Raw genomic sequence first — 212,291 nt, 5'->3', positions numbered from 1 at the left:
CTTCGAAGCATTCAGTTTATTCAGGAAACTTCTTTGCTTTTGGTTTAGTCCAATTGTGCTGACCTCCCCTGTATTGTGTGCTGTCTTTCCCTTCACCTAAAGTAGTTCTTATATACTGTCTAATTAGTGAATGCCGCCTCCCACCCTCCCTCCCACCCTCCCTCTCTCCCCTTCTCATAACCACAAAAGAATGTTTTCTTCTCAGTTTGAACTATTTCTCAAGTTCTTATAATAGTGGTCTTATACAATATTTGTCCTTTTGCAACTGACTAATTTCACTCAGCATAATGCCTTCCAGGTTCCTCCATGTTATGAAATGTTTCACAGATTCCTTGCTGTTCTTTATCGATGCGTAGTATTCCATTGTGTGAATATACCATAATTTATTTATCTATTCATCCATTGATGGGCACCTTGGTTGCTCTGAGCTCTTTTTAAATAGTAAAGATTTATTGCCACCCGCTTCAGAAAAGTACATTGTATTCTGAAGAAATTCTGAACATATTGGGTTTACAAAAATATTGGGAAAACTGATTGTTAGGCTTTGGGAATTGAGTTACAAATGGAAAAAGCTAGTACTTTGATTACAGTAGGGGATATGGCAGTGTGGGCCTAAGGGAAGTTGCGGAGCACTTACAGGGGAAGACTTAAAGAGTTATAAAGAGGATGCGGGCAACTTTCTTCATTCTCTCTGTAACTATATTTTAAAAGGTAAAAATGGCTAAGCATATAGGGCAGTGGTTTTCAAGATGAATGGGGGGAGAGGCAGAGAAGGCCAGGATGTAGGACCCTCTGCCCAGCTTCAGTCATAGCTGCTCTGCTTTCATTTATTTTATGTATTTGGATTCTGCTGCATAAACATTTGAAGAACTGCTATAGGTCACAAAATTGCTGTTAGGCCATTTCCTGTCAGAAGGTTTCATCTGTCTTCTAGTTCCTTAGATTTTCTATCAATTGTTACAGAACCCCAGATGTGTTTTCTTAAAAACCATGATGAACTTTAGTGATTTTAAAAGTAAATGTTCACATTGCACCATCCCTTTGCAATTTTTGATCCTGATCTGTGTTGATTTTTGTGGTCAAAAGTAATGTCATTAATGGTCCATTTTCAAATGAGTTGTTTGGAGCAAAGTCTATTAGAGCAGTGCTCCATCTTCCCTGCTGCCTTACCCCACATCTCCATCTTGCAGCAGAAAATGCAGTGATTTCAGTCGGAATTGTTGCAGTACAAGAACGGAGGGCTAGTTATTCCAGGAATTTCTGGCAGTTTGATTTTAAGATATAATGAATGTGCCAAACAGGCTTGCTTAACAACAGACTTAATCAGATGTCAGCTTTACATTAAAAGCAGCTGCCATCTAGTCTATTCCGATTAATGGCAATCCCATGTGTGTCAGAGTAGAACTGGGTTTCATAGAGTTTTCAGCGGCTGATTTTTTGGGATTAGATCCTCAGGCCTTTCTTCCAAGGCACCTGTGGGTGTACTCGAACCTCCAACATTAGTTTAGGTTAGCTGAGTGCACCACCCAGGAACTCAGGTTTTAGTTAGTTTACTCATTCATAGATTAGATGGGATTAGAAGGGTTTTCCTGGAACTGTTTGTAGCACAGGAATTCTAATTCAGTAGGTGGGGATGAGGTGTGGCATTCATTTGTATGCCTCAGAACCTCATCGGACATTCTGATAGGCATTGGGGGGGGGGTTTCTAAGTACAACGTTCTTACGTTTATCTCATTCCAACCTTCACAACTCAGAGTAGGTGCTGTTAGTCTGACTTTACACGTGAGGAAACTGAGGCACAAGGGCTTACATGACTTAAATGTCTTACATTAGGAAAGGGCAGACCCAGAACCTAGGCCTTTTGATTCTCAGTCCAGTGCTGTGTTGCCACACAGAGCTGCCGTCTGCTAGACTACCGGGGAGGGGAGGATATAAGGTAAATCAAATACAAATTCAAAGCTTAGGCTGAAAGGACCATAAAAGTGAAGTCCAAACCTCTCGTTTAATACAGAAAAAAATTTTCAGATTGTTAAAAAGTTATTACTTTCCAAATAATTCTGACATAAAATGGTTGTCACACTGATGAATATAACTATGCTGAACACTGTGCCAAGCACCTTACATCTATTACTTCATTCAATCCTCACCAATGGAGTCTAGGTACTGTTTTATCCTTATTTTACAAATGAGGAAATTAATGCTCAGAAAGGGTAAGGGGTAAGATTTACACCCAGGTTTCTCCCGTGAGAGCCTGACCTGGCAACCACCATAGTCTACCACCTCCTGGTCTATAATTATACGATTTTCGAGGGAGGGAGGCCAGTGGAGTAGATTGATCTGAAAGGGTATGGGAGAGAGAGTTTGGGAAGCTTTTTGAAAGTTTGGCCCAGCTTTCAGAACATGCCAGTAGGGGAGATTCTAACCCAGACAAGTGCTGTGCTCCATGTTGTCGTAGTAGGCACATAAATGCAGGATCCCTGCCTTCTAGAAGAGAACTTAGCTCTGGCTTTTCATGAAGCTCAGGGAGAGTGGTTAACCAAGACTGCTGAGAACACAAACTTCTAACTATCTGCCTGGAGGAGGTCCTGCAGAGAGGAGTGTAGTTCATGTTTTATGGAAATACTGAGACTGGCAAAGAGATCCGCGTGGAGGAAATATGCATGACATGAGAAGGGGTTACCCCTCAATTGCCTCCTCTGGTTTGGGCAAGAGGTTTCTATTATGATCTTCTAAATAGTCATTCTTGAGTCCTCCAAATGTGTCTGCATTTGTTGCAGGGATAGATTTACCCAGACAGGTGGAAGAGTCATGACTTAAGGGTTATAAACAGCTGCAGAGGGCAGGGCTGTCTTCTAGCAAGTTCCCCGCCGCCCGGCATTCATCAGTCTTAGAACAGGCCCCCAATTCGGAACGACTGTAATTTTGGTCCAGTGCACGCACCACCCATTGCAGCTAAATGGTAACGTTAAAATGTAAAGAATTTCCAGTCGCTTTGAAAGGGATCAGGATCATCTTGGCGTGCCTTCTGTTGCTGACTCACAGTGCTGCTGCTTTGGGACTGTCAGGTTTCCAAATGGGACACACCGTAGGTAGTCAACAAATGTCAACTTGTAGCAGTGATTTGCATCCCTCAAGGAGGATGCCCTTACTATTCCACTGTGAGTAAGGCAAAGGAGTGAATAGTAACAGCGACAAAAACTGCCCTTGACTCGCCAGTGCCAACTCGCCCACAGCGAGCTTCTGCCTCTGTGAGGTAACTTTTTTTCAGTGACAGAGAGCACAGCTTGCACTGAGCGCAGGGCAGGTTCATCCTCGGTCCAATCATCGCTGAGATTTGGAGGTGGGGGAGGGGGAGAGCGTCCCCAGACCTTCCCTGCCCAGGAAGGGGGCGGGCTTAGGCTGAGCAGTGGCCGCTGTAGCCTCTCCTGACGCTGCACCATGCTTGACACTTCACGGAGCCAATAGGAGCCAAGAGAGCTATTTGAATCGGCCAGTGCTGGCGGGACGGGGGCGGGGCCTGAGGGTTGTATTAAACCTGCCGCCGGCGGTGGGCGGTGGCGAAGGTTCCTACCGAGGTCGCCGCCTGTGGGCTGTGGAGGAGCTCTGCGCCCCTCGGCTCTGACTCTCAGCGTCTCTTCGTGCTGGCCCACCTCGCTCGTCGGCGCCATGACCACCACCACAACCTTCAAGGGCGTCGACCCCAACAGCAGGAACAGCTCCCGGTGAGTCCATCGGGCCACGCCCGAGCCGCTCCCGGCTGAGGGGACAAGAGGGTCGCTTCCCGCAGGGGCCGCGCGGGTTCCGGGCGGCCGGTCGTTGGCGGTAACGTGCCCGGCGCGCCGCCCTCTTGCCCGGTGCGCGGAGGGGACTCGGCCGTCAGCGCCGCCTTTGTGTCGCCCGGAGAGCCGGGCGCGCCGGCCCCGCCCCGGCCCCCGCTTCTCTTCCATTCATTCCTGCCCTGGAGTGAGCGCTGGGCAGGGGCCCCTGGCTGCAGGGTGGGTGTTCGTGATCCGAGCGTGCGGAGCGAGCGGTTCGCCTTCTCCCCTCTGGAGAGGCTGACTCGAGCCCGGGGCGGTGGTCGTGCCCCCTCCCCCCTCGGTGCCCGGGAGCCTCGGAGGCGCCTCGGCCAGGCCCCATTGTCCCACCCCCGGGCCACGCGCTCCTGCCTCTGGCCGGGGGGCATGCGGCTGACAACGCGCTCGGGCGCTGGGGCGCTGCGATCGGATCCTGACCGGATCGATAGGGGCCGGCGGGCTCGTACCCCCGCCGCTCTCCCTACCCACTTCGGCCTGCCCGGCAGGTGGCATTTGGGGTCGGGCGGGGTTGGTCACCGCGACCCCCGCCGGTTCTGGACCCAACCGTCCGGCCCCCTTCGAAGTTCCTCCCCTCTCCTAACAAAGGAAAGACCCCCTTCTCTTTGCCCTCGCGCGCCCACCCCCGAACGGGAGAGGGAGTGAACCAGGGCCAGGGGGTTTTCTGCGCTCAAGCCTTCGGACCTCGGGCTCTGCATCGCACCTTTTTGCTTCCCCCGTTGACGTTTGCTAATCTCTGGCCCCAGTTCCTTTGCTGGAGGAGGTTTCCTGGTCTGGGGCGGGGCCGGAGACATCCATTGTCTCTTCCGTAGCGTCTCCACCTGGGAAGCTAGGGCCCTTCTTGCCATTCGTCCCACTGTGTTTTGGGGAGAGGGCACTGGGCACGGTGTTTGGACTGAGACCCTTACCCAAGCCCTTGTCTGAGTTGTGGGGAGGCTCTGGTTTCTGTGGAAGGGGTCCACATTGTCTCGGCTAATGGCATATCGTTCTTGAAAGCGGGTTACTGGCATCTCTGGGACCCTGCTCAAGGCTTCAAGGAAGCTTAGATTCCGCTTTTTCTGGACACCTATTTGCCACACTGATCACGACCTGCAGGCTTGTGTGACCAGCCTTGGGGTCCTGGGCAAGTGGCACAAAGGGAGCCATTTTGTGGGGCTAAGAAAGACTGAAACAGCAGTGTCTCACAGGGGTTAGAGAACTTGGGAACAAAAGGAAACCTCAACAGATGAGCCTTAGGAGAAGGCAGGAGAGATGGTGTTCCTTTTCAATTCATTTCTTTCAGTTTTACAGTGTAGAACCGGGTGGATACAATTAAGAAAAATCTAAAGTACGCAGTGGTTTGTGGGAGGATGGGGAAGTTGAGTAGTAGAAACCTAGCAGAATACCAGTCACTGCCTCTTCTGTTGTCTTCCTTCCGAGGAGAGAATTTTCTGCAGAGGACACCGGAACAAACTGAGCCTTGGTTATTCATTTCGCGCTGTGAGATCAGCTTTCTGCCGGTCACACTTCAGTTGTTGGCATGACGACATGTAATCTGGATTTTATCCTTTGGGGTTGAGTTCAGTTGAGGGCTTCCATCAACAATTGCAGCAACCAGGTCAAATGCATCCTCGAGCCAGTTTTCTTGATGACGGACATTTGACATGTGAGACAAATGATCTTGGCTTCTGCAAAACGAGTGTTTTCATTTGCCGTTTGTCATCAGTTTGGTCTCCAATAGTGTGATCTCGGGGTTGTAGCATTGTCCTTTTATTTACTTCCCACCTTTTCTTCTATAATCTCACCGGATTCTCCTAAACATCTCTTCTCCAGTGCCGTTCTCCTGGCTCTGTAAGCACGTTTTAAATTTGGGCTGAGAGGGAATGAGTTGCAAAAATGATATGGGAACTCTGGATTTAAAGAGAGAAGGACAATCGAGAAATCTTTTTTAAAAATTGCTATCCATAGTACAGGGACATTTTTGTTGAGCCTTAAATATGTAATTTAGATTTAGTTATTATGTGTGCAGTCCAGAAAGTATAGTAGGATCTTAAAGAATAAGATTGAAATAATTTCTGTCTTATGATCCAAATCCTTTGTTTGGGGATGTCTCGCTGTTACAAATGGTCTCTACAGCACTGACGTCATCGTATAGGTATTACCTACTGTTGCAGGAGGAACGCAGACCTTTAAAAAGTTGCCCTCGTCAGAGGTTTGACTTTCTTTTAAGCTGGTGTTTGGGTATTAGTGTCTTCGCTCTTTTTTTTTTTTTTTTCTTTTAAGGCCAAAAATATTTTGCAGCTGGTTAGGGCTCTGAAGATTTTCAGCTGGCCAAGATAAATCACAGAGTTTTCACTATGAACAATGAAGAAAATAATTCTAATCTTCAGGGAGTGAAGCAAGTTAAATTTGATTATTTCAAATATCTTTGCTGATTTGAGGGTACAAATGATTAAAAAAAAAAAAAACTAGTTGCTTCCAGCTTTATCAGGAGAGAAAACCTCATAAGAATTTAGTAGCCTCCAGTTGTGATTCAAGCAAACCTAGAAAATGCATGCCAGAGCACATTTATCTTAATTAAGGTAATGAATTTAGTCTAAGTGGGTATTTACTATCTGAGACCTTAATAAAACTGTGGGTTGGGTTTTAAGTGTTTTACATGTTACAAAGGAATGCAATAAGGTCTTCCCTCCTTGGGGAAATATGAATTGTTATTTACTGTGAATTGAAAATTGAATTTTACTATGGGCAGACACTAATATTAGATTCAGGGGAGGAGCCTAGAGGGGCTATACAAGAAATATAAGACACGCTTCCTGTACCAGGGCTTTGATATTCAAATATACTAAATCGGAACCTACCTTTTAACAAGATCCCTACGTGATTCTTATGTATAACTTCCTGGTAACTTGTTAGAAATGGGGATTCTCACCAGGGGTTGGAACCTGAATGAACCCAGTTTGAAGCCCTGTCCTGTACTCAAGGAACTTACAGTCTAAGGGTAGAAAACAAGAAAACTATAATAAAAACCCAACTATATAGGATTGTAGTTCAAAGAGAAAAATGACATTGTATGGTTCCTCCATTTAACATTCCTAATTTTTTTTTTTTTTTTTTTTTGGTGTTTTGAAATGTATATACCATTTGGAACGATTGGGCTGCCTCGACTTTTTTTTTTTTTAATGATTTTTATTGTGCTTTAAGTGAAAGTTTACAGATCAAGTCAGTCTCTCACACAAAAACCCCTATACACCTTGCTACACACTCCCAATTACTCTCCCCCTAATGAGACAGCCTGCTTTCTCCCTCCACTCTCTCTTTTTGTGTCCTTTTCACCAGCTTCTAACCCCCTCCACCCTCTCATCTCCCCTCCAGGCAGGAGATGCCAACATAGTCTCAAGTGTCCATCTGATCCAAGAAGCTCACTCCTCACCAGCGTCCCTCTCCAACCCATTGTCCAGTCCAATCCATGCCTGAAGAGTTGGCTTCAGGAATGGTTCCTGTCCTGGGGCAACAGAAGGTCTGGGGGCCATGACCACTGGGGTCCTTCCAGTCTCAGTCAGACCATTGAGTCTGGTCTTATGAGAATTTGGGGTCTGCTCTCCTGCTCCCTCAGGGGTTCTCTGTTGTGTTCCCTGTCAGGGCAGTCATCGGTTATAGCTGGACACCATCTAGTTCTTCTGAAACATTCCTAATTTGAGCACTTGTACTGAGGATTTGGGGTTTGATCCCATCTCTGTCAGTTTAATGTTGGGCGTTGTGCTTGGAGCTTCTCAGGGCCTGACTTCTCTCCTAAAGATAAGGCTGTGAAGCTAGACAGCAGGGCTCCGCAAACCTACTGCCCATGGGCCAAACCTAGTCTGTGCTGATTTTTGTAGGGCCCATGAGCTACAAATGATTTTTACATTTATAAATGGTTGAAAAAAAAATCAAAAGAATATTTCATGACACGTGAAAATTATATGAATTCAAATTTCAGTGTCCATAAATAAGGTTTTATTGGAACACAGCCACAGTCACTTTTTTTTCATATTGTGTATGGCTGCCTTTGCGCTACGACAGAGGTAAATAGGTGTGACAGAAACCATATGACCCGCAAAACGTTAAATATTTACTATCTGGCCCTTACAGAAAATGTTTGTGACTCCTGATGAGAGGATTGCTAACATCCCTTTCTGCTCTGGTAGTTTGTTAGATCATTCAGGGTTCCTTTTTATGGAGAAGGTTGAGCTTGAGCAAGAAGTTTAAGGGATGGGCTGGATTTTGAAGAGTCACTGAAAGAAGAGTAAGGAGTGCTCTAAAAACAAAAACAAACCCGCTGCTGTTGAATCAATTCCTGTAGGTCAGAGTAGAACTACCCCATAGGGTTTCCAAGGAGCAGCTGGTGGATTTGAACTGCCAACCTTTTGGTTAGTAGTTATAACTCTTAACCACTTTGCCACTACAGCTCCAAGGAGGCCTCTAGGGAGGAGGATGTACTTGAGTAAAGACCCAGAGGTGAGGATAAACAAGACCTGTTCATGCAACAGTGAAGAAAGTGGCCTGACCAGATGGGCGGAGAAGATGGAAAGGATTAGATAAGTCTGAGGGGCAGCCATATTGCTAGTCGGCAAAGTTAGATTTCCTTGGGTTCCTGTTTAGGTTTAACCTTGCCTTGCATTTGCTGGTAGAGAGACAAGACCAGGAAAGTACAGGTCCGGGCAGAGGTCCCACATAGTGCAGAAAAGGGGCAGTGTGGGAGTTCTGGGTCCCTAGGGTACCTAGAGTATGAGGCCGGGCTATCAGCCTCCACCACCCAGGGAGCTGGGATTTCTGCCTGGAGACCCAAAGTGGACCCAGGTGTCCACAGACAGAGGGTCATATATAATAGACAGTAAGAAAAGTAGATATTGTCAAAAGAAAAAGGGAAGCCTGAATCCAGAAGCAGTCTTTAGAATACTTTCAGATTAATTGCTATAAAATATGTGAAGTATAAAAAAGACATTAAAATTCCCTGAAATCCCATCTGTGAGAGGGTGCCACTGGTAACATCGTGGTGAACATATTTCAGACATCTGTGTCTAGTTACAATCGTCATGATAGTCTTGTTCCAGGTATTGTTCTTCTCAGCACAATATTTATGATTTAATCTTTATAATAAAAGTTTTATGAGGCAACTACTGTCATCCCCGTTTTATAGAAGAGGCTTAGGGAGGTTAAGCAACTTAATCAGGATCACACAGCTAGGTAAGTGTATGTCTATGCACATAATTTTATATAACATAGGTCATTGGACTCATGTTTGCTGTCCAGCCTTTTGGTTTTGATTCACTATGTTTTGGGCAACTTTTCACAGCCATTAATGAAGATAAATCTCACCCCACTGAATGTAGCTTTCTATTCTATGAACATATTTTGGTAAGCAATCCCTAACTAATGGATACTTAGGGTATTTCCAGTTTTTTACAGATTAACATCTTTATAGGAGTATCCTCGTGTATACCTGATAATGTATGTAGAATAAATTTCTGGAGATAGAAATGCTGGTTCTGATAAAATGCAAACCTAAATATTTGGTATATATTATATCAAATGCCCTCTAGAAAGTTGGTGCAAATTTATACTCTCACACTTTCACTAATCCTGGAAATTGCTGGCAGTTTTTTCATTTTGGCCAATCTAGTAAACTAAAAATATATCCCTTTGTTTTAAATTGCATTTACTTTCCAGTAAGGTTGAGTTTTTAATGTTCAGAGACCATCTGTATTTTTTAAATTGCCTGTTAGTACCTTTTGTTCATTTTTCCCTTGCGATTCTTTTGTTTTTAAGAGCTTTCTATGTACTGGTGAGTGGCATTATCCTTTGTCAAATGTTACAGGTGTTTCTGCCCAGTTGAATCTGTCTTTTCATGGTTTCTGGCATTCCTTCTTGGGCTTAGAAAGTCCTGTTCTTCAAGATTAGGGCAGTGTCCATACTTATTTTCTTCTAGTGCTTTTGCTTTAGTTTTTATTTAAAATATTTGGCCTAACTGGAACTTATTTTGGTAAACAATGCGAGGTAGGGATATATATATTGGCTTGTTTAATCACAATGGTAGCCAGTTGGCCCAACAATGTCCCCTAGTGATCAGTCCTTTTGAGGGAGAACTCTCTATCTTGACAGAATGATAAGGAGAAACTGAGAAGCCTACCATTATAGTGCAAGTGGTTAACAGATTTCTCTCAGTAAGTGATAAAGCATAGTAAAAAGTCAGAAGATTTAAACAACTCGGTTAACACCCATGATCTAGTGGACCCATATAACACTGGGGAATTCACGTTCTTTTCAACCACACCTAGAACATTTACAAAATTGACCACATTTTGGGTCACAAAGCAATTCTCATCAAATTTCAAGGGATCCATGCCACACAGACTTTGTTGTCTGTACACGTTGTAATTAAAAATTAGAAATCAGTGACCAGCAAGACCGTCTGTTTGGAAATGTAAAAGTACTCTTCTAAGTAATATATGGGCCAAAGAAGAAAATAATGGAAATGAGAAAATACTTAGAATGGAACAATAATGAAAATGCTGATATCAAAACTCAAGGAATGCTTCTCGAGGGGTACTTTGAAGGAAATTTATACCTCAGATGTTGAGTTTTCAGCCTTTCTTTTCTAATATAATGAGATGAGTTTACAAACGAACAAGTTCATTTGGAAACGTGGATGAAATGGATACATTTCTAGAAAAGTGTTTCTTAAACTGATTTAAGAAGAAATAGAAAACCAGACTACTCCTATAACCAATAAAGGAATTGAATCAGTAGTTTGACAGCTTTCCCACAAGACAGTCTCAATTTTCTATGTTTTCAGTGGTGGCAATGAAGAGTTCCCAGGGAAGGGACAAATTGGTCAACTTGTGTTGGATAAACAGCTGTAGATGGTGTCAGAGGACCATGGGTATAGGACCTGCTACAGAATCTTACACTTAATTTCTCATGTTGACTTTCTCCCTGTGGCTAGTCACTGACGTGTATTAGTGAGGAGAGTGAGGTGCAAGTGTTTAAACAGGCCTTAGCGGTGATGTTGAGAGAAAAGAGATTCTTTTTTTTATTATCAGCTCTCCTTGGGCTTCTGAATTAGTCAAGTTAACTTTTATATGTGTGTCCCCCTTTTTTGATTTAGTTGAAAATAAAAATGGGGATGCATTTTAAATACATAATGAGACATGCTTCTGAACTTCTGTTCAAATATATTCAGCTGTGTCCAGTCGAGTGGAGAGGGTCTATTAGGTCCTTGGCCATTTCCGTCAAAGGAGACACAAACAGGCTGTGCCATGTAACAGCTTTCCACCTTTTGGTACCGCCTGGTGTGACGACCGCACCACCAAGGTTGTATAGCAACATTTGGCGTGTTAACATCCAGCACTGAGTCTATACTATGAAGGGATTCATGCCTTTTCCCCATTAGGAAATGTTTATGTGATGCGTATGTGGTGGATGTGTGATGGTGGATAGACGAGGGAAATAAAATGAAAAGCGTTTGAAAATATTGATGTTGAGAAATGTGTTGGTACGGTCTGCAGTGCATGTTTTGCCATTATTTCTAGGGTTTTGCGGCCTCCAGGCGGTGGATCCAATTTTTCATTAGGCTTCGATGAACCAGCAGAACAACCTGTGAGGAAGAACAAAATGGCCTCTAATATCTTTGGGACATCTGAAGAAAATCCCCCTTCTTGGGCCAAGTCTGCAGGTATTGCTTACGTCTGTAATCACTGTTCAAAGAGATGGACCCAGTTTAAGCCACCTCATCTGGTTTTGTACTACCTTAATCATAATAAAATGAACAACAGTTTTAAGTTTATCGTAAGAGGAAAGACTGGTGCTAAGAAATGGAAAACATTGAAGAGCCTGTGTGATGGATCCAAGTAAGGGTTCAAGTCAAATTTATTTAGTCCCTTTATAGGATTTTTAATAGATCCCTGGGTGGCACTGCTTGTGGTCCACTACTAACCTAAAAGTTGGCGGCTCGAACGCACCCAACAGTGCTGTAGAAGGAAGGCCTGGCGATCTGCTTCTACAAAGATTAAACCAAAACCCAGTGCCGTTGAGTCGATTCCGACTCATAGCGACCCTATAGAACAGAGTAGAACTGCCCCGTAGAGTTTCTAAGGAGCGCCTGGCGGATTCAAACTGCCAGCCCTTTGGTTAGCAGCTGTAGCACTTAACCACTACGCCACCGGGGTTTCCTCTACAAAGATTAATGCAACAAAAAACGAATCTGTTGCTGTTGAGTAGATTCCGACTGATAGCGAACCTATAGGAAGAGTAGGCCTGCCCCATAGGGTTTCCAAGGAGCAGCTGGTATATTCAAACTGCCAGCCTTTTGGTTTAGCAGCTGAGCTTTTAACCACTGCGCCACCAGGGCTCCCTGCAAAGATCACAGCCAAGAAAACCCGATGGAACAGTTTTACTCTGTAACACGTGGGATCACCATGAGTTGGAATCGACTCGATGACAGTGGGTTTGGTTTTTATGTATATATAATTTTTGAGCCAGCAGTTTACCCTCCCTAACCTTTTCATTTTGTAATGACATCAACACATAATGCCAGTTACTAAAGTGTTTTGCTCTCGGTCTATTCTATTTCTCATAAAGTGTATTTTGGTTTTTAGGTGCCAAGTCTAGCGGTGGTAGGGAAGATTCTGAGTCATCTTGGCCCCAGAGAAGGAACTCTTCTGAGGCAAACTCCGGAGACTTTCTAGATTTGAAGGTCAGTGTGACATAACAGGGGGAAAAAGAAAGGCTATGCAATGAAGATGTTTTAGAAAGTAAATTTCCCCTGTTTTACTCAGTCTTAATTCTGCCACTGGAATTTTATGTAGAAGTGTTTCGGAAAGAGACCATATTGGTGGTGGGAGATTGACAGATAAAGAAAAGAAAGTCTGAAGAGTGAATGAACATGACCTTGACCTGTTCAAATGTCCCTTTTCCTCATAAGGGTTAGTCTTATCTGGTTCACACGCCCTTCCTGTGTATCCCACAGATGGTAGCATTTCTGGGTTCAAGGACTGTCACTGTTGCAAGTGCTGCCCAGGGCTTTGAGATGAGCACTAGGAGACCACAGCACTGGCGTTAGCATCCGGGGTGTCTGTGTGAGTGCTGTTGAGAAGCCCCGGGGGTGTGTCTGGGGTAGCGAGTCCTCCTGACTAGGGGCCTCAGAGCCCCCACGGCAGCAACAGTCTGAGTGGGGGACAGAGGTGTAAGGGGGCCTTCTGCAACAGCTCCATGAGAAGGAAGCAGAGAAATGGAAGGCTAGATCTACCGGTTTCCCATTCTGAGAAAAGACCCTCTAAACTGCTAATCGGTATCAGGTGTTTTGGTGTTCGGGTGTGTTACTGACACTGGGGCCAATAGTCACACAGACATTTTGTGTAGCAGGTCCCAAGTTGAATAAAGGTTACTTTTATAGAGGTGATCTGACCCTGTACTTGACTGTAGCAAAATGAAATCCCATCCCCCAAAACTGTTGCCCTAAGGAGTTCTTTAAACCTTAATCCAAAAAATATGCCCTGAAATATTCTTAAAACAAACAATAGTTTACCTTAACTAGAAAAGAATGTCTGCCTTGAGCATTGTGCTCTTTTAGGATCTATCTATAATGGGATCAAACTGACAACAGGTGGGAACAGGGAGTAGCTAAGCTTAGATAGGGCAGCGAGCTTATGTTAGTGAGGAGCAGCTCAGAAAGGAGGGTGAGAATGGTTGTACTACTCAAAAATGTCACCAAAGTCACTGAATTGTACATGTAGAAACTTGATGAATATTTTTGCTGTGTCTGTTCTCAACAACAAAAAATCAGTAAATTATATATTTAAAAAAATGGCATTCCACATCTGGCTTCAAATAGATGTTAACTGCAGTGAAGTGTGACTGCTTGTGGACTGCAGAGTTAAAATTTGAAGTAAACTTTTAAATGTTTTTCTCTTCCAGGGAGAAGGTGATGTTCATGGTGAGTACTTGAGAAGACTGAATTTCTGGCTCTGCCAGAGGATTTAGAACAGCTCAGAATTTTGACTGGAATCGAGTTTTGGGGAGAGAGGCAGGGAAGTGAAACCTGCCTTTGCTGCCCTGAGTGCTAGCGTCGTCTGGGTGGTGAGGAAAGAAAAATGAAACTAGAAAGTGGGTAAACATGGCCACGCTCTGTATCCTCCAGCCCAGAGACCAGTGCTAGAAACTACTGGGAGAGAGATGGTAATGAATTTCAATTCCCCTCGTGGGCAGTTAAGGAAAAAGATGGGAGGATCTTTTAAAAATATATGGAAGTTCATCAAGTTGGTTTTTGTTGGATTTGATGAGAACTTTTTCCTTAAGCAGCTCTGGCCTTTCAGGCTCAACTCACAGCGTTTAATTTTGTTTGTTTTTATACTGAGGTGCTTATTCAGCAAGACATCGGTTACCTGGTGATCTTGGAAATGACGACTTAGGGGGCAGATGCTAATTGTCAGGTAGCATCCATGTTACCACTTATATGGTGGGAATGAGCTGTAATCATTTACTTCATTATTTTAAATCTTTGAAGTGTTTCTTGGCACTTCTTTAACAAGTGCCAGAGAATTACTGAGGAGTGTAATGATGGGTTTACAGGGATTGCAGCAGCAGATGACCCTCTGCTCCCTCCAGACGGCTGCTCCCTCCTGGCCTGCCCCGCCCCAGCTCCCTCCTGGCCTGCCCCGCCCCAGCTCCCTCCTGGCCTGCCCCGCCCCAGCTCCCTCCTGGCCTGCCCCGCCCCAGCTCCCTCCTGGCCTGCCCCGCCCCAGCTCCCTCCTGGCCTGCCCCTAGCTGTTGAGTCTAGTGATGCAGGCTTTTATTATTATTATTTGTATTATTTTTTCATAAGGCCAATATAAGCTCCAAGTATGAGCAAGAGCTATATTTTCTAGTATATTTATAAAGAGCTGATTATGGAAAGAGAACTTTGATATATTTAATTTGTTTGAAATCAGGCAGAACTGCAAGTTTAGTGGTGAGTTATTCACAGATTCTTTTTAGATAATTCAGAATCACTTCTTGAGCATAAAGTTTCTACGACATGAATCAGAGAAACCCTGGTGTCGTAATGGTTAGGTGCTGCAGCTGCTAACCAAAAGGTCATCAGTTCAGATAGTTCTAGTCTGTCTTATAGGATTGCTGTGAGTAGGAATCAACTCGACAGCAACTTGTGTATCTGTGGATAAAGAGCCAGTGCTGTGAGTGGTGTAAAAAGCCAAAACCCAGTGCTTTTGAGTCGGTTCCGACTCATAGCGACCCTGTAGGACAGAGTAGAACGGCCCCATAGAGTTTCCAGGGAGCGCCTGGTGGATTCAAACTGCCAACCCTTTGGTTAACCACTACGGCACCAGGGTTTCCGATGAGTGGTGTAGCTTATTCATTTATTTAAAATTTTTAGCTGAGGAAATGAAAGGCACAATAAATAAGATTGTAGGTTTGCTTATTTATGGAAACAAGCGTTTACCTGGATACTTGTCTGTCATCAGTGACCCAGTGCCATGCAGTCAGAGTGTGGCACTCACCAGGCACCCAGGATCTTCTTAAGTTCGGTTTGTTTGGAGATTTTGTATTGGGTAGGAGAGCTCTCTGAAAGTTGCTTTACAATAAATATCATCAAGAGCAATTTTTTCACGTTGTACAGTTAGGTTTCTTTTATTTTATGGCTTTATTGAGGTGGGAGTGACGTGTAGCTTTTTCCGTCATTAACTTACACGTTATTTCGTGGAAGACCCATGCAGGTTCCTGTTCATCCTTTTTTTTTTTAATTGTGTAAATATTTATGTAACAAATCATTTCCCTTTTCAGCATTCTTCACGCGTACATTTTAGAGCTTATCCTAAAAGCTTTATGAGACTGCATTAGTTAATTTCTCAGAATGTGAATATTTTATTGTTTAAAAAAAAGAATAGCTACTGTCATCCAGATTTTTCTGAGTCCTATGACGGTAGAATTGCCCCGTAGGGTTTCCAAGGCTATAAATCCTTACAGAAGCAGACTGTCACATCTTTCTTCCCCGTAGCCGCCAGTGTGTTCGAACCACTGACCTTACGGTTAGCAGCTGAGCACTTGATCACTGTGCCACTGGGGCTCCTCATTTTATTGTTAAAAAGTATGAAATAACTATTGCACTTGGCCCCAAATGAGTCACTCATGGGCACCCTTATAAAGTTATAAAAAAGTGTCATTAGTCTCTCTGAGTAACTAAAAATCTTCCTCCCAACCTCGCTGTAGATTCTCCACCCTGAATTGTACAGTGTGGTGCAGCTTTTTTTTTTTTTTTTTTTCCCATTTTCTTTTTAATGCTCACGGTTTTTGGCACCGAAGTTTTCTCTGTTCCTTACTGTTGCTACATTAGCTCATTTGTCATTACAGAAAATGTCAAGGGCCAAGTCATTCAAGGTGGAGCTGATAGCATAAAGGTCAACCCAGCTCTGCTACTCAGATGAGGTTTAAGTAAAACAAATTTTGTTTGGATGTAAGAAAATTGCCGGGACCATTAGGGTAGATAGGCACAGGAATGGCTACAGGGAGGACTTTGGAGTTGCCACCTTGGGAAATCTTCAGGAAAGAGGGAGACAGCAGGCAGAAGTCATTTTTCTGCCTTCAGGCAGGTTAGATGGTGCTGTCTTAGTTCTCTAGTGCTGCTATAACAGAAATGCCACAAGCAGGTGGTAGCTTTAAAGAACAGAAATTTATTTTCTCATGGCTCAGGAGGCTAGAAGTCCGAATTCAGGGTGCACGCTCTAGGGGTCGCCATGAGTCAGAATCACTCCATGGCTGTAGGTTTTTTCATGCCCCCCCCCCGCCCCCCGCCATCTGCCCTGGGGGAAGGAGCCTTATCTCAGCTTCTAGCATTCTTCTAGCCATCCCTTGGGAATCTCCACGTGGCATCTTTCCCCCTTTTGTCATGGCTTCCCTGTGCCTAATCTGCTCTTTTTATATCTTAAAAGTGAGTAGTCTGATAACAGGGGGGTTGGGTTTTTTTTGTTGACACTGATAACAGCTACATTAACATAACAAAGAATCCTATTGCGAGATGAGATGGAATTACATCCACAGGATTCCAACACAAATTTTGGGGAGACACAATTCAGCCCTAACAGCCTTCCCTTTCTGATTCTTTGATCCTTTTACTGGACCATTTTTTCTATTCAGATATAGCTATTTTTTGTTCATTTACCTTATTGATGTGCCAAAGAAGAAAAAGGCCTAGAGTACAGGCAGCCCCTCGGGTTGCAAACATTTGACTCACTTAGACAACTCTTATTTGCACTTTAATATTACATAAACTTGCCCTCACTTTGAAACGACTGAACCAACACTTACTCCCAACAAATTCCTCATTGCAGTCACCTTCCCTTGCTCCACGTGCAGCTTTTAAATCCCTGAGAGGCTCGGAGCCTTGCTTGCACTGCAGTTAGGGCCGGATAAGAAGCGCTGTGTGCACTGGTCCACTTTACCGCCACATGCGGCGTGAAGACACAGGAGCCGATCTGCCCGTATGTAAAATGTGTATCAGAGTAGAAGTATTTTTGTTTAAAGCTCGATATTTTGTTACATAGATTAGATAGAAATGCTTTCTCTGTCCAATTGCTGTAAAATTTCTAAATGCCTATTCTCCATTCCAGTTCTTATCTCATTACAGGCCAGTAACAACCATCTTCCCTCGCAGGAACCGTCCTGACTAGACAATCAGGAATTCAAGTGAAGGCCTGCTTGCTGTTAGGCAGATGCAGTGGTTAAGTGCTTGACTGCCAGCAAATGGAACGCAACAGCCACTTGGTGGCCGAAAGATGTGGCAGTCAGCTTCTGTAAAGATTACGGCCTGGGAAACCCTGTGGGAAACCCTGTGGGGCAGTTCTGCCCTGCCCTATGGGGTTGCTAGGAGTCGGAATCGGTACAATGACAATGGGTTTGGGGTTTTTTTTTTGGTTTGTTTTGCTGTTTTTTAAGTCTCCATCCCAGTTGCCCTAGAGTCAGTTGTGACTCATGACCCCATGAGTGTCAGACTAGAGCTATGCTTCATAGGGTCTTCAGCGGCTGATTTTTCTGAAGTAGATTGCCAGGCCTGTCTTCTGAGGTGCTTCTATGCAGACTCAAACCTCCAACCTTTTGGTTGTTGATCGAGCACCTTAACCATTTGTACGGCCTAAGGACTCTTTAGTCTGCATATTGGGGAAGGGGAGGTGTTAATCTATTTTCAAAAAAAGGTAAGATTAGAGGGAATAAGCTTGATTTACCTAAACAGCATGTTCTGGAAATAAAACTACTGTTGTAGAGCTGTAGGATAATCTTGTGTCCCTCGGAAGCCTTCCCCGATAACTGCTGGATCCACACAGACAATGGAGGATTCAGTTAGATCTTGTGTGGGGTGAGCCCTGGTCACAGCCCAGCAGAAAGGAAAGGAATTGATAAGTTGGCTCACACTGAATTCATGGTCTGTATTCTTTTTATCTTCGTTTTTTTTTTTAATGCAAAGTTTTGTTTTTGGTTTTTGTGGATTTTTTGTACTTGCAATAAATCGAACATATTTTCCAAGGTGATGAGGGGACGCTTACAAGACATTAGTAGCCCTGGTGGTGCAGTGGGTAAGAGCTTGGCTGCTAACCAAAAGGTTGGCAGTTTGAATCCACCAGCCTTTCTTTGGAAATCCTATGGGGCAGTTCTACTCTGTACTGTAGGGTTGCTATGAGTCAGAATCGACTCAACAGCAATGGGTATAGGACTTTAGAAGGAGCCCTGGTGGCTGGTGGTTCAGTGCTTAAGTGCTCTGCTGCTAACTGAAAGGTCAGTGGTTCGAACCCACCAGGCGCTCCGCAGGAGACAGATGTGGCAGTCTGCTTTCATAAAGGTAATACCTTGGGAGCCCTGTGGGACAGTTCTACCCCGGCTTATAGGGTTGCTGTGAGTTGGAATCAAGTCGACAGTAATGGGTCTGTAGGACTTCAGTACTTAATCTTAAGGTTTGACTCAGGATTAGGAAACTCATGGGTGACCCCTGAGATTTTGTTGTTGTTTCTGATCTGAGAGTTGTTTTTTTTTTTTTCTTCAATATTTAGACCTCTTTTCTCTCGGACTTTTCAAAGTTCGACTAAATCAAAACTTGGGACAGGTGGCTTAAGGAGCATGGACTTTTAACATTTAGTTTTGAGGGACTTGAAGAAACTAAATTTTTTCAAAATTAGAATTTCTCATTGGCGTCTGGCATGAGCTCACGTGATATAAATGTCTATGAAACAGAAATGGACGGGAAAGCTGGGCGCAGCTCGCTGCAGTGGTTATCTCCAGGGACAGGAAGAGGAGGACCCACTAGGATGGACCTGGAGTCAGAGCTGTGGCTTATCTGTAATGTTCTAATTTAAATGTTTACATCTTCATACATGTGTGTAATACAGAAAAACAAGTCCGGGGAACAAACAGGCCAGAATATTCACTGGCTCCTGCCGAGCCAACTCACGGCGCCCCCGCGTGTCAGAGTGGAACTGTGCTCCACAGGGTTTCCCACGGCTGATGTTTCAGAGATCGCCAGGGCTTTCGTCCGAGGTGCCTCTGAGTAGGCTTTCAATTGACAACCAAATTTGTTGCACCCTCCTCCCCAGGGATTCCATTAATTCCAGGTAGTATGTACATGCTTGGCTACAGTTTTCTTTATTCCTTTAGGTATATTTCAAACCATCCTCAAAAAAAGAAATCTTAGACTCCTAACCTTAACTGGAAGTAGTTACGCATTTTACTTTTGTTTTCTGTTATCCTAGAAGCCGTGGACACAGACCTGCCAGCCAGCCTGGGACAGAGCGAGGAGAAGCCTATGCCTACTGCCCCTGTGCCCAGCCCGGTGGCGCCGGCGCCCGTGCCGTCCAGAAGAAACCCACCTGGCGGCAAGTCCAGCCTAGTCCTGGGTTAACTCCACTGTCTGAACTCCGTCCTCCTGTTTGTTTGTTCTCTCCATGCTTGTGAACTGCACAACTTGAGCCTGACTGTACATCTTTTTGGATTTGTTTCATTAAAAAAGAAGCACTTTATGTACTGCTGTCTTTTTTATTTATTTTATTTTATTTTTCCTTTTTAAAGAAGAGGTTCGTCGCTCTGTTCTGACGTCCTGGGTCTGTTGGCCATGGCATGACGGTTTTCTAGAAGTAGATCTGAGGGAAAGCTTTGTGACACTTAGTACTGTGTTTCTAAGCACAGATAATTTAGTTCCAAATGTGTTAGAGGATCTTTTGTACTGAGGTTTTTTAAACCCTTTTCTTGTCAGCTTTACTTGGGTTTCCCAAGCCTTGACTGGGCAGACCAGGGAACAGTCCACAGGCACCGTTCCTCCCCGGCCCCTGACACACCAAGCGCTCTTGACACAGAACCTTCCCCTTGGTGTTGCCCTAACTTAGCAGTGTCTTTTGCTAGAAAGCATATCCTATTCTACTGTGCCATACCGAACCTTCGAGGCCTGAGCCTCAGGCCTTGCTACTTGCAAAGCAAAGAAACTGCCTTTTATTTTTTAATTTTAAGAAACAAGCCAGCTCTTAGCACGACTGGCTGGCGAGCAAAGCCTGCTGCTGCCATACAGAGGAAGGCTTAGGACGCACAGATTGACGGGACCCAAGCAGGGTAAAGCAAGCAGGGGAGTGAGTCACATGAAGCGGGTCTTCTTGAGGGACGGGTGCCAAGGGGAAGCATTTGTTCTTATAACTTGATGCTGTGTGCATGATGCGGTGCTTGACCGTGACCTGAAAGTCTCATCTTGAAAATGTGTGTTGTACTTCACAATCCTGGACTGTCGCTTCAAGTAAACAATATACACATTTTGAAACATTGTGTCCTGTGTCTTCATTTCCAGATTGCCTCAAGTCTTTTCTCCTGCCTGTTGAGTTGCCTTTTTCTTTGTTACTATAAACCATGCTGCCCCTGATTTGAGGAGTCATTGAAAGTTAAAACCGATTGTTGAAGGCCCAGGGAGAAATGGGTTTCTCCCTAGAGAAAATTCTGTAATGAAAGTGTGTTTAAACTCCTGAGTTCAAAGTACCAACGTTACAATTCACTGTTGAGATCTGTAGTAATAAAACACAGGAATAATATAGATAATTGATAGCTGAAGATAATCATTAGCCAGTATGTTTTAGACTCCTCTACCGTTTACCCTCTGTGCTGGGTCGTAGTATTTACAATTTCCAGGCCTCTCCACGGCTCTGAGGTGCTTTGCTGTGGTGGGTGGTCAAATTGGAGAGCGAAGGAAGGAGGACCAAAAGGTCAGAAGTTCGAATCCACCAGCTGCTCCATGGAAGCTCTATGTGGCAATTCTACCCTGTACTAGAGGGTTGCTATGAGTTGGGATCAACTCGAAGGCAATGGGTTTGTTTTTTTAAGAGGAGTTAGAAAATTAACAAAAAGCTCCTTGGGTTATAGACAGACGCAGATCAGCATGCTATATTAGATGTCCAAATCAGGCGTTGAGACCTGCTTTTTAGATCTAGCTGCGCTGCTCAGCAGCTGTGTTCCTTTGGCTTTTTGGTTTGCTCCTCAATTTCCTAACAAAGCTCTGAACTAGGTCATCACCACGGTACCTCCCAGGATTGAGATGACTTCACATACAGTGTGTAATCAGTGACTTCACTGGAGCTGGTAGGCATATCTTTGAGAAGGAAAAGGGGAGTTCCAGGTTGTGAGGGTTTTGAGTTCTTCCCTTACTTACTGTGTGAAGCGTTTGTAGAGAATCAATAGTCTTGCAGGAGGCTCCCAATATTACTTAAACAAAGACTAGCCCTGTAAGTACTAACAAACACTGGTTTCACCGGCCTCAGTCTCTACTGTGAATCTTCAGAGCTAGGCAACCTGTACCCTCCTCAGCCCGTTAGTAGTGGTGAGGCTTCTAGTCGTGGTTTGTGCCACGACTTAAAATGTTTGATTTGATTTTTATAGTCTATGGAGACAAACGCCTAATAAAAGCCAAAGGTGTTTTGAAGGATGGACAGTTCAGCAGTCATCTTGGTTCTTTCAGATTTTAGGGATTCCATGTAACATGTTTAAGTTACCCTGGTGCTGCAGCGATTAGCACTTGGCTGCTAACTGAAAGGAGGACACTTCAAGCCCACCAGCCGCTCCGCGGGAGAAAGATGTGGCAGTCAGCTTCCATAAAAATTATAGTCCTGGAAACCCTGTGGGCAGTTCTGCTCTGTCCTGTAGGGTCACCATGAGTCGGAATCAACTGGACTACAACTGGCTTATGTAACATGTTTGCTGAGGGATATTCAACTTTCTGGTTAGAAAGCTTAAAAAAAGTGAGACAATGATCTTAAAATGGTGCTGATGGTGACTGTTTTCTAAGACGCCACAAGCGCAGCAGACACAGCATTTCCTTGCCAGTTTGGGCTTTTTGCTTGGTTTGTGTGACTGATGCCTTAGTGAAGGAGGAAAAAGAGCCAGTCAGAGACTCAGTATTTATTGCTCCTGCCGATTCTACCTCTTAAGCATTTTGAAATTAGATGGCCTTACGATGAGATGCCAGGGTCCCCCTATGATGAGTTTCATGGGTATTAGGAAGTTTTGCGGTGATGTGATGCAGAACACAGCAAGATCTGAGTTTATAATTTGCAGGGAAATAGATTTAGGTATAGTCAGGAAATTGAGTGAAATCTACAAAGAGGGAGGTCAACAAAATTCAGTAACATCCAGTATTTCCCGGGGGGATATAATGGCTGATTACTGGTCAGAGGTTTTAGTTCCATGAAAGGAGGGCGGTCCCCATTACCTGGGCTTGATGGAAAGTTTGTCTTCCAGGTAGAAGTGGGTGTTTAAAATAGATGCTTCCAAGTTGCAGGCCAGCTCTGGGTTAGGAACTGGTCTCTTCGGAGCCTGACTGATTTGGCTCATACCCTGAACAGATTCATTCACTTCAAACATTTAGCAGGAACACTTGGAAGGGCAGTGTAGCAGGGCTGGGGGTTTGGGGACCATGGTTTCAGGGGACATCAAGGTCAACGGGCATAATAAAAACTATTAAGAAAACATTCAGCATCCCATTTTGGAGAGTGGCACCTGGGGTCTTAAACGCTAGCAAGCAGCCATCTTAGATGCAACAATTGGTCTCGACCTACATGGAGCAAAGGAGAATGAAGAGCACCAAAGACCCAAGGTAATTATGAGCCCAAGAGACAGAAAGAGCCACATAAACCAGAGACTACATCAGCCTGAGACCAAAAGAACTAGATGGTGCCCAGCTACAACCGATGACTGCCCTGACAGGGAACACAACAGAGAATCCCTGAAGGAGCAGGAGAGGAGTGGGATGCAGACCCCAGATTCTGATAAAAAGACCAGACTTGGTCTGACTGAGACTAGAGGGACCCCAGAGGTCTTGGTCCCCAGACCTTCTGTTAGCCCAGGACAGGAACCATTCCCGAAGCCAACTCTTCAGACACGGATTGGACTGGACTATAAGACAGAAAATGATACTGGTGAGGAGTGGGCTTCTTGGATCAAGTAGACACATGAGACTGTGTTGGCATCTCCTGTCTGGAGGGGAGATGTGCAGGCTGAGGGGGACAGAAGCTGGCTGGAGACTATGTGTGCAGCTCCTGTTTGGAGGGGAGATGCGAAGGCCGAGGGGGACAGAAGCTGGCTGAAGAGACACAGAAACACAGGGTGGAGAGAAGAAATGTACTGTCTCATTAGGGGGAGAGCAACTAGGGGTATATAACGCGTATATAAGGTTTTGTATGAGAGACTGACTTAATTTGTAAACTTTCACTTGAAGCACAATAAAATTTTTTTTTTTTTAAAGTCACAAATGCTTTTTTAAGCTAAAAAAAAAAAAAAAAATTAGCGGGTCCCCCGATAAGGAGCAGTTTGTTGCTGCTGATGGCTTCAAGCCCTGGTCTGGGGTCTCGCCCTGAAAAAGCAGGGAAGGGAGAACCACAGGCCCCCAGGACTCGAGGGTATGCAGTCCAGGGCAGACTGGGGCCCCACAGGCTTCAGTAGCCCTGACTGGTTATTGAACTCCCTAGGTGGCACAAAATGTTTGTGCTCTACTACTAACCTCAAGATTGGGGATTGGAAACCACCCAGGCACCGCAAAAGAAAGGCCTGGAGATCTGTTTCCGTTAAGATTTAAAAAAAAAAAAAACATTGCTGTGGAGTCGACGCCACTCATAGTGACCCGGAATAGGACAGAATAAAACTGCCCCATCGGGCTTCCTGGGCTATAAATTTTACTGAAGCAGACCAGCTGGTGGGTTCCCACCGCTGCCCTTTCTTTAGCAGCTGAGCGCTTAACCACTGCATCACGAGGGCTTCTGTTAAAATTACCCAAACCCAGTGCCCTCGAGTTGATTTCGACTCATAGCGACCCTATAGGACAGAGTAGAACTGCCCCATAGAGTTTCCGAGGAGCCCCTGGCGGATTCAAACTCCCGACCCTTTGCTTAGCAGTCGTAGCCCCGAACCACTACGCCACCGAGGGTATAGCTCTGCGGTAGAGCGCATGCTTAGCGTGCACGAGGTCCGGGCTTCGATGCTCAGTACTTCTGCTAAAATTACAGCTCAGAAAACCCTAAGGAACAATTCTACTCTTTAACACTTGGGGTCGCCATGAATCTGAATCTACTTGACCGTAACAGGTTTTGTTTGTTTTTTTCACTTCAACCGCTTGCCTCCTGGTGTTTTGAATCACCCCTGTGTCGGGCGCTGGAAGGCCCACCCCCGTAACATTTCGGGGAGCGGGGTGCATTTGCAGTGAGGTGGGGGGAGGCGGACGTGACCAGTCTGGGAAGCTGAGAATCGGAAACCCGATCCTCTAGGGCCCCCGCCCTCGGGTTCAGACTCGGCGGCCGGGTTCCGGCGCGCGTATGCAAATGAGCCTGGCCCTATGCAAATGAGCCGGCTGGCCCCTCCCGCGGCGGCTGCGGAAGCGGCGGCCGCGCCCCCGCCGGTCTCGGCGCAGCCGCCCTTCCCGCCGGCCGTGCCCGCCCAGCTCCCCGGCTCCGGCCGCGCCCGTGGTCGCGCGGCAGCTCTTCGGGCGGCGATGGCGGCGCGGCGCGCGCGGGCCGTGCGGGTGCTGGTGGACATGGACGGCGTGCTGGCCGACTTCGAGGGCGGCCTCCTGCGGGGCTTCCGCCGCCGCTTCCCGGCCGAGCCGCACGTGCCGCTGGAGGAGCGCCGCGGCTTCCTGGCCCGCGAGCAGTACCGCGCCCTGCGGCCCGACCTGGCGGTAGGAATGAATGAGTGGGGCGCTGCGCGGGCGGGGAGCTCCGATCCCACAGCCCCGCGGCGCCCCCGGGAGCCCGGACCCCGGGACCCCGCGGCCACCCTGGGAGGGGAGCTCGGACCCCATGGCCCCAACAAGAACCCCCGGAACCCACGACCCCACAGCGCCCCTGGGAGGGCAGTCTGGATCCCACTACCCCACGTCGCCCCCGAAGAGGGGAGTCCAGGTCCCAGGCCAGTAAACCGCCCCCCTTGGAGCCGTCTCTGCTCCATGTACGGAGACACCCCCTTTCTGTTTGAGATGAAGGGTACTCTAACCTCACCGTTCACAGCCCCCCTCTCCGCAACACACACACAGTTTGGGAGAGCGCCCCCCACCACTAAGCAGAATCCTCTGGTACTCTGATTTGGGCCTGAGGGCCCTCCAGAATCCTTGTGAGACTCCAGCTGAGCCGGATCAGCTGGAGGCAGACGGAGGGTTGTCTTCCAGGACAAAGTGGCCAGTGTGTATGAAGCCCCAGGCTTTTTCCTGGACTTGGAGCCAATCCCTGGGGCCCTGGAAGCCATGCGGGAGATGAACGACATGGAGGAGTAAGAGAGGGTGGGGAGGCAAGGGAGTGACATGGGGCGACGCGGGGGCCCCCTCCATCTAACAGCACCCTCTCCTGCAGCACCGAAGTCTTCATCTGTACCAGCCCCCTGATTAAGTACGAGCACTGTGTGAGGGAGAAGGTGCGGCGCTGTGTCCCTCGGCACTTCATGGGCAAACAGCCAGGGGGGAGGGGACCAGCCTCTCAGGCTGCAGCTCCCACTCGCTAGCCACGTTCTGCCTGCTCACTGGCCCTGGATCCAGGGCCCACCAGGCCCCACTGACAGTCTGTGCTTCCTGTAGTACCGGTGGGTGGAGAAGCACCTGGGGCCCCAGTTTGTGGAGCGCATTATCCTGACGAGGGACAAGACGGTGGTCATGGGGAACCTGCTCATTGATGACAAGGACACCATTCAAGGTAGGACCCATTTCCCTGGCAACCTCCTTGCAGGCATCTGGATTAGGGAGAGGGAGTAACGATAAGTAGGTTCCATGCTCACCACTTTTCTCCTGTGTTCTGCCCCAGGCCAGGAGGAGACCCCAAGCTGGGAGCACATCTTGTTTACCTGCTGCCACAACCAGCACCTGGCCCTGCCCCCCACGAGACGACGGCTGCTCTCCTGGAGTGACAACTGGCGGGAGATCATAGACAGCAAGCGGGGTGCCTCACTGTAAGACTGTGAGGGCCTGGGGCTCCTCCAGGAATAAGCCGAGGGACCTCGGCAGTGGACAGTGGCTGAGGGAAGGGAAGGCAGGCCAGGGGGGATCCGAGCAAGGTCAAGTGACTGGGCACGGAGGGGCCGGGAGATATGGGGACCACTGCTCTCATCAGCCAGGCACTTGGACTTGGCACCTCCTGAGATGGTGCACTGGGGCAGGGTCGACATGGGAGCACCCTGGTGAAGGTGGTCAGGAACCTTTTAATAAAAAACTTTGGCTCTCTGGTTTCTAAGCGCCCTTTACTTGGGACAGTAAAAGTACAGCGGGTAGGAGGGGCACTGGAGTAGGGCTGATGAGGCCTTCCAGCCCTCTCCTTGCTCTCCTGAGTCCAGTGACCCTGAATCTGCCCACCTCCACAGCCATTAGGATATTGTCTTAGTTTCTTAGTGCTGCTATAACAAATACCACAAGTTGGTGGCTTTAAGAAAGATAAATTTATTTTCTCCATTTAGGAGGCTAGAAGGAGCCTTCTAGGGAAAGGCGCTGTCTGTTGGCTCTGGGGGGAAGGTCCTTGTCTCTTCAACTTCTGTTCCTCAGTTCCTTGGAGGTCTCATGTGGTGGGCATCTCTCTTCCCCCTTCTCTGCCTGCTTGCTTAATCTGCTGTTAAAGCCTGCACTGATACTGCCTCATTAACTAACCAAAAAAAACGTATTCCCAAATTGGATTATAATCATAGGTTTAGTAGGATTTACAACACATTTTGGGGGGACACAATCCATAACAGATACTGTTCCTCCTCCCGTTCTAAGGTACTCGGCCTTTCCTTGGCCATCTCAGGGGCCAACTTTAAGGCAGTGGAGAAGAGGAGTCAGGACCCCCCCCATTGTTCCCAAGCCTCATCTTTCCATTGGGTCCCACACTCTGTGTTGACTGGCAGGGACTCGCTCTGGCTAACCCTGATGGCAGAGAGGACCTGGGGGTGGTGAGAAGACACAGCTTCACGGGTTCATGGTTTTATTCTGATGTGTTGTCTCCTCTGTGGCCTTGGCCTTAATGCCTGATGGCTACGTTAACAGTTACTGGGAGACACACCCTTCCAGTTTCCCAGGGCCCCGAGACTTCTCATTCCTATCCCTCAAAATCACTCCAGACCCTCTGTTCAGGGGCAATGCCCTGTTCACTTAAGTGCAGACAGTGCTCCTGAGCCTCTGGTCCCTGCAGCTCTGCCTGAGAAGCCCCTTCTGTGAAGCCTCTGGATCCAGGAACACGCGGGTTCTACACTAGGTGGAGCTTGCAGTGGGGTGGGCCCCGGAGGCAGGACTGTGGCCTCCAGTTTGGGGTGAGCCAGCCCATGAAATGGCACCACCCTCATTCTCTTCTCTATATGTCATAAAGTCTGGTTCCTCAGGTCTTCTAATGCCTTTTCGTCACGGTTGGAGACACCTGTCCTGCTGAAAAAGCTGGCCTTCAAAGTGGCTAAGAAGGCCCCACCCTGGGAGACTGCTTGGGGGGTGCGGTGCGGCCCCCACCGGGTTTTGGTCTCATCTTCTGCATGAGGCCCCCCCAGAAGCAGGGGTGCTGTGGGCCTCAGTCCTTGGGCAATGGGATGCCCAGGGCAGAGTGCGCCCCCCAGCTGCGGGCTTCGGCCACCTGGCTCGGGGAGCAGATGTCTTCCAGGAAGATCTGGGCCAGGTTGCGGAGCCGTGTGTTGGCCGAGAGAGAGAAGCGCAGCATACACTGGACCACAGGCAGGGCGGTCAGCTCAGGGTGGGAGCCAGGGCCAGACGGGCTCAGGTACATGAGTGTGGTGACAGCAGACAGCACCGTCTCCTCGCTGGGACTGGACAGGCAGTTGATGATGAGCGGGATGCCACCTGCACGCAGAATGTACTCTTTGTTGGCCTTGTCAGCACACAGGTTGCAGAGACCACCTGGGGAGAGAGGGTGAGTTGGGCCTCTTCCCCAGGCCCCTTCTTGCCTCCTGCCCGACTGAGTCCTGGAGGGGAGGGCCCAGGCCTGTCCACGGTCCATTCTGGTCCCCAGGCCTCCTCTTCAGGATTCCAGAGAGACCTGGCTGCCTGCTGCCCCTGCCACTAGGCCGGCACCTCCGAGAAGCATGAACCCCTTTCCCACTTGGTGCAGCCAGTTCAATGGCTGATCCGCTTCCCTTTTTTTTTTTTTTTTTTCAGTGAGAAACAAAAACAAGAGCCACAAGAGATCATTATTTTTGAAGAGTTTAAATACCACGGCGAGGTGTCGGTTTCATGGGTGTATACAGAAGTTAAAACCTACCTAGTTGTACACCTTACATATGTACAACTTATCACCTGCCAGTTATACTTGAATAAAGCTCTTAAAATGTTTAGAGAAAGAAGCAAAACCACAAATCTTACCATCCAGTTAACATCCCTTTCTGTCATCCCATAACTTTCTATGTGCAGATACACATATTTCGTAGAAACAGGATATTTTCCTTAACTGTTTGGTAAGCCAGCTTTTTCACTTAACAATGTATTGTGACCAATAGTTTAGCTTCACCAGTAAAGAATGTCCGCCTTGAGCTTCATGCTCTTTTAAGAACTATCTATATGGGATAAAACTGACAATAGCAACTTGAAAGATTCGATAGGAACCTTAGGGGGCAGTGAGTTTACATAAACGGGGGAGGAACAACTCAGCAAAGGAGGGTGAGGATGGTCACGTGACTTGAAGAATGTCATCAAGGTCACTGAACTGCACAGTAGGAATTGTTGAACTGGTGTATGTTTTGCTGTGTATACTCTCAACAACAACAAAAATAAAACACAATGTACTGTGACCATCTGTCTCTGCCAATAATCTACATTCAGGCTCCCTTTAGCAGCTTTGCGGTGCACCGTCTGATCAACGCAGGACAACTGATGGAGAAGTTAGACCATTTTAGCCTCTAGGTTGCTGTTATGAGGATTCTGGGGGACGGACAACAGAAGAGGCCTGGAACATAGCCCCGTGTGCTCGGGTAGTGAGGCCGGGCCCCCCTTTTTCTCACACCTCACCTCTGGGCACGCCCCACTCAACTTAGTGTCCTCTCGGCCCCAGGGGCAGATTCCACCTTGCCTGGTGGTCACTGGCCAGCACTGCTACTGTAATGCCCAAAGGTGACTTCCTGTGTATCCTGACTCAGCCTCCTGCCACCAGAGTCCCTCTACCTTTAGGTTCCCTGTGCATGAAAGCCGCAGGGCTTCTCAGCTCATTTGTATAATGTGCCCAACAAGTCCAATCAGGAGTGAGGGGCACAGCCCCACTCACTGGCCCAGCCTGAAACCTGAGCAGGACATCATCCCAAGCAAGGTGGGCAGGTACCCATGCTGCCCCTGTGGGACACAGCCATCCCCCTCCAGGGGCGGGGCAGCCCAGCCTTGGCCCTGCGCACCCCCTCCCTCACTGCACCTGGCTCAGCGTGAGGCCTGCTACAGGGAAGCCCAGAATTTGGAATAAAGTCCCTACTCCTTCCTGTGGTCTGCCAGCCCTGCACCATCTGCCACAGGGAAGCCCAGAATTTGGAATAAAGTCCCTACTCCTTCCTGTGGTCTGCCAGCCCTGCACCATCTGCCTCCCCGTCTCCACTGGGTCCAATCTTGGGACCTTTTGGTACAAGCACTTCCCAGCGAGGGCTTCCCTGAGAGCCCTCGTGTGACTGTCCCCTCCACTCCTGGGGCACTGCCCTGGTCACCACTTCACTTTCTCCATACACTTAAAAACTCCGAGAAACCTGCTTCTTCGTCTGTATGTTTCCTTGCTCCCTGCCTTCTGAGCCTCTCTAGAAGGTAAGCGCCCTGAGGTCAAGACCTTGGCCGGCTCATTCCTGCCATGTCCACAGTGACCTGCACAGAGGCGCTCCACAATATGAGTTGCGAGTCTAAGTGTTTTTAAAATGTGACTCGAGGGAAAGAGGCTGGGTGACGTGCAGGGGCCGTGGTGGTCCTGACACCTGCGCAGCTCGGACAGGTAGCTTCTGAAGGAGGGGAGGGGCTGGGAGTTAGGAGGAAGAGCAGCTGGAGAGACAAGAGGCACTAGGAGGCCCCTCTCGTGCAAAACCAGGGAAGGAAACACCCACTTGTCAGCCAGTGCTGGGTGCCAGCTACTGGACTTCACACAGGTTGTCCCTGAGTACCAATCACCCTGAGGACACACAGCCCCCTTCTTGCATGGCCACCAGGCCCTCCAGGGTCTGTCCCGCCACATCAGGCCACCGTCTGGCTAACTGTGGTGCCCCAGCACTCAGGGCCGCCAAAACACCAAGCTTTCTTGTTTGGACCCTTTGCACTTGCTGAACTGTCCTCAGGAGCCAGCTGAACTGTCCCCTCTCAGCAATCCCTCCCAGACCACCCACGCTCAGAGGCCTTCTCTGCAATCTCGACCTCAGCACCCGGTTCTGTCGTGCAGCCCTTAGCACGCCTGGGCTCGTCCTGCTGCTTGCTTCACTAGTCGGTGCTCTCCGTGAGGCAGGGCCTCCCTTGCTGACCTCTGGATCGCAGGAGCCCAGAACAGGGGACACACACTGAACACACGCTGAACACATGGATGAACCCTACACCAAGCTGGAGCTATTGTCTCTACCATCTTAGCGGGAGAAGCTGAGGGTGTGAGGGATTCAGCAACTTGCCCAAGCCCCAGAAGGGAGCCCTTTGCCACTCCCAGGGGAAACTGAGTCCCTGTGGAGCCACGAGGACAACTGATGCTCCCAAGGCCAGATGCCAGGCTCAGCCTGGAGCAGGGACCAGCAGGTGGGTTAGTCTGAGTGGGGAGTGGGCCACTTCCTGCTGCTGTAAGGTGTGATAAGATGAAGCCATGAGTCACTGACCTGCCGATGAGTCAGCATCACCACCAGGTGTGTCTGGGTGGGGCTGGATCACCAGGTGGCATCTGCTGGGGGCTGGGAACCTGAGGAGGCCTCAGGACAGGCCCCTGGCCACAACCTCCTCACTCTCCCCAGCCCTGGAAACCTCCCCGATGGACCAGGTGTCCTGCCAGGGCTCACCAGCTGCCCGGGCCTCGGCCACAGGTACATCCTCTAAGCCCCTCTTAAGCCTCTCAGATTAAAAGGGGAGCAAGAGCCTGGGAAGGGAACTGCAGGGAGCTTCAGGGGCTCAGTGAGAAGGCTGGACTGGAGCAGCCAAGACGGTGCCAGACCTGCAGGAAGCCTCTGCTACTTTCAGCTTTCCCCAAGTGCCCCTCAGAGAGCTGGCCTGAAGTAAGAAGTGCTGGGAAAACCATCTACGCAAAACTGGAAGCATCCTAAACTGCCCAACCGCAGAAAACTGTTAAAAAAGAAGAACAAGTCCTGACGGGCTGACGAACAAGTTCTGAACAAACCAAACAAGACAAGAGAAACAGAATGAGGCAACGACAGGGCCGCTAGATGCCAGGAGCCACGGAAACCCCCAGGAGAGGCAGAACAGGAAACCCCAAATGTGGCCTGGGATGAGAAAGCTGGAGGATCAGAGAGGGCAGGAGGGTGACCCTGGGTCACAGAGCAAGTAGGACATCTGGGCTGGGAGGGACACCCTGGCCGACAAGGGCAGGGTCTGAGGATTGTCCAGAGGGCTAAATGAGGCCATGCTGACAAGCGCCTAGCCAGTACCCAGCGGCCAAGCGAACCCTAAAAAAGGCAGCCCAGACATACCACTCACCACAGCCCAGCCCAGGATCAAAATCTTCATTTGACACTATCTGCTTAGCATCTTGAGAAAGGTTCCTTCTGAAATTTCAAGTCTGAGGGACAAAACAGACCACAGAGAAAGTCGCTGGTTAGACTCCTGGGGATCTTTTTCAGCAGAAGGCTGTATGAGCCTGGTGCCTGGCCGTGCAGTAAGGGTGGGAGGGACAGGGGAGCACAGGCAATGGCGGACAGAGCGAGGCTCTGGGATGGGTAGGTCTCCTTGGAATCCCAGTTCTGCCACTGAGGGCCTAGGTAACTCAGAGCTAGCCACTCAGCTTCTCTAAGCCTCAGCTTCTTCACCAGTTAAATGGGCAGAGAGAACTAAAAAAAAACCGAACCCTTGTCTTTGAGTCGATTCTGACTCATAGAGACCCTACAGAACAGTGCAGAACTGCCTCGTAGGGTTTCCAAGGCTGTAATCTTTACGAAAGCAGACCGCCACATCTTCCTTTGGTGACACAGCTGGTGGGTTTGAACCACTGACCTTTTGGTCAGCAGCTGACCACTTAACCACTGCACCACCAGGGTTCCTAAAAAACCCGTTGCTGTTGAGTCAATTCCGACTCATAGCGACGCTGTGAGACAGAATAGAACTGCCCCATAGAGTTACCGAGGAGCGCCTGGTGGATCTGAACTGCCAACCTTTTAGTTAGCAGCCATAGCTCTTAACCACTGTGCCACCAGGGCTTCCTGGAGAGAATTAAACAAGGTAACTGAGACACCTCCCTGGCACACGGTAGACACTTGAGGAGTATTAATTGTCTTGTACCATTCATGTGACACCTGGTACACACTCCTTTTTGGACACCAGTGAATTTTGTCTCCCCAACCAGACTATGGACTCCTTGAAGGCAGGGGTCAAGCGTGTACCTCTTGATAGCCCCAGAGGCCGGCACAGGGCCACACACGCACAAAGCGGCAGACGCATACATACAGCTCCAGTTTAACTAGGATCAAGCAAATGCTTGTGTAACCGCCGCCGAGGTCAAGAACGAACACAGTCGGCAATCCAGAATGCTTATCTCCCTGATTCCTAATAATTTAATAATTTTTAAATTATTTGCCAGGGCGGCCTCTACCATCACTCCCTGACTTGGAGGGACTAATTTAATTTCCCCTTGCCTTAATTCCAGACATAAGCAGAAACTTTTTAAAATTTAATTAAATATTTTTTTTTACTACATACACACATATACCTAAATATTATACAGTTCAGTTCTTCCTTTTTTTGGATTTTACAGAAATGAAGTCATAATGTTTGCTTAACACCAGCTGTAAGATTACTGCATGTAGCTACAGATTGTTCGTTTTCATTACTAAATATTGTATGAGTGACCCGGTGTTGGTACCCATTGTTGCCAGCTTGGGAGTGTTACAGACAATGCTGTCAGTGACATTTCTGAACATGTGTCTGCATGCACAATGAACACTGCCGCTGGGTCATGGGGTGTGTTAAAAAAAAAAAGTTTCAGTCAGGCGATTCCAACTTATAGTGACCCTATAGGGTAGAGCAGAACTGCCCCGTAGGGTTTCCAAGGAGCAGCTGGTAGATTCCAACTGCCGACCTTTTGGTTAGCCGCTGTAGCGGCTAACCATTGCACCACCAGGACTCCATTGCAGCATGTGCCTGTGTTCGATTTCACTAGTTTCCAGACAGGCAATGAGGATTTACCAGCCTCTCTCTTGAGCACCACCACCATCTAGTGGAAGCTACATGTATTGCAGGAAATAGAACAAAGGAAAGCGATTTATCCTGAATTCTGGGAGGCCAGCTACTTGAACCTTGTTTAAGTAACAAAAGGGTCCAGAAGGAAAGGTATATATAGAAGGAGACTGGAAAGCCCCTGTATGTTCTCCACAATTGCTGCCACCAGATCCTTCTTCAGGGCTGCAGCTATACTGGGCAGGGAGGGGGATTATGAGGCAACACAGAATAGCTGCTGCCACACTGACAGAACTAACTGCAGCCTGAACTGAAGGCCCACGGAGTTGGGGCTCTTGGCCTCAGACAGGAAGTCAAGCACTGATGAGAAAGCAGCTACTATCTCAGAACATCATGGAAGGACCACCTACCACTGTGGTGGGCGGCAAGGACGGACAAAAGGAAGCCTGCGTTCTGATGCCGGTTGAAGGGCAGCTGATTGTGCCTCAATTTCCTTGTCAGTAAAACGACGGGTTTGGACTAAGTTCTTCTCCAGCTTTAATAGTGCACAGGCCTAGGAATCAGAAAACTTTCTAAGGGCAGAAAAGTGGTCAAGTGAATAGCTTTGAGAATCTGTCTGCTTTAAGTTTACGACAGAGGTCTGGCACTTTTTAACCCTTAGAACCTATTTAACTTGCTAAACCCCAGATTCTTCATTGGAAGCAAGTGTTAGGAGCATCCTGCCCATCGGTGCTGTCTCAGGCTCAAAGGAGATGACACTCACATGGCACAGCGCATGGCACACAATGGGTACTCGTGGATGCCGTTATCATCATGAAGCTCCACAGCCTGGCTTTGCAGCTAGAAGGCTGAGCCCCGGCCAGCACACATTATGGCGAGGCTCATTCAGCTAACTCTGCCTGGGCCCCCACCCCACTGGGACGCCGAGATTGACATTCCTATTTTTTCCTATCATTCAGTAACGTTTTTCCAGAAGGAAAGAATCTCTGGAGCAGGTGGGTGGTTCTCTTGATAGGACATTATCCCATCCCAGCCCAGAAGAGGGAGCTGTTTACCCCAAAGGGGCTCTGGACACCAGGTCCCTGTGGGGAGACCAAGTGGATCCTACAGCTGCAGACCCTGGTCATACAACAGCATCGTTATCTCATCAAATTCTCTCAGCAACACTGGGAGACGGGCACTGATACTGCCCCCATCTGGGAGATGACTGGAGAAGGGAAATCACGCCCAGATGGTGAGCCACGGAGGGAGGACTGGAACCCAGGCCTGTCTGACCCCAAAGCCCAGCTCTTACCAAACTCCCCCTGCTGCGTGCCAACCACAGGCACTGTGGTTTGGGTTCTGCAAGCTGCAGCAGAGCCATCTGACCCAGCGCTCCTTGCTGCTGGCTTCTCCAGGACCAACCCTGTTCCGGGCCCAGCACCAGGTCACAGCCGGTATGTGGGACCTGCCTGCCCTTCCCGCCCCTTCCAGCCTCCTCCCCAGACCACAAGACCTGAGCATTCAAGACACGTAGAGATAACTGAAGCTCCGTCCTAGAGGTCACACTCTCAGGTCTACCACCAAAGATAAAAGGCTCCAAGCCACAAAGCGCAGCCCAGAGCTGTTTAGCAGCAGACTGAGGACCTGAGAGTGTGCCCCAGTTAGTGCCTAAGCCATTAAGTAGAATGACAGCAGTAACCAATACACAGCTAAGTGCCACAGGGACTTTCTCTTAAGTCACGCACAATAAGTGCAAGCGGTATTTAATCTGCACAGGTTCCCATGGAGGGATTCAAATGCTGAGAAAGCTGCTGCTCATGGGACAGGGGCCTTGCTCTGGTGGGAGGAATGAGAGGGAGAAGAGGAGGAAAAAGTGGCTGGGATGGGACATAAAGAGAAATGAAGTCCTGACACAGGCTGCAACATGGACGAACCTCGAAAACATTACACAGAAGTGAAGTCAGTCATAAAAGAACAAATACTGTAGGACCCTTTTTTGTGAACTAGCTAGAATAGGCAAATGTATAGAGACCAAAGTCTATTAGTAGCTGGGAGGGGTGGGAGGGAGGGGAAGGGGGAGCCACTGCTCAGGAAGCAGTCAGTCCTGTTCACAGGGATGGCAAGTTCAGGAATGGATACTGGTGATGATCATACAACGTGATGAATGTAATCAGTGCAGCAAATTGTACATGTAAAAACTGTTGAATTGGTAAATGTGTTATATATATATATTTTTACCACAACAAAAAAAAAGAAAAACAGAACCACACACACTATTAAGTGGCTGGGAAAAGCATACCCAGGGATAAGGTTACTATCAGTCCTAGACAAAGTATCTTCACAGAGAAGCAGACAGACACACAGACATACACTTCTGATCCCCACAACCATCCTGTGAGGTAGGCAAGGCACAGGTGAGGAGACAAGGCTTGGAGGAGAGATAGGATCACCCAAGAGAATCCAGCTAAGACATGGAGAAGTCGGCTGTGGACACCAAGCCCAGGAGAGCAATAGCCCAGGCCCAGACCCAAGCCGGCCGCCCAGCTTCCAGGGAGAAGTCTCGCTGGGCCAGGATGGCGGGGTGCCCCTGCCTGGCAAAGCTGCCCCCTGAACCTGAAGAGACCCAGCAGAGCAGACTCCTGGTTAGTAAGCCTTTCTTAGGACAACTTCTCTTTGATGTTAGGCACGTTTTCTCCAGGGTCAAAAGTTTGATTTGGGATCTATCCTCTAGCTCTCCCAGAAAATGCTGAGTTGGTGGATGTTTTGTTGTGTACCTTCTCAACAAAAGCAGTAACTTTAAAAAAAAAAAAAAGACCACTGTTGCTGTTGACAGCAGAAGCTGTGCAGCAGTTACAAAACAGTGGGGGTGGTGGGTGTAGGATTTACTTCAAGGAAAGGAGGAAATCCTAGAGACCCTTTAAGCAGTTAAGCACTCAGCTGCTAACCAAAAGGCTGGCAGTTCAAACTCACCCAGCGGCCCCACGGAAGAAAGACCTGGTGATCTGCTCTAGTAAAGATTACAGCCTAGAAAACCCTATGGGGCAGTTCTGCTCTGTCACACGGGGCCGCTGTGAGTCAAAATCAACTTGACGGCACCTAACAACTACAACAGATGTGAAGTGGCATCTGACTGTGATGACAGGTTCTGTTTTATCTTAAAACTAAACTTAAAGGAAAGGAGGTCTATTTACAAACTTTTTTTTCCTCTTTTAGAAAAACTGTGGCAGAATATATATATATAATAAAATTTTTCACTTTAACTATTTAAAAAATATATATATATATATATATTACAGCCTAGGAAACCCTATGGGGCAGTTCTACTCTGTCACATGAGATTACTGAGTCCAAATTACACTTGACAGCACCTAACAACAACATTTACCATAATAATCTCCCAGAAGGGCAGAGATACGCTAACACCACTCCAAGACCTGGGCAACTGGGGCTCCTGTCCCAGGCCCAGTGTTAGAGGGCCCTGTTTGGCAGAGCCCACCGAAAGCCCACTCCGCACCCCCGCACCTGGAGCTCCAGGCCCTAAACCAACTTCCACAGCTGCCTGGGTCTCCTTCCTGGCTCCTGACTCCCAGGAGTGGGCCTCACTGCTGGTGTGTGCACTCTTAGCTCAAGGAATGGCCAAGAGGCAGCTGGGGCAGCTGTTGGTGGGGTGTGAACACGGAGCCTGGTATCCACCCACATGCATGTAAGGCCCCTCGATGAGAAGGGAAGGGGGGTCAACCCCCATTTGTATTCTAGCCTTGAGTACCTCAAACATTGGGGTAGAACTGAATGTTCTCTCAAAAATCTAATTCACACTCACATATGACGTCTTCGAGAAAAACATTTGCTACTTGATTCTGCCAGGACATTAAATCTTGGGATATCCCAGTTAAATGGCCTAATAACATGCTCCTGTCCAGCTCCTAGGTTGTAACATAGTGCCTGCGGTCTTAAAAGCTTGCAAGCAGCCATCCAAGGCACAACAATTGGTCTCTATTCACCTGGAGCAACAGAGGAAGGAGAGTCAGGAATAGGAGAGGGAAATGGAAGTGTGGTAATTGTCTCCACGAACAACTGCCTCCTTTGCCATGAGACCAGAAGAACTGGATGGTGCCTGGCTACCATTACTGAACAGTTTGATCAAAGATTCTACAGAAGAATCCTGATCAAAAGGGGAGAAATACAGAACAGATTTTCAAATTCTCATGGACTTCAGGCTTTCTGGAGCATGGAGGCTGGATAAACCCCTGAAACTACTGCCCTGGGATAATCTTTAAAACTTAAACCAAAAACAACTCCTGAAGTCTTCTTAAACCCAAACAATAGTTTAGCTCAATTAGTAAAGTATGTCTGCCTTGAGCATTATATTCTTTTAAGATCTATCTATATGGGATCAAATTGACAACAGCAACTTGAAAGATTAGATATGAACCTTGGCGGGGAGTGAGTTTATATTAATGGGGAAGGAATAACTCAGAAAAGGAAGGTGAGAATGGCTGCACAACTTGAAGAATGTAATCAAGGTCACTGAATTGTACATGTAAAAAATGTTGAGTTGGTGGATGTTTTGTTGTGTACCTTCTCAACGATAACAATAACTGGAAAAAAAAAAAAAAGGACTTTAAATCTAATTTCTAGGCTACAGGAAATAAGGTGGCAAAGAAACAAGCTAAATGACACCATGAAGAGGCAACCAGACAAACTGGAAGGTAAGACATTCTGCAGAACTTGTCTGGACCCTTCAACAGTGTTATTAAAAAAGGGTCTGTTCCGTGGTTTCAGGGGACATCTAGGTCAATTGGGATAATAAAATCTATTAAGAAAACATCCTGCATCCCACTTTGGAGAGTGGTGTCTAGGATCTTAAATGCTAGCAAGTGGCCATCTAAGATGCATCAATTGGTCTCAACCCACCTGGAACAAGGAAGAATGAAGAACACCAAAAACACAAAAAAATTATGAGCCTAAGAGACAGAAGGGACCACATAAACCTGAGACTACATCAGCCTGAGACCAGAAGAGCTAGATGGTACCCAGCCACAACCAATGACTGCACTGACAGAGAACTCAACAGGAAAACTCTGAGGGAGCAGGAGAGCAAGGAGATGCAGACCCCAAATTCTTGCAAACAGACCAGACTTAATGGTCAGACTGGGACTGGAGGGGCCCCGGAGGCCATGGACCCCAGACCTCCTGTTAGCCCAGGGTAGGAACCATTCCCAAAGCCAACTCTTCAGACAGGAATTGGACTGGAATAGGGAATGGAAAATGATACTGGTGAAGAACGAGCTTCTTGGATCAAGTGGTCACAGGAAACTATGTTGGCATCTCCTGTCTGGAGGGGAGATGAGAGGGCAGAGGGGGCCAGAAGCTGCCAGAATGGACACGAGGAGAGTGGAGGGAATTACTGTGCTATCTCATCAGCGGGAGAGCAATTAGGAGTGTATAGCAAGGTGTATGTAAATTTTTGTATGAGAGGCTGACCTGATTTGTAAACTTTCACTTAAAGCACAATAAAAATTAATTTAAAAAAAAGGTCTGCTCAGGACATCGCGGTTCACAGCTGATTCCTTTCCTAGAAGCTCACTGATTCACCGCAGCCCACCAGGCAGTGCAAAAGAGGGTGGGCCCCCGCAGGTTGGTCCCCGTCCTTACCAATGGCAAACTCCACCAGGGTCTCATTTTCTTCCGACAGCGAATCGAGGAATAAATCCAGAACCTGCAGCTGCCGCAGATACTGGTAGTTGCTAGGGTCGTAGGCGAAGTTGGCGAGGTTGGCCAGGACTTGCTCTTTGGCGTCTGCAAGGGGAAAGCGGCACTGGAACCAGGTTAGGGCGGCGGTCGCGGCGGCCTCCGGCCCCCTGGACTCCATCCCGCCAGCCATTCTCACCTTGGCTCTCCGTCTCCTGGAATTCTGAGACCAGAGCCTGCAGGTATCCCAGCCGCCCGACGTAGGGGTCCACCTTCGGCTTCTGGGCCATGGTCGGGGTGGTGGAGGTCCCAGGGATCGGCGGAGAGAGCGTGGGAAGCAAGGGGTGCGGGAACTGAGAAACGGATTCCTTCCTGGGTTCAGGCTCTGCAGCGCTTTACAGCTGGGATTGGGTGTAGGGGACCGAGTGAGGCCTCAGGACCATGTAAAGGCGGAGCTTGGAAATAGAAATCCGCGCGCGGGAAACACATCCGCCAGCGAATTGGGGCTGGAGGAGTGAGGCGCAACGTTCCCGCCCCCGACGGAAGCCGGAAGGGGAGGAGCGAGGGGCGGGACCACCGCAGAGCTCGGCGCGCGTGCGCGGTTTGCTTCCCGCCACATCGCTCGAGCCCGCGGCCCCTCCAGACCTGGAAGCACCTGCACGCTCTCCCGCGTCTGGCGGGGTACGCACCTTTGGAGTGTGGGCGTCGGCTCCCTGCGCTCCCCACATCGGTCCTCTGACACTACAGCTGGGTCGGCTTTTCAAAAAGCCGGCGATGACCCCATGTGTGCAGAGTAGAATTGCTCCTAAAGGCTACTATACAAAAAAAAAAAAAAACACAAACCTGCTGCCGTCGAGTCGTTTCCGACTCATAGCGACTCAGTAGGGCATAGTAGAACTGCCCCATAGAGTTTCCAAGGAGCGCCTGGCGGATTCGAACTGCCGACCCTTTGGTTAGCAGCCATAGCACTTAACCACTGGCCACCAGGGTACTATAAAAAAAAAAAAAATAGTATAGGTTTTTTCCAATATCAAACTGCAAAAGTTAATCTTTCATAAGTAGGGCACTGCATATTAATCATTTGAATATTTAAAAAAAAATACGGGTGAATTCGACACCCACTCCTTGCCAGCTGGAGCTAGGTCCGCCACCTCTGGCCAGAAATCTCTGGCGGGAGGGGGTGTACTCCCGGACAGCACCGAGAGGCCCTAGAAGGAGCCTCGGTTCTCCCAAGTAAGCCACTTCAATGGCTTTCTGGGTTTTAGAGTCATGGAAGCTGAAGCTCTTCTGCCCGGTTTCTTAGTGCTTCCCAGGAAGGTGACGTACCTTCCAGACCTCGTGGGCACCGTGATGGAGCACTTGGGAGGGAGGAGACCCCGCCCATTCCCATCGTGCTTGAAAACCGTGTGTAGGGAGTGTAGACTGTGAGCATCCTGAGGACAAGGACCTTGTGCCTTACAGGCTGGGCTTGGAATGAGGGCCACACTGGTGGGTACTCCTTAGGCAGGAGTTTAGAAAGTAGTCTGTTTATGAGTGCCCTAGCTACTATGGGGCCCTGATGGGGCCAGAGGGAGTGCATCTCAGTTGGGATATGGGCTGGGAGCCCTGGGGCTTCCTCTGCTTAGGCTGGACAAAGCAGCAAGGGCCTGGGGTCCAGAAGTTCAGGGCTCGGGTAGGGGGGCAGAATGGAGTGAGCCCCATCAGCTCCTCACGACTTTCCCCAGAGGGGATTCCCAGGATATCAGCTAAGTGTGGATTGTGGAACTTTTGGGCCACGTATCTTCCTCCTTTTGTTTGGTCTTACCCCTCCTGAGGCCTCATGGGGCTTCCTCCTTGGGGAAGAATTCTGCCCTTGGCTTTGTACTGAGGGCAAGGCCTTCCTCTTCTGTCCTGCCGCTGCTGTACGGTAGATGCTGTTATTTGCTGAAGGAATTCTGCCCAGAGATCACTGCCACCATTTCCTGGCCAGGGTCAAAGTTTCCTATGCTGAATGTTTACTGATTTTTTTTCCCTTAAATGTGTTTTCAGGGAACGGCCTGAGGATGTACAACACATCAAATCCTGGAGGCTACCAGCACCAAAAGCTCTCACCAACCCACCGGCCTCCAGCTCCCTCCTTTTCTACTCAAGATGAAGGAGATGGACTGTAAAACATAGCCAAGCATTTCCCCCATTAGAGCACAGGGTATGGATGGTGGCCAAGCATGTACTGGGGAGAGGGGCCAGAGCACCCAAATAATTGTCATTAGCTGCTGTCAAGTCAGCTCCCAACTCAAGGCGCCCAGTACACAATGGATCTAAATGGTGCCTGGTCCTGCACCGTCCCCATGATTGGTTGCAGATCAGACCATTGTGACCTGTAGGCTGATTTTTGGGAGTAGAGGGCCAGGCCTTTCTTCCTAGTCCTTCTTAGTCTGGAAGCTCCACTGAAAACCTGTTTAGCACCGTAGCAACAAGCAAGCCTCCCCTGGTGGTGACTGCACGTAAGGTGCGTTAGCCAGGAATCGAATCCAAGTCTCCTACTTGGAAGGTGAGAGTTCTCCCACTCAACCACCACTGCCCCCATTCTCACATAATTAGATGTTTCAAATGGAAGAGACCTCAGCTCATCCAAGACAGCCTCCTTCTTTTTCAAGGCCCAGAGTTGGGGAACAGTTTGCCCCAACTCACACAGCAAATTGTGATATTCTCAAACATACACTAGGGTCTCTGTCCCCTCCCAGTGCCCTTGCCTTGCTTCTACACTATCTCTTTGGCCATAAAGGGGCACTGTTGGCAGGGTGCTGGAAGAGAGAGGATATCCCAGAGGATACTTATTCACGCCAGCTGGACATGTGGCCAAGAAAGGTCTGGAGTCAGGTCATGAAAATAAAATCCATTCTCCCTGGCCTGATTGGATTTTCTTGTGGTGCCTGGTTGAGCCTGAATCAACAAGCAAGGTCCTGCACCTGAGCAGCCCATCAGGCTGGGAGAAGGGAAGGGGGAAGGGAAGCTTACTCCAGGCATGTTTTCAGCTTCATTAGTTCACTGGGTTTATAACCTGCTGCAGGAAGTATCCTTGTGTGCCATTCAAACAGACTGTTTTCTCCTTCCCCTCGGTTGACACCCTGCTGGGACAGGCCTGAGCTGATGCGGGCCAGTTCTCAGGGTGATGACCTCAGGGAAGGTCACCAGCAAAATGTATGTGAGAAGCTCTAACCTCCAGGCCACAGGCAGAGGACAAGAGGGAGCAGGGGTGGATGGGCTGGCAGCTGCTAAGCTAGCAACTTACCCTAGGGGGTCCGGACACAACAGGAAAGACAGGAGAGGGGAGTGGAAGGCTTCTGACACAGACTAGTTGCCTTTGAGTTGATTCTGACTCACGGAGACCCCATGTGTGTCAGAGTAGAACTGTCTCCTTAGGGTTTTCAATGGCTGATTTTTTGGAAGTAGACTGCCAGATCTTTCTTCTGAAGCATCTCTGGGTAGACACAAACCTCCAACCTTTTGGCTAGCATTTGAATGTGTTAACTGCATCACCCAGAGACTCCTTCCGTCACAGAAGTAGCCCTATTTTCACAGAGGGCCTCAGGTCCTTACTAGCTGTCCTCTCTGAACAGTCAAATGCCTGCCTTCCCCCCACCCTAGCCTTAACCTTCCTGGCCAGGCCTATAGGGTGGGGACAGGAGGGAGGCTTTAGAGTAGACCCTGCCAAGTGTGCAGGGGGGACCCCTGTGGCTTCATCAATTCTAGGATCCCAGCCAGGGGCTTCCCTCCAGTTTGAGGCATAGATGCCAGGAAGGGCATTCTACCCAGTGTTTAATCTGTCTAAATTCCACCTCCAGGACCGCTCTTCAGCCTGGCCCTCCACTGCCACAGGCCATAGCTTCTTCTCTGCCCGGGCCCTTCTTCCCAGGGCTCTAGCCGGTGTGGGGCCCAGCAGCCTGTGTTGGGGCAGCCCCAGTGAGCACCAGCCTTAGCTACCCTAAGGATAAGGCTGGGCCACTCAGGAAGAGAAAGGACAGGATGGCCTCTGGGGAGGCATGTCTGCTTTGGAATTATCTGGAGGCTGGAGGACAAAGAGGGATCCCATCAGAGGCATCCAGACTGAACTTTTTTAAAGTCCAGTGTGTTGAGCTGTAGCAGCAGTGGGGAGCCAGCTGAGTCCAGCCAGCCGTGACAGACTCAAGCAGGGCTCAGACCCACTTTCCTGGGCCCCAGGGTGGTGGTTCCCAAGGAAAAAGTCAGGAGGACCTGCTCCTGGATTCAGCTGGCTGGAAGGAATCCTGAGTCTTCAGAGGCCAGCCTCCAAGGTCCCAGCTCCTGGTAGAGTCCTGCTTACAGAGCCTGGATAGCCTTTGGTCCTGGCTTCCTGGGTAGCCCTTCACCCAGCCCCTGCGGAAGCAGCTGGAGGCACCACTCCTGACCTGAGACAGTGGTCACCCACATGATCGCAGGACTTAGATGCTGGTCACACACGTGATCTTGGGGCTCAGACGCTAGTCACATACATGATCTCACGGCACAGCCGCTTCTCAGAACTATCTGTGCCCTCCAGGGTGAGGCACTGCTCTCCAGCAGCCTCTGTGAAGGCTCCTTCTGCCTCGGCTGGCCTGCCTTGCTTCTCCTTCTTCTGTAGGGCACAGAAGCTGCCACCCATGAAGAGGGCAGCTGAGATGAGGAAGAAGCTGGACATGTAGAAAACGTAGTTGAAGTTGCCAGTGGCATCCACAAGGAACCCTGGGGAGCAGAGGGCAAGTCAGGCTGCTGCCTGGGGCCACCAGGTCTCCCCACTCCCTGCCCCACTAAACTGTGTGCTTTCCAATTCATGATTTTTTGTTTCTGCTATATCCCCAGTGCCAGGAATTGTGGCTGGCACCTAGTAGGTGCTCAATAGGTATGTGTTGAACGAAAAGGAGGGGAGGAAAATAAACCCACTGTGGCCCAGGCAGGGAGACTTCTTAAAAAGATTGTGCATAATCTCAGGGGACATCTAGGTCAACTGACATATCATAATCCATATAGACAATGTTCTCCATCCTACCTTGGTGAGTAGTGACTGGGGTCTTAAAAGCTTTCAAACCACATCTACCACGGCCTCCACCAGACTGAGTCCAGTACAACTAGATGGTACCCAGGTACCACCACTGAGTGCTCTGACAGGGATCACAATAGAGGCTCCAGGACAGAGCTGGAGAAAAACATAGAACAAATTCTAACTCAGAAAGAAAGGCCAGACTTGCTGGCCTGACAGAGACTGGAGAAACCCTGTATGGCCTCCAGACATCCTATCAGCTCAGTGATGAAGTCACTCCTGAGGTTCACCCTTAAGCCAAAGATTGGACAGGCCCATAGAACAAAACGAAACTAAAGGGGCACACCAGCCCTGGGGCAAGGACTAGAAGGCAGGAGGGGACAAAAAGGCTAATAATACGGAACCCAAGGTTGAGAAGGGAGAGTGTTGACATGTCATGGGGTTGTTAACCAATGTCATAAAACAATACGTGTACTAACTGTTTAATGGTTTAATGAGAAACGAGTTTGTTCTGTAAACCTTCATCTAAAGTACAATAAAATAAAATATATATATATATTTAAAAATATAAAAAGCTTTCGAGTGGCCATCTAAGATACAACAATTGGTCTCTTCTTGCCCGGAGCAAAGAAGAGTGAAGAAAACCAAAAACTCAAGATAAAACAGTCCACAGGACTAATGGGCTACATGAACCATAGTCTGAGACCAGAAGAACTAGATGGCACCCAGCTACCACTACCTACAGCCCTGATCGGAATCACAGTAGTAGGTCATGGACAGAGTGGGAGAAAAATATGGAAGAAAATTCAAACTCATAAATAAAACCAGACTTCCTGGTTTGAGACAGACTGGTGGAACCCCAGAGACTGTGGCACTTAGATACCCTATAAAATGAACGATAACACCAGTAAGGAATGTGCACCTCAGAATAATCAACTATATGAGATCAAAGGGCAGCACTTGCCTAAAAGCAAATTTCAGAAGGTCAGTAGAGGCAGGAAAGCTGGGCGTATGGACAGGGGGAACCTAGGGAGGAAAGAGGGAAAGCGCTGACACATTCAGGGGTCAACAATATCAACCAATATCATGAAACAAACTGTGTATAAATCATTGAATGGAAAATTAATTTGCTCTGTAAACTTTCACCTAAACATCAAAACATTAAATAAAAAAAAAAAAAGATTCTGGCCAGAAGGCAACTTAAGAGCATGACTCCTTTACCCTGGGTGGCAGGCAGCCAAGCAGCCAGGTGAGTGGAGTCTGAGATATTTGCTCAGCCACCTCCCAAAAACCAAACCCAGTGCTGTCGAGTCGATTCCGACTCACAGTGACCCTGTAGGACAGGGTAGAACTGCCCCATAGAGTTTCCAAGGAGCGCCTGGCGGATTCAAACTGCCGACCCTTTGGTTAGCAGCCGTAGCACTTAGCCACTACGCCACCAAGGGTTTCCTGCTCCGAGGACCCACTCATACCTCCTAGGCAGCTCTCTCCACTTAGTTGCCTGGAAAACTCCTTGGAAACTAAAGCTTCCAGGGCTGCACTCGGGGGAAGATTCCCCATTGGGGGTGTCTATGTCAGGGTCCGATGAAAATCAGAACAAGTCCACAAGAGCCAAAGTACAACCTTGACTATATCCCACCTGAATTTAGAGACCATCTCAAGAATAGATTCGACGTGTTGAACACTGATGACTGAAGACCAGACGAGTTGTGGAATGACATCAAGGACATCGTACACAAAGAACACAAGAGGTCATTAAAAAGACAGGAGAGAAAGAGAAGACCTAAATGGATGTCAGAAGAGACTCTGAAACTTGCTCTTGAACATAGAGTAACTAAAGCAAAAGGAAGAAATGATGAAGTAAAAGAGCTGAACAGAAGATTTCAAAGGGCAGCTCGAGAAGACAAAGTAAAGAATTATAACGACGTGCAAAGAGCTGGAGATTGTAAACCAAAAGGGAAGAACACGCTCAGCATTCCTCAAACTGAAAGAACTAAAGAAAAAAATTCAAGCCTCGAGTTGCAATACTGAAGGATTCTAAAGGGAAAATATTCAACGATGCAAGAAGCATCAAGAGAAGATGGAAGGAATACACAGAGTCACTGTACCAAAAAGAATTGGTCAATGTTCAACCATTTCAGGAGGTAACATATGATCAGGAACTCATGGTACTGGAGGAAGAAGTCCAAGCTGCACTGAAGGCACTGGTGAAAAATAAGGCTCTGGGAATGGATGGAATATCAATTGAGATGTTTCAACAAACGCATGCAGTGTTGGAAGTGCCCACCTGTCTATGCCAAGGAATTTGGAAGATAGCTACCTGGCCAACTGACTGGAAGAGATCTATATTTATGCCTATTCCCAAGAAAGGTGATTAACCGAATGTGGAAATTATCAAATGATATCATTAATATCACATGCAAGCAAAATTTTGCTGAAGCTTATTCAAAAGTGGCTGTGGCAGTATATCGTATATGCCACAGTATATGCCAGAAGTTTGAGCCGGATTTAGAAGAGGATGTGGAACCAGGGATATCATTGCTGATGTCAGATGGATCCTGGCTGAAAGCAGAGAATACCAGAAAGATGTTTACCTGTGTTTTATCAACTATGCTAAGGCATTCGACTGTGTGGATCATAACAAATTATGAGTAACATTTCGGAGAATGAGAATTCCAGAACACTTAATTGTGCTCATGAGGAAACTGTACACAGAACAAGAGGCAGTCGTTTAAGCAGAACAAGGGGCTACTGCATGGATTAAGGTCAGGAAAGGTTTGCGTGTCAGGGTCGTATTCTTTCACCATACCTATTCAATCTGTTATGTCCAGCAAATAATCCAAGAACCTGGACTATATGAAGAAGAACAGGGCATCAGGATTGGACAAAGACTCATTAACAACCTGCGTTATGTAGATGACACAACCTTGGTTGCTGAAAGTGGAGGACTTGAAGCACTTACTGATGAAGCTCAAAGACCACAGCCTTAAGTATGGGTTACACCTCAACATGAAGAAAACAAAAATCCGAGATAAACGGAGAAACGACTGAGGTTGTCGAGGATTTCATTTTACTTGGATCCACAGTCAACACCCATGGAAGCAGCAGTCAAGAAATCAAAAGACGCATTGCATAGGGCAAATCAGTTGCAAGCGATCTCTTTAAAGTGTTAAAAAGCAAAGATGTCACCTTGAGGACTGAGGTACGCCTGACCCAAGCATAGTGTTTTCAGTTGCCCTCTATGCATGCAGAAGCTGGACGATGAATAAGTAAGACCAAAGAACTGTTACCTTTGAATCGTGGTGTTGGCAAAGGATATCGAATATACCATGGACTGCCAAAAGAACGAACAAATCTGTCTTGGAAGAAGTATAACCAGAATGCTCCTTAGAAGCAAGGATGGCGAGACTATGTCTCACATACTTTGGACATGTTATTAGGAAGGATCATTCCCTGGAGAAGGACATAGTGCTTGGTAGAGGGTCAGCGAAAAAGAGGAAGACCCTCAACAAGATGGACTGACACTGGCTGCAACAGTGGGCTCGAGCATAGCAACAATTGTGAGGATGGTGCAGAACCGGGCAGTTTCATTCTGTTGCACACAGGTTGTGCATAGGGTCGCCAAGAGTTGGAACCAACTCGACTGCACTTAACAAGAACAATCTCAGGGTCTTATTGTAATAACCACCACCTGTGTTGTCTGTTGACTGCAACCCAGCATCAGGGCTTTAAGAACCTTTCCTCATTTACTCTGCAAGACAGGCTCCCAGCAGCCCCCGCAGGTCCTCTCATGTGGATCTTTTTCATGTTTTGTTTGTTTCCCTCTCAGCACAAACCACCAGTGTAATTACAAATGGCTCTCTTTTCCTTCATTCCTGAAGGTGAGCCAGACCAGGTCTGTGTTCAGCCATGCACAGCCAGGGACTGGCATGAGTGAATAAATGGCTAGTGGTGGGTGTTCTTTTCTACATTTTGCAGATGTCACTGTGGCTCAGTGAAGGAAGAGGACTTGCTGGGGTCCCCCAGGCAGGAAACGGAGGGTCTAGGATGTTAATAACAGCAAACACGCACCCAGTAGGCACTTACTGTGTGCCAGGCTCCCTGCTAAGCTCTTGATGTATATAACTCCTAATCCTCACAAGGAGCCAATGGGGGAGATTCTATATTATCCTCACTTGACTGAAAAGAAAACAGGCACAGAGAAGAAGGTGAAGGACTCAGGTAGGTCTGATACACAAGCCCCAGTGCCAGCTGGGGAACAGTGTGCGGCACTGTTCATGGGGGTGCTTAGGAAAAACAGACTCCAAGCTCCAACCCCTGGAGATGCTGGACTGGACTCAAAGCTGTGTGGACTGGGGCCCCCCCATCCCCCACCCATTCAGGCTGTACCTAGGCACACCTGGCCGCCCTCCCACCCTCCGGGGGCCTTACCAGCCATTGGCGGGGCGATAAGGATGGAGATGCCCTCCAGGATGGTGAAGAGGCCCAGGGCACTGCAGAAGCGGTCCATGGGGACGATGTCCATGAGAACCTGGAAGAGGAGGGCACCAATGCCGCTCATTGACACGCTGTACACCAGGCAGTAGCCCACCAGCACACGGAAGTCAGCCGAGGCTGTGCACACCAGGTTGGTGAGCCCGTTGAGCAGGACCGCCAGGGTGAACAGGTACTTGCGGTGGCTGGCAAAGTTTTGCCGGCTTGCCACCAGCCCGGCCACCGGCCGCAGGAAGATGTTGCTAAAGCCGATGATGGAGATGAGCAGGGCAGCCCGGTTCTCATCCACCCCATGCCGCACAGCGTATGGGACCAAGAAGACATGGGGCAGTGGGAAGCCCAAGATCATCCACATGACACCCAGCGTATACACACGGTAGCCAGGGTTGTGCCGCAGAATGTCAAAGGCCAGGTGGCGCTGGATGGTCTGGCTACACGCTGCCAGGGTGCCAGGCCCAGGTGTCTTGGGCGGTGGAGGGGGGCCTTCTTTAGTCTCAGGGGCCACGGTGGTGGCCACTGGCCTCATGACGGCCCCGCAGACGCAGCAGTGGAGGAGGACCCCACCGAAGATGAGGAAGGTGCCCCTCCAGCCCAGATCCTCCAGGAGGTAGCGGGACAACAGTGGCCAGAGCATGATACCCAGGGAGACACCCACTGAGGCCAGCGCGTTGGCCAGCGCCCGCCGGCGGGTGAAGTAGTAGCCCAGTACTGTGATGCTGGACTGGAAGCCGAAGCACATGCCCAGGCCTGTGGAGGGAGAAGGAGACCAGCTTGAGGGTGCTCTGGGGCCTTCACACTGCACCCAGAGTGGGTTTGCAGGGTCACCTCCCACTCCTGCCCGCTACAGTTCTAGCCCGGCTCCACTTCCAAGTCCCCAGGGAGTTAGGTGCTTGATGTGTGATGACACAATTAACCCTCATAACGACCCTGTCAGGTAGATGCTATTATTAGCCCCGGTTTTCATATGGGAAAACTGACACACAGAGAGGTGAAGTGACTTGCCCAAGGTGACAGGCTCAGGATTCGAACCTGGGCAGTGTGGCTTCAGGTTCTGTACCCTTAACCACTATGCTACACGCTGTCCCTCAAATCCTCATGCAGCTAAGGTGGAATCAGCCTTCCTCACAACCTCCCTATACACGTTCCACCCCTCAGCTCTGCCCCCCTAGTCCAGCACCAGAGTGATCTTTAAAAACCTAAATCGGATTAATTCCTCCCCACTTAAACCTTTCAAAGGCTTCCCACTGGATTTAGAAAAAATCCCAAAAATTTGTTGTGGCTGGAGGGCCCTGCCTGGCCTGGCTCCTGTTAACCCTCCGAGATCCCATCTCAGGCCACTCTCCCGTTACTCCCCACAACTAAGCCACATCAACCTTCCTTCTCGTCCTCTGGACACCAAGCTGCCCCCAGCCTTGGGACATTTGTAGCTGCCATCAGCTCTGCCCATCTCAGCTCAAAGGTTACCTTCCCAGAGAGCCTTCTCCAGCTCCCTGACCCTGCTGAAACCAGCTCCCCCTGCTCCACGCCTGCCGTGCACAGCAGAACATGTTGGAGAAAAAGCTGCAACCAGGCCATGACCATTGGCCTCCGATGGGCCCTGGGCTGCCTGTGACCCCACTCTGGCACCCTCTTCCATTTCCTCTCCCACCCTCCCAGCTGGCTACTCCTGCCCTCTTCTTCTCCGCATCCCTGCCTCCTCCTCCTCCTCCTCCCCTTCAGCTGACCACCTGGCTTCCACCTGGGAGAGGTGGAAGGTTGTGCTCCCATTAAGTCCAGCCCTCCACGCCGGCCCTGATCTTGCCCACTTGAAGGCATCCCTCCAGCAGTCCCCCTCTTCTGCATCATCCACTTTCTCCTCTTTACTACCTCATTCTCCTTCCAGCAAAATTCTTTAAAAGTATTGTCTCTACTTGCTGTCTCCGAATCCCCTTCTCCTGCCCTTCTGTTCTCTTTTGAACCCATTCCGACCAAATTTTCATCCTCACCTCTGCACCATCGAGGTCATCAGCCTCCATACTGATGGTGTCCCGGCTGTCTGCTCTCACCTGACTTGATTCATAGGAGGTCTGACACAGTGGGTCACCCCTGCCTCCTTAGCATGCTCTCTTCCTCCTGTTCTTGGGCCTACATTCTACTGATTCTCCTTCCCAGGTAGACCTCTCACCCGGGAGGCCCCGGGAACAATCCTCAGGGCTCTCCAGCTGCCCACCCTCACTCCCTGGCAGACAGCAGGTGGCCCCTCATCTTGACATTAAGTCCCGTCCAGTTCATGACTTCCAAGTTGCTTGCTCCAGCTCAGAACTACTCCTTGAACTCCAGACTGGACATGTCTAAGCCTCAGCTTTCCATCTTCCCCAAACCTGCTCCTCCCTGGGTTTTCCCATCATAGTTAATGGCGGCTCCATCCTTCTAGTAACTCAGGGCATAAAACCTCGGTGTCACCCTTCTTGACTCTCGAAACTATATATCATTATGGGTCAGATCACATCACTCACCCCTCTGCCCGAACCCCTCAAATGGCTTTCCATCTCACAACATAACCTTTTATGAACCGGACTCCCACCTATCTTCCTCCCCACCTCTTTGACCTCCTTGTCCATGCCCATCTAACCTATTGGTCACTGGGTGTTCCTTGAACACTCCAGGCAATGGCACTTGCTGTTCCCTCTGCCTAGAATGCTCTTTCCCAGAGAGCCTGGGGGCTGACTCCTCACCTCCATCAGGCCTCCCTTCAACTATCGCCTTCTCTGGACTCCTTCCCTGACCACCTTCCTGAAAATGGCAACCTCCCCTCGACCCTGCTTTATTTTCTTCATGGGATGTTCTAGATATTTTACCTCTTTATTTGTGTAATAGTAGATCCTGGGGTGGTGCAAATGGTTTGTGCTCGACTGTTACCTAAGATTGGGGGTCTGAACCCACCCAGCAAGGCCACAGAAGAAAGGCCTGGCAATCTGCTTCCATAAAGATTAAAAAATAATAATTATAACCAAATCCATTGCCCTCAGGTCCATTCCGACTCATGGTGATCCCACCCCCCGTGTTACAGAGTAGAACTGCACTCCACAGGGTGTTCTTGGCTATAATTGTTATGGAAGCAGATCGCCAGGAACAGCTATACCGTGCACCACGTGGGGTTGTATACTCTCTGCCCACCCCCCACCCTGGCCCAGGACACAATTCCATCACCTGTCCTGTCTTCTTCATGGCACTTGTCAGGATCAGACATAGTCCTTATTTATTTATTTGTTCATTATCCGTCTCTCTCACTGGTTTGTAGCTTCCAAAAGATGGGGAGCTTGCCTGCTTGCTCTGTTCACTTGGCTCCCGCCCCCTCAGCCCCAGGGCACTTTTAGGTAGGCACCAGGGAATTTTTGGAATGGAGCAACAATTACCTGTGATGAGTCCCGCTGTGATGTAGAGCTGGCTGAGGGTCCTGGAGAAGGAGCTGGTCACCATGCCCAGGCTGGCCAACAAGCCCCCCAGCATCACTGTCCATCTGCAGCCAAAGCGTCCCACCAGAATGCTGCACAGGGGCCCTGTGGAGGGGAGAGATGAAGAAGAGCAGGGAGCAGCTGAATGAAGTCAGGGGGTGAGGGGTGAATGCAGGATGGGGAGGGAGTCCCAGCAGGAAATAGCCAGGGGGCTGAAAGGGCACAAGCCTTGGAGCCTGAAGGCCTGGGTTCTGATCCCCACCCTGCCACAGGCTGGCCAAGTGGCCCAAGCAAGACTCCATTGTTCTCTGAGCCTCAGGTTCCTCCCCTACAGAGTGAGGGGTTAGACTGACTGATGGCTGACCCGCTGGGATGTGAAGGGCTGAAAGTGTTCATCAGCTGAAATCAGGTCAGCTCGTGACCTGTGTGGACACCTGCCTGTGGGTCTGTTTTGGAAGGGGGATCCCAGGGAACCGAAATCATGTTGGGCACTTCCAGCCCTGCTCTCCTCCCTTCAGAAGACCTGCAGTGCAGGGCCGCTCACACCTGGGGCCACAGCCCTCCCACCACCTTCCACCCTGTCCAGTTGGAGGCCTTTGCCCCTATGGTGGGCTGCCTGGGCCTTTGCACTGCACCCCCTTCTACTGCCCTCTGAGGGTTCTGGATGGGGGAGGCATGCCGTCTCCCCTCTCCCATCACTTCCAGCCATCGCCAAGGTCTTACATCCAGACTCCTGGCTCTAGTTGGAAACAGGCCTGTTCTCCCCAACCCAGCTCCACCCTGAGGCACTTTCTTACCAGCCCAGATCAGGATATGCAGAAATAAGCCAGTCCAGGCCGGCTGCTCCTGATACCTCCTCCTCACAGGGGCCCCATTCACTGAAAGCCCTTCCCCCAACCACAGCATAACTGAGCTTTTCCATAGTTACTCTCCCAGCGCAACCAAAGGAACAGGGTGGGCGTGTGCATGTGTGCGTGCGTGTACGTGTGTGTTTGGGTAGGGAGGGGATGCGTGGGCCGGTGTGAGCCAGTATGAGGATGGGAGGTACCAAGGAAGTGAGCAGCCCCCAGAGATAATCAATCAGTTGGGGCCTGGCCACTGACTCGTATGTCTTTACCACCCAAATGCTGACTTAGGAAAGATGACATTGGGGAAAGCCCTGAGTCATCATGAGTTGGGGGTGGCGGCTTGTACGAGAACCAGCTAGATTGCAGAGGGTGCTGGGTAGGGTGCTGGGTGCGGCGCTGGGAGGCAGGGTGCTTTCTCCACGGGGGGCACTGCTTCTGCCATGAACCCACTCTGCAGCCTTGGTAGGCCCTGTGCTTGCTTACGCTCCTCTTCTCCAGCGTGTGTGTTGGAGGGTGGTGCTTAGAATCAGCGAGCTTCAAATTTCTACCACACTCTGAATGAGCTTGGGCTGAAGGTGTATGTTAAGTGAGGGGGCTGGCTGGTGGACAGAGGAATTCCAGGCCAGCTGAGATGTTGGTATGGCTGTAGGGGGTGGTGACTCTAAAGTTGGCTGGAGAGTAGAGATCCCATTAGATGCTTGATGCCCAGTCCCCTCCGCCCACACGGGAAGGAGCCAACCAAGATTCCCACACCCACCCAACCAGGCCAGAAGGCCATGGTGGTCTGGGCCAGGACTGACCCTCCCCTTGTCCTGAGCCCATGCCCTGGGCAGCAGATTCGGGGGTCATCCCAGAGAGGGTGGCAATCTACCCTGTCTGGCCTCCCTTCCAATTCCAGGGAAGGTCCTGGTGCCAGGCGGGTGCAGTGGCTGGGGGGGCGGATAACCAGGGAGCTGGGGTCAGGTGAGGTGACCAAACACCAAACGGGGAGAGCCCTGTGGGCCATTAGGCCCGTGGACCAGGCCCCTCCTAAGGTTGCAGTCAGTGGAGTCCCTGTGGAGAGCTCCCAGAGGCAGGGCAGGTGAGTCCCAGCACCTGGACTATTGTGGAGAACCCTCCCTGGGCAGCTGCTGCCCCTCCCCCATTGCTGGGGTCAGGGCGAGGTCACATTCCTAGAGGAGCCTGCCAGGAAATAGGCTCCTGTGTGGAAGACAGAGGGAGGTGCCCAGAGAGGAGAAGAGGGAAGAGGGGATTGTCTTTCCTCCGTCTCCCTAGCCCTCTTGCCCATCCCCTCCACAGGGAGCCCAGGGGGAGATGGACCCCCTGCCCTGCCCCCATGGTTCTAGGTGTGTTTCTCAAGTCACCTTCCCCATCCTGAAGCCCCCATGAGGGTCTCTAGTTTCCCAGCTCTAAGCACTTCCAGATCTCCTTGGATCTTCCCCACAATCCCATGTGGGTGGTGGGCAGGGCGAATATTATCCCCGTTTTGCAGAGGAAGAAACTGAGGTTCAGAGAGATCACCTAGCCGGAGAGTGGCAGAGGCTCAGCAGGCTGACCCCAACCCCAGCTCTTCCCAAGCCTAGCAGGACACCCTAGCACACCCACAGCCTTGTGCTGTCCTCGAATGCATCTCCCAGCCCTCCCTGGGCCAGCTGGTGGAGACACAACCCAATCCAGCTGGTTTCCAGCCAGAGGGGGCTAGCCCTGCTGAAATCAGGTGAAATTGTAGGAGTTCACGCCACAAGCTCAAGTCTGTGGGCTCAGAGAGAGGGACCTAGGAGGCTGGGGAGGTTGTGGCTCCTTCTCACCCCTCTTAGAGCCCCCCTTTGCCCTCAGGCTGCTCACCTCCTGCGTGGAGCACCGCCGTCAGGATGGAGGGGAACCAGGAGGTCTCGCTGTTGCTGGCCTGGAAGTCGTGCTGCAGCTCAGTGAAGAAGACGCCCGTGCAAGTGGGAAAGCCCAGCGTGAGGCCCTGGATCAGCATGGAAGCTAGCAGCACTGCCCAGGCCCAGCAGCCCTCCTCGCGCTCCAAGGCTCGGGGCATCCTCTGCCCCCAGCACCGCAGCAGCGGCCTTTGATGCTGCCGCTACCACCTCTGGGGCCTCCTGTGAGGGGACAGAACGGAGCTCTGCAGCAGCCACAGGCTGCCAGCCCTCCCCTTGCCCACATGCCGCCTTCCTTGGGCACGGCTGAATGCCGCCTTTTCCTCCTGCCCCAGCACCAGGTATCACAGGGGGCACCACCCCCTGGAAGGCAGCTAGGATTAGGGTGGAATTGTAACACCCTTACTAAGGTCACATCCCTGATCCAATGTAAAGGGAGTTTCCGTGGGGTGTGGCCTGCCGCACCTTTTATCTTACAAGAGATAAAAGGAAAGGAAAGCAAGCAGAGAGTTGGGGACCTCACACGACCAAGAAAGCAGAGTGCATCTGTTGGACCTGGGGTCCCTGTGAAGAGAAGCTCCTAGTCCAGGGGAAGATTAATGAGAAGGCTGACAGAGAGAGAAAGGCTTCCCTTGGAGCTGACACACTGAATTTGGACTTTTAGCCTAGTTTACTGTGAAAAGATAAATTTCTCTTTGTAAAAGCCATCCATTTGTGGTATTTCTGTTATGCCAGCACTAGATGACCAAGACAGGAGACCTGTAAAATCACTCCATGATAAGGAGCTTGTGGCCAAGAGTCAGTTTCCATAACTGTGCTAAATAACAACCTGCGAGGGCTTCTCTGAGCACCCCAACACACGCACACACACACACACACACACACAGCCACAGTCACAGAGACAAGCACAGACACACACACACAGTCACACACAGACTCACACACACTTACACAGAGAGGCACACAGCAGACACAGATACGAACGGACAAACGCAGGCCCCCACACAGACACACTCACACGCATTCACACACAGACAGGACAGACAAATGCATACTTACATGGCGACGAGTCCAGAGACATACACAGACAAGTACTACGCAGAAATACAGACACCCACAAATATATCTAGATGCACACAACACGGGCATACAGATTCATGCACTCACGGGCGCACACACCTGCCCTATCAGTGTTCAGGGCCACTGCCCAGGCCACTCTCCCCTCATCACATAATGGCCAGGACCTGCCTCCAAGTCCCAAGGCTCCCTCCCCAAATGTAAGCCCTCCTCCTGTTCCCGGGTCCCGCTTCCACCTCACCAGCATTCAGGGCTCCAGGCTGTGGCAGCAGCGGGAGAAGCCTTCACCTCAATTAAGACAACTGACTCCACGCTGTTCCCACAGCATCCCTCCCTTTAGCCCCAGGTTCTGGGAAGATCTTGGAAGCTCAGGAAGCTGCCAGAAACATGAAACCCCCTCTTCCTGCCAAGCCCAGCACCCCACACCTTCCCTCTAGGCCCAAGAGCTTTAAAACAGCACCTCAGCTAGATCCACCCTAAACTGCCTGTTTCAGATGCTCCAATCACTTCTCAGTGCGAGGCCTCCTCCCTCCCCAGAAAACCCCCCAGGAGCCATGCCATTCGTCACAGCCTCAGGGTGTGTGTGTGTGTGTGAGTGTGTGTGTGTGTCCTCCTGGCACCTGCATGTGACATTCAGCCCCAGAGAGTCCCCCAGCTCTGACCCCTGCCCAGCCCCAGGCTTTGGGCTGTACCTCAGACACTGACTCCTCCAGCAAACCGACTCTTGCCTCCTCCAGGATTTCTGTTCCCTTAGCAAATGGAAAGGCCACGGACACCACTTGATCCTTCTCTGTGCTACCTTGAATGTCAAGTCTCCACACCCTCCTCCCAGCACTTGCCCGCCCCTCAGCCTTCCTGGGCCTGCAACCTTTCCCTCTTCCTCCCAGAAGGGCCCACCCAGCCTTCCTCCGCCTCCTCACTTCCTCCTGCCAGCTGGTCACTGCTGTCTCAGTTCACTGCCCTGGCATTCCCAAGCCCCGAGACCCTCACTGCTTCCCTTCAGAGCAACCAGCTGTCCCTGATCCAGAGGTGGCTGGGCAGAAGGGGTGTAGACTCAAGAGGAGACCACGAGAGGAGAGGGGGGAATTCTGGAGACTGGACGCCAGCCTACCCCCTCTCCCATTCCTTCTCCTGCCCCTTCTATGGAGAGGTCTTCCTTAGCACTTGCCCCAGCGGCCCCTTTTTCGGGGGGCTTTTTCAAGGCTTTCCTTCCCTCCCCTCTGCACCCCACCTTTCCTCTGGAACCTTTCCGTAGGGCTGGCTCTCCACAAGTATCTCCTGTCTCCAGGTCTCAGGGAGGCCGCTGATCAGTCAGCTGTGACACCTCGTGGGCTGCAGCCACACAAACTCCAGTGACAACTCTAAGCACCTTTGCTCTGTCTTTGCAAGCAGGGCCCCAGCCTCTCTCTGGGGGGCTCTCTGCAGATGTGTCCTTCCATGAGATAGCCATTCCCACTCACACTCCCAACAACTTCCAGTTCCCACACAGTTTTTATGTCCACTTGGCTCTGCAGCCCCCTCCCCCAGCAAGCTGCTCCCTCTGCAGTTTCCACAGTTCTCAGCCAGAGAGAAGTCCTGTCCGTCCTAGGAAGCCATCCTAAACCCCACCCCAATCTGGGCTAGACCCCTTCCTGTACATCACTCAGCACTATCTGGAGGGGATCCTTCCCTTGCTTATCATTGCTGCCCTGCCCCTCTTACCCCCTTCATCACTATGAGCAGGGACCTGTTTGTGCACCCCCAGCCTCTGGCCCAGCAGTTACCCACCTGTGTTCCCTGGGGGACAGGCAAGCCCAAGACCATGGGTGACCCAGCTCTCCAGCAGGCAGGCCTATTCCAGAAGACTCAAGCAGGGCAGAGAAGAGGTGGGGCTGGGGGATCTGGCTTTGTCTCTGTCCCAGCAGGGAAGTGGTCTTTCCTTGGCATGGGGAACCATGAGTAAGGTCAGCTCTTCCTAGTGGTGTTTGGGGCCAGGAGGGAAATGCAGCCAGAGATACTTCACTCTCACTTCCTGTGCCTTCGGTGGGCAGCTGGTCCAGGCTGGGCCCAGGAGCTGCCAGCCTCAGCCCTCAGGGACCCCCCCGCCCCCAGCCAGGGTGAGGTGCCCTTTTCCTGCCCAAGTGGCACAGAGCTGGGCTTGAGGAGGTGAAATGTCTGGTCCTTCTCTCTCCCATCTCACAGAATCCCTGGTCAATGTTTTTAGGGCTCCCTGTCTCATGCTGGAGCCCTGGTGGCACAGTGGTTAAGGGCTCAGGCTGTTAACCAAAAGGTCGGCAGTTCAAATCCACCAGCTGCTCCTTGGAAACTCTATGGGGCAGTTCTACTCTGTCCTATAGGGTCACTGAGTCAGAACTGTCTTGACAGCAACGAGTTTGGTGTTTCATGCCAGGGGCACACTGGGCCCTCAAAATCCTTTCCCTGCCCCTCAGATCACGCAGTCCCAGTTGGACATCTGAGGGTTCACAAACAGACATCAGACCTGGGGCCCCACCAGAGAGCACCTGCATGGACACAGGGGAAAACCCATGCTCTCCTGCCGGGTTCGGGGTTAGACTGGTGTCCTAAGTGAGGGCTAGCTCCCTCCACTGGTGGGAAAGTTCAGGAGAGGAAAACAGGGAACTGCCAGCCCTGGAAGCTGCAGAAGGATGGGCAGCCCCTGACAGGCCCTGGGACCCTCTGCCTCCCTGGCCCCTCCATCAGGCAGGATCCCTTGCCTGAGGCCCGGACACAGGTTGGCAGCAGAGAGCCCCCGCCACGAGGAAGAGAAGCAGCCCTCAAACCCTGTGCCTAGCAGGGGACCCGGAAGGAGGGAAGCCGCCCAGAAGTGGCTAGCCTCTGCCTCGAAGGGGACGGGCTAGGCAAAAGGAACCTCAGGTCCCCTTCTGGCCCGGGAGTCTTCCATGCGGAATCTGGCTTCTCCTCCACTTTTCCACCCTGCCCAGGACGGGGCTCTTCGGGTGGGGCTCCGGGGCGCCCTGGGAGCGGTTCTGAGATTTCAGGCCAAACCTTGGGTGGTGCCAAGACCGCAGAGGGCAGGGGGTCGCCCTGGAGAGCCTCCCTCCCTCCAGCGTGGAGGTCCTCTGTCGTCCGAGGCGCTGGCAACCCGGCCAAAGTTCTGGGGCAGGCCAGGACCAGGCGGACAGAGAGACTTTTCTGGATCCTCACCCCCACGAGCCTGCCAAAGGTGGGAAGGGACCCGGGAGGCCCTCGGGCGGGGTCTGAAACGGTGCTAACGGGGACCGCGGCGGGAGGGAGGTCTCGGGGGGCATCGGGGCCGGAAGCCAGCTCACCGGCTCGCGAGGGGCCCAGGCGGAGAGGTGGCGGGACGCCGGGGCGACGACAGCTCCGGGGGCTCCTGGGGGCGGAGACCCACGTCCGCACCTCCCTGGGGGGGGGGGTCTGGTTCGGGGAGGAGAAGCCCCGCCTTGGTGTGTCCTTGTGGGGGTGGCGCGGGCGTGGCCAGGGTCCCGGTGGCGCCGGCCGTCCTGCAGCTCGGAGACTCCCCAGCCGGCTCAGCCGGCACAGTTCCATGTCGTTAGCATGTAATTTACATAGACCAGACGCACGCTTTCCGTAGTCCCGATTTTCCCGCCCCGTGTTCTAGGGCTCCAGGACCCGGAAGGAGAAAGTGGGTAATTAAGCTACTGCACCTCCCAGTGGAAGTGGGTGGAAGTGGGGAGCGGTCAGGGATCGAGGAACTCCTTCGTTTGGGGGTTTTAGCTGCTCAGGGGTCTTTGAGGGGCGCACCCACGGGGACCCAGCAGGCAGTTGGGGGATGCAGTAAAGACGGCCCTTTAACAGGTCAGAGGACACCCGCCCCCAACTTTTGTGCACGCCGCCCAGAACCCCAGGCCCCTTTCTAGCCTCATCCCCGCCTAGCCGGCCCTTGTTGGTGCTGTTGGGTGCCGTCAAGTAGATTTTCCACTCATACGGACTCTACAAGACAGGGTAGAACTGCCCCATCGGGTTTTCAAACTGTAATTTTTATGGGGGCAGATCCCCAAGTCTTATCTCCCACAGAGCTGCTGGGTGCCATAGAACTGCCAGTCTTAACTGTTCTGCCACCAGTACTCCTTAGCCAGCCCTTAGAATGCACTATTTAAATTTTATTCAATTACTATAAAGCTACAGTAATCAAAACAGTATGGTACTGGCATAAGAATAGACATATAAATCAAAGGAATAGAATTAAGAGTCCAGAAATAAACCCTTACATTTATAGTCAATTGATTGTCCACAAGGGTGCAAAGACAATTCAATGTGGAAAGAATACATAGTCTTTACAACAAATGGTGCTAGGACCACTGGATCTCTACATACGAAAGAATGAAGTTGCATCCTCTACCTCAAATTATATACGAAAATTAACTCAAAGTAGATCATGGACTGAAATGTAAGAGCTAAAACTATAAAACCCTTAGAAGAAATAATAGGAGTAAATCTTCAGGACTTTGAGTTGGGCAATGGAATCTTAGATAGGACGCCAAAAGTACAAGTGACAGAAGAAAAAATAGGTAAGTTGGACTCCATTAAAATGAAAAGCCGGCAAGGATACTATCAAGAAAATGAAAAGATAACTCACAGAATGAGAGAAAATATTTGCAAATCATGGATCTGATAAGGGACTTGTGTCAAGATTACATAAAGAACTCTTACAACTCAACAACAAAGAAACGACCCAACTAAAAATGGGCAAAGGATTTGAATAGACATTTCTCCAAAGGAGAGATACCAATGGCCAACCAGTACATGAAAAGATGTGCAACATTATTAGTCATTCCCGAACCCAAACCTAAACCCACTGCTGTCGAGTCGATTCCGACTCAGAGTGGCCCTATAAGACAGAGTAGAACTGTACCATAGAGTTTCCAAGGAGCGCCTGGGGGATTCGAACTGCCAACCTCTTGGTTAGCAGCTGTAGCACTTAACCACTATGCCACCAGGGTTTCCTATTAGTCATTAGGGAAATCCAAATCAAAAACTATAATAACATATGGCTTCACACTCAACTAGGATGAGTGTGCCATTGTAAGGAACATTGTAGACATAAGTCACTGCCTTGCCTGGGATGATCCCAGTACAGAGGTTGGCACCCCCTCCTTTCCTGTAACTGCAAAGGAAGGGCTGGCCCTGACATGGACGGATGTTCGGCTTAGCCTGAGGTTCCCTGGGTACCAATATTGGGAGAAGGAAATGGGACCCAGTAAGATTTGCCACCATGGTTCTGTAGGGATGGTCCCAGACCTTGGGAAGGACTGTATTTTGGGAGGGCAGGGGGGTCATACTTGGGGTCTGTACCATCTCAGCACCCCTTATCTCAGCCTGGCTCAGTCCTGTGATTGGCAGTGCCCATAATAGGGTATCCTGGGTACTCATAATAGGCTGAATATAGTCCCCTTTGTTTCCATCCCCAGGCACTCAGGCAGGACCCAGGTACTCACCCTGGGCTCCTTTCCCTCCCTAAAGAAAGCAAACAGGGGAGGTGCTGTACAGTGAATTACTTAATATGGCTCCAGCCATGGTCTTGTGACTCCCACAAAAATGATTGGGTGGGACTATCCAAATAAAGTCTTGTGGCCCACCAAAGGGGTTGGACACCTTGCTAACTATGCAAATAAGGTGCATAGAATGCTTCCAGGGGTGGGATTATGCAAATAAAGTATATACGACGCGTGGGGGGAAGAGACTATGCAAATAAGGTGTATGGAACCCTAACAAGGGGATTGGTCAATTTCATCAACCCACTAGGCACAAAAGAGCTGATCCCAGGGAGGAGAAGGGCCCTCACTACCATCAAGAAGAACAGCCAGGAGCAGAGAGCAGGAGTGCATCTTTTGAACATGGGGTCCCTGCACTGAGAACCTCCTAGACTCAGGAGACAGAGAAAGCTGTAACACCAGAGACGGCACAAGATAGCAAGAAGTGGCAATAAGATCGGCACAGAAACTACAACAGCAGAACCTGGAGGCTGCAATGGGTTTGGGCTTTTTTTTTTTTTTTTTTAAAGATTCCTAGGTGGTACAAACAGTTTGTGCTCAACTACCTAATCTAAAGATTGGTGGTTTCAAACTCACACAGCAGTGCTGCAGAAGAAAGTCCTGGCAATCTGCATCCATAAAGATTACAGCCAAGAAAACCCTATGATACAGTTCTACTCTGTAACACGTGAGGTTGCCGTGTTGTTGTTGTTCTTATTAGGTGCCACGGAGTCGGTTCCGACTCATAGTGACCTTATGTACAATAGACCAAAACACTGCCCGGTCCTGCACCATCCTCACAACTGTTGTTATGCTTGAGCCCATTGTTGCAGACACTGTGTCAATCCATCTCATTGAGGGTCTTCCTCTTTTTCGCTGACCCTCTACCAAGCATGATGTCCTTCTCCAGGGACTGATCCCTCCTGACGACATGTCCAAAATATGTGAGACATAGTCTCACCATTCTTGCTTCTAAGAAGCATTCTGGATGTACTTCTTCCAAGACAGATTTGTGGGTTACTTTGTTATTCCATGATATATTCAATATGCTTCACCAACACTACAATTCAAAGGCATCTGTTCTTCTCTGGTCTTCTCATTCATCATCCAGCTTTCACGTGCATAGGAGGCGACTGAAAACACTGTGGCTTTGGTCAGGCGCAGCTTAGTTTTCAAGGTGACATCTTTGCTTTTCAACACTTTAAAAAGGTCTTTTGCAGCAGATTTGCCCAATACAATGTGTCATTTGATTCGACAGCTGCTTCCCTGAGTGTAGATCCAAGTAAAATGAAATCTTTGACAGCCTCCATCTTTTCTCTGTTTATCATGATGTTCCTTATTGGTCCACTTGTGAGGATTTTTGTTTTATGTTGAGGTATAATCCATAAGGAAGGCTGTGGTCTTTGATCTTCATCAGTAAGTGCTTCAAGTCTTCTTCACTTTCAGCTTGCTTGCTTGCTGAGGTTGCCATGAGTCAGAATCAATCCGATGGCAACAGGTTTAATGGCTAATGAGGCTGACCCTCTTTTCATATGCTATCAGCTGTTTGTATATTTTCTTTGGAGAAATTGCTCATATCTTTTTCTCTTCCTGACCCTGGGGCCACATCAGACCCACATAGTCCAGACGTTGAGTCTTGAGAGGATGCCTCCAATCAGCTCCCTGGACTGCCAGATTTATCTTCCAAAAACACCCCGCTTGCTTCTCAGGCTGCTGCCCCGGAAGCCCTCCTGGCCTTCTGTTCTCAGACCACTCTACCCGCCTCACCCCCTACCAGATGAGCTCTATGCCTGGCCCAAAAGAGCCTTTCAAGTGACATCTGTAGAACATTGGAGCAAACTGAGCAGAAATCTAACCATCAGTGTCATCTCGAACTGCGTAATTTCAACTTCGTGGTTTGCTGTGTTGAACACAAAATCAACAAGGCTCATGTCCTCGGGGCACCAGGAGTCCATAGCTGTGAATGAAGACAGATTCCACTTCCAGAAACACTTGGCAGGGACCTAAAAGCCTTGTAATGGGTGCCCTGGGGCTTCTGACACTTTGAGTATTATTTATTTTGGCAGGAGTGAGCGGTGAAATCAATCGGTGTACGTACATGTTCCTAACACCTATAATAGGGGCGCTATAGGCATTTTGGGCATGACTTCTGAGCACTGTAGGACATTTAGCATCCCTGACCCCTGGCCCAGTACTAGATTCCAGTAGCACCCTTCAGTCACTGGAACATCCCCAACTAGGGTGAGGCAAGTGGGGCACTCTCCTGGGGCTCAGTATTTAAGGAGGGCTCCAAAAAACTCAGTGCATAATCAAGATATTTTCATGCAATAATTTTAGAAAATCAGTTCAGCAAACTATGGCCAACGGATTATTACCGGTTTTTGTAAATAAAATTTTATTGGAACTAGGGCTGACCCAAGCCATGGTGTTTTCAATCACCTCATATGCATGTGAAAGCTGGACGATGAATAAGGAAAACCAAAGAAGAACTGATGCCTTTGGATTACAGTGTTGGCAAAGAATATTGAATATACAATGGACTGCCAGAAGAATGAATAAATCTGTCTTGGAAGATGCACACCAAAATGCTTATTAGAAGCAAGGACAGTGAGACTTGTCTCACATACTTTGGACATGCTATCAGGAGGGACCAGTCCCTGGAGAATGACATCGTGGTTGGTAGAGGATCATCGAGAAAGAGGAAGACCCTCAACAAGACGGATTGACACAGTGGCTGCAACAATGGGCTCAAGCATAACAATTGGGACGATGGTGCAGGACCAGGCAGTGTTTCATTCTGTTGTACACAGGGTCGCTATGAGTCAGAACCAACTCAACAGCACCTAACAACAACACAACAACAGGGCTAGAATTAAGGTGATGGGGATAAGGCAGGGTTGTACAAGTGCAAGGTCAAAATCCTTCTTTAGGGTCCCATAAAACAATATGAGACTAAATGGGCACACCAGCCCAGGGGCAAGGAATAGAAAGCAGGAGGGACAGGAAAGCTGGTAATGAAAAACCCAAGGTCGAGAATGGGAGAGTGTTGACATGTCATGGGATTGGCCATCAATGTCACAAAATAATATGTGTATTAATTGCTTAATGAGTAACTTATTTGCTTTATAAATCTTCATCTAAAGCACACACAAAAAAACCTTTTAAAAAAATCTGTCTTCCAACTGAAATTAAAAGAATCATAACAGAACGTGATGAAAAGTTGTACTCTAACAAATTTGAAAACCTAGAGGAAATGGACAAATTTCTAGAAACACTCTACCTACCTAAACTAACACAGAGGTAAAACAATTAAATAAACCTATAACAAAAGAAGAGATTGAAAAGGTAATTTAAAAAGCTCCCAACTGAAAAAAGCCCTGGACCTGACGGCTTCACTGGAGAATTCTACCAAACTTTCAGAGAAGAGTTAACACCACTACTACTAAAGGTATTTCAGAGCATAGAAAAAGATGGGATACTCCCAAACTCATTCTATGAAGCCAGCATATCCCTGATACCAAAACCAGGTAAAGATACCACAAAAAAAAGAAAATTATAGACCAATATCCCTCACGAAGTTAGACGCAAAAATCCTCAACAGAATGCTAACTAATAGAGTCCAACAACATATCAAAAAAAATAATTTACCATGACCAAGTGGGATTCAAACCATGCAGGGATGGTTTAACACTAGAAAAACAATCAGCGTAATCCATCACATAAATAAAACGAAAGAACCACATGACCTTATCAATTGATGCAGAAAAGGCATTTGACAAAGTCCAGCACCCATTCATGATAACTAAGCAAAATAGGGGTAGAAGGGAAATTCCTCAACATAATAAAGGGCATTATACAAAGCCAACAGTCAACATCACCCTAAATGGAGAGAGTCGGAAAGCATTCCCCTTGAGAATGGAAGCCAGACAAGGATGTCCTTTATCACCGCTCTTATTCAACATTGTGCTGGAGGTCCTAGCCACAGCAGTTAGGCTAGAAAAAGAAATAAAGTGCATCCAAATTGGTAAGGAAGAAGTAACAGTATCTCTATTTGTAGGTGATATGATCTTCTACACAGAAAACCCTGAAGAATCTACAAGAAAACTACTGGAACTAATAGAAGAGTTCAGCCAAGTATCAGGATACAAATAAACATACCAAAATCGGTTGGATTCCTGTACACCAAGAAAAAGAACTTCAAAGAGGAAATCACCAAATCAATACCATTTACAATAGCCCCCCAAAAGATGAAATACTTAGGAATAAATGTAACCAAAGACGTAAAAGACCTATAAAAAGAAAACTGCAAGAAACCAGAAGAGACCTACATATGTGGAAAAACATACCTTGCTCATGGATAGGAAGACTCCACATTGTGAAGATGTCTATTCTACACAAAGTCATCTACAGGTACAATGCCATCCTGATCCCAATTCCAATGACATTTTTTAATGAGATGGTGAGACAAATCACCAACTTCATATGGAAAGGGAAGAGGCCCCAGATGAGTGAAGCATTACGGAAAAAGAAGAACAAAGTGGGAGACCTCACACTGCCTGATTTTAGAAATTATACCGCCACAGTGGTCAAAACAGCCCGGTACTGGTACAGCAGCAGGTACACGGACCGGCGGGACGGAACTGGGAACCCAGACGTAAGTCCATCCACCTGTGAGCAGCTGGTATCTGACAAAGGCCCCAAGTCTGTTAAATGGGGAGAAGACGGTCTCCTTAACAGATGGTACTAGCGTAACTGGATATCGGTCAGCAAAAAACTGAAACAAGACCCATCCCTCACACCATGCACAAAAACTCAAAATGGATCAAAGACCTAAATATAAAATCACTATGGAGTTTTACATTTCATTTTGATCTTTAAAAATTTTGCACCAAAATTAGTTACTTTGAATACTGAGATTTTTTACTGTTGCTGTTAGTTGCCATTGAGTCGATTCTGACTCATGGCGACCCCATGTGTGCAGCGTAGAACTACTCCATAGGGTTTGCAAGACTGTGACCTTTCCGAATCAGCGGTGCCTCCGGTTGGGTTCAAACTGCCAGCCTTTTGGCTGGTAGTCAAATGCTGAACCGTTTGCACCACCCTTAAACTTTGCACCTGGGTGAGTACCTTGTACACAGTAGGCACTATGTTAAAAGAAAGTAAAATTACTTGTATAGCCAGGAAATGCAATGAATACTATTTTTTAAAGATTTCTTTAATTTTAAAATTACCCAAGTGATATATGAACACAATCTTTTTGCAAAAATTTGGAAACTTTTAGAAGTAAAATAGCCCTTGGAGACACAGAGGACAGCCTTCTGGGATTCCAACTCAAAAATATTCGATGGCTGCCAAGACACCAGCAGGTGATAAGAGGTGAGTGGGTGGCATTTCAAGGACAGCCTCCACCATGATCGATCCACAGTGGAGGAGTGGGGAGGGCGGAGCTCACTGATGTGGATTATCCAAGAGCGCTGGCTAACCTTGCCAACCCGGGAGGCCTCCCCTGTTGGTTCCCCCCACGGGTTCCAGAAATCCCTCTGCCATCCGACGCTCTCTCAGCAACATGCAAAGAACTTTGGCATTTTGGGTCGCTGGCCAAGCTCACCAAGGGTGCAGGTCTAGTTTCCACTTGGCCTTTTGAATTGTTAGAGTTTGAGGACCCTGAGGACGACCACTATGACGTCCTAGAGACCTAGGAAAGGGGATTCCACCCTTATGGAGATCTTCAGAGCACACCCTACACACAACTCTTTCTGGTCGCCCCTTGTTCCAAATCACCACCTTGTAACTAAAAATTAAAACTAATTGCCATCAAGTCAAACCTGATTCAGGGCAACCCCATGTGTGTCCGGATAGAACTGTGCTCCATAGGGTTTTTCGATGGCTGATTTTTTAGTGGGTCATCAGGCCTTTTTCTTTTGAGGTGCCTCTGGGTGGACTTGAGCTGCCAACCTTTTGGTTAGCAGCCAAGTGCTTTATCCATTTGTACCACCCAGGTATTCCCCAAAGCTAGGGTCATTAATTTCTCTGGGAACAGGCCAGGCGGGGATGGAATTCAGGAATACCCCCATGGGGCACCGTTTGGCCTGGTTCCAGATGGCCTTGCCCTAGGGCCCCCCCTTGGACTGTATTATTTCCTCTTCAGAGCCAATCATTAACCTTACTCAGAGCTTCTGTATGAGAAGCCACAAGAACCAGTGGCTGGTTGAGGCTGAAACTGCCAAGGTGAGCTTCACACTCTGACAGAACTCTAAGCTTCCCCAGAGGGGCTGAGTCCCCAGTTGTGACCCTGCCAGGTCCCTGGGGCAATGACCCGGGCTGGATCCCACCTCTCAGGTAGACTTCTGTGCACTCACTCAGACCTCATCTTCACCTGATGGGCAGGTCAGATGGAGGAGGAAGCCCCTTTGCTTTCCGGCAGCGCTGCTGTGTCTGGGAGCTGAGTAGGGTGGGAAGCTGGCTGGAGGGGCAGGGGGAGGGTAGAGGGTGGGGGAGGGTTGAGGGTGGAGGTGGGTTTAAGGTTTGCCCCCAGGGCAATGCTACTTCATGCCTCTCTGGGCTATGAAATATCTGAGATGTGAGAACCTCTGTTCAGGGCAGTGGGGTCATTTTAGGGTCTGAGACAGGCCTGGGTTCCTTCAGCTTAACCTCTCAGTTCCCAGTTAGGCCAGTAACTCAGACAAGCCACCCCCTGCCCCAATCCATCAGATGCCACCTCTCAATCTGGCCGCCTTGGGAGGAGCCCCAGAGAAACCACCTGCTCCAATCCCACCCCTCTCAAGGGAGAGGCCTTTGGGGATAGACCCCGGAACCTCTGGTGCTGGGTAGCCAGGACCAGTCTGGAGAACCAAGCCCAGCCGCCTCTGCTAGGGCTTTGGGGAAGGGGGCTGGGCCTTCAGCACCCCAGCTGGGATCACAGGACTGTCTTTCAGCCCAGGGGCAAGAGTTCCCTGCTCCAGTAGCTGTGGGGAGGGAGGGCGGCCTGCTTGTTTTCTGCCCGAATCTAGTCAATGAGTGAGGAGGGAGACAGGTTCCCCTGAGCGCGCGGAACCGCGCAGGGCCCGCCACCCGCGAGGACTGGGGCAGGACGACCAGCCCTCCCGCCGGCCCAGCCAGAGCGTCAGTCCAGCTTTATTCGTGGCCGCCTCTCCGACCGGCCACCCTAGGGCTCGGGGCACTGCTTGAGCGTGACCGAGGCGCCGCTGCTGACCATGACGGCGGGGTAAAGCGGCTCCAGGAAGGTGGCGAGGAAGCGGTAGATGAGGCTGGCGCCGCCCGCCACGCCGTAGAAGGCCAGGCAGCCGGCGGCGCAGTCGAGCGCCACCCCGAGGGTGCGCTGGTAGGCGCCGGGCAGCACCGTCTGCCTGTTGTCGTGCCACACGGAGAACTGGAGCGAGTCCCACTCCAGGCACCACGAGTCCGGGTTGCGGCCCAGCAGGTAGACGATGCTGCGGCGCGGGGGGCCGCAGGGCAGGGGGCCTCCGCGGCGGTAGGTGACGCCCAGGCACACCCAGGAGTCGGACACGTCGGCCTCCCAGTAGTGACGGCCCTCCGCCAGGCCGCGCGAGCACAGCACCTGCGGCCACTGCGTGAAGCCGGGCCAGGGGCCGCCGGCCGCCGCGGGCTCCAGCAGGATGCCCAAGTTCAGCACCGAGTGCGTCTCCTTGAACAGGAACAGCTCGGCGCTGGCCGTGGCCGGATCGAAGTTCAGGTTACAGTAGGCTGGGGGCCGGGGAGCGAGCGGGGTCAGGTCCCCGGGGACGGGGCGCTGGGCCCCTCAGGGAGGAAGGAGGGGGCTCGGTTGCATGGCTGTTTGCTTAGAGGGCCCCCCAGCTTCCATCCCAGGTTCCTAGGAGTGGCCCCTCTACCCCCGCCTTTAAGTCTCCCACTCTGACTCCCCGGGGGCAGTTGTCAGAGGTAGGATGAGCTAGGTGATGTCTGAACTCCCCCACCTTGGGGAGGAGTGTTTGGGGTCAGGAGCTCCCACCTCCAACCAGGCCCTCGAGGTCATCTCCCTCTCCTGTTTGTTCAGGATCCAAGCTGAGTGGGACTGAGGGAAAGGCCAGGGTTTCCACAGGTGTCTCACAGGGGGACACCAAAGGGAAGTCAACCTTGGCCCTGGAGCTCTCAGAGAAGTCACTGGGATTTGGCCCCTGGCCCATCTGAACTGGCCTGGCCCAACCCAGGGGAAGCTGATAGGCACCGGCAGATGGCCAGAAAGGGCAGCAGAGCTGGTCTCTGGGCAGTAGGTGAGGCCTTGCCCTACCCCCAGGGATGGGGTGGGATAGGGTCTTCTCCACTGCCTACCACTGCTCTGGGGTCTCTGATCTACCCTGGGTTTTCCACTGAGTCCTTCTGGGGTCCCCGGTGTCTCTCTGGAGGTCCTGGCCTGAATGGAGTTGGGGCTGGGAGGTCGAGGCATCCAGGGACCCTGTGCCATCCCTCCCACCCTGAGGCAGAAACCATACTGTGGACTCACACTTGAGGAGTGTTTTCCTGTCCACAGCTGGGGGCAACACCTCGTAGGAGTTCATCTTAATGCCTGGGGGAGATAGAGGGGCTTTGCTGAGGAAACTCACAGTCCAGCATCCTTCTGGAAAGAAGTGTGGGCTTCCAGGAGGCTGTGTCACCTGAGGAAGGTGCACACAGGAAACCTGGGCTCTCTGCAAGTGCCCTGAACTGCAACCCACTGCCCTGTGGAGTGCTCCCACCCCCATAAGGCAGGTGAGTCTCCAAGGTCACAGGGCACACCAGGTACTCACCCTTCAGGAGGAGCCGGTTGAGGAAGCTGAGACCCACACCCACCAGCTGGGTCCGGAGCTCCACCAGTGTCTCTGGCATCTGGAGGAAGCTCTCTTTCTCCTCGAAGCTGGTGCCCATCAGGGGTTCTACGGGGGCTGGGAAGTGCTTCAGCCTGGGGAACTCCTGGCACACAGGGAGGTGGCACTAGCACCTGTTAGCTAGGGCTCCGACAGATGCCCCTGCTTATGCCAGGGGCTTAGTGGCCCCAGAACCATGCGGGAGGTGGAGCAGAGGTCACCTCTTCGAACCTGGACCTCTCTCTCTCCCTTCCCAGTTGTTTGGAGATCTCAGGTTAGGGTGCTGCCAACGGTACAGCTAGTGTGGCCAAGCATGGTAAGCTAAGTGGAGTTTTAGAAAACTATGGGAGGAGGATTTCTTTTGAGCCTTTAATTACTTAGTGAAAAACATTGTCAAATGCTTCCAGTTGTGCTTGAGGACTTGGGGACGAGGTGAGCAGTAGCCCTAGAAATCAGCTCAGGGGTGTAATGGCAGCAAAGTGAAGAAAGGAGAGCTATCCACGGAGCCCCCAAGCACAGGGTTGGAGTAGGTCTCTGTCCGCAGAGAAAGCCACCTTCCTGCCAGCTACCCTGCCAGAGAGGAGTCCCTGGGTGGTGCAAATGGATAACATGCTCGGCTGCTGATCAAAAGGTTGGAGGTTGAGTCCACCCAGATGCATCTCAGAGAAAGGCCTGGTGATCTACTTTGGTAAAATGAGCCATTGAGAACTCTGTGGACCACGGTTCTACTCTGACACACATGGGATTACCATCAGTTGGAATTGACTCGATGGCAACTGTGGGGCCAGGCCTGGGCTGGAGAATAAGATTTCAATCTAGGCTCTATAGATTGTTCTGGCTTCACTTGCAGCCCAGCTCTGGGAGTCTGAAGAAACCCCCAATACTGTCAGATGCCCAGCATCCTAGGGAACACCCCCATCTGTCCCAGGGGAATGATGGCATCAAGTTAGGGTCTGAAAAAAGGAAGAATGTCCCAAAGGATAAGGCTAAGCTCTGAGGTGGAGAAGAAGCTGAGGGTGTTGGTATAAGCTCAGGTCTCATCTGCTCAGGACCAGTGACCTGGGTTGGGGAGGCTCCCTGAGGCAGGGGACTGGACGAGGTGATGCTGATACTTGATCCGAGGTCTGGGCAGACCTGGTGTGTTTAGGTGTTTGGGGTGGTAGGGGAGTGAGGTTGTGATAGGACCCCAGACAGAGGTGGCAGGGGACTTGCCTGCAAAAATTGCTGGTCGCTCTGGTTGGTGAGCAGGGCACGGAGCCAGATGCTGTCCCCTTCCAGCTCCAGGAGCCGACTGTGGCTCTGCTGGATGGAGCTGCCCAGTTTTCCCAGAGCCGCGGCCTCCTCTCTCTCCACGAACTCCAGCACCTTCACCTGCAGCTGTTTGATCTCTTGGATGATCTCCAAGAAGCAGGTGTTCACCTCATTGCGCATTGTCTGGGTCAGTTTCTGGCCAGGGCGGGGAGGGACATAGAGAGGCATCCCTGAGCCCCATCCTGGGGCCCCCACTGCCATGGCCCAGAGCTGGCCCAGGCATCTGCTTCTGTTTGCCTGGCCAACACCATCCCCTCCAAGCCTAGAGAGTTCCCTCACCCGGATTCAGGGCACTGGGGGGCCTGGGCTTGGGACAGGGGGCTCAGCAGTTCAACCTTACCGAGAGTGAGGCCACCCGCCCCTGGTGCTTCTGGTTATCAGAGGCAATGATCGACATCTGGTTCTCCACATTAGCCTGGACCTTCCGAACTTCGACCTAGGGTGAGAGGTGAGGTAGAGGAGGAGGAGGTGCCCTTGACTCAAGAGGTGGCCTAGGAGAAACCTGTCTGCAAGCAGCCCCATGTCAAAGCCCAGAAAAGACATACCACTTGCATTCACCTGCTCTGCTCTAATGAGAATGAGAGAGAAAGGCCAGAGCTGAAATGTAGATAGATGGCCCCATGGCGCATCGCTCTGCTCCAGATCGCTCACCCTTGAGAGCCCGTCTCTCCAGTCTTCGGGATCAGGTTCTCTGCTCCTGACCATGGCGATCTATAAGGGTTTCAGGTCATAGGAAGGGGTTGTGAAGGGCTCTGAGGGCAGCAAGGTCAGGAGGTCTAAGAGGCAGCAGGAGCAGGAGAGGCACATCAGGTATGGAGTCGTCCAGTTCCCTGGGGCAGCACTGCCAAGTCCATAGCAGGACCCTGTTTCCAAGTCCTTCTATATAAGCCATTACTCTTCACCCATTCCAGCAATGATATATTTTAGAACGGTGTTATTCTAGATGCCTGTCCATGAACTGTCACTGGTTCGAAACGAAATAAGGAGCTTGTGTAGGATTGTAAATAAATGCATTGCTTCCTTCCTCGAGAATGTTTTGCTATGAAAAAAAAGTCAGCCAAACAAAACAGTGTGCTTAGTGATGAAGTTTGTTTACATTCTGGCACAAGCTCCTTTTCTTGCTATGGACCGTTAACAGGCCACTAAATGGCTATGTTAGAGTAGCACTGTTATAGAATATAAATGATAGAATACCTAAAATATAATAAAAAGCAGTACAAATACACTCAAGAAAATTTGAAAGTAGAGAAAAGGAAGGCATTCACCAAACCTAACATGTGTTAGTATTTTGATGTTTTCTTTCAGCCTTTGTTTTTCCTGTGCAAAAACCGTTTTTTTTAACCACAGATTACAGTATAAACAGGCAGTTTCAGTCCATTCAGAGGTACCTTGGAAGAAAGGCCTGGGAATCTACTTCCAAAAAATTGAGCCATTGAAAGCCCCATGGAGCACAGTTCTACTCTGACACAACATGGAGTTGCCACGAGTAGGAATCGACTTAATGGCAACTGGTTATGTTGATAGGTGCCGTTGAGTCGATTTCTAGGTGCCACGTGACAGAGTAGGATTGCCCTATAGGGTTTCCCATGCTATCTTATGGAAGCAGATGGCCAGGTCTTTCTCCCTTGAAGCAGCTAGGTGGGTTCGAACCACCTCGATAGCTGTTGCTAGTTGCCTATTGGTTGATTCCGACTCATAGCAACCCCATGTGTGCAGAATAGAACTGCTCCATAGGGTTTTCAAGCCTGTGACCTCTCAGAAGCAGAGTGCCAGGCCTGTCTTCTGAGGCACCTCTGACTGGGTTTTGAACTGCCAACCTTTTGGCCAGTAGTCGAGTGCTTAGCCATTTACACCACGCAGGGGCTCCTTACTGGTTACAGTACATACAATTTTGGATCCTTATTTATTTAATTGAGGAGCCCCGGTGGCACAATGGTTAAACTCTCAGCTGGTAACTGAAGGTCAGCGGTTCAAACCCACCAGCTGCTCTGCAGGAGAAAGATGTAGTAGTCTGCTTTCATAAAGATTACAGCCTTGGGAACCCTATGGGGTAGTTCTACTCTGTCCTATAGGGCCACTATGAGTCAGAATTAACTTGACAGCACACAACAACATTCATTTAAATAGCGCTTTTTCATGTCATGACAAGGTCCTAGCCAACGTCACATTCATTTTCCTCCAAGGAAATTTGTGCCCTGGGCTTGGGAGAGCCTTTCAGGCAAGCCCAGGGAACCACGATTCCCCGGCCTCCCAGCTGCTCTCACCTCCTTGCAGGCGCGCTCCTCCTCCAAGGGGACAGTGTCATGGTTCTTGTGTCCCTCCAGCAGGCAGGCGCCGCACACGCAGCACCCTTCCGTGCGGCAGTACAGCCGGCGGAGCTTGCGGTGCTTACGGCACACGCGGTTCTTGATGTCCCACATGGGCTCTAGCAGCCGGTGGCCCTGGAACACCTCATCCTCAAAGTGGCTGCTCAGATGCCTCTCACAGAGGGAGGCCACGCACTGCAGGCACGACTTGACCGACTTGAACTTCTGTGGGGAACAGAAGTCACAGGGCACGTCCCCCGGCCCAGCCACGTTCTGCAAGGACCTAGAGGCCTGGCCCTTGTTCTGGATGAAGCAGGCCACCATCTCCCCAAGGATGACATTCTTGCAGAGACGGGGCCTGGAGGGAAAACTCTTTCGGCACTGGGGGCAGTAGGGTATCTCACCCATGGCAGTCTGATGGTCCCAGAATCCTTGGAGGCAGGCCATGCAGAAGTTGTGGCCGCAGGCGGTGGTGACTGGGTTGTGGAACACCTCCAGGCAAATGGGACAGAGGACTTGGTCCTTTACCATTCGGAGTTTGCTGTTACTCATAGGGGCTGACCTTGGGGGAGTCTTGAGGGCTGGGCAGAGGGCTCTGGGGCTGGGACTTGATCCTGGACAGGTCCTGGGAAGATAAGGGCAAAGCAGCCTGAAGCCAGGGCAGAGGCTGAAGGGGCTTTGGGGGGTACACCCCTTCTCTTGGAAGCAGCTGCTTGCCCATGGGGCACAGGGCTATGTTGTCTGCCAACACTCCTCCCCAAAAGGCAAACAAACCCATTGCCGTGGGGTTGATTCCAACTCATGGTGGCCTCATGTGTTACAGCATAGAACCTCTCCGTAGGGTTTTCTTGGTTGTTCTTTACTGGGAGCCCTGGTTAAGCATTCGTGGTTAAGCATTCAGCTGCTAACCAAAAGGGTGGCAGTTCAAATCCATCAGCTGCTCCTTAGAAACCCTATGGGGCAGCTCTACTCTGTCGTATATGGTCACTATGAGTTGGAATCCACTTGATGGCAATGGGTTTGGTTTGGGTTTGATCTTTATGGGAGGAGCCCTGGTGGCACAACAAATCAAAAGGCTGCTAGTTCAAACCCGCTCTGTGGGAGAAAGACCTGGAGATCCGCTCCTGTAAAGATTATAGCCAAGAAAACCCTATGGGGCAGTTCTACTCTGTAATAAATGGGGTCACCATGAGTTGGAATCAACTCGACACCACCCGACAACAACAATCTTTATGGAAGCAGATTGCTAGGCCTTTCTTCCATGGTGCTGCCGGGTGAGTTTAAACTGCCAACCTTTATGTTAGTGTTGTTGTTAGGTGTCATCGAGTCAGTTCTGACTCATAGTGACCCTACATACAACAAAACAAAACACTGTCCAGTCCTGTGCCATCCTCACAATAGTTGTTATGCTTCAGCCCGGTGTTGCAGCCACTGTGTCAGTCCGTCTTGTTGAGGGCCTTCCTCTTTCTTGCTGACCCTCTACCAAGCATGATGTCCTTCTCCAGGGACTGGTCCTTCCTGATGACATGTCCAAAGTATGTGAGACGAAGTCTTGCCATCCTCACTTCTAAGGAGCCTTCCGGCTATACTTCTTCCAAGACAGATTTGTTTGTTCTTCTGACAGTCCGTGGTATATTCAATATTCTTTGCCAACACGTAGTTCAAAGGCATCAGCTCTTCTTTGGTCTTCCTTATTCATTGTCCGGCTTTCACATGCGTAGGAGGCGAATGAAAATACTGTGACTTGGGCCAGGCGCACCTTAGTCCTCCAAGTGAGGTCTTTTGCAGCAGATTTACCCAGTGCAATGCACTGTTTGATTTTTTGACAAGTACAAACCGTGTGCATCACCTGGGCCTCTTGCCAATCTCCAGAAGGCATGAATTGGGGGTGGAGCACGTAATGAGATCATGTGTTTTTTCCCTAGCCCTAACTCCTGGAACAAATCCTGGACAAGAGGGCAGGTGGGGAAGAAGTGACATCGTGACAGGGGAACGGAGCCACTGCCTTGGCATGTCGGAAGAGGGCTTGAAGCACAAGTACTCACGTGAGGCTCCCTTCATGTTGGAGAGACCCAGAGGTTCAGCTGCTCTGTGAGCACTTGGGCACTCAGCTGCCAGGCCTCTCCCCTGGCCTTGGTTCATTGGTGCTGGAGGCTCCCTATCACCCAGTGTGCCCAGCCCACAGCTACTTACAGCTCACAGGGCCTGATGACTGCCTTCTCACCTTTCCTTTTTGCTGCTGGTTTTCGGTCTCACTCTCAAGGGGGCTCTGCCTAGAAGCCTGTCCCCCACAATTCTGCTCCATGACCTCACAATTCAGGCATGAGCAGCCCCAGTATTCTGGCTGCGATGTCAGCAGGTCAAAAGGGGTATCACCAGACGTGGTTGTGCTGGTCCTTCGGCCTCTCCGCGGGTGGACCCTTTCCTACAGAGCCTTCAGCCCAGGAGGCCGAGAAGCTGCCGGCACCTGGGGTCACCTGCAGTAAACTTAAGCCTCTTACATACCAGCCAGAGAGGGAGAAAGGCGACTAAGGGGCAGCAGGATCCTGGCAATTCGTTTAATCTCTCTGGACCATGGTTGTTCTCTTGTGAGTTGACAAGGTTGTTGGAAGAGATGATATTTCAAGGCCCCTGTGGTTACCCTGGGAAGCCCTGGTGGTGTAGTGGTTAAGTACTACCGCTACTAACCAAAATGTCGGCTGTTCGAATCTGCCAGGCCCCCCTTGGAAATTCTGGGGCAGTTCTACTCTGTCCTATACGGTCACTATGAGTTGGAATCAACTCGACGGCAACAGGCTTGGTTTTGGGTTTTGGCTTGTTGACCTGAGCCCTGATGGCTCAGTGGTTAAGCGCTCAGCTGCTAACTGAAAAGTTGGCGGTTTGAACCCATCACCTGTTCTGCAAGAGAAAAGGTGTGGCAGCCTGCTTTTCGTAAAGATTACAACCTTGGAAACCCTATGGATTTCTGTGAGTCAGAGTTGGCCAGACAGTATAGGATTTTTGTCACTAAGAGTCAGAGTCGACTCAATAGTAGCTGTTTTTTTTCTCCCCCAGGTCTAAATTTGACTGATTCAAAAGTTACCTGATTGGCAACCCTAAGGACTGTTGCTTCCACTCCGGTTCTGACCCTTGGAAGGAAAAAGGGACAAGATAAGCCAAAGAAAGACTCTTATCACCCTGTGTAGTAGCTTTTCTAGTCTTTCTGCTTCCCATTCTCTCCCACCCAATAGCATAAATGCTCTGAAAAGTCTTCATCAAGTCATTCTCCTGCTCAAAAACACTGGCTTGGCCACCCTGATGCGATAGAAATGGTGAACAGAAGACATCCTTTCTCATTCCAGATCTCAGAGGCAATATTTTCAATGTTTCTCCATTAAGTAGGATGGTTACTGTAGGTTTATTGTAGATACCTTGTATCAGATGAATGAAATTTCCTTCTATTCCTCCTTTGCTAAGAGTTTTAAAAAATCTTCAATGGGTGTCATATTTTATCTGATGCATTTTCTATACCTATTGAAATAAGTATAATCTTTCATTTATTCTTTTAGTGTGGCAAATTTACATTTACCGATTTTCAATTACTAAACCAACCTTGATTCCTGGAGTGAATCCTGCAAACCCTACTTGGTCATGGTGTGTTGTGTTTTTTTTTTGGGGGGGGGTAACAGGTTTATTGAAATATAACTCATATGCAATTCAATATATACAATTCAATGGTTTTTAGTATATTCACAGAGTTGTGCAAACATTAATTACCACAATCAATTTTAGAACATTTTCATTACTTCAAAAAGGAACCCCATACTCGTTAGCTCCAACCCCTCAACTCCTGGCTTTGATGGTTTTCTCTACTGTAGGTTTACTTTCTATTGGTTTCTGCTCTTTATTAGTTCCTTCCCTTTACTTTTTTGGGTTTAATTTTCTGTTCTAAGCTCCTGAGATAGATGCTTAATTGATTTTCTCCTTACTTATTTAGTTACTATATTCATTTTCCCTGTAAATATGGATTTTACTGCACCCCATAGTGAAATAACATTGTCGTTATTCAGTTCAATATACCTTCAACAACGTTTATGGTGATTTCCTGTTTGACCCATGGGTTATTCAGAAGCTTGTTGCTTAATTTTGAAATACACAGGTATTTTCTAATTCTCATTTTTTGCTGTTAATTTCCAACTTAATTCCACTATAATCAGATAATATACTCTAATTTAAATTTTTGAATTTGTTGAAACTTGCTTTTTGGCTTAGAGCGTGGTCAATTTAGCTAACTGTTACATACACTCTTGAAAAGAACTTGCGTTCTGCAGTTGCCTGATGGCAATGTTTTACATGTATTTATTAGTGAAGTTTGTAAATCTTGCTGTTCAAAGCATCTATATCACTATTTTTTTGTCTGCTTGTTTTAACGGTTACTGAGAGTTGTCACAAATTTCCTACAGTTATTATGAATTTGCCTATTTCTCTTTTTAGTTTGATCAATTTTGAGGGTAGGTGATTAGATTTATACACAGTTCGAATTGTCATTTTTCTAGCGAATTGTAATTTTATCATTATTGATTTTTTGTTAATCAGTTTTATGCTTACTCTCTATTAGCTTGATAGTTATACATTTCCCCACTATTTCGGGGGGTAGTTACCAAAGAAATTATGACATGATTCATGACTGATCAAAGTCTAATCTAAGTTGTTGTTTTTCTCTCTTCTTAGACAGCGGAAAAGATCTAAAATACTTTAACTCCATTACCTCATCCCAGCTTTTATTATTGTTGTGTGTTATATTTTAAACCCAGCCAGAATGTTCCTTAGAAGTGAGAATGGCGAGACTTCATCTCATTTACTTTGGACGTGTTATCAGGAGGAACCAGTTCCTGGAGAACGGCATCATGCTTGGTAAAGTAGAAAAAAAAAAAAAAATTAGGGGGTCAGCAAAAAAGAAGAAGACCCTTAACAAGATGGGTTGACACAGTGGCTGCAACAGTTGGTTCAAACATAGCAACGATTGTGAGGATGGTCCAGGGCCAGGCGGCATTTTCCTCTGTTGTGCACAGGGTCACCAGGCGGCATTTTCCTCTGTTGTGCACAGGGTCACCATGAGTTAGAGCTGACTCAGCGGCAACTAACAACAACAATAAATCCATAGACGTTATTGTTTGTACAGTCAATATTGATTTAGATCAGTTCTCATATTTACCTCTCTAATTACTTCTCACTCATTCCTTTGTCTCTGAGCTTCCATCTGGACCGTTTTCTTCCTGCCTAAAGAACACCTTTTAGCATTTCCTTCACTGCAGTTCTGCTGATGACAAGTACTCCCAGGTTTTGGTTGTTGATAATCTTTATTTCACAGTCATTCATTCTAGGCTGGCAGCTATCTTCTTTACGCACTTTGGAGATTTAATTCTATCGTGTTCTGGCTCCCATTTTTTTCCGTTGAGAGGTTGGCTGTCAATCTTACTGCTGCTCCTTTGAAAGCAACCTGTCTTTTTTTCTCCCTTCTGTTTGCTTTAAAGAGCCCTGGTGGTGCAGTGGTTGAGTGTTCAGCCCAAAGGTTGGCAGCTCAACACCACCGTCTATTCTGCAGGACTGAGATGTGGCAGTCTACTTCCGTAAAGATCACAGCCTTGGAAGCCCTACGTGGCAGTTCAACTCTGTCCTGTAGGGTCACTAAGAGTCAGAATTGACTTGAAAGCAATGGAATTTTTTTGTTTGGTTGTTTTTTAATATTTTCTTCACATTTAGTTTTTATCTGTTTTATTACAATATGCTTAGATGTGTTTTATTTATCCTGCTTGAGATTTGCAGTGATTCTTGAATGTGGCTTGATGTCTTTTATTAGTTTTGGAAAATTATTTGTCTTTATCTATTTGAATATTGTATCTGTTCCATTGTGTCTTTTTTCCTCCTTCTTGAGCTTCACCAATTATATGTACTTCCAACCTTTACACCATGAATTATATTTTCTTCTGATCTGTTTTTTAATTTTCTAATTTTCTCTTCTGGTGAGTCTAATTTGATCTTAATTTCAGTAACGGTACTTTTTTAGTTCTAGAATTTCCATTTGTTTCTTCTTTCTAGTTTCTAGCTCATTGTTGAAATTATCAATATCTTCTTTTATTTCCTCAAATACATTGTGCATAGTCATTTTTTAATCCATGTCTAATAGCTCCATTATCTGTATCCCCTGTGGGCTTCTCTCTATTACCCATCATTTCTCCTGGTGTTTATCATGCTTTCTTTTGTCCTCATATGCCTTTTATTATAAAAAAAACTTAAACATACACAAAAGTAGAGAGATAAGTAAAATGAACCCCGATGTGCCCTTCACCATTGTCATCAACAAATGGCCAGTCTTGTTTCCCTTACACACCTTCCTATTCCTTCCTCTCTCACCGTATTATTTGAAAGCAAGTGACAAACATGTAGTTTCTTCCACGAACAGCTCTGTACCTATTTTTTTTATAAATAGACTTTATTTTTTAGAGTGGTTCTAAGTTTACAGGAAATTGTGCAGTAAGCACAGAGAGTTCCTGTTATCCTCTTCCCCCACATGCTGTTTCTTCTATTGACATTTTGCGTCCCTGTGTCTGTACCTATTTTTAAAATAATTCTCTCTTCTTTTTTTTAAACCAAACAAACCATAGTACCATTATCAGACACACACACACACAAATTCCTTCATGTTAATTATTGTTTCAATTTATCAAATTGTCACATAAATGTCTTTTTTATTATTGTTAGCTAAGGTTGGTGTCTTAGTTACCTACTGCTACTATAACAGAAATACCACAAATGGATGGTTTTAACAAATAGGAGTTTATTTCCTCACAGTGAAGTAGGCTGAAAGTCCAAATTCAGGGTGTCAGCTCCAGTGGAAGGTTTTCTCTCTCTCTCCACCTTCTCATCCATCTTCCCCCAGACTACGAGCTTCTCTGCACAGGGACTCTGGGTCCAAAGGACATGCTCTGCTCCCAGCACTGCTTTCGTGGTAGTATGAGCTCCCCGTCTCTATGCTCACTTCTCTCTTTTATATCTCAAGACATTGCCTCAAGACACAATCTAATCTTGTAGGTTGAGTCCTGCATCACTAACAAAACTGCCGCCCAACCTCCCTCATCAACATCATAGAGACAGGATTTACAACATATAGGGAAATCACCCCAAACTGGGAATCATGGCCCAGCCAAATTGATACACACATTTTTTGGGGGGGACAAAATTCAATCCATGACAGTAGGAATCCAAATACGAGCCTCATACTGCATTTGGTTGCCTAAGGTCTTTTAATTTATAACTGCTCCGTTGTCCTCCTTTTCCCCCTTGCCACTCATTTATGGAAGAAACAGAGCCATTTATCCTCTATTTCCTGTCTCCTGTAAACTGTTAAAACTCAGGTTCAATTTATTGGCAAGAATCTTTCCTAAGTGATGTCCTTGCTATTGCTGCAAACCATCAGAGAGTACATAATGTCTGGTTATCTTGGCCTCGTCAATGTTCGCTGTGTGCTGGACATTATGTATGAAAAATAACAGAGAATTTGAGGCTAAGGGTGATATTATATTCCTTCAGGATAGATTTATAACTGCTTCTGGCAGGAGGCTAGGGGAACTAGTAACCTAAATCACCTTAGTTCAAGCAGGGATGGAGAGGATTCAAAGCTAGGTTCCGTTCTTCTCAGGGGTCTGGTCTATTTCTGGCTCATCCTTTCTCCTAGGATGTATTTCTTCAGGATTCCAACCTGGAGCATAGGATTCCAACCCAGGGTGCCTTCCTCCTTGGCACACCCTGAGATCCAATATTTGTTCCAGAATTAGCAGATACCTCCAAGGAAAAGAGGATCTAAATGCTAGGTTCACGTCTCTGGCTGTCCTTCTCCTGGATCTTGGCCCTGTAATTCTTTGCTGCTTTGTTAGATCTCTGGGATATATGCATACTCTCTCTCTCTGTTTTTCTAGTTGTTCTCAGAGAGAGAGTATAGGTCCTGGCTGCCTCCCTGCCTCCAGCATTCCCCTCTGTGACTCAGTGACTCATTTTTAGGTTGTCAGCACCTAGCACAGTTCTGGCCATGCGGTGCAAGGCAACAAGTGAGAGAATGTTCGTTCTTGTCCTTATAGGTCCCAGATGCAACTGGTACTAGAGGTAGGTGGCATGCCTTCCTATACCTGCCAACCCCATCCCTCTCTACCTTTAGGGTCTAGTTCAAGGACCCTGTGAAACCCTTCTTTTTCCAACGTGTGTTTACTGACAATATGTCACAACTGAACAAATATTTTGAGGCTGTTTTGATCCTAAATACGTTTTGCTCTCTGATCTGCCGACTGTGTCAACAGTACAACGTGCATGCGCAAAGTGATCAGACTGAAATGTGTGCAGAAAGAATAGCCCGACTTTAGACAAAAAGCAATCCAAGAATATCTGAGGGAACTTGCTCACAATTTCTCTATAGAAAAGCTAAGAAGTGTGTAGACACTATTGATCTTCTATCCATTCGGCATTTTTTTTATTACTAAAAATAACTAATAGAAAACTGTCATCAGTTAAAAACACACAAATTTAGATACATAAGACTTAGATTTTGATCTGCGAAATTTGACTTGGGGACAGTAAGCATGGAGGAAATAATTGCCACAAAAGAAAACTTACAAAGGCAATAGCTAGAATTGGCCAATTGAATTAAAATTTCACTATAAAATCTCATGGAGAACAAGGACCTTAATGAAAATATTTTTAAATGAAAATGGAAATAGGAAAACTTAGAAACAATTTAATCACACTGTATAGAAAACCAACCAAGGAATTAAACTGGCTCACTAAAGTAACAGAGTTCATTATAGAGCAAAGTTTTATTGAGGAAACATTTTCTGTGTGGTATGATCTTATTAACAATATAGTGCTGCACTGCCACCTGGACTTCATGACTGAGCAGATCTGGTGGAACTCAAATTATCTGTGGCAACTAGTGATGCTCTATGGAGCCTCAGAGGGCACTGCCGGTTCAGTGGTAGAATTCTCGCCTTCCACGCCGGAGACCTGGGTTTGATTCTCGGTCAGTGTTCCTGATGCACGGCCACCACCTGTCTGTCAATGGAGGCTTGTGTGTTGCTTTGACGCTGAACAGGTTTCAGTGGAGCTTCCAGATTAAGATAGACTAGGAAGAAAGGCCTGGCAGTCTACTTCCAAAAATAAGCAAATGAAAACCCTACAGGCCACAATGGTCTGATCCACAACCATTCACAAGACCTGGCAGTGTTTCGTTCCATTGTGCATGAGATCACCATTGGTTAGAGGCTGGCGCCATGGCAGCCAACTACAACATGGAGCCTCTCACAAGCCCCAACTGAAGAATCACCATGCAGTACTCCAGGGCTTGGAGTAGATCTGTGGCCTCTTTTGCAGATAACTATTCCTGGTGGTGTAGTGATTAAGAGTTTGGCTGCTAACCAAAAGATCGGCAGTTCGAATCTACCAACAGCTCCTTGGAAATCCTATGGGGGAGTTCTACTCTGTCCTATAGGGTCGCTATGGGTTGGAATCGACTCGATGGCAAGGGGTTTGGTTAGGTTATTCTCTTAGAAGCCCTGGTAGCGTGGTGATTAAGCGTTTGGCTGCTAACAGAGAGGTCAGCAGTTCGATGCCACCAGCTGCTCCTCAGGAGAAAGATGTGGCACACTACTTCCTTTAAGATTACAGCCTTAGAAACTCTATGGGGCTGTTCTCTGTCCTACCGGGTTGTTATAGGTCAAAATCAACTCGACAGCCATGGGTTTGGTTTTTTTTTGGTTTATTCTTTTGGGAACAGCTCCTGCCTTGCTTCCGGGCCCTGGTGGAGACGAATGCTTGAGCACAGGGCATTAAGTGGCCATTTTGGCCTGAGCTGCCCATCTGAACTGCATGCTCTAATCCCCGAAGGCAACATGAGGAGTAATTAACGGCCCAGAGGGAGAAACTGTCTCTCAGACATGGCTACAGTGACTGATGGCACTTTGTGTCTCCTCATTTTGGAGAGAGGGTAAGAACATGTTTGTATTATGGGTAGTTGCATCTTGTTATATGAAGGCCTGTTTGTTTTTACCATTGTATGGAAATTCAAATATATGTTGAAGCTTGTATATGGTTATTATGTTACTGTCTCTCAGCCCCAAGCCCACCTTGTAGGCTGTGCTCAGTGCTGCTGTGACTGGGAGGCTGCCAGCCACACTTCTCCTTTACCAGTGCCTGCTTGACAGGCTCTGCAATACAACGCTAGAGGGAAGAGAAGAGACAGCTTCCTTCCTGTTATCAGCAAAGCCACAGCAACACTGTTCCAGGCTGGCAGCAAGAGGTGGTTCCAGGAGCAGCTAGCTGTCGGTTTGTTGGCGGCTTCGCCACATTCCTTGAAAGCCTCCCCACCCTCTCACAGACCAGCTCCTCCTCCTTCTCCTCAGGGCTCCTCCTCCAAGCTCTTTGTTGTTGGGTACTGTCGATTCTGACTCATAGCCACCCCATGTGACAGAGTAGAGCTAACCCATAGGACTTCCTAGGCTGTAAAACCCTGGTGGCACAGTGGTTAAGTGCTACGGCTGCTAACCAAAAGGTCAGCAGTTAGAATCCACCAGGTGCTCCTTGTAAACTCTATGGGCCAGTTCTACTCTGTCCTATAGGGTCACTGTAAGTTGGAATCGACTTGACGGCACTGGGTTGTAATCTTTACAAAAGAAGCCCTGGTGGCCAGCAGCTCACAGGCTAAAGATATGGCAACTACATTCTAGGAAACCCTACAGAGCAGTTCCCACTCTGTCCTATAGGGTAACTGAGTTGGAATTAGCTGGCCAGCACACCGCCATCTTTTAACAGAACCAGCACTGGGTTGTAATCTTTACAAAAGGAGCCCTGGTGGCCAGCAGCTCACAGGCTAAAGATATGGCAACTACATTCTAGGAAACCCTACAGAGCAGTTCCCACTCTGTCCTATAGGGTAACTGAGTCGGAATTAGCTGGCCAGCACACCGCCATCTTTTAACAGAACCAGATTGCCAGGTTTTTCTCCTGTGGAGCCACTGGGTAGGCTTGAACCGCCAACCTTTAGGTTAGCTGTCGAGCTCCGAGCTCTACATTTCAGTAATTCCGGCCTCGTTCCTCGCTCCGTGTCTTAGGTGTGGCTGCGCCCTGCACTCGCTACTCCTGTGATACCTCAGTGTGCCCTTGGCCCTTCCCTTCCTCCATGCCTGGTTGACAACACTGTTGGTTCCCTTTTAAAGTAACTGCTATGGTCTTTCTCCTGATTGGACTCCCATACAACTATCAACATTGTTCACTCATTTGTGTGTGTACACCTTGTCTTCCCAACTGCGGCCCCATGCAGGAGAGGACGATATACTACCTGAGAACCCACACCCTGCCTGATACTTATTAAGGGATCAAGTAAATATTTGTTACTTCATTCTCACCTTTCTTAGTCATCCTCTTTCTTGCAGAGGAAATGGACACCTAGTCACTTATTCTCTTTCAGGAAGACTTTTTTTCCCTTAAAAACCATCTCACACTCCTCGCTTGTCTCATTCCAGCTCTCTGGTGGGCAGCCCATCTGTCCCCCTTCCTGTTCATCAGCATTCTCTGAGGTTTCTCAGACTCAGCACAATGAAAGGGGGGGAAGGTCGCCCGATCCCTGCACCTGCTGGCAGCGTTGGCAGCAGCAGAAGTGGGCTTTGTAAGACGCGTGCTGGAAAGGTGCAGGGAAATTCCTTTCCTGACAACAGTAAGAATCATGACTAGGAAGTGGGAGTGGACACCAGGGAGCTGGCAGGGATGGAAAACACACACAAGGTTTCAAGATTCTTAAGTTTGCGTCATTGTCTTTATTGACAAAAGAAGTCACAGCATTTCAGACTTTTTTCAAACACACAGGCGGCAGCAAAGGGCACCAACAGGTAACAGGCACGGCACCTAACACTGGGTCAAAGGCCATGCTGAAGGGGCGATGTCCTCGCGCCCTATGGCCTTAGCAGCTCCAGCCCTCCCCCCACACCTTGCTGACACCCTGAGATCAGTTACAAATGTGCAGAAACGAAGTCACTTCAGAGACGGTAGGGCCCCACCTCGCTGCCAAGGAAAAGGACCAGCTTCTAAGAAAGGGAAGCAGAACCACCTGTCACAGCACGAGATGCCAGGCTGCTCCCTGGGCCTCGCGCCTGGGGCAGAGAAGGCAGGAAGACACGCTCTCCCTGGTGGCACTGGTCACCTGACACCCGACGCCCCAGACTGATGGGCAGACACACTCCGAAGCTATCAGCCAGACTCTCTAGGGGAAAAGCTTCCAAGAAAGACCACCACCTTGGTTCATAAAGGACTTCGGTGAAACATTTCCCCAGAAGCCCTAAAGAACGGCTCATCCTCAGACTCCCAGAGCACTGGGACAATTCCAATTGTCACTGGGCTGCCATGAGGAGGGGTCTTGGTGAAAGCCACCCTCTAAGAGTTGTGTCATTTGTGTGCTCCTCAGAGCGCTTAGTCTGGGGCTCAACTGCAGTCTTTTCACAGGACCCGTGGTGGAATTCTGAAAAGAATAAAAACACATCCATAAGGTCCCTGCCCAATGTCTGCCCTCCAGCCCAACTCTCTCCTTGGTGACCTTGGTAATAAGGTTGGGGTTGGGACCTAAGGCATCCACCCCAGCCCATGCTGACTACCAGGCATGCCCCAGGAGGCAGAGAGGGACCAGGAGCCTAAATGAATTAGCCATGATGGGCACAGACCCGAAATGAAGCTTCTCTTCCTCCCAGCCAGTCACACATCACTTGTTCTAACTGGCCAAAAAGTGCCTCTCCCAAAGCCCCATCCTGCTCTGGTCCCAGCAGCTCTTACTGTTTTACTTTTCCTTGACTCCACCGAAATCTTTGTTTTCCCTAAAAGATATGACAGGATGGGTGTCTGTAACCTTTTTGAACGGGTGGCTGCTTCCACCGTAGGTAGAAGTTCTAACACTTTACGGCTGTGAAAACACTAGGCATGGGCCAGACTTCTGAGGCGCCAGCGTGTATACTTACATCCGTGAGGAGAGAGATAGGTATCAGCAAACCCCTGGCACCTTGGGTACACACATTTCTATCCTACTCTACAGATGCAGAGAAAGAAGGAAAACAGCGAGGTTCCTAGTGCAGAGTTACGCCATCTGGGCTTGGTCAGATCACAAGCTCAAAAGACATTTAACAGTCTTTCACAAAAACCACTCCCCTCCACCTGCCTATTAAGCAGTTGAGCTGTGCAGACAGAGAACCTCTGCTCTGAAAGTACCAGGAGTGACTGGCCTGCGTTGTGGCCTTTTACAGGTGGAGCGTTTCCCAGAGGCACATTCTCCACACAATTTGCCAAACTACTGAAGTTATCCAGGGAAAAATAAGGATTCTCCGGCTTTTTACATTCCAGGACTGCTCACGGAGACTCAGAAGCTCAGGGAGAAAGTCCAGACACAAGCTCTATGGTCTCGGCTCAAAGGAGGGCTTAACAAAGACTTGGTTCTCGGCACTGAGGCGCCCATAGAAAGGAGCAAGGTGGGGGTGGCTCAGAGCTGCAGTGCCCCGCGGACCGCCCGCCGGCTCCTATACTGCTGGGGTAGCACAGAGCTGGCACGCCACGGGGACCAGGCTTGCCAACCTAAGAAACCAGGGGAGGCACAAGAATCGCACGTTCAGTCAAGGCAGTTCCAAGGGACAGTCATGGAAATAACAACACTTTGGGATACAACAACACATTTGGCAACTTTCCAAGAAACACCATTCCCCACCCCAGTTCACCAGAGCGTCTATAAGTCCCTCTATCCTTGGTCCAGGTTAGAAGGACAGGGAAGGAAGACAGGGTAAACGGGGGTGAGAAGAGGCTGCTGAAGCAGTTCTATCAACTAACCACAGCCCTGTTCCTCCAGCTGTCCGAGTCAGCACAGGATGCAGCCATCTCAAACCTCTTCTCGGGAAGAAAGCCAACTCTCTGGGGGGTCCAGGCTGCTAGGGACTAACGAGGCAAAGCTGAGGAGAGCAGACCATGGCGTGGATTCCCAGCAGCAGCTGTCAGCCTTGGGCCACATCACAGACCCCGGGGAAGAGAACACCCAGCCTCCCTCTCCTCCAAGTGGCTCTCGTTCAAAAGGAGTAATGAGGTATTCTAGGCAACTCTATCCTTTATCCAAAGCCTCAATACAATGAGACCAACTGAAGCTGGAGTTCTCTGCATCTGCTGCACTGAGGGAGCAAAGGAAGGGACACGGCATTATAAGGCAGCCGCAAAAGTCCACCTGGGCCCACGGATGAAAACATGGCACAGCTCAGGGACAAATCCTCTTTCACAAATCCTGCTCCAGGTCCTTGCAGTACAGGCCATTTATAAGGAGCTGGGTCTTCCTCTTCCCCTTCCCCCAGGCCCCCATAAAGGCTCCAACTGGGAACCGGGCCCAGCGGCTGTGGTAAAGATTTGTTAGAATACTGGCTAAGAAAACAAAAGCAGGTTTCTGAAAAGGTACTCTGCAGCCAGGAGTCGCATCTGTTTCCGGATTCCTGCGAGTGGGGGTGGGAGTTCCTTTGGTTTTGACCAGAACACTTCTCCACTGGGGGCCAGGCCTGGCTTTGCTTGGCAGTAGCTCGGTGACTGTACAGGAGCAGGAGTAACTTCAGAGAGGCGCTCTGCTGGATTGCTCTCTTGACCATTAGATTTCTGGCATGTCAGATTCTTCATTTACATCCGAGATCCTCTCTCCTGAAGAATCTGAAAGTGGAAGGCAGGGAGAAGGCTGAGGCATGCGTGGACTCCGGACGTACACCATTTCCAGGCTGAGGGTGCTCAGCAGATTGGTGAGGGAGAAGAGGCTGCAAATAACCCTGATTTTCCCAGGAGGCAAGGCAGGGGTGGAGCCTCGAACTTACCCAAGACACTCTGGCTGAGGAGGACAGTGTGCTGTTGGACCAAAGTTCCCCATGCTAAAGAAAAAGGTTTAAGCTTCCCATGTATCAGCGGTTTAGGGGTGTGTGTATGTGTGCTTGGGTTGCGGGGCACAGTGGAGAAAAAGGAAGATTACAGTTTAAAACAATTTTCAGGTAATTTAAGGGAGAAAAAAATCACAAAAGTAGCAAGATACTTTTCCTCTTGCTGAACAACAGTTTGAAAGAATAAAGGCAAAATACTTTCCAAATCTGAGCTTCAGAATTATCACCTTGCAGCAGTGAATCACAGTAAGCTTTCTTTTCCACTGATCAGACAGAGGCTGGGGAAAGCCCATCCTTTTTAGGCTCACATTTCCTAACTAAAAGCCTCTGTCACTGCTCCACAAATTCTGATCTGAAATCCAACAGCCAAAAGGCCAAATAGAAGGGGAGAATACACGGTGAGCGACAGCTCAGGCAATGATTGATGAGGGGCTGGGAACCAGCGAGGCAGGGACAGCATTCTGGGTGAAAAGCTTTCTTACCTTTGCCTTTTCGCTAGGCTCTATGACGATGCCATTGGTAGAATTATTTAGTTCTCTGGAGACAACACAGAGGAATTCTGCCTGATCCTCATTTCCATAGTTATAGGAAGACCCAATGCTGATGAGCTGAGAAAATGAGAATACGGTATACATAGAAGTAGTGATCTCAAGACACTCTAGTGCCACACAAACCAAACTCTCCTCTTGACTGAGCAGAACTTTGTCGTTTTGTTTTACTTCTCGAGAGATGAAGAATTCTCTAGTGCTGTCGATGCCCCAGGGCATAACCGGACCTCAACAGTTCACTAGGGCTTAATGAAGCTTCCCGGAAGAAGCTGCATGAGTCTGCCACTCCAGCTCTCCCCCAAACACTTGCAGCAATCCCAAAGGCAGCCATTTATCTGGGGTGCAGTCTTAAGCAAAGGATATTATAAAAAAGCACTCTTTGTGAAACTACTTATTTTTCTCATCTTAACATCTTGATCATTATAATTCAATAATACAGACTTGGAATTCAGGATTTAATTGAGTCAGGAATACACACCCAGAGGGAAAAGCTGAGCCCAAGGGTGAGGCCATTCTGGCAAGCACAGCTGGCCTCGAATCAGGAGACCATGAGTGACTGACTCGCTGGGTGTGGCGGGGCTGAGCACCTCGGCCTGGGCCTTAACATCCTCATCCATATAATGGAGTCAATGGTAGCCTACTTTGTCCTCCCACAGGACATTATTAAGATGAGAAAAATAAGAAATCATTCATTAGTTTCACAAAGTATACTTTTTTATAAAATTCTTTAAGACTATATTAGGGAAAATAACTTCTGGAGGAGAAAACGATAAACCATTAGCAACATTTTGCAACCTACACACGAAGAACAAGAGCTAGCTGACATATATAAGGCAGAATTATGTAGTAGGAAGATAAATGTAAGGAATAACCCAATGTTGGCTCCGAAGACAGAGCTGAACAGCAGATTTATATTTAACGTTTAAGATACGGTTATCACAAACAGTGACTTTTATTTTAGAAGCCAAGTTTATGGAGACAATTCCAACGGCCTCTTAAACTCTACCTAAAACCAGGTCCGATCCATATAAAATTATAATGACTTTGTTCATGCTCAGCCTCCCTGTGTTTTAAAGGCAACAGATGAAGTGAACAATTCTGCCACCTAATGGAAGAAAGTAGTAAAATGCTGATTTTCAGTTCCTTTCTCAGTTGCTTTAATACCTGCACGTAAGCCAAAAGGACAGACATCCCTAGACTCACGGGAAGTAGCCAGGGTACACGTCTTCTTGTGATTCCCTTCACTTCACACCTGCTCACCGTGCCCTTCTGGTGACACAACTGTACCGTCTGGCCTTGGGATAGGGAAGGAAGGGTTGTTGGAGCCTTGTTTCCTTTAGGTACTTATTCTAGAGTGTGTCACCAGAGCAAGCGCTGCACTTGTGAAAGGAATCTCTCTGAGGCCGGCACTTTCAAGCCTAATAAGCTCCGGACACAATCAAGGTGAAAACTCTGGCTATGAAGCTGTGAGACACTATTCCCAAGTCTCCCAGCTCACCACAAGCTCCTCGTGCACCACCGTGAGAATAATTCACGCTAAGTGGCTCTCCTTCCCCATGTTTTTAATTAGGACAGTGCCTGGCCCTACTGCTCTCACAGGGTTATTAGCTAGTTATGGAGGTGTCTGTTTGAAGGGTTGTGGATTCCCAGGCTATAAGATCAATATCAGGGATGCTACTATTTAAGAAATATACCTGTTCAAATTTCCAACCATCGGACATAGTGGAGACCATCTGTGTAAGCTCTTCCTCTTGACACTGCAGGACTCTGTATACGTGCTTCACGGGGCCCTAAAACAGCCAGAAATGGGCTTTTGAGAACCATATCAATGACACAACAGTTTGTAGCTGGCTCAGTTAGGTTCTTCAAAGGAATAAATGTGGAAGAGGAGTTTGCTCAGAATATTTTTTTTCCTGGCAGCCACCCACCACTCCCTTTACAAGCAGCACTGTAGTTTTCAATAAAAACTCATCTAGGACACCTGCCCACAAGCAAAGAGGAGAAGGCAAGGAAGGACAGGCAAACTGGAAAAATGGACACGGAGAACTAAAGATGGAAAGGGTTGGGGGGAGAGTGCTGCTGACACGATTGCAGGAATTACAACCAATGTCACAAAACAATTTGTGTATGAAATTTTTGAATGAGAAACTAATTTGTGCTGTAAACTTTCACCTAAAACACAATTAAAAAAAAAAATTCTCTAAGGAAAAAAAGAGAGGGTCCAATAACAGGGATCAGAGGGTAAAATGATTCTGAACTTCAGAGGGAGGAATTATGTAACAACCAGGCTGAGCAAACTTAGATCCCATCTACAGCCCTAGGCAGACACAGGAATGCCCGGGTTTTTTCTTAAGTCATTTCTAACTGACACATACATACTGACAATGGAGACCATGTTTTGGTTTCTTCACTGTGATACCTTATCACAGGAATAATATGCGGAATGTTCAAACGTTCAAGCTATTTTTACCCTCTCCTGATGCTACCTGACTAAAGAAGTTTTTCTCGAAGTGTTAAATGGAGATAACCCTTTCGTAGAGGTCAACTTTTTAGAACATAAATTGGAACTGGAAGCCAAAAGGCTGAGCAACAACAACAGATGCCCCAAACAAGCCTCTGGCACTAAAGCTCCTATACTTTATCCACACAAGAACCCTTCACGCCCATGACTTGGCTTGTGGAGGAGCAGAGGCCCCAAATGAGATGAGGGCAAGAGTCCCTGCAGAGCGGCGTGCTCACGAGGTGCTGTTACCACTCATGTGAGGAGGTCAGTGTTTTAGGAATTTGGGACCATTCAGTGTTGGGCCTACAGCCGGTCCCGGAGGGCAGAGGGGACTGGCACATACCAGCAGTGGAGCGCCACAACAGTGGCCCTCAGTCATGGAGAGAGAGCCAGCTTTGTACACGATGACGTTAGGGATGTATAAGCGTTTCTTTAAAAATGATAAAAACTAGGCTGGATGCCCTGAAACTATTACCCTGAGATAATCTTTAAACCTTGATCCAAAAATACTCCCTGAACTCTTCTTAAAGCCAAAAAAGTTTAGCTTAACTAGTAAAGAATGCCTGCCTTGAGCACTGTGCTCTTTTAAGATCTATCTATACAGGATCAAATTGACAACAGTAACTTGACAGGTTAGATAGGAACCTTAGGGGGCATGAGCTACATTAATGGTGGAGGAACAACTCAGAAAAGGAGGGTGAAAATGGGTTACACAACTCGAAGAATGTAATCGACGCACTGAATTGTACATGTAGAGGCTGTTGCATTGGTTATGTTCTGCTGTGTATATTCTTAACAATAACAACAACAAAAAATTATTAAAAAAAAAAAATCTACCTTAAAATAAATCAAGCCAAGCTAGAAGGCAGTGGAGGTGAATGGAGAAGAAAGGTGATTTCTGAAAATAACTTCAAATCCTTAAATCTAGGTACACCTTGGACTTCCCATAAACCTAAACCAATAAACTCTTTGGCAGGAAAAAAAAAAGATAAAAACTTAATTTTAGTTCTTTTTCAAAAGAGTGAATGGGCATCAGTTACCTGGGAAATTAGTTCTGGAACAACTTGCTATTTGGAAAATACTGGACAGAGGACAGCAGATACTGATTACTGAGTGCTTTACACCTTCTCCAGCCTTCACCACAGTCCTGGGAGGTAGGTGTGGGCTCCATTCGACCCCTGAGGACACTGACGTCAGAGAGTGAGGCATCTCCCCAAGCTGTCCAGCTAGCAAGTGGATTGGAGGCAGAGCTGGGACTTGAACCCAGGTCTGCCTGACAATACTGCATTCTTTCTTTTATGCTTTCTGTTTCTAAATAAGATACTGTTATTGTTAACTAAAGTACTAAGAATATAGGACAAACTTCCTAAAGATTCCAGTTGGCTGTAACCACACAGTTTGCAAGCAACCAGATATTTTACATTATAGAATTTTAGAGCATCACAAACGATCTACAATACTGGCCACAGATGTCAAAGTCCCGAGCATTTAAGATGCCTATGTTAGCCCTCTTTTTTTTTTTTTTTCCTCTTCCTAAGTAAAACACTGGAGCTGTCAAACACACCAAGATTAATCACCAGGCAAAAAATAATTTCAGAGGCAGCAACGTGGTTAGAATGGCGGCAGCTACTCAAAGAGATGAACGGTCACTAAAATAAAGGTGGGGGAGGACCCTTAGTTCTTAGGTTTTGCCATGTGTGAGGGACCGTCACAAGTTAAAGGAGATAACGTATTTGGAGGGAAAGCCACAGAAAGCCACATAAGGCCAACTTCATCTTAGGGGCATGTGGGACAAGTGCCAAAGGGAGGTGTCTTTGAACAACATCAAATCCACTTCTCAAGAGTTTCACTGAATGGACAGGACAAATGGAAAGATCAATTAACATCAAAAAGGTCTTGACATTCGTAGAACAAAAAAAGCTTCCAAATGGATCTAAACCCACAAGCCTTCAAAATCTGAAGGACTAATTAACTTAACTGCTGCCATCAAAAAGAAATCTTACAATGCTCTCTAGGAATTGGCTAACGGCAAAAAACAGAGCCTGTTTAGGTACTACGATTTGAATGGTTTCAAATTAGACAACTTAGGATACCACCAAAATTATACTAAGCGATCAAAACTTATTTTGCAATGTGGAAAACTAAAGATAAAGCTAGGTTTTCAAAATGTCTAAGCTATCAAACATCTAATGGTGAAAGATGCCATTTAAATATGAGCTGGGAAAGACTGGCGGCACTAGAACACATCTCACATGACAACCTGCAAACCAACAACAAATGCATCTTCGAATGTTGTCTGCTAGATGGAAGAAAATGGGAAGAAAACTAAATGACTAAGCCTTTCTTTCCACCTTTGCAAACTGCTGGAGAAAAAGTGGATAAAAGAGTTCATTTTTTATCACGTTGTTGTTAGGTGCTTTCGAGTCAGTTCCGATTCATAGTGACCCTATGTACAAAAGAACGAAACACTGCCTGGTCCTGTGTCACCCTCACAATCGTTCTTAAGATTGAGCCCATTGTTGCAGCCACTGTGTCAATCATTCCTGTTGCGGGTCTTCCTCTTTTTCGCCGACCCTCTACTTTACCAGCATGATGCCCTTCTTCAGGGACTAGTCCCTCCTGAGAACATGTCCAAAATACGTGAGATGAAGTCTTGCATTCCTCGCTCCTAATGAGCATTCTGGCTGTACTTCTTCCAGGACAGATTTCTTTGTTCCTCAGGCAGTCCGTGGTATATTCAATATTCTCCACAAATACTGTGATTAAAAGTCGTCAATTCTTCTTCATTTTTCCTTATTCACTGCCCCGCTTGCACATGCATATGAGGCGATTGAAAATACCATGGCTTGGGTCAGGCGTACCTTAGTCCTCAACTTTCCTTTTCAATTCATCAAAGAGGTCTTTTACAGCAGATTTTTTATCGTAGGTGTCAGTTATTTATCAAGATAATTCCATTTAGAGCCAGAAAACTTTGATACATGGAGTCTAACACAGAAAGAACAAGGTGCTATTTTTTGGCTTCACACATTAAAGTTTATTTCTTGCTTACACATAAGACCCTCTGTGGATCCCATGGCTTTTAGGAGGTAGCTCAGAGATCCTGCCTGTTTCCATCTTCTGGCTTCACCATAAGATCTCCATGTAACTGTGGCAGGGAAACGGGAGCTGGAAGGGCGTGTAGAACTTTTATTCCTTTAGCCTTGAAGTGACACATCACTTCTACAAGCTGTCCATTGGCCAAACTGGTCACAAGGCCCCGCTCAGCGGCAAAGGGGCTGAGGACTGGGGAAGCACATGGGTACACTGAGCATGAAGTGTCTCTGCCACAGGATCATTCCCTCTCTGGATGTTAAGGTCTTTCTCCATTTTATTCTAGCTTCCAGCATTTCTATTGAGGAGAATAATTCTTGACCCTTTAGATGAAAATCTAATCTCTCTATGGAAGCTTCTTACCCCTAGCGTTCTAACATGTTACAACTTTGTCCCTGGAGTATGTCAGTTTTCATACACCGTTCTGGACACTTCTGGGACCTAATAATCTGGAACGTGACATCCTTCTGTTCTGGGAAATTGGCTTGACTTCCACCATTGGTAATTTCTTTCCCTGTATTTTTTTTTTTTCCCTATCTGGAACTCCTGTTATTTGGATGTTAAACCTCCAGAACTAATGTGTATCTTTCTTACACATTTTCCTTTTTTTTCTGTCTTTTTCCTCTATTATATGGAAGACTTCCTCAATTTTGTCTTCCAGCTCTTCTGTTGAACTTTTTGTTCTCATATTTTTAACTTCTAATAGCTCTTTGGTTGTCGTTGTTCTCTGAATGTTCTTTAATATATCATTCTTTTGTATCATATAGGGGCTTTATGTTTCTTACAAGGGTTATTCCTAGGTATATTTTATTTTTTTCATTGTTAAGGCACTATTTTTAAAACAAAACTTAATGCCTCCTTCTTAATCAAAAGAAAATTCCGTATTACTCTAGATTAGACCTACAGAAAGCATCGGCCACCAGTCTCTCATGGGGTGGGAGGCAAGTTATGCTACAAGACAGATGGTCACTCTGCCCTTTGTTACCGCAACTCTGCAGTCGTATGTTTTTTTTAATTTATCTTGTTGTCATTGACAATATACATAGCAGAATTTAACCAATGCAACAGTTTTCACATGTACAATTCAGTGATACTGATTATATTCTTTAAGTTGTGCAACCATTCTCACCCATTAACATAAACTCACTGCTCCCTACATTTCCTATCTAATCTTTGGAATTGCTGTTTTCAATCTGATCCCATATAGGTAGGTCTCACAACAGCATAACGCTCAAGGCAGACATTCTTTACTAGATAAGCTAAACTACTGTTTTAGGAAAACTTCAGGGGGCATTTTTAGCTGAAGGTTTAAAGACTATTTCAGGGCTACAGTTTCAGTGGTTCCATAGCTCCAGAAATTCTGGGGTCTATGAGAATTTTAAGTTCTGTTCTGTACTTTTCCCCTTATGATCAGGATTCTTCTATAGAATCTTTGATCAAAATGTTCAGTGATGTAGCTGGGCACAGTTCTGGTCTCACAGCAATCGGAGGCAGGTGTTCATGGAGGCAATTAGCTACACATTCTATATCCTCCTCCTATTCCTGACTCTCTGTTGCTCCAGGCGAACAGGGACCAATTGTTGTGCCTTGGATGGCTACTTGCAAACTTTTAAGACCCCAAGCACTATGCACTGAACTAGGAGACAGAACAGCAGCACTAAACATGTTAATAGGTCAGTTAACTGGGCTGTCCCATGTAACCATGTGCAGTCGAACGTTCTTAAATTATAGCCAAAATACACACAAGGGAGTGTTTGTTTTTCCTGCTAGACTTTAAGCTTCTTGACAGCAAGGACCTTCTCCTTTAGCTGTGGAATCTAACGAGCTATTGAGGGCACCCCAACACATGAATGACGGACAGATAATGAACTAAGCGTGCACCACTGTCTTAGGGGCGCACAAATTAGGGGCAAAGTCTGGGTTTCATTTTTGTTACTATATGAAAATTAAGACTTCATAATAGAAAGAGATGCTAGATAGTTTTTTTGTTAGAAGCGTGAATTACAACCAGCTTCTAAAGTCTCTGCCCTGAGACTCACTCTTGCCTGACTTACAGGAGCTGGATGCAACTTGGTCACATGTTAAAGGTTCATCCTAGCAAAGAGTGACCAAAGGCTGCGGTGGTGAGATGTTTGGTCTTTATGTCAAGGGAGACAGATGCTCTGTCAGAGAGAACAGGGTTTGGACCTAAAGTGCCTGGGGCTCCTCCCACTGCCATATGGTGGCCAGTGACAATATCCCTATTCTTCTCAAGGGACATGGGGCTGGGGTTTTTTTCCCCTTTGTTATTTCTTCTTCTCTATTTCCTCATTCTGAGCAATTCTCGGGGTTGGGCCTGCTGTATCTGGTGAGCGTGCTCTGTGTGCACAGCAGACAGACAGTGGTCCACACGGACCTCAGGTTAACGGGGCGAGGCTGGGCACTCGGACAGTAGCACATTATCCTTTTGAAACCACAGCCAGGCGTACGGACAAAGAGAGCCACTTGAGACATTCTCCCCTTAAAAATTCAAAACACATTACTTGTGAAGTTCTGTTCTCATTGTCCCGTATCCTTTCCTTAACTAGTCGCACCAGAGACGCGATGTTGTAAAACTCCGCTTCTTCCAGAACACCTAGAACAAGGGCCGGACTGCAGTTAGAGACGTGAGTTCACCAGGAAATCAAGCACTAACTTACATCAACAAGGGCCTGGAGTTCCCATGCTTGGTAAAAATGGCATTTTTCAGAAGAAAGTCTAGTCTCTCTCCTTCATCCTAAAAAACAGTGTTGTGCTGTTTTGGGTGTACCCATTACCTTTTCACCAAAAAAATGAGGTAAGCACAAGGGCTGCTAGGCTCCCTCCATTTCATCCCTGCCATTTCCTCCCTGCACCTGCCCACAAGCTGCAGGACACCGTTCCCATATGTCGCTGAGTTCCTGTGACTAGTCACGTTGGACATCGCCTCAATTTGCAATTTTTACCCAAAGTTTCCTCTAAAAAGACCTGGAAGGGAGGGCTGTACATTTGTGTGGGCCGAATTTCACAGGACACTTCTTATTTGAGCACTATCAAAGGCAATCACTGAAAGAATCCTACTCCAAACAGACTCAAAGGCCTTAGATAGGACAACTAAACACGATGTGTGACTATGTACCAGGAAAAAAATTTGACAGAACTGGAATGTGAACTGTAGATTAAAGAATTTATCAGTGTTAAGTTTCCTAAATTTGATAACTGTACTGTGATTATGGAAGGGCATATCCCTGTTTTTGGGAAATACACATGAAAGTATTAAGGGGTGAAGGGGCACGATAACCGAAATCTAGTCTCAAACAGTTCAGAAATAACAGCTATGTGGGAGGGGGTGGAGGGGGGCAGAGGGAGAGAGAGAATGAATGACAACATAGATGTGGTCCCCCCCCCAGAGAGAATGAATGACAACATAGATGTGGTCCCCCCCCCAAAAAAAAGTTAAAAAATGATGAATCTGGGTAGAGGGAGTTCTTTGTATATTCTTACCATTTTCTCTAAGTTTGAAATTATTTCAAATAAAGTATTTTTTTAAAGGCATTACAAAAAGATGCTCAAGATTCCTCTTTTCAAGAACTAAGACTGCCATGAGTCGGCAACTGTTGAAGCTGGATAGTGGGTGCTTGGAACTTACCGTACTATTCCCTCTACTTTTTTTTTTTTTTTAAAGTATTTAAAATTTTCCACAGCAAAGTGTAAAAAAAATGAAAAAAGACAGTAAAAAAAGAAGATTCCTCTTTCTCCTGCTTGGAACACAGCTATTTTAGAGTCACTCCATCAGCTAGGACCGCCATTACGGCTTTCTTACTCAGACCCAATGCTCCCAGGTCAGGGTGCCCTGGATTTAGGGACAGGCCCCAATCTTCCAACAATGCCTCCGGTGAGACCAAGCCAAGCCTTTTAGAAAGACATCTACACCCATTTACAGTCCAAATGCCCTATAAACCAAAATGATGAGGCAACCAACGATACACACCTGACAATGAACTGGAGGATAAATTAGGTCAGGTGCAAAAATTTGCAGGGAAGCATGAGACCAGAGTCTTTAAAGAAATGAGGCCAAGCCTTCATTTTTTTTTCTCCTAAGGCTACAAGTTCAAACTAAAATTGAAAATATTAATACCTGAACATCAGAGATGTGTTGCTACAGGCTACAAACATTCACTGCTAACACATAAAATAAAAAAAAAACACACAAGTAAACGTAAAAAGGGTTATGACGATTCTGCAGGTTGGGCAGAAACTCCTGAAGTGCTCTGCAAAGCTGAGTTACCTATTTTCCTTCTCATCAAGGAGGCAGAACAGAGACCAATGGGACGTCCTAGGACAAAACGTTTTTAGACAAGAACAAGTAATGGAAGGCCTTCAGCTCACTTTCTTCAACTTTTACTATGCCTGTACATGAGCTCAATGCAAATTTCAAACAAAATACATTAAAGGTTCTACCTGAATGTTGAAAATGTCTAATTCAAGTATCGTTCTTACCTTCTTCTGCCAACTCCTTGTTAATGATGAGTTTCCCATGTCGGAGGTAGTTTAGGATAGGACCAAAGTAGGTGGGATCTCTGTCAATCAGATAGGCCCCTGTCTCATCCTGCCAACCAAACACCAAGATATCATTGTGGAGAATTTAGGAGCTTTTAAAGGAAGTCAGAGCAGGCTTTCAACCTCGTTGTCAATGCCCTTAGACAACAATTCACTCCATCAGCTAAAAAATTTTAGTAAGAGGGCAAGTTTCGGTAAATGTTTGCTTATCACAAGCTATTGACAAGAAAGTTGGATTTATTTATCTTGTGCTTTAAGTTCATTTCAGGTATACACATACTCATCAACTATGCATTTACTTACTGGTTGGAATTTCTAAAATCTTTGAACTAGTTTGAATTTCTAAAATTGGACAAAATTACTAACATTCTTTCGTAGAATATTTGTCATAAAGAAAGGGAGGAAGAAAGGGTCATAGTTGTGACTTAAATCTTTGTTTGAGGTAGGTGTTACTTCTCCACTGCCCTGGAAGCACATTCCTAATTCTGAGAAAACCTCTGTTTAGCTGGCAATGCTCCTGAGCTCAAAGCCAACATCAGTGCGAGTCTGAGCTGCCAGCTGTAATCTCACACACTCCAGCTCTGTGCCCAGAGGAAGCTTGCCACCGCCAGGGCTTTGGCTCAGAACAGCTTTAATCCTACTCATCTTTACAGTAAAAGGACCAAAAAGAAACTGTCTTATTCTGCAACAAGGAAGATTCAGGGTAGATAAAATTATTCCCTTACAAGCAAGGGTTTTGGAATCTCTTTAAAGTTAAGGCAAAATAGGTTTCCATCAATCTGAGATTTAGTAAAGGAGGCGGGCAGGAGAAGAATAGATGAAATCAAACGTTTACAGAGCCCCAGCTTGATTGCAAGGTAACGGATGGAGCTACATGGGACATACAATGATGTAAGCCATGATTCATGCCTTTAAGTCGGAAACGAAAAGATGAACATGTAAAAAGTTAAAATTCAAACAGTTCAGACTGGAAATGGGTTAAGGGTCTTCTTGTCTGTCACCTCTCAAACCTTTGGTTAGCAGCCATGCATCTTGCCCAACAACACTCTTTGGCCTTCATTTTTTCTGAGTCTTAAACTGATCAACTATTTGCAATGGCAAATAGTAACTTGGGATGTACATGACCTAGGGTATGGACCTAAAACAGTGCCTGTTAGAAGGTACAAGTTCTGGGTCCAGGCGGAGGAAACAGTGTGAGATGAAGAGAGGCACTTCCTGTAGCTGTCAAGTCATCTGCAGCCCTAGCTTTAACCCAACTTGGCAGAGGGGTCCAAAGAGGAAGTCTGAGAAAGCTACAAACATGCCTTCCCTTGCCCTGACCCAGTTCTGGGTGCATCTGACACAGGCAGTGAGGGGCTGAAGGGGTGCCAGTGAAAAACTCATGCAGATCTGAAGGGCTGGGATGAGAGGTGTAGAGAAGAATATGGAGAAGGGATGTGGAGTGGGTTCTCGTAGGTGCGGGTTGGCCCAGTGTGGGGTAAGGAGTCGCTGAGAACAAAGGGCGGGGTCAGAGAGAAAACCGGGATGCGCCTGAGAAGGGGGGACAAACGGGGGTCTTTCTGAGGTCCCCGGGGCTAGCCTGGGAGGGGGGAGGAAGAGGGGCCCCAGCCTGAGGGGCCCTCCTGTGAGAAGGGTGTCCTAAGACTCTGGGGACGAGCCTGGAAGTAATCAGGGGGGCCGAAGCCCCGGGGGCGCGCCCGAGGGCGGGGCGCACCTTGTCAGAGTCCAGCTCCGGGTCTTCCTGGCAGCAGAGACGGCAGAGAAAAGACTTGGGCTCCCGGCCCAGGGTCTGTCTGGTGGTCACGAAGTAGGTGCCACCGACGTTCAGCCGGACCCAGCGGGCTGCGCCGCCGCCCCCTGTCCGCTCGGGCGGACCGGGACCCGGCTCCAGTGGCTGCGCGGCGGCAGCTGGCGGGCGGCTATGTCCGCGAGGCGTGGGGCCAACCGGGCGAGGGCTAGGGGGCCCGCGTCCTGGGCCGCCCCCGTCGCCTAGCCCGCTCCCGCCACCCCCTCCCAGCCCCGCCATCGCCGGGTCCAGCTGCAGCTCCGCCATCTTGAGCCGCCGCCGCCGCCGCTGCCCGACCGCCGCCGGACCGGCCCATTTCTCGGCAGGGAGAGCCGGGCCGGCCCATCGGCGGGGGTGGGGCGGGGGAGAGGGACGGGAGCGCCCCCAACCAGAGCCGGGGGACCCGTGGGGTGGAGTCGCTGCGCCCGCCCTCGTGGGCGGGACTTCCGAAACCAATCCTAATCCTTATTGGCTAATCTGCAAAGCAAGGTCCGCCCCTGTGACTTTGTGTTGGTTGAGGGGAGGCCTTCCGGTGACCCACTTCCGTTACTTGCTGGTAGGGCTGTGAGCCTCCGCGGTCGGTGAAGGTGAGTGGGGTTTAAGGTGTCGGATCCCAGGCCCGGCGCGTCTCTCTGTTCTGCCGCCTCTAAGGCTGGCGCTGAACTTTGCTGCACCCCCACCGAGGACGCCGGGCCCTCCGGCTGCCTTGCTGGCTGAGCGCCCCGAATGTAGCTGCTACTGCTTTGCTCAGCGCTGCCTTCCCCTCCCCCCTCCCGCTCACGAGCTCGCAGGGGCCCGGCTGTGACCTGGACGGCTCTCGTTTAGGCGCTTGCACAAAGCTTGTTTCGTTTAGTCCGCTCCCCAGCGCAGCAGACTTCAGTCGTCCAGTTTTGGAGGTGGGGAAGCATTACACAGAGATAGTAGTTCACTTGCTCAGGGACGCTTGGCAGGTCCGCGCTGTCCCCTCTCTTTTGAGGATTGCAAGATTCGAGCGGATTCAGCTTTCAGGGCTTCTCAGGCTCAGGGTTCATTTATCCTTTCAACAAGTATCCCTCGAGCATCTCCTGTTCGAGGCACTGGGGATTCAGCAGTGACTAAAACAGGACAAAAATATCTTTGTTCACGAAGCCTACCTTCTGCTGATGCTTGGAAGTCTCTGTAAGGGCGCTTGGTTCCCTGGTGTCTTTAAGTCACCCCGCACTGCCACCTTAGGAAACCTAAGCTGTCCTGGAAACGAGAGAAAGGAAGGGCAGGTGTGTGACAAGTTTCTTTTGAAAATCTTGAGAAAGATTTCTTTCACCTCCCTGTGATCCACTCCATAGCTTGATCTTTGACATTGATGAGAAATAGTGCAATGTCAAAGATCTTACGTAAAGTTAAATCTTTTCCCATATTCTTTCTTGGTTTAAAAAAAAGGCTGTAACCATTTTCTTTTACACTCACATATTTAATATCGTCAAATGCAGGACATGTGCTAGTTCCAAAGGGAACAGTCAGACATGAGTAAGAAAGTGCAAGTGTATTACCATCTGATAGGGAAAAGGTAGAGAGCCCTTTAAAAGGAGCCCTGGTGATGCAGTGGTTAAGTGCTCAGGTGCTAATTGAAAGGTCTTTCAGCGGCTCTGGGGGAGAAAAGATCTGGTTATCTGCTACAGTAAAGATTACAACCTAGGAAACCCTATGGGGCAGCTCTGCTCTGTCTTACAGGGTTACGGTGAGTTGATTCTGACTCAACGGCATCCAACAACAGAGAGCCCCTTGAGTTTGTATAAGACTGTAGGGCAAGTTCATGAGCACAGTTTCATTTAATACTTTTAACAGCTGAGGTCAGGGCAGCTGATGTTATCCTCATTTTCCAGATGAGGACATTCTGGCACAGACCCTACTCTGTTTAACTAAGGCTGGTCGAAACTTGGGTGTGTCAGGTTCTGTGCACTGGAGAGTCAGGGAATAAGACACAATCTGGGTAGAAATATATTTAAGTTGTTAACTTTTATGCAGTGCATGAGTATTATTTTAGCCCCATTTCCAAAGAGACATAGAGAGCCGGGCTTTTATGGATGAGTAGGGGTTGGTGAGTACAGAGATGACAGGGACTATATTTAAAAGCCAGGTTGTCCACCTTGAATTTGAAAAGCTAAACTATCCTTAAAGACTTGCCTGTTTCTGAGATGCCTTTCTTTACAGGCTCCTTTCCAAGAACCCTCTGTTTTGATCTGACTTATTTTATTTTCCAGGATCCCAAGATGGCTGGGCGAAAACTTGCTCTAAAAGCCATTGACTGGGTAGCTTTTGCGGAGATCATACCCGAAAACCAAAAGGCTATTGCTAGCTCCCTGAAGTCCTGGCATGAGACCCTCACCTCCAGGTCAGTACCTTCCAGAGAGGTAGCCTCTTACTTGCCACTGAATCTGGAAACAAGGCAGTGTTTTGGAATCATATATGAATTTCTGATGCTCCTCTGACAGGAAGTATAAAGAAATCCATGCATTTTTCCAAATAAAAGTCTTTTTTTTTTTTTTTTTTTTTACATTTCCATGATCTTCCTCCTAGAGAAAAGCGTGATGACAACTCTGGGCCATAGGAAAAAGAAACAGGGAAACTGCTGTGTGAATTTCCTGTTGCTCATGGAACAATCCTAACTTCTGCTTTCCCATGTGAGCAGGTTGGCCGCTACACCTGAGAAGCCACCAGCTATTGACTGGGCTTACTACAAGGCCAACGTGGCCAAGGTTGGCTTAGTGGACGACTTTGAGAAGAAGGTGAGACTTCAGATAGCTCGAGCAGTGGTCTCGTAATGTGACCTGCGCATGGGGAAAAGGAACATAGATAATTACACAGGCATGATGACAGTGAGGTAAGAAGGATGGGCTTAACACCAAGATCCTAAAGGAAGCTCAGAAAAGATGAGTGTGGCCAAAGCTTGGGGTGGTAGATTTCAATGGCAAATAAGTGCAGAGAATTCAGGGTCTGTTCATTCAGCAAGTTTCTTATCCAAAGAAACGGTACACTATAGTCATCATCAGAGAGCCAAAGGGCTGTCAGGTTAAGTGTTTCTGCACAGCTCTTCCTGAGTTCCTTCAAAGCCTCCTACTTGTCTCCCTTTGGAAGTAACATCTTTTTTACCCTTTTACTACTCTTTTTCTCCTTTCTCTGCTCTGTCTTTTTACTGTCCCTGATAGCTGTTATTTCTCACCTACCTATGTTCTGATACTTACATGTATCCTCAGTATCCAGAGTCCATTTGTTTATTCATTCAGTAGATGCTTATGGAGGGCCTACTCTGCCAGGCACAGTGCTGCATGCTGGGACTTTAACTCTGCGCTATCTTCTGAGGGGACAGTCTCCGATCATTATGCAAATATTGCTGCCACCAGTCCGTCCTCTAGGATTTCATTTAAAAGAAATCTGAATTTCTTTAGAACTGTAATGTTCTAAGAGATCATCTTAGAGGTCCAGGTCCGGCTGTCATTTTCAAATGAAGAAACTGAAGTTCATCATAATAAAGAATTATCCAGGGTGCACTGTTAGCTCGTGACGGCGAGAAGAACCTTGAGCTCCTGTTCCTGGTCTAATATTCTTTCCACTCTGACACCTAGAAACATCCTGGTTTCTTCTCGGGATGGAGAATGCGTTTTTGTATAAACTGTAAGGATTGATGGCTAAGCCCCTACTTTGGGGTTCTGGGTATATTGGTGACCACTCACAGTCCCTGTGTTTGCAGTTTAATGCCCTGAAGATTCCTGTGCCGGAAGACAAATATACTGCCCTGGTGGATGCTGAAGAGGAAGAAGATGTAAGTAGTTGAGACTCTTATTTATTCCAAAATTTTCTTAATCCTGACACCTCTGTATTTTTTAGCTGCTAGGTTAAGGTAGAGTAAATTGAAAACTAAGGAGTGGACAGTAATAAAAAAGAATGAGCTATTTATAAATGCAGCAACATGGATGAATTTTTAAAATAGTTCTGCTGAGTGAAAGACACTAGGAAAAAAAAAAGGGGGAGTACATACCATATGATTCCATTTATAGAAAACTTTAGAAAAACAACTACAGGAAAACCTGCAAAAGCTGGGACCTGTGTAAGGCGGAAACCTGTTAGAGAAGGAAAACTTAAATATTTTCCACTAATAGCAATAGAAAAGTGGTGATTGCACACTGTCAAAGGTGGAAAACTTGTGAAACCTGGAAAAACAGAACAGTCCCATTGAGTTCTGGCACTCACATGTTTCACTGTAATCTATAGTGACAGAAAGCAGATCACTGGTTGCCTGGGAATGGGAGGAGAGGGCTGATAAATATGTTCACTATCTTGCTCATGGTGATACCTTCACATATGTCACAACTTATCAAATGGTACTCTTTAAATATGTGTATTTTATCTTATGTCGACTATGCCTCAACAAAGCTGTTAAAAACACTTAAGGAGTTGGAACTGGGTAGAAAAATTATCCAAGAGAGTATTCAAATACCTGACTACTTGCTTGAAAGTACAGAAGGTCATGCATTGGAGTCTAGGTGGCTCTGCCCAAAGGAAATCTGACTAGGTGGTCAAGGGGCTTGTCCTGACCCTGAAGGAGGTCAGGCCTCATAGCAACTGGCCCCTGTGAAATGTAGGCATTTGCTAGGTTACCTGGATGAGTAACCTGAAGAAGCCTGGTCCTGCCCTCAAAAGCTGGCTCTCCTCCATGGGCTTGTGACTTGGTAGGAAAAGCTGTGGTTTTCCTCCTAAAGCAAGATCTCCCCAGTGGTAGGGGCTGCCACTGTATAAACCAGTCAGTTGCTGTCCAGTCAGCTCCGACTCATGGCAACCCCACGTGTGTCAGAGTAGAACTATGCTCTGTAGGGTTTTCAATGGCAGGCTTTCTGGAAGTAGATCACCAGGCCTGTCTTCCCAGGTGCCTCTGTGTAGACTCTTAACCGTGAGCCTTTCAGTTAGGAGCTGAGCATGTTAACTGTTACACCATCCAGGGACTGGCTCCTCTCTAGAGCAGTGGGAAGGGAAGGTTGGGCTCTGGGACTCCTTATACCTTGGGAGCCTCTGGGTCAGGACAGAAAAAGCTTGGTCTCAAAGCAGAATTTCACTGTTCTTTTAAAGGTGAAGAATTGTGCTGAGTTTTTGGCTGCCTCAAAGACCCAGATCGAGGAATACGAGAAGGAGGTAAGTGTGAGCCGTGGCTTTGCCTATGTCATAGGTTTTCTCTCTTTCCTGGCCACAAGTCTTTCACCTAGTGTCAGTAACCTGCCTTGGGTTCTTGTTTTGCATCTCTGCGGCCCTGTTTACCTTAACCAGACCCATTTCCGTTCTTTGCAGCTGGAGAGATTGAGGAACGTTATTCCATTTGAGCTGATGACCGTTGAGGACTTGAACGAAGCCTTTCCTGAAACCAAATTAGACACGACCAAGTATCCCTATTGGCCTCATCAGCCAATTGAAAATATTTAAATTGAGTCTGAGAGGAAGCTTTGGCACTTGTGTAACAAACTCTGAACTTTAAAAATAAAAGTAATTCTGTGGTGCTGTGTGTCTGCTTTTTCTCTGCAGTGGAGATAGTTATACCTCTCCTCCCAGGTGATGGCAACTGGAAAGGTGAGCCTAAAGGCGGGTACTGGTCCAGTTGTGTATGATCAGGATGTGTTGGAGTCCCCAACCCCCCCGCCAACAAAAAAAAAAAAACAAACGCACTGCTGTTGAGTTGATTTTGACTCATAGCAACCCTGTAGGAAAGTGTAGAACTGCCCCAGTAGGGTTTCCAAGGCTGTAATCTTTACGGAAGAGCACTTTAACCACTGCGCTCCCAGAGCTGCTGAAGTCTTCATAACATAACGGTAGAGTCTGTGACTGTCTTTCACTGGTACAGAGGAATCCTTATTTATCTACCGACTCCCTTGAACTTTCTCTTTGTTTTCAAACTGCTGATTCCTAGGGAGTGCTCCCTTTTACTCGTCCGTCAGTCAGTCACAAGGACAGATGGTCCAGGTTGCAAGGGTAACAACAGCAGGGTGAGTAGCAGGAGACCAGCAGCAGGGGTTCACTTTTCTGTGCTCCAGCTTTTGAACATAAAAGTGGTATAAAAGGAAACTTTGTCACAAAGGTAAAACTCATTACAGCTTTGTATTTCAGTGTGGAAAACTTGACCAGTTCCTTTGTTAAAAATCCCATTAAACTATTTACTGTGGTTAGCAGAACTGTGCAATCCCAGGGAAAATGGAGGTGGGTTAAAGTAAGGGGAGATGGGGAAGAAAAAAAGGAGTGGGGGGAAGATGATGGAGAGAGTTCTTTTGCCCTTAAAGTCAGAGGACCTGGTACGCTTACCACTGAATCCCTTGATCACTTAATTTCTGCTTTTAGGCTAACTGCTGTCTTGGGAGTTTACAAATATCAGGATTGTCACAAGAATTAAATGAGAAGCTGCGAAGTTTCTAGGTAAGAAAGTGATCTAAGCATAGGCATCCTAGCTGGTAAGCTTAAATCCCATAAGAAAAGCCTGCATATGGAAGGATAGTGTGCACAGGCCAAAAACTTGGTGACGTTTCTGCGAAGTATTGCAGGAGGGCTTCACTGGAGCAGAGCAACACGGCTGACAACTCTCGAGAAAGCAGTAGTCATAGAGGATGAAAGCGGAGGGAAGCTGGGTGCCATGGCCCCTCTGTAAGGACGTGAGTTTGGGTGAAAATGGGTTGTATAGAGCAGGGTGAGTTCTTCTGAGAGCTGTTCTATGTGCAACATAATCTGAGATGTTTAATGGTAGCTGTGTCAGAAGGCCTTTGATGCACAAAACAGAAATGAATACTTCTCCCTGCCTCCCCCACTGTTGAATCACGGAACTGGCATCCAGCCAGGCAGCTGAAGATCTAAGGATTCAGACAACTTCCAAGGGAAACTATGAAGAATCTAAGACAAATACATTGAGTTTGCTTTCGGAGTGTGGTTAGAACTCACACTCAAGGAAATAACCAATGTGAGTCCCGTGGAAGCTCTGTAACAGAGAGGAGCTCTAGCATTTGAGGCAGAACCTTTGGAAGACCTTCCGTAAGCAACAACAGTGAACAACTGAAAATAGGTGCTCAGTCAAAGGCATTTGGAAGGGATAGGAGGCACTTTTTATTTTATACCCTCCTGGATTGTTTGACATTTTTGCATTGTGCATGCATTAATTTTACATTAAAAAAAAAATCACTAGTTAAATAGGATTATGCTTTGCAAATCACTAGAGAGAGGAAAATCAACCCCCCCGCCCAAGCATCCTAAATAACAAAAGTTAAAGATAGAAATAAGCAAAAACAAAAATAGCACAAATACAGAACCAAACATAGTGATGATTATGAATTGATAAACACCCCTTTAGAAGCAAAAATTCAAACTGGGTCAACCCAAAATCCAACTGTTTTAAAAAAAAGAAAAAGATTCAACAAGGATGAAAGGAAAGGATAGGTTGGCTGCACTGAGGGTACCATCTCCTTACGGGCAATTAAAGGGACAAAAAAGGTATTTATCCTGCCTTGAATAACTAGTTCAGGAAATCAAACCTGTAGTTACAGAATGCTTAGAAAATAAAAATCACAAACATTTCATATCCAAAATAATCAAATTCATGGCATTAAGTTGTTACTAAAATGAAACCCCAGAAAAATCAGAAAACAGAAGACTGAAAACATTTAAGAAATTTGGAAATGAGTACTGTCATACATTATCATAAAAAGCTAAACCTGATTCCATCAGTGGAACAGAAAAGAATGCTCAGAAATCATCTCTAACATAAATACTAACTATAAGCATTTAAGTATTTACTATATACTCCAAGTAGCATTTTAAGTCACTGGGGAAAAGTGTTCAAATATTAAAAAAAAAATAAAAATAAAAACAGCTCCTTGACACTGAAAATAAATTCCAGCTACAGATTTAAATGGTACAAAAAAACCCCACAATAAACAAAAATTATAGGTGAATTTTTATATAAAATTCAGGTGGGAGAGTTTTTCTAAGCAAAACTTTACAACTGAGAGTCAGTCCCTCATCGTCTTTTTTATTTTTTGAGTTACCTTGTTTATTGCTTACTGTTCTCTCTCACTAGAATGTAAGCTCCATGGAGACAGGATGGTTTGAGGGAAAAGTGAAGGCTGAAGGCCATAAAAGAAGCGATGGCTCTACAAGTCCAGGCTAGGGAAACGCTGCAGCCACGTGGCAGAGCATCTACAAAACGTGGGGACGGGTTTGGGTTAGAGAGAACATTCCCAATCCCGGGCACTCTGGGATGGAAAGAGGGGGAGGATCCTATTCTGGTTTGTGGGTGTTTTTTTTTAATAAGTACAAGGAATAGTGATTATTTAAAACTTTTTTGTTGAGTCAAGGACTTATGGAAATCTCATGAAACAATACAACCTTTCTCCAAGTAAATACATTATTCCCAAAATGTTGGAGATGTGAAGCCCACCCATACTTCCTGAAGAGCTATGAGATTCAAGTAAAATAAATAATCTGGCCTGAACAGTACATTTTTAATAAAATTAAACATTTTATTGAAGTGTTATATATATATGAAAAAGCACAAATTGTTAAGTGTACAGCTCTAAACCTTCACAAAGGGTACACACCTGTTCAGATTTAAAAAACCCAGAACCTTATCAGTTTGCCAGCAGCCCCTCTTCCTTTCACAACCTCACCCACAACCTGATTTCTAACAGCAGAAATGAATTTCTCCTGCTTTTGTAATTTTATAGCGGTGAGTTCACATATGACGGGCTGTTTCATTTGCATGTGGATTCGTCGCTTTCAGAGCAGCTTTACGAGGTGGATGTTCGCATGTTGAGCTGGTTCTGGATACCATCTTTGGAAAAAGGCAACAAGAAATGAGGTCCCGTTTGTCCTGGTATCAGTTTACCTTTCAAAGTGCAGTCCGGGCTTCATCAAGAACAAAAGGTAAATTAATTGCAACCGAAACATCCAAAAAGAGTAGAGAAAGCTATTAAATAAAAATAAAAACAGCGTAACTGCCATGGCTAAGCACTTCCTTTCAGCTTCCCTTTTCTTTCAAACCATTCTGATACCCGCAGTTGGCCTACGAACCCACCATCTCTCACCTGGAGGGCCGGTGCCTTAGCCGGTAAGTCACTGGCACATAACACGAACACCCGGCGATCACATGCCTCTTGGACTGTGGCGCCGCGGGGCTGTCATGACGTCAGGGGTGTATGTCTCCCACAGGGGGTCCCCGCAAGCATCCACCTGCAAAACCCAACGCGGCTCGGGCGCCGACTCTCCAATTCCGGAACCTGAGAGCACTCGTGCGGAGGGGATCCGGACGTCTTTCCAAGTCTAAAACAGGGACAAGGACCAGGATTTGGCTGAAGGACCGATTGCGCTACCCTCTCCTCTGGAGTTAAAACATTACCGCGACCACGAAGGGACTCGAACCCTCAATCTTCTGATCCGAAGTCAGACGCCTTATCCATTAGGCCACGCGGTCTCTACGCACAAACAGCCCCTATTAGGACAACTATTTCGTGATCGAGGAACTTACCAGCGCTACCACGGATTCCAGGAGCTACAATCCCGATTCCCGCCCGTGACGCTCCCTGCGGCGAAGCGCGCGTGCCCCGTCCCTCCCCTGCCGAGTCGCCGGCACGCCACCTCTGAGAGGCAGAGCCTGGCTGGAGCTGCAGCAGCCCGCTGATCGGTGCGGGTATATAGCCTAAGAGATGAGCTCTCCGGCCTCGCCTCAGGGGCTACGAGTTCGAGTCCTTGCGCGCGCCCCTCCTTTTGAGCGGGTGGCCCATGTCCTTCCGCGGCGCGTGGCGCAGCAATCGGGCCCTGGTTTTATTTGTGGGCTCGTTCCTCGCTCGCTCTTCCGCGTCCAGATTGACTCCAGCAGCTCTCTCGGACACCCCTTGACACTGGCTGCATCTGCGCCCCCTCTGGGCACCCTTTTGCCCGGGCCGATAACTTCCCCGTTACCTGGCCTGTAACTCCTGCTTTTCGCGCAGCCGGTGCTGACACGGTGCGGGACAGCGGGGCTTCCGCTTGTCAGCCTGGGCCCGGGCCTGCTTGGTCCCGGGGTCCGCGGGCGTCGTGGGGGCGGGCGTTCCGGCACGTGGGGCTCAGCCGGCAGTAACCACCGACCACGTGGAACCGACTCTTAACCGCGCCCCAGTGGCCTAATGGATAAGGCACTGGCCTCCTAAGCCAGGGATTGTGGGTTCGAGTCCCACCTGGGGTGGCTTCCTCCGCCGGGAGCTTTTGGTGTTGGGACGCGCAGGTCTCTGCCCTGTCCCGCTCCACCTTCCAGGCTGCAGTAGAGACTCAGCTTCTCTGTTTGCTCCCAGCCTTTGCAATGCACTGTCCCCACCTCCCCCCTGGACTTGTCTCACAACGCAGTTGGTAGGTTTCCGCGAGTTTTTTGTCCCGTCTCCGGGCGCCCCATGGCTGGCACTGCTTTCGGCCTCTCGGGCTCCGGGCTTCCCCGCCAGCTGGGCGAGGGCCGCGGAGCTGGGCGTCCTGGGAACACGCTGCACCCTACAGCCTACTGGGCGAGTCCTGTCCAAAAGATGGGGGTCAGTACGGCGGCAACCTGAGCCCAGCCTAGTGGGGACACCTCAGGCCCTCCTCGCCCTTTCCCCCGTTAGATTAGGGCAGGGAACCGGACTTGGGGCGGTGGGAGCGGGTGGGGACGACTCTGGAGTTCGGGTCTGACCGCCTGGGCGGTAGCGAAGCTTGGCGACTTCCGGGAGGGGGTGGACTAAAAAAGTACCCCAGGTGGGACTCGAACCCACAATCCCTGGCTTAGGAGGCCAGTGCCTTATCCATTAGGCCACTGGGGCTTGCGGCGCACAAAGGTGGCGTCTTTTCCTCTAATAGGCTGTTGCAGACGGTTCGGCCTCCCCTTCTTCTAAAAAAGGCCTAGACAGGCGCGCATTCATTGGGCTGGCGCGGTCTGCCCGCCGTGGTGTCGAGGACGTGGACGGGCACTGAACTTCTCACAAATAGAACCATACTCTTTCTTAAAGTCTAGCTTCTTTCCCACAACATTATATCTATGCATCCATGTTCATTCTTTTGCCCTCGTTTTTTTTTTTTTTTTTTTTTAAAGGATGGGTCCTACTTCTGTGTTCTACTGTCCACACCAGCCTGTTTTGTTTCACTTTATGGTTTCCCTCCGTGGCTTAAATGTTTTTCCAGGCCACTTCACATGGCACCGGTGTTTTCTGAGGGTCTTCACAGGTCCAGCACTATGCGCCTGGGGCGACCTACAGGGATGCCGACCTCATCCTGGACCACCCCTTCCCTGTTCTTCCACCTTCACCATCTAACCATACGTTCCCCCAGCTTCTGGCTTGCCCCCCTCCTCAACTGCTCCCATCCATTCCCAAGACCCCACTTGTCCCCCTGGCCTGGATTTCCCAGATCCAGCCTCACTCCTGAGCTCCAGGGCTCCATCCCCTCTCCTGGCATGGTACCTGGATGGTCCTCCACAGGCCCCACAGAGTCAACTCTTCACAGACAAAACCTCACTCACCATCCAGCTGTCCTCCCAGGCATCACCCCAGTCACACACCTGCTCCCACGCCACCACGGCCAATCTTCTGCCCGCAAGCCCTCTTGCATGTTTTCTCCCCATCCCTGTCACCACTGGGCACCTGACTGCTCACCTGGGTCAGCCTGCAACCTGTGCCCCTTCCCTGCAGCCTTGCCTTGTTCAGTCATGGCCACACGATCTTCCCCAGCATCCTCTGTTTTGGGTAAAGTCTAAATGTCTTAGTTGTCACATTAAAACCTTTCTGGATCTGGCTCCCACTCACCGTGGCAAACTTGCCTTCCTTAGCTCCTTGTTCCCTGGGTTCCAGCCAAATGAGCTATTAAGGATGGTTAACATTCCCTGAGCACTTGGTATGTGCCATTAATCACTTACTCATTTAAATTCCACATTAATCCTATGAGGTAGGAACTAGTAACATCATCTCTAGTTTATAGATAGGGAACTTAAACTTCCAAAAAAAAAAAAAGAACCCAAACGGACTGCCCAGTCAATTCTGACTCATAGTGACCTATCTATAGGACAGGGTAGAACTGCCTGATAGAGTTTCCAAGGAGCACCTGGCGGATTCAAACTACCAACCTCTTGGTTAGCAATCATAGCACTTAACCACTATACCACCAGGGTTTCCACTTAAGGTTCAGAGAAGTAATTTGCCCAAGGTCCCACAGCTGGGGGGATGGTGGATTCAAAGCCCATCCTCTCCATCAGTGTATACACTGTCCCAGCCACAGGCAGGGCCCTGGCATTGACCATACTTTCTTAGCCCTGACCTTAGCCAGCACTGGAGCTTCAGGTGACGTGCTCTTTCCTTTTTCCATGCCCAGCTCCTCCCCTCCTTCAGGCCCATCTCAAAAGCCACCTCCTTCAAGTATATCTTTGTGATGCCTAAGTTTGAGTCAACTTGGTTGGGCCATGATTCTCAGTAGTTTGGCAGTTATGTAACGACATAGTTATCCTTCACTTTGTGATATAATGTAATCACTTCTTTGATACGATCAGCCCATCAGTTGTAAGAGGAGTTTCCTCAGGGATGTCTCTGAGCCTCCTGCTGGAACTAGTCACTCCTGTCACTCCCACAGGTTATTCAGGCCTTTCTTATGTCCTTTGCTACATTTAGGTCCTGTTTCTATAACAGGACTTCATTTTTCCTGTCAGCTTTTCTCATCACCTGATCTTTCTCTCTCCCTGCAAGTGGAATGTAAATTCCCCAGAAGAAAGGTCTTTGTTTTGTGCACTGCTGATTCCCCACCACTTCAGCTAGCACCTGGCAGTCAATAAGTATGTGCTGAACTAATGAAAGAACTAATGAATGTTGCACTTCCTTGCATATAAGCCTCAGCTCCCCACTAGGCCCTAAGTCCCTCGAGGGCAGGGACCACATCTTTCAGATCTTTTGTTATTTTGTAAAAAGGTCATTTATAAACGTTCTCACATGAATGATGAGGTCCCTGCTCACGTAAGGTGTATATACTACTACTGTTCATCACCCTGCATTTGAATCATCACGATATTTGTCAAACAAGTAAATTAGATCAAAATAAGACAGAATATTCTAAGAAATTCATACACACGAGTAATCCACCACTGTCACGTAGCCTGGGTGCTCTTTCCCTTGCCTATACTGTTGCAAACATCACTTCCCAGTTCCAACTTGCTCTTTTTCTGCCTCCAAGAACCCACTGCCCAACACATGGTATGCCTTCCTCATGCAAGACCTTCAGTAGCTCCGTTTACCTACGTTTCATAAAATCTAAACTCCTTAACTTGAATTCAAGGCTCTCCACACTGAGCCTGCATCTTCCTCTCCAGACTTATCTCCCATAATCCCTCTGCACAATACGCCATTCAGTACTACTGGCTTCTTGTCACCTCCCCCCCTTTCCTGTCTCCGTTATTCATATTGTCCCCCTCAACTGGCATGTTCCACTCCTCTCTTTACTTATTAAGGTCCAGCTCAAATGTCCACTCACCTCTCTCAGCCCTGCTACCTGAGTGCACGCTCCGAGAGCAGACCCCAGAGCTCATTCCTCCCTGTTTCCCCTGTACCGTGACATATAGTCAGTGGCAAGCAAATAATTGTTAGGCACACTTCACCTGAGAGAAAGGTAGGACTTCTGTTCTGAAGCATCCTGAATGAGAAGGGAAGCCTATTAAAGTTTAAAATTTTATTGCAGCTAATACATTAAATGGACAATTAAGGTTTGACAACATGATGACTGCTTATAAAGACCTTTACAATCGGTGCCTGCAACCTTCATTCCAAAGGAACATTCATATTAGATATTATATCTACTATGATAATGTTACAGTGGCAGCTCTAATATTATAGACAAGTATCAACAAAAAAGAAAGAAAGAAATCTCTTTGTGGTGTTAAAGGACTCTTAGCTGCAGCTGCCAGACACCCTGCAGAGTGGTCTCTGCCAGCTGCAGGGGGTCATCTCAGTCCATGTCTACCCTTCGGCTTGTCTTGATGGCAGAATTTATTCTCTTTTGTCTCAGCCTTTCCCGATTCGCATTTTCTATTCTGAAAATAAAAAGACCACAATTAGGCCCAGATGCTCAATAAGTGCTTTTGAAAATGGCAAGAGACACTGGAGCTCCATGGGACCCTGAGCAGCCAAATCAGCGGGTGCCAGCTCCTTCCCCTCGTTTCAGGTCAGTCTTCCCCCCTTCCTGGGGCTTTTCCACCTGTCTGCTGAGAGGTCCTGGACTTTACCCTGCCTCCTTTATTACCTGTGCAGCCTCTTGTCCACAGGGATCCGTTTATAGAAACATACATCCTTTCCTTGAGCCCCGGTGGCACAGTGGTTAAAGTGCTCAACTGCCAACTGCAAGGTTGGTGGTTTGAAACCACCAGAGGCCCCTCGGGAGAAAGATGTGGCAGTCTGCTTCCATAGAGATTTACAGCCTTGGAAACCCTATGGGGCAGCTCTGCTCTGTCTTACGGTGTTGCTCTGAGTCAGAATCAACTTGATGGCAGTGCGTTTTTTTTTTTTTTTGCATTTTTTAGGGTCTTTTCTGGTACCTGATCCTCCGAAGCACAGCATCTTCTTTGGATGGCATTTTGGGGGTCTGGCTGGCCTCAGTGATCATGTCTCGAATTTTCTGTAGGCAAGCGGCCAGATTCCGGAACTGATAGCGGCTACATTCAGAGCTGAGTATCAACTCTCCTGCCCTGTTGATCTTATTTTTATGCTGTAGAGAATAACGGAGAAGCCAGAGTCCTACAGAGTAAAGGGTTAAAAGCCACTGAGGGATTATGGGGGAAGGGGTCACTGGTTACCGTGATGGCAATCTTCTGCCGCACGGGTTCTGCAATCCAGTCGGCGGTTGCCAAATGGAACCTGACTTCAGCCTTGGAGTTCACTGTGGATCAAAGGGAGAAGGGACACGGGTCACTGAGACTCTCAGTGGGGGGCTGGTGACCATCCAGAAACAATGAGAGGTGAGACATCCCACCATGTACATTTCTATCCTATGTCAGCTTGGGGATACAAAGTTGGTCATGGAGTGAGCCTGCAAAGATAGTGAGGTGCTTCTGGACAAAAATAAACTTGCAGTAGCTCAATTTTCAGTGCTTTTCTTACAGTTTTACTGGGCTCTGGAAAGAATGGGGGTAACAGGCTCCATGAGGATGGAAACCTGTTCTTGTAGCTGGCTGCCAACTCACACTGTGATTTCCTTTGTTTAGACTCGAAACCCAATCCCAGTCCTAGCAACCCACGGCTGAAAGTCTGAGATTCAGAGCTCATTCAAAAGAAGAAACAGGATTATTATAAGCTGGCGGAATTTAAGCTTCTGCTGAAAAATCCTTTCATTACACACAAATACAGACATGGAGCTCCTCGAGCCTGTCTCTCAGCTGAAGTTTAAAGTAAAAGAAAACAACATAGGCACCCTGTACCTTTATTAACATTCTGTCCCCCAGGACCACTACTCCGACAATAAGATATCGTCATGCGATCTGTAAACCAGAAGAACACAAAAATTTGATTATCCCAAGGGAAAATGTGTAAAGTGCTACTAGTTTACCCTCTGTAGAACTGTCCCCGGCACACATAATACCCCTTTTTCAATGGCGTTTATACAGATGCATGTAACATTCAAATTAGTCAAGCTGGAGATTACTTACAGATGTCAAAACTCAAACAAATTGAGGGTGAGGGACTTTGCTGAGGTCACACAGACATCCAAGGGAGTGAAATCATAACCCAGGTCGTTTGCTTCTGGTCTGCTGCCTGCCATGTTAGCTTTCTGCTGTTTGTTTTAAAGCAAGGACTGTCTCAAAAGCTCAAACTAAGGGACACGCTCAGTTTAATGTTTAATTTCAAACTGTGGTGGTTGTGGAATCCCAGTTAGCTCCAAGGGCAGGGCTGTATCTCATTTACTGTGTGGTCACCGTGTAGTCCCAGTGCCCAGCTGAATCAGTGAGCACCTGGTTTGGCATTGGAGCCTATGTTTCTAACACTGGCTCAGTCACTAACTGACTGGGAAATCTTGGCAGAGTCCCACCACTTCTCTGGGTCTCAGGTTTTTTTTTTTTTAATCTGTAAAATGAGGTTTCTTCTGTCATTTTTATAATTCATGGAAAGCAGTCTTGTAGCGTCTCAGAGGAAAGTAAGGAAGGCATGTTGTTGTTGTTAGTTGTCGTCAAGTCAGTTCCGACTCACAGCGGCGGCCCTAGGTACAACACAACGAAATGCTGCCTGGTCCTGCGCCATCCTCACAAGGAAGGCGCGGTAGTGGGAAAACTTCAGAGACTAGATTGTGAACCATAAGAGGTTTGGATGGCAAAGAATGTCGCACGATGGGGACAGAGAACAGGCCTCAGTGGACGTTGGTGACCCGCCTTGACACTGCTTCTGAGAAGCTTTCTTCTTTATGAAAAATCAGATTAAATTCTGTTTCTGAACAGGCTATATGCACATGGTGCTGTAGGGGAATGACCCCCCCCCCCCCGCCCCATGGTACACTTGCAACGTCGCACGTAACCACAGAGGTTACATAGGCAAGGCTTGAACTGTGCTGAGTCTAGTCTTCACAGGAACGTCCTGCACTGAGTCTAGTTTTTGCAGGAATGTCCTGCAGTCCTTCCAGAGCATGAGCACATGGGGGGCTTGTGAGGGGCTGCTACAGGCCGTTTCCCACTTGCCTCTCTCTTGCCCCTGAGAGGCTGTCATGAGACAATTTCTCATCACCCCAGGTTCTGATGAGATAGAAGGCTTTTTGCACATACCCCTCCCCAACCTTCAGGCACACAGCTGCAGGCTACAAAATTGCTTAGCTGCAGCATGGCACTGGCTCCTCGGCAACAGGGAGTCATATCAGTGGACATCTGGCCTCTTGTTTCAGTGTCACTCTGAGCAAGGGCCACAGGGAGCCACACCTTCGGCTACTCTTCCTTTCACTGTCCATCCAAGTAATAAGCTGTCCAAATCTAAAAGGGCCCATTGTTTCTTTACTGGCCAAATTTGTCAGGCCTGGCCTTCTGCTTGACACGTACAAAATTCTAAAGGTATGGATTACATGGAGAATTCTTCCACTCCTGTTCCCCAGCCACTGAGTTTGTCATTTCCTCTCTACTCCCCAAGGCAGCCCTGTATCCAGCTTCTTGTATATTCTTTCAGATATATATACATGTACCTGTATACATATATGTAAAACACAAATGATAGCATACTATGTATACTCTACTGCACCTTATTTTTTTCAAGTAATGACCAACTGATGTATTACAGAGATTGTCCATGTCACGAGCACATCCAGAGCTCTCCGTACACGTTGTGCACTGCACGGTACTCCACTGAGCAGCTGCACCATCCTTCATTCGCTGTTCTAAATGATGCTGCAAGGACTCCAGTTCTGCACTCCCAAAGATAATTTCTGTCCTTTTAGGGTGCATATGAGGGGTGGGAGCAATGACAGCTTTTTAATAAAACAGAATTACTTACCTATAGGAATGTCATTGTTGGCTTGCTTTGCATCATCCTGTAAAGTAATGTACACAGAGTCAAATACGTATTATCTGTTGGGTAACTCCTACTTGGTCCAAGGCATCAAAAGAAATTACATAAAGCCACAATGCACATATAGGCATTGCTATTTTCAGGGCCCCCAGCAAACTCATCCTATCAGAATGATGGATGAAGTATCCCCAGTCTCCAGAGGTACCACCTCAGAATACTTCTCTAGGGAAATGGACTGACCTCTCAGCCTTGCCTGCCTCAGCCTGAGCTTGTGCTGGTTCCCATCAGAGGCCTGGCTCCTGGGAGGAAGGAAGCCACAGCACACATATATCAGAGAGACTCCAAAAGGAACATTCTCTGCCAGCCTGGAGCCACAAACTTGGTAGCCCACCTGATCCTTCCTGGGCAACAAGAGGTTGTTCCATTTGCAGTTCCCTTTGCTTAGGAGGTTCATCACCCCACTATTCTCACAGCCAGCTAGCTGCCTTGTTTTTTCCAGGTCTTTACTCTAATGTCACTTTCTCACTGAGGCCTTCCCACACCATCCTACTTAAAAACTGCAACCTTACCCAGCCCTAGCACTCCACTTCCTTCTGGGCTTTATTTTTCTCCAAGGCACTCAGCACTCCTCACATACCCTATATTACTTATTTTTGGCCTGTCTCCTTCCACTGGAATATAAAAAGAAGCACAAGCATTGTCTTTTGTTCACTATTCTCTATCCAGCCATAGCACAGTGCACACAGCATGCTCTCAGTAAAAGTTTGCTGAATGAATGAATGAACGAATATTCTCTTGGAGTGATGCAAGTGGAAGCTCAATGGAATTGGATGAGTCCTGGCTCCCCAGCTCCCTGGGCTAATACAGTGGATGCACACAGTGGCCTGTCAATAAATGCATGCAGGAGGAACGAAGGATAGGTCCTATTTTCTCAGCCGTGCTGGGGTTACTAGAGGCTCTGAACAGTGTAATCTTCCTCTTAGCGAACAACTTTGCAAGCTCTGGCCTTTCTTATCCACCTTCGAGGACCAGAATGCCCCCGTTTGCCTTTGGGACAGGAATTTGGGCCCGTGGGCCGGGAAACGAACGCGGAAAAGCTGGTGGCCTCGAAAGAAGCATATCCAGTGGGCTCTCTCCAAGCGTAAAGAACCCGAACCACAGCTGGCACCATGACACCCTCTCCAGACCCAGGCCTCAGTTCCTGGGGCAACCAGCTCCTGCCCCGGGAGAATGTCGCGTAGGGTGCGAGGCGGGGCTTCGACGCAGAGGCAGGCCAGGCCAAGGAGACCCCGGATTCCTGACGTCACCCAGCAGAGGCAAAAAAACGCTCCTTTCGTATCCCGCGTTTCCCCGCTCACCGGGACTCTCCAGGCGGTGTCCGCCCCCTTGGATTCGGGGTATAGCTTCTCCAGGCTGTAGATACTCTGGAACTCGGCGCCGTCTACCTGCTTGTGCAGAGTTCGGCGGGGACAGCGCGCAGGCGGCGGGAGCAGCCAACCTCCGGCTCGGCTCACGCCCCAGCGAATGTACCTGCCGGCCGCCATGTTCGGGACTCCCGCCTGCTTCCGGCGGGCGCTTTCTATCAGCCTTCCGCTAGCTCGCGCTTCCGTCGAACTTTAGTTCCGCGCCGCTTTTAGCCCCCATCTTGGGGAGGAGGCGAGCTGGGCTCGGTGTTGCTCTCTGGCGGCGACTCTTAGAGGCTCCGTGTTGGTCGCCCGCGAGAGGTCTGGTCGGCGCTCTGGGGTTCGTTCCAGCAGTGGGCCTGACGTTGGCCAGACAGCGAGCTCGCAAGATTGCCTCCTCCTAGTGAAAAGAACCCCCTGGATCCCGTGTCACCTAGAAACGCCACTTCTTGTCTCCCTTACAGAGTCTATTTTTTCCGCCTGGATCGCTCTTTCCAATCTCACATTATCAACGAGGCCCGCCCTGACCCGCCTGTTGTTGGTAGGTGCCGTCCAGTCGGTTCGGACTCAGAGCGACCCTGTGTATAACAGAACAGAAACACTGCCCGGTCCTGAGCCATCCTCACAATTGTTGTTATGCTTGAGCCCATTGTTGCAGTCACTGTGTCAGTCCACCTCCTTGAAGGTCTTCCTCTTTTTCACTGACCCTCTGCTTTACCAAGCACGATGTCCTTCTCCAGGGACTGGTCCCTCCTAACAACATGTCCAAAGCATGTGAGACTAGTCTCTCTATTCTCGCATCTAAGAAGCATTCTGGTTGTACTTCTTCCGAGACAGATTTATTCGTTCTTTTGGCATTCCGTGGTATATTCAATATTCTTCACCAGCACCCTAATTCAACGGTGTCAATTCTTCGGTCTTCCTTATTCATTGTCCAGCTTTTGCATGCATATGAGGTGATTGAAAACACCATGGCTTAGGTCAGGCGTACCTTAGTCTCCAAGGTGACATCTTTTGCAGCCAGTTTGCCCAATGCAATGTGTCTTTGATTTCTTGGCTGCTGCTTCCATGAGTGTTGATTGTGGATCCAAGTAAAATGAAATTCTTGACAACTTCAATCTTTTCTCCCAGCCAGAAAGGTCCCTAGATGGTGCAAAATGGTTTGCGCTGGACCTAGCCTGGCGGTGCCATGGAAGATAGGACTGGTGATCTGCTCATGTAAAGATTAAACCAAAAAACCAAACCCATTGCCGTCAAGTCAATTCCGAATCATAGTGACCCTACAGGACAAAGTAGAACTGCCCCATAGGGTTTCCAAGGAGTGGCTGGTGGATTCAAACTGCTGATCTTTTGGTTGGCAGCCAAGCTGCTTCTTCTTCTTTTTTTTTTTTTTAATGATTTTTATTGTGCTTTAAGTGAAAGTTAACAAATCAAGTCAGTCTCTCACACAAAAACTTATTTACACCTTGCTGCATACTCCCAGTTACTCTCACCCTAATGAAACAGCCGGCTCTCTCCCTCCACTCTCTCTTTTCGTGTCCATTTTGACAGCTTATAACCCCCTCTACCCTCTTGTCTCCCCTCCAGGCAGGAGATGCCAACATAGTCTCAAGTATACACCTGATCCAAGAAGCTCACTCCTCACCAGCATCCCTCTCCAACCCATTGTCCAGTCCAATCCATGTCTGAAGAGTTGGCTTCAGGAATGGTTCCTCTCCTGGGCCAACAGAAGGTCTGGGAGCCATGACCACTGGGGTCCTTCTAGCCTCAGTCAGACCATTAAGTCTGGTCTTTTTATGAGAATTTGGGGTCTGCATCCCACTGCTCTCCTGCTCCCTCATGGGTTCTCTGTTGTGTTCCCTGTCAGGGCAGTCATCGGTTGTAGCCGGGCACCATCTAGTTCTTCTGGTCTCAGAATGATGTAGTCTCTGGTTCATGTGGCCCTTTCTGTCTCTTGGGGGCAGCCAAGCTTTTAACCAAGCCCTGTGGAGCATGGAGCAGTTCCACTCTAACACATGGGTCCCCATGAGTCAGAATTGACTCTACAGCAAAGTATTTTTTTTCTTCCCCAGCTAGAATGTAAACTCCACAGGGCACTCGCTCGGCTTGCTGCCATATCCCGAGCACGTAGAACACAGTCCATAGTAGTTAATAAATATTGATAACTCAAGTTTTATGGAAATGTGTTTTTGAAAGTTGAGCACTGGTAGAGCTGGGTTTTAGTAACTTCAGGCAGTTTTCACAAAGCAGGCTATACCCAAATCCCACTGAGCATGCGTGTGATGGTTTATACCCAGACACTCTTGTAGGACAAATACCAGATGGAAGGAGTGGGAGGCAGGTCGCAGAAAGAAAGAGTTTTAAAAAGTAGAACACTCCACCCCCAGTCTTGTGGGGGACGTAGCTTGTGGAATGTGACTGTGATTTCTTCCAGCCAGGAGTCTTAGGGAGACTGTGGAGTTTTGGGAAGACAGTGGAGTCTTAGGGAGACTGCAGAGTCTTAGGGAGACTTAGGCGAAGAAAAGGTAGATTAGAGAACCACAAGCTAAGTACAGCCCTTTTCTAGGGCTGATAAAGCACGATGAACTCCAGAACTGAGACATTCTTGTTCTGAAAAATTTTCCAGCGGTGTCTGAAAACAGCTAAAAGTTAGGAAGTTACTTTCTCGAGAGGCAGTGTGGTAAACGAAAAGAAAGCTCAATAAATGTTAGTAATACTAGTGGTTGTCTCTTAATGAAGAGTTCTATTTTTAGGAAAAAGCATACTTGCCTAGAAAAATATGCCCCCCGGGGATGCTGGCTGTTTAAAACAAGAGATTGTAATGAAAAAGGCTTTACCTTCTGAGTATCATTGGGACAGGTAGTCTTTACCCCGTTGCCGTCGAGTCCATTCTGACTTCTAGTGATTCTATAGGACAGAGTAGAACTGCCCCACAGGGTTTCCAAGGAGTGGCTGGTGGATTTGAACTGCTGATCTTTTGGTTAGCAGCAGAGTTCTTAACCACTGCGCCACTAGGGCAAAGCCTTTAGAAGGGATAAACTTCCCAGGCACTGACTTTATAAGCCCAAATCTATGAAAGGGGTGGCAACTGACAGTCTCCTTTTGGACTCTAGGCTGGAGGTAGAGTCTCCGGGGTTCCCACCCTGTCTACCTTAGTCCTCAGACCTTAGAGGGAACAGAGGTGTCTCCATGGTGACTGGAATAAGCTGCTCAGGGGAGCAAAGCCAGGGACTCACTCAGGTTGAAGGCTAAGGGATTATGAATAACACAGTTGGAATCATTCTATGGGCATCGTTTCTCTGTGGCTGGCCTCCAGCCCCAAGCCTGACCCAGAGCAGTAGGAAAAGAAAGCTGCAGGTTTCCATGGCCCCAAATAAACACAGCCTGCTCGGGCCATCTGGTGGCCTGGATTCTGGGAGAGGATGAGACAAGTTGGCCTGGCGTGCAGAGAAGAGCAGCTGGTAAGCTCCTCTCACCTGCTGTTGACATGAACCTTCCAGAATGGGGGCCCTTCTGGGAGAAACAGGCCTGAGAGGCGCCACCTGTTCCCCTAAATAGGTAGGCACTGAATACTTAGGCCAGCCTTCCCCTTCCTCTCCTTGGTCCTCCAAAGCCTGGGATGGTGGTTCAGGAAGTGGACATTTGTAGTGGAAAGAGGAAGGAGGGGAAGAAAAGGTAAAGAATCAACAAACGGTTCTTCCCGCCTTTTCCTATCGCTGGTTCCTTCTCCCCCAGGAAAAAAAAAAAAAAAAAAAAAAAAAATCTGCTGTGGAGTCCACTCTGACTCATGGTGACCCATGTGTGTCAGGGTAGAACTGTGCTCACAGGGCTGTCAGTGGCTGATTTTCTGAAAGTTGATCACCAGGCCTTTCTTCCAAGGCACCTTGGGGTGGCCTCAAACCTCCAACCTTTATGGTTAGCAGCTGAGTGTATTCAGCATTTATACTACCCAGGGACTCCAAATCCTTCTCAGCTTTCAGGAGTCAGCTAAATCGTCAAAGCTTTCACAGGGCGCCCCCACCTCCCTCAACCAGTGTTTATCAACCTTTTAATTTCTTTATCACACCCCACCCCCACCCACGAAGAAGCCTATTTAGACATTTTTCCCCTAATCACTCCCCCATGAAATTTTACTACCACAGGTAGCCTGTATACCTGTATACATTAAAAAAGATTTTTCATCCCCCAAGAACCAATTTTTGCTCCTTTGGGGCAATGTCACCCCCGCCCCCGGCTGAGCATGCACGACCTAGCTGAGAGAGCACTGCCCTCCTGCCCCAATTTTTCCATCACATCTTTGTTTGTGGTGATCTCCCCACACCAGAATGTTAACTCCAGGGGAATAGGGACTCTGGCTGTTGTTTGCCGTGTATCCCCTGGGGGCCACATGAAGATATGGTGGACTGATCTGGTGAGGTAATTCTTACAGAGACACTTCAATGCCTTAGAAACTTCCGGGTTTACTATTTAGAATTGCTGGGTGCCAGTCTTGGCAACAAGAAGGGAGACAGGCTGAGAACTGAGACCTGGAGGGCCACGGAGTGAAGCACAGGCCGCTTCCACTCCCTGCAGATGTGTGACGCAGACACAGGACCCATAGGTGTGAGGCCATTGCTTGTTTTCAGAATACTGGTGCATTTTTTATTAAAGAAGAGAATAAAGCATTTGTAAATATATTTCTCTCACATATACTCCAAAGGTGACGCTGGTCGGCTGCTACAGAGCTGGGGTGTGATTAGGATGAGGCCCTTCCCCCCACCCTGGATGACAGAGACACACGGAGGACCGGGAGCTGCCCAGCCCCAAAAGACAAAAGTTCTGAGTTACGGGGATGTGACCGGAAGGAGCCAGCCACCAGCCCTCTTCACAGTGTGGCCTGGAGCAGGGTGGTGCCTCCAGGGCGTCAGGCATGCTTGTTAAGAAAACCCCTTTATCCGCTAGAAATAAATAAGGCATGAAGTTTCCCTCCTGGGCTCTGACACAGAGGCCAGACCACTGCCTTCCACCAGAATGTATAGTTCCTCCTATTTCTGGGGTCTCAGGTGGGCGGCAGGAGGAACAGGAGGCCCTGAAGAACTGCTGAGGGCAAGCTGGGGACCCCAGGCATTTTGTAGCTGAAGCTTGGCTTTGTGGAGACTTAAAAGATTAAACCCCTGACCCAGCTGAGTCCTCAAAAGTCCCCCAAAAAGGAGGTTAAGAGCAGGCATTTTTTGGGAGAGAAAACACATGTTCCCTGCCCTGTCCCGATGCAATACTATCCAGTGTGGGGCGAGAATCTTGCAGCCCCCAGTGTGGGGTGGGGGGCATGGACTGATGCTGGGACCACTGGCTGATGGCACATGCCCAGGTCATTCTGGGGGCAGTAGGACCTGCACTGGGGTCAGCCAGTGGGGGCCGTGGGAGTGAATGAAATGTCACGGTCCCTGAGTGGGGGCAGAGGTCAAGCTCGGCACGTCAGAGGTGGTATGCAGAGAGGGGGGGCTTCCTGCTGCCCCGGCCCTGGAAGGCTTAACCCAGAAGGCATTTCAGGGGCTGGAACCCGAGGGGGCTGGCTAGGAGGGAAAGAGGGTGCCAGTCTCCTGTATGGCTGCTAGGGTGCGCCCTTTTCCCCTCCTCTGATTGGCTACATCTCTGGAGGTCCAGGATCCCAGGGCAGAAGCCAGGCCTCACAGGAGCTGGCGTGGAAGTGCTCGGGGCCTGGCTGAGGCTTCCCACTCACAGAGCAGGGACCACCTCTGACCTGGTCAGGACCCTGGGGTAGGAGAGCTGGTGCTATGGAATGGCAGCGCATCTCAGCTGGGGAGAAGCAGTGAATAGTCCAGGAGCCCTAGAACCTGCGACAGCTGGCTCCGGGGTCCCCCTTCAAGTGTTTCCAGTGGTGGCAAAGGGTTAGGGAGACCTTGCATTGCAAAGGTCTCAAAAAACAGAACTCTGAAAAGAAGCCAACTGATCCAGAATGGCTTTGAGAAGCCTGGTTGCAAAGCTGAGGGCGAGGCACAGGGTCAGGAAGCCAGGAAACTGGGAGAGCTGGTGACCTGCCAGGGGAGTGGGAACGTTTGGCTTTTAAATTCTGGGCTGCAGTAGGTGGTCAGGGTTCCTGGAAGCAGGCTGTGTTTTGGCTGCCTCCCCTAACAGCCGAACACATGCAGATACCCCACATACTACCGCATCAGAGCGGCCTCATTCCTCCTGTATCTCTGGAGTGGCCACCTGCTCTTTTGTATTGGTACTCAAGGGCTTGCTCTCTCACTGCAGGCTGCAAGGCCCCAGTGAGAGGGATCCCATGCCTGGGCCCAGGAAGGCTGAAGGCCCCAGGTGAGAAGGACCCCACACTTGGACCTGGTGAGGCTGCTTGCACCAGGCAAGGGACCCCACACCCGGGCCTGGGGAGGCTGCAGGTGCCAGGTGAGAGGGACTCCTACGCCTGGGTCTGGGGAGGCTGTAGGCAGGCAAGCCTCACTTGCTACTGTGCGTCTTGACTTTGGTGGCGTTGATGTCGGCCTTGGTCTTCTGGATCCTGGAGAAGATCTCCTTGAAAAGTGCCTTGTACTCGGGCTGGCTCTGCTCCAGCCGCTTGTCCACGGCCTCTACGTGCTGGCTCAGGCTCTTGTCCCCCACCTTGGCCTCCACTGAGCCTTCTTCAACCCCCCGCAGGTCCCGCCAGGAGCTGTCCCGGGAGATGGGCCTTGAGGTCTGCACGCCGGCATGCCGCACGCCAGCCCCATGCTGCCGGCACTTGCTCAGCAGCTCCTCGTACTTCTCAAGTAGTGCGTGGTACTGCTCGTCCACCTCCCGCAGGATGGACATGCCCCGCTTGCGCACACTATTGGCATGCAGCGTCAGGTTGCCCGCGTGCCGGCTGGCTGGGTCTTTGGCCACGATAGCATTGAGTGCTGTGTCGCTGCAGCTCTTGCGCACAGTGTGGCCTGGGGAAGTGGCCGGCGAGGAGATGCCATCCTGGGCACCCAAGTCCCCATCGCTTCCTGGCTGGGGGTCATCAGCCTCAGGGGCATGGGTGAGCGGCTCGAGTAGGGCCTCGGCCAGGTGATCCTCCCGGCCCAGCAGGTAGGTCTTCACCTGCTTCATCTGCTGCAGCTCCAGGAGCTCGGCCTCCAGCTCCTGCACACGCAGCCGGCAGCCCTCCAGCTCCCCCAGCCGCCGCTCCAGCTCCGAGTACTCCTGCAGCACAGCTGTGTACTCGCGCTCCGCACGCTCCTTGCGCTGCCGCTCCTGGCTCACCTGCGAGCGCAGCGCCCCCACCAGGGTCTGCAGCCGCTCGTTCTCCTGCTCCAGGGGCCGTGGGCCCAGCTCCAGCGAGGAACTGTGCAGGCGGAAGGCATCTTCACATCTGAGGGGATAGGGTAGTGGTCACGGCCAAGGCCCTGGAGCCCAGCCTGGACACCACATCTGTCTTGTCCGCTGTGTGGGATGCTCTCATGTGCCTGTCTAGACCTACTCTCCCCCTTCTCTGCCCCAGGAGGCTGACCTCTATGCCTGCCTCAACCCTCACTCTCTTGTGAACTTAGCCAATGGCAGGCTCCAGCAGGAGGTCAGAGGGTGGTAGGAGAATGAGGCTGCAGGGTATGTGGCCCCAGGCTCTCTCCTGGGAAGCCCTGTCAAGCAACCCTCTCACACCTTCCAGGTTCCAGCAACCCCCTTGCCCTCCCCCTCTTAGGCCTGGGATGGTTGCAGCTCCTTGCTGCTACTAACCCTGGGCCATGAAGTGTTTCCTTCCACGCTGCCCACACCTCTTTATTAATCCCTCCTCAGTTACTCTGTTTGAGGAACTGTTTCCTCCCAGGACCTTTACTGAAACACCCACTAAATACGCACAGTATAAATTCTACATTAAGGAGTCGTATGGTCTTAGATTTGATAGGAACTGAAAGGGGTGGTGGTTAACCCCTCCTGGGTTGGAATCCTACTAAATGTGTGACCTGGGAGAAGACACATGCCCTCTGGGCTTCACTTTTCTCATCTGAGCAGTGGGGATCATAAAACACACCTCCCAGTACAGCCAGGAGAATCATGGCACCCAGGCTGTGGTGGGCACAGGGTCAGTGCCCCGTCAACGCCAGCTGCTATTACTCTCATTAACAACAGGACCAGGGTCTCTGATGGCCTGTAAGATGTTCCAAGGCTTATTCTCATTGCTGCCGGGAGCCCACCCTCCCTGTCCTTCCCTGGCTGGCAGTCAGAGCCTGGCTGCTGCACCCTGAGGGGCCCCTTGCTTACGGGGGTCTGGTGCACAGCTCCTTGAGGCAGGGGAAGGTGTGGATGGTGCGCCTGCGTTCCCGCTTCTCCCGGCGTACTCTCAGCTGCTCCAGGCCCCGCAGCCGCTCCACCTGGGCCTGCAGCTCCTCCACTTGGGCCTGCAGGCGCTCAATGGTCTCTGTTAGGCTGGGAGTGGGGCAGGGGAGACACATGGGGGCACTTTAAGGGAATGAGACCAGCCATCCTCCCTGTGTATCCGCGGCCCCTGCTCCCTGCAGATGGAGAGACGTGAGCTTGGGGACAGACAGGTGACCTTGAGGCATGCTCCTGGCCCTGAGCGCAGACAGGGGAACTCCCCATCTATCCAAGGACCCACTTCTCTCCCATACCTCCCAGGCAGAGCCGATCACTCCTCCTCTGTGCCACTGCAGTTCTTTGCACACTGAACACTCTGCACTGCAATCAAGTATTTATACACCTGCCTTCCATCCCAGACTGCAAACTCCCAGAGGGGCAGGATGCAGTTCATTCACCACTGTATCCCCATGCCTAAAACAGAGCCTGGTGCGGAGTTGGTGCTTTAAGAAGCCTTGTGGCTTGAATGTTAAACTGCATGGTATTAACAAGGGCAAACTCTCCACCATTGCAGGTTCCTAGCCTGGGCTCCTGGAGAAGGGGTATCCACCAGCCTGCATGCCTAGCCTGGGCATCTCCCTCACCCAGCCCTTGCCCGGCCCTCACCCATAGATCTTCTGCTGGGCAGCCTTACTCTCCAGCACCAGCTTCTGGTTGGTCAACTCCAGGTCGCGGGCCGTCAGATCCAGCTGCTCGTACACCTTGGCATGCTGGTCGTTCACGTGCCGCAGTGTGTCCAGCTGTTTGGTCAGGTACTGGGGGGACAGGGGGACTAAGTGGCCCTTTAGAGCAGGTGTGGAAAAATGTCTCTGCCTGAACCCTCCTGCCACTTCTAGAGAGAGGTTTGCTTGGGGTATTCATCTACAGGCGTGGTGGGCGGGACGGGGTAAAGAAGATGGTACGACAGGGCTGCCTGGGATAGTTGTGCAGGTTGTGAACTGCACAAGGCTGTCGGACTGAGGCTGTGTCTGCTAAGAGGGTGTATTTTTCGAAGTTGCCCCAAGGTACACACAGGCCCTGACTGGCGGGGGGTGGGGAGGGTGCCCTGTGCAAGGCCCCTGTGGCCCCTCACCTCAATTTCCTGCACCTGCTCCTCATTGGTGGTGTACATCTGCTGCAATGACTCCTCCAGCTCCTTGTTCCTCTCCAGCAGCGTCTTCCCCAGCTCTGCCGCCAGGTGCAAGTCTTGGGGGAGGGGTCAGAGGGTGGGAGAAACAGGAGCAGCACGAGAACAAAGTCAGACCCGTTGCCATCAAGTCGATTCCAATTCCAACTCGTAGCTACCTTTTAGGACACAGTAGAACTGCCCCATGGGGTTTCCAAGGCTTCAATCTTTCCAGAAGCAGACTGCCACATCTTTCTCCCATGGAGTGTTCGAACCACAGACCTTTCGGTTAGCAGCTGAGCACTTAAACACTGCACCACCAGGGCTCCCTACAAAGCCAATGGACCCCTTTAATGTTCTAAACATCCATTCTAGACTTGGTCCCAGGGACCTCAAGACAACCAAAACACAGGCGCTGCCTTCAGGGAACCCCCAGGCTTAGGAGGAGATGTAAGCCAGGAATAAGGCCTTTGGACCAGCTGTCACCTTCACTGAAATGTTCTTTCCCCAGACACCCCCACAGCTCGCTCCCTCTCCTCCTCCAAGTCCACAGTTAAATGGCACCTTCTTAGGGAGGCCTTCCCCAGTCACCTGGTTTACAATTATCCCACCCCCACCCTGCACTCCTTCCATGCTCAGCTCTTCTCCTCACCAGTTACCATGTAACTTAGCAAACAATTACTAAACAATTTACTCATTTTTTGTATCCCTCAAGTAACTGTAAGCTCGGTTGTTGTTAGCTGTGTTATCATTAGCTGCCCAGACCTGTGCCATCCCCATGATCAGATGTGGATTGGACAATGTTCTGGTGTAATACATAGGGTTTTCATTAGCTGATTTGCAGAAGTGTGTTGCCAGGCCTTTCTTCCTAGTCCTTCTTAGCCTGGCAGCTCTACTGAAATCTGTTCAGCAACACAGCAAACACGTAAGCCTCCCTGACAGATGAGCAGTGGCTGCATGTGAAGTGCATTGGCCAGGAATTGGATTAGGGTGTTCTGGGTGGGAGGCAAGGTTTCTACCACTGAACCACCAATGCCTCAAGTTCAATTAGGACAAGGATTTTTGTGTTTTGTTCATTGATATCTCCAGTGCCTAGAACAGTGCCTGGCACACAGCAGGTTCATAATCTCTTTTGAAAGAATGGGTGAATGGAATAAAAGCATCCACAGACATGGTCATAGTGCCCTGGGACAGTGGATATCAAAGAGCCTAGGTCTTCCTGTGGGCAGCGGGAGGCTGAGGAAGGTGGGTGGCCTAGAACTGGGCTTGGAAAGGTGACTAGGGGTTTGCTGAGGGGGAGTAGGGCTTGTTGAATGTTAGAATCAAATGAGGTTTCAGGGCTCTTAGGCCCAACTTCCTCATTGTATTTATGATGCTGTGACAGAGCAGGAGAGGGAAGAAAGACTTGCCCAAGGTCACCAGCTGGTTTATGGCTGCGCTGGGAGACGAGTCTTGGTCAGGTGCCATTTGGCCCTCCTAGTGCCACATGCTCCTCTCCCAAACCTTTTCTTTTCCTGGTCTAACTTCTGTGGGGCTTTCCGCATCCCTGGGCAGCAAAGCCAGCGTCTTCCTCTGGCAGCCCTGTTACGGTGCCCTGTAGGACCAAAACCCCACCTCACCCCCTGCCAAAGGGAAATGAGCACTGAACACCCATCAGAGAGGCTGGGAGGGAATCTGGGGGATGTGTAGTGGAGAGAGGGAGGGGGTTAAAAGAGGCAGATGCTGGAATCCTTAAAAAATTCCCTGTAAGTGGCGTCTGGAGTCTTAAACGCTAGCAAGTGGCCATCTAAGATGCATCCATTGGTCTCAACCCACCTGGAGCAAAGAAGAATGAAGAACACCAAAGACACAAGGTAATTATGAGCCCAAGAGACAGAAAGGGCCACATAAACCAGAGACTACATCAGCCTGAGACCCAAAGAACTAGATGGTGCCCAGCTACAGCCGACAACTGCCCTGACAGGGAACACAACAGAGAATCCCTGAGGGACCAGGAGAGCAGTGGATGCAGACCTCAAATTCTTGTAAAAAGACCAGATTTAACGGTCTGACGGAGACTAGAAGGACCCCAGAGGTCATGGTCTCCAGACCTTCTGTTAGCCCAAAACTGGAACCATTCCCAAAGCCAACTCTTCAGACAGGAATGGGCCTGGACTATAGGACAGAAAATGATACTGGTGGGGAGTGCACTTCTTGGCTCAAGTAGGCACATAAGACTATGTGGGCAGCTCCTGTCTGGAGGGGAGATGAGACGGCAGAGGGGGACAGAAGCTGGCCAAATGGACACAAAAATAGTGGAGAGAATGAGTGTGCTGTCATTAGGGGGAGAGCAACTAGGAGTATATAGCGAGGTGTATATAAATTTTTGTATGAAAGACTGACTTGATTTGTAAACTTTCACTTAAGGCACAATTAAAAAAAAATTCTCTCTAGCGAGTGTAGTGCAAAGGTACGTAGACACGTGGGGTGGTCAAGACCAAACCGCTGAACATGTATTAAATATATTTATTATTCCCTTTGTTTCTAAAATGACTTAGGCAGGCAGGAGTGACGAAAATGTTCCAAAGTCAATTGTGGTGCTGGTTGTAGAGTTCTATGAATACACTAAAAACTACTGAATCGTACCCTTTCAATGTGTGAGTTGTATGGAATGTGAATTACAACTCAATAAAGCTGTTAAAAAAAAAAAAAAAAGATTAAGGCAGCTTAGTCCATAGACTAAGACTGGTGGTAGAAGCAAGGCCCTCGATGAGATGCTTAGAGCAAGCTCAGGGATGAGTTTCACAGGCTGTTTTCTTTTTAAAACAGTTTTTAATGTTTTTGTTAAACAAGGCATGCTTGACGGAAAAAATCAAATGGTACAGGAAGATTCAAAAATGACGGTAAAAAAATTACTTGAAAATAGGCTTCATAAAGAATCTTAGGTCTATAACTGAGAATTCCATAAACAAATAGATTCAACCTGAAACAGCTGTGAAAGAATAATGGCATTTGTAAGTAATTAAAGTTACACTGTGTGTGTGTGGTCGGAGGGGAGGAGGAATGGGACAGAAGAAAAAAACGAAAATATACCACCTAGAGAAAGGTGCTGTTGGCATTGTAGTGGTGGCCATCCTTCCAAACAGCTCTCTGGGCTTCAAACAGCTGTAGATAAAGTTTTGTTCTGTTGTACATAGCAACCCTATGTACAACAGAACAAAATACTCTCTGGTCCTGCGCCATCCTCACAATCGTTGCTACGTTTGAACCCATTGTTGTAGCCACTGTGTCAGTCCACCTCGTTGAGGGTCTTCCTCTTTTTCACTGACCCTCTACCTTACAAAACACGATGTCCTTCTCCAAGGACTGGTCCCTCCTGATAAGATGTCCAAAGTCCATGACACAAAGCTCTCACCGTCCTTGCTTCCAAGGAGCATTCTGGATGTTCTTCTTCCAAGACAGATTTGTTCGTTCTTCTGGCGGTCCATGGTATATTCAACATTCTTTGCCAACACCATAAGTCAGAGGCGTTAATTCTTCTTCAGTCTTCCTTATTCATTGTCCAGCTTTCACATGCATATGAGGTGATTGAAAATATCTTTTCAATGAGGTGCTTGGGTCAGGCACACCTTAGTCCTCAAAGTGACATCTTTGCTTTCAGCACTTTAAAGAGGTCCTTTGCAGCAGATTTGCCCAATACGATATGTCGTTTGATGCTGCTCCCACAGGTGTTGACCATGGATCCAAGTAAAATGAACAGAATTATGTTTTTCTGTGCCTGCTTTTATCATCCAATAACATGGCATGGGTAGTTTTCTGTGTCAATATATGTCTATTTGACCATCTTTATAGGATGTAGAATATTCTGTTGCATAAAACAAATGAAAAAAATCAAACTTGTTGTCCTTGAGTCATTTCCAACTCATGGTGATCCCATGTGCTACAGAGTAGAACTGCTCCATAGGGTTTTCTTGGCTGTAATCTTTACAGATGCAGATTGCCAGGCCTTTCTTCTGCAGTGCTGCTAGGAGGGTTTGAACAGCCAACCATTTGCAGCTGAGAGCAAACTGTGCCACCCAGGGACCATTATACAGGTCCCTAAGTAGCTGTCCCTAAATAGTCCTTATTGTTTAACTTTCAGGGTGCTTTCACTCTTTATTAAAAACAAGTCTGCAATTAACTTTGTTGTACAAAAATCTTTGTGCAAGGATAGCAAGAATGGTTATATAACTTGAAGAATGTAATCACTGTTACTGAATTGTACGTGCAGAAATTGAGAGGATGTATGTTTTGTTCTGTATATTTTCACAATAACAGTAAAAAAGAAAAAAAAATCTCTGTGCCAATCGCTGCCTATTTCCTTAGAATACTTTCTAGAAACAGAATTACCAGAACAAAAGGTAGGCCTCTTTGATTCATTTTCCCAAACTGCTGTTCAGGAAAGCTTTGGTTTTTTTTTTTTACATCATGAGGTTATTTCTTACGATAGCTCTCAATCTAGGCTAGTGCTGTAAACCCAGATCGAGATATAGAAAGGCAACTCTACTGGGCCCCATAGGATGCGGTCCGGGGATTCAGCTCTTCACTGCTTCCCCGTTTTATACACAGTGATAGTCTTAGGGTCCCTGGAGGATGAATGGTCTCTGTACACCCTTCCAGCAAATTTCATAAATACGTTTGCTTCAGCTGCGCCCTTCGCTAGGCACCAAGTAGGCCTGGGGTAGCAATTTCCCTCTCAGATGACCCCGGAGAGCAGTGACTCTTGGTGGGCGGATGAGGGCAGAGCCCCAGGCTTCCTTTCCCCCAAGCTGGGTGAGGACTGACCTCGCCTTACGAAAGCCAGAGTGGCTGGGACAGCCACTGGCCTGGCCAAGAGGCCGAGGAGGTGAATGCAGGGCCGAGCTGCCCCTCAAGACCAAACCTAATCTGCTTCCAGGTGAGGCTTTGAGCTGGCAGAAGTGGAGCCTCTGGGACTGAGGTCCCAGCCCTGAGGGGGACCCCATGCCCAGACTTCACCTGGAGAAGATGTTCCCAGGCTGAGAAAGAGTGCAAAGCTGCTATCCTAGAGAAAAGCTGCAATGCCTTAGCCTGGAAAACCCTACGCAGCTTTCCTAAACACCTACCACAGCCATTGAAAAAATAAGTCACAGACAAAAACCTTTAGCCTTCAGCAACGGAACTTTCTGGTGATGTTTCCAACATAAACCCAGAAAATGGATGAAGACACTTGCTTTCTGAATCTATTAACAATCAACTGGACAAAAGTCTGGAGGTACCCACCCAAGTATGAACTTCGGTTTTGAAATCGTTGATATGGGGTTGGCAATAATTTGGGAGCCCAGCAAGACAACCTCCAGCTCACGATGCTAGAGTCACCCCAGCTTTCTCTCCTCTGTAATGGAATGGCAAGCATTTGGCACATCTCCAAACCAACCAAACCGAACCCGTTGTCATCAAGTCAATTCCAACTCATGGTGACCTCGTGTGTTACAGAGTAGAAATGAGCTCCATAGGGTTTTCTTGGTGCTCATCTTTTTTTTTTTTTTTATTTTTGTTGTTGTTGAGAATATACATAGCAAAACATACACCAATTCAACAATTTCTACATGTACGATTCAGTGGCAATGATTACATTCTTAAAGTTGTGCAACCATTCTCACCCTCCTTTTCCAAATTGTTTCTCCCCCACTAACATAAATTCACTGCCTCCTAAGGTTCCTATCTAATCTTTCAAGTTGCTTTGTCAATTTGATCACACATAGATAGTTCTTAAGAGAGCCCAATGCTCAAGGCAGATCTTGGCTGTAATCTTTACAGAAGTAGATTGCCAGGCCTTTCTTCCACGGTGCCATTGGGTGGGTTCGAACTGCCAATCTTTCAGTTAGTAGCCCAGCACAAACCGTGCCACCCAGGGACCTCACGTCTCCAAACTATATGAAATAATTGGTTGTTGCCAAGTAATAAGTGAAAAAGAACAGAGGGTCACAACTCAGAAATGTTTCCCCACAGGAAACAATTGGGTGGTCTGTGAAGAGGCCATTGCTACTGATGCTGCCACCTGCACTAGCATCAGGGACCAGGCTCCATGCGGGTGTCCTACATTGAGCCCCTGCAGCTTAACCCAGAGTTCAAGATCACAGAGTTAGAGGTAGAGTAAGGCAAGGCCAAGACAAACTGCAATGTTATGCTTTTCCTTCCTGGTGAGTGTCTGGGCTGTGTGTGCTCCCAATGCTGGTGGGCTAGGGCACCTGAAAGCAGTCATGTGGGAGGGTGCCCTGCAAAGTGGTGCATGTGACCAGGCTACCTCCTGATTTAGGGAGGGGAAGAACGAGCTGGTTGGGGCAGGGGAGAGTCTCAAAGAAACTGAATTACAGTGCAGGGTAAGCTGGTCAAAGCTGCCAAGAGGGGTCACAAAGACTCTAGAAGCTGCAGAGCAGGAGAACTGAGTGGAGCCAGGTGCCAGGAAAGGACACCAGCCAGCTGAGGCCAGGAGATGGTTTCACGCTCCGGGGAGGTACGGGACCTCAGGGGGAGGGAGGCCTGGAAGCCGAAGAATGGAGCAGCTGGTTAAGCAGGAAGTAAGAGCCAGAGTAGTAAACAGCCTGTCATGGCCAGGTTCATGGGTCACACTGGACCGAGCCGGGACCGTACTGAGTCTGGGCTGGCAGCTCTCCTGCTGGACCCTGCAAGGGGATTGGCCTGGGAACCACGGGGAAGTCTTTGTAAAAAAAAAAAAAAAAACCCAAAATCTCACTGCCCTTCATTGGCTGAGGTCGGGTAGGGCACCAGAGAGGCAGAGGAGGCACAGGAAAGGGGCAGCAAGGAGACAAAATTAAAGAGGGCAGGGACAAGACAGAGGGGCTGTGGGGTCCTCTTCACAACCTCCAGGGCATGAATGTCAAGTCCACAGAATCAGGGTCAGGCCACCTTTGGGGTAACCAGGTGGAGGTGGGGCCATGTCAGAGCTCTCTCCCAGGGCTAAGGACTCAAGGTCAGAGTAGGCAGGGGAGACTGGGCACCAGGTCATCAAATCTATGACTCAGCAGCCATCCCTGTCCTGGAAAGAGGTACCCACAGGGCCTGCCGAGCCTGCCCCCTCCCCCATGGTGGGGTAAGGAGGTGGGCAGAGAGTGCCAGTACTTAATAATTAATGTTTTTTTTTTTTTTCTATTTAAGGTGCTTGTGGCAGTGGGCAGAGACAAGGCAGCAAAAATCTAGGCCCTCACTCGTCCCAACCGCCTCCCTCCACTGGGATAGACGAGGCATCAAAGTCAACAGCATCTGTGTGGCCAAGCTTGGGAAAAGTGAAGTCAGGGCCTGTCCTTCGAGCAGAAACAGCAGCCAGGGAGAGGGGACCAGGGAGCCAGCTGAGAAAACCACTTCCTGGGCCTCTCAGAGGTAACCAGGGAGCAGCTGGGCAGAAGAGAACTTGGGGTGTAGGAAAGAGGGAGGCAACAGGAATCTTACCCTCCCCCCATGCCACCTTCCAGCTCTTCACACCTGACCCCCAGGGGCTCCCACTGCTAGAAGGGGCTAGGTTTATGGGGGTGGGGCCTTAGTAGCTATGCCGGGGACCTCCTCGGACCCCCACCCAGGCCCTCTGGATGACTGCCACTTCCCAGCCCCTTGTGGTACTTCCACACTGTCCCATGCCTTGGTACAAATGTCACCTCCACCTAGAACCTTCTTCCCCTGCCTGGGGATCTCCTATTCCTCCTCCCGCTCAAAGGGGACTTGGCATAAACCTTTCTGAGTCCCAGGCTGTCGCTCTCTGCTCTCACTGTCCGCTGGGCCAATGGCCACAGAATACTCCCTGCTCCATCCCAGTTGTTCTTTTGTTCCCCTTTCCGTCTCCTCTCCTGGAATGTGGTGTCCACTGAGAGCAGGCATATGTCCCCTGCCTCAGCGCAGCACCTGGCCCATGGAGCGCAGCCAGTTGGTGTCTGGTCAAAAGCTCCAGTTTCTTCTGGGGCTGTCTTATTTCTGGGTGCCTCCTTCTCCCTGGGCTCTGGCTATGCCTGGGGCTGCAGCTGAGGACTGCTGCAGGCCAGGCCAGCAGGGCCAGGGAGCAGGGGCCTGGTGGGCCCACCTCCACCCAGGCCCAGAACATGGCCACCCAGCCTGGCTGCAATCGAGATACCTCTCCCTCTCTGGAGGCAGCACATCTCCCACCCATATTCCCTGGCTCCTTCCTCCCACATCTGGGCTGGGCAGGGTGCCAGAGCCCTGATTAGGGGTGCAGGAATTAAATGAGATGGCAACAGTATAGGCAACAGCTTCCCCTCCCCAGGAGGCCATCTTCCCAAGAACTCTGCCGCCAGGGTTTCCTTCTAGGCCCACCTCTTCCATGAAGCCCTCCTCACTGCACCCTGTACCCATAATGCTGGACCATCCACACTTACTTACAAACTTGCCTCCACTAGCCCACCGGCACCTAGAGGGCTATGACTATTCCCAGCTCCTAGGATGGTGCCTGGCACTTAACTGAGGCCCAATAGGTGTCAGGGAAATGAAGTTTTGAGGGTATTGCCCAGGATGTGGAAGGGGTGGTCACAGCCAGTGTTGGGTACCTGATTCCAGGAGGGGAAGTCGGGCACGGAGCATGTCAGGGTCCAGCCCAGCATCCCCAGCCCCACGATGGTCCTGGAGGCTGATGAACCCACAGTCCCGAGCACAAGGGCAAGGACTCATCTGCCGCTTCTGGTGCGTGGGGAAGTGAGTCAGGGCCAGGCAACAAAGACTCAGGATCTGGGGAGAGGCCACAGGGCAGGGGCAGGGCCAGCATGGCCAGTGGAAGGAGACCCAGGCAGGGCCTTGGGGAACAAACTGTGCCTGACTTGCATCCACACCCCCTGACTGTGGGAAAGTCACGCTCTGGGCCGTGATTCCTCACCCCCTCCAGCTCTGACAGTCCTGGAACCTGGCACTTTGGGGGAGGACAGGGTGGATCCACCCAACTCCAGCTGGCCTTGGTTCTGACCCTCTCCAGCCTCTCCTTCTTCCTGTGCTGACTGCCCCGCCCCCTACTCCAAGTGATGTCACTTGGGCCACCTCATCACCAGCTTCTAACTCCCTCCAACCACCCTCTCTACTATTATCAGATAGGGGAAGGAGGTGGAGGTGGCTCCCTATTCTCTTAGGCCAAACCCCTGACCTCTCCAAATCATGGGCAGGATGGAGTGGGGGCCCAGGAGGGGAAAGGCCAGGCGACCCCTCCCTACTGAAGGCAGATTTGAGACTCCTTCCCTCCTTACCGTCCTGCATGGTCCCGCACCCCCTCCCTGGGGCGGGGGGGATGAGGCAGTTGAGGAAACTTTTTGGGTGTCTTAGGGCTCAGGAATCCTGGCAGAGAAGCGTGCCGCTGGAATTGGGATGGGATAACACACACCATCCCCAAAGCAGGCGCGCGCACACACACACACAGACACACAGACACACAGACACACAGACACAGACACAGACACAGACACACAGACACAGACACACAGACACACAGACACAGACACACAGACACAGACACACACAGACACACACAGACACACACACAGACACAGACACACACAGACACAGACACACACAGACACAGACACACACACACAGACACACACAGACACAGACAGACACAGACACACACACACACAGACACACACACACACACACACACAGACACAGACACAGACACAGACACACAGACACACACACACACACACACACACACACCCCGGCAAACGTTCCGAAGTAGCCACCTCCCAGCCTCCTAAGACTCCCCAGCCGGTATCCAGGTCCCCTGGACACTGGGGGTACCCGGGCAGCTACTGCCTCTGAGATGGGGGGTTGGTGATGGATGCCCCTGCTGTCTGGGGAAATAGGACGATAAGACACGCCCCCTCCCCCACTTTAGCAGGTCTCTGTCTTCCCCGGTACCGCCCCTCTCTCCACGTCCCCATTTTCCGGACGCATCACCCCTTGGAGTCCAAAGCGCCCAGCCCAGCCCTTCCCGGGGTGCTGCCGCCCAACAATAGAGCAGCGGGCAGGGGTCGCGGACGCACCCCGCTTTCCCGCCCCCCAACGCTCACCCCGCTCCAGGTCCTGCTGGTCGTACCAGGGCTCCTCTTCCTCGGCGAAGTCCTCCATGCCGGCGGCTCTCCGCATGGCCTGACGGGCGGCGGCGAGCGCTGCGGCCACGGGCTCAGAGCCCGGGCGCGGGGCCCGGGACAATGCGGCGCCGGCGGCGGGCCGGGCCTCCCGCGGCGGGCGCTCCGGCTGCGGCGCCTCCGTGCGCACCGCGCCCCCTCGCCATCGGCCGGGCGCCCACGCAGGCCTGGCACCGCCGCAGTCCGGCCCGGCCGGGATCCTGCCGAGCCGGGGGCGCGGGGCGGCGGCACAAAGGGCGGGGGGCGGGGAAGGCGGACAGGACGCGGCAGAGAGGGCCGGGGTGCGCCGGCAGGCCTGGGTGCTAGCAATGCGCAGCTGCCCCGGCGGGCGCCCCCTGGCCGGCTCCCGCCCGCTTTGCCCCCAGCCCGCCCGGCGCCGCCCGGATCCTCTGCTGCATCTTGGCCGGGCACGCCCGCTGCTTCCCCGGCTGCTCGCTCGCGGGGCGGGATCTGCCTGCCGGCCAATCAGAAGGCATATGCAAAGATGGGCGGGGCCGAGGGCGGGGTCTCCCTGGGGCCCAGGTCTGGCTGTTGTGATCAGCCCCCTGGTCCTCCTTCCCTCCACGCTGGACTCTTGCAGTTGGACTGTCTGAAATTATATTTTGTTTACCCGCTGTCTCTCTAGATCTCCTGAAAGCAGGGCTCTTGTTTCTCTAGTTCACAATGGGCTTCTCTGCGCCTCGAACAACCTGACCCGTTGAGACCTTCCATGGAACTCTTAGAATGAATGTTAATTTGCAATTTACGCTTAGGAACTGAGTGTTCAAATGCCTGTGTCCAGAAACCGCAGGCCGGGAGTGGCCAGGTTTGAGGGTGTGTTATCTGCATTCTAGGTCTTTCCCTTTAAGCCCTATTTCCCTCTTCTTGGGATCCATATCCTCTAGCCAATTGTTGTTGTCCTTAAAACCTATGTTTACACCGTTTCACCTATCCTTGCATTTGTTCCTTAAAGGAGTTGGCAGACTCAAGCATTCGTGTAACTCATTTTTATTGAGACACCATGTGCCTAGTACTGTTGAGGTGCTCCGGGTATATCCAACTCTGAATATTCGATGCAATATATTCAGCAAAGCACTGGCATCCAGAATATAGAAAGAACACCTGCAAATCAATAAGGAAAAGTCAGAGGACCTAGAAAAATGGGTCAAGGACTTGCCTGGCTATTTCCAAATGACCCCATAAACCTATGACAAGGTGCTCAACTTCTTTAAGTCAGCAGGGAAATGCTGATTAAGACCACAATGAGGTACCACTACACTCCCACCAGAATGACGAAAATAAAAAAGAGAGAAAATACCTATTGTTGGCAAGAACGTTGTGCAGCTGGAACTGCCACACACTGCTGGTGGGAAACCACCTTGGAAAGCTGCTTGATAGTATCTATGAAAGCTGAAAATAGATTCTCGCAGGTTGGAATTCCCCGGAGACGGGATTGGCAGGCAGGAAGTTGTTGTGGGGCTGCTCTAGGCATCAACACTGGGAGGGGAAGGAAAGGAAGCAGGTTTGGGCAGAGGGAGAAGTTGGGTTGGCATGTAGCCTCAACAAAAGACTTCTCTGCCCCCCTGCCCAGAACTCTAAATCTGGGTGACCCTTCTAAGCTATCCCAAGTGGTGAGAGAGGGGGGCTTTATATCCCTCACCCCTGAGACACACATCACCCAGTCACTGGATAGATGCAGGCTGCCACTGGGGAGCACGTGTGACCTTGGGTGAGGGAGCTCTTTTCAGCTGAGAACAATTCTCCTTGGGTGTCAGCTGGCAGCGAGCCAGCAGCTGGGAGAATAGGTCCTTCAGTTCTAAGGGGAAACTATGGGATACGTTGTAGTATTCATTGTATCTATGCATATCCTATGACCCAGCAATTCTATTCCTATATATATGCAACAGAAATAGAGACATATGTTCACCAAAAGGCATGTTCATAGTAGCACCATTCATACTAGCCCATACTGGAAACAAGCCAAAACTCCATCAAAGGTAGATGAATGAAATATGGTATAGTCATGCAATGGAATATTGTTGTTGTTGTTAGGTGCCGTCAAGTCATCTCAGACTCATAGCGACCCTATGCACAACAGAACGAAACACTGCCCGGTCCTGAGCCATCCTTACAATCGTTGTTATGCTTGAGCTCATTGTTGCAGCCACTGTGTCAATCCACCTTGTTAAGGGTGTTCCTTTTTTCTGCTGACTCTGTACTTTGCCAAGCATGATGTCCTTCTCCAGGGACTGATCCCTCCTGACAACATGTCCAAAGTATGTAAGACGTAGTCTCGCCATCCTTGCTTCTAAGGAGCATTCTGGTAGTACTTCTTCCAAGACAGATTTATTCGTTCTTTTGGCAGTCCATGGTATATTCAATATTCCTTGCCAACACCACAATTCAAAGGCGTCAACTCTTCTTCGGTCTTCCTTATTCATTGTCCAGCTTTCACATGCATATAAGGCGATTGAAAATACCATAGCTTGGGTCAGGCGCACCTTAGTCTTCAGGGTGACATCTTTGCTCTTCAACACTTTGAAGAGGTCCTTTGCAGCAGATTTACCCAATGGAATGAGTCTTTTGATTTCTTGTCCTCTGCTTCCATGGCTGTTGATTGTGGATCCAAGTAAAATGAAATCCTTGACAACTTCAATCGTTTCTCTGTTTATCATGATGTTGCTCATTGGTCCAGTTGTGAGGATTTTTGTTTTCTTTATGTTGAGGTGCAGTCCATACTGAAGGCTGTGGTCTTTGATCTTCATCAGTAAGTGCTTCAAGTCCTCTTCACTTTCAGCAAGCAAGGTTGTGTCATCTGCATAACGCAGGTTGTTAATGAGTCTTCCTCCAATCCTGATGCCCCGTTTGTCTTCATATAGTCCAGCTTCTCGTATTACTTGTTCAGCACACAGATTGAATAGGTATGGTGAAAGAATACAACCCTGCCGCACACCTTTCCTGACTTTAAACCAATCAGTATCTCCTTGTTCTGTCCGAACAACTGCCTCTTGATCTATGTAAAAGTTCCTCATGAGCACAATTAAGAGTTCTGGAATTCCCATTCTTCACAACGTTATCCATAATTTGTTATGATCCACACAGTCGAATGCCTTTGCATAGTCAATAAAACACAGGTAAACGTCCTTCTGGTATTCTCTGCTTTCAGCCAGGATCCATCTGACATCAGCAACGATATCCCTGGTTCCATGTACTCTTCTGAAACCGGCCTGAATTTCTGGCAGTTCCCTGTCGATACACTGCTGCAGCCATTTTTGAATGATCTTCAGCAAAATTTTGCTTGTGTGTGATATTAATGATATTGTTCTATAATTTCCACATTCGGTTGGATCACCTTTCTTGGGAATAGGCATAAATATGGATGTCTTCCAGTCAGTTGGCCAGGAAGCTGTCTTCCATATTTCTTGGCATAGACAAGTGAGCACCTCCAGCGCTGCATCCATTTGTTGAAACATCTCAATTGATAGTCCATTAATTCCTGGAGGCTTGTTTTTCACCAATGCCTTCAGAGCAGCTTGAACTTCTTCCTCCAGTACCATCGGTTCCTGATCATATGCTACCTCTTGAAATGTTTGAACATCGACTAATTCTTTTTGGTATAATGACTCTGTGTATTCCTTCCCTCTTCTTTTGATGCTTCCTGTGTCATTTAATATTTTCCCCATAGAATCCTTCAGTATTGCAAATCGAGGCTTGAATTTTTCCTTGAGTTCTTTCAGCTTGAGAAATACCAAGCGTGTTCTTCCCTTTTGGTTTTCAATTTCCAGCTCTTTGCACATGTCATTATAATACTTTGCTTTGTCTTCTTGAGCCGCCCTTTGAAATTTTCTGTTCAGCTCTTTTACTTCATCAATTCTTCCTTTTGCTTTAGCTGCTCAAAGTTCGAGAGCAAGTTTCAGAGTCTCCTCCGACATTCATCTTGGTCTTTTCTTTCTTTCCTCTCTTTTCAGTGACCTCTTGCTTTCTTCATGGATGATCTCCTTGATGTTATTCTACAACTCGTCTGGTCTTCGGTCACCAGTGTTCAATGCGTCCAATCTATTCTTCAGATGGTCTCTAAATTCAGGTGGGATATACTCAAGGTTATATTTTGGCTTCCGTGGACTTGCTCTGATTTTCTTCAGTTTCAGCTTGAACTTGCATATGAGCAATTGATGGTCTGTTCCACAGTTGGCCCCTGGCCTTGTTCTGACTGATGATATTGAGCTTTTCCATCGTCTCTTTCCACAGATGTAGTCAATTTGATTTCTGTGTGCTCCATCTGGCGAGGTCCATGTGTGTAGTCGCCGTTTATGTTGGTGAAAGAAGGTATTTGCAGTGAAGAAGTCGTTGGTCTTGCAAAATTCTATCATTCGATCTCCGGCATTGTTTCTATCATCAAGGCCATATTTTCCAACTACTGATCCTTCTTCTTTGTTTCCAACTTTCACGTTAAAATCACCAGTAATTATCAATGCATCTCAATTGCATGTTCGATCAATTTCAGACTGCAGCAGCTGATAAAAATCTTCTATTTCTTCATCTTTGGCCCTGGTGGTTGGTGTGTAAATTTGAGTAATAGTTGTATTTACTGGTCTTCCTTGTAGGTGTATGGATATTATCCGATCACTGACAGCATTGTGCTTCAGGATAGATCCTGAAATGTTCTTTTTGACGATGAATGCAACACTATTCCTCTTCAAGTTGTCGTTCCCAGCATAGTAGACTATATGGTTGTTCGATTCAAAATGATCAATACCAGTCCATTTCAATTCACTAATGCCTAGGATATCGATGTTTATGTGTTCCATTTTATTTTTGATGATTTCTAATTTTCCTAGATTCATACTTCATACGATGGAATATTATATAACACAAACAGCATGCTGAGCAAAAGAAGCCAGACACAGAGTACATACTTGTTTTAGTTTTCTATGGCTGTTGTAACAAATCACCTCAATTTAATTGCTTGAAATAGCACAAGTTTATTATCTTACAGTTCTGTAGGTCGTTAAGTCCAAAATGGGTCTCACTGGGCTAAAATCAAGGTGTCAGCGGGGCTGTGTTCCATTCTGGAAGCTCTAGGGGAGAATCTGTTTCCCTTCTTTTCTGGCTTCTAGAGGCTGCCCACATTCCTTGGCTCACGGCCCCCTCCTTCCTTTCCAAAGGCAGCCACAGCGAGTTGAATCTTTCTTACATCGCATCACTCTGGCTCCTCTTCTGCCTCCCTCTTCCACTTTTAAGGAACCTTGTGATTACATTGGAAACCCTGGTGGTGTAGTGGTTGAACTATGGCTGCTAACCAAAAAGTTGGCAGTTCAAATCTACCAGGTGCTCCTTGGAAACCCTATGGGGTTGTTCTACCCTGTCCTGTAGGGTCACTGTGAATCGACTCGATGGCAATGGGTTTGGTTTTTTTGTGTGTGATTACATTGCCCCCTCCCCCCTCAGATAATCCAGGATAATCTCCCCATCTCATGGTCCTTAATTTACTCACATTTGCATAGCCCCTTTTGCCATGCAAAGTACAAAGTAACATATTTAGGGATGCTGGAGATTAGGATGAGGACATCTTTGCGGGGGGGGGGGTCATTATTCTTCCTACAACAATACCACATGAGTTCATTTATATAAAGTATAAAACTGGTAAAACTAATCTAGCCAGGATAATGGTTGACCTTGGGGGAGAAGGTCAACCATTATCCTGGAGGGGCTGGAGGGGTTTTATTTCCTGATCTGGGTGCTGGTTACACAGGTGTGTTCACTTCGTGGAAACCCATCCACCTGTACACTTTTCTGAATATATGTTATACTTCAGAAAAATATTTTACTTAAATAGAGAAAGAAAGCACCCTGTGGCTGAGACACAGGCAGTCTCTGCCCTTGCATAGCTTTTTATTCTAGCAGAGAGACAGATGAATGATTACAACCTGCAAACTATGCTATGAAGGAAATTAACAGGGTGCTGAGACAGGCTTTTGGGGGCAGGTTTAGATTCAGCGTTCAGGGGAGGCGTCCCTCGCAAGGTGACATTTAAGCTGAGAGCTAAAGGATGAGACAGCAGCAGCCATGCCAAGCTCTAGAAGGAGTGTTTCACGCAGAGAAGACAGCAAGGTCAATGGCCTTGAGACAGAAAAGAGCTTGACCTACATTAGGAACTGAAATAGTCCCAAGGTGGTACAAACAGTTTATGAGCTTGGCTGCTAACTGAAATGTTGGAGGTTCAAATTCACCCAGAGGCACCTTGGAAGAAAGGCCTGGTGATCTACTTCTGAAAAATCAACCACTGAAAGCCCTATGGAGTGCATTTCTACTCTGAAACACATGGGGTCACCATAAGTCAGTCAGGATCAATTCAAAGTTAACTGGTTTTTTGTTTCGTTTTGTTTTTTTCTGAAGTACAGGAGAGATGCAAATGCAGTTAGGGTTGGGGTAAGGAGTTTGGCTTTTTTTTTCCTTAAAAAAATTCCTAATTCTTTTAATTTTCATTTGTCAAATATCACTTTGGCAATTTTGGTGCATGGTTTGGAGGGGGCACAAGAGTGGACACAAGAAGACAAGTTTGGAGGCTTTTGCAATAGTCTAGAGGGGAGGCGAGCGTGGGATGGACAAGGCTAGTGGCAGTGGAGATGGAGGGAAATGAGCAGTGTTTTGGATGTAGAACTGATAAGAAGTGCAGAGTGATGCCTTAGACTCTGGCTCCAGTAATCAGTGGATGGTGATGTGCATTATTGATATGGGAGAGTCGAGGGACAAGTAAGTTGAGGGGCTGTGCCCAGAGAGACCTTGTCGGGACCTCAAGGCTGTCAAGTATTTCCTGCCAATATCCACTGCCCATCTGCTCATTTCCTCCTTCTGTAGCTGGGTGGGACTGCACCCATAGCAACCAGTTCTGCCCCAGGGAACTTAGGAGTCTTCAGAGCAGAGCAAAGACTGAAGGGCAAAGTGCTGAGGGCCAGGGCCTGGGAAGGTCTGCCTCAGTTTCCCCAGCCTGGGCAGTGAGGATGCTAGCAGGGACCCCCTCTTGCTGGAGCAATTCAAGGCAGCTTCCCAACCTAAGACTGACCTCCAACCCCTGGAGCTAAGGATGCTTTCAACAATTTAGATGACCCGCATTTTTGAAAAACATCCAGCCTTTGGCTCTGACCACACTGATCTCACCCTCAGCACGGCTCTACCTAAATACCCTCCTTTCCTGCAGTCACCCTACCCCACCTCAGCTGCAGGAGCATTGCCTGGCGGGGATGGGCCACATCACATGTCAGCCAGCGGGGACCTGGGGATGTGGTGGTGGCAATTCATTCTCTCCCTCAATCTCTCCAGAACCACACTTGTTAGTAAAGAAGGCTGGATTCTCAATGTCAGGTGAAGCCTTAGGCAGGGTGACCAGCTGGATGGCACTCCACTGGGTACCATGAGGCCAGTGGGGGGTGAGGTGGGGGGGCCTGAAACTGGGTAGCCAAACTCAGCCAGGGTGGTGGAGCCTCCCTGTCCTCTTCTGAGAGGGATAGAAGGACTGAGGCCGGGTGGCCCAAGGAGCTGTGAGCTGACTCAGGTATGCGGGGTACTTGCTGCGTGCCAGGCTGTATGGGGCCCTTTGCCTTCGCGATTTGGCTCATGGGAATCCGTAGGACCACTTCTTGCATCTTACATCATTCTGTCCACCTCTGCGCCTTCATGGCCGACTTAATATTTTCTAGACGATTCACTGAGGGCCAGCCTCCCTTAGCCACCGTGACCATCCCGGGGTCCGTTTCAGGCGTCCCTTGTAATTGAGTGAAGGCAGGGCAGAGAGCAGCGTCCGCTGGTGGGAAAATAAACTCGTTGACCTTGGTAACCCCAGAGCCTGGGTACCGCCTCTGCATTTCAGCCAGATCTGTTTCGTGGTGTTCCTTGCCAAGGGGGATGATCAGAGCACTGGGTGGGCTGGAGGACTCTAGTGCTCCCAAGCCTTCACTTCCCTGCCCTTGCCCCCAGCGCTCCCTGGAAACACGAGCCCAGACTCCTGGGTGTGGGCCCCGGGGGCCCTCGGAGCTGCGTTGGGCGCTGATGCGCACAGTCACCACTGTCCCTCTCCACGCCCCCAGTCTCGATCCCCCATCTCCGCACTCCCGCCCAGCCACCGGAAATGACGAGGAGCGTGCAGGCAGCGCTGACGTTAGAGGGTCCCCGCCGCCCTCGCCTCACGAGTCACGCGCGAGTGGGGGTGGGGAGCGCGCTCACCCCGCGCTTCTGGGCCCTCAGGGTATCGACGGACCCCAGACTCTGCTCATCTCGGGTTGAGATCAAAGGGTCAGGAGACACTAGGGAACTTTCCTCGGTGAGGCCCACCCCTTCAGGCCGCGCTTCCCTCCCTGTCCTCAGACCGAGGTCATCCACCGGCACACACTGCTCTGAATGATTTCGCCCCATCTGCTCCCCTCCCACAACCTGAGGTCAGCACCTAGCGAGGAAGGCACACACGTGTGAATGAGTGAGTTCATCTTGTGTCCGTACCCTGGCCCTAACACTACCTGAACGTGCCCCAGATACTTGTCTGCTCTGAAAAGGGGATTATTGCAGATTTTCACAGCTGTGGGATCAGGAAGTGCTTCCGGATGCTGACTTCAAGTCCCTGCAGTCCAGGGTGACCTTTAGGAGTCTCAGCCACGCTCCTTTAATACCTCCTCGTTGGACTGTAGGGAGGAGTCAATGAGTTAATACCTGTCAAGAGCCTAAAACAGTGCCTGGCCCACGGCGAGCACCATAAAGTATCTGCTACTGGGATCCTTATAATTAGTTTTTTTTACCTGTAGGTTCTGTCCCTGGCCCATCACTGTCCCCTCTTTTGGTAGGACTCCTGAGGCTAGGGCCTACCTATCTGGTTTGGGGAGAAGCCCAGGTGCGTTGGTTCCCGGGGCCAAAATGGGCTCTCTCTGAGTCCTACATACCTGCATAAAGGTATTTAGTCCCACCGTGTTGGGTTTATCTGCCTCTTGTCTGCTGCCAGCTAGTCTGTGAGCTCCTTGAGTGAAGACCTCTGGTTGGCACAAAACAGGTACCCAATGAAAGGACAAATGAACACTCTAAAACCAGTGGCAGAAGCATATTCCTTGGCCCTCCTTCATCCTTCTCTCCAGTGACACTCTAATTCCACATTTCGCAGCTCCCCTTATCTCTCTGCCCAAGGTCAGGCCCATCTGCCCCCACCTGAAAGGCTCCTAAAAGAATTCAAGAAAGAATTTGCAGACTAGTTAGCCAAAACATGTCACTTGTATTGACTGAGGGATCAGAAGGCAAGGGGATACCAACCAAGATGGCCCCACTTTCTGTGCACCACTCAAGCCAGAAACCCAGGAGTTATCTTTAGCCATGTATTCAATAAATGGTTTGACCAATAGAGCATGCTGGAAGTGACTGTATATTACTCCCCAGGCTTGGCACAAAAAGGCCATGCAGGTTCCTTCTCCTTCTCTTGGAACACCCTCTTTTTGTATGTCCCCTTTTGGGACACTCCCTCTCAGAGCTAAGCCTCCTTAGCTGGGAGAGGTCAAGTGTTGGTGCTTAGGTTTTTAGCCCCAGCTGAACCCAGCTTTTGAGCCCTCCCAGCCTACTTGCCAATAAATGAGTGAAGAAGCCACCAGACGATTCCCAGTTAACCTCCAGCATTTTAGTCTTCCCAGCTGAGACCCCAGACACTGTGGAGCAGAGACCAACCCTCTCAGCTGTGTCCTATCTGAATTACTGACCCATGGCATATGTAAGCATAACAAAATGCTATTGTTTTATACCAGGTTTGGGGAGGTGGGACTTGTTATGTGGCAGTAGCACCTAGAACACACATCATATTGACAACCAAATTCCAAGATTCTACCTCACCAACATCACCTGCATCCTTCCTCTCCATCCCACCTGCAACTGCATTGAACCAACCTCACCATCTCTTACGTCCCAGTTTGAATCCCTGTGTTTTGGTCACTTTTATCTTTCCTGCTGCATCCAGAACGACTGTCCTAAGACAAAAATCTGATGACATCGTTCTCCTGCTTCAAAGGCTCCTCATTGCTCATAGAATAAAGTTAGAGCTTCTTAGCAGGACCTATGAGGCCCTTTATGATCTGGTCCTGGTTCACCTCTCAAGCCTCATCTTTTGTCACTCTGTACATTTCACCTAGTACCAGGTATTTCTGTGCCCTGGGTGAGCCAGGCTCTTGACACTTCTGGGTCTTCGTTCTGCTTGCTCTCCCTACATGGAATGACTTTGTTTTGCCTGTCTGTGTGGTAAACACAGTGTGTGAGACACATTCCAGATCTCCTTCCACCTTCTCCACCTGCCCCACACTCGAGAGGCTGGGCTTTTATGCTGCATCAATGGACTCACTTGCTCTCTTGCTTTCCCTGGGTCCACCCAGTGAGAATGACATCATATATGAAGAAAGCAAGAGGTCATTAAAAAGACAGGAAAGAAGGAAAAGACCAAAATGGATGTCAGGAGAGACTCTGAAATTTACTCTTGAACATTGAGTAGCTAAAGCGAAAGGAAGAAATGATGAAGTAAAAAAGCTGAACAAAAGTTTTTGAAGGGTGACTCGAGAAGACAAAGTATTATAATGACATGTGCAAACACCTGGAGATAGAAACCAAGTGGGAAGAACATATTCAGCATTTCTCAAGCTAAAAGAACTGAAGAAAAAATTCAAGCCTTGAGTTGCAATATTGAAGGATTCTATGGGGAAAATATTAAATGACACCAACCAAAAAAAAAAAAAAAAAGTCCATTGCCATCAAGTCACAGGAAGCATCAAATGAAGATGGAAGGAACACACAGAGTCACTATGCCAAAAAGAATCAGTTGATATTCATTCATTTCAGGAGGTAGCATATGATCAGGAACCGATGGTACTGAAGGAAGAAGCCCAAGCTGCACTGGGGCATTGGTGAAAAACAAGGCTCCAGGAATTGATGGAATACCAGTCGAGGTATTTCAACAAATGGATGTAGTGCTGGAAGTGCCCACTCATCTATGCCAAGAAATTTGGAAGACAGCTACATGGCAACTGATTGGAAGAGATCCACATTTATGCCTATTCCCAAGAAAGGCAGGGTATTTATTCTGCACTTCCCTTCCTTCCAGGCCCTCTCCTACAGCTGGGCTCTCTTTCTCTGGGTTCTGGTAACCATTCCTCCCTTTGTCCCTTCGGACCTAAGGATGACCAATGGCGCCCCACTGCTTCTAGCCCCAAGGTGCTTCACCGCCACTTGTTGGTTTCCCTTCAGCTTGTAAATCACCCCTTCGATTACTCTGAGTATGTTGTCTGTTTCCTGTTGGGACCGTTACTGGTATACTCAGTTGTCCTCTAAGACTCAGCTCAGTTTCCTCTCCTCTATGGAGTCTTTTTTGACCTGTTCCCACCCAGGTCCTGGACAGGCTTCCATCCCAACCCCATCACTCTCTGTTTCTCCATATGTCTTCCTCTCTCAGTAGTACCAGTTGACTCCAACTCATGGCACCCCCATGTGTGTCAGAGTAGAACTGAGCTCTATAGAATTTTCAATGGTGGATTTTTTCGGAAGAAGATCGCCAGACCAATTTCTCTTGAGGTGTCTGAATGGACTCGAACTTCAGCCTTTCAGTTAGCAAGTGCCTTAATCGTTTGCACCACCCAGGGACTTTCTGTGTATAGCCATATGAATTTTGACAAACATATATAGTACCATAACCACCACCACTATCGAAACACAGAATATTTTTATCACCCCAGAAAGTTTCCTTGTACCTTTTCATAGTCAATTCCCTCATCCTACTCCCAGCCTGTGGCAACCACTGATCTGTTTTCTGTCTCTGTGGTTTTGCCTTTTCCAGAATGTCATATAAGTGGAATAATATAGTATATTGCCTTTTGTGTCTGCCTGCTTTCACTTAGCTTTTGAGATTCAGCCCCATTGTGTTGCTGTGTCAATAGCACAGGTCCCATTGTATGGATGAGCCACAATTTGCTTATTTAAATTTTTTGGTGATTATGGATGAAGTTGCTATAAACATTTATGTACAGGTTTTTATGTGGACATATGTCTTCATTTCTCCTGGGTAAATATCTGGAGTGGAGTTCCTGAGTCATATGCTAATTGTATATTTAACTTTATAAGAAACTGCCAGACTATTTTCCAAAGCAGATGTATTTCTATTTTGTATTCCTATCAACAATATATAAGAGAGTTCCAGTTGCTCCATATCCTCACCGGCATTTGGTATTGTCAGTTTTTTTATTTTTTAGCCACTTGAGTGTGCAATGGTTATCTTATTGTGGTTTCAATTTGCATTTCCCTAGTGACTAAGATTCGGAGTGTTTAATGTTAACTGGCATGGACTGGGGTTGAGTGATTTGTACAGTGGACTGGATTTTTTTTTTTATGCCAAATAAAGGGGCTATTCATTCATTATCTCAGAATGATTAGAAAAGCCATGGGCCTGCCAAGAATTTCACCCTGGGCCAGGAAAACCCACCTCTGGAGAAAGGCAGAGCTACCCTCTGATTGTGTCCTATCTGTCTGCTCATTTGGTAAAATTGCAACATCTTTGCCCCTCCTCCTACCTCTATCTCTGCTCTGCCCTGTCTTTGCACCATGCTTTGCTACCTTGATGGTGCACCCCTCATTTTTCACCTGGGGAATCCTATTTAAGCTTAAATAGCACCTCTTGAAGCACGCAGCATCTCCAGAAGCTTCCAGACAGAGCATGCAGGATGATGTTGTGATAAAAATTGCACCTCTTTGAGGCCAGAGTTGGCTTTGCTTTTTTGGCTTTATTCTTTGCCAGCTGTGTGGTGTTGGGCAAGTAACTTAACCCTTTTTGTGCCTGGTGGTACATATAGCGACCATGAACTTTTTCAGCCTCTGGGGTTAATCAGGAAGCTGCTGTACCACTGATAGTGTGTGCCGATGCGAGGCAGGGGCCTTTATAACAGTTTGAAACCAAAGAAAACAGGCATGGGCACAAATTACTGTTTTTACAGGGTGTTGTACGAGGAGTCTGAATTTTTGGTAAGAAAAATAGAAATTTCAGAAATTTTTATTTCTTGCACATATGTACCAAAACACCCCGGTGGGGACTCTGGGGTATAATTAGGGGTACTTCATATGTACCACCAAACTCTTAGGGTAGGCTTGTGGGAGGGGGCAAGAAAAAAAAATCCATATTACCTACCAAAAGGAAACCCTGGTAGTATAGTGGTTAAGTGCTACGGCTGCTAACCAAAAGGATGGCAGTTTGAATCCACCAGGTACTCCTTGGAAACTCTATGCTCTGTCCTATAGCATTGCTATGAGTTGGAATTGACTTGATGGCAATGGGTTTTTGTTGTTGTTACCTACCAAAAATTCATACCAACCCAATGATTCAGCATGCTTCCATGAACGAAAACACATGGCATCAACAAAAAATTCAAAGCAGAAAATAATTGGATTGCAAAAGGCTTAACTGCTCTGAGCCTCAGTTTTTCCAAATGTAAAATGGGGATGACAATACCTACCGCAGAGGTTTGTTGTGCTAGAGATATTGTGGTCATGTTATTTTAAACTTATTATTATGACTGATTTGTCTCTATCAAAGACCTTACTGGGCTCTACCATGGGTATTTCTTGTTCTTCTCCCCAACTAGTTGCTTATAAAGAACGGGCCCTGTGACTTAGGCCCCTTTTGGGCCCATGCCTGACACCGTGTTGGCAAATACCAGCCCCTCAAACACATTTGTTGAAATGGATGAAGAGGAAGGGATGTGGCCAGAGAGGAGTCAGGGATCTAAGAGACCTATGGAAACAGGGCCACTAAGCTAGCAGCTCCCCTCCACAGAAGGAAGGGCTGAGTCTGGGGCGGGGTGGGTGGGTGATTTGTGATTGGAATAACCGCGGGATTGAAGACTTGGGCCCCAGACCGGGTCTGGGCACCTGGGTGTGATAGGTCATAAAAAAAAAAAAAAAAAGGAACTGAGAGAGCAAATGTCAGAAAATAAGAATGAGGAGGAAACGGACTGAGAAGAATCTCAGTAGAGAGGGCTGACTGCCGAGTGGGCCCAGCGATGGAGCAGGGATGAAGGGTGAGGGTGGGGGCGGGGAACAGGGGCGCTGGGAGGAATGGGGGCCCTAGGGGCTGAGGGGAAATCGAGGCAGCTGGAGAAGGGACAACGCTCCCAGGCAGGAGGAAGGGCGTGGAGGCACTGGGACAGACAGGACTGGGGGGGGGGGGCGCGCGGCGGCGCATGGTGCGAGGGGCGGACTCGGGGCGCCGGGAGCGCGCGGGGCGGGGGTGGGGGCAGAATCCGGAGCAGCATGTGCAGGAGGTGGGGCCTGTTGGGGGTGGGACCTGCCGGGGCGGGGCCTGACGGAGGCGGGGCCAAAGCCGGCGGCGGGCGGGGTGTACCGCTCCGCTCCTGCGAGAGCAGCGGGGGCCGAGCAGCCGGAGCCGGAGCCCGAGCCGGAGCCGGAGCCGGAGTCGGAGCCGGAGCCTGCAGCCCCGGCCAGATTCTAGCCGGGTGCAGCGACATGGGGTCGGCCGACTCCAAGCTGAACTTCCGGAAGGCGGTTATCCAGCTCACCACCAAGACGCAGGTGCACCCCGGGCCCCGGCCTCCCACCCACCTGCCGGGCTGGGGGCTGGGCAGGGAGGGGGGTGGTGGTGCGCGAGCCTAGCTTGGCCCGAGATGGGGGACCGGCTGGCCCAGAGGGTGAAGGCGAGTCATGGCCGGAGTGGTACCTCTCGGCCTGTACCCCCGGGCTCCATCCCCTGGCCCTTGCCCCCGTCCCCGGCCTCCTCTCCCGGGAACAGCCCCCTCCCCTCGGTCGCTGCTGCCACCTTAGGGTGACGTGTGCTATGCCGGGCCGGCGATGCCGCTGTCCGCCCCTGTCCAGCCCTCCCAGCACCCCTGGCCCTGCATCTCCTGCCTCGCCTGGCCCTCCCTCTCCCGCCCAGCGCCCCGCTCTGCCCCTGGTGCCCGCGGGTCCCGGACGCACAGCCCCCGCTGACTCAATGCAAACAAAGCCGGCCCGCGCCTGCCCGGGTTGGGGAAGCAGCTGGTGCGCGGCGGCCGGGCCTCCCTGGGCCCCCAGTCTATGCTGGCTCCCAGGAAGGCCCAGGTCTTCTGGGAACGTGCAGAGTGGTGGGCACCGTGACAGCCTGGCAAGGGGGCCTGCCCCCGACGTCCACCTGGCCCAGCTTCCCCTCTAGGCACTGCTGGGCTCTCTGGCCCAGGAGGCTTCTCATTTCCGCCCAGCAGTGGGAATGCTGTGTTTGGCTCATACCCTCTGTTCTCTGGGTCAGGGCTGGGGACCCTCTGATTGTCCTTGGTCTCCTGGCCACCCCCTGTCTGCTGGTGTGGATGTGGGAGTGCCTATCAGCCTAGTCCACAAGTGGCACCGCCTGCCATCTCCTTGCCCCCAGTGAGCCATAGCAAGGCTGCCTCTGTACCTGGCCCTTCCCTCCTCACCCCTTGAACCAGGCTGCTCTGATGCCCTGACTCCCCACTTTTGAAGGAGTCAAGACCTGCTGCCATCTGGAACCCCCCTCTTACCCACCCCCCACCTCCAGGGCTCTCTCTTGCTCTGGGTGGCTAGAGCAGGATTGAGAGAGCCATCTCCCCACAGCCAGCTGGTCATACCCCTGGAAACCGGGCCTCTGGTCCTTGCACCCTCTGGTCCCCACCCTGGACAGGTCAGGTGTCTGGCAAATGCCCAGGGCTTCTGATGAGTCCAGTGCCCGCCGAGAGGCCTTTGATAGTAACCAGACCTTGCTTCTCCCCACTCATGACTGTGGCTCTAGGCTGGTCCTGGCACCTGGCTTTCTTGGGATGGGGTTTTGAGGTCAGTGTGTGGCAGAGAGGAGGGCAGGTGGGCCAGCCCCTCAACATGGGGCCACAGGAGGGAGGGAGACTCCCATGTTTACCTACCTGGGGAGGAAACACCTGGTTGGAAGAATGCCGTATGTGCTGTTGGCTCAGCAGCCAGGGTCGTTTGCCAGGCCTGCAGGACCAGCTCAGCTGGGACCCAGAGCACTCTGGGTAGGTTAGATTCCTACCTGTGCCAGCCCCCTCCCCAAAACATGTCATCCCTCTGTCTTTGCCTGACTGCAGCCCTGTGATGGAGCTGGCTGAGACAGGGCTGTTCCATTTCCCAGCTGAGGACAGTGGGTCAGCTTGAGAGGGAGCAGGAGCCAGAGCCCACCCTGGGCCTGGTGGGAAGGGGGCCTGGGCAGCCTGGAGAGACCCTTAGTGGCTGAAGCCTGGGACACTGGGTGGTGACGTGGCTTGGGCAGCTCAGGGGTAAGGACCACATCCCAGATGGTCATCTCAGACCTTGCCATTCAGTGTCTCCCAGGACATTGAGGCCTATTGGCCACGGAATGTCTCAGAGGCAGTGCTGGGAAAACAGACTTCCGCTTTGGGTGGCAAAAAAGCATGGCCTGAGCTGTGCTGCCTGGCTTTCCCCACCTTCCTGCTCTGCATCCTGTTTTCTTCCTGTCCCTTAGTCCAGCCCTGGGGCAGGTCTGACCCTGATCCCGAGGGCAACAGCTTCTGCTGGGCTTTCTGACCTTTCTCAGGGGAGGAGCAGGGCTCTGGGGGGTATTCTCGGACTTGGGATCCTCTCCCACAGCCCACCTGTTTGGAGATTCCCATAAATCTCAGATGAGACCTGGTGGGTAGTGGTTTGCACATGTGTGCACATGTATGTGCGTGTGAATGCAGTAACGACATACTCCTCCCAGTCAGGTCACACGTGTCACTAGAGCACGGCTGGCCCTGCTACCCGCTTATCCCCAGAAAGGCTCAAACGGTGCAGCTAGTCTCCTGGGCCCCTGAGGGGGTCTGGCCTAAGCTGGGTTAACAACATGTGGTTTCCTGCCAGGTAAGCTCCATCCTCTCAACGTGTAGCATAGACTGGCCCACCTTCAGCAAAAATACCCTTCAAAGAAACTGGCTCAGATTTTGGAAGTTTCCTTGGGTTGGGTGGAGCCCATCTGGGGAAACTGAGGCAGTAGCTGAGCTGTGTCTGTCCCGCCAGAACCTAAAGGACTGCCATGACTGTGGCCAGTGCCTGTAGCATCGGGCTAGCCTGGTGTGGTCAGTTAGTGGTCACCAAATCCAAGTGTTTGAACCACAGTGGGACCAGGACAGGAGGCCCAAGTTGGGGATGGGGGAGATCCCAGTCCCTACTCCTGAAGTTTAAGGCCAGCCTTCTAGTTGGGGTCTTTCCCCTGCTTCCAGGGTGTGGTGTCTGGGGCCTTCTCAGTTTCCTTCTGAATCTCTCTCCTTGTTTTGAATTCAGTCCCCAGGTGACACTTACCCAGAGGAGCTAGGTCAGAGGTCATGTCCCTTGGTGCCCAGATGAGTCCCTGCCCCTCTGAGGGAGGTGGGGGAAGTCTCAGAGATGGGTTGCTTCCCAGAGGCCCTGTGGGGAGATCCAAGGGTTTTCTGGAATGTCCTTCCTCACCCCCAGGCCAAGCCGGGCTGTCCTGGCCTGGACCCCTGTGAGTGTTAGAGGGCGCTCCTGGCTGAGAACAGGAGGCCCCGCAAACCCCAGCCCCAGGGCCCTCCTGTGGCCTTTGTTTTCTCCCCCAGCCAACTGGCTTTACCAGTTCTGGGGCTGAGCAGTCCCTTGTGCCAGTCTGTCCTGAGGGCCCTGGCTCCATGTTACCCTGTGGGCCCTGGGGAGTAGTCAAGGGTATGCATGACCTTGGTGAGGCTGGCAACCCCAGCTCTGCCTTTGGGGAACCCCATTGGTATGTGGCCTGCCCAGGGAACAGGCTGAAGGGGTCTCCAGGACTGATTTCAGCTGAACAAATATTGGCACCTGCCATAGGCCTTAAGTGCAAGGTCAGGAAGACCAGCTTATGGACTGATGGAGCCATGAGGCAAGTGCACAGAGACCCATAGGCTCAGGAACAGGGGCAAGTGCTGGAGGGGGGGGGCACGGTTCCAGGGTGGGAGCAAACTCATCAGCCTGGAGGCCTGGGAAGTGACTTCTTAGAAGTGACTTTAGGAGAACAGGATTATTTTTCAACAAGGCTGTATTTTTTCCTGATGATAAGAGTGATGTATATTTAGTACAGACTTGTGGTGGTAGCAGGACCTTGGGCTTTCTCAGCCCTAGGATTTTAGGAAATGGAAAAGGCTGAGTAGATTGAAGCAATCTGGGAAGGCTTCCCGCAGGAGGTGACATGTAGAGGGAGCCGTAAAGGGGTCAGCCTGTGGAGAGAGTGGAGGAGTGCCTTGACCATGCTGGTCTCTCAACAGATGAGAAAGGAAAAAAGCGTAATACGTGCTCTTGCATTAAAAAAAAAAAAAAAAAAAAACCATGTAGAGACTTGCCGTTAACATTCTGATTTGTTTTCTTTTAGTCTTTTATTCATGTATAATTTAATGCAAAATTATGATCATCTTATAGGTTGGTTATATCCTTTCTTTTTCAAATAGCATTGTACTGTGAGCATTTTCCATTCACTGTTATTCTTTGATAGCATGATTTTAAGGGCTGCGTGATATTCCATTGTATGCATGTGCCTGAACTTTTTAAACGTCCCCTCCCCCCCGTTATCGACTTAACAGTCCCATAAACATCCTCACACATGCACAGCTCTGATCATTTCCTTATGAGAGATTTCTAGAAGTGTAATTTATGAGTCAAGGGGCACAGGCGTTTCTCAGACATTTTGCCTCAGTAGGACTGGTGGGATTTTAGAACGTGGCATTGGCAGGGGAGGGCATGCTGGGAAGAGGGGATGGCCTGAGTAAAGGTAAAGAGAAGGGAGAGAGCAGGGTCTTGTTGGGGGTAGGAAATGCAGGTGTGTGTGCATGTGTGTACATGTGTATATGCATGTCTATGTGTACACATGTTTGTGTATACGTGTGTGTATGTGTAAGGCTTTGGCCAGCTGTGGGGCAGAAGTTTGGACTTGGTCCAGCAGGCAGTGGGGAGCCACGAAGGTTTTTGAATAGTGAGGGAGTAGTGTGTTTGGCACTGTCTCGGGAACATCAGTGGAGGGCAGTAGAGAGGGTAGATCAAGAAGGGGAAGTTGGAGGTGGGGGCCCTGGCAAGAGTGGCGATGCCTGCGCTGCAGTGCTGGCAGTGGGCACCAAGAGGAGCAGGTGCGGGTCGGGGAGCCTTGGAGGGTGAATCCATGGCGTTTAGTACCTGCTAGGTGTGCCGGTGGCGTAGTGGTTAAGTGCTACAGCTGCTAACCAAAGGGTTGGCAGTTCGAATCCGCCAGGCGCTCCTTGGAAACTCTATGGGGCAGTTCTACTCTGTCCTATAGGGTCGCTATGAGTAGGAATCGACTTGATGGCAATGGGTTTGGCTTTTTGGTTTAGGTGTGCCGGGAGAGGGTGGAGCCTGGGGCTGTGTGTGTGTGTGGCAGGGAGGTACAGCTACAGTGAATGAGAATGGAGTAAATGTCCCCTTGATCTGGGTCCCTGGACATTGACCTGGCAGCATGGCCTGGGGATGTGCCCAGTTTACACAGGAGGATAGTGTGCCCTGCCAGAGGAGGAGGGTGACTTAGCCAAGGGCACACGGTCTCAGGGACCGGGTTGGGCTTTGGCTACTGGATGGACGCCCAGCTGAGCCCCGACTTTCCGCACGGTTGCCCCCAGTCTGGCTGTGCTAGCCAGGAGCCGTGGGAGCTGAGGATGTCCCCAACGTGCGGTGGAGTAGGGGGCCCCGGCTTCCGTCTTGGGGTCTTTCCTGGCCACAGGTTGGGCAAACTGTGGACCTGGAGACAAGGAGTCATGTAACTCTGGGACACTGGGTCCCCCCACAGCCCGTGGAAGCCACCGATGACGCCTTTTGGGACCAGTTCTGGGCAGACTCGGCCACCTCGGTGCAGGATGTCTTTGCACTGGTGCCAGCGGCCGAGATACGGGCGGTACGGGAAGAGTCGCCCTCCAACCTGGCCACCCTGTGCTATAAGGTGGGGCGCTCGGCCTCCCTACCCCTCCCAGCAGAGCCATTTCCCATCCTCCCTGCAGGAGGCAGAGGGTGGCACAGCCCTGTGATCAGAGGGCAGGTGCCCAGGACACCCCCCAGGCCCAGGTGGTTCAAGGCCACACCAGTTCTCCCAACCCAGCTCAGTTGGGGATGTAATCATGGCAGCCTCTGTGTGTGAGGGCTTCCTCTGGGCCAGACCTGTCCAAGCTCAGCTCCCTGGACAGCCCAGTGAGGCTGTACCGCTAGCATGGCCATTTTACAGATAAGGAAACGAAGGCTCAGAGAGGTGACGTCACTTAGCTGGTCTCTGCCAGTGCTTGGTGAGCTGGGCTTCAGTCCCACAGTGATGCTCTAGGCTCTCTTGCCCCACATCCCTGGGCTCACTGACCTGTTCTCCTGTGTGCCCGATTCTGTCCCCATCACGAACCTTTTGTGCCCACACTCCTGTCTGGAAAGCTGGCCCTTTGAGGAGGGGCCTCCACCTGTGGGCCCTGTGGCCTGCGTGCCCACCCTGACCCTCCTGGTACCCTCTGCCCCCCGCCTACCCCGCAGGCTGTGGAGAAGCTGGTGCAGGGGGCTGAGAGCGGCTGCCACTCGGAGAAGGAGAAGCAGATCGTCCTAAACTGCAGCCGCCTCCTCACCCGCGTGCTGCCCTACATCTTCGAGGACCCTGACTGGAGGGGCTTCTTCTGGTCCACCGTGCCTGGGGCCGGGCGAGCAGGGGTCAGTGGGCCTGCTGGGCCTGAGGGCTGGAGTGGCAGAACAGGGAGAACACCCCCTTCAGGGATCTCTTCCCCAGAAGGGACCTCTGACAGGGCAGGGGACAATGGGCGGGCCGCTGAGGGCTGGGGGTCAAGGCGGCCTCCCACAGAGGTTTCTGCACCTGTACAGCCAGGAAGACGTGGAGACAAGGAAGGAAGTCAGGGGCAGGGGGTGGCTGGACGGGGAGCAGGGCAGCTGGGGATACTGAGGGCCAAGTGGGCCATGCAGTCCTCTCCCCACCAATATCCCCACCCCTGGCCTGGGTTTATCTCCAGGCAACTGGCCCAGGGCTGGGGGCTAGTGACTTCCCAGCAGGGCTGAGGCTCCTGAGGTTGGGGACACAACCTGGCCCCCTCCCCTAGCCAAATGCCTCCCCCAGTCATTGGGGAGGCGTCTTTGCTATCCCTGAGGCTCCAGACACCCTCCCTGCCCTGCCCTCTTGGGCCTCCCCGGGAGGTTGGAGGTGACCAGGAATCCACTTCCTCTTCTTCCTCCTGCCTCTTCCTTCATCCTTCTGCCCACGGGTACCTGCCTGGGCCCAGTCTCCGTTCTGTCCCCCCCATGTCTTGGGGCCACCTCTCCTTGGCAAGCTCCCACTGAGAGGCCCCATGGGTGCCGTGTCCCACAGCAGGGAGAGGAGGATGACGAGAATGCCCGGCCTCTGGCCGAGTCCCTGCTGCTGGCCATCGCTGACCTGATGTTCTGCCCAGACTTCACGGTCCAGAGCCATCGAAGGAGCACTGTGGTGAGAGCCACCCCACTGGGGCCTCCTGGCTCTGCTCCTGAGTTCTGGACTGGGCAGGATGCTGTGTGGGAGGGGCTGCTTAGGGAGAGCTGGGCTGCCTGGCACCCATGGCCCCAGGGGAGGGGGTAGTGGCTGCACAGCTGGAGAGGAGCCAACTGTGCCCAGCCCTGCCCCTGGCATGTGGCAGCTGGGCACAGGCACCCATTGTCTTGGCCTGCCTGAGGAGGGTGGGGGGTGGGGTAGGACTTAGACACAGGAGGCCTGGTCCTCACCCTTCCCGAGGTCTCCATGGACTTGATCTTGGGTGTTCTCTGTTTCATACCCCCACACACTACCAGGGGCACCCAATCCCATCCCCTGCCTCCTTATCTCCTCATCTCAAGCTGGACTGAGCAAGTAAAAGAACCAGTGTAGAATGAAAGAAAAATTGACTTTCAAGAAATCTAAAAATATCCATTTCTTTCCTTGTAAATTAGGGCCCAGGGCATTTGAGGGTCTGTCTTTAGGAGACTATGAGGGTCTCTGCCCCCAGGGGTGGTGGGAGGTCTGGGTTGGTGGGGTTCTGTTTCACACTGTTACTCCCTCTGAGCCCTAGCCCTGATGTAACCCTATTTCTGTCCCAGGACTCGGCAGAAGACATCCACTCTCTGGACAGCTGTGAATACATCTGGGAGGCTGGCGTGGGCTTCGCACACTCCCCACAGCCCAACTATATCCACGACATGAACCGGTGAGCCTGCCCAGGCCGGGGACCCACACAGCTGAACGCAGACCCCTCCCCCCATCACGACTCTGCCTCAGCCTCACAGGGATCAACAAGGATGGTTTCTTTCCATGGACCTGGGCGGGGGTGCCAGCCAGCATGGGCAGCGTCCTCCTAGAGGGGAGCTGGGATCCTGAGGTACTGAACCCTTCTCCTGTTCCTCCTCTCCACCAAGCACGGAGCTGCTGAAGCTGCTGCTGACCTGCTTCTCCGAGGCCATGTACCTGCCCCCAGCTCCGGACAGTGGCAGCATCAACCCGTGGGTGCAGTTCTTTTGTTCCACAGAGAACAGGTGAGGAGTCCCTGGCCTTTCCATTCTCTTCCTTCTTGTTGAAGGCAGCCCAGAACTGAGACCCCTCACCAGCCTTTTAAGTCTGATGTGAGGGGTAGTGCTGCCCCCTGGTGGTGATAAACTGTAACTTGTCCGCCTCACCTACCGGCGCTGTCCACCGGCCTTGGGAGACCCAGGGACAACTGGAATTGGGTGTCCCATGCCTGGGTCCTCCGTCTAGAGCAATGCTATCCAGCAAGAATATAACATGTAATTAAAATTCCTAGTAGCAACAGTTAAAAAGTAAAAAACAGGTGAAACTACTTATAATCTATTTCATTTAACCCAATATGTCAAAAAATAGTAGCATTTAACGTACAATTAATATACAACGTTATTGAGATAGTTTACACTCTCTTTTTCATACTGAGTGCTCAAAACCTGGTATGTAGTTTGCACCCACAGCACATCTCAATTCGGACTAGCCGTGTTTCAAGTGCTCAGTAGCCACAGGACAGCTTAGATGCTAGGTGGGGAGGGGGTGCAATGAATAACTCTTAGGATGGGGAGGCCCAGCCGACGTGGGGGGACTCTTGGGCTAAGGGAGTACATATAAGCACACGGAGGTGTCACACAAGCTACGTGGCTGGATTGAGTACGTGGAGCCAGTACACACTCTCTAGCTTTGCCCAGGACGGTGCTGGCTGCACAGAGTCAGTGTCCCTAAGGGTGGTGACTTGCCGCTTTCCTTCCAGACCCTGATTCCTACACTACACGCCTCATCCTTCAAGTTTCACTGGTTTCCTGACCAACTTTTTTGTTTTTCCCCCAGAGAGAAGGGGCCCCAGGGGTTTCTTCCCACCAGCCACAGTCACAAGCTAAACAGCGTTTTCTTTCTCATCAGCCTTATCAGACAGACTGCCAGCGTGTAGTATGTCCCCTTTGCCCTCCTTTAACCTCTCTGGGTCTCAGTTTCCTCATTCGTAAGATGAGAAGCTTGAACCCTGACATCCTACAAATCTCTGAATCTGGTTGTGTGGCGGCCTGGGAGCTGGGTGATGGAGCATGTGCTCTGAGTCTGGGAATCCCTGAGTGGTGCAGACAGTAAATATGCTCAGCTGCTAACAAAAGGGTTAGAGGTTTGAGTCCACCCAGAGGTGCCTCGGAAGAAAGGCCTGGCAACCTGAAAAATCAGCCATTGAAAACCCTATGGAGCACAGTTCTACCTTGACACACATGGGGTCACCATGAACACACCATTGAGTGTGTGCTCCGTGTTCTGCGGGCCTCCAGCTGCTTCTCTTAAGCCCAAGAAAGAGCATCTGTCCCTAGAGAACCTAAGGGGTATGGACACTGTTTCTACCAAGAACCCTCAGGAGTGGCCACACCGCTCTTGATAGTGAAGTCCCTCTGCCCTTTGTCCAGCTGGGCCCAGGCCAGAGCCCAGATATGGGCATGGATGAGGAGAGGGGGCTTTTGCCCTCAGGATGAGGCAAGTTCCTGGTCCTGCACCCTGGCTCCCAGCCCAGTCCTGGCCCTGGACACTTGTTGAATAAAGAGGCAGCTTAGCTGGCCTCCATGTGGCCAAGGTGGACAGAGGGTGGCCTCAGTGGTACCCCAGCAGCCCCGCCTTCCTCTCTCACTGCAGACACGCCCTGCCCCTTTTCACCTCCCTGCTCAATACCGTGTGTGCCTATGACCCTGTGGGCTATGGGATCCCCTACAACCATCTGCTCTTCTCCGACTACCGGGAGCCCCTGGTGGAGGAGGCTGCCCAGGTGCTCATTGTCACCTTGGACCACGACAGTGCCACCAGTGCCAGCCCCACCGTGGACGGTACCACCACAGGCACTGCCATGGACGACACTGATGTAAGGATGCTGGCAGTGGCCCTGCCAGGTGGTGGGGGTGGCACCCCTTCTAGCAGCAGGCATCTCGTGGTGTGCAGGGGGTATCTGAGGTCGGAGGGGCTCGCCTGCTACTGCACAGGCCTGGGACAGGGGTCTGGAGGGAGGGCTGAAGACACCTGCTCACCACGGGCTTCCACCCCTGGTAGCCGCCAGTACCCGAGAACCTGTTTGTGAACTACCTGTCCCGCATCCACCGTGAGGAGGTGAGTCCAGCCCTGGTCTTGCTCGGGTGGATTTTGGGAAGAGGAATGAAGGAATCACGGGCAGAAGGGGGCCCCGATCCTACGTGAAGGAACCAGAGTTCTCCGTGGACTTGGGCCACCCTAGGTGAAATAGCGATGGCAGGGCTGCAGGGGTTTCGAGACACAGCAAAGCCCTGATGGCCTCAACTGGGCAGGAGTAGCTGGGAAGGCTTCCTGGAGGCTGTGGCTCTGAGGTCAAGTTGCAGAGATGGAGAGGAAATGACAGTGGAGATGAAAGTCCAGTAGGTCCGAGTGCTGGTCCTGTTCATACACCTCCAGGCTTGGGGCTTGGGGAGGGCTTCTGAAGCTTCCAGAGCTCCAGCTCCTGTGGTTGTGACATGGGGACAGTGACAATAGTGACTGCTTCCTCTCCTTTTCGTGGGGATAAATGAGTGTAGACTCTGGGGCCCAGCACACAGTAAGTACTCAATAAATGGCGGCACTTTGTTAATAGTACAATGCTCCTCCTGCCACGGGGTGATGGGCAGGGGTACTTGGGAGAACGGCACCTGCCAACAAGGGGTCCAGGTGGGCAGGGACCTGGTACAGTGTGTGTGTGTGTGTGTGTGTGTGTGTGTGTGTGTGTTGGGGGGCAGGCACTAGGAGCTGCCTTGCACAGGGGGCGGGCAACCTTGGGCAGGGGTTCTGTGGCCTGACCAAGGGGCCTGTGGAGAAGGCATCTGTGAGGGCCTGGGCTAGAAGCCAGAGCCACAGGGAGGCAGGCTGGAAAACCCCCTTGGTTCTCTCCCTCTCCTAGGACTTCCAGTTCATCCTTAAGGGCATGGCCCGGCTACTGTCCAACCCGCTGCTCCAGACCTACCTGCCCAACTCCACCAAGAGGATCCAGTTCCACCAGGAGCTGCTGGTTCTCTTCTGGAAGCTCTGTGATTTCAACAAGGTGGGCCGGGCTTGGGGCGTTCTGCCTGGAGGTGGGGAGTAGCTACCCCTGGAGGGCCCAGGGATGGGGAGACCCCGAGGGGTAGAGGGTGGGGCAGAGTGCTTGTGCCTCTGACCAGCGCACCTGCCCCCCACCAGAAGTTCCTTTTCTTCGTGCTGAAGAGCAGCGATGTGTTGGACATCCTGGTCCCCATCCTCTACTTCCTCAATGATGCCCGAGCCGATCAGTGTGAGATGGGGCAAGTGTGGGGTCCTGGGGCTCCCCTTGCAGAGGGTGGTGGTCTGGCAAGTCTGTGCTGCCTCCCAGGGACTCAGGCCTGGTGCTCTGCCCCTCTAAGATAGACCTCTGCCTCAGTCTCCCTCCCCTCCCCACCCGGCATCGTGACCCCTCCTGTGTCATGTGACCCCTCCTGTGTCATGTGACCTCTCCTGTGTCACATGCTACAGCACGTGTGGGCCTGATGCACATTGGCGTCTTCATCCTACTGCTGCTGAGCGGGGAGCGCAACTTCGGGGTGCGGCTCAACAAGCCCTACTCAGTGCGCGTGCCCATGGACATCCCGGTTTTCACCGGGACCCACGCCGACCTGCTCATTGTGGTGAGGGGCGCCTGCGACCAAGGCCCAGGGGAGTGGGGGTGATGCCCTCTCGGCTGTCTACAGGCGATGGGGACCCATAGCTGCTCCCTGGCTCCCCGCACAGGTCTTCCACAAGATCATCACCAGCGGGCACCAGCGGCTGCAGCCCCTCTTCGACTGCCTGCTCACCATTGTTGTCAACGGTAGGCTGAGCTCACCACCAGGGGGCGCCAGGTCACATGCTGACCTGCCACAGGCTCCCCCATTCTAACCGCTCTGTCCAGTAGAAACATAACGCAAGCCACACTGGTACTGTTAAATTTTCCAGTAGCCACGTTCAAAACATGAAACAGATGATACAAATTGTAATAATATATTTTATTTAGTCTTAAGCCAAAACCGAACCATTGCCAACGAGTCAATTCTGACTCATAGTGACCCTACAGGACAGAGTAGAACTGCCTCATAGGGTTTCCAAGGAGTGCCTGGTGAATTCGAACTGCCAGTCTTTTGATTAGCAGCCGTAGCTCTTAATCACTTCACCATCAGAGTTTCCCGATTTAGTCTACTATATCCAGAATGTCCCTGGGTGGCATAAATGGTTTACACCTGATTGTTAACCTAAAGATTGGCAGTTCAAACCCAACCGGTACTGCTGTGGAAGAGAGGCCTGGTGACCTGCTTCTGTAAAAATCACAACCAAGAAAACCCTATGGAGCAGTTCTACTGTATGGACTTGACAGTAATTTTTTTGTTGTATCAAAAGTACCATCATTTCAACATGTAACCAATATAAAATGTATTAATGAGATGTTTTATATTCTTTTTTTGGCACCAAGTCTTCCAAACCCATATGTGTTTTCTTCTACTTACAGCACATCTCAGCTAGGACTAGCTAGCTGAGCTTCAATGCCTATGGCTACACGTGGCTTGTGGCTACCATCTTGGACCCACAGGTTTAGATGGCTGTAGGCACGGGGCACGGGGATGTCAAGTTCACCCCTTCTCTGCCTTGATCTTGCTCACCTGGCAAGACCTGTGTATACCTGCCCAGAGAGGAGGCAGTAGGGCTTATTGGACTGGGGCAGGGCAGCTGCCAGGATGACGGCAGCATGGACACCTTTAGAGGGGACATTCTGGGATGGGGTGGCTGGCTCCTCAGTGGTCTGATTTGGACTCCGGGTGGGGCCATGTGGGAGCACAGAAGCCTCTAGCTGGACGGTGAGCTCTGGGGCCAGGACCACTCCTCCGTCACTGCTTCACTCACCAGCTCTACCCCATAAATCTTAACTGAGCACTGACTAAGCACGCCAGCTCTGAGACTGCACGTGTGAGCAAGACAGACACTGTTCTGCCCCTGTGGGGTCCTCAGGCTGGTAAGGGAGAAAGACGTGAGTCAAGGAAATGCCCAGATTGATATTTGAGTTCAAGCTGTGCTCAGCAGTTCATCTCTATTCCCTACTCACCGGGCTGTGCAAACAGAGGGTGATTAATACATACCTGATGATATAGCGAGGAGCCCTGGTGGTGCAGTGGTTAAGCCCTCGGCTGCTAACAAAAGGGCAGTGGTTCGAACCTACCAGCTGCTCCACAGGAGAAAGATGTGGTTGTCTGCTTCCGTAAAGGTCACAGTCTTGGGTACCCTATGGAGCAGTTCTGCTCTGCCCTATCGGGTTGCTATGAGTCAGAATCGATTTGACAGCAACAGATAACAAAATGATATAGCAAGGAGTCCTGGTGGCACAATGGTTAAGCGCTCGGGTGCTAACTGAAAGGTCAGCAGTTCAGACTTACTAGCCAGTCTGCGGGAGAAAAGACCTGGCAATCTGCTCTCATAAAGATTATAGTCTAGGGAACCCTATAGGGCAGTTAGTTCTACTCTGTCACATTGGGTCACTATGTATCACAGTCCATGCAACAGCACACACAACACGACAATGATATAGCAGAGTCCTTGGGTGGTGCAAATGGTTAACATGCTTGGATACTAACCAAAATGGTGGTGGTTCGCGTACACTCACAGGTGCCTCGGAAGAAAGGCCTGGTGCTCTACTTAAAAAAAAAAACAACCAGCCATTGAAAACCCTGTGGAGCATAGTTTACTCTGATGCACACAGGGTTACCATGAGTTGGAGTGGACTCAGTGACAACGGGCTTGGTTTTTTGGTTTTTGCTTTTTTAAATGATATAGCAACTGGATAGTCTAGAAGGACTTTAAAGTCCTGAGTCTGTACCCCTGCCTGATCATTTTATAACCGGAGAACTTGGGGAAAGCTTGCCAACTTCCCTGACCCTTGGTTTCCTCCCCTGTGAAATGGGGATAATCTTGTCTGTGTCCTGCCTCCCTTTCAGGGAGGTAGGGAGGACTGGGGGAGATGGGACATGTGAGTGGCTTTGTAAACAGTACAGCTGTCCACACAGTTGAGGGTGGAGCCCAGACGGCCCCGGGGCTCTGCAAAAGGCCTGGCCTGGGCTTTTAGGGTCTGGGTCTTCCTGGCTCTGCAGGGTCTTGTAGCTGGAGGACAGGGAGGAATTGGGAGCAGGAGCATCAGGCCCAGGATCTGCAGGGGTGGCCAGGTTGGGGCCCCAGGATTGAGCTGACTCCTCCCCTGCAGTGTCCCCCTACCTCAAGAGCCTGTCCATGGTGGCTGCCAACAAGCTACTGCACCTGCTGGAGGCCTTCTCCACCACCTGGTTCCTTTTCTCTGCGGCCCAGAACCACCACCTGGTCTTCTTCCTCCTGGAGGTCTTCAACAACATCATCCAGTACCAGTTTGATGGTGAGCCACCCGCCCAAGCCCCCTCAGGACTAGCACCAGGCGGTCACCTGGCATAGCCCGGGGGCGGGAATCAGGGAGGCCAATGGCTGAGGGCACCTTCCCATCTAAGGAGAGCGCAGCACAAGAACTGGCCTCCGGGGAGGTGCTGGCCTGCTGGCCCTCTGCCCCTGCCTCATTCATTCTACATGCAGTTATTGAGCTCCTCCTGTGTACCAGGCCCAGTGCCAGGTGAAGGGGAGACAGTGGGGAACAAAGGGAGGGTGTGAAGGAACGCAGGCTCACCCCAGCCTTGTCCTTCTGGACCCCTCCCTGGAGACCTGGTTCAGGGAGAGTCAGAATACTTCCCACCTGGCTTGGTGTGGATGCTGTCAGGCTGGGGCCTGCCCCATGTTGCCAGGTGTTACCCCTTCAGTATGAAACATTGATGGGTCAGTGGTAGAATTCTCGCCTTCCATATGGGAGGCCTGGGTTCAATTCCCGGCTAATGCCCCTCATACATAGCCACCACCCATCTGTCAGTGGAGGTTTGAGTGTTCCTGTGATGCTGAACAGAGTTTCTAGACTAAGATAAACTAGGAAGAAAGGCCTGGCCATCTACTTCCAAAAAGTCAATGAAAACCCTGTAGAGCACAACGATCAGATCTGTAACCAATCATGGGGATGGTGTAGGACCAGGTAGTGTTTTGTTCTATTTTTGTATGCCATCACTATGAGTCGAAGGCCGACTTGACAGCACCTAATAATGCCACTTCTTCAGTGCTGAGTTGTGAGGTAGTCCAGAAGGTACCAGGAGAGAGACCTTGGGGGGAGCTCAGGCCAGAGGCTTACCTGACAACATGGCATCCTGGCATGGCCATAGCTGGGCACACAGCCAGGTGCCAGCTCTGCCCTGGGTCCCTCTCCTTAGGCTCCTGTACCGCCTCCTCCCCCCAGGTAGATGCCCTCTCGTCCTCCAAACTTGCCCTTGCACAGCCCGCCCAGCTGGGGTCGGGGGACAAGGAGGCATCCCTGAGTCGAGGTGTGCTCTCCCCCCACAGGCAACTCCAACCTGGTCTACGCCATCATCCGGAAACGCAGTGTCTTCCACCAGCTGGCCAACCTGCCCACTGACCCACCCACCATCCACAAGGCCCTGCAGCGGCGCCGGCGGGCTCCGGAGCCTTTGTCTCGCACTGGCTCACAGGAGGGCGCCTCCATGGAGGGCTCCCACCCTGCAGCCCCTGCCGAGCCTGGCACCCTCAAGACCAGCCTGGTGGCCACCCCAGGTCTGGCGCTGGTGGGAGGGAGAGGAGCGTGGATACCACACAGTCGGGTTGGCCATGGTCTCAGTGTCACCCCCACCTCTGCAGAGTGCATGGCCTGGCTTGGGACACTGAGGGGATAGGGATGGGTAAAAGGTGGGAGTGGAGGTATTGGGGGGCCCAGATATGAGGTAGACCCAGGAGGGGTAGCTTGGTTGGAAAGATCAGACTTTGGGGCTGCCTGCGGGCTCTGGGAGGGGTGGGCAGAGGTAGGAGTGTGGGGGGTGTTGGGCACAGTGCCTCCTAAGTGACTGGTAGAAGGAGTGAGCCTCTGATAGGGCAAGACTCAGTGGAGAAAGCCTTTTTAGGGGGATCTGTGGAGGCCACCTCATGCCCACCTGTGCCCTCCAGGCATTGACAAGCTGACAGAAAAGTCCCAGGTGTCAGAGGATGGCACACTACGGTCCCTGGAGCCGGAGCCCCAGCAGGGCTCAGCGGATGGTGGCTCCGCCTCAGGGGTGGGTGACGGAGTGTCCTGGAGTGGGGTGAGCTGGGCGCCACCTTCCTCCTGGGGTGGAGGGGCCTGTGCCCAGGGCACCAGGGTTGGCACTGCTGGCCTCTCTTGCTGGGGTTGGGGAACTCTCACAGCCCCCTCCCTTGTTTCCTGGGCTCAAGCCCTTGGCCTTCAGACTCCTCATCCATCAGCCTTATCTGCAGCTGGCCTTTACCCGGCCTGCCCTGTCAGCGCCTGGCCATAAACCTGTCACAGGCTGTGCTGGGCCCGCCAGGCCTGGAGCCCAGGGCAAAGGGTGCTGGGCTGGGCCCCGCGCCCCCTCCCACCCCATGGTCCAGTGGAGAACCCTCATTGCCCTCCAGGGTTCTGGGTGGTGGGAGGGGCTGGGAAGAGGAGTGCTTTCCTGCATCCCCCGCCACCCTGCCTCCCCTCCCTCCACCAGGAGACTGGCCAGGTGTGGCGGGAGCAGCGGCGACTGTCCAGTGCATCCACCAGTGGGCAATGGAGCCCAACATCAGAGTGGGTGAGGGAGCATGCTGGAGCAGCTGGGGTCAGGGTTGGGCAGATGACACCGAGGTGGCAGCTGGCTCAGGAGACCCTGGCCCTTGGAAGGGGTGGCTCAGGTGCTCAGTAAAGGCTTGCATGGGAATGTGTCCAATTCACAGTTTCTGGTGTGGGAATGAGGCTCTGTGGTCATTCCTTCCAGCCAGGCGACTTTGGCGTCTCTCTGCTTCACTGCCCACATGGTTTCCTAGGGCTCCTTAGCAAGGTGAAGCTCCAGTTGCCCACAGTGGGAATTTGTCAATAGCTTACCAGTCCTGACATCCTCCCCTAAATGGCTTCCCCAATCCCTTGTTTCTGGAAATCACCACTAATTGCACCGAATGGAAATGGTAAAAATCCCCACCAACCATGCCGATGTGAGGACTACATGTTCTACGGTTCATGTAAGGATGTGGCATGGTTCTGGCCTGGCTCTTATCATTGTTAATAGTCGCTACTCCTGGTAGCACCCTGGGCCAGGCCCAGGCAGCTGTGAGAGGGATGCTTTCTGCCACGGGGCCATGGTTCTGGGTCAGGGATCAGGACTGTCCTGTAGCTCCGGGGCTCCCTTCCCAGCCCGGGAACCCCATCCCCCTCCTCAGGTGCTCTCATGGAAGTCCAAGCTGCCCCTGCAGACCATAATGAGGCTGCTCCAGGTGCTGGTGCCCCAGGTGGAGAAGATCTGCATTGACAAGTGAGGCTGGGATGAAGGTGGGGACAGGTGGCCGGCCCAGGCTTGGGAGAGTGTGATGGCAAGCGGGGCGTCAGGGTCCCGGGTGAGCCCCAGGCTCCCTCAGACCTCCCTGCAAGGCTGGAACAGGTCGGACCCCGCCCCACTTGGCTGCCCTCCCCTCCCTGCAGGGGTCTGACGGATGAGTCAGAGATCCTCCGGTTCCTGCAACACGGTACCCTGGTGGGGCTGCTGCCCGTGCCCCACCCCATCCTTATCCGCAAGTACCAGGCCAACTCGGGCACCGCCATGTGGTTCCGCACCTACATGTGGGGCGTCATCTATCTGAGGTGGGCCGCAGGGGGGCGGGGGTGGAGCGGTCACCACCCAGGGAGGGGGCTGGGATCCACCTGAGGGGCCTGCGCCTCCGCTCTGGGTCCCACCATCCATAGGGGGGCTAATGTCAAGACAAGGACTCAAGATGGTCTTGTCTGGTTGAGGGCAGAGATGTCGAGCATGGACAGGGGTTTGGGCTGTACCGATGCCAGCTCCATCAGTGTCAGTGACAGCCCCTCCTTCCCCAGGAATGTGGACCCGCCTGTCTGGTACGACACCAATGTGAAGCTGTTTGAGATCCAGCGGGTGTGAAGATGTGGGGGCCACGCTTTCCCTCCCTCACTGTTCTTAGCTTTAAATGATCACGATCAGGGCTGGGGGCAGGTCGAGGGGCTGAGTCTGGGGTAGAAGGCCCCAGGGGTGCCCCTCATGGCCAGGGGAAGGTGAGGACTGGCCCTGATCCCCCAGGCTGGTCTCACAGGAGCCCCTGTCTCCAGGACTGCAGGGACCCACCCACTCTAGCTCCTTCTCCAGGCCCCTCAGTGCTGCCCAGCTTCTGTGGTACCCGCCCCAGAGGCCACAAGGTCACTGTGCCCTAATGGGGTTGCCCGAGAAGGGGCCATGGGGTGCCCCCGGGGGCACCTTGGCAGGGTAAGGGGACCCCCGAGCCTCCTAACCTGACTCCTGTTCCAGGCCTGGCTCACTGTCAGGCCGCAGGAGGAAGGAATATTCCAGGGTGCCAGGAGACTGCCAAAGCCAGACTTGGGGACCCCATGGATTTTAGGGGTTTGGAGTGGGGTATTGAGGGCCTCCTGCTATATTCTCTGGGGCCAGTGGACGTAGCCTGATTTCCCCTTACTCAGTCATGGGGACAGGGGTCTGGGGTGGGGTGCAACCGGCCAGTCCTGCCCTGTCCCACTGCCTGGCTGACTGGGAGGAAGGGGGCCCAGGAGGCCACCCCCATCCTTCTCAGCAGCCCTGGCTGTGGCCTCTGGGTCTCCCGCCTCCCCACCCCGTGTCAGTACAATCTTTGCTTGTACAATCGGCATCTTTATACAATAAAACCTCCCTCTCCACCTTCTGTCTCTTTGTGCTTGGAGGGGAGAGGGCAGACATGGCTCTTGCCACAGGACTGGGACAGGCACTTGCCATTTTAAGATTGGACCCTGGGCTGTGGCCGCCCGGGGAAAACCTCACCGGTAAGAGGAGAGGGGCCTGGCTCCCAGGCTCCCACAAGGCCCCCAGCAGCCACCGAGACAGCTTTGGGGGCCTGGGCAGCGCCCTGTGCGTGCAGTGCCCAGCCTCCCCGGGGAGGCGAGGCACAGGAGAAGGGAGCCCCACCTCTGGGGACTGGGGCTGCCTAGCCTGGCCTTGCTCGGGCCCAGCCCTGTTTGCTCTGGGCTCTGGGAGATGGATGGGCTGTCAGGGCTGCTGTCCTCCCTTTCCTTCCTGCCCCACCCCACAACTCATGGGACCAGGCAGGCCTGGGGACTGAGCAGCAGAGGCCACAGTGCCCGAATGAGCCAGCTGCAGAGAGCTGCCACCTGGGGTCTGTCCCAGGAAGAGCCCTGCTGGCAAGGGGGGAGGGGACACGAGACACCCACCAGGACTGCCCCTCCCAACCCCCCCTCCCATGGATCAGACAAAGCAAGAGGAGGCCTGGACATGGGACTGTCCCAGCCCCACTGCCCTGCCCAGAAGGCTTGGCCCTTCCCACCATACCGGGACCGGCAGCTCCGACCCTGGGAATAAATGCCACGAAGCCCGAGTACAATCGATCAAACAAACAGGGTTTATGGCAGTGGGAGAGAGCTGTTGAACCCTGCCTGGCAGCTAATTAATGAGCTCATTAGGAGGCAGGGCATGCAGGGGGGGCATTCAGGGCGTCCTGGGCTACCAGTCCCTCCCACAGCAGGAGGCAGACCCTGAGGCCTGGTCGGGGGGAAGGGGTGCCCCTTTCCAAACTCCCTAGATCCAACCATTTAGGTCTGACCCTCCCAGAGAGCAGCTATGGGCACCCGCCGCCCCACGCCAGCCCCCTGGGGTGCTGGTTATGGCTGTACTGATTGTGGTGGTGAGGCAGGTGGCAAGCCCTTGCCAGTCCTGGGTCTGGGCATCAGGGCCTAGGCCCTGCCCTTGATCTTGAGGCCACAGACAGTGCCCTTTTCCCTGAGGGAGGCTCTGGGGAACTCAGGCAGCTCTCTGTCCCTCCTGGGGCATCTGCTCAGAGACTCGCGGCCACCTGCCTGGGCACTTCAGGTCCTGCCAGTGTGGGTTCCTTGGCAGTCTCAGGCCCCCAGGTAGAGCTCCACCAGCCCCCCGACAGAGTGCATGCGGTAGAAGACCCCCAGAGGCAGGCCAAAGTTGACAATGGTGAACCACGTCCCGTAGCCATAGAAATCCTTTTCCAGCCCGTTCTCAAACTCAGGGTGCATACCAAACGCCGGCATCATCCACAGCTGTGGGAGGAGAGCAGGGTGTCGAGTGGGGAAGGGACTCCGTTGCGCCCCTTGGCTCTCAGCTCAGGGGACGCAGGCCCCAGAACATACCACTCCTCCAGGATACCCCCATCTACCACCCCTAACCCACAGGCTTTCAGGGCGAGCTCCTCTCCCCCCACCTCTCCTTCACCCTAGTGCAAAGAAGGCCTCAGCTCTTCTCTGGGGCCAGGCTGAACTCCAGATGGACCACGAGGCCCCAGATACCACCAAACCTGGTGTCCAGCAAGAAATCCCAGCGTGCAGGCTCTTCTGTCAAGCGGGCTCCTCTGTGTTCCGCTCTCTGCCCGGGCTTCATTCCCTTGCTGTTTACACCCCCTCCTCTTCCTGTCCAAATTCCGCCCTCTGCCCAAGGCTCAGGTCAAACCTCACTGCCTGCAGGAAGCCTTCACTGGCCACTCGGACCCTCACTTCCTTCTTCGAGCGCCTATTGCACTTAAGGCCAATTTACTATGTGTTCTTTGCCTGGGCCAGGGCCTTCACCATCTGGGGTGTGTTTCCAGGGCAGTCATGACCAACGTGGCTGCGGGAGCAGGCAACTCTGTGTTCTAGACCCAACACTGCCACTTATAGGCTGCGAGCCTTGGGGAGGCCAAACAACCTAAATCTGTTTCCCTACCTGTAAGAGAGGCATAATAATATTGCACAGGATTATGTGACGATTCACTGAGGTGCCGAGGTCACGCATGGAGAAGGTTCAGGTGGACCTGGGACTTAGCTGCCACCAGATACTAAGCAATTATTGTCAATATCTTCTACTAGTAATTCTGTAGAACGTCAGGCACTTTCTGATCTCTTGCTCTGTCTGAATTCAGCGGACAATTTGGTTATTCTCTAACTAATCTCCTGGTGTCTCCCCAAGTAGACAGTAAGCTCCATGAAGGTAGGAATCTTTCATGTTTGTAAGGAGCACTAAACCACGTGCTTGGCACATTCATTTATGCCAGATACTTGCAAAGAGCTGGGGGTACACTCCCTGTTCTCACGTAATATCAGGTTAGTTGGAGAGAAACATATGTCTTTGACAATCAAAAGGATAAGGCAACTGCCCTTAGGGCAGTCAATGCTCAGTGCATGCACCTTGATCCATCCCTTCCTGAGTGAGGATTGCTGTGGCCTTGTGGCCAGCTCCTCCATCTATGCCTCCCAGCCTAGCCACTTACTGTGATATTGCAGAGGATGAGGAAGAGCGAGATCTCCTTGAGCGCCCGCCGCTTCCAGTTGAGGTGGCTGTAGGAGTGGATGTAGGCCAGCGAGGCCCGCTGCAGGCTCTGGCCCAGCTCCAGCAGGGAGCCTCTGCGGGGAGGCTCGGCCTCGGGCTTACCCTGCAGGGCTGCCTCCCAGACTGGGCGCCGATGCAGGCCCTCGATGATGAAGAGGTTCTGGGTGATGTGCTGCAGGATGAGCAGGAGTGAGTAGGCCAAGATGAGGCGGTTGAGCAGCTCCTGCGCGTGAGTGGCCACGATGGCCACGATGGAGAAGTAGGCAATGCCGACCTGGCCCAGTGCCGCGCCCATCAGCAGCACCACATCCAGGCTGCGTGTGGGGTTCTTGAGTGTGTCCAGCTCTCTTTCCTCCAGCCCGTGGATGGCTGTGCCCACCAGGCACGCCAGGGTCATGGCAGGCAGTATGGCGGCACAGAAGGCGTAATAGAGGGTGAAGTACTGGTGTGCAATGGCCGGGCCGCTTGCCTGGATCTGGAAGAGCACGAAGATGCACACGCCGGCCACCAGTGCCAGCATGCCCAGCAGTGGTCCAAAGATGGCCCCATGCAGGCGGAAGGGTGGGGTGCTGGGGTGGGGCCCTGCATGGGGTGCCAGGCAGCGGCCCACATTCTTCCACATGACGAAGAGCACAGCACAGCAGACGAGGCAGTACTCGGTGCTGAAGGGGTAGAGCAGAAGGTAGCCCCTCCGGAAAACCTCACACACTGTGATGTTGAGGCAGAGGCAGGTGTTGGTCTCATTGCCTGGGAGGAGTCCGGGTGGGAGGGGACAGACATTCAGGCGGGCCAGCTGCACAAAGGACACCCTTCCTGGAATATGCTAGAAGTGGAAGGGATCCAGCCTCTCATTTTACAGATGTGGAAACTGAGGCCCAGAGATATAAATCATAAATCGCAGGGGTACAAAAGGCTTCAGGTGCCACGTTTGAGTAAAGCATTTAAAACACAATGTCCTTGGTGCCAAATGTCACCCCTACAAATTACTTGCTGGGCACAAGGGCAAACCTGTAACTTCACAAGGGCAAACCTGTAACACAATCTAGCTGCTTTGCCTGAACCCAGCGATCAATCGCAGCAGCACTCACCGTGGGGCAAGGAGACATCTCGTGTTTTCTGATGAAGGTCCACTCAAAGCACACAGCACCTGAGACATACTGCTGCCAAAACTGCTTAACCTGAATCTAATCAAGGCTCTTGCCTGAACTTCCAGTTTATAGAAAAGCAGGGAGAGAGGAATGAGCCCACCACCATCACGAGGAGGCAACCTGACAAATCTCAATGCCAGGAGGGAAAAAAGGCGGGGGGGGGGGGGCTGCTCTTTTAGATAAGAAGCCCCGCTGGCGCAGTGGTTAAGTGCTTGTCTGCTAACCGAAAGGTCGGCAGCTTGAATCCACCAGCTGCTCTGTGGGAGAAGGATGTGGCAGTGTGCTTCCATAAAAATTTACAGCTTTGGAAACCCTATGGGGCAGTTCTACTCTGTCCTGTAGGGTAGCTATGAGTCAGAATCGACTTGACAGCAAGTTTTTTTTGTTTTTTTTTTTTAAGTACTCTTGGAACAAAAGAGATTTAAAAGACCTAGCTGCCAAATGCATCGTATACCTTTGATTGGATCCTGGCTTGAACAAACCATCTATAGAAAACATTTCATAAGCTAACAGGAGAAATTCAAATTTAGAGTGATAGAGATGATGCCGATAACGTTAAGGAATTTTGTTAAAAATTATAATAGCATTGTGGTCATGTGAGAAAATATACTTATTTGAAAGAGATGCAAAAATCAATTTTTATTAATATAACATTTTATATTTTGATTTTTTAACAGTATAGAATTTTATAGTTTGATTTTTTTTTTTGTTGTTGTTGTTAATGAAAAATGGCATCACTTGTGGAATATTCTCTCTGTATCTTTTTCCAGAAAACGTATCCAGGGTGTTAGGAATGTACTCAGTCAACAGGTGTGCCGTGCTTTATACAGTGGGCTTGTGAATGTGTGAGTGTGCTACAAAGGCTGGGCTGCACACAGGTCACCATGGTGATGCCACCCGGGGGGTTGTATACATACAGGCATGGTGGACCCCAGAAATGGCAATGTTCCCATGTGCATTTATAGGAAACAGCATCTAAGGGGTGGACTGTACAGCTAGGAAGGGGACTGAGCACATGGAATAATCTGCAAAGTTATCTGCCTGGAAATCCCTCCTGGTATGTCTAGGCATCTCAAATTGTATTAGGAAGACATTCTTTTCAGTCCTCATAGCTTTTGTTCCTGCAAATAAAGTGCAAATCCATGGGTGGAGTGCATACCTAAAGCACTTATCAGTGAACAGCTTAACCGGGGTTAGTGGCTAGCTTGCTAACAGCTGGCTGATGCCTGGGGTCAGTTGCAGGGTGTCAGTGCCCTGATGGGGCTGGCACAGAATGGGGGCAGGAGGAGGGGTACCATGGGCAAACTGAGTCCAGCTTTCTGGTTAACTATGACCCAGCCTCTGGTGTTTGCCCCAACTCTATATACTCAACGTGCACGTTTGAGGGAATGAAGCCCTGGTGGTGCAGTGGTTAAGTGCTCAGCTGCTAACCAAAATCTTGGTGGTTCGAATCTACCAGCTACTCCTTGGAAACCCTATGGGGGCAGTTCTACTCTGTCCTATAGGGTCGCTATGAGTCGCAATCGACTTGACAACAATGGTTTTTTTTTTTTGGTGTGTGTGTGTGTGTGTGTGTGTGTGTGTGTGTGTGTGTGTGTGTTTGAGGGTGAGGTAGGGATAGTCCTGGCCTCCTCTCTGTACCTGAGAACTTCTCCATGAGGGCGCTGAGCTCAGCCTCGATCTCATGATGCATGGAGTCGTTGGTGATGGCCAGAACCCACAGCAGCAGGTTGGTGGCCAGGGTCAGCATCAGGCCACACCTGGACAAGGTGCCACACTCAGCCACGCAGCCTGGCTGGCTCTCTGGTCCCCCATCCCACCACCAACTGCTCCTGGGGGACCCACTCACTCTTCCCAAAGCCAGGTCCCATCATTAAGCTCATTATGACTTCAGGAGATACTACCCCTGGGACCCATGCACAGACTGACACACACCCCTGGGCCACTCTGTCCAGGGAGACTGTAGGGGACAGGCAGTAGGGAGAATAGGAAGCCCTAGGAGGTTCTGGAGGAAGAGAAGCAGCTCCATCTTACCTAGTGAGGTTGGTCTGGACCTGAACACAGTCCTTACAGTGTTTCCAGAGCACCCAGGTCTGAAAGAGAGAAGGCCTTGAGCCCAGGAGCTGGGGACGATGGGACCATGAGTGCGTGTGTGTGCTGCATTGCTTGTGTGTATTTACAATGGATAAGACAGTGAGAGGAAACCCTGGTGGCGTAGTGGTTAAGTACTGTGATGGCGGTTGGCAGTTCGAATCCACCAGGTGCAGTTCTATGGGGCAGTTCTACTCTGTCCTATGGGGTCACTATGAGTTGGAATCGACTCGACAGCTCTGGGTTTGGTTTTTTGGTCTTTAAGACAGTGAGAAGGCTTGGGTTGGAATCTTGGTTCCACCTTTTCCTTGCTGTGTGGTTTTGGGCCAGTGACCAAACATCTCTGAGCTTCAGTCTCCTCAGCTTTAAAAGGGAGGCAAAAATGCTTACCGATCAGGGGAATGCCTGCTTGTTAGGGAAATAAAAAAGATGATGTGGATAAAACACCGAGCACAATGCCTGGCACACAACCAGAACTCAGGAGACAGTAAGATGTCGTTATTAAAAGTAGATGTGTATTTGTTTAGATACATGCAAGTATGTGTATCTACATGTGTCTGGATTTCAGTTTCAAGGTGTGTGTGTGTGTGTGCAGATGCAGGTATATGTAGGCGTGTGTGCATGTGGGTACATGGAGGCAGGTATTCATACGGGCATGCGGTGCGTGTGCATACACTGGGACCTGAAAGTATATGCCTATGTGGCTGCATATGTGGGGGTGTGTGTTCATGTGGTCCTGGGTAGGTAGGGCGTGTGTCCTGCCGCATGGGGAGGGAGAGTCCTCTTACCTGGATGCTGATGAAGACGATCTCAATGGGAGGGAAAACGAGCTCCAGCTGGGACTTGCAGTGGACGTGGCTCACGTTGTAGCCCACATGGAAGATGTTCAGGAAGATGGTGCAGCTGCCGAACAGCACCAGGGAGCCTGCCAGGCCAGGCAGGCATTGGCACCTCCCTGGGAACCGGGTCTCCCTTCCCACCTCTCTCCACCCACCCAGCGCCCCGACACTCACCCCGCACCCAGATGGGTCCGGCGTGAGGGTCCCGGTAGAGCACTGCGTGTGCCCGGCGGGTGGTACTGGCCACGTAGTAGAGGAGCCAGAGGAGGGACAGGACCTTGAGCACGACCAGCAAGAGCCACACGTCTTCCAGTGTGACGGCCACGTTGTTGAAGATCATGCTGCAGATGAAGGCGCTGCCCAGGAATACCACGTTGAGGGCCAGGAGCCCCGAGAAGAGCTGCCCTGCCTTCTGGGCCTGCAGGTCCCACCGCAGCAGCAGTGAGACATGTCGCACTAGCCAGGATTTCTGCCTGGGCGGGGCTGGGGCCCCTGTGTCCTTGGCCCCTGTGTCCACCCCATTCTCCTTGGCTGGGGCTGCTGCAACCTCCTGTGGTTCTGGAGGGGACTCTGGTGGAGCCTCAGCAGGGGCTGGAGAGGAAGAGAGGGTCCTGTGTTGCCTGCTAAGCTGTCCTGGGTTCGATTCCACCCCTATCACTAGCTGGCTGTGTGTCCTGGGGTAAGCTAGGCAACCTCTCTGGTCAGGACACTGGAAGTAATGGTGGCTGCCCCATCTACCCTACAGAACCCAAGGAGGATCAAACAGACCAGGCGACACAGAAACCCTTTGTTTTCCAAACAGACCAGGGGACATGGAAACCCTCTGTGCTGCAAATAAACATTATTTCCAGAGGCTTGAGGACCACCCCTCTTCCTGGGCTAGGCCACCCCACTCTCACCTCAGTGATTCAGCCTGAACCTAAGGTGCGATAATAATGTCAGTTAAGGGAGCTAGGGGCACCTGCACAGTGCCAGGACACCGGAATCTTTCAGTACCAACAGGCAGCTGTGCCCTGGTGTCTCCTGGGAGGAATTTTACACCTGGGACCAGGGAAGGCAAGTAGGTGTCCTTTCTTGGTCTGACTCTGATTAGTTGGGTTTTGATTGGCTAGTATTGTGTTGAGAAGGACTTTAAGGCTGAGTGGGAAAGAATGCTGTCATCTGAAATAATACTCTACGTTTATGAGCATACATGAGTGTACATAACATTGCTTTGAAAAGATTTAAAAAATCACCTATATGAGACCAAATGGTCAACAATTACTTTAAAATGAAGATGAGAATGTGAGGAGGCAGGGAAACTCGATTAACAGAAATGGAACAACCAGAATGGAAATAATGAGGATGTTCACACATTGTGAAGAACGTAACCAATGTCACTGAAAGACTTGTGCAGAAATTGTTGAGGGGAACCTAAACTGCTGTGTAAACCTTCACGGAAAATACAATAAAATATTATTATTTTTTTTAAAAAAACAAAGGTCTAGGAGACCCACCAGGTTCACAACAGGAGTTCTGCTGGGGAAGGGGAAAGGTGCTAGGATTAAGGATGGTGAACTTCTCTTTAGTTTTAATGTCATTGGTCTTTAAAACATTAACACATTCCTTATGTAATTAAAATTAGTTTTAAAACATAACAAAGGGAAAAAGTTCTGGGATTGGTTTGCAATGCCTGCCATGAGCACGGCTGGACTGAAGTCAGCAGGAATGCTGTGCCCTTGACTTTCACAGAACTGACTTCCACCTGTGCCCCTCCATATCCAGGAGTGGCCAGCAAAGCATGGGCAAATGATCCTTAACCCTTCCGTTTTCCTAAATGTCTCCTGCTACTTCCTCACCTTCTCCAAGCTTTCACTCAGGCCAGCCACTTTGTAACCTCTCAACTGGACCCAGATCATGGGCCACCCAATACCTGCAGGCCAGACCCCCTAGCTTGGAGTCCAACACACCCTCTCCTTTGGCCTGGCCTATAGGAGGTGCTCATTGCTGGAGGAACTGAGCTGCCCTAGAGGGCAAGCCCTCTGGTTCTGGGCACACTCCTGGCTGGGAGACTTCTCCTGAGCTGAGCTGCAGCCTCCTTGACAACCCTGCTCCTCCTCAGACACCCTTCTTGGTCCTGCCCCTGCCCTACCCTCATATCCTGATCCCTGGTGCACATGGTCCCCATTCTCCAGGCTGGAGGGGCCTGCTTCCTAATGTCCACATCCTCAGAGAGTGGCACCTCCACCCCCACATCTCATAGCTGGGAACTGAGTGTCCTCTTTGCCTCTCCCCTCACCCCTCGGACGCTGGCAGCCCAAGCCTTTCCACTCTAGCTCATAAATCCCTCTTCGATTTTACTCCAGCCAAACCACTGTGCACCATCCAGGATACCCTCCTCTCTTGCCTAGACTTCTGCTAGAGGCTCTGACTGGTTTCCCTGCCCTTTGTGCCTCTTCTATACTGGGAGCCCTGCTAAGACAACCAACAGCCCTCAGTGTAAAGTCCAAACTACCCAGCATGCCCCCCACGGCCTTCCAAAGTGAAACCACACAGTGTGTGCAAAGGACTTAGCACAGGGCCTGCCCACAGGAAGTGCTCAAGGCAGGGGGGCCACTGTTGCTCCCTGGCTGGCCTCAACTTACCTCTCTAGCACTATCTTCTGACCCTGTCCCCTGTCCACAGGCCAAGCCATCCTGCTGCAGAAACCAGAATACCCCCTGCTTTCACTCCCCTCTCTGTCTTTGCCCACACCCCTCCTGCCTACAATGCCTACCCGGCTTACCCCTTGTCCTTCAGGGCTCAGCAAAGACTGCATCTCCGCTAGGTGGCTTTCCCAGACCCCCACGCCAAGGATGGGTGAGGTGCCATCCTGAGGTCCCCATGGCACCGTATCTCATTCTGTTTTTTTGATAATTTATTTTATTTTTGTTGTTGAGAATACACACTGCAGAACACACACCAATTCAACAATTTCTACATGTACAATTTAGCGACATTTATTACATTCTTCAAGTTGTGCAGACATTCTCACCCTCCTTTTCTGAGTTGTTCCTCCTCCATTAACATAAACTCATTGCCCCCTAAGGTTCCTTCCTAATCTTTTGAGTGGCTTTTGTCAGTTCAACTTCATATAGATAGATCTTGAAAGAGCACAGTGCTCATGGCAGATATTCTTTACTAGTTAAGCTGAACTATTATTTGGTTTTAAGATTTTAAGGGCTATTTTTGGTTTAAGGTTTAAAGTATCTCAGGGCAGTAGTTTCAGGGGTGCATCCATACACCATGGCTCCAGAAAGTCTGGATTGCCTGAAAATTTGAAGTTCTGTTGTGGATTCCCCCCCCCCCCCTTTTGATCAGGATTCATCTATAGAATCTTTGATCAAAATGTTCAGCAATGGTAGCTGGGCACCATCCAGTTTTTCTGGTTTCATGGCAAAGGAGACAGTTGTTCATGACTATCTTGCTATATTTTAATTATCTGTGCTCTGCTCCATCTCTCTGCTTAGACTTAGCTTCAGGGGCCTCTGATGTAGCCTCCAGAAGACACCCCACCACACTTGGCTCTAAAATGCAACCTCTCCAGGCCCCTGTTCTCCATATGCTACCTGCTCAATACTTGTAACCCTGGTGGCGTAATTGTTAAAAGCTATGGCTGCTAACCAAAATGTCAGCAGTTTGAATCCACCAGGCACTCCTTGGAAACTGTATGGGGCAGTTCTACTCATATACCATATAGGGTTGCTATGAGTTGGAATCGACCCTACAGCAATGGGTTTGAGTTTGGTTTTTACTGTTCTCTTCTGGGACAAATAGAGTATTAAAAGTTTTAAAAATGATTTTCTCCTCTATCATCCTTGTTCAAGCTCTGCCCGCTCCCTGACCAGCCCACCTCACCATGCCCCATGCACCTGCCCCCCAAGTCCAGCCATGCCCAGCTAGAGGGCTCATTTGTCTCCTGCCTCCTGCCTCACACCAGGAATGGCTGTTCCTTCTGCTTCACCCCCCCCCCCCACCAAGGGCTCTCATTCATCCTCACCACCCACTTTAAGCGCCTCCCCTGGGAGCCATGCTGTTGGCTACCTTACTGAGCCACTCCCCGCTACTGGAAGTGGGTGTGCACTGTCTGGCAAGGTGCTGTGCAGGTGGCTGGCTCCCCTTGAGCCCAGGCTTCTTGAGGGCAGGGACCAGATCCTGCTTCACTCAGGGGCTAGCACAAGCGTGACACTCAACCAGTGTCTGCTAATGGACTTGGGCAGTTCCTGGGGAACTTTCCGCACCGAAAGCGTGGACAGAGACCCTTCCATTGAACCTTTTCATCCCGCCTGGCAGAGGGGACTTCCCTGAAGATCTTTATCTTTTCCTCCCAGGCTCTCCCGCCCAGGTTGAGCAAGAGCGAGGCTGAGCCAGTGCCTCCCTGCTGCTTTCTTCCAACGCAGACTGCTCCACCTTGTCTTTCCCCAAATCTTCCCCCTCCCCACCCCCAGGCGGGATGGCCTAATGATTAATCCCTTGACATCGAGTAGATTGCTACTCACAAGACCCTATAGGACAGAGTAGAACTGCCCCATAGGGTTTCCAAGGCTGTAAACTTTAACTGAAGCAGATTGTCAAATCGTTCTCCCGAGGGGCGACTGGGTGGTTTCCAACCTCGGACCTTTCTGTCAGTCCAGATTCTGCCACTTGCTACTTTTGTGATCTTGGACTAGCCACTTACACTCCCTGTGCCTGTTTCCTCATCTATAAAAATAGGTTTAATAAGTGTACCTAGAACTAGGGAATAATATCTAGTCCACAGTAGATAATAAACATTTTGAGTGAATTAATGCATAACACCTAACTCATAGGGGTTTTGTCAGAACTGAATGATTTAATTCATGGAAATGCTCGTAGAACAGTGCCTGGCACGCAAAAAGGGCTCAGTGTTACTATCTGCGTGTTATCTTCCAGTTCTTTCAAGGTCTGGAAGCGGCGGGGTTATTGGTGAATTCAGAGGCAGTCTTTGCAGGCCCAGAGGGGACCCTGGGGGTCAGGTTTCCGGATTCCCTCCCTCCAGGGTCCTCGGCCTGACAGTATCCCCTCCACCCACTCCCGAGGGCCAACCCTTTACGGCAACTAGAGGAGCAAAGTGGTAATTCGGTCCGCGGTGGAAAGGGGGGCAACTAGGGGTCCCAGGAGGGGGCGAGGGCGCCCGGAGCTGACAAGGAGGAGTCTGCCCCCTTGGAACGCCCCTTGGAGCAACGCCAGGTCAAGGGATGGCCCGGACGCCAAACTGGTTTGTGGGTAGCTTTTTGAAGTGGGTGAGGAAAGCCGCGGAGCCGTCGGGACGCTCAGCCAGGCCAGGCGCCCAGGACCAGCTTCAGGGCAGGTTGCTGAGCGCCAGTCGGGGGGATTCGGAGTTTCTTCGGAGCCACCGAGGGTCTGCAGGGCCCAGGAGAGCCCCAGCCCGGATCCAAGGAGCCCCAACCCCACGCCCCTCTTCCCAGCTATCCGGGTTTCTCTTCTCCCTGGCCTGGGAGCCCCTTTCGGCCCTGTGCGCCCTTGCGCCTCCGGGGTCCCCCCCGCCCCGAGCAGTGGTAAGGAGGTGGGGGCAGACCAAGGCTGGGGGGCAGGGGCCAGGGCCGGGATCTCAGGGTTAGCCTCCCCTCCCAGTCCTGCCTCCCCCTCGCCCCAATCCCTGCAGGCCTGATCTCTGACTTCACTTTGGGGTGAGTGTGTGTGGGCGGTGGAGGGGGAGGCTTGCCTGGCATGATACCCCGGTGATCCAAGGTGCTCCCGACCCCCGCTGCTGGCTGGGCAGCCTTACCTGAGACCTGGGCAGTCATGGCCACCGGCTACCCACCGACTGCGGAGGAGCCGCGCGTCCGTCCAAGTGAAGCTCCGCGCCTGGATCGATGCCCCGACGGCCTCCCCCCACCGTGCGACTGCGCAGCCGCCGCTCAGTCTCCGTGGCCCATCGATTTTCCTGTTGACTTTGAGAATTTCATTAATCCCTCGTTAATTACCCCACGGGGGCTTCGGCCCCGGACAAGGCAGCCAATAGCGCAGCCGCTGGACGGGCGGGCGGGGCCGGAGGCGGGGCCGGCGCGGGGCCACTGCGTCCAGGGACCCAGGCAGGCCTTGTGCTGGAGCGCGACCTCTGAGGTGGGGTAGGAGACACTGTCCTTAGGCCCTCAGTAAAGGGTTTGTGGGGTTCAGGCCACACTTGCCTCTGGCGGCCAGGCTGGGACTGGACAGCCCCACTTAGCACCTAGAGGAAATATTGGCAGTCCAGACCCCGCAGACTCACATCAGAAGATAGGCCTGGGGATCTGCTTCCAAAAGGTTACATCCTTGGAAACCCTATGGAGTGAAGTTCTACTCTGCACACCTGGGTTCGCCAGGAGTCAGAATCTACTCCATGGCAACTGACAACAAACCCAGCACCAGGGGTGGGGAAGGGTGCAACCTGGCAGCACATTTCTCTCCAAATAGCCCAGCGCCCTTTATCCCTTAAGTCAAACTTGAACTTGAGGTGGAAGAGAACCAGGCAGAACCCCATCTGACAGGCAAGAGGCTGGATAGGGTGGAAGGCCACCCCCTGGGGGCTCCCCCAACACCTACCTGTGGCCTCTGAGACCCAGCCCAGTTCATCCTGCTGAGGGGCCAGGCCACACTGTCTTGGAAGGTCTCCTGTGCTCCAGGAGGGGCTGCCCCTACCATCTTCCACTGGTGGCCGAAATGCCATCTCCTCCCACCAGCTCGCACCCCAGCCTGCCCCTTCACCTGCCTCTGGCTGGCTACCATCTTCCTCCTCTTCTAGCTGAGGTGCCTCCTTGTCAACCTCTCTCTGACCCTCTGACCAGCTCAGCCTCCCTCCCTCCAACTCCTCAGTACCTTCTGTGGTGCAGAAGACTAGGGCTCTGGAGAGGCACCTCAGGGCCTCTGGGTGGTGGGGTAGTAGGCCAGGGTCTGAATCCCCCAGTTCCTTTTAAACTAGAACTGTCCCGCTTATATCTATAATCTGGGATCCTGAAATATTTTATCTGAGGGGGAAAAAGCTCTGCTGCTTGGAAAAAAAAGGTTTGAAAAGTATTATTTGTAGGAGAAAGGCTCTGTCACTCTTCAGCTGTGTGACCTTGGAAAAGTCACTTCCCCTCTCTGGGCCTCAGCTTCTTTCTTTGTAAAACATGGTGGTTAGATCGGGTCAGTGCTTCCTCACCTTTTTTGCATCATGGAACACATTTAAAAACTGCTAATGCCTGTATGTCATCCTGGGGATAAAGGGAAGGGGAAGGTAGAAGCCTGGGCTGACTCCTCCCAGCCAACCTTTTGGTTGGTAGCCATAGCTCTTAACCGCTGCACCACCAGAGCTCCTACCACTTCTTAAAACAAAAACAAACCAAACCCAGTGCTGTCAAGTTGATTCCGACTCATAGCGATCCTATAGAACAAAGTAGAACTGCCCCATAGAGCTTCCAAGGAGTGCCTGGCAGATTCAAACTGCCAACCCTTTGGTTAGCGGCCATAGCGCTCAGACTTGGCTCGTTCACTGGAAAGCTTCCCTTCCAGCTCTGCCTCCTATAATTCTCCCCTGTGACCACCTCAGCAGGGGCGGCTGAGATAAGGAGTTGGGACAGGTGGATGAATCACGGATTTATTCGTTCCCGGCTCCAGGAAGCGACACTAGCCAGGCCACAGGGCTGGGATTGGGGCTGGAGCTGGAGCCAGTGCCTCCAGATCTTGCCTGGTCCTGGCCATGCTGCAGGAGAAGTCCTGAGCCAGGGTCTTCTCCTGGGTTGCCCCATGCCCCAGGGCTCTTCTGGAGCGGGTGGGCATGTCCTGATTAGTGGTTTAAAAATTCATCCTGGGAAAATCACTTGTGTGTAAGTTCCATGCTGGAGGAACCAGGGAATGCGCAGTAATGTGGGCAGTCTGCGGCCTGGGCCTCATCGCCAGGAGGGGCTCTGAGTGGGTGCCTGAGCTGCCCTGCACCCCGCTGTGTCCCTCTCAGCCTCAGGACAGCACGTAGACCTCCAGCAGGCTGGAGACCGCATGCATGCGGTAGAAGATGCCGAAGGGAAGGCAAATATCGACGATGGCAGCCCAGAGGGCATAGCCGTAGAAGTCCACCTCCACCGTGTTGCTGAAGTGAGGCCTGGCGCCAAAGGCGGGAATGATCCACAGCTGTGCAGAGAGAGGAGCATGTCAGGACCTGGCTGGGCTGGCACTCCTGGGGTCATTTCTGTGCGCTTTGCTGGGCTGAGACAAGGTGGGGACCCCAGTGCTCTGGTTTGGCAGGCAGTGAGGGCTGGGTGGTACTGAGGGGCACCTCCAGCATCTTGGACAGGGCCTGGCACTTGCTAAGGAGCTCAGGAAATTGTGGCTCACTGAGCTTGCCCGCCTCAGGCGAGGGCTTCTCCTGTGACCACATCTCCCACCTTCTTAGCATGGCTCACTCATGGGACTCGGGGAGGGGAGGAGAGGGCTGCAATAGAGGCTGTGAGAATTTGGTATAAATGGAGGAATCAGCAGCTCTTCTCTGGAGAGAGGTATGTGCAGGGTGGTGGAGGTATCAGACAGGCCCAGGGTAGCCAGTTCAAGGGCCAGCCAGATGGCTACTCACCTCCCTCTCCCAACCTTCCATGAGTTCTGCCCCTCCCCGTTATGCCAGGGCCCAGGGAAGGGGGTTGAAACTGGAATCCTGCTTCATCTCTGGGGCATGAGGCAAAGACCAAAGGCTTCTAAGGTAGCAGTCCCTGGCCCTCCACTTAACTGTGTGTCCTTGGGCACATAAATACCCTCTCTGAGCCTCAGCTTCTGTCCTACAAAATGAAAGCGTTGGAGTGGACTCTCTCGGAGGTGATTCCAGATACCCAAAGCAAAATGGCTTCCCAGAAGGTGACGCCCATCCTGTAGGAGAGGCCTGGGTAGAAGGTGGGGGTGAGGCCAGGGGTGGGGCACCAAAGCTAGCTCAAGACGTGATGAGGTTTCGAAACTCACTGCTTCTACTGATAAGGCCAGAGATTAGTGACTACTCTATTTTTTTTTTTAATAGCAAAGCTGACTTTGTTGGAAGGCTCCTGCCTGGGGTCGTACCCCATCTAAGGGGACAAGGAATGCAGGGGTGGTTGCCTGCAATGGTCACAGTGGGGGCTTCACTAAGAAGGCACCTCAGTTAGGGTTGCTGGTGCATTTCCTGCACACCACAGGGATATTGTTCTGTATTGGAGTATACTCACACTAAGGATGCTTCTATATTGGGGGTATTTTTAATGGGAGGTTATAGCGAAAGGGGTTATTTTTATATTGAGTTGGATGGTCATGAGAGGTGTTTTCTGCATTCTCTATTGGGCTGTATCTACACTAGGCCTACTTCTCTATCGGGGTGCACTTCCACTAAGAGCATTTCTGCCTTAGGGTGTGGCCATTCAGGGATGAAGTCTGTAGCTCTGTAGAGGAGTTGCCCCTAGGAAGCGGCTTTGCTGAATCATGGTGTGGGAGGCAGCTGCGTAGACGCTTGTCTTCCCCATCAGCCCACCTCTGCTCACAGACACTCACACTTACACTGGTCTCTGCTACTTCCTGAGGTTGCTCCAATTATTCTGAGAAGCAGACAGGTCACAAGTTCCCAGCAGCAGTCACACCTCCCCTGGGGGGGTGAGGGCCACCACCCTCCACATCAGCTCTCCCAGCTCCCTCTCTCCCCCGCCCAGCCCCCACAGCAGCATTCCCTGGGACCCCTGTAGCTCTGTCTGCTGCCTAGATGCCAGATGCTGGGGTTTCCGTCTCTGTGTGTGCCCTGAGATGCTGGGTGCCTGGGGGCTGCACCTGGTCCTCTCTGAACCTGCTCTTCTCCTAGAGAGCTGTAAGGGTCTCCAGTGGGCTGGGGGCAAGGTGGAGAAGGCTACATGATCAGACCTGAATGAGCCTGATTAGATCCTTCCTTGGTCTCTTGCTGCTCCAGCCCACCCTCCTCTCTCCTCCAGCTACTCACAATGACATTGCAGAGCAGGAGAAACAAAGAAATGTCCTTCAGGCACCGGCGTCTCCAGTGGCCCCTGGGGACCAGGATGATAGACACTGCTTCCTGAGGGCCTGTGGGGCTGGGGCCCCCCAGCCTGGGAGTGGGTGGGCAGGCGGGTAAGGTGTGCAGGGCGTCTAGGTTGGTGAAGGTCAGGCCGTGGCAGAGCTCCTTGGGAGGGGTGTTGTCCTGAGGCTCGGCCCCGGGGGGTCCCCGATGGAGGCTCTCGATGACAAACACGTTCTGGAAGGTGTGCTGGGCGATCATGAGCAGGGCGTGGGTGAGGTTGAGGCCTCCGAGCAGGTCCCTGGGCATGCCCACCACCACGGCCACAATGGAGTAATAGGAAATGGCATACTGGCCCAGGGCGGCCCCCATCAGCAGGGCCACGTCCAGGGTGCGTGTGGGGTTCTTGTGCTGATCCATGGCCCGGCGGTCAAACCGGTAGATGACCGAGCCGCTCAGGCTGACCAAGGTCATGAGCCCCAGACAGACGATGTTGAAGCTGTAGTAGATGACCAGGGCCTGCTCGGTTTGGCCACCCTCCCCACTCACTTGTACTTCGTAGATAATGAAGACAGCTAGCCCCACCACAAAGAGCATCAGGCCCAGGACTGGGCCAGCAAAAAAGGTCTCCCGGAAGAGGCTGACCCGGGATGGTGTGTGGCCATGGCTGTGGGAGGAGGCCAGCAGCCGGCCCACGTTCTTCCACATGACATAGAGCATGGTGGAGGCGAAGAGGCTGTACTCGATGTTGAAGGGATACAGGTAGAAGTAGCCCTGCTGGAAGATCTGGCAGACAGCTGTGTTGCAGGCGCAGGGGTCTTCTCCAACAGGGCTGCCTGCACGCTCCGCTGCGAACAGAGGAGCACTGACTGAGCTGTCCTCCCACCTTTCCGGAGACGCCCCACCTGAAGAACCTCACCCTCTGGACTGCGGCCTTCCTAAGGGCAGGGCCCATCTGCATATTCACCACTGTCACCAAACACCTAGCACAGGGTCTGGCGTACTCATTCACTGAACAAATATGTATTGAGCACCTACTATGTGCCAGCCCTAGCGCTCAGCTGCTAACCAAAACGTTGGCAGTTCAAATACACCAGTTGCTCCTTGGAAACCCCATGGGGCAGTTCTGTTCTGTCCTATAGGGTCACTATGACTTGACGGCACCAAACAACACCAATAACACTATGTGCCAGAGACTGTGGGACACTTCAGTAGACAATAGCCAGTGCCCAGTTTTAAAAAAATGCTGAACCACAGAACCAGCCCACCCCATGCCACTCCATTCCTTTACAAAACACCCTCCATCCTTCCCCATCAGCCACAACCTCCAGCTCCCTAAGATTGACGAGGTTCTGGTGGCCCTCTTGGAAACCCCTCAAGTTCTAGCTTCCTTGCAGTTCCCCCCTACATCTGCTCTGCCCAGAAAGTGAGCTGCTGTGACCAGGTCCCTCCGGTGACCTCCCATCACTTCGGTTTGCCCACACTCATAGGCATCTTATCTCACACTCAGGAAGCACCTTATAGAATACCTCCGACTTTGATAACAGTTTAGATTCTCAGGACTACCCCAGCTGGTTTCACAGATGGAGAAACTGAGGCTCAGTGAGGGGAGGTGACTTGAGTGGTAGAGCTATTGCAAATAACCCTTCTCCCAACCCTGGGGCTGGCACTTCTCTGCAAGCCTCTTCCCACCCCCTCGGTCCACCATGCTAAGCTGACTGCCTTCCAGGCTGGTTTAACCATCCTCTGGAGTCCTCTGTAGGTACAAGGTGGTGGTCCTTTCTTTCCTCTACTGGACTGGGGTTTCCTGAGGCCTGGGCCCCTGTTTTCAGTTCCTGGATCCTGCCTACCGGGGGCAGGTGTGTTTTCGGGCAAGGTCCAGATGCACTTAGTCATTTAGCCTGGTCCTGGCTAAATGAGAAGTCCTAGAAGAAGGCCAGAGGATCAGGACCAAGGGGACTCTGGACCTAATTCTCTCTCAATATCGAAAACACCAAACCCATTGCTGTCGATTCCGAATCATAGCAACCCTATAGGACAGAGTAGAACTGCCTCACAGGGTTTCCAAAGCTGTAATCTTTATGAAAGCAGACTGCCTCATCCTTCTCCTACAGAGCAGTTGGTGGGTTCGAACCACTGGCCTTTCAGCTACCAGCTGAGTGCTTAACCACTACACCCCCAGGGCTTCTGCCTGGCCTATACTGAAAAAAGCCAAACCAAATCCATTGCCTTTGAGTCAATTCAGGCTCAGTAAATTGCCACTGTCATCATCATCATCATTTCTCTCCTTCTCGTCCCCCAGGCTGTCCCCATCTGATCCATGCTTCCACCATGGAACCACTCTGCCTTTCCCCAGCTTCATCACTCTTGCCCTTTCACCCTGTAACCCGAGTCCCTTCCTTCATGGGGTGGAGACCTGGATAGTGGGACCAAGGCTGCACCCTCAAGGAGGATGACAATGCCCCCTGATACTCCACTTCCTGGGTCATATACACCTATATGTCTCCACTTCCTGGGTCATATACACCTGTATGTCTCTACTTCCTGGGTCATATACACCTATATGTCTTCAGAGACGGAGCCCCGAGCAGGAGGAGGCCCTTGAGTGGCATGGGAGACTGACTCTACAAACCCACATAGCAGCCACCAGCCAGGGCTAAGTCAGGGGCATGACTTACGGTCAGGAGTGAGGCGGGCATGGCTGGCGTTGCTGTGAGGGTTGCCATAGGAGTGAGCCTGGTGTACCGATTCATCCACCACAGCCGCCATCCAGATGGCCAGGTTGGTAGTGAGTGTGAACATGAGACCACACCTGTTTGGGGAGGGAGAGTCTTTGACTCAAGGCAGATCCCTGGCAAGGTGGAGGGTTGGGGAGCTATATCAGGAGGTGATGCTGAGAGTCATGAAGTCAGCCAGGCCTCTGCTGTGACAGGGCAGCTGGGTTTGGAATGTACCCTTAGCCTGGCTGGGATGCCACCCAAGGGAGAGCCAGGGAATGCTCAGGGTCTCAGGCCACTGCTGCTTACTCCCCCAGGGGAAAGGGCACATGATACACTGCACAACCATCCTCCCAAAATGTGCATGCAGACACACACACACACACGGCACACGGGCGAACTCCAGCTGACAAAGCCAGGAGGCCTTGGCTGGACCCCCACCCAGGGTGCAGAAAGGTGATCCATGCCCCAGGGTGGAAAGCTCTCCTCTCCTGCAAGGTGAGCCTGGCTCTCTGGCCCCACCATTGAGCTTTGGATGGGCACTCACCGGGTCAGATCCAGGTGGACGTGAACACAGTCTTTAGCAGAGACCCAGAGAAAGTAAGTCTGTATTGAGAGAGAATGGTGCCATTTACTCCGTACAAGGACTAAACTCCAGATAGTCCATAGCCATGTCCAGCACTGAGTTCTCTCTACCGAAGAGCCTTTACTCTAAGTTACCAAGTTTATTTTGCTTTCTGACATGAGTTGGGGAGTATTTTCTCCATTCTATGGAACAGTTAGTATAAAATAATGGTTCTCTGTTCTTTAAGGGTTTGCAAAGTGTCACCTGCAACTTTCTGGTCAGGGTGCTCTGTTTTATTTTTATTTTGGGTGGGGATGAGGGGTCAATTAGAGTTTTGACTATGGAATTATCTCTTCCTGGGAGCAAGGGCATCCTGATGCTAGGTCCTGCTTAAAGCAGAAAGAGTCTGATGGCTTCTAACCTCCCTTTCACAACATCCCCTGTCTCCATCCTTGTTCTCTGGCCCCTGCAGGGCCTTGTTCCCCTCTGGCTGCCAATGAATCCCTGCTATGGTACTGGCTGATGTGAGTGATCTGTGTTTTCATTTTACCTGAGCATTTTTCAAACACCTGAAGTGTAAAAGACTGAAACTATATAAATGCCATTGTCATACAGGTGTTGAACAGGTGTTGGGCAGCTGGGGTGATGTTTCAGGGAGGGTACCATACATGTGGACACTCTGGTCATCATACTGGGCTGTGGTCTCTTCTGGCTTCATGCAAGACCAGTCCTGCCTCAACCCCATCTGACCATCTTTCAAAGTGTTGTTTATGCAGAAAATAAAAATAAATATACTTAAACTTGTTTGGAAAATCCCAGCCACAGGATACCCTCCTCCCTGAGATGAATGCCCTCCATGGGCACCCAAGGAGGGCAGGCCAGGTTCTAGGAGACATGGGTGGCTGTCACTCCTTGCACCTGTTAGGTGTTAACTATTGGCACTGCTTAGGTCAAAATAAAATCACAAGGCCCCTAAGTAGGAGCTCACATTTGGACATTACTTCATGACCAAGTGCTTCTGGATGTATGGACTCATGTGATCCTCACTTCAGTCCTATTCCCACTGTACCTAATTGCTCAGGGTGGAAGGGGGAGTGGAGGTCAGTTCTTCTGATCCCTTGCCAAGGTATGGCTCCCTTCCACCACACCCAAAGACGCTCCTTCTACCCACCTGGACAATGACAAACACAGCCTGGATGAGGGGGTACAGGATCTTGATGGCCGATTGGCACTCAAAGAAACTGGAGTAGTAGCCAGTCTTGAAGACATCCATGACGACAGAGCAGATACCAAACAGCACCAACCCACCTGGGAATCAGTGGGGAGATCAGAGAGGCAGGAGAAAAGGCTTACAGACAGAGCTGGCTCTTCCTGGGGGCCCTGAGGATGGATGGCTGAATGGATGGGTAGACAAGTGAGTGGTTGGATGGTTGAGTGGATGGATGGATGAATGGGGTGGGTGGAAGGATAGGTGGATGGGTGGGTGGGTGGACTGGTGAAGGGGTAGATGGATGGGTGTATAATTGAGTGGGTGGATGGATGGATGGATGGATGGATGGATGGATGGATGGATGGATGGATGGATGGATGGATGGATGGATGGATGGATGGATGGATGGATGGATGGATGGATGGATGGATGGATGGATGGATGGATGGATGGATGGATGGATGGATGGATGGATGGATGGGTGGGTGGGTGGGTGGATGGATGGATGGGTGGATGGATGGATGGATGAATGTTCTATTGAGCTCCCAACTCTCCACTTTGGGGCTGCATAGATAAGGGGGAGGACCCTGGCTGGATGGACTCTTTCTGTTGCTACTGCCTTTTGTTCTCTGCTCTCCATCCAAAGCTCTCCCGTGGCAGCACTTCTCTAATCTTTAGCCAGGCAAAGAAGTTCCCCTCCATTCCTCTTCTCATCCCTCCTCCAGGAGCGCTCTCTTCCTCTTCTCCAATGGCAGCCCACCCAACCTCCTCCACATCCAATCCTCCTTGAAGGAACTTCTCACCCCTCTACCTCGAAGTGCGCCCTGCAGTTCCTCCAAGAGCCCCAGTCTCCAGCTCCCTGCCCGGCCCACCCTCGGCTACCCTCACTTCCCCTGGCACCTCTGAGCCAGATGGGGCCGGCGTGCGGGTCGCGGTAGGGGACGGCGTCGGGACAGCGCGCTGTGCGCAGCAGGTAGAAGAGGATCCAGAGCACGGAGAGCAGCATCATGGTGGTGAGCAGCGCGAACACGTCGGTGTCGTACACGGCCACCTTGTTGAAGGCACCGCCGCTGATGAGCGTGCAGGCGAGGAGCAGCACGTTGACGGCCAGCAGCACGGACAGCAGGCGGCCGCCCTTCTTCCACACCTCGCGGGGGCCCGGCCGCGGGGCCGGCGGGCTCTCCTTGGGGCCCGGAGCCAGCTCCTCGGACATGGCGGGGTCGACTGGAGAAGGTTGGAGGGGTCACTGTGGGGGAGGAGTGGACAGGATTCCAGGTGAACCAGACGGCTCTCCTTCCCCCATCTTGTCCTCAGATTTGGGGACTAGTGAGTTTCCAGCCCGAGGGTGGGGGTTGAGGGTCGTGGTGGTGGAGGCCCTGGGGAAGGGGAAGGAAAAAGCCGGAGCCGGCCGGGTCCCTAGACGGGAGGAAAGGAGTGGTGGCCTCTCCAAGTCCCTCTCATTTCCCAGGTCCCCACCCCCAAGTCTGCCGCCTTCTGGCCCGGGGCACCCACCTGGCTGGCCTGGGAGCCCGGACTGAGCTGGGGGCCAGGGGACGGCGAGCGGGTCCTCTTTCCCACACGGGCCTGGCCGGGCACTTTATACCGGGGAGGGCAGGGTGATTTACAGCGATGGGCGGACGGGCAGCTCGGCTCCATAAACCTCTCAGTCCCGCTCACATGATCCATCTCTGCCAGCTGAATTTAGGGAAGCGCGCGGGAGCCAGATAAGGCGAGGTTTACATTTATCCGTCAAGGGGCGCCCCCTCCCCCGCCGCCCGGCACCCCGGCGCGGCCAGGCTTGGGCGCGGCCCGCACTGCGGCACCTAGAGGGCACCGCGCCCGGGCGCCCCCCGCAATCCCGGCCCCCGGAGCCACGATGGCTGATGCCCTGGAGACGCCCCGAGGGCTCGCAGCGACCCAAGACACCCTCACAGCCCCGGCGCGCCCTAGACCTCCTCTCCGCCGCTGCCCTGAGATCGGGACCCCAGTCCCTCTTTCGCCGACGGCCCTCGCAGCGATCGAAGTTCCTTCTCACTGTATCCCGGCTCCCTGCTCGGCGGGATGCTGCGAGGCGACGGCTGCGATACAGGCTTCCCACGCTGCGCGCTGAGTCCGCGCCCAGCCCTCTGGCGCCCCCTGCTGGAACGCGGCAAAACTACCCCGCTCGAGGGCGTGGCGGCCCACCAGCCACTTTCTACGCGATGTCTCGAGGCCTGTCCTCATGCCCCTCTTACGTCTACTGTCCTGGGGTTCAGGACTGCCCCTCCACCCTGCTCTCAGGCACCCCTCCCCAGCCTTTGGTCGTTCCTGTGACGGGTGGAGAAGTCGGGGGTCGCAGTGCCGGAGCTCCAGAAAGGATGAACCCTGGACTGTCCCCACACTGACCCCGACTGTCGCCAGGAGGTACTGGCGCAGGTACTTTTGGAGAGAGGACAGGGCCTCTCGTGGTCACCCTGTGTTCCAAGATCGGGGATTTAGGACCCAGGGGAAGCCGGGGGCGGTGCCCTGGTGGCGGAGCTCCCCCCCTCCCAGCCGGGTGAGCAGCTCAGATGTCCCTTGTCCCTTAGCTCTGGAGCTCCACACCCTGTCCGCGGCAGCGGGGGCTGGCGGCTCCGGCCCCTGCCCTGTCCCTTCCCCCAGCCCCATGCCCCAGCCCTGACCCTGCTGCCCTCCCCTGTGGGGGGCCTCGCCCCGTGTCCCCTGCCCGCCCCGTCCAAACCGGGCACCATGAATGACCAGTACCACCGGGCAGCCAGGGACGGCTACCTGGAGCTCCTCAAGGAAGCCACCCGGAAGGAGCTGAATGCCCCCGATGAGGATGGCATGACTCCCACCCTCTGGGCTGCCTACCACGGCAACCTGGAGGCGCTGCGCCTCATCGTGAGCCGAGGGTGAGTCGCCCCCAACCCACGTGGAAGGTGAAAGAGTCTCCCTACGCTCCAGGCCACTGAGACACCCTCAGGTCCCAGGGCACCTTCTCTCTTTCTGTGAGCCCCTCTCCCCACCACAGACCCTAACTGGGCCTTGGGGCCTGGCAGGTGTGGGAGGGAGGGGGAGAAAAGCTGAGAGGGTGACACTTGTAACCTGGAAGAGGAGCGAGGAGTGGAGGGAGTGGAATCTGAGGGTGTTATGATTGGGGGCTGCAGAGCAAGGGGAAGGTGGGAGAGGTCTCCTGGGCCAGGCCACCTGGAAGAGTGAAGGAAGTGAGAGTGAAGGACAAGTGAGAAAATCTGGGAGAAGGCAGAGAAGCTCAAAGGGGTGGAGGTAGGGGCTTGAAAAGGAGCGTCTGTCTGTACCCACCACTCCCAGCCTCCAGCGCTGGGCCTCCCACAGTCCTCTCCCTCACCCCGCTCATTCCTGGGATTTATGGGCACTATCCACAACACCAAATGTCACCCAGTTCAGCCACCCCATTAACTCCCTCTGTGCCCCTCCCCCATCGCAGGCCAGAGGTGAGCACTGGGGCACCTGTGGCCCTTGAAGGAGTTCCGCCCTCCTCACCCTCCCTTTGGAGTTGTCCTGGAGGAAAGTGTGGGTCAGGGCCAAGGAAGGGGTTGGGAGGTCAAGGCTGGGAATACAGGGCCCAGGGCTCAGGACTGTGAACAACTCCCCACCACAGCAGCTTTGTCATGAGAAGCCAGGTTGGACTGGATGCCTGGAAAGGGAAAAGGGAGGAAGAGATGGAGGGTGAATATGGAAGAGGTGCCCCAGGAAGGCAGAGCTGGACCTGGTGGCAGGTCCTGGCCTGAGGCCTGAGCCTGTGGTGGGTGAGAAACCCTTCTGGCCCTCCTCCTCCTTTTCCTCCAAGGCTGCTCCTGGGCCCTGCCCACCTAAGACAGGTGGCCAGGCATGTTCCAAAAGGCCAAGACTGGCCCTCCCCACCCCAAGAGGAACTACAGTGACCCTGATCCCCTGCCTTCCCTCAGAGAGACCCACAGGAGGACTGGAAGAGGGTTCCCCCTTGGTGCACCAACCCCCCAGCCCCTTCAGAGGGCAAGGACTGGTGTTTGATGGGGTGTGGGCCAGATGCCAGCAGCCCCCTACCGTGTCATCTGGCAAGACTTGGAGCCTAGGAGGAGCAGAGGCGGGGTGTGGGGGAGCTGCTGAGACAAGGGAGTGATTCTTCCCAGCCCTGGGGGGTGGCCTTGTGGCCTCATTAGTGTGGGCAGGGGCAGCGCTGAGCTAGCCCCCTGAGGGAGGAGAGAGCTCGGGAGGAGACACAGCTCCCTGGTTCCCACCAGCTGGAGACTGCCCCAAGGGGACAGTCTGGTGAGGAGGGTGTTGGAGGGGGCTGGGTGGGGACCTCTGGGTGGCCCACACTAGCCAGCCTTACAGAACCCCCATAGATGGGGCAGCCCTGGGAGGGGAGGGCGGCCAGGCTAGGGACCCGACTTCCACCTCCTCCCCTCCAGTCCTGGCTGTCCCCACACTCCCTTCCTGGCCCAGGCCAAGACCCGACACCTGCTCTCACAGTGGGGCTTGCCAGGCCTGGCCCCACTCCCTGCCAACATGGCTAGGCCGAGAGGTGCAAGCGCACACCGTGGCACGCTCAGCTGGAGTGCAGGCCCAGCACATACCGCCTCTCTTCTGCTGGCACACTCACCAGGCACACACAGCCACACTCACCACCATGCCTGCCTGAGACCCAAACTGGGCCCAGGCCCACCACCTCTCTGGGCCTGCTCCCCCCTGGGGCCCATGAATAATTCACTCCTTTCTCTCTGGGCATCAAATATTTATCCCCTGAGATTCCCAGCCCTCAGTAACAGTGGGGAAGGCCTCACCCTAGTCCCGCCTCCTCCGGAGCCCCGCCCCTTGGGTGCCTGGGGTCGTTTTTTTCTCCTGGGCTCACTTGGTCCTTTTGGTGGTGCAAGACTGCGTGTCCCCTGGAGTCAGAGGAGAGGTCTCAGCCCTCCGTGGACCCTTTGGGACCTGGCACAGCTGTGCAGAAGCTCAACAAGGCTGGGGGTCCCTTGCACTCCCTCGGCACTTGCCAGGTTGGTGGCTCATCACCCCTCCCTCCTCACATGTCCTCCCTGTAGGGGTGACCCAGACAAGTGTGACATCTGGGGCAACACGCCCCTGCACCTGGCAGCCTCCAATGGCCACCTGCACTGCCTGTCCTTCCTGGTGTCCTTTGGGGCCAACATCTGGTGCCTGGACAACGACTACCACACGCCGCTGGACATGGCCGCCATGAAGGGCCACATGGAGTGTGTGCGCTACCTGGACTCCATCGCAGCAAAGCAGAGCAGCCTCAACCCCAAGCTGGTGGGTAAGCTCAAGGACAAGGCCTTCCGCGAGGCGGAGCGGCGTATCCGCGAGTGCGCCAAGATGCAGCGCAAGCACCACGAGCGCATGGAGAGACTCTACAGGCGCGAGCTGGCCGAGCGCTCCGACACTCTCAGCTTCTCCAGCCTCACCTCCAGCACCTTGAGCAGACGGCTGCAGCACCTGGCGCTGAGCAGCCACCTGCCCTACTCACAGGCTACGCTGCACGGCACCGCCCGGGGCAAGACCAAGATCCAGCGCAAACTGGAACGGCGAAAGCAAGGCGGTGAGGGCACCTTCAAGATCTCAGAGGACGGCCGCAAGAGCGTGCGCTCGCTCTCAGGCCTGCAGCTGGGCAGCGACGTGATGTTTGTACGCCAGGGCACCTACGCCAATCCCAAGGAGTGGGGCCGCTCCCCGCTCCGGGACATGTTCCTCTCGGACGAGGACAGCGTCTCCCGTGCCACGCTGGCGGCCGAGCCAGCCCATTCGGAGGTTAGCACAGACTCAGGCCACGACTCCTTGTTTACCCGGCCCGGCCTGGGCACCATGGTGTTCCGCAGGAACTACCTGAGCAGCGGTCTGCAGGGCCTGGGCCGCGAGGAAGGCGGCCTGGACCGGGTGGGGACGCCGCGGGCTCGGCTGCAGAGCCCCCCCAGCCTGGACGACGACAGCCTGGGCAGTGCCAACAGCCTGCAGGACCGCAGCTGCCCAGAGGAGCTGCCCTGGGATGAGGTGGACTTGGGCCTGGACGAGGACTTGGAACCCGAGACCAGCCCGCTGGAGACCTTCCTGGCCTCGCTGCACTTGCAGGACTTGGCCGCCCTCCTGCGGCAGGAGAAGATCGACCTGGAGGCGCTGATGCTGTGCTCGGACCTCGACCTCCGCAGCATCAGCATCCCTCTGGGGCCGCGCAAGAAGATCATGGGGGCCGTGCGGAGGCGGCGGCAGGCGCTGGAGCGCCCGCCTGCCCTGGAGGACACCGAGCTGTGAGTGCTGGAGTCTTCGGCTGGGATGGGGGGAAGGCGGAGGGGGCATAAGACCGTATTTCATAAAATCTAAGTAGCCATCAATTTCAAGACGCACCACTATTTTATGTACCACCGAGGCAGAAAAAGAAGCTGCCAACTTAATCATAACAAGGGGTTCTCTTACCACAGTGACTGCAAAATGCTCCTCGATTTTGGAGATATCAAAAAGTGGCAAAATGGGCGCCTTGGTTTGGATGAGATACGGTCGTCATGGTAATCACCCCCAGGACGGCTTTGAGCCCTCCCGTCTCCCGAGTGCTGGGCTAGGCCCTTAGGTGTGTTGTCTCATTTAATGCTGCCCAGCTGCGCAGTGAGATGGACTATACCATTCCCATCTTACAGATGAGGAAGCGGAGGCTCCCAGGGTTTGAACGACTCATCCCAACCTCCTGCCGCTGCTCAGAGCAGAGCCAGGATTGGTCTCTGGTCTGGTATATCTCTAGGGATTGGGACAAGGTACCTCCTGTGAGATGTGGGGGTGGCAGCCAGCAGGTCATCCAACTGCCCAAGCCTTCAAGGCAGATGGTTTACCTGTCAGCCAACCAGAAATGTGAAAAAAATGCCCCCAAAAGGGCCAACAGAGGGCAGAGTTGTCACATTCAAAAGCCATCAAAAGTGTCCCTAGGCTGGCCACTGGCTGTGCTGTTGGCTGGTCCCTCCCCAGACCCATCCATCATGGCACCCCACAGACCCCAGCAAGCACGGCCTCTGCCTTTGATATCTGTGGACTTTACCCGGGAGGGCTGGGACACGGGTGGGTGTGGGGAGGCAGTCTGGGTTAGAGTTTGGGGCAGGGGAGGTGAGGCTAAGGCATCCAAATGCCTGGTCCTGGTCTAAAATGACGTCTTCGAAAGCCCTCATCTGAACACTCTCTTTCTGTCTTTTCCTCCACAGATAACTGGGGGCTTCTCCCCCAGACCAAACGAATCATGAGTTGCCACATCCCACATTGGGCTGCCAGGTCCTCCCCGCCCCGTTCGCCAGCCCTGCAGTCCCACCGACCCCTACCCCAGGAGCAAGGACCACTGTGTCACTGCCCTTGAGAGCCTGTCACACCTGGCAGCAGAGTGGCCTGCAGGCCCCCCGAGAGGCAGAATGTCAGCTCCGAGGGGTCCAGAAGGCCCTGAAGGGGCCAGTGCCCTCTGACAGAGGTTCGAGGCACCCTCATCTGGGCAGCCAAAAGGGACACCTGGCTTTGTGGAAGGCCAGGCCCAGAGGGTGGGGCCATGGCCGGCAGAGCCAGAAGGGCACTGCCTGTCCTCTGGCTTCACTCTCTCTCCCCACCACCCTCCGAGGCAGGCCGTTCTCTCCTGCACTCAAGGTGGGGACTTGCTCTCTTACTACACTTTGTGAAGGCAAGAACCTGGACTGTCTTCCCACCCCATTTGCACACATACACCCCCAGAGAGGCGGTTAGGCCAGACTCTTCAGCCAAACACCCCCTCCCATCCCTGAGCTCAGTCGCCCCCTCTCCTTTACCCACTGACCATGACCACGGCTGGAGCTGGAGTGCCAGATGGGGAAGGGAGGTGACAGGTGCCCTGCCCAGCTCACCCTCCCCACCCTGTCTTCCTCCAGCCCACTCCTCAGTTTTACAGCCTGGTCTGCCAGGTGCTCCAGGGGCCAGGCGATAGATGCCAGAGGCTGGAGCAGCAGTCTGCAGTATTATGGCTCCCGGGCCTGACGGGTGGCTCTGGGCTGGAGAAAGGTCCCTACCAAGTGCCTCCATGTCACCCAGGCCCTGAGACAGGCAGAAGCTGGGTGTGGCTGGGTGTCCCACAAGTCCTGTGAGGGGGACATGGGAGGGGTCTGAGGACATGCGTCACCTCAGCTGCTGGTTGTCCCCAGGCCCAGAGGCAGGGTGCTTGAGTATCTGTGTTGGGGGTAGTTGGCAGGTTTCTCTTGTGGTTGGGAAGGGTCTGGGCTGCTGCATGAACCTGCATGGATAGTGGTAAAGTGTGAGCTCACACGTGTCCCTGCTCTGTGATGGTGGCAACAGCGGGAGGACAGATGTGTGTCCAGTCAGAGTGAGGTGGGAGAATCACTCAGGGCTCCGCACACATGTGAGTGCATATCACACCCCCATGCAGATGCGCCCTTTCTTCTCATCCAGTCCCTCAGCCTGGGAGGCAGCCCCCACGGGGAGCACCGCCTCAGCCTCTGCCCCCCCGGGCCCCCCTTGGCAGAGGTCTGGTGAGAGAGTGCCCCCAAGGAACACCACAGACCTCCCTCCAGCCTGTCTTGGGGGGCCCTTCGGGACACGCCTGTTTGGAGGATTTTCCCTTCTTAGACACACTGCAAGAGCTGGGGCGTAAAGGAGGGGGTTCCTACTCCCCACCGCAGGGCACTGAGGGCTTGGCTGCCCACCACTGCCACCCGGAGCCTACCCAGTCCTTCTTCCTGCTCCCTGGGCCTGGGGCCACCCCAAGTGTCGATTGTCTTTCTCGGTGCCCTAGGTGCTGCCCTTTCCCTCCCGATCAGCCCCTCCCAGCTCCTCCTGCTGCAGTGGGAGGCTCTGCCATTGGCACCCCTGTACAGCCAACCCCTCCCTCAGCCTCATTATAACATCTGGAGAGAACATTCTGCATCCTTGTCATGTCTGTGTCTTGTTCTCTAATCACTTGGGGGGCAGGAGGGGGAGAGGGAAGAGAGCAAGAGCGTGGGGGGTGGGGTGCAAGAGGTCTTCTCTGGGCCTGTGAGGATGTGGCCTGCTCCTTGGAGGGAGTCCTTGAGCCTGGGATGAGCCCTTGGGCAGGACTCTCCTCCCCCATGTGGGTCTCTACAGGGCCTTCCCTCATCCCTGGGCCTTCAGCCCAGTTAGTCTGGCCCCGAACTAGGAGTTGATGGAGGGGAAGGTTAAGAACTGGGACAGGTGTGTCCCCAATAGCTGAGCCAGGACGGTGGCCCAGGCTCCAGCCTTGTTCCTGGACCTGCAGTGCTGAAGGCAGGAAGGCTCCTTCTCCCTTCCTACTCAGGGCCCGCCTGCCTGGGCTTCTCCAGGGCTGGGCAGAAGCCCTGGATGTGGCGTACCCTGGAGACTGCCACCCTGTCATCCAGGCCCTGGGCCCATAAGCCCTGTTCTCCAGGCCCTGAGATGCCCTTGGGAAGCCTCCAGGGGGTTTCTATTTCCTGTGGTTTTCACCAGTGCCCTATTGCCAGAGAGCTCCTGGGAGCAGCCGGATTTAGAACCCCCTTTTCTCTCCCAGGGCAGGAGCCCTGGTGGTGTAGCGGTTAAGCCCTCAGCTGCTGACAGGAAGGCTGGTGGTTCAAACTCATCAGTCGCTCTGTGGGAGAAAGATGTGGCAGCCTGCCACGGGGTGTTCAAGACGGCCCCCTCCCAGAGGCATCCATCAGAAGGCTTCCCAGGGCGAAGTCAGTGCAGGCAGGTTGCCTAGCAACCATCTAGGAAGTCTTGGATCACCTCCCTCCACTTTACAGATGGGAAAACCGAGGCCCACAGAGGGAAAGAGACTTGTCCAAATAGGTCCAGACCCAGAACACAGGCTTCCCGACTGCTGCCACGCTTTCCTCACCCCTAGGCTGCCAAGGGTCGCGGAGGAGGCAGGAGCCCTCCGACGCTCCACGGGGTTAGTCGGCTCTGAGACCTCTGCTGGCCATTCTGGTTACTGCACCTACCTCACGAAAGACCCTCCGGTCTCCGCGCTGGTCCAGGGAAGGACATGGGGGTGAGGACTCACAGTGACAAAACAGAGAGTTGATCCGAGCTTTAGCTTGGACGCAGGGACTAACCGGAAACAGCAGGGGCAGAGTCTCCGATGGATCAACGTAACTCGAGGGTGGAAGCTTGGGGCATCAGGAATAACAGATGTGACTCCAGGAAGCCAGAGGGGACTTTAAACACAAGCAAAGGGAAGAAGACTTTTACATGGTAGGGACTCAACTTCCTCCACTCATGCCCCGAAAAATTTAGATCGAGGCTAGGTAAGTCTTAAAAGTTTAGAATAATCAATGGTTCTTCACCTTTTGAGGATTAACATCTGGTAATAATATGGACCCAGTACTGTTAAGTCAATAGGGACACTGTAGGACAGAGTAGAACTGCTCCATAGGGTTTCCAAGGCTGTGGTCTTTATGGAAGCAGACTGCATCCTTGTCCTCCTGCAATACATGTCTGTGTCACCGTCTCTGAGATCAGTCAGGGTTCTATGGGAGGTGGCTGGGCCTGGGCCCAGCCAGACCTGGGCAATAAACTGGTTCCACCCCTTCCCAGCTGTGTGGCCTGGGGTAAGTTATCCAGCCTCTCAGTCTACTTCCTCACCTGTAAAATTGGTATTCTAATAACAGCATCAACCGCATACATTATTAGGAGCATGAAATAATATCGTGTATAAAACTCTTGGCACACTGCCTGATATTTTGTATACATCAGTTAACAATGATCATGGTTGTTGTTGGCCCATGGGGCACTCCTTGCATTTGCAGTTGGCCCAGCCCAGTAGGTGAATCCTGGACAGCCAGCTCTCTGAATCCCCATAGGAGGGAGATCCACCACCACCCTGCTCATGCAGACATCACTGGAGGCATCCCCTTCTGACCAGCAGGGGGCATTGACAATCCAGCCAGGGCCAAGGAATGGAGCATGGGGTCAGTTAACCAATGATGGACCACTGTTCAGTGGGAGGACCCCCCAGGAGGTCGGAGCTGTTCTGGGGTGTTCGAAGGCCTGGCCATCTTTTCTGGAGAGGGAGTAGCAGACCCACTGCCTTCTGGGCCCCCATTACACCACTAACTGACATTAGAGTTTATTGAAAGCTTTCCCGCCCTCCTATAAAGTAGGGAAGCCAGTGGATTTGAGCCCCATTCCATAGATGAAGGGACTGAGCATCAGAGAGCTCACATGACACTCCGAAGGTCCCACACCAGTAAGTGAAGGAAAATTTGAGCTTTTAGGCTCCCTGACCTGGGTCCCTTGGACCACCCTCCTCCTCAGGAGCAAGCTTTCAAGTTTTTACTACCCATTTACTGAGAGCTTACAAGGTGGGAGGCTCTTATGTTAATAATAGAACACACAGTAGAACCACAACCCTATAAAGGAAGTACTAACATTATCATTGTCCTCATTTTACAGGTGGGAAAACAGAGGCTCAGAGCAGTGATATGACTTGCCCGAGTTCACAGAGCTAGTAGGTAGATAAACCAGGCCTGAAAACCAGATTTCCCTGGTACTGAAACTCATATACCTAACCAGAGTGATGTATTCCTCCACCCCCCACCAAGCACCTGTGCCCTTTGGTGGATGCTATCTTTGATCTTGGGTTCCCTTGACCCAGGCATGTGCCAGGGTCAGTCTGAGGCAGGTGGAGGCATGCTGGCAGCTTCAGCAGTCTAAGCACATAATCTGACCCGCACTACCCACCTGCTCTGGGGGGCTGGGCTGAGAGAGGCAAGATGGGTCAAGGGGCCACTGAGCAGATTACTGGGGGGTGGGGTGGTCTGGGAGGCTGCCGAGGTGGGGCCTGAAGCCTGCAGAAGCGTTCATCCCAACCAGAGTCCACCCCTCCCTGCCTTCCTCTCTGTCCTCCGGTCTCTTGGTCTTTCTCTGTCCTGTTTCTCCCTGTTACACTGGGTCTCTCAGTCAGCCTCTCTTTCTCCCCGTCTTTCTGTTGCACTTCCAGGGAACTCTTGGGTTCCCAGGAACACAGTTTGAAAACCACTGAAGGAATGCCTGGACTCTAGGGGAACATGGAGTCTGAAGACCTGAGTTCAAATCCCACATCTGCTGCTACAGAGCCATGACCTTGGTCAAGACAGTAGCCTCACTGCATTTCCTTTTCCATAAACTGGAGCTAAAGATGCCTTCCTTATGGGGTTACTGGGGGACTTAATAACCTAACTTTGCTCAGTACATAGTAGGTGTACAGCACAAGTCTCCAAGCCAAGTCTCATCTCCCATCAATAGTAGTAGCAATGTTGACCATGGCCCAGGCATTTCATGTGCATTACTTGGCCCTCAGCACAACGTTGGGAGGCAGGCACCTTTCTGATTTCTGTTTGTCAAATGAGGAAAATGAGGCACAGAGCTGTCTATAAAACATGCCCAAGGTCACATCGCTGTTGTGGTGGAGACAGAATTCAAGCCCGGATAGGCTGGCTCCCAATTGTGTCATATTTCATCATGACAGTGAGCATTTATCAAGCGCCTACTGTGTACGTCGGGACTTCACATATGTGATTTCAGTTAATTGTTATGATAACCTAGCGCCTGGGAATTGTTAAACCCATTTGACAGAGGAGAAAACTGAGGCCCAAGAGCATTTGGGCATTCTCAGGCTCACACAGCCAGTAAGAGAACAAACAGGGCTTGCCTCCTCATCTGTCTGATGCCATAGCTGTGCCAGGTCTGGCTGGCCATCACCACTGTTTTTATTGTTGAATGGCTAAACCTGATGGGGTTTGGAGCCTGAGGTGGGGAAACTTCTGGCAAGTCCATTCAGAGCCCCCAACTCCTGGTCTGTAGAGAAAGGCCAGGGGGAGCCGGCATGGAGAGCCCCAGGAAGCCGTGTGAGACTATATGTTCCTCACTCAGTCTGGCTTCTCTAATCCACCTGGGCCCTGAGTGGGCCCTGCAGTTCTGTGTTGTGGGACTGTGGCGAGTGGAGACCCTCCGCCACTCTGGAAATGTATACTCCAGGGAAATTGTTTCACCGAACCCTGAACAGCAGCTGGTGGGTGCCTTGGGGGGGCAGGGTGTTCACGAAGAAAGTGAGGCGGTGGGGGCAACAGCAGCTGCTGGCCCAGTTGGGTCTTGACCCCACCCTCACTGCCCCGTGGGGCTCTCTCGGTCCCACAGAATCCAAACCATCCTTCACACCGATGTCTCTCCGAGTCTTACAGCGTCATCTGAGGTGGGCAAGGGCAAAAAAAACAAAAAACAAAAAACCATTGCCGTCGTGTTGATTCCAACTCATAGCAGCCCTATAGGACAGATTAGAACTGCCTCATAGGGTTTCCAAGGAGGCCGGTGGGTTCGAACTGTTGACTTTTTGGTTAGCAGCCATAGCTGTTAACCACTATGCCACCAAGGGCAGGAAGGCATTATTTCTAGTTCCATTTTATAGATGCTGCAACTGAGGTTCAGGGGGTCCAGATGATCTGCTAGGAGGTGAATGAGTCAGGCTGTCTAGTCTGCCCATTCTCATTGCTGCTCACTGCCAGCTGCCTTCTCAGGACCCATCCTGAGCACCTTCTAGGTCCCCACTACAGCAAACCCAGGAGGACAGGGTCATTGCATTGCCCCATCACACAGGTAATGAAACCAGGACTCAGGCAGGTGAAGCAATTTCTCCAAACCCCTGACCACAGAAATGCCAGGGCTGTGGGATTTAAACCCAGGTATCAAATTTCTGGCAGCCCCCACCTCCCTCTACCCCGCTTTGGTGAACTACCTCCTCAGGCTGTCCCCTGGCACGCGGACCACTCAGCCTCATTCCCCGAGCCTGGGGCCCTCCAGGCCAGGAGCAGGGGCTCAGGTGGCAGGATTTGGGGAGGTGGGATAGGCAGGGCTCCTCTTCCTCCATCCACATGTTCCTCCCCTTCAGCCTCCTGTGCCGGTGTGTGTACCTGTGAGCCCGTGTACACGTGTGTGTCTATGTGGGTGTGTATACAAGATGTGGACTCAGGGTGCCTGGGGGAGGATGCTGCTGTGTATCTGTGGGAACTTGGGAGTAGGCTTAGTGAGGCCCAGAACTCTCCTGGAAGGTGGTGTCCATGCATGAGCTGAGTGCGTGTGGGTCTCTGCGGTTTCGCTCATTTGTCTTTGCTTTAGTGCCCTGAATGCGCCTGAAGGGGACGTGGGTCCATGTTCACTGGGGCTCTGTGAGTTCCTCTGGAGTCTAATTTTAGACTCCGCCTCCTGCCTACTATCTATTTAGGGCGCCAGCTTCTTCAAACTGGAAAGACAAAGCTCCCAGCCACCCACCTCCCTTCGCCCCATCCCTCACCCTGAACTAAGGATTCCCATGGAGTTCCCCCCACTCTTTCTCTGGATGACTGGTTTGTTGAGGCCTAGGGGAGAAAGAGGGCAGTGGGGGCGGGGGGAAGGCCCAATGCCCCAGAAGGCAGGGGGTGGGGTGGAAGTAAATCTCAATCTTAGGGCACCCAGGGTACAAAGGGGCCTGGGTGGGCCTTCTACTGGGCTAGGGTGTTCTCTTTGGACATACAGCTCTGCCACTTACTGAGGAGGCTAATTTGCCTCTCTAATCCTTAGTGTTTCACTCTGTAAATGGGGATAATTATACCCTCCACTGTAAGATGGTTGTGAGGATTCAAGCAAAGGGCTTAATTCAGCCCTGACACCCCATAGGTGGAGAAGCAGCTCAAGGAACCTGCAGACAGGAACCTGGGGATGGAGGAGGGCTCCCTGGGCATCAGCCAGGCCTGGGCATCGAGGAGCCAGTGGTAGAACCGACATCCTGGCTTGTCCCCAAACTCCCCTTCTCCGTTCCCATTGCCCTTACTGCAGACCCTGTTCCATACTGCAGAGCAGAACTGGGGTGGGGGGCATCTGGACCTTGGGCCCCCAGCCTTCTACACACACACACACACACACACACACGCACACACACAGGGGACAACATGGGCAAGGAGGGGAGGGAAATGGAGTGAGCATTCCAGACCCTTTCTCACTGGAAACGGAAGCTATTTACTATTATCATTATCAATGCCATTCTATATTAGTATTAAATAGTATCAACGATTCAACACAGCAACAACAGCGTCATTACAACAGCGCAAGGAACGGAACTCGCGAAGATAGTATCTACTGTGAGCCCTTCCCTGTGGTGGCCCATTGGCACTTACAGTACAGGACCTACCTCACCCCGTCTCTCCAATGACCCTGTAAGGTAGGTGACATCCCCCTCATCCACTCCAAATTACCCCTTCAGGAAACTGAGGCTCAGAGAGGTTAAACAACGTTCCTATGTTCACACAGCAAGGACTGGGACCAGATGTGTCTGCGTCCAGAGCCCCAGCTGTAGACACTGTCTTCACTGTGTGAGAATCATGGCCCTCACGCTCCTTCCAGCCCCAGCACTGGCCTCACCAGGCCAGATATGCACCTTCTAGGCTAATCCACATGCCATTGTCTGTTGTGCTGACCAGACCCAGGGAGACAGACTAGGGGATCCCTGGAAAACCTCCCCAGTAGGGAGTTGGGGTTGCTAACAGCTCCTACCCTGGGTTTTCAAGGACCTAACTTGCTATATAACTTGGGAGGTACCCTGGTCCTCAGTTTCCTTTCTTGCAAGGTGGAGAGAGGCTGACAGAGCCCCCACAGTCTTGTGCCGGGCCCCTTTCCCTCACTCCTCTCACCCCCTGGCCTGGCTCTCCGTCTATCACTAACCTCACTCCGACTCTGCAGAGCTGGTGGCTGGCAGCCTGAGCCGCTGGAGGCCAGGGGTAGGGTCCTCAGAGGTGAGGTGGATGCTGAGACACCCAGTAGAATCTTGGGGTGCCAGTCCACTCTCAGTCGGCTAGGAACTGAGCTACAGGTCAGCCTCTTCTCCCCCAGCTCACCCAGCCCCACCCCTGTGAATAATGCCAGTTGCCTCAGTGAGCCGGGCCTCACTGGGGCTTTGATGATTTGGGGGGTGTCACGAATGGGTGGCAGACAAGGAGGAATTAAAGACCCAGCCCGCCAAGCTTGGGGCATAGAAATGGTTAAATTGTCACAGGAGACACCTTCCTAGCCCACCATGTGCCATCCCCCAGGTTTCCAGAACCTGCCTTTCATACAATCCTGGCTCTCAGGATCCCCCTCCAGGCCCTGAGGCCAGGGCGGGGCTCCTTCCCGCCCACCCCAACCACAACAATAATTAACCCCAGTGAGCCCCAGCAAATAAAGATCTCAATCGCAGAAGGGCGGAATCGTGGCTGCCCCAGGGTGGGAAACTCCGGGAGCCCAGGAAGGCCAAGACCGGGTGATTTCCACCCATGGCTACCTGAGTGGGTGGCCCTCAGTCCGCTGAGGCCTGGGAGGAGGGCACCACCTCCAGGTTCAGGTAAAGTTTGGGTTTGGACCCAAGTCCTCATCACCATCTAATTTTTTGTGTGTGATAAAATACACATAACATGAAATTTACCATTTTAACCGTTTTTAAGTGTGTAATTCAGTGGCACTAAGCACTTTCACAATGTACGTAATCATCAACATTATTTCTAGAACTTTTTCACCCCAAACAGAAACTCTGTATTCATTAAGCAATAACTTCCGTTTTCCCCACCTCCACCCCCTTATAACCTCTATTCTACTTTCTGTCTCTGTGACTTTGCCTGTTCTAGCTTCCTCATATAAATGGAGTCATAGACTATTTGTCCTTTCATATCTGGCTTCCCTCTCTCAGGGTAATGTTTTCAAGGTTCATCCATGCCATAGCATGTATTAGAATGTCATTTCTCTTTGTGGCTGAACAATATTCCTTTGTACCGGTGGGCCACATTTTTTTAATCTACTTGTTTGTTGATGGATACTTGGATTGTTTCCACCTTGTGGCTGTTGTAAACAATACTGCAATGAACATTGGTGTACACGTATCTGTTTGAGTCCCTGCTTTCAAGCCTTTTGGGTATATAAAAAAAAAAAAAAAAATTTTTTTTTTTTTGCGTGTATACCTATATGGAATTGGTAGGTCTTATGACAATTCTATGTTTAACTTTCTTAGGAACCGCACCATTTTACAGTCCTACCAACAATGCACCAGAGTTCCAATTTCTCCAAATCTTTGCCAACACTTGTTATTTTCCATTTTTTGGATGATACCCATCTTAGTGAGGGTGAAGTGGTCTATTTCTTTCTTTTTTTTTTTTTTTTTTACTTTTATCTCCTTCCATCCTCCTGAATCTGTCCCAAGCTCCATACAAGGCCCCAGGAATCACTGTTGTCCAAGGCAGAGTAAGGGCCTGTCTCCCCGCCAAGTCCCATCTTCTTCTCCTGTCTGACTCACACTAGGCTGTCCATCAGCTGGTGAATACTGAGCACCGACTGGGCACAGGCACGGTGCTGGGTGTGCGGGTCTGTGAGGATGTGTTGGGGAGGGCAGGTTGGAAGTTGTGGGGAGGTTCAGGGAAACAGGAAGCACACAGTGCAGCTGGTCATGGGTGGATATTCATCTATGCTATTTCCTCTTCCTGGGCACACAGGAAGGCTGGGATTCCAAGTCAGCTTTCCAGTCAGGTTGGGGCTGTGTGCCTAAGTGCTGGTCAAGGAGTGTAGATGGAATTCACATGTACCACTTCCAAACCTGAAGATAAAAATGACTTCCCATATTCTCTTCCACTCCCACGGCAACCATGGTGGCTTTGTGTTGGAGACGGAGGTATCCCAAAATGGAAGGACCCTGAATCCCCAAGTTGCCACTTGGAGTAATGTCACCTGACCCACATCATACTGTGATATGAGCAAGAAATAAACCTCCATTGTGTTTAGCCACTGAAATGTTGGGGATGTTTGTTACAACAGCTAGTGTCACTTATCCTAACTAATACAGGCAGACAACACAGACATGGGGATCACATTAAATACTATGGCTGGATCAGTGCCTGAAAGGGATTGTTGCTGGGCAGTGCATGACAACTGGTGTCTCATGCGAGTTGGGAATGACCTTGAGGTCAGAGGATGGGGAGCATACTGAAAGCTGGA

At 50.8% G+C, this 212,291-nt stretch overlaps 13 protein-coding genes, 2 long non-coding RNA genes and 3 other non-coding genes across 36 annotated transcripts; 7 read left to right on the top strand and 11 right to left on the bottom strand.

Annotated features, from left to right (window-relative positions):
- Positions 1-3,539: 3,539 nt before the first annotated feature.
- Positions 3,540-19,825, top strand: JPT1 (Jupiter microtubule associated homolog 1). Of its 2 annotated transcripts, none has more exons than XM_049860614.1 (5): positions 3,540-3,722; positions 11,363-11,505; positions 12,428-12,525; positions 13,746-13,764; positions 19,562-19,825. In XM_049860614.1, the coding sequence occupies exons 1-5, from the start codon at positions 3,667-3,669 to the stop codon at positions 19,705-19,707; spliced, it is 462 nt and encodes a 153-aa protein (XP_049716571.1). In that variant the 5' UTR covers positions 3,540-3,666; the 3' UTR covers positions 19,708-19,825. The 2 variants fall into 2 exon arrangements, with proteins under 2 accessions (XP_049716571.1, XP_049716570.1); XM_049860613.1 differs by having other exon boundaries at positions 19,559-19,825.
- Positions 19,826-24,759: 4,934 nt separating this feature from the next.
- On the top strand, positions 24,760-26,568 carry NT5C (5', 3'-nucleotidase, cytosolic). Its single transcript, XM_049860084.1, has 5 exons — positions 24,760-25,002; positions 25,489-25,589; positions 25,670-25,730; positions 25,891-26,005; positions 26,114-26,568. The coding sequence occupies exons 1-5, from the start codon at positions 24,817-24,819 to the stop codon at positions 26,260-26,262; spliced, it is 612 nt and encodes a 203-aa protein (XP_049716041.1). The 5' UTR covers positions 24,760-24,816; the 3' UTR covers positions 26,263-26,568.
- A 136-nt stretch (positions 26,569-26,704) lies between these two features.
- Positions 26,705-40,201, bottom strand: ARMC7 (armadillo repeat containing 7). 5 transcript variants are annotated; one of them, XR_007514068.1, is made up of 4 exons: positions 40,129-40,201; positions 39,250-39,686; positions 31,914-32,002; positions 28,091-28,179 (listed from the first exon to the last, which is right to left on the bottom strand). XR_007514068.1 is itself a non-coding variant. In XM_049860082.1 (4 exons), the coding sequence occupies exons 1-3, from the start codon at positions 40,155-40,157 to the stop codon at positions 31,965-31,967; spliced, it is 504 nt and encodes a 167-aa protein (XP_049716039.1). In that variant the 5' UTR covers positions 40,158-40,201; the 3' UTR covers positions 28,107-28,179; positions 31,921-31,964. The 5 variants fall into 5 exon arrangements, 4 of the variants coding, with proteins under 4 accessions (XP_049716037.1, XP_049716038.1, XP_049716040.1 ...); XM_049860082.1 differs by having other exon boundaries at positions 28,107-28,179; positions 31,921-32,002; XM_049860080.1 differs by lacking the exon at positions 31,914-32,002 and having other exon boundaries at positions 26,705-28,179; positions 40,129-40,200.
- Positions 40,202-43,752: 3,551 nt separating this feature from the next.
- Positions 43,753-59,642, bottom strand: SLC16A5 (solute carrier family 16 member 5). 8 transcript variants are annotated; one of them, XR_007514067.1, is made up of 7 exons: positions 57,803-59,642; positions 54,921-55,180; positions 52,189-52,332; positions 48,731-49,540; positions 45,264-45,325; positions 44,309-44,455; positions 43,920-44,004 (listed from the first exon to the last, which is right to left on the bottom strand). XR_007514067.1 is itself a non-coding variant. In XM_049860072.1 (6 exons), exons 3-6 carry the CDS (start codon positions 55,117-55,119, stop codon positions 43,757-43,759), a joined length of 1,401 nt encoding a protein of 466 aa, XP_049716029.1. In that variant the 5' UTR covers positions 55,120-55,180; positions 56,728-56,784; positions 57,803-59,642; the 3' UTR covers positions 43,753-43,756. The 8 variants fall into 8 exon arrangements, 7 of the variants coding, with proteins under 7 accessions (XP_049716029.1, XP_049716032.1, XP_049716033.1 ...); XM_049860072.1 differs by lacking the exons at positions 44,309-44,455; positions 45,264-45,325 and adding an exon at positions 56,728-56,784 and having other exon boundaries at positions 43,753-44,004; XM_049860075.1 differs by lacking the exons at positions 44,309-44,455; positions 45,264-45,325 and having other exon boundaries at positions 43,753-44,004; positions 57,803-58,487; positions 59,326-59,642.
- Positions 59,643-68,677: 9,035 nt separating this feature from the next.
- On the bottom strand, positions 68,678-74,524 carry LOC126063193 (E3 ubiquitin/ISG15 ligase TRIM25-like). The gene is made up of 6 exons (XM_049861374.1): positions 73,910-74,524; positions 71,986-72,081; positions 71,547-71,780; positions 70,278-70,440; positions 69,995-70,057; positions 68,678-69,237 (listed from the first exon to the last, which is right to left on the bottom strand). Exons 1-6 carry the CDS (start codon positions 74,501-74,503, stop codon positions 68,678-68,680), a joined length of 1,710 nt encoding a protein of 569 aa, XP_049717331.1. The 5' UTR covers positions 74,504-74,524.
- A 4,025-nt stretch (positions 74,525-78,549) lies between these two features.
- LOC126062431 (uncharacterized) lies at positions 78,550-86,042 on the top strand. The gene is made up of 2 exons (XR_007514049.1): positions 78,550-78,844; positions 83,751-86,042. It is a non-coding gene; the product is annotated as an uncharacterized LOC126062431 (long non-coding RNA).
- KCTD2 (potassium channel tetramerization domain containing 2) lies at positions 85,767-101,815 on the bottom strand. 2 transcript variants are annotated; one of them, XR_007514048.1, is made up of 7 exons: positions 101,312-101,815; positions 99,538-99,646; positions 97,563-97,654; positions 91,142-91,237; positions 89,382-89,507; positions 87,830-88,681; positions 85,767-86,483 (listed from the first exon to the last, which is right to left on the bottom strand). XR_007514048.1 is itself a non-coding variant. In XM_049859970.1 (6 exons), exons 1-6 carry the CDS (start codon positions 101,648-101,650, stop codon positions 88,652-88,654), a joined length of 792 nt encoding a protein of 263 aa, XP_049715927.1. In that variant the 5' UTR covers positions 101,651-101,815; the 3' UTR covers positions 85,767-88,651. The 2 variants fall into 2 exon arrangements, 1 of the variants encoding a protein (XP_049715927.1); XM_049859970.1 differs by having other exon boundaries at positions 85,767-88,681.
- A 48-nt stretch (positions 101,816-101,863) lies between these two features.
- Positions 101,864-106,900, top strand: ATP5PD (ATP synthase peripheral stalk subunit d). Its single transcript, XM_049859971.1, has 6 exons — positions 101,864-101,970; positions 103,621-103,751; positions 104,049-104,145; positions 105,108-105,179; positions 106,481-106,543; positions 106,697-106,900. The coding sequence occupies exons 2-6, from the start codon at positions 103,630-103,632 to the stop codon at positions 106,826-106,828; spliced, it is 486 nt and encodes a 161-aa protein (XP_049715928.1). The 5' UTR covers positions 101,864-101,970; positions 103,621-103,629; the 3' UTR covers positions 106,829-106,900.
- A 3,005-nt stretch (positions 106,901-109,905) lies between these two features.
- Positions 109,906-111,579, bottom strand: LOC126062501 (uncharacterized). Its single transcript, XR_007514073.1, has 3 exons — positions 110,904-111,579; positions 110,464-110,698; positions 109,906-110,210 (listed from the first exon to the last, which is right to left on the bottom strand). It is a non-coding gene; the product is annotated as an uncharacterized LOC126062501 (long non-coding RNA).
- Positions 110,777-110,849, bottom strand: TRNAR-UCG (transfer RNA arginine (anticodon UCG)). The gene has a single exon. It is a non-coding gene; the product is annotated as a tRNA-Arg (tRNA).
- TRNAR-CCU (transfer RNA arginine (anticodon CCU)) lies at positions 111,527-111,599 on the top strand. Its single transcript has one exon. It is a non-coding gene; the product is annotated as a tRNA-Arg (tRNA).
- Positions 111,600-112,127: 528 nt separating this feature from the next.
- TRNAR-CCU (transfer RNA arginine (anticodon CCU)) lies at positions 112,128-112,200 on the bottom strand. The gene has a single exon. It is a non-coding gene; the product is annotated as a tRNA-Arg (tRNA).
- Positions 112,201-115,075: 2,875 nt separating this feature from the next.
- On the bottom strand, positions 115,076-120,438 carry MRPL58 (mitochondrial ribosomal protein L58). The gene is made up of 6 exons (XM_049861088.1): positions 120,243-120,438; positions 118,870-118,906; positions 116,823-116,882; positions 116,202-116,284; positions 115,944-116,113; positions 115,076-115,442 (listed from the first exon to the last, which is right to left on the bottom strand). The coding sequence occupies exons 1-6, from the start codon at positions 120,426-120,428 to the stop codon at positions 115,358-115,360; spliced, it is 621 nt and encodes a 206-aa protein (XP_049717045.1). The 5' UTR covers positions 120,429-120,438; the 3' UTR covers positions 115,076-115,357.
- Positions 120,439-124,907: 4,469 nt separating this feature from the next.
- On the bottom strand, positions 124,908-140,271 carry CDR2L (cerebellar degeneration related protein 2 like). Of its 3 annotated transcripts, XM_049860644.1 has the most exons (6): positions 139,797-139,843; positions 133,136-133,585; positions 129,709-129,821; positions 129,243-129,391; positions 128,523-128,687; positions 124,908-127,635 (listed from the first exon to the last, which is right to left on the bottom strand). In XM_049860644.1, exons 2-6 carry the CDS (start codon positions 133,236-133,238, stop codon positions 126,744-126,746), a joined length of 1,422 nt encoding a protein of 473 aa, XP_049716601.1. In that variant the 5' UTR covers positions 133,239-133,585; positions 139,797-139,843; the 3' UTR covers positions 124,908-126,743. The 3 variants fall into 3 exon arrangements, with proteins under 3 accessions (XP_049716601.1, XP_049716602.1, XP_049716603.1); XM_049860645.1 differs by lacking the exon at positions 133,136-133,585 and having other exon boundaries at positions 139,797-140,271; XM_049860646.1 differs by lacking the exons at positions 133,136-133,585; positions 139,797-139,843 and adding an exon at positions 132,817-133,129.
- A 13,943-nt stretch (positions 140,272-154,214) lies between these two features.
- Positions 154,215-173,146, top strand: HID1 (HID1 domain containing). 4 transcript variants are annotated; one of them, XM_049860421.1, is made up of 19 exons: positions 154,215-154,433; positions 159,634-159,783; positions 160,353-160,523; positions 161,194-161,307; positions 161,931-162,037; positions 162,246-162,362; positions 163,990-164,212; positions 164,398-164,454; positions 165,251-165,391; positions 165,529-165,619; positions 165,838-165,989; positions 166,093-166,171; positions 168,584-168,748; positions 169,786-170,013; positions 170,401-170,534; positions 170,946-171,026; positions 171,649-171,740; positions 171,908-172,066; positions 172,301-173,146. In XM_049860421.1, exons 1-19 carry the CDS (start codon positions 154,368-154,370, stop codon positions 172,362-172,364), a joined length of 2,391 nt encoding a protein of 796 aa, XP_049716378.1. In that variant the 5' UTR covers positions 154,215-154,367; the 3' UTR covers positions 172,365-173,146. The 4 variants fall into 4 exon arrangements, with proteins under 4 accessions (XP_049716378.1, XP_049716380.1, XP_049716379.1 ...); XM_049860422.1 differs by having other exon boundaries at positions 154,216-154,433; positions 161,191-161,307; positions 170,401-170,507; XM_049860419.1 differs by having other exon boundaries at positions 154,216-154,433; positions 161,191-161,307.
- Positions 173,147-174,032: 886 nt separating this feature from the next.
- On the bottom strand, positions 174,033-185,802 carry OTOP3 (otopetrin 3). The gene is made up of 7 exons (XM_049860136.1): positions 185,636-185,802; positions 180,025-180,441; positions 179,800-179,936; positions 178,955-179,013; positions 178,562-178,680; positions 175,714-176,519; positions 174,033-174,511 (listed from the first exon to the last, which is right to left on the bottom strand). The coding sequence occupies exons 1-7, from the start codon at positions 185,652-185,654 to the stop codon at positions 174,341-174,343; spliced, it is 1,728 nt and encodes a 575-aa protein (XP_049716093.1). The 5' UTR covers positions 185,655-185,802; the 3' UTR covers positions 174,033-174,340.
- A 2,022-nt stretch (positions 185,803-187,824) lies between these two features.
- OTOP2 (otopetrin 2) lies at positions 187,825-195,931 on the bottom strand. Its single transcript, XM_049860996.1, has 7 exons — positions 195,843-195,931; positions 195,231-195,576; positions 194,292-194,428; positions 193,103-193,161; positions 192,517-192,650; positions 189,806-190,686; positions 187,825-187,995 (listed from the first exon to the last, which is right to left on the bottom strand). The coding sequence occupies exons 2-7, from the start codon at positions 195,541-195,543 to the stop codon at positions 187,825-187,827; spliced, it is 1,695 nt and encodes a 564-aa protein (XP_049716953.1). The 5' UTR covers positions 195,544-195,576; positions 195,843-195,931.
- A 1,023-nt stretch (positions 195,932-196,954) lies between these two features.
- Positions 196,955-200,594, top strand: USH1G (USH1 protein network component sans). The gene is made up of 2 exons (XM_049860615.1): positions 196,955-197,221; positions 199,373-200,594. Exons 1-2 carry the CDS (start codon positions 197,058-197,060, stop codon positions 200,592-200,594), a joined length of 1,386 nt encoding a protein of 461 aa, XP_049716572.1. The 5' UTR covers positions 196,955-197,057.
- The last annotated feature ends 11,697 nt before the right edge of the window (positions 200,595-212,291 follow it).

This window comes from Elephas maximus, chromosome 19 (assembly GCF_024166365.1).
Source record: "Elephas maximus indicus isolate mEleMax1 chromosome 19, mEleMax1 primary haplotype, whole genome shotgun sequence".
NCBI lineage: Eukaryota > Metazoa > Chordata > Mammalia > Proboscidea > Elephantidae > Elephas > Elephas maximus.
Note: the sequence above shows the minus strand (reverse complement) of the source record. Positions and strands in the feature narration are given on the sequence as shown.

Coding starts and splice junctions, on each gene's coding strand:
- LOC126063193 (XM_049861374.1), bottom strand. CDS start 74,503: ATGAGTAACAGCAAACTCCGAATGGTAAAGGACCAAGTCCTCTGTCCC. Junction 70,058..70,277: donor CAACCGGCTCCTCCTGAAGG/GTGAGTACCTGG, acceptor TATCTCCCCCAG/GCATTAAGATGAACTCCTAC. Junction 69,238..69,994: donor CAGGAAAACACTCCTCAAGT/GTGAGTCCACAG, acceptor CCCGGCCCCCAG/CCTACTGTAACCTGAACTTC.
- CDR2L (XM_049860644.1), bottom strand. CDS start 133,238: ATGGTGTTGGCAAAGAATGTTGAATATACCATGGACCGCCAGAAGAAC. Junction 129,822..133,135: donor GCTCCTTGGAAGCAAGGACG/GTGAGAGCTTTG, acceptor CCCTCCCCCAAG/ACTTGCACCTGGCGGCAGAG. Junction 127,636..128,522: donor GAGCTGTGCACCAGACCCCC/GTAAGCAAGGGG, acceptor CTATCCCCTCAG/ATGTGAAGATGCCTTCCGCC.
- OTOP3 (XM_049860136.1), bottom strand. Junction 179,014..179,799: donor TCGTCTTCATCAGCATCCAG/GTAAGAGGACTC, acceptor TCTCTCTTTCAG/ACCTGGGTGCTCTGGAAACA. Junction 178,681..178,954: donor GTCCAGACCAACCTCACTAG/GTAAGATGGAGC, acceptor CACCTTGTCCAG/GTGTGGCCTGATGCTGACCC.
- SLC16A5 (XM_049860072.1), bottom strand. CDS start 55,119: ATGCCCCGAGCCTTGGAGCGCGAGGAGGGCTGCTGGGCCTGGGCAGTG. Junction 52,333..54,920: donor GGCGGTGCTCCACGCAGGAG/GTGAGCAGCCTG, acceptor TCCCCTCCACAG/GGCCCCTGTGCAGCATTCTG. Junction 44,005..48,730: donor TATCGCCCCGCCAATGGCTG/GTAAGGCCCCCG, acceptor TCTGCTCCCCAG/GGTTCCTTGTGGATGCCACT.
- JPT1 (XM_049860613.1), top strand. CDS start 3,667: ATGACCACCACCACAACCTTCAAGGGCGTCGACCCCAACAGCAGGAAC. Junction 3,723..11,362: donor AACAGCAGGAACAGCTCCCG/GTGAGTCCATCG, acceptor CATTATTTCTAG/GGTTTTGCGGCCTCCAGGCG. Junction 11,506..12,427: donor TTCTTGGGCCAAGTCTGCAG/GTATTGCTTACG, acceptor TTTGGTTTTTAG/GTGCCAAGTCTAGCGGTGGT.
- HID1 (XM_049860419.1), top strand. CDS start 154,368: ATGGGGTCGGCCGACTCCAAGCTGAACTTCCGGAAGGCGGTTATCCAG. Junction 166,172..168,583: donor GCTCACCATTGTTGTCAACG/GTAGGCTGAGCT, acceptor CCTCCCCTGCAG/TGTCCCCCTACCTCAAGAGC. Junction 170,535..170,945: donor ACGGAGTGTCCTGGAGTGGG/GTGAGCTGGGCG, acceptor TCCCTCCACCAG/GAGACTGGCCAGGTGTGGCG.
- KCTD2 (XM_049859970.1), bottom strand. CDS start 101,650: ATGGCGGAGCTGCAGCTGGACCCGGCGATGGCGGGGCTGGGAGGGGGT. Junction 99,647..101,311: donor CGGAGCTGGACTCTGACAAG/GTGCGCCCCGCC, acceptor TTTGGTTGGCAG/GATGAGACAGGGGCCTATCT. Junction 89,508..91,141: donor ATGGTTGGAAATTTGAACAG/GTATATTTCTTA, acceptor TCATTTTCTCAG/CTCATCAGCATTGGGTCTTC.
- OTOP2 (XM_049860996.1), bottom strand. CDS start 195,543: ATGTCCGAGGAGCTGGCTCCGGGCCCCAAGGAGAGCCCGCCGGCCCCG. Junction 193,162..194,291: donor CTGTGTTTGTCATTGTCCAG/GTGGGTAGAAGG, acceptor CTCTCAATACAG/ACTTACTTTCTCTGGGTCTC. Junction 187,996..189,805: donor TCCTGCTCTGCAATGTCATT/GTGAGTAGCTGG, acceptor CTCTCTGCACAG/CTGTGGATCATTCCCGCCTT.
- ATP5PD (XM_049859971.1), top strand. CDS start 103,630: ATGGCTGGGCGAAAACTTGCTCTAAAAGCCATTGACTGGGTAGCTTTT. Junction 104,146..105,107: donor TGGACGACTTTGAGAAGAAG/GTGAGACTTCAG, acceptor CTGTGTTTGCAG/TTTAATGCCCTGAAGATTCC. Junction 106,544..106,696: donor TCGAGGAATACGAGAAGGAG/GTAAGTGTGAGC, acceptor CGTTCTTTGCAG/CTGGAGAGATTGAGGAACGT.
- MRPL58 (XM_049861088.1), bottom strand. CDS start 120,428: ATGGCGGCCGGCAGGTACATTCGCTGGGGCGTGAGCCGAGCCGGAGGT. Junction 116,285..116,822: donor GGGACAGAATGTTAATAAAG/GTACAGGGTGCC, acceptor TTTGATCCACAG/TGAACTCCAAGGCTGAAGTC. Junction 116,114..116,201: donor GGCAGAAGATTGCCATCACG/GTAACCAGTGAC, acceptor TATTCTCTACAG/CATAAAAATAAGATCAACAG.
- NT5C (XM_049860084.1), top strand. CDS start 24,817: ATGGCGGCGCGGCGCGCGCGGGCCGTGCGGGTGCTGGTGGACATGGAC. Junction 25,003..25,488: donor CCCTGCGGCCCGACCTGGCG/GTAGGAATGAAT, acceptor GTTGTCTTCCAG/GACAAAGTGGCCAGTGTGTA. Junction 26,006..26,113: donor TGACAAGGACACCATTCAAG/GTAGGACCCATT, acceptor GTTCTGCCCCAG/GCCAGGAGGAGACCCCAAGC.
- ARMC7 (XM_049860080.1), bottom strand. CDS start 40,157: ATGAGTCGGAAACGACTCGACGGCAGCAG. Junction 39,687..40,128: donor AAACGACTCGACGGCAGCAG/GTTTGTGTTTTT, acceptor ACCCAATCCCAG/CTGTAAAGCGCTGCAGAGCC. Junction 28,180..39,249: donor CCTGGTGGAGTTTGCCATTG/GTAAGGACGGGG, acceptor CTCTCTCCCCAG/GTGGTCTCTGCAACCTGTGT.
- USH1G (XM_049860615.1), top strand. CDS start 197,058: ATGAATGACCAGTACCACCGGGCAGCCAGGGACGGCTACCTGGAGCTC. Junction 197,222..199,372: donor CGCCTCATCGTGAGCCGAGG/GTGAGTCGCCCC, acceptor TCCTCCCTGTAG/GGGTGACCCAGACAAGTGTG.